The sequence below is a fragment of the Bufo bufo genome, chromosome 2 (assembly GCF_905171765.1).
Source record: "Bufo bufo chromosome 2, aBufBuf1.1, whole genome shotgun sequence".
NCBI classification, from domain to species: domain Eukaryota; kingdom Metazoa; phylum Chordata; class Amphibia; order Anura; family Bufonidae; genus Bufo; species Bufo bufo.
In genome coordinates, this window is record NC_053390.1 from 785,600,854 (window position 1) to 785,889,211 (window position 288,358).

Consider the following 288,358-nt stretch of genomic DNA (forward strand, 5'->3'; position numbering starts at 1 on the left):
GGAAAATAATAATGATCGGGTCTCCATCCCGATCGTCTCCTAGCAACCATGCGTGAAAATCGCACCGCATCCGCACTTGCTTGCGGATGCTTGCGATTTTCACGCAACCCCATTCATTTCTATGGGGCTTGCGTTACGTGAAAAACGCACAAAGAGGAGCATGCTGCGATTTTCACGCAATGCACAAGTGATGCGTGAAAATCACCGCTCATGTGAACAGCCCCATAGAAATGAATGGGTCAGGATTCTGTGCGGATGCTGTGCGTTCACCTCCCGCAACGCATCCGCGCGGAAAACTCGCTCGTGTGAAAGGGGCCTTATAGGGAGGGGGGTCTGTGGATGACACTGTTATAGGGAGGGGGATCTGTGGATGACACTGTTATAGGAAGGGGGATCTGTGGATGACACTGCTATGGGGTGGATCTGTGGATGACACATAAAGCATAAGATGCTACATACGGTATGTGTCATCTGCAGATCCCCCCCATAGTAGTGTCATCCTCAGATCCCCCTCCCTATAAAAGTGTCATCCACAGATCCCCCCCATAGCAGTGTCATCCACAGATCCCCCTCCCTATAAAAGTGTCATCCACAGGCAACTAGGACATGTTGAAATCTGAGTGATTGTTTTATTTTTTTTAAACCACAGACAGCAGGACTTTTCTTCCCTGTTGCGGTTTTAGGTATTGGGTAAAGTATCGCAGCATTTCTAAGCATACTTGTGTAAATGTATCGTTGTTATAGCTGCCCCCCCTACTTTTGTCCTGGCCCCCAGGGTGCCCCCCCCCCCCCCCAAAATTTGAAAGCTAGAGACGCCACTGGTCCTGTCCCTGACTCATCTCACATACAATCATTTTCTTTTACACAATAAAAGCACACAGAGCTATGGGGACTGGGTATTGCGGATGTGCTAGCGGCGATCTAGCAACCCATGTCCTCAGCTCTATACCCAAAATCCAGGTGACAGGTTCCCTTTAAAGGGGTTGTATATTTTTTTTTTTAAGATAAGGAATGCTATAAAATAAAAAATATATATATTCACCAGTTTGATCCTCCAAAGCTACAGCGCTGTGGCTCCAGGGGTTCCCACCGGTCCCTGTTTACTTCTGTGCAGCTGATCATATGTCCTCTACCCAATCATTAGCCTCGGCGGGTTGTTCTGCTTGTAAAGGCAGTAATTAGCGGCAGCTGTCATGTGATGGCTAATGTGTAATTCTAATCCCTGACTTTATAAAAAAAATTAGATTTTGGACAACCCCTTTAGGGTTCATTCACACGGACACCTGCAATGTGCAATCCGCAATTTGCGGCCCACATATCACAGACACTATAATAGAAAATGCCTTTTCTGGTCCGCAATTGCGGACAAGAATAGGACATGTTCTATTTTTTTCAGGAACAGAATTGTGGATCCCGAAAAAACGGATCCCGAAAAAACAGATTTGGATCCCGGAAATGCGGATTCGCATTCGTTCCAGCCCCATTGAAAGTGAATGGGTCCGCAAATTGCGGAACGAATGCGGACCCAAATTACGGACGTGTGAATGGACCCTTAAAGGGGTTATCCAATTTCTGAAACAGCCCCCCCATGCGCTGGGCCTCTCACAGTTAATATACTTACCCCCCTCCCCGTGCCGCTCCTGGTCCCCGCACCGCTGCTGCTGCTTCTCCCTGTACACGGATGAAAACATCCGGTGTCGGGGGGGGGGAGAAGCCAATGGCAGGTGAGGACGGGGACGAGCCTCCCCCCCGACACCGGATGTTTTCAACCAGGGCCGGCCTTAGGTGTTCAGGCGCCCTGTGCGAGCTAACCTTGTGGCGCCCCCCCCCCCCAAAAAAAAAAAAAAACACTGCTTGTTGCTGGCATCATGGCATAGGCTGGCTGACTATCCAACCAAGTAGTTACCAGCCCACACACCCCAAAGGCCGGTGTAATGTTATACTTCCCTACTTCGTGAGATTTCCCTACCCTCGTCACTTCCAGTCGCACCGGACATGACGTGAGGAGGTGTGCAGCGCCGCGCAGGCGCACAACGACAGGTTAGGGAAGTTTCACAGCAGAGTGCGCATGCGCCAGGAGCCTCACCAGCGGTTAGGGAAGGGAAAAATTACGTACGGGCCAGTGCTTTTTCCCTACCCTAACCGCTGGTGAGGCTCCCAGCGCATGCGCAGTGTCGGCCGGTGTCCAGCTGAGAACATCCATCCGATCACCGCACCTGTGCACTGGCCCATAATTTTTCCCTACCCTAACCGCCGGCGAGGCTCCCAGCGCATGCGCACTCTGCTGTGAAATTTCCCTAACCCATCGTTGTGCGCCCCCCCAATATAATAAACATTGGCGCAGTACGCCCCCCCAATATAATAAACATTGGTGGTGCAGTGCGCCCCCCCCCCCAACACCCCAGTATAATAAACATTGGTGGCGCAGTGCGCCCCCCCAATATAATAAACATTGGTGGCGCAGTGCGCCCCCCCAACACCCCAGTATAATAAACATTGGTGGCGCAGTGCGCCCCCCCCCAACACCCCAGTATAATAAACATTGGTGGTGCAGTGCGCCCCCCCCCCAACACCCCAGTATAATAAACATTGGTGGCGCAGTGCGCCCCCCCAACACCCCAGTATAATAAACATTGGTGGCGCAGTGCGCCCCCCCCCAACACCCCAGTATAATAAACATTGGTGGTGCAGTGCGCCCCCCCCAACACCCCAGTATAATAAACATTGGTGGCGCAGTGCGCCCCCCCCCAACACCCCAGTATAATAAACATTGGTGGCGCAGTGCGCCCCCCCAACACCCCAGTATAATAAACATTGGTGGTGCAGTGCGCCCCCCCCCAACACCCCAGTATAATAAACATTGGTGGCGCAGTGCGCCCCCCCCTCAATATAATAAACATTGGTGGCGCAGTGGGCAGTGCCAATGAGGGTTAAAAAATAATTAACTCACCTCCTCCAATTGATCGTCTTCTGTTCTTTCTTCATGACCTGTCAAAGGACCTGTGGTGACATCACTGTGCTCATCACATGATCCATCACCATGGTAATGGGTCATGTGATGAGCTCAGTGACGTCACCACAGGTCCTGAAGAAAACAGGAGACCGGCAGCTATGCGATCAACTGGAGGAGGTGAGTTAATTTTTTTAAATTATTTTTTAACCCTCACTGGCACTTCCCACTGTGCCACCAATGTTTCTTATACTGGGGGGGGGGGGGGGGGGGGGGGGGGCCGCACTGTGCCACCGTTTCTTATATTGGGGGGGCCGCACTGTGCCACCGTTTCTTATACTGGGGTGTTGGGGGGGGGGGGCGCGCACTGTGCCACCAACGTTTCTTATACTGGGGTGTTGGGGGGGGGGGCGCACTGTGCCACCAACGTTTCTTATACAAATACAGGAGGCGGGTGCTGGAATCAAATAGCCGGCACCCGACCTCTGTGACAGGGAGCTGCGATCAGCGGCAGTTAACCCCTCAGGTACCGCACCTGAAGGGTTAACTCAACTGCAGCTGATCGCAGCTCCCTGTCACAGAGGTCGGGTGTCGGCTATTTGATTCCGGCACCCGCCTCCTGTATTTGTATTTCAGGTCAGTTATCTTCATTGGTGGCGCAGTGGCCACAGCCCCTCCTCCTCCTCCTGTCTCTTCTTATTGGCAGCGGCGGGGGCAGCAGGCAGGTCAGGCACAGGGGAGGAGGAACGAATCAGGTCAGACAGGGGAGGGCTAGATGGAGGGGGCGCCCCGAGGGAGAACACAAGTTCAGCCTCGCCTGCCGCATATTACATTGCGAGCTGTCGGCCGCCCAGCGCCCCTGTTACTATGGCGCCCTGTGCGGCCGCACAGCCCGCACACCCCAAAGGCCGGCCCTGTTTTCAACGGTGTACAGGGAGAAGCAGCAGCAGCGGCGGTGCGGGGACCAGGAGCGGGGTAAGTATATTACCTGTGAGGGGCCCGACACATGGTGGGGGGGGCTGTTACAGAAATTGGATAAACCCTTTAATGCCACAGTATATATTGTTTTCATTTTGGCAGCCATAACTAATGTTTTTTATTGTTCTCACAGCTGCACGAGGCCTTGTTGTAGTTGTATTAGGCTACTTTCACACTTGCGTTCGGAGCGGATTCGTCTGGTGTCTGCACAAATGGATCCGCTCCTATAATGCAAATGCTTGCATCCGTTCAGAACGGATCCGTCTGCATTACTGTTTTTTCAGATCTGAGTTTTTACTTCGTGAAAACTCAGATCCAACAGTATATTCTAACACAGAGGTGTTCCCATGGTGATGGGGACGCTTCAAGTTAGAATATACTAAAAGAACTGTGTACATAACTGCCCCCTGCTGCCTGGCAGCACCCGATCTCTTACAGGGGGCTGTGATCCGCACAATAACCCCTCAGGGGGTTAATTGTGCGTATCATAGCCCCCTGTAAAAGATCAGGTGCTGCCAGGCAGCAGGGGCCAGACCCCCCTCCCTCCCCACTTTTAAATTAATTTGTGGCCAGTGCGGCCCCCCTCCCTCCCCAGTATTATATTCATTGGCTGCCATGGTAACTGATCGGAGCCCCAGCGATTAATCTGGGACTCCGATCGGAACTCTCCACTGCCACCAATGATGGGGGGGGGGGATTTTAATTAGGGGGGGGGGGGGAGAGGGGAGGCCGCACTGGCCACCAATGAATATAATACTTGGGAGGGAGGGGGGCCGCACTGGCCAACAATGAATATAATACTGGGGAGGGAGGGGGGGCCGCACTGGCCACCAATAAATATAATACTGGGGAGGGAGGAGGGGCCGCACACTGGCCACCAATGAATTTAAAACTGGGGAGGGAGGAGGGTGTGCCCCCTCCTGCCTGGCAGCACCTGATCTCTTACAGGGGGCTATGATACGCACAATTAACCCCTTAGGTGCGACACCTGAGGGGTTAATTGTGCAGATCACAGCCCCCTGTAAGAGATCGGGTGCTGCCAGGCAGCAGTTATTACACAGTTCTCAGTATATTCTAACTTGAAGCGTCCCCATCACCATGGGAACGCCTCTGTGTTAGAATATACTGTCGGATCTGAGTTTCATGATCTAACTCAAATCCGATGGTATATTCTAACATAGAGGCATTCCCATAGTGATGGGGACGCTTCAAGTTAAAATATACCATCGGATTGGAGAAAACTTTGATCCGATGGTACAGTATATTAATAGGGACTCCTGACTTTACATTGAAAGTCAATGGGGGACGGATCCGTTTGCAATTGCACCATATTGTGTCAACGTCAAACGGATCCGTCCCCATTGACTTGCATTGTAAGTCAGGACGGATCCGTTTGGCTCCGCACGGCCAGGCGGACACCCAAACGCTGCAAGCTGCGTTCGGGTGTCCGCCTGCTGAGCGGAACGGAGGCCAAACGGTGCCATACTGATGCATTCTGAGCGGATCCGCATCCACTCAGAATGCATTGGGGCTGTACAGATCCGTTCGGGGCCGCTTGTGAGAGCCTTCAAACGGAACTCACAAGCGGAACCCCGAATGCAAGTGTGAAAGTAGCCTTAGACACCATTTGGCGGTATATTTACATTAAGCTGCAAACTAATCTTATTGATTTTTTCGATTGGGTGACTAAAATAATAGATGGAGGAGGTGCAGTAGACATCGCTTATCTAGACTTTAGTAAGGCTTTCGATACTGTCCCACATAGAAAGCTTATCAATAAAGTGCAGTCTTTGGGCTTGGACTCCCATATTGTTGAATGGATTAGGCAGTGGCTGAGGGACAGGCAACAGAGGGTTGTAGTCAATGGAGTATATTCAGACCAAGGTCTTGTTACCAGTGGGGTACCTCAGGGATCTGTTCTGGGACCCATATTGTTTAATATCTTTATCAGCGAAATTGCAGAAGGCCTCGATGGTAAGGTGTGTCTTTTTGCTGATGACACAAAGATTTGTAACAGGGTTGATGTTCCTGGAGGGATACACCAAATGGAAAAGGACTTAGGAAAACTAGAGGAATGGTCAAAAATATGGCAACTGAAATTTAATGTTGATAAGTGCAAGATAATGCACCTGGGACGTAAAAACCCAAGAGCAGAATATAAAATCAGTGATACAGTCCTAACCTCAGTATCTGAGGAAAGGGATTTAGGGGTCATTATTTCAGAAGACTTAAAGGTAGGCAGACAATGTCATAGAGCAGCAGGAAATGCTAGCAGAATGCTTGGGTGTATAGGGAAAGGCATTACCAGTAGAAAGAGGGAGGTGCTCATGCCGCTCTACAGAGCACTAGTGAGACCTCACTTGGAGTATTGTGCGCGGTACTGGAGACCATATCTCCAGAAGGATATAGATACTCTAGAGAGAGTTCAGAGAAGAGCTACTAAACTAGTACATGGATTAATGGATAAAACTTACCAGGAAAGATTAAAGGACCTTAACATGTATAGCTTGGAAGAAAGACGAGACAGAGGGGATATGATAGAAACTTTTAAATACATAAAGGGAATCAACTCGGTAAAAGAGGAGAGAATATTTAAAAGAAGAAAAACTGCTACAAGAGGACATAGTTTTAAATTAGAGGGGCAAAGGTTTAAAAGTAATATCAGGAAGTATTACTTTACTGAGAGAGTAGTGTATGCATGGAATAGCCTTCCTGCAGAAGTGGTAGCTGCAAATACAGTGGAGGAGTTTAAGCATGCATGGGATAGGTATAAGGCCATCCTTCATATAAGATAGGGCCAGGGGCTATCCATAGTATTTAGTATATTGGGCAGACTGGATGGGCCAAATGGTTCTTATCTGCCGACACATTCTATGTTTCTATGTTTCTATGTTTCCACTAAAACACCCATGAAAGAGCATCTGTCAGCAGTTTTGTACCTATGAACCTGGCTGACCTGTTACATGTGCTCCTGGCAGCTGAAGGCATCTGTGTTGGTCCCATGTTCATATGTGTCCTCATTGTTGAGAAAAATAATGTTTTAATATATGCAAATGAGCTTCTAGGAGCAACGGGGGCGTTACCATTACACCTAGAGACTCTGCTCTCTCTGCAACTGCTGCACCCTCTGCACTTTGATTGACAGGACCAGGCGTGATTGCATTTACACTACTGGATCTGTCAATCAAAGTGCAGAGGGCGTGACAGGTGCAGAGAGGGCAGAGTCTATAGGTGTAATGACAACGCCCCCGTTGCTCCTAGAGGCTCATTTGCATACATTAAAACTTAATTTCTCTCAGCAATGCGGGCACATATGAACATGGGACCAACACAGATGTCTTCAGCCGCCAAGTGCACATGTAACAGGTCAGCCAGTAGCCAGTGTCATAGGTGCAAAACTGCTGACAGATGCCCTTTAATGAACTGATCTGATTATTTCTTATTAGATTTTTGTACATTTTCTAACATATGTGTAAGGACTTATAGGTATTGGTGCTATTATCCGGATGGACTCCATTGAGTGGCAGCGCTATAAGTGGTGAGTGTATATTATTTTACCATTTTCTCACATTTAGGAGCATATGTCACACAACTCCTTTAAGGGATTACACTGCGTGCAGAATTATTAGGCAAATGAGTATTTTGACCACATCATCCTCTTTATGCATGTTGTCTTACTCCAAGCTGTATAGGCTTGAAAGCCTACTACCAATTAAGCATATTAGGTGATGTGCATCTCTGTAATGAGAAGGGGTGTGGTCTAATGACATCAACACCCTATATTAGGTGTGCATAATTATTAGGCAACTTCCTTTCCTTTGGCAAAATGGGTCAAAAGAAGGACTTGACAGGCTCAGAAAAGTCAAAAATAGTGAGATATCTTGCAGAGGGATGCAGCACTCTTAAAATTGCAAAGCTTCTGAAGTGTGATCATCGAACAATCAAGCGTTTCATTCAAAATAGTCAACAGGGTCGCAAGAAGCGTGTGGAAAAACCAAGGCGCAAAATAACTGCCCATGAACTGAGAAAAGTCAAGCGTGCAGCTGCCAAGATGCCACTTGCCACCAGTTTGGCCATATTTCAGAGCTGCAACATCACTGGAGTGCCCAAAAGCACAAGGTGTGCAATACTCAGACACATGGCCAAGGTAAGAAAGGCTGAAAGACGACCACCACTGAACAAGACACACAAGCTGAAACGTCAAGACTGGGCCAAGAAATATCTCAAGACTGATTTTTCTAAGGTTTTATGGACTGATGAAATGAGAGTGAGTCTTGATGGGCCAGATGGATGGGCCCGTGGCTGGATTGGTAAAGGGCAGAGAGCTCCAGTCCGACTCAGATGCCAGCAAGGTGGAGGTGGAGTACTGGTTTGGGCTGGTATCATCAAAGATGAGCTTGTGGGGCCTTTTCGGGTTGAGGATGGAGTCAAGCTCAACTCCCAATCCTACTGCCAGTTTCTGGAAGACACCTTCTTCAAGCAGTGGTACAGGAAGAAGTCTGCATCCTTCAAGAAAAACATGATTTTCATGCAGGACAATGCTCCATCACACGCATCCAAGTACTCCACAGCATGGCTGGCAAGAAAGGGTATAAAAGAAGAAAATCTAATGACATGGCCTCCTTGTTCACCTGATCTGAACCCCATTGAGAACCTGTGGTCCATCATCAAATGTGAGATTTACAAGGAGGGAAAACAGTACACCTCTCTGAACAGTGTCTGGGAGGCTGTGGTTGCTGCTGCACGCAATGTTGATGGTGAACAGATCAAAACACTGACAGAATCCATGGATGGCAGGCTTTTGAGTGTCCTTGCAAAGAAAGGTGGCTATATTGGTCACTGATTTGTTTTTGTTTTGTTTTTGAATGTCAGAAATGTATATTTGTGAATGTTGAGATGTTATATTGGTTTCACTGGTAAAAATAAATAATTGAAATGGGTATATATTTGTTTTTTGTTAAGTTGCCTAATAATTAGGCACAGTAATAGTCACCTGCACACACAGATATCCCCCTAAAATAGCTAAAACTAAAAACAAACTAAAAACTACTTCCAAAAATATTCAGCTTTGATATTAATGAGTTTTTTGGGTTAATTGAGAACATGGTTGTTGTTCAATAATAAAATTAATCCTCAAAAATACAACTTGCCTAATAATTCTGCACTCCCTGTATACTCCTTTGTTTTACACTTATACTTATATGCTAGCATAATATGATCTGTATCATTAGGACACAGGCTGATACTAGGGCAATGCTTAGTGTATCCTAACAATAGGTTGTGCATAAAGACTTTCTTTCTAGGTCCCGGGGCTGAAGGATTAAAGAGTAACTAAACCTTTGTGTAAAATTGTAATATGATGTCCCTAATGCCCTAATAAAAGTTTTTCTAATATACTTTATTAATTCATTTTGTATTTTTATTAGACGTTTTCCTACCTAAAGCGCATCATTCCCTGTGAGCTTAAAATTCAGTTCTCTGTACAGCGCAGAAAGCTCAGCGGTGTATGGAGTACGGACTGTGAAATTTATGAATGGGGCCGCAGCAGCACAGGGAGTACGGGCTGGAGCGCATATTGCTGCTCCTGACAGTGCCCCCCCCCCCGAGGATTACTAACTCCTGGCCTAGAACATGGGTACCCTGTACCTGTGTACTATGCCAGGATAAGCTGAGCAGAGCGGGCTCCTGCCTGTACCTGCTCCGCTAGACTAAGAGCCAACATGCAGTTCTCTTAGCTTTAGCGAAGCAGACACAGGCAGGAACCGCTCCGCTCAGCTAATCCTGGCACAGCCGCTGCTTCCTGGTCCTCTGCCGTCAGCTGTGCTGTGGCTGCGAATAGTGCGAGGGCGCGCTGTGACCTCATGCTGTCCGCGTCGGGTCACAGTACAGCCGCCGCAGGAAGAAGAACTGGATTGTGGGAGCCGTGGTGGCGTCCAGAGCAGGAGAGGTAAGTGGTTATTTTTTTTTTATCTGATCTGAGGCTGGGGTCTGATCTGATGCTGTAAGATGATCTGAGGCATGGGGGTCTGATCTGAGGTGTGGGGGTCTTGTCTTATCTGAGGCATGGGGGTCTCATCTGAGGCTGGGGCAGATCTGAGGCTGGGGGCTGATCTGAGGCATAGGAATCTTATCTGAGGCTGGGGGCTGATCTGAGGCGTGGGGGTCTTATCTGAGGCATGGGGGTCTCATCTGCTCAGTCAGCAGCAGTGACTGAACTTGGGAAGGCAACAGAACGCTCTGTGGAACTCAAGATGTGTTCACACTCCCAAATTCAACACGGAATCCACATGTATTTTTTTTTTCAGGGCAGATTTTCTACGTTTTTTAACCAATAGGTGTTTACTTTAGTACAAAACTGCCTTTTCAGTTGATGGTTTTTGGAGTGGATCCGTGTGAAAAAACATTGCAGAAAACGGAGCAGGTTTTTTGATCCTTCCTATTCATTTCAATGTGAGATTCGGCTGTGATTCTTCCCCAAGACAGGGAATACTGTTTATTTTTAACTATTGAAATTAATTGGAGTCTGTAAGGCAGAAACGCACCAAAATAAGCACCAAAAACTCTGTTTGAACTGGCCCTTACCTTACAGTAATATAGAAGAAATCTAGTTCTGGAGATGTATGGGGCAGGGCCCTCCAATATAGTACCCAGACTATCAGCGCAGGTGGGAAAGTCCACGTTGATGCGCTTAGGCTGTGTTCACACAATGCATCCTAGTTGCAGCAGATTTTTCCGTAGTCTTCTGAAAAAATGGCAAACATGCTGCAGTTTTGCTGCTATTTTGGAAAACCGCACCACGGTCGCAACATGTGAGGGTTCCTAATGAGAACCCTCTTAGCAATGTAGCAGCAGTGGTTAAAGTCTCAATTAGGGCACGTTCACATGTAGTGGCGGAGGTGCAGTCAAAACTGTAATGCTCTTGTGTTTTTTACGGACGAACACGCATTTATTTAACAGGTGTCACCAAAAAAGCACATCAAAGCAGGATTGTGGTTTTAGCCACAAATCATCTGCTATGTGTGAGCCTACCCGTATCATTAGAAGGGGCTTTCACACATGTCATACTTAAAGGGGATGTCCCACATAAATCATTCCACAGTTTTTAAACCAGCACCTGGATCTGAGTATTTTTGTAATTGCATGTAGTTAAAGATTTTGTATAGCCAGAGTTATACAATGTTTATTCACCAGACATACAGCAACGTTTCAATTAGTGGGATCTTTCTCAAGCAAACAGTGATGACCATTTGCTTGAGAAAGATCCCACTGAGAGGATTGAAATGTTGTTGTACAGTATGTCTGGTGAATAAACATTTTTGTTACTTTTTCTACTTCTGGATGTGCCGTGGACTTTATCAATTTTTGTAAGTAAGGTGGGTGGATCACCCCCACAGCCGCTGGCACCCTACTACATACCAAAAATCTTTTGCTGCTTTTCTGCTGTGCTGCCCTTGTTTTGTATTTTACAGAGTTATACAATAAAATGTATCTGTGTAGCGCCACCTACTGTTTGTTTTTTTCTCATTTCTTTGTCCTGCTCTCTGAGAAGGCCGCACATGCTCAGTTTCACCCTTCAACTGCCTCCTGAGCTGTGATAGGGAGAGCTGAGACACGCCTCCTGAGCTGTGATAGGGAGAGCTGAGACACGCCTCCTGAGCTGTGATAGGGAGAGCATGGACACGCCTCCTGAGCTGTGATAGGGAGAGCTGAGATACGCCTCCTGAGCTGTGATAGGGAGAGCATGGACACGCCTCCTGAGCTGTGATAGGGAGAGCATGGACACGCCTCCTGAGCTGTGATAGGGAGAGCTGAGATACGCCTCCTGAGCTGTGATAGGGAGAGCATGGGCACGCCTCCTGAGCTGTGATAGGGAGAGCATGGACACGCCTCCTGAGCTGTGATAGGGAGAGCATGGACACGCCTCCTGAGCTGTGATAGGGAGAGCATGGACACGCCTCCTGAGCTGTGATAGGGAGCGCATGGACACGCCTCCTGAGCTGTGATAGGGAGAGCATAGACACGCCCCCTGAGCTCCAGCAGCAAAGACACACTCCCTTGAGCTTTCAGCTTGATCTAAATCTAGAAGAGCAAATAATGGGGAGATCTCTGGAACCATGTGAGGTACAGGGCTGGTTCTAGCTTTGTTGTTTGTTAGAAAGAGATTATCATGCACTAGTTGATGTCTGATTTAAATTTTTTACATTACTCATGGGATAACCCCTTTAATAGGGGTTGAACTGCTTCTGGGGATCTGCCAGGCCACCTGTACAGCAAAACTGCTACTATGGAGCCAGTGACGTGCCACCTTCTTCTGTTACCACAAGGAACTCCCGAAATCCCTTGAGAAATGATGTGGCCACCTGAGAACGTATTGAATGATGATTCTTCCTACCAATCCAAGAGGCACAGTAGATACAATCGTAATCCATGGCAGCAGCAGAAGGTTTGTTGGCAAGAATAGTCTACAACCATAACCAAGCAATGTGAGTCATACAAAAGTAACATGATAATGACTGTAGACACAAGTGGCTGTATGCCTTTAGTCATAGCAGACATTGTGGACATAAGAACCAGTGATCCATACAGTAGAGACCACAGTGCAGCTTAGTAACATCATCATTACTCAGATACCCCTTTTTTTGAAAAGTATTACTATGCAATGAATCAGGCATTCCAAATGAAGTATCATTACAATATACATGCAATACAAATATTGTTGTTGTTTTTTTTCTGTACATCACATTTTCCTCTCTGGTGGTACCCTCTGCTGTTTCTCCTTCTGGTCCACCTTCTCCTGTATTCCGAGGTGGACAAACATGCTCAGTAGCTTCCTCCGCACCAAGATCAGACACCTACTATTTATTCATTCTTCCTCCTCTTAGTGCTGGGCTAGCGATCTTGTTGTGAAGCAGCCCAAGACACCTTTCATTCATTCAGCCCTACGTTTAAATTCATAGAAATATAATATATCTATATCTCTCCCTAGACAGTGGAGAAGGAAATTGTGGGGGCATTACATATATGTATGCACGGGAAGAAGAGGTTAAAGAGGTTCTCCAGGAATTAAAAAAAATTAAAATACTTAAATATTACTTTATTATAAATATATTCACAAATACCTTTCATTATTTATAATGGCTCGTTTTGTCGGGGGAGCAATCAGGGGAAACAAAATGGCCGCTGTCTCATTAGTTCACACAAAACCTGTCCTGATCACACAGCAGGACAAGTTACTTTACAACACTGAGGTAAAGAGCTGCCTCATCCTCCTCTCTGCTTGTCAGGGATTATGATCCTGAATACAGATGATAAGAACTTTAGCTGAATCTCTGGGGAATTTAGTTCATGAGGAGACATGAAGTACAGAGAGGATGGACAGGACAAGCTGTGGTGATGTGTTGCTGTGGTAATTGAGACTGTAAACAAGTGCTGCTGCTCATTAGTCACACCTCACCCTCCTCTCATGTCTCCTCATCATCTCCATTGCCACAGAGATTCACCTTTATTCAGGATCATGATTCCTGACAAGCAGAGCAGAGAGGAGGATGAGGCAGCACTATGGCTCCTTGTGGTGAAGTAACTTGTCCTCCTGTGTGATTAGGACAGGTTCTGTGTGTACTGATAGGACATTTTATTTCTCCCTTATGATTGCTCCATAGACAAAACAAGCCATTCTAAGTAATGAAAGGCATTTGTGAATATATTTATTATAAAATAATATTTAAGTATTTTCATTTTTTTAAATTCCTGGAGAACGCCTTTAACAAGAGATAACTGCAATGGTTTCTGGGAGATTCAGGTGCTTGATTGTCTAATGTGAACTACTACCCACCCACAGAAAGGGAAGGAAGTCCTCCAGATAAGCAGATGAGGGAAAAATAGGGTTTTAAATTTGTGGGATTAACCCCTTCAACCATTGGCGTAAGTACCAGGGTAGCAGGCATGGAAGTTGCTGTGGGTCCCATCAACCAAGGGGGCCGGTTTCCACTCAGACATAAGGCGTAGTTTATGATAAAATGTATATAAAGTGCAGTGGAAAGTGTAATCGGACCGCATTCTAAGTTCTACTATGGCTACTCCTTCTGCTTGTAAAAAATGTCACCTTCTGGGTGACATTATTTTTTGCGATATTCTTGTGCTGTGACATCACTACGTTATTACTGTACTGTGACATTAGATATGCATTAGGGCGAGTTGGGACTGTATTGAGGCCCGCATGCAGCAATTGAATGGGTCCGTAACCTGGAAGGTGCGGTGTGGAACGGAGGCACGGAACTACTACAGACTACTTTCGCAGGGTTTCTGTCTGTGCCCCTGCACCTAAAAAAAAAAAATGTTTATTTTTTTGTGGTGCGGACGAATCACGGACCCATTCAAGTTGAATGGGTCTGGATCCGTCTGCGGCAGCCGCACAGATGTTGCCCGTGAATTGAGGACTGCAAATTGTGATCCTCAATGTATGGAACGGCTGTTTATTTACTTATATAGTGCTGACATATTCCATAGCGCTTTACAGACATTATCATCACATCCAGCGTTACAACATCACTGTATTGTGACAACATTGTCTATATTATCTCTGTACTGTGACATCATTGTTTATATTATCTCTGTACTGTGACATCACTGTCTGCACTATCCCTGTACTGTGACATCACTGAACATTTTTCCACTACTATTACATCACTGTGTACATTATCCCTGTACTGTGACATCACTGTGTACATTATCCCTGTACTGTGACATCACTGTGTACATTATCCCTGTACTGTGACATCACTGTGTATATTATCCCTGTACTGTCATCACTGTTTATTATCCCTGTACTGTGACATCACTGTGTACATTATCCCTCTACTGTGTCATCACTGTGTACATTATCCCTGTACTGTGACATCACTGTGTACATTATCCCTCTACTGTGTCATCACTGTGTACATTATCCCTGTACTGTGACATCACTGTGTACATTATCCCTCTACTGTGTCATCACTGTGTACATTATCCCTGTACTGTGACATCACTGTGTACATTATCCCTGTACTGTGACATCACTGTGTGCATTATCCCTCTACTGTGTCATCACTGTGTACATTATCCCTGTACTGTGACATCACTGTGTACATTATCCCTCTACTGTGTCATCACTGTGTACATTATCCCTGTACTGTGACATCACTGTGTACATTATCCTTGTACTGTGACATCACTGTGTACATTATCCCTGTACTGTGACATCACTGTGTTTATTATCCCTGTACTGTGACTTCACTGTGTACATTATCCCTCTACTGTGTCATCACTGTGTACATTATCCCTGTACTGTGACATCACTGTGTTCATTATCCTGTACTGTGTCATCACTGTGACATCACCCCTGTACTGTGACATCACTGTGTGCATTATCCTGCACTGTGTCATCACTGTGTTTATTATCTCTGTACTGTGACATCACTGTGTACATTATCCCTGTACTGTTACATCACTGTGTACATTATCCCTGTACTGTGACATCATTGTCTATATTATCTCTGTACTGTGACATCACTGAACATTTTTCCACTACTATTACATCACTGTGTACATTATCCCTGTACTGTGTCATCACTGTGTACATTATCCCTCTACTGTGTCATCACTGTGTTTATTATCTCTGTACTGTGACATCACTGTGTGCATTATCCCTGTTCTGTGACATCACTGTGTATATTATCCCTGTACTGTGACTTCACTGTATACATTATCCCTGTACTGTGACATCACTGTGTACATTATCTCTGTACTGTGACATCACTGTGTACATTATCCTGTACTGTGTACATTATCTCTGTACTGTGACATCACTGTGTACATTATCTCTGTACTGTGACATCACTGTGTACATTATCCTGTACTGTGTACATTATCTCTGTACTGTGACATCACTGTGTACATTATCTCTGTACTGTGACATCACTGTGTACATTATCCCTGTGCTGTGTCCTCACTGTGTACATTATCCCTCTACTGTGACATTCCTGTGTGCATTATCCTTGTACTGTTACATCACTAAATGCATTATCCCTCCACTCTAACATCACTGTGTACATTATCCCTGTACTGTGACATCACAGTGTACATTATACCTGTACTGTGTCATCACTGTGTACATTATCCCTGTGCTGTGTCATCACTGTGTACATTATTCCTCTACTGTGACATTCCTGTGTACATTATTCCTCTACCGTTACATTCCTGTGTGCATTATCCTTGTACTGTTACATCACTAAATGCATTATCCCTGTACTGTGACATCACTGTGTGCATTATCCCTGTACTATGACATCACTGTGCGCATTATCCCTCTACTGTGACATCACTGTGTACATTATCCCTGTACTATGACATCACTGTGTACATTATCCCTGTACTATGACATCACTGTGTGCCTTGTGCATTAGGGAGACCAATCATAGGCCTTTCTGAACATGTTTCTGAAAGTAGTCATGGTAGACTGGGGCCCCATTCCAAGTTTTGCTCTAGGTGTCCCATGGTTACTCATTACGCCCCTGCCTTTAATTTTAAAAAATGGACGACAAACAGAAAGAAAATAAAAATAAATGGCATTAAATGACTGGCAGCAAAAAAGTTAATGAAATGCATCGTTCTGCAACACGAACAACAATAAAAACATAAATAAAACAAAAATGGAAAGTTCTCCTTTAATCCACAAATATAGCTCAGAACCATACAAACAGTATAGACAAGTCCTTGCAGTGCTGCTGTCCACCCCCTCGCCCTGAGAGGCGGAGCTTAGTATGTGGCCCTTATTCACTGTGTCTGCCTATGTATGGGGTGGGGGCCCTGTCGCACTGTATGCAGTTAATGCCGCTAACACAGACTGCGGAATTAAATACTTTCAGTCATTCAAGATAACATGGTGTGCATATATTGGCATATTATATATGTATCATTAATATACATATGCACACGCAAACACACTATATGCATCGGAGTGGTACGAATATGGCCTTTTTTTTTGTACAATACACGTTGTGAAAATATACATCTTAACAGAATTCAAGTAGAAATGTACAAAATCTGTAAACTCATACAGAATTCTTTGTTTAATTTATAATACACCTTTACAGTTCATAGATACAATAAAATATTTGCAGTTTTAACGCTCTAGGATTTGATTTTTTTTGGCTATTGGACAGTGGTTCATGGTCTGGAGGCCTCTTCATCGTCATCACTGTAGGAGGATTTAAAGCAGACCTAGGAGGGGAAAACGGAAGCAGCGTTAGAGTCATCGTTTCATACAAAAAGTCAAATTCCCGCTAGGCGGCCACAATGTTTGATAATGGAGGATAACTTGAATCTGATTGAGGTTGAAGATTTGAATTGGGTATTGCTATTTTCTATGCAGGGGAGGAAGGGGTTAACAAGAGCTACGGTAATTGCAATCGATGCTGGGCCGCGCGGACTGGGAACTTAAAGTGGCCCTGGAAAAAACACTAAAAGTGGCCCCATTTTGTATTCGGGTCCAAATTGATGGAAGGCAGGGCCAAACAAGTAGGCGGGGACAGTAATACCATATTGCGGCACATTATACCACCCCCAACAGAGCCAAATACCACAGTCCATCACAAAATATGTCCCCAAAAACTTCCACTGGCCGGTTCCTTGGGCATCGGCCCACCGAGAAGTTTCCCTGTAAGGTCTATGGCCAATCCGCCCCTGATCCTGGGAGATGCAGGTGCTTGATGATAGTGATGAGCGAAGCGAGCTTCGGATGCTACATCCAAAGTCGCTTCGCTCAAAACTTCGGATTAATACTGTACAGAGATCCGTCTCCATACAGCATTAAAATGTATGGGCGCCAATGAGCCGAAGTTAGTTATTCGCGAAGCCGCTCATGATTTAGTTGTTTTTTAAAGTGGGAAAACCACTCTAAAACTCGGCTTTGGTTCCAACTGGTACCTCAGAGCCGAGGCTGAGTTCGGTTCCAAGTTGGCTTTCCACTTTAAAAAGCAAGTAGCAAAGTTATTCAAAAAAGTCTTGCGCGACTTGCGTGAGTAACTGACTTTGCCTCATTGGAGGCTGTACATTCTAAGGGCTCATTCACGCGACCGTGTGCTGCCCGTGTGGTCCGCAATGCACGTGCACTGACCGCGGGGCAGCCGCATGCGGATCGCGGACCCATTCACTTGAATGGGGTCCGCGATCCGTCCGTTCCGCAAAAAGATAGAACAAGTTCTATTTTTTTGCACAACGGAAGCACGGAACGGAACCCCACGGAAGCACTCTGTAGTACTTTCGTGGGGTTCCGTATCTCCGGATTTGCGGACACATTCAAGTAAATGGGTCCGCATCCGTGATGCAGAATGCACACAGATGGTGCCCCGTGTATTGTGGACCGCAATACGGCCACGGGAGCACTACGGCCGTGTGAATAAGCCCTAATACTGTACGGAGATGGATCACCGTACAGCATTAGGCTACATGCACACGACCGTATGTGTTTTGCAGTCCGCAAATTGTGGAGCCACAAAAAAAAATGGACGATATCCGTATGCTATCTGTTTTTTTTTTGCAAAAACATTGTAACAATGCCTAAAACGGACAAGAATAGGACATGTTCTATTTTTTTTTTTGCGGGGCTACGGAATGGACATACTGATGCGGACAGCACATTGAAATGAATGGGTCCGCATCCTAGCCGCAAAAAAAAACCACGGAATGGACACGGAAACAAACAACGTTCGTGTGCATGTAGCCTTAATCTGAAGCTTTGAGCGAAGCGACTTTGCATGTAGCATCTGAAGCGCGCTTCGCTCATCACTATTGGATGATGAGCTGCTGCCCACCCACAAAAAGGAAGAAAATCCTCCAGATATGTGAGTAAAAAAAATCTGTTTTCAATTTGTGGGATAACCCCTAATAGACCTGAGTGAAAATGTTTTATTAGAGGAAAATAAACTAAATTCACAAAACAATATTTCCACTTTTATATCAATGAACCCATTCTGTATAATTGTTGTAAATTGCACATTAATTCCCTAGTTTTCAAGATACAAAACCTTGTGGCCTCCATTCCCTAATGGTTGAGGTCGGGCGCAGCATCCATTGCGAAGAGTTGCATGAGGTCAAGCACACAGCAATGTAATCTCCACAGACAAGCCCAGCTAGTAGTATGGGTAGTACCGAAGAGCTGCTTTTTACGCCAGTCTTCGATTTTCCTTCTGCACCTCGTCATAAATGAGGAGAATCTATGGCAGTCCGTGCGCCTAGAGAGAAAAACGACTCCAGCCCCTGGTTGGAGTGGTTTTTCGCCAACATTTCCACCTGGAATATACGTTCGTAAATTTGCCTTCGACACACCTCTGTCCCGCCCAACTGTCGAACATAGTGTAAAACCAGCCGCGTGACTAAAAGGCAGTTGCGACTATTTTTGCGACTACGGCTACTTTCACACTTGCGTTGTTAATTCCGGTATTGAGATCCAGCAGAGGATCTCAATACCAGAATTAAGGCTACTTTCACACTAGAGTTCGGGTGTCCGCTCGTGCGCACCGTTTGAAGGGGCTCACGAGCGGCCCCGAACGCATCCGTCTGGCCCCAATGAATTCTCAGTGGAGGCGGATCCACTGAGAATGCATCCGCCTGTCAGCGCTCAGCCTCCGCTCCGCTCAGTGAGCGGACACCTGAACGCTGCTTGCAGCGTTCGGGTGTCCGCCTGGCCGTGCGGAGGCGAGCGGATCCGTCCAGACTTACAATGTAAGTCAATGGGGACAGATCCGCTTGAAGATGACACAATATGGCTCAATCTTCAAGCGGATCCGTTCCCCATTGACTTACAATGTAAAGTCTGAACGGATCCGCTCAGACAACTTTCACACTTAGAAAATTTTCTAAGTTTTAATGCAGACGCATCCGTTCTGAACGGATGCGAACGCCTGCATTATCGGAGCGGATCCGTCTGATGAAACATCAGACGGATCCGCTCCGAACGCTAGTGTGAAAGTAGCCTTAACCGATCTATTTGGATTTTGCAAATGAGGAAGCATCCGTTCTATTACAATGCGGTTCTGTGAAATCAAAACGAAAAAAAAAAAGGATACATTGAGAGTGAGTGGGTGACGGATCCGGTTTTTTAGGCTCCATAAAAAATGGATCCGTCACCATTGATTTACATTGTTTTCAGTGCCGGATCCGTATTTTTTTGTTTTTATGACCGGACACGAAACCCTAGCTCGCAGCAGTTTTGCGTCCGGTCACAAAACGGAATGCCGATGGAGCGGAAGACATCCTGATGTATCCTGAACGGATCTCTTTCCATTCAGAATACATGAGGACAAAACGAAAACGTTTTTTTCCGGTATTGAAATTCTCTGCCGGATCTCAATACCGGATAAAACAACGCAAGTGTGAAAGTAGCGTAAAATAGTTGGATGTCCCTTAATAAATGACTTCGAGGGTATCCATGTCCATACGTGACTGAAATGCTGTCGATTTACGGCAGCATTTCCCCTGGAAATGCCGATGATCAGCAAGGTGCTGGACCCACTCCGATCAGATACTGACGGCCTATCCTGAGGACTGGAAAACTCCTTTAAGACACAGTGGGCCACTGCCTCGTTAGACTGTAAGGCCTCTTTCACACGGCCGTTGCGGGAAAAGGTGCGGGTGCGTTGCGGGAACATGCACAAATTTTCCGCGCGAGTGCAAAACATTGTAATGCGTTTTGCACTCGCGTGAGAAAAAACGCGCATGTTTGGTACCCAAACCCGAACTTCTTCACAGAAGTTCGGGTTTGGGATCGGTGTTCTGTAGATTGTATTATTTTCCCTTATAACATGGTTATAAGGGAAAATAATAGCATTCTGAATACAGACTGCATAGTACAATAGGGCTGGAGGGGTTAAAAACAAATAAAAAATAATTAAACTCACCTTAATCCACTTGCTCGCGTAGCCGGCATCTCTTCTGTCTTCTTTTTTGCGGTGTGCAGGAACAGGACCTGTGGTGACGTCACTCCGGTCATCACATGAGCCATCACCATGGTAAAAGATCATGTGACGGACCATGTGATGACCGGAGTGACGTCACCACAGGTCCTTTTCCTGCATACAGCAAAAAAGAAGACAGAAGGAGATGCCGGCTGCGCGAGCAAGTGGATTAAGGTGAGTTTAATTTTTAATTTTTTTTTAACCCCTCCAGCGCTATTGTACTATGCATTCTGTATTCAGAATGCTATTATTTTCCCTTATAACCATGTTATAAGGGAAAATAATAATGATCGGGTCCCCATCCCGATAGTCTACTAGCAACCTTGCGTGAAAATCGCACCGCATCCGCACTTGCTTGCGGATGCTTGCGATTTTCATGCAACCCCATTCATTTCTATGGGGCCTGCGTTACGTGAAAAACGCACAAAGGGGAGCATGCTGCGATTTTCACGCAACGCACAAGTGATGCGTGAAAATCACCGCTCATGTGCACAGCCCCATAGAAATGAATGGGTCAGGATTCAGTGCGGGTGCAATGCGTTCAACTCACGCATCGCATCCGCGCGGAATACTCGCCCGTGTGAAAGAGGCCTAAGGTCTAATGTGCCCTCATCGTGTGTCTACTTGCCGGCTATGATACTCTACAACAAGCTGTGCATCTGTTGGACGTTATTAGTACAGGAGTTTAACCTCTGCATGTAAACAAGAATCCATTTACTTGCAGCAAGCAGAGATCCTAAGAGTGGTGAGAAAAAGTATACTGGGGATTAGAGGTGGGTTTGCAGTCAGAGGAAGGTAAGCAGGGCAGTGGAGGAGTCTCACTGCGCAGAAGGTGTCTCACCCCTCTTCTGAACAATCGATGGAAGAAGCTTCTCTTTGGTCTAATGTTCTGTTTGCTCACATCCAGGTCTGGCGACAAGCAGCCGTCTGTCTCATACACATTGATGTCTTTAAAGCACTCTGTTTCAATCATCTGCAAGAAGGAGGAAATTCAATTGCTAATTCAAGGTGCTGAATAACATCACGAGTCCCCTGCGGGTGAAGGCGCTGCCCTAGACACAGAGCCAAGCGAGGGCTTACCTCTTGCTGCCATGGAATGGAGACGCTGCCCGTCACAAATTTAGAGTAAAAGTCATCATCTGTGGTGTCCAGGTTCACTCCCTTCACGGTGGAGAACTGCTCGATGTCCAGCACGTCCTTACAATACACAGCACGCGGCTGCAGGAGAGAGAGCAGGGTGTGTGGGTGTATATACTGTGTATGTGTATATATACACAAATTTAAAGGGCATCTGTCAGCAGTTTTGTACCTATGACACTGGCTGACCTGTTACATGTGCACTTGGCAGCTGAAGACATCTGTGTTGGTCCCATGTTCATATGTGCCCGCATTCTTAAGAAAAATTGTGTTTTAATATATGCAAATGAGCCTCTAGGAGCAACGGGGGCGTTGCCATTACTCCTAGAGTCTCAGCTCTCTCTGCAACTGCTGCGCCCTCTGCCATTTGATTGACTTTAGGAGAAGTCAGGGCCAGGTGTGATCATGTTTTCATTACCTGGCCCTGTCAATCAAAATGGAGAGGGCGCAGCAGTTGCAGAGAGAGCAGAGCCTCTAGGAGTAATGGCAACGCCCCCGTTGCTCCTAGAGGCTCATTTGCATATGTTAAAACTTAATTTTACTCAACAATCAGGACACATATGAACATGGGACCAACACAGTTGTCTTCAGCTGCCAAGTGCACATGTAACAGGTCAGCCATTTTCATAAGTACAAATCTGCTGACAGATGCACTTTAACCACCTCCGGACCGCTGTACGCACAGACGCGTCCTGGAGGTGGTTGATTCATTCCGCCTGGACGCATATACGCGTCATCTCGCGAGACGCGAGATTTCCTGCGAGCGCGCGCTCACAGGAACGGAAGGTAAGAGAGTTGATCTCCAGCCTGCCAGCGGCGATCGTTCGCTGGCAGGCTGGAGATGTGTTTTTTTTAACCCCTAACAGGTATATTAGACGCTGTTTTGATAACAGCGTCTAATATACCTGCTACCTGGTCCTCTGGTGGTCCCCTTTGTTTGGATCGACCACCAGAGGACACAGGTAGCTCAGTAAAGTAGCACCAAGCACCACTACACTACACTACACCCCCCCCCCCCCCCCGTCACTTATTAACCCCTTATTAGCCCCTGATCACCCCATATAGACTCCCTGATCACCCCCCTGTCATTGATTTCCCCCCTGTCATTGATCACCCCCCTGTCATTGATCACCCCCCTGTAAAGCTCCATTCAGACGTCCGCATGATTTTTACGGATCCACTGATAGATGGATCGGATCCGCAAAACGCATCCGGACGTCTGAATGAAGCCTTACAGGGGCGTGATCAATGACTGTGGTTATCACCCCATATAGACTCCCTGATCACCCCCCTGTCATTGATTACACCCCTGTCATTGATCACACCCCTGTAAAGCTCCATTCAGATGTCCGCATGATTTTTACGGATCCACTGATAGATGGATCGGATCCGCAAAACGCATCCGGACGTCTGAATGAAGCCTTACAGGGGCGTGATCAATGACTGTGGTGATCACCCTATATAGACTCCCTGATCACCCCCCTGTCATTGATTACCCCCCTGTCATTGATTACCCCCCTGTAAAGCTCCATTCAGACGTCCGCATGATTTTTACGGATCCACTGATAGATGGATCGGATCCGCAAAACGCATCCGGACGTCTGAATGAAGCCTTACAGGGGCATGATCAATGACTGTGGTGATCACCCCATATAGACTCCCTGATCACCCCCCTGTCATTGATCACCCCCCCTGTCATTGATCACCCCCCCTGTCATTGATCACCCCCCTGTCATTGATCACCCCTCTGTAAGGCTCCATTCAGACATTTTTTTGGCCCAAGTTAGCGGAATTATTATTATTTTTTTTACAAAGTCTCATATTCCACTAACTTGTGTCAAAAAATAAAATCTCACATGAACTCCCCATACCCCTCACGGAATCCAAATGCGTAAAATTTTTTAGACATTTATATTCCAGACTTCTTCTCACGCTTTAGGGCCCCTAGAATGCCAGGGCAGTATAAATACCCCACATGTGACCCCATTTCGGAAAGAAGACACCCCCAGGTATTCCGTGAGGGGCATATTGAGTCCATGAAAGATTGAAATTTTTGTCCCAAGTTAGCGGAACGGGAGACTTTGTGAGAAAAAAATTAAAAATATCAATTTCCGCTAACTTGTGCCAAAAAAAAAAAATTTTGATGAACTCGCCATGCCCCTCATTGAATACCTTGGGGTGTCTTCTTTCCAAAATGGGGTCACATGTGGGGTATTTATACTGCCCTGGCATTCTAGGGGCCCCAAAGCGTGAGAAGAAGTCTGGTATCCAAATGTCTAAAAATGCCCTCCTAAAAGGAATTTGGGCCCCTTTGCGCATCTAGGCTGCAAAAAAGTGTCACACATCTGGTATCGCCGTACTCAGGAGAAGTTGGGGAATGTGTTTTGGGGTGTCATTTTACATATACCCATGCTGGGTGAGAGAAATATCTTGGTCAAATGCCAACTTTGTATAAAAAAATGGGAAAAGTTGTCTTTTGTCAAGATATTTCTCTCACCCAGCAAGGGTATATGTAAAATGACACCCCAAAACACATTCCCCAACTTCTCCTGAATACGGCGATACCAGATGTGTGACACTTTTTTGCAGCCTAGGTGGGCAAAGGGGCCCATATTCCAAAGAGCACCTTTAGGATTTCACAGGTCATTTACCTACTTACCACACATTAGGGCCCCTGGAAAATGCCAGGGCAGTATAACTACCCCACAAGTGACCCCATTTTGGAAAGAAGACACCCCAAGGTATTTCGTGAGGGGCATGGCGAGTTCCTAGAATTTTTTATTTTTTGTCACAAGTTAGTGGAAAATGCTGATTTTTTTTTTTTTTTTCATACAAAGTCTCATATTCCACTAACTTGTGACAAAAAATAAAAACTTCCATGAACTCACTATGCCCATCAGCGAATACCTTGGGGTCTCTTCTTTCCAAAATGGGGTCACTTGTGGGGTAGTTATACTGCCCTGGCATTCTAGGGGCCCAAATGTGTGGTAAGGAGTTTGAAATCAAATTCTGTAAAAAATGATCTGTGAAATCCGAAAGGTGCTCTTTGGAATATGGGCCCCTTTGCCCACCTAGGCTGCAAAAAAGTGTCACACATCTGGTATCTCCGTACTCAGGAGAAGTTGGGGAATGTGTTTTGGGGTGTCATTTTACATATACCCATGCTGGGTGAGAGAAATATCTTGGCAAAAGACAACTTTTCCCATTTTTTTATACAAAGTTGGCATTTGACCAAGATATTTAGGGTGTCTACTTTCCGAAATGGGGTCATTTGTGGGGTGTTTGTACTGTCTGGCCATTGTAGAACCTCAGGAAACATGACAGGTGCTCAGAAAGTCAGAGCTGCTTCAAAAAGCGGAAATTCACATTTTTGTACCATAGTTTGTAAACGCTATAACTTTTACCCAAACCATTTTTTTTTTACCCAAACATTTTTTTTTTATCAAAGACATGTAGAACAATAAATTTAGAGCAAAATTTATATATGGATGTCGTTTTTTTTGCAAAATTTTACAACTGAAAGTGAAAAATGTCATTTTTTTGCAAAAAAATCGTTAAATTTCGATTAATAACAAAAAAAGTAAAAATGTCAGCAGCAATGAAATACCACCAAATGAAAGCTCTATTAGTGAGAAGAAAAGGAGGTAAAATTCATTTGGGTGGTAAGTTGCATGACCGAGCAATAAACGGTGAAAGTAGTGTAGGTCAGAAGTGTAAAAAGTGGCCTGGTCTTTCAGGGTGTTTAAGCACTGGGGGCTGGGGTGGTTAAAGGGGGGTTCCATTGGTTAAATACTCATGACCTCTCCTCAAGATAGATTATCAATAGCTGATCAGTGGGGGTCTGAATCCCACTGATCAATCAGCATCTCCATGGTATGCAAAGCACAGTGCCGTACATTGTACAGTGGCTGTGCTTGGTATTGCAGGGCCAACCCATTCACTTCAATGGGACTTAGCCGCAGAAAGGCCATGTGACCTATAAATGTGATGTCCCAGGCCTAGGAAGAGGATGATCGGTGGGGATACCAGGAGTTGGACCCCCTTCAGTCTCAGATTGATGACATCATAAGGATAGGTTATTTTTATTAAAGTCCCAGAAAACCCCTTTAACATAGTTTCAGCATTGCTTACTGGGGAGATTCATAGTACAACTAAAGGGGAGAATCCCTGTGTTTTTTTTTTTTTTTTAATAAGCAAATTTATTAATGATTTTATAACTGACAAAGAAAACAGGATACCAGTAAGAAATTAAGAAAGTCAGCATGTACAGTTCATAGGAAAGGACAATGAATATGAATGCTGAAAACTGATAATGTTTCGTTCACATCTGCGCTGCAGGATCCGTCAGATTACGTCAAAAAATTTCAGCCTTTGCGCAGTATGCTGGGCTATTTTGTCTGGTAGAATGATAGACACCATCAAAAGAACCTGACGGATCCTGTTATTGTGTGAGGAGTCCAACTGGATACCATGGGTGTCCGTCATGTTGGACATATCTTTGGCTTCTATTCGTTTTATTTTTTTTCTCGGTTCCCATGACGGATCCGAAGAACGAAATGAGTTCTCCAGGATTTAAGAAAATGAAAGTACTTAAATGTTACTTTATTACAAATATATTCCCAAATACCTTTCATTAGTTATAATGGCTTGTTTTGCCTGGGGAGCAATTATCAGGGGAAATAAAATGGCCGCCGTCCTATTAGTAGCCACATAACTGGTCCTAATCACACAGGAGGACAAGTTAATTCACTACACTGAGATAAAGAGCTGCCTCATCCTCCTCTCTGCGCTGCTTGTTAGGGATTCTGATCCTGAATACAGATGATAAGATCTTCAGCTAAATCTCTGTAGGAATGGAGTCCATGAGGAGACATGAAGTACAGAGAGGACGGACAGGACAGACTGTGGTAATGGAGACTGCATACAAGAGCTGCTGCTTATCAGCCACATCCCATTTATATTAAAGTAATATAAGTATATTCATTTTCTCAATTCCCAGAGAACCCCTTTAAGGAAAGGATAGTGGGACGTCTATGTGATTGCAGGCGATGGTAGTGGTGGAATTGATCCATTCGTCTCATACTTTGTGAAATTTACTTTCTTTATTCCTTATAAACCCATTTCATAAAGTTTAATGAGAAATTCACTGCCTACATCCAGCCCAATAAGCATGGTGCCTCATTCGAGTTATGGACTTGCACTCCTGGATAAGGTCTTCACTAGTGTTGAGCGAACTTCTGTTTTCAAGTTCGGTGTACAAGGTTCGGGATATCTAAGACTTCCGTTATGGATTCCGCTAAGTCACGGTCCGTGGTAGCGGAATCCATAACGGAATTCTTAGATAACCCGAACCTTGTACGCCGAACTTGAAAACACAAGTTTGCTCATCCCTAGTCTTCATATATGAAAGGTCTTTCTGCATGAGAGGGATACTCATCAGATAACATTAGATACAGGCAAAGCTTGGGATCATTGGGAACGGATACTTCTATATGGTCATTAAGAACCTTGAGAACATGCATCTAGTACCCATGGATTGTGGGACAGGTCCACAGGAGATTGGAAAAGGAAGCTGACACTTTTGGGTATAGAATAGGAAAGTCAGGGCAGAATCTATGAGGAGGTGCAGTATGCTCGAGTCTATGGGGAATGTAGAATTGGGTCATATTAGAAGAATTAGGCGAGACCAGTTTAGGGGTGTCTAGTGCCAGGGATAATTCTTCAACCCTTCATGACCAAAATCGAATCCCTACATTGATATTATAATGAGTCCCCGAGCGCTGAACTTGTTTCTCTGCTTGGGGTGGAGAAGATTGGAAAATAGAAATCACTGGGAATTGATCTTGTATGATGTGTTTCAGTTAAAAATAAAATAGGTAGAAATTTTGAGTCTCTTTATAAAAAAAAAAAGCTTACATCAGGAACGAATGGAGGCTCCAGCATATTGGCTTCCAGACGTTTGAAGTTGACGTTCCTGAATATCGTGTGCTGTTTGACACCTGCAGCTCCATCGCCTTTGCAGCCAAGCCGCTGTTTGGGGTCCTTTGCGAGTAACTGTATTGAGAAAGAAGCCATTTTATGATTACATAAAGACATGACAGATCTTCTCTGGAGTATGGACATTTGTCCCTATTGCTACTATACAAAGCCATCGACTCCCTACTTTATTGCAGTTTGAAGGGTTAACTTGCACTGTGACTTATGACAATTGTTTACACATACATGATTTCATCTTGTTGAACTGGGTTTTGGAGGGAAAAGACCAGACAGTGACCTTTTGACTGTCTGGTTCAGTGCTGTCTCGATTGCTGCGTACATCTCAAAACTGCTCATTTCCATTGGCTTGTACTGAGGCTTAAAATAAGTTCTTCTCCAGCTTCACCCCGCCAACTAGAAGGTTTTAGTTCTGTTAGAAATTGTATAAAAGTGGAGCGGTCCGAGCCCATAGTCATCTGCAGATGGTGACCAGTGTTTAGTAGGAGAGACTCTGCCAGACTGCATGAGTGACCAGAAGAAGACACTGTACTTTCACATTAGCGTTTTTCTTTTCCGGCATAGAGTTCCGTCACAGGGGTTCTATACCGGAAAAGAACTGATCAGGCATATCCCCATGCATTCAGAATGGAGAGCAATCCGTTCAGGATGTCTTCAGTTCAGTCTTTTTGACTGATCAGGCATAAGAGAAAACCGTTGATACGGTATTATCTCCGGCTAAATAAACGGAAGACTTGCCTGAATGCCGGATCCGGCATTTTTTTCCATAGGAATGTATTAGTGCCGGATCCGGCATTCAAAATACCGGAATGCGCAGACCCCAAAAAAAAGGTGAAAAAAATAAATGCCGTATCCGGCTTGATCCGTTTTGCTGGATGACACCGGAAAGACGGATCCGGCATTTCAATGCATTGTTTTTGACTGATCAGACATTTTTAAGACTGATCATGATCCTGATCAGTCTTACTAATGCCATCAGTTGGCATACGTTTTGCCGGATCCGGCAGGCAGTTCCGTTGATGGAACTGCTAGCCGGATCTCTATGACGCAAGTGTGAAAGTAGCCTAAGACTGGGATACTCTGCCACAGACCCTGACTCGCCAGCCCTTTGACCAGGAAGCCATCTGGATGACTGAGCCAAGGACCCTGGGCCACCAGCCCTTTGGCCAGAGTACCAACCTTCTAAGAAAGAGAAGGACATCTAGCTCAGGCCTTTTCTCAGTACGAGTCTTCTGCCAGGGAGGAGACTGGAGAAGCCAGCTAAATGCATTGCCTGTATTGTTTTGCACTTGAGTTCCTCCAGTAAAGAAGCACTCTGGTTGACTGCAAACCTTGACTCTCTGGACTTTTTTCCCATTGGGGTGCACCACACCTAACCATTCCCCCAGAGTGCAGCAACACATGGTGACACCTCGACAATGTCTGGAGGACTAGGAAGAAACCCACTTGCTGTCAGGTCCTCCTACAGACTGTCACTTCTATTCCAACAGGTCATCCCAGTAGTGGGACACCGCTGTGGATAAAATGTACTACGCAGACAAGCCCCCCCATATTTAATACTGTAGAACGGACCCTTAGAATCACTCACTCCAAGGGGCTTAATGCCCCACAGTTGACATTGACAATTGCGTCATATTCTTCTGGAGATCTAAGGTATACAGCTTAGAGAAAAAAAAAAAGAGAAAACTATAATCCAAAACTCCTAAAGACACTCGTTTTGCTGGAACTGACACACCTAGATGTTGTAACATCCATTATAGTGAGGTTTCAAGAGTGGCTTATCTTGTATCCTGCCAGTGTGCTTAAATATGGATGAAGAGCCATTACAAGACCCGGCAGCTCACTGAATAAACCATTAGTTATAAAAGATGCAAGGAATCTTGGCATTTACATGGCACGGCACAAAGTGAATTATTAAAAATTATCAAAGCTTCAGCGTTAGGTGGATGTCAGAGATCAAGTAGGTTTAACCCCTTGATGCTCACTCGTGAAGAGAAGGTATCTGATTCTGAAGTTTCATTGTTGTGCAGCAAACGGGAAATTTAATGCAAGATGTTCTTACTTCCATGTGTACCCACCATCCTGCAGATAGCTTTGGCATCCTCTGAAAACTTCTCGGAATACTCCTCTTCATCTTCCTTCACCCGTCTGTCCACCTCATCCCGCTTCACCTTCTCCTTTCTTTTCCTGAAGGGCGATTGACCTTGGATCATTTCATAAATAAGGCAGCCGAGCCCCCACCAGTCAGGGCTGAATGTGTAGCTTTCGTTGTTGATGACTTCAGGTGCTGGAGAAGAAGCCCATTGTCAAGAAACAGAATTGGATTCATCGCTTTTTTTTTTTCCAGCCCAAACATTACATTTTTAAAGGGAATCTGTCATAACGATTTAGACTATGATCTGCAGTAAGGCACATAAGTAGTGTTGAGCGAACTTCTGTTTTAAGTTCGGCGTCTAAAGTTCGGCTTCCGGTTAGCGGAGAATCCCGATATGGATTCCGAATTCCGTTGTGGTCCGTGGTAGCGGAATCAATAATTGGCCAGTATTGATTCCGCTAGCACAGACCACAACGGAATTCGGATTCCATATCGGGATTCTCCGCTAACCGGAAGCCGAACTTTAGACGCCGAACTTAAAACAGAAGTTCGCTCAACACTACACATAAGGCGTCCAGATCGACATTTTTTTAAATTTTCTTATTGCCGCCCATTCCCTCGCTGTCAGCAGTCAAAGCTGCTCTGAAAAACACAGTCAGGACTGCTGTGCTGCAGTAAAATAATGGAGAGGACTCGTGTGCGCAACAGTCCTGACAATGTATTTTAGTGCAGCTTTAAACCCTGACAGGGGGCAATAGGAAACTTAAAAATAGTGGACTCCATACTGTAGTACTACTTATGTATAAATGCAGATAATAGCCCACGATCATGGGGACAGATTCCATTTACGGTAATTCAATTATTTTTCAAGGCTGTTGACATAATTTCATAATGATCATGGCTACAACTCATCTTGCACTGATCCTGTGTAGCAGCCTGTATTGTACTCCAGAGCTGCATTGACACTCTGCCAGCTGTTACTGGAAACCATCAACAAGTTTGTTGCTAGACGCGCCCCTAAGGACTTAGCGGATCTCCTGTAATGCAACGCACCTGTTGAAATTCCAGAGTAGAAAACCTCTGAATTTACACTTCAGAGAATGCACATTGCCAAAATAAGATTTCTACAACCACAAAACAGGATAAGAGGCCGTAATTCTGTCCACATGTCATGGTGCTACCCGGATGCCCTTATATGATGTCAGGTCCTTATAATATAGGATATCATCACAGTAATATTCATGGCTTTGTCCTAACAGGATATGATGTCATAATTATACTGGGATGTCCTAAACTCACGTCATATTATTCCGATATGTTATATATGTCCCGATACAATGTCATGCCCTGATTTGATGCCGTAGTTACTGTACAATATGTCCTGATATGAGTTCATGTTCTTAAAATATATGATTTCTTAGATATATGATCTCATCATTATGTACTGATAGCATAACTATGACATCATTAGGACATGACATGAGGTCACGTCACGTTTGATCTTTTATAATTATGTTGTGATGTCACAATTATATCTGGCATTATGTCATGTCCAGGGGCGGAGCTAAAGGCTTAAGAGTTCAGCTTGGGCCCCCTTCCCTCAGTGCTTTTTGGCCAGGGCCTGAGGCAAAAATTGAAATGGCACCACCACCCCCCCCCCCCTTCCCCCATGCCAAATTCTTGACCTAACCCCTTCCCTCCAGCCAGAGGTGTACCGTGACAGCATGCACTTTCTATAATACCGGTGTCTTCTTATGCGGCACAAGGGTCTTTGGGCCCCCTCAGGATCCTGAGCCCGGTAGCTGCACCCCCTATAGATACGCCCCTGGTCATGTTCTTAAAGGGGTCAACAAGCTTGGTGACTTTTATTTTAACAGACCCTGCACCATGCTGTAGCCATTGCAAATTTGCATGTCATTGATGGGTCTCGGGCCCCTTGGGGACACACCACTGCTAAGGCCAGTCATTGATCCTGTCTTTAAGGAGGTTTACAGGACAGGGACTGAAAGACCATTGAAGAGAGCTAGAATGGAGCGGTGGGGAGCAGGAGTATGAGTTTTTCAACAAGTACTCCTTTTTCAAAAATGTATTCCAGGGACACTGAATCCTCTTATAAACTTCTTTTTAATTCCACCATTCACGGTACAAATCACACCAAATGTTAGAATAAATCTAAAGATAAATAAAACCTGAGTCCATTTGCTTTAGGCTACATGCACACGAACATTGTTTGTTTCTGTGTCCGTTTTTTTTTTAGGATAGGATACGGACCAATTCATTTCAAAGGGTCTGCAAAAAAAGCGGACAAGCACACCGTGTCCTATCCGCCTCAGTATGTCCGTTCCGTAGCCCCGCAAAAAAAATAGAACATGTCCTATTCTTGTCCGTTTTAGGCATTGTTACAATGGATCGGCAAAAAAAAAAAAACGGATGGCATACGGATGTCATCCGTTTTTTTTTTTTGCGGATCCGCAATTTGCGGACCGCAAAATACATACGGTTGTGTGCATGTAGCCTTATCAAAACTTCTTTCCAGGATTGCCGCGTCATCATGCATTCACATCCATGTGCATTCAGCCGTCGTTCCTTCTCTGAGCATAGGCGAGTGTAGGAGCAGGATACCGCACCTCACCAAGCAATGTTTTGGGGGAACGCCCCCTTTTTCAAGTGTATGCCCATACGCTTTTACGGTTTTATTTATCTTTATATTTATTCTCACATTTGGTGGAATTAAAATGACGTTTATAAGAGTATTCAGTACACATTTGAAAGAGCGGAACTCATGGAATGGCGGATTTCCAGTGTATAGGGGAATAAGCCACTACTGTTTATCCTGATTTTTTCAAGAAGTACAACACGATGTAGTGGTCTAAGAAAAAAAAAAAAAAGGTCCGTGAAGCTACACAAGGACTCCATTAAAATTGACACTGAGAAAGGAGCTAAGAAGGCTCCAAATGCGTCTGTTCTAAATGTATTATTCACATTGGACTGTGAAGGTTCTCATTTATACAGGTCATGGTATATCTGTAAAGAATCAATATAATGACCTCTGACCCCATGCTGGGTATAATTACCAGATGTTGATTCAGTTACATATTTATTCCCAGAGAATTCTTGTACAGTCACTCAGAATTGAGAAAGCTCGCTGGAAGAACGAGTGAAACGTTTTCAAGAAATCTACAGTACGTCCAGTTGCCTTGATTTATTCTTTACAGATATTCACATTGGAGCTTTTTTTGTTTGTTTTTTGTTTTAGGAACAACTGCACATTCAAGAATCTGCGGACAATTGAGAGAGAGCAGATCTGCTAACTGATCTAACTGCATTCCTATGTACTGAAGAATAGCCACCACACCGGATAGCCGATCTACCAGCGCAATAGACTATACATGGCAATTGCTTATGAGTCGACCAACATACAGTTGCAATAAAAGTATGTGAACCCTTTGGAATGATATGGATTTCTGCACAAATTGGTCATAAAATGTGATCTGATCTTCATCTAAGTCACAACAATAGACAATCACAGTCTGCTTAAACTAATAACACACAAAGAATTAAATGTTACCATGTTTTTATTGAACACACCATGTAAACGTTCACAGTGCAGGTGGAAAAAGTATGTGAACCAGAGGGTTCACATACTTTTTATTGCAACTGTATACCGTACATCTCATATCTGGAATCTACCACCTGTTTGGCCTCCACAATCAGCAAGCCGGGAGCACCATTATCATTTATACAGCGTCATTATAGGACGGCGCCATCTCTACATATTCTCACATCTTTATGGTGGTCCAGATCCGGATGGGGACTATCTATCTTCAGTAATAGTAAACTCATATTGCAAATACTTTGGAGACTCATCACCTGTTCTGTTATAATACGCAGAAAGCCGAAATACGAATATACAACATGCTGCGCTTTTCACGCAACGCATAACTGATGCGTGAAAAAAAAAACGCTTGTGTACACAGACCCATTGAAATGAATTGGTCAGGATTCAGTGCGGGTGCTATACGTTCACGTCACGCACTGCACCCGCGCAGTGAAAGGGGCCTTACTCTGTGCCCGCTGTGTTTTTTGTTTTTTCCTTTTTTAGCTATACTGAGCAGTTTTACAGCTTTGGTGTCAGTGGATTAAAGGGCTTCTGTCACCCCACTAAACTCATTTTTTTTTTTTTGTGTACTTATTATCCCTTATCCTGCCATACATTATGTTATTAATAATTTTCGTTCAGTAGATTTAGCAAAAAACGTACTTTTATGATATGCTAATTACCTTTCTACCAGCAAGTAGGGCGTCTACTTGCTGGTAGCAGCCGCAGAAAACCGCCCCCTCCTCTTGTTGATTGACAGGGCCAGCCGCGATCTTCTCCGGCCAGCCCTGTAAGCATTTCAAAAATTGCGCGCCTGTGTTGATTCGGCGCAGGCGCTCTGAGATAAGGAGGCTCGCCTCCTCAGCACTCCCTCAGTGCGCCTGCGCCGATGAGGTCTTCTCTTTCGGTGATGTCATCGGCGCAGGCGCACTGAGGGAGTGCTGAGGAGGCGAGCCTCCTTATCTCAGAGCGCCTGCGCCGAATAAACACAGGCGCGCGATTTTTGAAATGCTGACAGGGCTGGCTGGAGGAGGAGATCGCGGCTGGCCCTGTCAATCAACAAGAGGAGGGGGCGGTTTTCTGCGGCTGCTACCAGCAAGTAGACACCCTACTTGCTGGTAGAAAGGTAATTAGCATATCATAAAAGTATGTTTTTTGCTAAATCTACTGAACGAAAATTATTAATAACATAATGTATGGCAATATGGCAGGATAGGGATTATAAGTACACAAAAAAAAATATGAGTTTAGTGGGGTGACAGAAGCCCTTTAAGGAATGGTCAGCTGTGTGACAGGCAGAGAAATCCTCTCTGCTACTTGGCAATGTACATACAGTGCCTTGAAAAAGTTTTCATACCCCTTGAACGTTTCCACATTTCTTCACGTTACACCCACAAACTCAAAAGTATTTTATTGGGATTTTATGTGATAGACAAACGTAAAGTAGCGAGTATGTGCGGAGTGAAAAGAAAATGAAAAATACGTGGTTTTCTAAATGTTTAATAAATAAAAATCTGAAAAGTGTGTGTGCATTTGTTTGTTTGCTATGGGGCCCAGCCTTTTCTAGTTATGTCTCTGGTTGTGATGTCTTACCTTGTCATGATATCATAGTTACGTTCTGTTACAGTCAGTCATGCTTTGATACGATGTTAAGGCCTGACATGATGTCATGTCATGATATGATGTAATAGTTCTGTTCTGGTGTAATATTGTGATATGAAGTTATGTCCTATTGTGTCCTAATGTCATGAGACAATCTCCAGAAGGAGAAATGGTAACCCTCCCCGACGAAGGCCTCTCTCATCCTGTTAAAAGGGTTGTCTCACCTCACACACTGGTGGTATATCCCAGCGATATGCCACCAATGTCAGATAGGTGCAGGTCCTACCTCTGGGACCTGCTCCTATCTCTAGAATAGGTGAGAGCAGCCGAGCATGCACGGCCCCCCTCCATTCATTTCTCGGGGAGTTCCGAGAAGAGCCAAGTGCTGGACGTATTGTCGGCAACAGTTGTGCTGTGCGCTCTCTATTCATTTCTATGGGCGTTCTGAAAATATCCTGTTATGATGTCATATACAGTAGTTGTAAGCTAATATAATATCCTAGTTGTGTTGTGATACGATAACCTAGTTCTTTCCTTACATGTGGATATCCTAATAGGATATGATGCCATAGGTTTGTCCTGATATTATATGATGTCCTAGTATAATACTAAAATAATGTAATATCCCATTCACTTGAATGGGGCAACAATGCAATACCCAGCACTGCCACTAGTAAATGTATGGAGCACCGTACACGATCAAGAGCAGAGGGGGTGCTGAAAGTGGGACCCCCATGGTCTAATATTGATGGCCTATCCTCAGAATAGGTCATCAATATCAAAACTCCTTAAAGGGTAGTTGTATTTAATTTCTTAGACTTCAAAGCGTTTCTCCACTTTGGGACCCTGTTAGAAGGGTCTTTATACAATAAGCTGATCACAAAATGTCTTCCTGCTGGTATCCGCAGTGATCACCTGTAATCTATAAGGAAACTTGTTTGGAAGTGTTCACTTTTCCTGCAGCGCCACTACAGGAGAAATGAAGTATTACACAGTGTCCATTCACATCAATGGGTTGTCTGTGTTATGCAGGACAGGTCAGGTCCTCTATATCTTTGTAGCCACTGAGCAAGAGATAAAGGTACTGAAAAGGGAACCCCCCTCTATTAACTTACATAGGATGGGTGACAAAACATTTTCTAAAGCAGACCAACTGAAAATATTTTCTAGAAAAAAAAAAGTCAGCATATACCCATATAACCCACTGTGCCAACTCTGCCACGAATGGACTCTCCTTCAGGTATGTGCACCGCTAACCCGAGATCTGAGATCCTGATGTGCCCTGTGAAATGAACAGCAGCGTTATAACTCCATTTTTATGGCAAATCATGTAGCAAGAATGTTTCAGTCACTGACAACAAGCAGATGTCTTTAAAATGGTGAGAAACGAAGACAGAAAAATACTTGTGCCATGTGGTCCCCACGACAAAACCGGAGGCACACCTTTAACATGGTATTATCACCAAGGCACTTACCACGGTCATCCAGCAGGATATTTTCTGGCTTTAAATCCCTTCAATAAAAAAAAAATAAAAAAAAATAGAGATTTAAAGGGATATTACATAACTTTGATTTAAAGGCGGTGGCTAGGTTTAAAAAGACATGGCTGCTTTCTTCTAGAAACAGTGCCACACCTGTCCATGGGTTGTCTGGTAGTGCAGCTCAGCTCCACTGAAGTGAATGGGACTGAGCTGTAATACCACACACAACCTGTGGACAGGTATGGCACTGTTCTTGGAAGAAAGCAGCCATGTTTTTTTCTAATCGGATATGTTTTTGTTTTTCTAATCCTGGACAAACCCTTTAAGCTATTGAGCGACTAACATGCTTTACTAGCAACGTGAATGCAGGATTTGTGCAACACCTCAAAAAAATCTCATTAAAGTAGAAAGTACAAGCTCCTCAATGCATTATACACTGCTCTTTTCCATGGTTACGACCACCCTGCAGTCCATCAGTGGTGGTCGTGTTTGCACACTAGGAAAAAGCACCAGCCTATGTGCGCTCCCATGGTCCCAGCCACGAGAGAGGCCGGTGATTTTTACTATAATGTGCAAGCACGACCACCACTGAAGGATTGCAGGGTGGTCATAACCATGGAAAGAACCGTATATAATGTAATGGGAAAACGAATCCAGACAGCAAAGGAAGCAATATGGACAATAACAATACATTAGTAAGAGCCTTGTATTAATTTTCTCTACATAATAAATGCCACTTGCTGAAGTGAGACATCCCCTTTAATTATATACACATAAACAGATGTAGCAGGGGTGAATTTGTCCTTTTATCTTTTGGGACTGCTTTCTTTGTCCACTTTGATACTGTAGGATCATAATGAAAACCAAGAGACAAACTGAGATCTGCTACACTGGCCACTGCATTCTTGTCGCCTCACCTGTAAACGATCCTCTCTCGCTGCAGATCCTCCAGGCCGCAGCACAGCTCGGCAGCATAAAACACCGCTCTCTGCTCATCAAAGCCCGGGTTCCCCATGTTGTAGATGTGAAACTTCAGGTCCCCGCCATTCATAATGGTTAATACTAAGCAAAGGGCGTCCTTGGTTTCATACGTGTAGGCTAAACTAACCTGAAAAGATGGACAGTAATGGTGAGTGGACCATGCGACGTTACACACAAGGCGCCATGATTCATCTCTATTATACACAGTGCAATGGTTTCTGGAACTGCCCCTCCTGGGGATAAAAAGGCTGCAGGAAACTGGGTATATGTAGGGACGCAATGAGTAGCCATAGGGGGGGCGATTTATCACACTGGTGTAAAGGAAAACGGGTTTAGTTGCCCATAGCAACCAATCAGATTCCACCTTTCATTTTCCAAAGGAGCTCTTAAAAATAAAAGGAGGAATCTGATTGGTTGCTATGGGCAACTAAGCCAGTTCTACTTTACACCAGTTTGATAAATGACCCCCATTGTACCTAAGGGGCAGAATGGCTATTTGGCAGTGCCTTAAAGGGATTGTTCATCTTTTGAGGAGGTTTGGACAGCCCCCCCTTTCTGGCCACACCTGCAAAGAGAAGCATACCTACCTGCTCCCCGTCGCTGGGGCCTGGCTCCTTCACAGCCTGGCGGCCGCCACCGCTTCGCCCAGGTCCCCCGTGGTCAACATGCGCTTTGACGTCAATTGATATGACTCACCTCCGAGACCAGTAATTGGCTGCAGCGGCGTCAAAGTGGATGTTGACAGTGGCCGGGCAGCAAAGGAGCCAGGACCCATGGCGGGAGCAGGTAAGTATGCTTCCCTTTGCAGGCATGGCCAGAAAGGGAGTCTGTCCAAAGGTAAACAACCCCTTTAAAAAACAGTTCTCCGAACTGTGGAGGAGGTTTATTAAAACTGGTGCTCATAACAACCAATCAGATTCCACCTTTCATTTTCCAAAGGAGCTCTGAAAAATGAAAGGTGGATTCTGATTGGTTGCTATGGGCAACTAAGCCAGTTTTCCTTTACACCAGTTTTGATAAATCTCCCCCTGTATATTTTTTTAAAGGGTTATTCATTAGGGGAGTTAAGCAGACTGAGGTGGGGAAACATTCAGTATAATGGAGGAGATTTATCAAAACTGGTGTAAAGGAAAATGGGCTTCGCTGCCCATAGCAACCAATCAGATTCCACCTTTCATTTTCCAAAGGAGCTCTGAGAAATGAAAGGTGGATTCTGATTGGTTGCTATGGGCTACTAAGCCAGTTTTGATAAGTCTCCTCCAAAATATAATACATTCTTGTAAATTCCTGCTCATTCTGGGCTGTAAAGTCAAGGAGGCCGCCCCGTCAGTGACTGAGAGCTATCTATGCACAGCCATGGAGGGAAGGCTGTCAGTCACTGGTAACACCCAGAATGAGCAGGCCTCGGCTGAGGTGTGCATTAAAACCTGGCTCCGATATATATGTCATTCGTAGCTAAAGGGGTTCACGTGAGTGGGAGCGGTGTTGCAGTAACTAGGCACGGCCACTGGATGGGGCTGTGTAGGTCTGCTGCTACCCCCGCTGGTGATACTGGTGACCTATCCTGAGGTTCGCTCATTAGCATTTACATCTCAGAGAACCCCTTGATTGTTTAGGAGCCCATAAGCCACCAAGTACTACTACCCTAATGTCCAAATGACCAGGGCTCCCCTATGTGGAAAAAACCCAGGGGACACAGGTGAAATCGTACGTCCAAAGCTCCGACGCATTTCCAACACAAGGGCTTTGTTGTGGGAAGGACACTACGCTTGTCAGGAGCTAATTGAATTAAAATGCCAGTGCGCGTTTCTCATTTTGCCTTTGAAAGCCCCCATTCTTGGAGTTCTGAAGGACTTGACCCACCATCTGGTTCCGGTCATTCCAGCTCTCGAACCCTGATTGCGCCAACGTATTTGTGTGTAAAATTCCAGCAGGGTCGCCTCAAGAAGAGGAGATCGCAGGACAAAGCCCCTTCTGTCCCACTTGTCTTCTTCGTGGAGACACCCGCCACGTTATGGTCACTTGAGGAGGGGGTCACAAGTGCCAGCCTCGGTCACTGTAAGTTCTTTCTTCTGGCCCCAAAAAAGAAAAGTTGCTGAGCAATGATAATGACTTAAAGAGGACACGTCCCCTCTCCTGACATGTCTGTTTTAGTAACTACTTGCATCCACCTTGTAATAATTCTGGAGCCTCTTTTCTTATGACTCTAAGTTGTGCTATAACTATATTATTCCTTCTAGAAGTTTATACATGAATTGCCAGCAGTCTGCAATGAAGGCCCATCTGGGTGTTTCCAGTTGGGGGTGTCCCTGCACAGTCTGACACTGACAGAACTGATTAGATAGTGTCAGACTGTGCAGGGACACACCCTCAACTGGACCTTCACTGCAGACCGCTAGTAATTCATTCATAACTTCTCGAAGGAATAATAGAGGAATGGTAAAACATAGAGTCCTAAGAACATATGCTCCAGAATTGTTATTACGTGGGGAACACAAGACACATCAGGAGAGGGGACAGGTCCTCTTTAAATTGAATATTAAAGGGGTTTTTCAAAATTTTTTTTAACTGATCAGTGGGGGTCTGACACCTGGGACCCCCGCCAATCAGCTGTTTGAGAAGGCACCAGCAGCGCGCTTGCAGCTTTTCCTAGGCCATGTGACGTCACGTTCATCAATGATGTTGCCTAGGAGCAGCTCAACCCTATAGAAGTGACTGGGGCTGAGTGCGATACAAAGAACAGCCGCTATACAATGTACGGCGCTGTGCTTGGTGAGCAGGGAGAAGGTTGCGGTGCTACTGAGAGCACCGATGCCTTATCAAAAAGCTGAGCGGCGGGGGTCCCGGGTGTAGGAAACCCACCGATCATATACTGATGGCCTATGTTGTTTGTGGACGAGTATATATTTTTTCAAATCCCTTGTAAGTGCTTTCCACAAATTCACCACTAGAGGTCACTGTCCTACCATGCTCTGCATAGGCGTTCTTAGAAAAGGGAAAAGCTGGAAAATGTTGAATTATTTTTTCAGATAATTATTAATTCAAATTCTTATTCTTTGCTAGATAACCCAATGTTTAAAAATGCATAAGCTAAAGTGTTCTGGGCCTGCAGAACGGTGCTTTTGTCATGAATCTTTAAGCACAATCAATAATGACCAGCATTTCATGGTTACACTTATGTCCGATGTGACTGGATTTGACCTCTTGCATAATTGATATGTCTCGGCCATGTGCGGTCTGATGGAGAATGGAGCTTCGGAAAGTGTCCGGCACTATAACACTCTAAGACAGGAGTGTGCGGAACGTGATACAAACAGCAGGCAGGTCCCAGTATGGCGCATGTGTGGATACAAGCTACTGTAGTGCCAAAGGGATGACAACCATGTACCAGGCACGTAGAGCCAGCTAGCAATATGGCCAGTGTAGCAGTGGTGGGAGGAATGTCGGCCTCAGCTTAGCTGCAATGTCCAGGGGAATTAGAGGTAATCTGGCATCCACTGGCTGCTGCTTTGCCCTTTCCCCATGCTTTACATTGCAGCACAGATTGGCTACTGTATGTAATCAACAGCTAATCAGCATCTTAGAGGCATTTAGATGATGCCATTGTGCTCATTCATCATGGCATCTCACAGATGTCACAGATAAAGGGGAAGGGAAAACACCAAATACACACCACAATGAATAGACAACAATCTAGGCCTCAAAAGCTAAGGAAGAGGGATGGTGACCTCCTAGTAATCCCTAGGCTATTCCCTAACTCCCGCGAGTATGAGCAGATCCTGATGGTGGAAATACTCATACACTGGATACCTAAAGCCCTGCTAAAACTGACGAGCCCTAGGATAGGTAGCAGGGGATGACACAGCTGGTTCCTTCCAGAATGAAGGAACCTGGGTCTCCGTGAGGCCTAGAAACAACACGCTCCAGATAATAAGAAACAGCGAAGGCAACAAGTACTTGGCTTAGAGATGTATGGAGAAGCAGGAGATCCAAGACAAACCAGCACTAGCAACTCCAAGCAGATATGATCAACCGCATGGTCAGCAGTGTGAGGCGGATCTAAATAAAGCCTCATCACTGATAACGAGCGGCACCTGAGGAGAGGTGAGATCCTGCCAAACAACAACGTACATAGAGGAAAACAGAGAGACCTGTCAGATAGCCTCACGTTCAGCAAGTCTACCCGATCTTCTCACCTCTGTCACAGGATGGACCGTAACAACAGATGACCCAATCTGAAAGGGCATGCCATTGGTGGGTATGCAAATTAAAGGAGACTTCTAAAATCTTCTGGAGATTCCTGTCCCTGTAGAACCCCAAAAGAGGGCTAACATTTGTTGTGCACTAGTAGTGATCCCGATCAGGGGTGCACCACCAATGAGGCCAGTTGAGGCGATCACCTCAGGCAGCACCAGGTAGGGGCAAGGGAGGGGCAGCCGAAGGGCCATGGGCTGAAGGGAAGGGGTTAGATTAAGAAATTGGCATTGGGGAGGGGGGGGGGGTCGCTGTTTGAGTTTTCGCCTCAGGCAGCAGGAAGGCTAGGTGCACCCCTAAACCCGATGCTGCGGAATCTGGTGACATCATCATCTAGATGACATCACACATCTGTCTACATCAGCTACTGTAGCTCACTGTGTTTCAATGACTGGTCTGAGTTAGAATAAAGGTCTACATAACAGCACATCATGGCAAACATTATCTATCAGCATCCATTATTGAAGGAAAAGGTTTTTTTTCCAGTAGGATTACATCATAGCCAAAGGATGCATGATCAATATTTAACTTCGCTTGGACAAATCTACAGCACTCAGCGTATTGATTGTTTCCTGGGGGGGGGGGTCCGGAGTGCTTACACTGGGGGGTAATGGGAGCCAGTGTGAAGGACGTTGCACTTCCTGCAGAGCGGGTCATCGATCTGCTGACCCTTCTCTCTCACCAGTAGACACTGGTTATAACAGGGATCACATTCTTCTACAAGGTGGTAGTCACTGGTAGAAACACAGTAGATTTAGTAGTAGTCACCGCAGTAATCTGGACCCTTTCACTCTTTTCATATTTTGCTATGTTGCCGCCTTGTGAGAAATTTAAAAAAGATTCACGTTTTCCCGCATTATTCTGTACTCCGTCCACCATTATGAGAAAGTGAGAACAGAATGGTCAAAAGCTAATTTATTCAAAAGGAAAAACTAAAATCTTACATTGACTCAAGTATTCACACCCTTTACGCAGAAGCCCCTTTGGCAGTGATCACAGCCTCCAGTCTTCTTGGGTGATGCCACAAGGTCTGCACACCTGGATTTGGGGATTTTCTGCCGTTCCTCTCTGCAGGTCCTCTCAAGCTCTGTCAAGTTGGATGGGGATTGTCAGTGGACAACCATTTTCAGGTCTCTCTAGAGATGTTCAATTGGGTTCAAGTCAGGGTTCTGGGTGGGCCCCTCAAGGACATTCACAGAGTTGTCCCTAAACCACTCCTGTGCTGTCTTGGCTGTGTGCTTAGGGTAATTGTCTTGTTTGAAGGTGAACCTTCGGCCCAGTCTGAGGTCCAGAGCATTTGGATCAGGTTTTCATTAGGAATATCTCTGTACTTTGCTCCATTTAGCTTTCCCTCAATCCTGACCAGTCTCCCTGTCTGAGCTGCTGAAATACACCCCACAGCATGATGCTGCTACCACCATGCTTCACTATAGGGATTAGGTATGGTACTGGAAAGTTGATGGGAAGTACCTGTCTTCCTCCAAAGAAATTCAATCTTGGCTTCATCAGACCAGAGAATCTCGTTTCTCACAGTCAGAGTCCTTTAGGTTCTTTTTTGCAAACTCCAGGAGGTCTTTCATGTGTCTTTTACTTAGAAGAGGCTTCTTTGTGGCCACTTTGCCAAAACGACCACATTGCTGGAGTACTGCAGTGATGGCTGACCTTCTGGAAGTTTCCCCCATCTGACACAGGATCTTTGAAGCTCATTGGTTTCTTGGTGACCTCTATTCCTCAAACCCCCCTCCGATTACTCATTTTCGTGGGGCAGCCAGTTCTAGAAAAAGTCCTGGTTGTTCCAAACTTCTTCCATTTAAGAATTATGGATGCCACTGTGCTCTTGAGAACTTTCAGTGCAGCAGAAATGTTTTTGTATTCTTCTCCAGATCTGTGCCTCCACACAATCCTGTCTCTGACCCCCAGAGACCAAAAATGTTGACGTGTCAAGTTTTTAGAAATGATAATTAAACCTTAAAGGGCTTTTGTTGAGAACTTCCTTACTTGTATTAGCACTCAGCACAGGTAATCTTTCAGCCCCATCAGTAGAGCGGTGCACGTTACTATCATCAACTTTAGCAGGGCATCTTAGGTGACCCTTTGCTTTAAAGACCTATCCCAGAAGTCCCGTTAGAGGCTGCAGTTACAACTAAAGCTTTGTCAACTAATGATAATCACATTATATTTAAAACCAAGGATCCTCCACTTTGCTTTCTAAAGAAGTTCTGCAGCAGTGACGCGTGTTGGCCACTGTACAACCTCTGCCAAAAAATATACTCACCTACCCTTTATATTGTTGTTTTTGTACCATTCTACAATCCCATACACTGAATTAGTCCCCCTTCTTGGACAGTCCTATAGCACTGATCACCCTGATCCCCCTGGTCCATGAATGGATGGTGCAGAGGGCACCTCTGCAGAACATTGCACCATTCAGAGTCAGGGCGACAGGGGGCATCATAATGGGCACCAGTACACGCAGCATCCTTTATGTGTGTGGAATACGAATACTGATGGTAAGGACAGAGTCAGTAACAAGTAGAACGTGAAGATGGCTGCCGAGAGCTCGATACTTACTACAAAGTAACTATTTACTTTTTCTAAAATCAGCTTTTCGTTTAATGCCATGGATTCTCCTTTCCTCTTTTTTATCCTTTTCTTTTCCAGCTTTTTACAGGCGTACATCTTCCCAGTGGCTCGGACTTGGCAGGCACACACCTAGCAAAAAATACGTACCAGTCAGGATGGGTCAATGAAACGTATGTGGTACCCATGGTGCAAGGGCTACATGTACTCACCTCACCAAATCCACCTTTCCCCAGCACCCGGTAATGCCGAAATGTGTTCTTCGTGACTGGCTGCCTGAAATACAACAAGGCGACAAATAACGGATAAGCCTATTTTTTGAGACATCTAATTTACAGCAGAGTAGCAGTCGCATCAAAGATGCCCAAGGGTGGTCTGCATGTGGGGGGTCTCTGCTGCGGAGGTAGTAGTGGGGTCTCAAGGCTCACTATGACATATAAGCAAGGGGGTGGGTGTGGACAGTTCATCAACAATGTAAAAGATCCACCATGGTTTTTAGGTCCATCTGACCCTCTGTCATGTTGTCTCAGCTATGTAGTTTTCTGTACATTGTTTTGCACTTTGTTTTATTAAAAATTGTCATATAACGCTTTTATATTTGCAAAGAAGGTCTTTGCAAATGTAAAAGCGTTATATGACAATTTTTAATAAAACAAAGTGCAAAAAAACTAATTATAGAGCCCACTGTGGATACGCTTAGACAACAATGGCTGATGTGCTATCTAGGATCATCCTATATAGGTAGTCCTGGAACAAACCAGTAGGTAGACAAAACATTAATGAGGACCCTCAACTTGTTCCCATAACGCCACCATATAATGGTCAGTTAGTTTAGTACAGTACAGTGTCCACATAATACCACTTATATAACAGTTTTGCACAATGTCCACATAAAGGAACTGTCCAGACATGACCTAGAAAATGATATGGATGTCGGTACCTACAGGAGATCATTATCTGCTATCTTTTTTCCTGAGATCTTGCTTCTTGGCTGCACTTTAGCTGAGATCTATGAGAGCAGAGCTGGGATCTGTGACTACAGTTTAACTACAGTGCCTACAGGGAGCTTGAAGTAGTCTGAGACACCCCCCCTGCCTCCTGATTGGTTAAGGCTGTTTTCAGCCAATCACTGCCTGACACACTGCATTGCACCCACTGTCCAAAGACATTCTGCAGCAACTGCTGTATATGAGGTATACAACACCTAACGAGCATTGCAGCTGCTGCAGAACCTCTTTGCAAAGCAATGTGGGGCGGGTTACATGCCAGTAGTCAAGCTGGTGGCTTTTGATAATTCTTTTTTTGCATAGCTGTATATACCCAAGCATATCCTGATATCAGAACGTGCTGATAACAGGGCTTATTTACAGACGTTTAAATGGAAAAAGTCAACTCGAGTAAATTACCTTCTATTCCACTGTGGAAATATTTGATTAGGGCAAGGGTTAAAGACACCCGCTCTGCTGGGACCAGCATGCTCCACATTTTCATGTGTCAATGGAAGATTTGCAGTTAAACAATGTTTTACAAAAGTTTACAGCTTGTTTTAACCAGTCAAGTAATAGTAACAGGTGCAAAAGTGAAAAGCACCAGCAGAGGGCGCTCAGGTCTACGACAGAATGCACACATATACCTTAAAGCACGGATGCTCAACCTGCGGCCCTCCAGCTGTTGTAAAACTACAACTCCCATCATGCTCGGCTGTAGGCCGATAGCTGTAGGCTTTCCGGGCATGCTGGGAGTTGTAGTTTTGCAACAGCTGGAGGGCCGCAGGTTGAGAATCCCTGCTTAAAGCGACCCACACACGAGATAAAGGCTGTCTCTCCCGACGCTCCCATACACATGCATGCTCGGCTGCACATGCAGTTCTTGTGAATGCGTGAAAGCCTCTGCCAGCAGCTTATCATCCAAGGTCTAAGGGATTGGGCATGTTGAAATCCAGCAGGCCTGACTCTTCACTTCAGGTCCCTTCTAAAACAGACTTTAATAGCCATACATGCTTTACGTTTATAAGCTGATTTACATTACAAGAGCAAAAAAAAGGGGGTTTGTGGGACGTCCCTTTTAATCCAGAATCTGTTCTAGAAGCAAGTGACAGCCAGGTAACTAGAAAACGAATTAATGGTCTCGCACTTGTTAGAATGCGTTGGATGTGCAGTTAAGACATGTCCAGTATATACTGATCTCAAAAACGAAACTATAAAAATTTGAAAAAAACAAAACAAATAAATAATAAAAAATGAAAAAATTATAAAAAAAATTAAAAAAATATATGAAAAGAGTAAGCAGTTTGAATAAACTATAATATGCGAATAGTATAGCCGAACATTGCACTCTCTCAGTACGGTGGGCCCCCTGTTGATTTTAATCCGGGCCCCTTTCAGTCTGAAAACCATCTCCGTACCAGGCACATAAAACCACTGATGCTGTAGCTGAAAATAGTATCCGAGCACAGCCGTATGTTTCATCGCAGCTTCCAGCAAAACACTATAAAACAATATCTAATCAATATCGTAAGTACTTTCTTCCAGGGTCCAGTGCTCTTTATATGAACACATAACCCGCTGTTTGTAGCCACTCAGCAAACACGTCACCTTCTCGCCCCGTAAAAACCCACAGAACGGTGCATCCGATTGGAACAATTACGAGTTATGGCCAAGCTCTTATCTAAACTCGCTGCTTGCATTTATTTTATGGCGGCTGCAAGGCATTTTAGGGCCATCAGACGACGTCGTAGAAGGCACTGATGCGAGGTCTGTGAATAACAGGCCGGACACACGGCCACACAATTAATCGCGGAGCAGGGTAACATTCCATTTATAATATACCCGAGCTATGGAAATATTACTGGACCTGTCAACTTCTCAAGCCTGGTCAAATGAATGGCATCCAAAAGGGTCATCCCAAGTCCTAGTTATAATGAACAGGATGACAGGCCGAACTGGATGGACAAATGTCTTTTTTCGGCCTTATGTACTATGTTACTATGTTACTAGAATACGCTTGTAGAGTTACGTAACACGTATGGGATAAGACGTAATGTGAATAGAACCTCATTTTAATATTAAAGGGTGTTTTCTTTTATATGAACCCACCTTAATTAGCCATAAATCGCCTGTAGGAGAAAGTCTATGAGATATTTATCATTCAGAAGTTGGATCTGTCTCTCAGGAACCCTTTCATGCAAAGCTGCTCTTCTGAAAAACCACCTTCTGCCAAAGTCACGTCCCTTACCAGGTTTCCAGCATGGACTATGGACTGGACATTACTTTCGATGTGGATGGGACCAGAACTATTCCTCTCCATGGCACATGCATGAACTCCTGAACATGCGCCAGGGAGAGGAATAGTTCTGAACCCAGCCGAATCGGAAGTGACATCCCATTCGCAGCCCAGGCCGGAAACCTGGCAAAGGATGTAATGTTGTCAGAAGTGGACCTCAGAAACGCGTGACATCATTGCGGCGGACCACCGCAGTGACCAGATACCCCAAGGGACCACTGAGGCCAGTGACTGGCTGCAGCATTCAAGTGGGGCAGTCAGGGATGTCATCAATGCCAGAAGAAAATAAAAATAAGACCGCCATGAGCAGCAGCACTGGAACGGCAGGGGATCAGACAGGTGAGTAACGCCCGTGGGATCCTACAGTTATGAAGAAGCTAAGCTTGGGCTTTGAAGAAGAGAGATTAACAAGTAGACGATATGAGATACTTGCAACCCCAAAACAAGAATACACAGCAATATAATGTAAAAAATACATATTTTATTATTCAAATATACAGAAATATTTAAAATCCAGTACTAGCAGCATACATACACAGGAATGAAGAAAACCGGGCCACATGTAAAGTGTCATATGTCGATCTATAAAACCCCTAGATGAAAGGTATTCAAGTTCGATTTCCTTTTACACCACCTAGACCTATTGGAGAGAGGGGCATCAAGTTTTTCCCAAATTGCAAAGTGCACCCTCCTAACAATGTATTTTATATATTGCTTTGTATTCTTGTTATGGGGTGGTGATTTGAGTTTACTATACACAGCAATCATTTTGTTGGGAGCGAACGTCATTTCGGTGTCGCTATGAGATACTTACCTCTCAAGCCATTTCCACTGTAAGAAGCGGGAGAAATACATGCTTTCCTGAAAATCCTCGAACGGTCCACCACGGAGAAAATCACGAACCACTCTGCAATAAACAGAGATGAGGCAGGAACAGCATTAGCCAAATAGGACATTGCATACACACGGAAAAGTGATGCCTTCTACATAACCAACATTTAAAGAAAAAACATATCTAATACATGTTCAAAAAAGTAAGCAAGGGTAAAAAGGTAGTACCAGAGGCAACCACCAGGTGGCCCTCCTCATTTATCAAAGGGGTTCAGCTATGAACCCGGACAGAACACAGTCTTCACTCATTCAGCATGAATGAGTAGAACATCAGAGCATGTCACGCTACTCCTTGCCCTGTGCTGAATCGCGCACGGCAAGGGCTGTTTTGTTTACATTCTCACTGCTAGGCGGAGGCTTCCGCCTAGCAGTGATCCCAGCACTAATGGGCAGCCTCCATCTTTACAGGCTAGGGCAGCTCTGAAGACCGCCCATTAGTGACATAACCGGGATCACTGCTAGGTGTAAGTCTCTGCCTAGCATACCCATAGTGAGACCCGGTAAGTCACCAGTTCTAAAGAAAAAGCACTTGCCCTACGTGATTCAGCACAGGCAAGGTGGGGCATCGGCAAGGACGGCGTCAGCACCCGGCATACCCGGGCAAGTGCTGGGGCCCACAGCTCCTGCGGGGGGCCCACAGCACAGCTGCCCCAGAAGCAATGAGCGCTTCCATCAATAAAGATGGTAGTGCTCATTGCTGGAGCGCAGGGAGCTGCGGTCCTGTCACTCACCGCGCTGCTCCCCTCCTTCAGGTCAGCCACACTCTGAATGGTGAAGCAGGAAGACTTCTCCCGACTCCACCATTCAGCCTGCAGGCACGGATCACGCAGCTGGCCTGTGTGGGCGGAGCCTGCAGTCCGATAATCTGCATAAGCTCCACCCACACAGTGCTGCAGAGCGGTCTGTGCCTGCAGGGAAGAGAGGACTGTGAGCTTCAGGAACGGGACAAGGTGAGTAGGTACTGTGTTTTTTTGTTTTTAATACAGAGGGGTCACAGAGGACTTTATTACTATGGAGGGGGCACAGAGGACTTTATTACTACGGAGGGGGCACAGAGGACTTTATTACTATGGAGGGGGCACAGAGGACTTTATTACTATGGAGGGGGCACAGAGGACTTTATTACTATGGAAGGGGCACAGAGGACTTTATTACTATGGAGGGAGCACAGAGGACTTTATTACTACAGATGGGGCACAGAGGACTTTATTACTACGGAAGGGGCAAAGAGGACTTTATTACGATGGAGGGGGTACAGAGGACTTTATTACTATGGAGGGGGCACAGAGGACTTTATTACTATGGAGGGAGCACATAGGGCATTACTAATGTGAAGGGGCACAGAGGCCATTACTAATGTGAAGGGGGCACAATGGGCATTTCTACTATGGAGGGGGTACAGAGCCATTGGGCATTACTACAATGAAGGGGGCACAGTGGGCATTATTACTGTGAAGGGGGCACAGTGGGCATTATTATTGTGAAGGGGGGCACAATGGGGATTTCTACTATGAAGGGGGCACAATGGGGATTATTACTATGAAGGGGGCACAATGGGGATTATTACTATGAAGGGGGCACAGATAGGGCATTACAACTGTGAAAGGGGCACAGACAGGGCATAACTACTGTGAGAGGGCACACATCTGTACAAAACTACTGTGAAGGTTGTACAATGAGGGCAGTACTACTGTGAGGGGTAAAATTTTTGGGGGGAAGGGGTACCAGAGAAAGGACTCGCCCCGGGTGCCAAACACTGTAGGCACGCCACTGAAGCAGGGAACTATTTGCTCCACCATAGAGCCGCCAGCGCTCCACAGCAGCAGCACAATGTCCTCACACATGGTCCTGCTGATCTGTGTAGGAGGAGGAGCGGGGCAGGCTGGGAATCAGCCTCTGCTCCTCCTACACAGCAGTGCCATGTGTCACAGTATCCTGCTGATGGGGAGTGCAGATCATGGGAGGAGCCGGGTGACTGAGGCCAGGAGGATTTATTTGTTTATTTTACTTCCTGTGAAGGGGGCACATCTGGGCATAACCACTGTGAAGGGAGCACTGGGCACATATCTTGGCATATCCAACCGTAAGAGGGCACATATCTTGGGATATCTACTGTGAGGGGGCACATTTCTTGGCATATGTACTGTGGGGGCATATATCTTGGCATATGTACTGTGGGGGGCACATATCTTGGCATATGTACTGTGGGGGGCACACATCTTGGCATATGTACTGTGAGGGGGCACATCTTGGCATATCTACTGTGAGGGGGCACATATCTTGGCATATCTACTGTGAGGGGGCACATATCTTGGCATATCTACTGTGAGGGGGCACATATTTTGGGATATCTACTGTGAAGGGGGAACATATCTTGGCATATGTACTGTGAGGGGGCACATATCTTGGCATATCTACTATGAAGGGGGCATATCTACTGTGAGGGGGCATATATCTTGGCATATCTACTGTGAGGGGGCACATATCTTGGCATATCTACTGTGAGGGGGCACATATCTGTGAGTAGACCTGAGGGACTGAAACACTGGGTAGAAAATAAAAGTAGGCACATAAGGACTGATTCACATATATCCGCTCTGTAGCATGCTCTGTGTAAGGTATTTAATCTATAATACATGCAGTTCCATTGCTGTAAGCGCCGTGCAAAATTCCACAAGGGGGCCCAATGAGACTTTATCGCCCAAGGGCCCACGGAGACTTTATCGCCCAAGGGCCCACATGAACCTGGAGCCGGCCCTGGGCGTCGAAGCATTTCATGCTCTGATGCTCCACTCATTTATGCTGAATGATGGAAGAAGGGATTATGTCTGGGTTCATCTGTGAATCCGGACAACCCCTTTAATGTGATGTCTAATTTGTGCCCTATACTGGTCAGGAATTGCATATATTTTATTATGTATGGTAAATATTAAAGGCGTTGTCCACTTTCTGGTTATTGTTGACCACTGTGTCTGTAAGATGACTATATTGTACTTACTAATAAAATCTTTGTTGAAATTCTGTGCCTTTTTTTTTTACCAAGTCTCTTGTGCCGTCTACACCGAGGTCATGTCCATAAAATGGCTGCTGATGGAGGGTCATGTGACCAGGCAAATCACCTCCATGTGATGTCTCCTCTGTACACTGCACCTTCCATCTGCACTTGCACTGTTGGGTGTTAGAATGGAGGACGCTGAGTCATGTGTCTGGTCACATGACCCTCCATCAGCAGCCATCTTATGGGCAGGACCTCTGGGTCATACCATATGAAATATAGCAAACGGTACGGAACAACAACAAAGGCTGTATTAGAAAGTGCCATATAGACAGCTTACAAGTCACAAGTGGTCACAAGTAGCCAGAAATAGTTAGTAATTAGAGCATGGCACACATGACAGGCGTATTAGTCGCTCACCCCTTAACCTCCCCCTTCCCAACCCACTAATGACAGACTCAGCAAGTAGATTTATTGGCCTTTTATTAATAACATAAATACAATAAATACCATAAAAATAACTAACCCAAGGCCTTTCCACCTGAAGGCCCCCGTCCCAAGAACCTTACCAAGAACCTAGAGAAATGACAGCACAGGGAAGGTCTTTGGAGCCCCGTAAAATGACATATAACTTTCTCGCCCTCAGTTACTTACCTCTAGCCGATAAACGCCAGCTGAGGCAGAAACCGGTAACCAAGGGCAACAAACGTCATATCACACCCCAAAACCAATACCTTGGGAGTCCATAGCCCCCTTTGGCTCCCTCCCCACCACGCCAGAGCCACCCTAACCACGAACTCCAAGGACCCACCACCGCCCCCCAGGCCGCTATGACAAATCCCGCCAACCAACCTCTGCCTGACCAAACTTCAATCCACTCGCAACCACCCCAGCCCTACCACACAAGCTTTTAACGCCCCAAGACACCCGCATTAACCCAAGCAAAACCGCAGCCCAAAAGGGAGGGTGGGTGGGGGCTGCTGCCACACTGCTTTCTCTACAAATTGGCCCCTTTTCCCGCCCTTGCTACCCCTTTTAAGCCCTAAACCTCACCCCTAGCCCCCTTCCCTATTCACTATTCCTCCTCCTTAACCCCAGGCTCCACTCCCTCCAAGCCCCCGTCATGCCAGGCCTCCACCCAGGCTTGCAGCCCTAATTCCAGCCTGTCCTTGATAGTATATGATAAGCAGTAATACAAGGGGGGCAGCACTCTGAAGACTAAAATGACAACAATAAAGTAATAAAAAAGTGGTGAGAATTAAAAAAAATTAACTGTCTCTACTCTGTAGACATACCAAGAATGTAAAGGGGATGTCCAGCTTGTAAAATCCTTTGTGAATTACCCTGTTAGGGAATTACTGTATTAGTTAGTGGAAGGGGATATCTGTTCAGCATTTCCTGGTCAAAGTGGAGACTAGTTACAAAGTGTGTCTCTCGCTTTGGAGGACCTGACCAGTCCTGCATTTTAATGGGTACTGTGCAATGCTTTATTTCTCCTGTGGTGGCGCTGCAGGAAAATGGAACACTCGCTACCAGTTTCCTCACAGATTATAGCTGATCCTTGTGATCGGCTTATTGTCAAGGGACCAGTCTTACGGCCTTTGAGGTGTTTTCAGCGCCCTAAAAATTAATTACAAACATGGTGTAAGCACTGTGGATTCGATGCTGGAGCATTTGCGTGCCGGAAATCTGCAGCGTTGTACGGTAGCATTAAAGTGGATGAGATTTCTTAAAATCTTAGCCACATGCTGCAAAAAAATAAATAAATATAGAAATCTGCTGCGGAATTTAATTTCTGCAGCATGTCAATTTATGCTGTGGATATTCACAGCGCATATCACCCTTTGCCTTAGGCCTCAGGCACATGACTGTGTGTCCCGGCCGTTCAGGTCCACAATATATGGTCACCGGCCGTGTGCGCACCGTATCATTCACCGAAATGGGCACGCAATGCGGGAGGCACGATGCATTGTGGAATGAAGGCACGGATTGGAAGCACTACGGAGTGGGTTTTTCGGTCCGTGCCTCTGCACTGCAAAAATAGTGGTGCATGCACTACTTTTTGCGGTGCGGATCACGGACCCCATTCAAGTGACTGGGTCCGCGTCTGCAGACGGCGGGCACACAGTCGGTGTCCGTGCATCACGGGCATGGCCAGCATGCATAAGTCTTTACATAGAGTGACATCCACGGCAAATCTACAGCAAAAACTGCAACCGAATTTCCAGTAAATTTCACGTATATATGTACTTTAAACACAAAAAAATGCACACGTATCTTAAGTACCCAGCGCGCAATGCATCCATGGGCATGTGACAAATACAAATATGCCAGTGACCTAAGCAACTGAAGCAATGTATGTAAGCGGCAGGGTGCATATCTGAACCTATAGGCCACAATGTGGATCAATATCGTCAGTCATAGTAAAGGTCTTAAAAGGAAAACAACCAGTGGAACTGCACGCAGCGAAAGGACACACATTCCATTCACACAGAACACGTGTAATCAGGGCTGCTCCAGATTCCTGATAAAAAGGTCACAGGCGGAGGCTAATCATTTATAAACTGGTCCTGCGGAAAACCAGACTGCCATGGAAAATGCACGCTATACAAATACATGCAGACACACGTACACGCACTCTGGTGTCCAGTACATGACTGTATGACTTGGCCGAGCATGCATACGTGGTGAACGGGGAGAAGGCTGCTTCCAGACACCTCCGGCAGAGGCTTATCTCTCCTAAGGCCTCATGCAATTGACCGTGTACATTTTGCGGTCAGCAAACCGCGCATGTGTAAAAATACGGATGCGGTCCGTGCGCAGCCAACATTTTTATGGCTGACCCATGGACTTCAAATTTTGCAGACATATTCTTTCTTTTTGCGGAACCGATGATCCGTGTGCTTTCTGCATGTCCGTTCTGCAAATAGATAGAACATGTCCTATAAGTCAAAAGTCTGCACAAAAAAATGTTGATTCGTCACGGACGGTATCCGTGCTTTGCAGACCGCAAAATACGCACTGTCGTGTGCCTGAGGCCTAAAAAAAAAGAACCCAACAGTTAAAATCCAACTTGCGTGACCCTCATCTCCTCCCATACACATTAGATGGTTCCGCCAATATACACCTAATGTGTAAGGCTAGCTCCGCTCCTGGTTTTGTCGCACAATCTCTAAAGAAAATCACTGATCAAACACTGAGAAAATACTGACTGTGTGAAAGCGGCCTAACTCCACTTGCTGGCCTCCACCAGCTTCATACTCCCTGAAAAAGGTCAGACTATGTGATGCCATGCAGGGCCACAGGATTTTTTTTTTTGCTTTTGCACTCCTCCTAACTGTTTTTTTTTTATATTTATTATTTATTTTTCCAAAAATGTTAAGGGAGGATGAAAAAACACCAAAAAACATCCACAATTTTATTTCTTTTTAAATTTACACTTGATCATGTGGTTACCTTTATTCTATGGGTTGATAGGATATAAGGCAATGCAACATGCAGGTTTTATTATATAGAATTACATGTGCACAAAAGAACGCAAGCGAGTGTCCGCAGCGCAGCTCCTGCTTCCAGCACTGCCGGGGTCACATAGCATTACATTGATAGAGTTCTGGAATGTATTAGAGGACACTGACATAATGCTGTCAGTGTTATCCAATACATTCCAGAACTGTAAGGGTTACATAGCATCATAAATGAATATAATGCTATGTGACCCCCGGCAGCGCTGGGAGTTCAGGCCGGGAGCTGCGCTGCGGACTCGCTGCGTGACACACGTATCGTCTGCAAGGGGCCTAATACAGAGGGTATGAGATGAGACCAATCTCATGTAGACTTTGCTTCTTCATTCCGTGCGGAAATTGAAATTTCACCCTTTTCAATGCAAGGGCGAGATCTGCGGCAAAACGGCATCAGATCTGCACCAAAAACCGCAAGCAACACATGCATTTTCTTTTGTGGATTTGGTGAAGAAATGCACAGAAATCTACATGGACACCAAGCCTGTAGGGCTCAGTTGTATTTAAAGATGTTTTTCACTTCGCAATCCATTGCTTTATTCCGGAAAAAAAGCACTTGTAATCCATATGCAAATGAGCTGTTAAGTGCACTGAGGGAGGGCCCAAATCTCTATTAATCTTCCCACTCTTCCCTCTCCTTCTTGATTGACAGGGGCAAGTAAAATGACAATGCAGGAACCTGGCCCTGTCAATCAGAAAAAAAGAGGGTGGGGCTGGCAGAGGAAGCAGGAGGCGCAATGGTGCACAGAGTGGCTTGGGCCCGCCCTCGGTGCACTGAACTGCTCATGTGAAAGGTATCATTAGATTTCTAGTCCTACAAGCCATTATGCCTGGTGAATTTAATGGCGACATATCCCTTTAAAATCTAATGTATGTCTATGCAAGGGATTTGGATCTCTGTATGAAAAAAAAAAAAAGAAACTCCAGTCACTATAAAAAGAGAAGACCCATGACAGAATTTTGGATATAAGACGAAGATGCCAGATAATCTGATGAGTGAACTTCTTTCTTTGCAAACCCAGTGCAAGATTCGCAGGCATTCCAGAGCATGCTATCCTCGACCAAAAGTCCCATCTCTCCACAATGCACACAGGTTTAAGTTGCAAACAATGAACGTCACTTGTTTAAAGGTGATCCTGATATCCATGTGTGCTTAAACCTGAACGATAACCCCTCACGTACACTCAGTTACACATTACATCAGCTCGCTGCTGCCCCCTACTTGTTATGCAATGTGTACGAGAGATGGGAGAAGGGTAACGAGAACGGTTTCAGGGCTCACTATCAAAACGGGTAAAATATTTAATTCCACCCCTTTATGGTTTCTGTTCCCCCTGAATATGGCAGGGAACAGCTGCTAAAAAGTGACGTGGGAACCCTTCCTTAATAACGTTATCTCCAGTATTAAAAACACTAGTAGAAAATTCCATCGCATCATGGAAAGAGAGGAGTGGTCTGAACATAATGATGGAAATAAACAAAAACATATGCATTGGAAAAACTAAACTGAAGCAATGCACACGGCTTCCCCGAGAGGAGTAAAAAATGTACGAAAGGAGGGAAGTGAAAAACAAAAAGGTGAACAAAACAGAAAAGCTCCAAAGATTATCAAAACACTTCTCTGTGATACGTCAAGAGCCTGAAAATGTCACTCTATAAAACTGCAGGAACTGGAGGACAGCCCGCATACAGTGCAGGGACAGAGCGCCACCTGATAGCATGGGGGGCTGCTTTAGGGACAATATACTGTAGGAATAGTAGAAACGAGGAGTCAGCACGCACTCTGCAGAAATTGGAGCAGACAGCCTATACTCAGCAGGAACAAGAGCAAGGGGCACTTATTTTGCAGAAACAAGAGGAGGCAGCACGCACTCTGCAGGAACAAGGGGAGGCAGCACGCACTCTGAAGGAACAAGAGGAGGCAGCACGCACTCTGCAGGAACAAGAGGAGGCAGCACGCACTCTGCAGGAACAAGAGGAGGCAGCACGCACTCTGCAGGAACAAGAGGAGGCAGCACGCACTCTGCAGGAACAAGAGGAGGCAGCACGCACTCTGCAGGAACAAGAGGAGGCAGCACGCACTCTGCAGGAACAAGAGGAGGCAGCACGCACTCTGCAGGAACAAGAGGAGGCAGCACGCACTCTGCAGGAACAAGAGGAGGCAGCACGCACTCTGCAGGAACAAGAGGAGGCAGCACGCACTCTGCAGGAACAAGAGGAGGCAGCACGCACTCTGCAGGAACAAGAGGAGGCAGCACGCACTCTGCAGGAACAAGAGGAGGCAGCACGCACTCTGCAGGAACAAGAGGAGGCAGCACGCACTCTGCAGGAACAAGAGGAGGCAGCACGCACTCTGCAGGAACAAGAGGAGGCAGCACGCACTCTGCAGGAACAAGAGGAGGCAGCACGCACTCTGCAGGAACAAGAGGAGGCAGCACGCACTCTGCAGGAACAAGAGGAGGCAGCACGCACTCTGCAGGAACAAGAGGAGGCAGCACGCACTCTGCAGGAACAAGAGGAGGCAGCACGCACTCTGCAGGAACAAGAGGAGGCAGCACGCACTCTGCAGGAACAAGAGGAGGCAGCACGCACTCTGCAGGAACAAGAGGAGGCAGCACGCACTCTGCAGGAACAAGAGGAGGCAGCACGCACTCTGCAGGAACAAGAGGAGGCAGCACGCACTCTGCAGGAACAAGAGGAGGCAGCACGCACTCTGCAGGAACAAGAGGAGGCAGCACGCACTCTGCAGGAACAAGAGGAGGCAGCACGCACTCTGCAGGAACAAGAGGAGGCAGCACGCACTCTGCAGGAACAAGAGGAGGCAGCACGCACTCTGCAGGAACAAGAGGAGGCAGCACGCACTCTGCAGGAACAAGAGGAGGCAGCACGCACTCTGCAGGAACAAGAGGAGGCAGCACGCACTCTGCAGGAACAAGAGGAGGCAGCACGCACTCTGCAGGAACAAGAGGAGGCAGCACGCACTCTGCAGGAACAAGAGGAGGCAGCACGCACTCTGCAGGAACAAGAGGAGGCAGCACGCACTCTGCAGGAACAAGAGGAGGCAGCACGCACTCTGCAGGAACAAGAGGAGGCAGCACGCACTCTGCAGGAACAAGAGGAGGCAGCACGCACTCTGCAGGAACAAGAGGAGGCAGCACGCACTCTGCAGGAACAAGAGGAGGCAGCACGCACTCTGCAGGAACAAGAGGAGGCAGCACGCACTCTGCAGGAACAAGAGGAGGCAGCACGCACTCTGCAGGAACAAGAGGAGGCAGCACGCACTCTGCAGGAACAAGAGGAGGCAGCACGCACTCTGCAGGAACAAGAGGAGGCAGCACGCACTCTGCAGGAACAAGAGGAGGCAGCACGCACTCTGCAGGAACAAGAGGAGGCAGCACGCACTCTGCAGGAACAAGAGGAGGCAGCACGCACTCTGCAGAAACAAGAGGAGGCAGCACGCACTCTGCAGGAACAAGAGGAGGCAGCACGCACTCTGCAGGAACAAGAGGAGGCAGCACGCACTCTGCAGGAACAAGAGGAGGCAGCACGCACTCTGCAGGAACAAGAGGAGGTAGCACGCACTCTGCAGATACAAGAGGAGGTAGCACGCACTCTGTAAGAACAAGAGGAGACAGCACGCACTCTGCAGGAACAAGAGGAGGCAGCACGCACTCTGCAGGAACAAGAGGAGGCAGCACACACTCTGCAGGAACAAGAGGAGGTAGCACACACTCTGCAGATACAAGAGGAGGTAGCACACACTCTGTAAGAACAAGAGGAGACAGCACACACTCTGCAAGAACAAGAGGAGGCTGCACGCACTCTGCAGGAACAAGAGAAGGCTGCATGCACTCTGCACGAACAAGAGAAGGCAGCATGCACTCTACACGAACAAGAGGAGGCCGCAAGCACTCTGCACGAACAAGAGGAGTCTGCACGCACTCTGCAGGAACAAGAGGAGGCAGCACGCACTCTGCAGGAACAAGAGGAGGCGGCATGCACTCTGCAGGAACAAGAGGAGGCGGCATGCACTCTGCAGGAACAAGAGGAGGCGGCATGCACTCTGCAGGAACAAGAGGAGGCTGCACGCTCTGCAGGAGTAAAAATGTATGAAAGGAGGGAAGTGAAAAACAAAAAGGTGAACAAAACAGAAAAGCTCCAAAGATTATCAAAACACTTCTCTGTGATACGTCAAGAGCCTGAAAATGTCACTCTGTAAAACTGCAGGAACTGGAGGACAGCCCGCATACAGTGCAGGGACAGAGCGCCACCTGATAGCATGGGGGGCTGCTTTAGGAACAATATACTGTAGGAATAGTAGAAACGAGGAGTCAGCACGCACTCTGCAGAAATTGGAGCAGTCAGCCTATATTAAGAAGGAGCAAGAGCAAGGGGCACTTATTTTGCAGGAACAAGAGGAGACCGCATGCACTCTGCAAGAAAAACAGTAGACAGGAACAAGAGGAGGTAGCACACACTCTGTAAGAACAAGAGGAGACAGCACGCACTCTGCAAGAACAAGAGGAGGCTGCACGCACTCTGCAGGAACAAGAGGGGGCGGCATGCACTCTGCACGAACAAGAGGAGGCTGCATCCACTCTGCAGGAACAAGAGGAGGCTGCACGCACTCTGCAGGAACAAGAGGAGGCAGCCCAAACCCTGCTGAAATAACTAGGCCCCATCACAGTATATCATATCTGAAAACCCTACGTCTATATTAATTTAGGAGACACTGCCCAGTGTTGATCACTGAACACGCATCCACTTTACAGTCAGAGAAGTAAAAACCATAATCATCATGTACATGGACGGATCAGCAGTGGAAAGGTCTTAGGTCATTTCCAGATGTGTCAACATAGTCAAATATTTTCACATCTGCTGTTTCGGAAAAACAGATCTCAGGAGCACATGTTGGGTGGGAGAGTGACATTTCTACTCTACAAGTCTCGCTCCTTGACATGTATCGACGTCATACTAGATGATTTATTTCTTCTGTAATAGTAAATCTTTAGAATGTACACATCCGAATGTATAAAACGATGCAATTACATGTAAATGCCACGGAGCTGTGGTTAAATCAGATCTGTCAAAGACTCCACATCTAGTATACTAGACATAAGTCAAGCTGACTTGTCTGAGCACAAAAACCTATGCCCCCCCCCCCCCCCCACATCCCAAATGAAAAGGCAGAAAAAAGAAAACTAAGAAATAATCAATTTATGCAAATCTGAGCCCAATACATTTAATATTTCCCTCTATCCCCCACTTACCTTGTGCAGTCTTTAAAAAGCTCTCTACAGGGACTCTGCTCCAGCCTCTCCTTACATTCATGTACGGTGTCCTGAGGTATTTCCGGCAAACGGGCTGCAGACTGGAAAGAAACAAACAAAAAAAAGGGAAATTATTGACAAGCCAAGCCATGGACTTGAATTTCATCTATCATATTTTTATAGGTCACAAATAAGATTCTGTTCGCAATCATTTTTCTTCCGTTGGAAATACACATTAGAAGTATTCCCTGATGTATACCTCTGTTGGAAGGCTGCAACATATGGCACGGAATGTAAAAAAAAAAGAAGAAAAAAGTATACTGAAACTGCACAAAGTAAAAATAAACAAAAAAAAGCATACTAAAGACTAACAAAGTTAAAAAAAATAAAAATGATGATGAATACTTTCCCAGCATATGGCATTCGTGGGCTGCATGGGGCATCATGGATACATTCGCCATATGCACTGAAACTTTCACACTTGCGTTATGGTTTTGAGATCCGGGAGAGGTTCTCAAAACCGGGCCAAAATGGGTCAGTTTTGTCCCCATGCATTCTGAATGGAAAGAAATCCGTTCAGGATGCATCAGGATGCCTTCTGCTCTGTCAGCTTTCCGTTTTGTGACCGGACACAAAACCGCTGCAAGCTGCGGTTTTGTGTCCGGTCATCGAAACAGAACAAACCGGATCCGTCACTAAAAATAATTTAAGTCAATGGTGACGGATCCTGTTTTTCAGGATCCTAAAAAAACGGATCCTCCACCTATTGACTTTCAATGTATTTAGTGACGGATCCAGTTTGTTCCGTTTCGATTTCACACAACTGCATCCTAACGAAACAGATGCATCCTGCATCCATGTGTAATCAAAACAGAACCGTTTTGGTCAGGTTTTGAGATCCTCCGCAGGATCTCAAAACTTTGAACTAAAACGCATATGTGAAATCAGCCTGAGGCTATATCCACACTATGGCCCCACGTCCATGACAAAAACATGGAGTGAACAGAACATTATACATACAATAGGATTCCTTGGGGTATGCTCATATGATTTCCAGGGGAAGAGGGGGGGGGGGACAGCCCAGCCCTAGCACTAAAAAAGTCTAAGCGCTGGAGCTTGTGGACCTTTTCAGTTTGGACTCTGACCAGTCACAATCACTGACTAATCGACGACGCATGACAAACCAGTACGCTCTGTAGTAATTTGTGACAAATGGGATTTAGAAGGACACGACTCAATGCTGCAATACCAGACACAGCCTACCGACAAGAGTGGCACTGTGGCAGGAATCTAGCAGACCCTTCTACTAACCTCAGACAAGCCCATTAAGTCACATCAGATTTTACAATGATGGTTTTAGAGGAAAAATATGGAACTGATTGGCATACTTTGCTGGAAATATCTCTATTGTCCGCAATGGAGGGATCTGCAACCTATCCCTCGCACTGACCACAAGTGATCTGCAGACATTGCTGATCTCCAGGGACAAAGGCGACCACGGTTGGGGAAGTGCAGTATACAGCTTCCTGCCCGCAAAATTCATAACCTTCCAGGTCTTTCCAAATGGAGGACCCCCTTCTCCTTCTATACACACCAGTCGTTATTTGCTCTGGAAAGTAATCAAACCAGAGGCTTTCAAATTCTTGACCATGGGCCTTGACTATAGCCATAGCACTTGGTGTGGGGCCCAGAAGTTGAGCGGGCCCAATCAGGTGCAAGCAAGAACATTGTACCTTTTGGTGGGGAATACCAATATGGTGGCTTTTTGCAATAATATGCATTTTCTGATATTATACAGACCTATAATTTTTGCTACTTATGCTGCTGGTTTGATTTTCTTACACTAGGTCAGGGATCAACAAGCTGTTCTGAAACTACAACTCCCAGAATCCTACTTTCACTTCTGCAGGAGTTACAAGAACAGCCAAGTTAAATGTGCATGCTGGGAGTTGTCTTTACAGCAGCTGGGGTGCCGCAGGTTGCCGATCTCTGCACTAGGTGGTGGGGGCCCCATTGTAGTTTGCTATAGGCCCCTATGAATTATAGTTACACCCCTGCTCTTGACCATATGAAGATCAGGTATCAGACTCAAGTCCAAGAGTTGACAATAGAAGAGTTTTAACCATTTAGTCGCTGTTCACATCATGTATCCACAGGGCTTCCTTCACCCTACAGAGGCCAAAAGATTGTCCATTTGGCCTCCGATGGTGTAACTTATGACATTTTTTTTTTTACTTTTTAGAAAAGTATAGTAGACAACACTTTTGTCAGTAGAAGCGTTCCACAAAAATTTGTATACTGGGCAGAATACTTTTTATTTTTTTCCTGGGAGTCAATGGGTGATATATGCCAGACTTTGGCAGTATTCCCGACATTTGAAGGTTCTAAAGAAGGTTCTAACATGGTGTGAGAAACCATCCAAATGGCAGAAAGGTTGCTGGCAACTCGCCTTGCGGTCTATGATGTCAAAGTTGTGTGTGAGCTGCGACCATAAATTCCAAAGGGTTTGATTTTTTTGTGACATTCGCAATGCGGTCACAGGAGACGGCATGTCGTTACATCCCCCCCCCCCCCATTGACGATGCAATCCTCATGTCATGGAGCCCTAGCCTTAGTCTTACAACTTTTTGGAAGGAGGCCTCTACCTGCCTAAGTGTCTTTCCCACTGTAGGAGCCATTTTTCGATGACTATTAAGGCCTCTCATCTGGGCTGGAACACAAATAAGTATAAAGCTGGCAAGTCGTTGGGCTATTATGTGTCCAGATAATAAGATTCAAGAAGGAGGAAGCTTTTTGAGCACAAACACTTTAACGCTACTTCCTAAAAGTGTGCAACCTTAACGGCAGAGCCGGAGTTTTCATTGTCTACCCCACAACAAATGACACAGGTGGAAGTGAGGCCTCGAGCCTCACAATATGACCTCGAGCCTCCGCAGAAGGTATGCGGTTTCTCAGCAGCTATTTCCATCTAAGGAGAATCATAATGGGCTGGCTCCGGTTTCTATTCAACCTGGAAATATCCCAAAAGTTTTACGTCTCCGAAAAAAAAAAAAAATTGCATGGGAAGAAGAGAAAAATGCCAGTTCAATAGGAAGGAAGGGAGTGGCATAAATAATAGCCAAAAAAACAAAGGTTGGTAAGGACACAGGCTAAGAAAAGAATGAAGTGACGGCGCAGGAGTGGACATAGGCTGACGACATTGCCAGAAGCTGCTGCGTGAAGCCCTCAGGGTGTGTGTAACGGGAATTCCCTCTAGTTGTTGCCTCCAATATGATCCACACCCGCGTCACATCATATATATGTAGATGAATTACAGACGTTGCTTAGGGATTGCTCATTTTCTGTAAGAATTCCCTGTTTATAAGTGGAAGGGCAATGAGCACAGAGTTAAAAATAAAATCTAAATTTTTCTACTAATTGTCTACTAAAGCCGGCCATACTCATGGGATCTCTGTCTGCCGAACTTTACACTGCCGAACTAATACACATTAGGCCTCATGCACACGACCCATTCACTTCAACGGGGCCGCAAAAGATGCGAACAGCACTCCGTGTGCTGTCCGCATCTGTTGCTCCGTTCCGTGGCCCCGCAAAAAAAATTATAACATGTCCTATTCTTGTCCTTTTTGCGGACAAGAATAGGCATTTCTACAATGGGCCGCCTGTTCCGTTCCACAAATTGGGGAAGGCACACATGAGGCTTCCGTGTTTTGCGGATCGCAAAAAACGGAACGGTCGTGTGCATGAAGCCTTAGACCGTCAGCTGGTCCCACCAAGCTGACATTAAAGGGGTCTTCCCTATGCTTTTTTTCCCCTAATTTGGACTCTCCTGACCCATTTTCACCATGTAAAACAACCCCCCTGGTTTCTTTCCATCCTTTATGTAGCACTTCCTGTTCCTGCATCCAACCAAACCCATGATGCACTTCTCCTTTCTCTGCCACAGCTCCAGCTCCACCCCTAATAATGACCAGCTTATTTATAGCTCCTCCCACCCAGCTAGTTACATAGACACTCCCCCATCACTGCCCCGCCTATGGACATAACATCACGGGAAGTAAGAGCTGCATAGACATAGCCATGTGACCACAGCCCAGAATGGGAGATAGGAGCAATACAAGGTAAAATAAATACATTACAAAATTATAGCTAGCTTAATAAATGGTTATTTTAAAGGATGTTGATGCAAACTGGAAAACCCCTTTAATGTGTACAGTCTGCCTCACAAAAGTACCCTTCTTGTCGCTTTCTCCCATTACAGGACTATGCAATATGTGCATGATCGGACGACTGGGGCCCCCACTGATAAGCAGTATGGAGACAGCCACGCATTTGTCGTCACTCCCCATTACAATATATGTGAGATACATAAACATGACTGCTCTCTTTTAGGCCTGATTCACACCATGCAGCTTTTGGTGCAGTTTTTTTTAAACCAAAGCCAGAAGTGGAGACACAATGCCTTGCAGGGCTAGCTCAGCTGAATGTAATGATATCTTTCACTTAGCAATCTGTCGCTTCATTCTGGAGAAAAAGTACTTTTAACCCATATACAAATGAACAGTTAGGTGCACTGAGGGCGGGCCCAAACTATGTGTGCACCCTTATTCCTCCTGCTTCCTCTGCCGGTTCTCAGTTTTCCTTCTTGATTGATGGGTTCAGGCAAGATCACTATGCAGGAACCCGGCCCTGTCAATCAAGGAGAGGGAGGGACTGGCAGAGGAAGCAGGAGGAGCAATTGGCCACGCCTCCGGTGCACTTAACTGCTCATTTGCATATTGGTTAAAAGTTTTTTTTCTCCAGAATGAAGCAACGGATCGCTTAGTGAAAGATATTATTACATTAATCTTAGATAGTCCTACAAGACATTGTGCCTAGTTTCACAGCAAAATCTCCTGGTGACGGACTCCCTTTAAAATGGAGAAAAAATACAAAACATATAAATGTAGGCGCCACCCTGCAGCATCCGTTCGCTGAGAGCCATGAAAGCGTATGTGGTGAATACAAATCTGGGGCCAGAAACCACAAACTTGTGCCGAGTTTTATTCCATTCCTCCTGTCGAGCACGTCTCTTAAGCCGGACTTCCCCTAGTTTAGCTTTTCTACCACTAAGGCTGGGTTCACACGGGCGTTGCGGGAAAATGTGCGGGTGCGTTGCGGGAACACCCGCGATTTTTCCGCGCGAGTGCAAAACATTGTAATGCGTTTTGCAATCGCGTGAGAAAAATCGCGCATGTTTGGTACCCAAACCCGAACTTCAGAATGCATAGTAAAACAGCGCTGGAGGGGTTAAAAATAAATAAATAATAATTTAACTCACCTTAGTCCACTTGATCGCGTAGCCCGGCATCTCCTTCTGTCTCCTTTGTTGAACAGGACCTGTGGTGAGCATTAATTACAGGAACAGGACCTTTGATGACGTCACTCCGGTCATCACATGATCCATCACCATGGTAAAAGATCATGTGACATACCATGTGATGACCGGAGTGACGTCATCAAAGGTCCTGTTCCTGTAATTAATGCTCACCACAGGTCCTGTTCAACAAAGGAGACAGAAGGAGATGCCGGCTGCGCGATCAAGTGGACTAAGGTGAGTTAAATTATTATTTTATTTTTTATTAACCCCTCCAGCGCTGTTTTACTATGCATTCTGTATTCAGAATGCTATTATTTTTTAATAATAATGATCGGGTCTCCATCCCGATTGTCTCCTAGCAACCGTGCGTGAAAATCACACCGCATCCGCACTTGCTTGCGGATGCTTGCGATTTTCACGCAGCCCCATTCACTTCTATGGGGCCTGCGTTGCGTGAAAAACGCAGAATATAGAGCATGCTGCGATTTTCATGCAACGCACAAGTGATACGTGAAAATCACCACTCATGTGAACAGCCCCATAGAAATGAATGGGTCGGTATTCAGTGCGGTTGCAATGCGTTCACCTCACGCATCGCATCCGCGCGGAATACTCGCCCGTGTGAAAGGGGCCTAAGGGTACTTTCACACTAGCGTTAGAAGAATCCGGCAGGCAGTTCCGTTGCCGGAACTGCCTGCTGGATCCGGAAATCTGTATGCAAACGGAAATTATTTGTTTGCGGATCCGTCTGACATTGCAATACCGAATCCGTCTCTCCAGTGTCATCCGGAAAAACTGATCCGGTATTTATCTTTTTCACAGATTTAAAGGTCTGCGTATGCGCAGACCGAGAAACAGGATCCGTTTTTCTGGAACACTTGCTACCAGATCCGGCACTAATACTTTCAATGGAAATTAATGCCGGATCTGGCAATCCGGCAAGTGTTCCGGAATTTTGGCCGGAGAAAATACTGCAGCATGCTGCGGTATTTTCTCCGGCCAAACACCGTAAAAGGGACTGAACTGAAGACATCCTGATGCATCCTGAACAGATGGCTCTCCATTCAGAATGCACTGGGATAAAACTGAAAGCTTTTTTTTCCGGTAGGACGGAACTCAATACCGGAAAACTTTAACGCTAGTGTGAAAGTGCCCGTAGCATCTCGACTGCTTCTACTAGAGAAAGTGGAACTCTGCAAACAGGTGTGGAAATCTCATCCATCAGAAATTCTAAAGAATAATATATCAATATTGTGTGCCCCCGGCTTGATAACCCTTTAAATATATTCTGACTTAATAAGTCTCACAAGATTTTCAAAAACAATAAAAAAATAAAACATTTCAAGATGTGTGCCAATAAGCAAAAATACTGAATAGAAATAATTCATCCATCTTTTCCGTCTGTTCATCTGGTCTGAGGTATGTATTTATTCTAGCATCTGCTTTTATTTTACAGATCTGACCTGGGGGTCTGTACAGGGGTCTATTTACTTCGGGGTCTGCAGACAATATGCCAAATATAGTTAATGTAAGGGGACACTATTATTATGGGTTGCTTTCTGTGCGGCACTATTATAAATCTCTGTACAGTACCTGGGGGCACTTTACAGGTGCAGCATTGGGACAGCAGCAAGTACAGCATTGAGAGTAAGCAGTAGGATGTAGAATTTGTAGGGGGTGCTGAAAAAGCAAGGAGCCGGCAAAGTCTGGCAGCAAATTCTACAAAGATGAGTTATGGCCTCAAGAAGCTGTCATGGCGGTCTGGGCCGGATAGAGAAGAAATGGCAAAAAAAAAAGTTTTCCCATTAATGTGTTCAGAAATGGTCTCTAACTATACAGGATTGCTTTTATAATGTGTAAGCGACTGAAGATATCAGAATATACTGAACAATGTTCATGGGGTGGAGGGGGAAGCGCTCTCATAAAACCTTTGCACTGGGCCCACCTGTCATGCCCCACTCTGACGACGTGCGGAGGTCGGCCAGGATAGCAGCACGAGTTTAGTATTTGTTTTGGTGCAGTGCTGGATCCGCCTCCCATCAGGTGCACTGGGTGGAGTCATTAGTTTAAATGGCCTCCAGCTAAGTGCTCTGAGCGGATTATACTGATCATTTGGGTCTGGGAAGTTTGGAGGAAAGGTTGGCTGTCAGTTCCTGCTCTCAGAAGAGAAGTGTCATTTCTAGTTTGGTTGTTTGTGTCATCTATCCCATCCAGGTTCTGTGCGAGCAGGCTGCTCCTATCTCCCCACTTCACCATCTCAGGGAGATCAGGGTTTTGTCAGTCCAGGCTGGAGGACACAGCACACCTACCTTCAAGGTCTGCCTGTGGGCTGAGCAGTGCAGGGAAAGAGGTCAGGGATTTACTAGGAGGTGACCCTTCCCCTGTCTCTCGTCTAGAGCCTGGTTGGTGTGCACGACCGCCATGACACCACCAGTGTGTAAAAAAGGCCCTTCACAGCTGTATTCAAAGTTCAGCTGCTAATTCTTCTTCTTATTATTATTATTTAAAAAAAGGTAAAAATCCTGTTGTCAGATATACCCCTAAGGCCTCATGCACACGACCATATTTGGCAGATCGCACACAAACCCATTTATTTGTATAGGTTTGCAAATGAAAGAACCTGTCTTATTCTTGTCAGTTTTGCATAAAAGAATAGGCTTTTTTACAGTGGGTTCCGTGAAAATTACGGGATGCACACAGACAGCATCCATATTTTGCAGATACGCAATTTGCAGACAGCAAAACAGATACGGTTGTGTGGAGGAAGCATAACAGCTAAGCCGAGCAGCTAAAACATAGCGAGTGATTTCTGTACAATGTCTGGTTTAAAGGTAACATTTTGCAGAGCCGCATCTGAACAGACACTGAAAAGATGAAAAATTAAGAAATCAGCAGAATTAGGAATGCAGCTCTGGAGTACGATACATAATATAAGTCAGGTTCAGTACAACATAAGTGATACAAACTTTACTATGACAGTATATCGTGACTGAGTCGTATATATAAAAGACTATAGTAAATGCCCACTACTAGAAATATGGAGCTGTGCAGTATAAACAATACAAGGAGACGTGGCACTCAGGGGTGCACCATCAATGGAGCCAGGTGAGGCCTCAGGCAGCACCAGGTAGGGGTAAGAGGGGGGCAGCAGAAGGGCCATGGGCAATGAGCGCTTTCATTGTGGCAAAGGGGTTAAGAAATTGGCATGGGGGGGCGCCATTTTAGTTTTAGCCTCAGGCAGCAGAAAGGCTAGGTGCACCCCTGGTGGCACTCACCAGATCACTGCAGCCCCCTCAAACATCTGATCCCCAAGGGTGCAGAGTAGATATTGGTTACTTGTTCTAAGGATAGGTTATACATTTTAAAGAACCCTTTAAGCAATATATTCTTAAAGGGGTTATCCACTGATTAATGAAAAAATGCTCTGCCTATCACAGTTCAGGAGGCATGTCCATGCTCTCCCTATCACAGCTCAGTGGGCGTGTCCATGCTCTCCCTATCACAGCTCAGGAGGCGTGTCCATGCTCTCCCTATCACAGCTCAGGAGGCGTGTCTCAGTTCTCCCTATCACAGCTCAGGAGGCGTGTCCATGCTCTCCCTATCACAGCTCAGGAGGCGTGTCTCAGCTCTCCCTATCACAGCTCAGGAGGCGTGTCTCAGCTCTCCCTATCACAGCTCAGGAGGCAGTGGAAGGATGAAACTGAGCATGTGCGGCCTTCTCAGTGAGCAGGACAAAGAAATAAGAAAATAACAAACAGCAGGTGGCGCTATACAGAGACATTTTATTGAATAACTCAGTGGCTATGCAAAATTTCTAATTACAAGCAATAACAAAAGTATTCAGATCCAGGTGCTGGTTTGAAAACTGTACAATATTTTTTGAGGGACAACCCCTTTAAGGTGGAAATTTACCGCCATTGGCTGTGTGTTCTAAAGGGCTGCAGTACTGTAATCCAAAACCCAACAGGGATCTAAACGGTCCTTAATTTCTAATCTCATAACCAAAAAAAAAACTGATTAGCAAGAACGCAGTAGCTTCAGCTCAGCGACGGGGATTAGAATGAACATTTTTGCAAGGGCTTGGGGCGTTTAATATAAATCCAGGCTATTAACCTTCTAATAGTCTGGAAAATCTCATTATCCGGCACCTTGTCAGACCGTAGAGCGTGGAACTTTACTGTGCTTTTCTCACTAGACAGACACGGGCTTTCCATGAATGAATGACCTCCTTCTCTCGCTTTACACCTGTGTTTTGCACAGGAAAGGTCCACTCAGCCTCAGATAAGGCTTGTTTGTGGAGTCCGGGCTCCCCATGAATGGTCTGTTCAGCAGAACTGTGACACTCTTCAGCATCTGACTCAGTGACACCGCATCCAAATTCCTGATATTCTACAAACCGTATTTAAAATGCCTCTGAGGACGGACGGCCGCCATAAAGTGAAATAACGCAGCATTCCTCGTCAGGCGCTGTGACCTCAACGTGCCAAATGGAAAGAGCTCGCTCTGATTAAGTTACCTGAGCAGCGTTTACTGCCGGCCGTGGAGCTGGGTGTCGGTATCTGGATATTATATCAGACGTGCATGCTCCGAACCGTGAATTGTGAGTGACCCCTGTGGGGTGGATTATATATCCTTGTGATAAATCTCATTGGGGGATTCTGGGTATGTAGGACATATGAAGTGCGAAAACATATGGCTTTGCCATTAAACGCACAGGGATGATACATTTCAGAAGAGGGTATATTTCAAATTTTTTTCTTCTCCACCCACATCCAAAGTAAAATTAAAACATCTATTTGGAAGGTGCCTTCAGTTCCTCTAGACTCCGCAGTCGTATTCTTTGGGAAAACAGTGAAGTTCTACCATGTACCATGTTAATATAAAACCAGCACCGTTCTAAATTCAGCTTTGGATGTGCATGGAGAAAAAAAGTGTAACCTAAAATAAATACATAGCGAGAAAAAGCATACATACAATGGGAAAAGCAATTGAAATGGTACATGTCAGGTCACCTTCTTCCATTGCTCCATGGTGTAGTTCTGCTGCTCACGAGCCCATTGTAGGCACTTTCAGCAGTAGACAGGGGTCAACTTGAGCACTCTGACAGATCTGAGGCTACGCGGCCCTATGCCCAGCAAGCTGTGATGTCCCATGTGTTCTATCGTATGGTAGCCAGCAATCTATGCTACAGTAGCCCTTCTGTGGGATTGGGTCAGGTGGGCTAGCCTGCACTCCCCAAATGCCAATGAACCTTGGGCGCCCATGACCTTGTCACTGGTTCACCGGCTTCCCTTCCTTGGACCACTTTTGGAAGATGCAAACTACCACACAGCAGGAACACACCCTACAAAACTTGCCATTTTGGAGATGATCTGACCCGGTCGTCTAGCCATCACAATTTGTCCCTTGCCAAAGTCCCTAAAATATTTAAAGGGGTTATCCCATGATTAATGTAAAAAATGGAAATCATATAGTACATGACAATCTCTTCCTAATAAAGCTAGAACCGGCCCTGTACCTCACATGGATCCAGAGATCTCCTTATTCATTGCTCTCCTAGATTTATATCAAGCTGACAGCTCAGGGGGAGTGTCTTTTCTGCTGCAGCTCAGGGGGCGTGTCCATGATCTCCCTATCACAGCTCAGGAGGCGTGTCTCTTCTGCTGCAGCTCTCCCTATCAAAGCTCAGGAGGAAGTTGAAGGATGAAACTGAGCATGTGCGGCCTTCTCAGTGAGCAGGACAAAGAAAAAAAACCAAAAAACAGCAGATGGCGCTATACAGATACATTCTATTGGATAACTCACTGGCTATACAAATTTTTTTATTACATGCAATTACAAAAGTATTCAGATGCAGGTGCTGGTTTGAAAACTGTAGAATATTTTTCAAGAGAAAACCCCTTTAAGTTTGTCTACTGTATTTTTCATGTTTCTGACAGCTGCGTGTTTTATCCTTGCAATCTCCAATGTCACTGGCAAAGGCTCTGCAAGAGAGACACAAAGATCTCCCTGAAGTGCAAAGGGTCCATATACTTTTCTCGGCCACGGTTCCTTCTACCACCGGCATCTGACCATAGCAGACTAGTCAGGTTACGTCTTCATTCGACATCACTCAGTTGAGTTTTTGTTGCCCTGATTGAACTGTAGTAACCAGCTGACAACCGACAACCATTCCAGCTCTCATTTTTAGAACACTTCAGAAAACAAATGGTTGCTATTGACGACTACTCCATTTTCTATTTGCGCTAGTTTTTTTATAAATCTCACTTCTGTGCAAAATGTGCAAAAATGATAACACAATCTACAACTTCACCTTCAGACCCATTCATCTAAAGACATGCATGGAGGAGTTCTTGCACCTTTTAAGCACTGCAATGAGTTTAGCTAATGCCACCAACACCACATCCAGGGGTGCACCACCTATGAGGCTAGGTGAGGCGATCGCCTCAGGCAGCAAAAAGGCTGGGCGCACCCCTGACTACATCATATGACAGAGTGAGGCTATCAATGATATCTCTACCCGGGAATCCTACTCGGGAAATGGCAGATGCCATCCACTAATTGCTGCTTCGAGCAAATGTAAAATTACATATCTACATTTGAGGTGCCGCAAATCGCGAAGTACCGGCTGAGTGATTACCGGTTTGTGATAGTGGAGCTGATGGCACTGGGGGATAGTGGAGCTGATGGCACTGGGGAATAGTGCAGCTGATGGCACTGGGGGATAGTGGAGCTGATGGCACTGGGGAATAGTGGAGCTGATGGCACTGAGGGATAGTGGAGCTGATGGCACTGGGGAATAGTGGAGCTGATGGCACTGGGGAATAGTGGAGCTGATGGCACTGGGGAATAGTGGAGCTGATGGCACTGGGAATAGTGGAGCTGATGGCACTGAGGGATAGTGGAGCTGATGGCACTGGGGGATAGTGGAGCTGATGGCACTGGGGAATAGTGGAGCTGATGGCACTGAGGAATAGTGGAGCTGATGGCACTGGGGAATAGTGGAGCTGATGGCACTGGGGAATAGTGGAGCTGATGGCACTGGGGAATAGTGGAGCTGATGGCACTGGGAATAGTGGAGCTGATGGCACTGGGGAATAGTGGAGCTGATGGCACTGGGGAATAGTGGAGCTGATGGCACTGGGGAATAGTGGGGCTGATGGCACTGGGAATAGTGGAGCTGATGGCACTGGGGAATAGTGGAGCTGATGGCACTGGGGGATAGTGGAGCTGATGGCACTGGGTGATAGTGGAGCTGATGGCACTGGGGGATAGTGGAGCTGATGGCACTGGGGGATAGTGGAGCTGATGGCACTGGGGGATAGTGGAGCTGATGGCACTGGGGGATAGTGGAGCTGATGACACTGGGGGATAGTGGAGCTAATGGCACTGGGGAATAGTGGAGCTGATGGCACTGGGGAATAGAGGAGCGGATGGCACTGGGGAATAGTGGAGCTGATGGCACTGGGGGATAGTGGAGCTGATGGCACTGGGGAATAGTGGAGCTGATGACACTGGGGGAAAGTGGAGCTAATGGCACTGGGGGGAACTGATGCACTTGGGCAGGGGGAACGAAGGGTGTTGCGGACTGATGGCAGGGGGTCTATTGAGTTTTTATAAAGAAAAACAGTCTATTAATTCATTTTTTATTATTAGATTACTCGATTAATCGTAAAAATAATCGGTAGAATACTCGATTTCAAAAATAATAGTTTACTGCCGCCCTAGTTTGGAGTAAGCGAAGTGCGTAGATTTTTTTTACACTCCTTGAAGAACATTTCCTCTATTTTTTCATAGTCACATAGTAAGATCTCTCTTCTATTCACCACTGTGAGTGGTGGCGGACATGGACAGGTGAGGGCTCCTGGACAAGAACAGTATGTGGGCACCTTGTTGCTCAACGTCTAATTGACCTGCATGCTGAAGAGCGGCCAGACCCTGCCGCCCGCAGTGAAGGGTCCCTGCTGGGGCTCCTTAAGTGCCTCCGAATTCTAGGGGTCACATCGGGACTCAAACTCTCAGGAGGAATGGACTTCCTGGCGCGCACCTTACCAACCTCTACTTGCGGCACCTCTGGCTCGCATCCCGCTATATGCGAGGACCTCTCCAGCCACTCGGTCCCATGCTGCTCGGCTGCCGCCCTAACTGCTGCCAACAACTGCTCCAGGGATGCCATGCTACAACTATCCAGGTACCCACTGCACTGAATAGACACACCCCTCCCCACTAGTTTATATATAGCCCGCCAAACCCTGCAACTTACCCCCCCTCATACAACCAGACCCTGAACCTTAGCCTTTCATGTCTTCTAACTTCCCTCTAAGTCAAGCCGCACTTCGCTACGGCTGCGCCCCGGTCCATTGCTCTACGTACCACCACTCTGGTCCATCGGTTATGTCTGGTATTGCACCTAGCTGGAAGAAAGCAGCCGTTTGTCTAATCTCATACAACTTTAAAGGGTTTTCTGAGACCTTGCAACTGATGACCTATACTCTGGATATAGTAGGTCATCAGTATCTGATCGGTGGGGGTCCGACACCCGGAACCCCTGCCAATCAGCTGTTTGAGAAGGCAGCGGCATTCGCAGTACCCCTTTAACTACTATAGTTTTTTTTTATTGTAGACAAAATGCTGTTCAATGGATTGCACCCAAAGAAAAGATCCGCCTGAATGTCAATATTCAGATGAAAAAGGCAAAAACTTTCACTGTTTTATTGTTCTTCTTGGAGAATATTTATTTGATGAATACAAGTGCCGGAGTAAGGACATCATATTAGCTGGAGTGGAATGTGCTTCAGTTTACAATATGGTATTTCCATACTTATATTTTTGACCCTGGGCGCACGCAATTACATCTCCAATTACCACCATAGATAATATATTATCCAAATGCCACACTTAAAAAAAATCGTTTGCATTTTAGAAGGAAAAACATATAATCTACACACCTACCACAATCGGCATTTTCTTAGTAATTTGTCTTTTGGGTAATAGTTTGTGAGCTTTGATTCCGAGCCAAACAAAAACACACTCAAAATTAATTTCCTGTTGCTGTTGTACTTGGCTAAAGACATCTGGTAAGCATTTCGAAGGACTTGGAGGGTGGATTATAGAAGAGAGCCACAACTTTCCACAAAGCAGAGGGCAAAGAGTGGTCTAAGAACGCTCCGACATAAACACATCAGCGCGTGGTCAAATTATATATGTTACAGTATATACACACACTAAATATACACAAGGGAAGGGGGCTCTGGGGCCCTAAACTGGGACTGGCGAAGTCACCGCAGCCACCTCGATGATGTCATTTCATATTACACATACAGCAAACTTACTACTCGAGCGACAAAAGTCATTGGTGGAGTGTTAGGCCTACTGTTGGCCCCCATCATATGGACCCCAAAAGAATGACTTAGGTGCCCCCTCAGAAGCATGACCTGCAAGAGCTTTTCAAAGGAACTAAGCTTACCAAGAATTTTATTTACAAATACATGGCCAAGTTTTGTGGGGGAATTGTATTTCATCTTTGGACATTATTGATCATAACAGCGACTCATCTTGGGTAGCACTGTCACCCTGGTGGGGTGTTAGGTCTACTGTTGGTCCCTGTCATATGGATGACACAAAAAAAATACCTGTGTGCCCCCTCAGAAGCATGACCTGCAAGAGCTTTTCAAAGGACTTCCCAAGAAGTTTTTTGGGGAAATGGTAATTCATCTTTGGAAATTATTGAACAGAACAGTGACTCATCTTGGGTAACACTGTCACCTTGGAGCCTGGGTTTGAATCCAACTAAGGAGAGCATCTGCATTGAATAAGGACTGTAAGCCCTGTTGGGGACAGGAGCAAATGCTGGTGACAACAACCTCTGTTTAGCATTGTGGAATATGTTGGCACTATATTCAAATAATCTACTGGAATGGTTTCTCCATAAAATGTTTTGCTGGAGTCTCATTGATGCAGCTTCAGGTTCATTAGCAAATTTTTGGGTGACAACAGTGGTTATTCAGACCTCTGGAGTAGTTGTTCCTCCTCTACTTGGACCTGTTCCTAAACACAGGTATAATTTCTTTTAAAAAAAATTGGGTACTAAAATCTGAAGTAAAAAAAACTATATACTGTATATTTTAACCTTTTAGCATACGTCTGGATATCCTTGCCTCATTTTGTGTTTTAGGAGCAGCGCCAACAGAAGTTGACATTTTTTTCTCTTGGATCGAGCACATTTGATGGGCTTTTTCAGTTCAGGTTGTGAAGTCTGAGGCACAATCTAAGAACCAATTAATGACCCTACCATATGTTAGTGCACTAGTGCCCTCAACAGCAAATAAATACTACTTGAGACTTGTGAGTCACCTCCTCAAGATTGTTCACGGGATTCCTCAAACCACACAGTAGCAGACATGACAGCTGGGCATCAATAAACACCTTCTGGTACTTCCAGCTTGTGGTAGAGTAAAACCACTGACCTCCCAGTCAATGTCAAAGGCAAAAGCCTTGGTATTTTGATGTTGCAAAAGATGAAATCAGCACTGCTAGGCCAAATATGTCACAACCAGTTTACTTGTTGTGTTCTTCAGACCTAGATTGCAAAGGAGATATCAGTGCAAAAGTGTCCACCATCAAATCGATGGAAGTTAAAGGAACCTACAGATGTAGTCAGCATGATTTTGACACCAGCAGCATCAGAATGGTCAATTTAACGCAATTTGGTGTATTATTGTAATGTACTTTTCATGCGCTAAGCCCGTTAAAATATTGGTAGCTAAATATGCTTAAGTCCCCTCAGTCCTTGGAAGTCAGTGGTCATGTTCACAGGACTGCTTAAAAGTTACGGCCATATGTAATCAACAGTGAAAAAAAAACCACTAAAATTAAAGAAACCCTAAACTTTTAGCTCCTCTACATTTGGACAACTGTTTTGGACAACTTTTTGAAATATCACAAAAAAGGCCGCTGGACTTCATGGACAAACACAAATGCACACAAAGACCTAGCCCTTCTCCATCCTGTCTTTTTCTGCACATCGGCATGGCAGCCCTCATTGAACTCGGGAGATAGTAATGCGAAATCATCATCTTAGAGTTTCCATTGGAAAACAAATTCTTGGATGGAAAATGGGTGGCTCAACACTGTGCATTAGCTTAATTTATTTGCAGGGTGCACAGTTCATTCCTTTCAGTAAGGACAGAGCAGATTTGAATTTCTGTAGTCCTTTACTTTCTCCCTTCTGTGAGAGAGAGAGTTAAAATTGCAAGCTGTCTGTAGAGTAGCTAACAGAGTTATGGTATTACTGAAGGCTGGACATGGATTCAAGCAGACAGTCAGTCTCACTCTCTGCCATGTGAATGGGGTGTGATCTCGGCTGTCTACTAACAGTGGAAAGAGTAATGTGAGCAAGTAGGCTTGTACAGTGACCGTGACTGGGCTGCAGCTCCACTGTATCTGGTGCAAAGCAGACAATGAGCTGTAGAGAAGTCTACAACTCAAATGGCTCAGCTTTAAAGAAAATTGATCTACTGTAAGAGCATTGAAGTTTTTATTTATATTTTTTGCTAACAGTAAGGCTTTTAAAAAAAAATACCCTCTGGTATTATAAAATAGTATATTATGGTTGATATCAGTACTTCAAAATATGATCAAAATGAGATAGAGACTACATAAAAGTATATGTGTTGGCTAATTCAAAAGTTACTTACCCCGTTATTGAAGTAGGTATACAAAATCTTGAGACCATGATCTTTGCGCTTCTCATCTGAGGCCACCTCATATTCTGTCTAATAAAGAGAAATATTAAGGTTTATGAGTTGAAACCAATAACGATCAAAGAAAAAAAGAAACACAATAAAGAGATTACAGACAATACATTCTTCTGTAAAAAGAAAAGAAAACAAAATCGTTTAATAAACACCCATTATTCTTCTTGGTAGAAGTTAAAAGAGAACAAGATTGCTCACCACCTACAAGACTCTGTTCTCATATGCTGAACACCTGCAAAACTGAGGTGTCTGTAACATATTCCAGGCCAACACATGGCTGTGCTGGACTTGATTTAGATTAGAAGGCTAAATATTGCTTGCCATATATGTATACAATCCATCTATTGTAGAACAGGCGTACTGGAGAGACACAAAAATCCAAGTGTAGGATTAAAGGAAATCTGTCACCAATTTTATGTTGTCCTAACTAAGGGCAACATAAACTAGTGATGGGTCCCCTTGGGTCATTTTCTTTAACCACCTCCCATCTCGCTAACGCTGAAAGGCGTGATTGCTGCGGCGCTGCCAGGTCACACTAACGCCGAGATTTCCTGTGAACGCGCGCACACAGGAGCGCGGGTTCACAGGAACCGGAGGTAAACGAGCTGATCTACAGCCTGCCAGCGGCGATCGTTCGCTGGCAGGCTGTAGATGCGATTTTTTTAACCCCTAAAAGGTATATTAGACGCTGTTTTGATAACCGCGTCTAATATACCTGCTACCTGGTCCTCTGGTGGTCCCTTTTGCTTGGATCGACCATCAGAGGACACAGGCAGCTCTGTAAAGTAGCACCAAACACCACTACACTACACTACACCCCCCCTGTCACTTATTAACCCCTGATCATCACCCCATATAGACTCCCTGATCACTCCCCTGTAAGGCTCCATTCAGACGTCCGTATGTGTTTTGCGGATCCGCAGATCCGCGGATCCACAAAACACATACGGACGTCTGAATGGAGCCTTACAGGGGGGTGATCACCCCATATAGACTCCCTGATCACCCCCCTGTCATTGATCACCCCCCTGTAAGGCTCCATTCAGACGTTCGTATGTGTTTTGCAGATCCACAAAACACATACGGGCGTCTGAATAGAGCCTTACAGGGGGGTGATCAATGACAGGGGGGTGATCAGGGAGTTTATATGGGGTGATCATCCCCTGTCATTGATCACCCCCCATGTAAAGCTCCATTCAGACGTCCGTATGTGTTTTGCGGATCCATGGATCCGCGGATCTGCAAAACACATACGGACGTGTGAATGGAGCCTTACAGGGGGGTGATCACCCCATATAGACTCCCTGATCACCCCCCTGTCATTGATCACCCCCCTGTAAGGCTCCATTTAGACGTCCGTATGTGTTTTGCGGATCCACGGATCCGCAAAACACGAACACCGCGGATCCGCAAAACACGGACACCGGCAATGTGCTTTCCGCATTTTGCGAATCCACACATTGCCAGAACTATATAGAAAATGCCTTTTCTTGTCCGCAATTGCGGACAAGAATAGGACATGTTCTATAGGCTCTACAAAAAAACGCGGTGTTCGCCCGATCAGGCCTGATCTTGTGCGCACATTTGCGTTCAGGCCGCCCCACCGCAGTGACAGAATTATTTTTTTCTGATCACTGCAAAAACACCGTAAAATCGCTGCGGCGCTATAAAGATCACTTTTGAGGGGCATGGTGAGTTCATAGAAGATTTTTTATTTTTTTGGCACAATTTAGTGGAAATTGATTTTTATTTTTTATTTTTTCTTACAAAGTCTCATATTGCACTAATTTGTGACAAAAAATAAAATCTCACATGAACTCACCATACCCCTCACGGAATCCAAATGCGTAAAATTTTTTAGACATTTATATTCCAGACTTCTCACGCTTTAGGGCCCCTAAAATGCCAGGGCAGTATAAATACCCCACAAGTGACCCCATTTTGGAAAGTAGACACCCCAAGGTATTGCGTGAGGGGCATGGCGAGTTCATGTAAAATTACATTTTTTGTCACAAGTTAGTGGAATATGAGACTTTGTAAGAAAATAATAAAAATATAAAAAAATAATCATTTTCCGCTAACTTGTGCCAAAAAACAAAATATTCTAGGAACTCGCCATGCCCCTCACGGAATACCTTGGGGTGTCTTCTTTCCAAAATGGGGTCACATGTGGGGTATTTATACTGCCCTGGCATTTTAGGGGACCTAAAGCGTGAGAAGAAGTCTGGAATCCAAATGTCTAAAAATGCCCTCCTAAAAGGTACTCCTTGGAATTTGGGCCCCTTTACGCACCTTGGCTGCAAAAAAGTGTCACTCATGTGGTATCGCCGTGCTCACGAGAAGTGGGCAATGTGTTTTGGGGTGTCTTTTTACATATACCCATGCTGGGTGAGAGAAATATCTCTCTAAAATGACAACTTTGTATAAAAAAAATAATGGGAAAAGTTGACATTTAGAGAGATATTTCTCTCACCCAGCATGGGTATATGTAAAAATACACCCCAAAACACATTGCCCTACTTCTCCTGAGTACAGCGATACCACATGTGTGACACCTTTTTGCAGCCAAGGTGCGTAAAGGGGCCCAAATTCCAAGGAGTACCTTTTAGGAGGGTATTTTTAGACATTTGGATTCCAGACTTCTTCTGACGCTTTAGGTCCCCTAAAATGCCAGGGCAGTATAAATACCCCACATGTGACCCCATTTTGGAAAGAAGACACCCCAAGGTATTCCGTGAGGGGCATGGTGAGTTCATAGAACTTTTTATTTGTTGTCACAAGTTAGCGGAAAATGAGACTTTGTAAGGAAAAATAAATAAATAAAAAATCATCATTTTCCGCTAACTTGTGACAAAAAATAAAAAGTTCTATGAACTCACTATGCCCATCAGCTAATACCTTAGGGTGTCTACTTCCTGAAATTGGGTCATTTGTGGGGGTTTTCTTCTGTCTGGGCATTGTAGAACCTCAGGAAACATGACAGGTGCTCAGAAAGTCAGAGCTGCTTCAAAAAGCGGAAAATCACATTTTTGTATCATAGTTTGTAAACGCTATAACTTTTACCCAAACCATTTTTTTTACCCAAACATTTTTTTTTATCAAAGACATGTAGAACAATAAATTTTGAGAAAAATTTATATAGAAATGTAGTTTTTTTTTTTAATTTTTACAACTGAAAGTGAAAAATGTAATTTTTTTGCAAAGATTTCGGAAAATTTCAATTAATAACAAAAAAAGTAAAAATGGCAGCAGCAATGAAATACCACCAAATGAAAGCTCTATTAGTGAGAAGAAAAGGAGGTAAAATTCATTTGGGTGGTAAGTTGCATGACCGAGCAATAAACCGTTAAAGTTGTGGAGTGCCGATTTGTAAAAAAGGGCCTGGTCACTAGGGGGGTATAAACCTGTGGTCCTTAAGTGGTTAATTGCCATTTTGCTGAAATCTTGTATTGTACAGATCCGGCACACGCTGATGAGTCTCGAATACTCATAAGCTCCTGATTTTCTCCACCCCCTTCTGCTGATTCAGCAGAGAAAGCCAGAAGCTCATGAATATCAGGACTTGTTGGCATGTGTTGGAGCTGTTAGAACCTAGCAGTATAAAACTGGTGACAGAACACTCCTCAGCACTTGTGTCTGTCAGTACAACTCAGAGGAAAACCCCCATGGGCCATCAAAGAATATATCAGTACAGGAATGAAGCTATGCTGACAAATGAGAACAAGTGAAGAGAGCAGCATCCTGGACACACAGATCTCACATTTAGATTTCAAGTCCACCCGAGAATAGACAAACTAGGAGCATGTTTTAAACTGAATATCATGGCGTCTGAACATAAGTGAAAAAGTACAGACAGCAGCCTAAAACACTTTGTGCAACTTTTTAACTTAAAATTACAACTAACATATGTCAAATCATTTTTTTCATGTCCAATGTATCCCGGCCCTAACCTTTACGTTTTGGACAATCCCTTTTTCTTAGAAGAGTCCACTGGCAAGAAGATCAAAACAGAAATCCTAGCCACTGGGACTATCAGAAATTAGCTGTAAACGACTGTTCTATCAGTAAGTGTGCAATTTCAGTTTTTGTCCACCAAAGGCAAATTGAGGGAACTAAACTGCAGACTGCTAGTTACACTGACGAGCAAAAGGTAACAATGTTTGGAACTTTTGACTTTCAGGCTCCATATTTCACCATCCACTACAGCTTCAAACGAGAGACTAACATCATTTTTATAGACAATCATCTTGGCTATCTCATACATAAATTGGACTTGTAACAATTTAGCATATGATTAGTTATGCAGATACTTGTCATGTAACTGCATTGTTACTGTTTTGCTCCTGGCGGTGGAACAATCTTTTTCTTCTTGTATATTACAAATTACAACCTGTTCTCACATTCCCTAATAGCTCAGTGTGTTATTAGGTTGAGTCCCAAGTAAAAGATCGCTGGTCCGAATCGAGGAGCAGCCATGAAGAAGATTTCCCAAGAAAAGAGAAACAGCAGTAGAAGATTGGAAACGGGTGATTTGGAGGAATGAGAGTAAAGTCAATACACTGGGCTCTGATGGGTGCAAATGGGTCTGGAAGAAACAAAGAAAAAGGAGGCTAATGGATTGAGAAATTGATGGAACTGTCAAGTTTGGTGGAGAAAGCCTGATGATATGCGGTTGTTTCAGAGCCAAATGCATTGGATACCTGACCAGGATCGATGGTGGTCTCAATGCTGAGCTGTATGTCAGTATCCTACAAGATGAGCTACACTTGTGCACTCAAGTACTATGGGTATGAAAAGGACGACATAGTGTCCCAGCAGGACAACAATCAGAGGCATACGTCGAAATTGCTGAAGAAATGGTTCAATGACAATGAAGTAGAGGTCCTGGATTGGCCCCCACAGTCCCCAGACCTCAACCCAATCAAACACTTGTGGGTAGAGTTGAAGAAAAAGCTGTATTCGTACCCAAGTGAGTCGACCAGTATGCACCAACGTGTAGAAGAGACCTGGGAACAGATTTCGGTCAAGACATGCCTGAATCTGATCGAGAGCATGCCCAGAAGGATCAGGCAGTGTTGAAAGCAAAAGGTGGATTAACAATATAATAATAAAATATTTTTACAAAACAGTAACAATGCAGTTACATGACAAGACTCTGCATAAATAATTATATGCTAAATAGTTGCAAGTCCAATTTATGTTAGATTGTCTATAAAATGATGGTAGTCTCATGGGCGAAGCTGTAGTGGATGGTGAGATATGGAGCCTGAAAGTCAAAAGTTCAAAACATTGCTACCCTTTTGCTCGTCAGTGTATAAGCTCAGAGGATCCTAACACAATACTGAAAAATGGGTTTTCTAAGCAAGATAAACCCTACTACCCACTTCAGCCATCTCCATGGAATTACTAGCACTAGTCCAGTGATGATATTTTCTGATTAACAAAATTATCTGTGCCTTCTTTTGGGAATTTTTTCATAGATAAATGTTTTTTTGAGGAAACGTTGAAGCAGTGTTTAAGAAATGCCCCCAAAAAATGTGCACAGAGGCCAAACTCCTGGAGGACATCCAGTCCTGAGTTGATGGGAACACATAAGACTAAGCATAATTAAAATTTCTTGACTAAATCTACAAAAGCTAATAAACATATGTTGAATCATTAAATAACAGTTCGAGAAATGTTTACGCAGCTCAATGACTTAATGGAGGTGAAACTAAAGAACTGACTGGCCCTAGTGCAAAGATCTCAATGGTCAACTTCAGCACACAGGAATCCATGTGGAAAGGAGAAGAAAAGTCCTATATCACTTAGATCAGGGATGGCCAACCTGCGGCTCTCCAGCTGTTGCAAAACTACAACTCCCAGCATGCAAAGACTGCCTACAGCTATCAGCCTACAGCAGGGCATGGTGGGAATTGTAGTTTTACAACAGCTGGAGAGCCGCAGGTTGGCCATCCCTGACTTAGATCAAATAATAGATTGAAATAATGATTGGACATTGAAAGCATATCATCCACGGCCAAGATGTTTGTTTTAAATTTTATAGCATTTTCTGCAGCAGGTTTAATTTTTCAACTTTCAGAAACCCCTACAAGGCCGATGCCTAGCAAACCACACAGCAGAAAGAAGATGACAACATCAGAGTGCCTCACTCTTGTCATCTGTCAATCTAAGGACGTGTTGATGACGCATTGCTAGCAGTGCCACACTTGAGTGGAGTCAAAGGCCCATTGTGAGGCTCTCGAATCATTCAGGCTCTTCACTAATAATCCATGAAACATCAAGTATTTTCTCCAGAAAGTTGAATTAAGTTACAAATATAGAAAGTTATAGCCAAATACCATATTTGAAGTGTTAGTGTTTTTAGACAGACATCTGCTGAAGACAGCGTCGACACATTATTTGAAATGCTAAAGTTAGAGCTTCCAGTGTAAACATCTGACAGTAAAAGTATAAGTTGATTAATGTAGTCCATTTTTTTTAATCCTATCACAATCACTTGTATGATAGGTTGGGTCACTAAGCACACATACTTTCCAGGTGAATTTTTTTAATGGGATACAAAGCCAACTTCAACAGACAATTGTCACGGTCCCTAAGGTGACTGATGTCAGGAAATCAAGGAGATTGGCTGAGCGTGGAGGAATCTAACAGTCTCCTTGATTTCTCTTGATTCAGTGTTGATAGGGTTAATGACTACTTCCCTTTTCTCAGCTGAAGCTCAGTGGTCATCACTTCTACCCTTTATACTCAACCCACCCTTCTGACTATGCGGTTTATTGCTTTATTTGAGTTTGGCTGAGCTGGTGTGAGGTCGTCTCTGGTGTTCCTGTTCTTCCATCTCTACATAAGTTGAGTGTCGCGTTTGTTTGTATTTGTTATATTACCTGTTGTTGTATCTGGGCCTGAGACAGAGACTTCCATTCGTCCATCTGGGGAGGAATGGGTTGTCTCTGGTCCTATACTTATTCCAGGGCCTTATAGGGAGTTCAGGGCCTAGGTATCCTGCTTATGAATTTTCCTACCTTCAAGGTCTATTCATATATGCTTTAAAAGAAAATTTTCCATAAAATGGATCTAGCGGTAAAATTGGGAGTTTTTCTTCCAGAAAATTCATAATAGGGTGACACTTCCTATTTAGAGATCACTTCTTAGCTGTCATGGAAGAGAAGCAAAGTGGGAGGAAGGAAGAGATAGATGGGGTGAGGGAGGGAGGAAGAGAGTGAAGAAGAGAGGGAGGAGTAGAAGAAGGAAAAAGGAGGAGGAAGGATGAAACCCAAGAAAAGTGTAAGGATGAGCAGGAAGAAGGGTGTGATGGATAAAGATAGCAAAGATTATAGGGAAGGAAGGAAGAAAGGGAAGAATTGAAAGAACAAAGGTAGGAAAAATGAGAGGGAAGAACAGAGGAAGGTAAAGAGTGAGGAAGAGAGGATGGTTGAGAGAGAGAAAGAGATGAAGGATGAAAAGAAGGAGGGAAGGAGGGTAGAAGAAAGTTAAGGAAGGATGAGAGGGAGGAAGAGAGGTAGGATGAGAGAGAGGAGTGAAGAAGGGTGGAAGGATTTTAGAAAAGAAGGAGGGAAAAATGAGAGGGAGGAATGATGAAAGGGGGAATGAGAAGGAAGAAGGAGGGAAGAATGAGAGAAAGGGAGAAGGAGGGAGGAACTGAGGGAAGGAGGGAGGAAGAAACACAGGGAAGAAAGAGAGAAGAATAGCAGAAGGAAGCAGGAGAGAGGAGGAGAAATAGGGAGGGAGGAAGGACAAGGGGAAGGAAGAGAGGATTCAATGGAGTAAAGATGATAGAAAAGGGAGGAAGGAAGAAAGAGAGGGAAGAAAGGGGAGGAGAAAGGAAGGAAAAAAGTAAGGAAGAGAGGGAAGACTGGTGGAAGAAAGACAGAGCAGGATGGAAGGCAAGGACAGAATTGATCGATATAAAAGTAAACAAAAACGTACCACAGCGTCTAGGAATTCAATACACCTCTTCAGTTCCGGTCGGGTGTCGCAGAACTGCCTGAAGAGAAGTCTTCCAATTGGTTGCTTCTCACATACGGTGCTGTAGTCTCTTTCTGGTGGACAGAAAACGAGAAGCAACTTAGCTGCAAAACATTGTAGACCGCCAAGAAACAGATACATAGCGCCTCATTAAGCCGGAGCTTAATCACAATTGCTCAGTGGGTTCCCCACAACACATCGGGAGGTGACATTTAGCTTACTTTATATATAATTCACTTTTCATTTTCAATAATATGCCTAACGACCTGCTTACTGACTCACCCTGGACTTATTTATAGAACCATCATTTGCATTGGAACGAGCTTGATGTGCATCTATACAAATCATAGCTTTTCCACTGATGAGAAGAACTGGCCATCAGCTCCACTAACGAGAGAGAAAACTGGGAAAAGAAAGAAAGATTTTGTAAGGCTACTTTCACACTTGTGTTGTTTCAATACCGGAAAAAAAAAACTTTCCGTTTAGGTCTCATGCATTATGAATGGCAAGAAATCCATTCAGGATGCTTTCCGTTCCGAAAGCATTCCGCTTTCTGACCGGAATCAAAACCGCTGCAAGCTGCGGTTTTGTGTCCAGTCATAAAAACGGGAAAAAAACGAAACAGACACTAAAAACAATGTATGTCAATGATGGCGGATCCGTTTTTTTTAGAAGCCTAAAAAAACGGATCAGTCACCCATCGACTTTCAATGTATTTAGTGGAAACGGATCTGTTTTTTTCCTGTTTAAATTTTACACAACTGCATCCTAACGGAACGGGTGCCTTCTGATGTGCAAAATCAAAACAAATCCGTTTATTTCCGGTATTCAGATCCTCTGCTGGATCTCATACCGGAATTAACAACTCAAGTGTAAAAGTAGCCTAAGAGTTTCAACGGTGATCGTGGATTCAGCCTGATTTTTCCAGATTGTTTTCTCTCTCTTCCATACATGTCCAAAGCAAACATCTGGATACCTTTCACGGAGCGATCAGTTGCCTCAATACAGAGAAAAATTACACCGCGCAACAATGATTTTGCTACTGAGAGAAAAACATGTGATTTATCCTAAAATGAGCGCGCCGATTCCAAAGATGAACTCGGAATTTGCCGGACACGTCTAGATTTTACGTACATGCAAAGCCTATTCAGTTATAATATTAATGCATTATATAGGAGATATTCCAATGAACATGTCCAGACCTGTTCGGACGGACTCAGGCTGATGTCAGCAGTAAGTATATAAGGCAAGCTGGACAGATTTTGATAAAGTGATCTGTTATAGTGCTATCAGTTTTGAAACTTAAGATGGATAAACGCAAATGTGTTAACGATCCAGACAATTTCTGCTACATACAGTGGGGGAAATAATTATTTGACCCCTCACTGATTTTGTAAGTTTGTCCAATGACAAAGAAATGAAAAGTCTCAGAACAGTATCATTTCAATGGTAGGTTTATTGTAACAGTGGCAGATAGCACATCAAAAGGAAAATCGAAAAAATAACTTTAAATAAAAGATAGCAACTGATTTGCATTTCATTGAGTGAAATAAGTATTTGAACCCCTACCAACCATTAAGAGTTCTGGCTCCCACAGAGTGGTTAGACACTTCTACTCAATTAGTCACCCTCATTAAGGACACCTGTCTTAACTAGTCACCTGTATAAAAGACACCTGTCCACAGAATCAATCAATCAAGCAGACTCCAAACTCTCCAACATGGGAAAGACCAAAGAGCTGTCCAAGGATGTCAGAGACAAAATTGTAGACCTGCACAAGGCTGGAATGGGCTACAAAACCATTAGCAAGAAGCTGGGAGAGAAGGTGACAACTGTTGGTGCGATTGTTCGAAAATGGAAGGAGCACAAAATGACCATCAATCGACCTCGCTCTGGGGCTCCACGCAAGATCTCACCTCGTGGGGTGTCAATGGTTCTGAGAAAGGTGAAAAAGCATCCTAGAACTACACGGGAGGAGTTAGTTAATGACCTCAAATTAGCAGGGACCACAGTCACCAAGAAAACCATTGGAAACACATTACACCGCAATGGATTAAAATCCTGCAGGGCTCGCAAGGTCCCCCTGCTCAGGAAGGCACATGTGCAGGCCCGTCTGAAGTTTGCCAATGAACACCTGAATGATTCAGAGAGTGACTGGGAGAAGGTGCTGTGGTCTGATGAGACCAAAATAGAGCTCTTTGGCATTAACTCAACTCGCTGTGTTTGGAGGAAGAAAAATGCTGCCTATGACCCCCAAAACACCGTCCCCACCGTCAAGCATGGGGGTGGAAACATTTTGCTTTGGGGGTGTTTTTCTGCTAAGGGCACAGGACAACTTATTCGCATAAACGGGAAAATGGACGGAGCCATGTATCGTGAAATCCTGAGCGACAACCTCCTTCCCTCTGCCAGGAAACTGAAAATGGGTCGTGGATGGGTGTTCCAGCACGACAATGACCCAAAACATACAGCAAAGGCAACAAAGGAGTGGCTCAAGAAGAAGCACATTAAGGTCATGGAGTGGCCTAGTCAGTCTCCGGACCTTAATCCAATCGAAAACCTATGGAGGGAGCTCAAGCTCAGAGTTGCACAGAGACAGCCTCGAAACCTTAGGGATTTAGAGATGATCTGAAAAGAGGAGTGGACCAACATTCCTCCTAAAATGTGCGCAAACTTGGTCATCAATTACAAGAAACGTTTGACCTCTGTGCTTGCAAACAAGGGTTTTTCCACCAAGTATTAAGTCTTTTTTTGTTAGAGGGTTCAAATACTTATTTCACTCAATGAAATGCAAATCAGTTGCTATCTTTTATTTAAAGTTATTTTTTCGATTTTCCTTTTGATGTGCTATCTGCCACTGTTACAATAAACCTACCATTGAAATGATACTGTTCTGAGACTTTTCATTTCTTTGTCATTGGACAAACTTACAAAATCAGTGAGGGGTCAAATAATTATTTCCCCCACTGTATGTGGCAAATACACTACTTATGATCAACGCAACGCAAGAATCTGACAAAGCGAGTGCGTCTTGCAGCTTGGGATGCATTTGTGCTAGTAGTGCGGAACCTCATTGGGAGCAGACGAGCTGCAAACTATGCTGAATTAGTAGACAACATGCTTACAGCATATGAACAACAATGTCATTGAAAGTGCGTTTCTCACATTCCCATCTTGACTTTTTCCCACCCAATTTGGGACACGTAAGTGACGAACATGGAGAGTGGTTCCATAAAGATATTTCTACAATGGAGAACAGGTATCAAGGCCGCTGGAATCCCAACATGATGGGGGACTACTGCTGGTTTTTGCAACGGGAAAATATGACCGTTCACTAATGTAAAAGCAGATGCCTGAAGCACTTATAACAGTACTGGGCCTTGCTCAAGTAAGACTTTTAAACTGAAAAACTAGACTTTTAGAAATTTTGTTATTCCATGACATTTTCATACACGCAAACTTTGATGTAGATCCGGTAATTGTTGGAGTAAAACTCGTTCTGTTCAAAATTATTCAATGCTTTCCAAGTGCTTCATTAATTTAGGCATAACTTACGCACAGCAAAATGTCGTGAAGTGTTACAACAATTCTGACTTCGGATTTGTAATCCGCACACTCGGTTTAGTATAGGACAAATGGTTTTTGCCCGGTAGCAGATGAAAAGTTTTTTTTGTTGTTGCGTAGGTCTCGTGCACACAAACGTATTTTGTTCCAGTGTCCGTTCCGTTTTTCTTTTTAGTTTTTTTTTTGCGGACTGGATGGGGACCCATTCATTTCAATGGGTCCACAAAAAATGCGGACAGCACACAGTGTTCTGTCCGCATCCGTATGTCCATTCTGCAGCCCTGCAAAAAATATATAGCATGTTCTATTCTTAGGATAGGCATTGTTGCAATGGATCCAGAAAAAAAAACAAAAAACGGATGCAATACGCATGCCACAAGGAAGTCAACCGTATTTTTTGCGGATCAGTGTTTTGCGGACTGCAAAACACATACGGTCGTATGAATGTAGCCTAATCCATATGCAAATGAGCTCCTGCTTGCTCCTCCCACTTCCTTTGCTAGCTGCCCCCTCTTCTTCTCCTTCTTGATTGATTGACAGTGCCAGGTGAGACGACCATTCCTGCCAATCAAGAAGGAGCGGCAGGGGCTGGCAGAGGAAGCAGGCGCAGCAAGGGCGCACCACCTTTGGTGCACTTAACTGCTCATTTGCATATGGATTAAAAGTGGTGGTGCACTTAACTGCTCATTTGCATATGGATTAAAAGTACCCTTTCTCCAGACTGATTCAGCCGAGCCAGTCCTACAAGTCATTGCATCTGGTTGAACAGTGAACTTACTGGTGACCGATTCCCTTTAAATTGACGGCCTTCAAGCCATTCCCTGCAGGAACGCAAGCACCATTATGGTTAATGTGGAAAGAACTTTGGAATTAAAATAAAGACAATGTATATTCTCGAAGACAGATGCAAAGAACAGTAAATGCAATTTTGTTTTGCACCTTACTCCATTTACAAGAATGGGCTCTCTGTAGGACGACTCGAAGAAGTCTCTGGAAGTAGCGGCAGACAGGTCGGTGCGCCAATCTCCCTCCTGACTATGACGATTTAAGGGAGTTGTGTGCTCCGGGAACTGCATGCAGTCTGGGGTGTCTAAGACTGGAGAAGTCAGTGCTATCCAGACGTCAATGGAAAAAAGAGGGGGCAGCATTTACATCAAATACAGAGAGAGGCCTTATTAATATTCACACGTCTGGTGTGAGATTCTCCGGTATGAGGAAGCCATTCATTACTCCAGACGGAGAGGAATGTATGCACGCCATACGTCGCTAGCTACAAATAACCAAGGTTTGCGGTAAAACGGAAACCCTTGTGCCGGTGATGATACTCTTTAGATGATTTTAACACTTCAGATTATACATTATATGGAAGAAGATTATCTCTGATAATCCTATGAAAAGTTCTTCTTGTGCCAAACCAACCGGGGCATCTGATGCCGACGTAAATAAGGCCGATACGAAATGATGGATTCGCCTGCAATCACTTACGTATGAATGTTATATATGAATGCATTATAAATAATTGAATCCTTAAAGGGGATGTCCAAAGGATATGCTATAAATGTCCGATAGGAGCAGGTCCCAATGGGAGGCCCGCACCTATCTCACATCAGGCTAGGAAATGGACAGATGTCTGTGCATGCATGGCTCTCTCTATTCACTTCCACAGCACTTCCGAAAATAGTCAAGTCACAGCGCTCGGCTATTTTCGGAAAATGGCCGAGCGATCTGACTTGACTATTTTTGTAAGTGCTATTGAATTGAAGGGAGAGACCCAAATATGCACGGTCATGTTCTATAGACAGGAGGCTCCCAGAGGTGGGACCCGCACCTATCGGACATTTAGGGCCTATCCTGTGGATGGGAATAAATCTTTGAGGTTGGTGGTAGGTGTCCAAGAAAATGAAGTTCCAGAGGTATAAGGGTCTATAGCATTTCTCACCCATCTACTGGATAGGTAATAAATGCTAGACAGGTGGGGCCACATCAATGACTAGAACGGGGACACGGACCCATGCCCCCCCCCCCCCTCAATCATGCAGCCTTCCACTTCATTTACAGTGTCACTGTACTTTGATGGGTCATAGCAATATATCAAAGGTTCTGATTGGTGGAGGTCTGAGTGCTGAGACTAGCACTGATCAGGGGGTTTGGGGATTCCGGCACTTTTGACAGAAGCGTCGATAGAGCTCTGACAAACCTAGCCCATACATATCATCCATGGCCTACCATTATTCTGATGAAACATAATGCAATACTACATACTTCCCTTGCAACATGTAACCAATACTGGTTAAGAAAGATCTTGCTGCAGCTGCATCCCCCTCTTACCCCTAAAAGATACCCTTTACAACTGATAGACATGTACAACTTCCTGGGAGAAAAATAGATACAGTTAAATTTATCATATACATAGGATATAAGTCAAATAGGACCTCAAAACCAAGGTCCCGTAAGGTGAGCCGTTTCCAATACTCCCATAGAATTGTATGGAGAGAGCCATGGACATGAAAGGTCACCTCTCTAATCAGTCTATGCCTGGCTTTGCAATCTATCTGCACCCATGAGACATTTATGGCATATCCTGTCGGAGATGGGAGAAGGAGGTGGCATATCTACCACAGAGACAGACCACACAACTGCTATGGGGCACCCAAGGGGTGTTGGGGGTCCACCATGAACTGTTTCACCTGTCCCAGGCATAGATTTATTGCATGTTCCATCAGATCCTTTCGGGTAGCTCATTGCACAGCCTTTTTAAAGCTTCCATAGAAGTTGATGGTAGCTGTATAAATTCTTATGCACTGAGCTCCCCCTAGTGGTAGCTGCAGGCAGCCAGGTTTATGATATACTGTGTGAGCGGAAAGCAGGAGATTTACCAATGTACTTACATCGTTTGTTTGGTGTAAATACAGTGAGAAATATATTGTTCAGAATGAGCGCCATATCTATGAAGCATCTGTTCTATTTTGACGCACACACGTAATGGGAATCTAGGTGTGATGGGGGGCATACTAAGGTTTGCTATGGGGCCCTATGAGATCCGTGTATGATTCTGGGAGAAGGCCGTTAATCTTCTGTATAATGCTACAAGAATAGGCTGCTTTAACCCCATGGATCTAGCTGTTTTTGAGAACTTTTACCTGGAAGAAATCCTAATGATGATAAAGTACACAAGCAGAAAAACAAGACGAGAGCCAAGGAGGATTCACGTAGACGGCTTACAACAGAGTCCGGCAGCATCTGTATATCACGTGTCCGGATTTATTCGTCTGATCTGGCAACCAGAACTACCCCACCTTATTGTAGTTGTACAATGGAGTCATTAACAGAAGATAATACCATTCAGTGCACATTTATAGCTTCTAGCACAAGCATCTGCTTCAGATTTATCACAGACGTTCTTGGAGGTAGAAGAAAGAAAGCATCAGGGATGGTGCCTCTGCTGTGAGATAATAGTATTTGGCAATTTATCTCCAAGAGGGATATTAAAGGGACTCAGCTTCATAACAGAGTGAAGCTTTCTAAACTGTAGAGATCACATCTCAGCAGTCATCTCATCATCAAAGACAGGATTACATGGACAAGTAACACCTGCAGATAAGATAGGATCCAGTGCTCAGTATAGGTTAAGACATCATCTCTCCCGCCCTGTGCATATGACCTCAGAGCATGCCCACAACACTATAGAAGTCAATTGACATCTCCAGACAAGAGGTTCCTATGACCATATGGCTACTAAATGTTGTTAATAGCAGCTTGGGAAAGATGGCCGCCCCCATAATCACGTAAAGAAAATAGAACAAAAAATAATCTACAATCATAAAATAAAAATAGATTAGAAAAAATGAGTGTGTCACTATCTGGTTTTAAAGGGGTTGCCCAAAGCTTTGGCTATAGATGGCCTATCCACAGTAAAGGTCATCAATATATGATCGGTGGAGGTCAGACTCCTGGTACCACTGCCAATCAGCTGATTGAAGAGGCCACGGCGCTCCAGTGAGTGCTACGGCCTCCTCACAGCATATAAACTACAGCGCCGTATATTGTATAGTGGCCATGCTTGGTATTGCAGAACAAGCCCATTAACTTGAATGGGACTGAGCTGTATATAGGCCATGTGACTGATAAACGTGAGATCACTGAAGTAGGAAGAGGACGCAGCACTCGCTGGAGTGCAGGGGCCTCTTCAAACAGCTGATTGGTGGGGGGTTCTAGGAGTCTGAACCCTCCCAGCTGGAGAGGTGACATCACGTCGACAATATGTGACTACTGCAGCCAATCAATGGCCTCTTCAGTGCACCGCTGAGGCCAATGGTGGTAGGAGTCTGAGGGCATTTTACAGGAGTTTGGGAAAGGTCTTGATGCCCACAATAAAACCTGGTGAAAGACATGACGTTGGCGGAAGTTGGATTTACAGAAGACACAAAAACACATTTCCAGAAGGACGAAGAGATGAACGGTACAATTCAAACAGAAAGTGTTCCAGCCACCATTTCAAGGGGCTGTCTCATCAAGATAACCCCTGTCCATGTCCTATTAGTGTAAACGGGCATCATAAACTAGAGATTACAGAGAGATGCCACAAAGAATGGCTCCAGCTCTCGTGGACTTGGCCTGCTCATGTATGACACGACGGCCTGTCCATTTGAATGTGTGCTGGGTAATACTACCTTTTCCAGACGTCGTCAAGGGTGCGATTCTTTTAGCTATAGATGTACACTTCTTGCTCGCAACATAATCTGGACCCATACAAACCAGTGATTGGAGAACTCTCCACTTCTCGAGTGCTCTTTGGAGGTCATCAGAAATAAAACGAGTTCATGTTTGAAGTTCAGAGGGAGGGTGCGGGTGGAATTATTTCCTGGACTGTTATGGAAGTCATCAACAGAAGTTGGTTGAGAGCTATTGACTCAGTTCAATGCCCCTCAGTCCATTGTATAACAGGAGGTTACAGAAAGCACACATGGTGCGTATATTTGGCAGGCTTCGATATAATTAGGGCATAAGCCTGAATCAACAGAATAGACCTTTGGGTCTGGCTGGATAGCTGTGAAAACATGTCCATTCCAAATTAGTGTAAAGTGTTTCATTAGTCATCTGACAAGATCCAGAGACAACATGTCAAGACGGCCAGACGTGAGAACAGCAGTCTACAGCAAGGGGACTAAACTGACTGACCATAGTCCGAATCCAGACTAGGACACGTCAGCTTACCAGTCCTTGCAAACCTGCCACCATACATTCTCTGGAGGAGGGCAGTGTCTGCTCCCATGTATCTAGAGGAACTACTGGCAGTTCTGGAAAGCCCTGACGTTGTGTGTGGTGGAATACACGAGGTCCCGATGCTGGTCAGCATCACAATGTTATATGCAACTGCTCCAGGTAGTGCAGAGGACTTGGGAGCGTATGTCTCAATGAAATTTAGAGGTACAGTCTAGGGTGTGAATTATTGTAAGGGTCTGGTCTGGGGTCTAATTAATTTTAGGGGTTGTTCTAGGGTTGGATTCATTTTAGAGGTCTGGTGTCTTATTCATTTTAGAGGTTTGGTCTGGGGTCTGATTCATTTTAGAGGTCTGGTGTCCGATTCATTTTAGCAGTTGTTCTACGGCAAGGGTCTCAAAATCAGCTGGATATATGGACCGCACATAGAATTTTTTTTCCAGTTGACAGGCCGCAATATCCACATATATCACATATTCAGCACATATGTGTGTCACACACTCATCCTCCCCCTCTCCCCGAACCTCACCTCAGCCGGCCACACCTGGAGATTATGCCAAGAGCCATGGACAGATTGGTCATAGACCCTACAGGGAATTTCCCGGTGGGCCTATGCCTACGAGGGCCACCCAAGGCCTCCTTAAAGCCTCCAGCCGGGTACATAATGATCTGATTCTCTCTTACGCACCAGGCCAGCAGCTGCAGTTGCCCGCCTGAATTAAATTGTATCAACGTCCTCAAGACAGAGATACAGTTGAATACTGTGACGCAAGTGGCAGTATTTTGTGCTGCACTTTGGTATTTGCTTCTTCTGGGGCGGTGTATTGCTCTGCATTATGGTATTGCTGGCCCTGCCTACTTATGTTGTCCCTGCCTACATATGTTGCCCCACCTTCTGTCAATATGGACCCACCTGCAACATGGGGCCACTTTTACCACTTCTAGTTCCTAGTCCTCCAAGACCTCTCCTAGTGGTGGCCTTTCTTTCGGGTTCCGAAAGATTATACAACCGAGATTTGGGCAATTTAGCTTCGGGAATAAGATTGACGGGACAGTCATACTCCCGGTGCGGAGGCAACTCCTGATTAACACACTCAGAGAACACATCAGAAAATTCAGAAATGAACAAGGGAACAGTTTTAGTGGTGACCATAGAGAACGATGCATTAAGACAGTTGTCAATGCAAAAATCACTCCAATCGAGAATCTGTCTCACTTGCTAATCGATGTTAGGGTTATGTTTGCTTAACCATGGTAGACCCAACACCAACGGAGAAGGCAGACCCTCCAACGCATAACAGGAGATAGATTCCTGATGAAAATCACCCACTCTTAAATGAATGTCATTTACTACCTGCGACAGGCATTTTTGGGTGAGAGGTGCTGAGTCAATTGCAAAGACAGAAATACTTTTCTCTATTGCATTAGTAGTCAACCCGTGAATGCTAACAAACTGTCCATCAATCAAATTAACTCCTGCCCCACTGTCGATAAATGCTTCGATTTTCACAGTTTTGGACTCTAGCGCCACCTCGGCAGACAGGAGAACACGGATACTACCAGTAAAAGACAAATGTAGGTTTTCTTGCTCCCCACCCACACCACCAATAGTAATTTGGGGATTAAACGTCTTTTTCTTTTTGTTTACACCTTGATGCTGCAAGTACGGACAAATATTTACAAAATGTCCCTTCTTGCCACAACAAAAGCAGACTCCTTTCACATGTCCAAAGCTTTTGCCAGTAGTTCCAGGAGTAGCTCCTCCCAACTGCATAGGCTCATCACAAGGCGCAACCACCAGTGTCTCTCCACCATAAGTGTCAAAGGAAGCAGTACCCCTGTTGGACAGCACGTCCTGAAGGTGAGGACCCCTAGATCTCTCCCTCAGGTGTCTATCCAGATGTACAGCAAGGCCCATAGCTGCTTCCAATGACTCAGGATTTTCATGAAAAGCCAATGCGTCCTGCAGTCTCTCAGAGAGACCCCGACAGAATTGGCTACGGAGAGCAGGATCGTTCCACTTTGTATTGGTAGCCCATCTCCTAAATTCAGAGCAATAAGTCTCCGCGGATTGTTCTCCCTGCCGCAAACCCCGTAACTTGGTCTCGGCCTGAGAGATCCGATCCGGGTCATCGTAGATAAGACCCAAGGCTCTAAAGAATTTGTCTACCGACTGGAGGGACGGTGATCCGATCGGCAGAGAAAAAGCCCAAGATTGGGTGTCCTCTTTAAGCAACAAAATAATCATACCCACACGTTGACACTCATCCCCAGAAGAGTATGGACGCAGCCTAAAGTATAATTTACATGAATCCCTGAACCGGGAGAGCCACCTTCGGTTCAGGGAAGGCCTGGGACCCACCACCGAACCAGTGCAGACATAGTATCCATAGCTGCACAGATCAGAACAAAAATGGCGGCATTGGCTCTGGATAATGTTATGGATGTAGTAGGGGAGGACACCAAAAGACAACAAGAAGGAAGAGTTAAGACACTAGGCCTCACCGCTAGGGAAGGAAAAGGGTCACCACCTAAATCCCTGCTCCTGGCCCTAACTCCTATCCGTATGGGCACCTCTCGATGTTAGAGATGCCCATACATGGGAATCTGGAAAACCCTGGTAACCCTCTGATGCCCTAAAGGTAATGACAGGGCAGAGACAACCCGTTCCTTCCCTGGTGAAGGAACCAGCGTCTCGCTGAGGCCTAGTAAACAACCAGGGGGTGGGGGGGAGATACAAAACACAACAAGATGAACACTTAACATCTGAAGATGATGGATGAACAGGACTTCAACAAGAACCACACTCCAGCTCTTCCAAAACCAAATGAAGCTATCCAGAGCAAGGAGTGATGGGTAAAGTCAGACTAAATAGGGAGAGGTAAAGGTCACATGATCCACACCTGAACAGGAGGTGTGGACATACCAGCAACACACAAAGTGAAACCAAAAGAGGCTGTCAGATCACTAATGTGCAGTCTTTCAGACCTTCTAACACCTGTCACAGGTGTGACACCTTCCTACTAAGCTGTGCACAAGACACAGCTCAGCAAGGAGCGCACCAAAATCCTATTCACGCTAATAGATCTCTATTAGGCCTCTTCCACACAAACGTGTGCGGCCCGTGGCCGTGCCGCAATGCATGAACACCCACCGTGGGGCAGCCGCATTCACTTTAATGGGTCCGCGATCCGGCCGTTCCGCAAAAAGATAGGACATGTTCTATCTTTTTGGGGAACGGAAGTACGGGACGAAACCCCAGGGAAGCACTCCATAGTGCTTTCGTTCCGCACCATTCCGCATCTCCAGATTTGCGGACCCATTTAAGTGAATGGGTCCGCATCCGTGATGCGGAATGCACACGGAATGGTGGCCGTGTATTGCGGATCTGCAAATGCGGTCCGCAATATGGCCACAGAGCGCACACGTTCGTGTGAAAGAAGCCTTAGAGTGAATGGGACAAGGGATCAAAAGATCCCAGGTTCTAGCCACCTAAGGGGGCTAATAGATATAAAAAAAAGTGAAAAAAGTTTTTAAAAAAAACACCAAAATATTTTTAATCCCCCTCATTTTCCCAATTTTGCATATAAAATATATAAACAATAAAAAATAAAACATATTAGTTATCTTTGTCCGAAAAAGTATTAAAAATATTTTAAAAATTTGCCAGCGCGGTGATTAAAAAGTCATACATACCACAAAAATGATACCAATAAAAACTACAGTTCTTTCCACAAAAAAAACAAGCTCTCATACAGCTCTGTAGACCGTAATATAAAAAAGTTATGGTTGTCAGAAGATGGGGATGCAAAGATAATTTATATTTTTTTTCAAAGGTTTTTATTTTTTTTAAAGTAGCAAAACAAAATAAAAAGTATACAAGTTTGGTATCGATGTGATCGTACTGAGCTGCAGAACAAGGACGTCATGTCATTTTTAGCGCTCAGTGAACATCGTGATGCCAATTGTGGGGTTTTTGTTCAATTTCTTCCCATTTTCCAATACAAGACATGGTAAATTAAATGGTGCCATTAAAAATGCATCTTGTCCAGCAAAAATTTTTTATATATATATATCTACGATGCTAAAGCCATGGATTTGCTCGACTAGCCCACCTACGGACGATACCTTCACATATGGCATACATGGAGTATGGATGGATAAATCCTAGCAAATGACACAGTTCTACACTATACGTTGGTGCCATATAAAGCAATAAAATCTGCAATGACAAGAAATATGCAGCATATGGTTTAGCCCAACGGAGAGAGCAGAGTGATGTCATCGACCTCTTGCTGCTTTCTACTAAAGAGAAACCCAAAGACTAAGCAAAACAAAGAAGCCTAAAATAATCCCCATGAAAAATAAAAGGCAAAATCCAACCCTTTTATTATCCTCAATACTGGGAGTAGAAAAGTATGTAACATACCAGAGTATTATATCATGTAAGGAAACTGTGCTAACAATAAAAAGGGGAAAAATGTACGTACGATATTTACCGCTGCGCAGGGGTTTCCAGCACATAAAAGAATATTATAATAGAAATAGGTTGAGCATGAAAAGTACAAATGACTCATATGTATATATAATCTGCTACGTTCTCATACTGGAAAGACTACACACGGCTTCTGGTGATATTAAAGGAGTAGTCCAGCAAAGCAAAAAAATTTTGGAGAGGACTCAGAGTGGAATTAAGAAATAGAAGCCATAACTCTCACTGATGGTCTGATACTTTGGATCTGCCGCTGGAAGCCCCTGCTGCTCTCTAATTCCTGGCCCCATCTTGACAGCCGAGAAACAACTGGAAATGCCCACTGGTTGCAGGCATTGACTGAGCGGGCATCTCCCGTGAGTTGAGATGGGACATGGAATTAGAGACCAGCAGGGACATGACAGGGGCATACACTGATCTCATAGGGCACCATAGAAAAATATGGGCCCCCCTGCCAAACCCGGGCGTGTATCACACATTCCCAGGCATCGCAGAACGCAAAGCACGATGCCCCAGATTACTGACAAATGTACACTTTTCAAATTAAAAATTGCCAAAAAAAAAGTTGCCCTCCCCTCTCTTATGACTTCACTGGATATTGGAAAAGATGTGGAACACGTGCTTTGTAAATATTGCGCTCTTTCCCAACAGCATACTTCTCAATGTATTTCCACCACACCACTAGCATAAGTAGACTCAACTAATCTCCCCATACAGCTCTATGTCTTCACAGTCTATTTTAAAACTGTCTGCCTCCTGTCACCACTAGGGGGAGCTCAGTGAACAGGAATTTATACAATTATTACTGACTGCAATGAAAGCTGTACAAATCTCATTGCACTGAGCTCCCCTTAATGGCGGCTGCAGTGTTTTTATACTGGGAAGAGAAGACGGAGTTCAGGGCCAGGCCCCCCACCCACTCTTGGCCCCATAGCAGTTGCATGGTCTACCTAGGAAGGTATTGCACTTGGACCCGATAAGCATAGAAACAGGATAGGAGGGGATCAGTGAGGGTACTGATTCTTATATTTTTTTTTTTCTGAACCCATTTTAAAATAGGTGCTTTAAAATGTCTTGCTAGACAACCCCTTTAAAGGGCCTCTCAACCCTTACTTTTGCTTTTTCTTTTAGATGTAATACCTTAAACCTTTCTCCGCCTGCACCGTACTATTACATTGCTCCAACTACCTAGTTAACATGAAGCAGTGTAACAGCACGTCACGGCGCCTTGTTCAGGAGCTGGGCCCACGCTATCACTTGCAGGATTATATAGCTGGTAGCCTGCTCTCACTGCCGGGATCAGAAATACCTCTGATCCGACCACAGTGCTTGAGCATGCAAGACAGAGGGAACAGCTTGAAAAAGGCTTCTTTTAGCCGAAACGTTAAATCTTGCATAGAGGACTGCTGTCTCCATTCCTCACGAGTGCCGTGGCCTTTTTATACAGCTGATTGTTCGTCCTTTGTTTTGGAGGAACAGGTAGTCTCGTCCATGCCATTAGTACCAGGGTCCTATAGGGCTTGATAGGACTCTAGGTATTACTGCATATGAACTCACCTACCTTTGGGGTCTGTTCATACTGGTAGTAAGTCAGGATTTTGGTTAGGGTTTTCACTAGAAGGTGTCCATTTTCCTTTCCTACTGTAGTTCTCAGGCCTGATTCTCTGTTCCCCCCTTCCCTCCTATGCTTGGTGTGGTGTTTACCACCCACACCGAAGCGCGACACCACCACAGATCTAATAGCTATCACCTATCTGCAGAATAGGTAAAAAATTGATATAGCTGGAATACCCCTGTAATAAAACGCCTCCATAATGTTAAATGATGTCATATAAAGACAATATTATTGATTTAGATGTATTTTAGGCTAAAAAAAAATCATTTAGTTTTTTAAATTAAAAATCTTGTTTCATTTCCCTTTCAGCTCCTGTCACAGAACTGAATTTTTCTACAGTATGTACTATAAAAGATAGAAGAAGCAAAGCAAAAATGTACTATTAACTATTACAAAAAAAATTGTTAGCTCAAAATGCATATAAATCAATAACAAAAAGGACTCTAAAAGGTGTCCATAGTTTTTAATAATACATTATAAATAAAATGTTTAAATGGGGAATGGACGGGCACAGTATAGAATTTGCATGCTAAAGGACACGTCAGCAGCTGGTAGGGTTGATCCTTGGTGCATGCGCAATAGTCATGTGGGCTCCAGGGGAAGCAGAGGCAGATGCACTGCACAGGCGCCAATAGTGGGAATTATGGCATAAGCAGGAGTCAACAAAGCCTGGCAAGATGCCTGGATCTGTCACTCAAGGGGCGGGGGAGTAGCTGCAAGTGACGGTGGAGGAGCTCGGGGGCTCAGGCCAGCCCCTTGGTGCTCCAAAGACCTAATTAACATATTAAAAAAATGCTAATTTTCTCAGGAGCAGTACAATGGAGGATCATAAGACAAGTATCGTTCTCTTCGGCAGAATCAACCCTACCTGGGACTATGAGAATTCTGACGTACTTTTGTAAAACTTAAATAAATAAATGCAGCCAATGTAAATATGAAAAAGAAAATTGTACATATACCCCTATATGACCAAAGACCTCACATTTACACAAAGCAGGTGTGATTGCATTACCAGAAAGGCCACCATTGTTTGACCGTCATCCATATTCTGACAGATCTGGTTGACCTGATCACACTTTCAATAGAGTTTTTGAGGCCTGAACCAATATTTATAAGGAAATATTTGCTAAGGACTGACAAATCTCAGAAAACCTACATTGCACAAGAATAGCAGGGCAGCACGGTGGCTCAGTGGTTAGCACTAGTGCCTTGCAGAGCTGGTTCCCTGGATTTTGATCTGACCAAGGACCCGTTTGTGTGGGTTTCCTTCCACACTCCAAAGACATATGATAGGGAACTTAGATTGTGAGCCTCAATGGAGGCAGCAAGTGAGGCTAATCTCTGAAAAGTACTGGCGGATATATCTAGATAAGTGCTCTGTGGTCGGACCATGCTGTGGTCCTTCAGTTTCCAGCACTCCTTGCGCCATTGTATGTGACTTGACAAGCTTCAGTAAATGACTCCTCTATTTTAGGGGAAACATAACTAATTCAGCCAGCAGGTGTCAGCATTACTCAGTGATGCAGCCTCCTACTCATGTAAAGGAGGAGCATGCCAGGAAGGGGAGGAGAATAGACAGGAAGTATTCTACATGGGTGAAAGGGACATGTGCCTGGCCTAGCAGTGTATATGGGAGGTATGTGGCTGAGTCAACATTACATATACGGGACATTAGGCTGCACTTTATATAGGGATATTAGGCTGCACGGAATACACAGTATTTGGGATATTTTGCTGCACTGTATATAAGGGCCATTAACTTGTACAGTACATGGAGGGAATGTAGCTGAACCGTAGGTGGATTAAACTTAAAGGGGTTGTCTAAGTTCACCAAAACTGTCCAATGTACAGGGTGGGCCATTTATATGGATACACCTTAATAAAATGGGAATGGTTGGTGATATTAACTTCCTGTTTGTGGCACATTAGTATATGTGAGGGAGGAAACTTTTCAAGATGGGTGGTGACCATGGCGGCCATTTTGAAGTTGGCCATTTTGAATCCAACTTTTGTTTTTCAATAGGAAGAGGGTCATTTGACACATCAAACTTATTGGGAATTTCACAAGAAAAACAATGGTGTGCTTGGTTTTAACGTAACTTTATTCTTTCATGAGTTATTTACAAGTTTCTGACCACTTATAAAATGTGTTCAATGTGCTGCCCATTGTGTTGGATTGTCAATGCAACCCTCTTCTCCCACTCTTCACACACTGATAGCAACACGGCAGGAGAAATGCTAGCACAGGCTTCCAGTATCCGTAGTTTCAGGTGCTGCACATCTCGTATCATCTGAAGGCAATCGTCTATGCTGTGAAGATACGAGATGTGCAGCACCTGAAACTACGGATACTGGAAGCCTGTGCTAGCATTTCTCCTGCGGTGTTGCTATCAGTGTGTGAAGAGTGGGAGAAGAGGGTTGCATTGACAATCCAACACAATGGGCAGCACATTGAACACATTTTATAAGTGGTCAGAAACTTGTAAATAACTCATGAAAGAATAAAGTTACGTTAAAACCAAGCACACCATTGTTTTTCTTGTGAAATTCCCAATAAGTTTAATGTGTCACATGACCCTCTTACTATTGAAAAAACAAAAGTTGGATTCAAAATGGCAGACTTCAAAATGGCCGCCATGGTCACCACCCATCTTGAAAAGTTTCCCTCCTCACATATACTAATGTGCCACAAACAGGAAGTTAATATCACCAACCATTCCCATTTTATTAAGGTGTATCCATATAAATGGCCCAACCTGTATACTCACCCAATGTCAATGTATACTCACCGCTTCAATCCCCCTTCACTCCAGAACCACCACCCCGGTCCTCCCTGTTGGACTTCATTTACATGGCTGAAATGGTGACAAGCCCATTTCGGCCAATCATTGGCCTCACCAGTCTTGTGCTCCATACTGCTGAGGTCAGTGATTGGCTGCAGTGGTCATGGGGATAGACAAGCAATTCACAATTGCAGCCGTGTAAACAAAACTTGGCAGGGAGGACCGAAGTGGCAGTGCTGGAGCGGAAAGGGTACCGGACTAGCGAGTACACATTATTTTGATATTTTTAACACCATCCCTGACTTTGGTCAGATTAAAGGGGTTTTCGAGTGTTTAAGGGTACTTTCACACTATAGCGATATTCTTTTCCGGTATTGAAATCCGGTAAAGGGTCTCAATACAGGAAAAAAACGCATCAGTTTTGTCCTTATGCATTCTGAATAGAAAGCAATCCGTTCAGTATGCATCAGGATGTCTTCCGTTCAGTCCCTTTTACGGTATTTGACCGGACAAAATACCGCAGCATGCTGCGGTATTTTTACTGGCCAAAATCCCGGAACTTGCTGGATCCGGCACTAATTTCCATAGAGATGTATTAATGCCAGATCTGGTACCAAGTGTTCTTGAAATTGCCGCATCACCGGATCCGGTTATCCAGTCTGCGCCGGAATATAGGAGGAGCGATTTTCGCTTTTGATCTTTGAAAAAATTTAAATACCGGATCCGTTATTCCGGATGATATCGGATGAGACGGATCCGGTATTTCATCGGATTTGTCTAACGGACCTGGAAAACAAGGGTATTCGTTTGTATACGGTTGTCGGCACTGCCTGCCGGATTCTAATAACGCTAGTGTGAAAGTACCCTAATACTGATGACCTATCTCTGTATCATCTGTATCTGATCGGTGGCCAACACCCCACTGATCAGCTTTTTGAAAGAGGCCATGGCCTCCTCACAGCTCGGTACATTGGATAGCGGCTCAGCCCCATTCACTTGATGGGGACTTATTTGCGCCTAGGCCATGTGACTGATGAACGTGAAGTCACATGGCCTAGGAAAAGGCCATCGCGCCCACTGGAGTGCCTCGATCTCTTCAAAACAACTGATCGGCAAGGGAGGTGGACCGCCAGCGATCAGATACTGATGACCTATCATGAGGATAGGCAATGAATATTAAACATTCGGACTACCCCTAGGAATACGTGGCTGGCACATATACAGTACATGTGCAACACGTGGATGGCACTGGAAGCTCAATGGTCATGACTGTAAATTTTTTAAGGCAAGACACAAAAAATTGTCCCAGTATGCTGCCAGCTTGTTGGGTATATATCATAATGGAGAGGAGCAAAGAGAGGGGGAGGCATAAAGTAAATGTAATGCGTGGCCCTTGGATGGAGTCAACTGCTCCCCCCCCCCCCCAAAATATTTATCATTTCAGTTGCCATTAGTCTGTTACATAGTGACACAAAGTTTACAAATAGTTTTGTTTTTTGGGTGTTTTTTTTTCTATTGTAGCAAAAAACATACCAAAAAAAGAACTTTTTGAGCAATCTGAATTTTTCAAGATCAAGTCCCAAAGACCTCACCACCAGGAGACAAAAAAAAAAGAAGAGAAAATTAAAAAATAATCCTCATATTACTTACAGTTAAATCTAAGCGGCTTAGGTTTGTTTAGAACTGGATCGTGTCTCACGGGAATGGATTTTCTCCTTCCATTGTTGTTGTAAGCTGCCAGTTCTCATGTCACTCATGGCGCTGGAGACAGAGTAGACAGCACACAGTCTGAACATACGCACGAGGCCCGAGAGCCAAGTGCCATGTTTATTTAGTGGTTTTTATAGCATATCCACATTCTTTGTTACAGCCTGTTGTGTAGTCCTAAATATGAGAAGATGCACAAAGACCCAAAAAAAAAAACTGTACTTGTAATAAACACATGTCCACGAAAAACCTGCACAGGTACCATGCCAAGCATCAAGAGTACGTCCACATGGGGCGTAGAAGATGCAAGTTTTCCACCAGGAAGTTGCGGACGGAATATCATTTATTTATTTTTTTGCTATGCATGTTTTAGTGCTTATTTTTAAAAGATTGTCCCAAAGGCTTATGCACACAGCGGTATTACATATACATGGAATCTACAGATCTATGTGGTACCGCCATGTGCCTTGGAGATCATATAGAGGGTTTTTTTCCCCCAGAGATTAATTGAAAAATATTTCATACTGCAATTTGTGGAGAGCCTATTGCTATGAAATACAGATCCATAACCACTCCATGTCCCATTTTCATAAAGAGCTGTGTGTAATATTCTTTTGTCTACTTCTGCTCTAAGCTCAAATCTCCCAGGGCTTCCCTGCTGCTTCAGGGTCAGCGTCATTGAGTCATAGTCATGAAGTTGAAGTCTTTGTATCACATTCTGATTAAGGCCTCATTCAGACAGTCATAACAAGGATGCGGTTTTCCATATTTTAGCTGCAAATCTTGGCTAGACAGCTGATCTAATGACCTGAAATTAGAGCATCAGACAGTAGAACCTTATGATGCCACTAGTTTGAGACATTAGACCAGATATCTGGCCGGGATTTGCAGCTGTAAAACATATACCCATATTAAAGGGAATGAGACCTTAAAGGGGTTTTCCGAGCTTTTTATTCTGATGACCTATCCTCAGTGAGAGTCCGACACTGTCACGGGAAGTACGGGGAAGGAAAGACAACCAAAGGGAACCACAACAAAACAACAACAGACTAGGCCCCAAACCTAGGGAGTAAAGAAGTCACCTCCTAGCAATCCCCGACACTCTCCCTAAGCTGCTAACAACATGTGCAAATCTCAATGGTAGAAATGCACATGCACAGGAACCTGAGGCTGCATAAACACTGCACCAAACCCTCAGCTTAGGGAACAGGGAAAGAGGAAACCGGCTCCTTCCAAACTAAAGGAGCCAGTGTCTCCCTGAGGCCTAGTCAGGACAGACACACCAAGAAAAGGGAAAGGACTTAGCTTGAGATGTAACTGGAACAGGAGAACCACCACACAAGCAGAGCACTCCACAGAAGAGCTATCAGCCACAGGGAAGCAAGTAAGAGGCAGAACATATAAAGAGCCACCTGACTGATAATGAGCAGCATCAGCAACAATGAAAACAAGAGAGGTCTGTCAGATAGACTCCTGAGTCTTCCATCTATTTGAACTTCTAAGATCTCTCCCAGGGTCGGCGTCATTGAGTCATAGTCATGAAGTTGTAGTCTTTGTATCACATTCTGATTAAGGCCTCATTCAGACAGTCATAACAAGGATGCGGTTTCCATATTTTAGCCGCAAATCTTGGCTAGACAGCTGATCTAATGACCTGAAATTAGAGCATCAGACAGTAGATCCTTATGATGCCACTAGTTTGAGACATTAGACCAGGTATCTGGCTGGGATTTGCAGCTGTAAAACATAAGCTGACATATACCCATATTAAAGGGAATGAGACCTTAAAGGTTTTTTTTTATTCTGATGACCTATCCTCAGTGAGAGTCCGACACTGTCACGGGAAGTACGAGGAAGGAAAGACAACCAAAGGGAACCACAACAAAACAACATCAAACTAGGCCCCAAACCTAGGGAACAAAGAGGTCACCTCCTAGCAATCCCTGATTCTCTCCCTAAGCTGCTAACAACATGTGCAAATCTCAATGGTAGAAATGCACATGCACAGGAACCTGAGGCTGCATAAACACTGCACCAAACCCTCAGCTTAGGGAACAGGCAAAGAGGAAACCGGCTCCTTCCAAACTAAAGGAGCCAGTGTCTCCCTGGGGCCTAGTCAGGACAGACACACCAAGAAAAGGGAAAGGACTTAGCTTGAGATGTAACTGGAACAGGAGAACCACCACACAATCAGAGCACTCCACAGAAGAGCTATCAGCCGCAGGGAAACAAGTGAGAGGCGGAACATATAAAGAGCCACCTGACTGATAATGAGCAGCATCAGCAACAATGAAAACAAGAGAGATCTGTCAGACTCCTGAGTCTTCCGTCTATTTGAACTTCTAAGATCTCTCCCAGGGCCGGCGCTGACAGACATCCGGGATCAGCTGTTTGAGAATGTAGTGGCGCTCCTTCTTCTCTCTGCTTTTCCGAGGCCGAGTGACTACACGTTCATGTGTCACTTGGCCTAGACTGAGCGCAATAGTGAATGGGGCTGAGCGACATACCAAGCAAGGCCACTATACAATGTACGACGCTCTGCTTGGTGAGCTGTGAGAAGGCAGCGACGCTCACAGGAGCTCCAAAGCCTTCTCAAAACAGCTGATCGGCGGGAGTCCCGGGTGTCGAACCCCCACCGATCAGATACTGATGACCTATCCAAAGGAATCCTGGAAAACCCTTTTAAAGGGGTTTTCCGAGATTTTTTAACTGATGACCTATCCTCTGGATCTGATCAGTGGGGGTCCGACACCTGGGAAACCCATCGATCAGCTGTTTGAGAAGGCACCGGCGCTTGCAGTAGTGCCGCGGCTGTACAGCGGCATCACAGCCCAGCCCTATTCACTTCAAGGGGGTTGAGCTGCACCTAGGCCATGTTACCGATGAACATGACATCGCATGGACAAGGAAAAGCTGAGAGAAGGCCACGACACTACTGTGAGCATTTTTTCTTTAGCTTTTTAGATCAGCTTCATTAGGGAAGAGCTGTGATGTGTGACTACTGTTTTGCTACATTGCCTACAGGCAGTCTGATGTAGTCTGAGACACACCCACCATGTCATCATTGGTTCATTCTGTTGTTCCCTCCCTCCCCACTGCAGATATGCCTCCTCTGATTGGCTGCTGTGTATACCAGAGGGGAATAAGCCTTAGTATTGGGGGGAGCCTGAAGGTTCACTTTACTGATGAGTAAGGATGCTGCTTAATATTACCAGTCCCATCAAATACGCAGATTTTTGTCCTCCAACTATTAAATTACGGTATATCTTGTTCAGTTCTGACAGTGTTTGAAAACAAGCGATATAGTTCCACGCCAGCAAGCCTGAAGTGACGACTTTACACAATGTTTATTGAGGAGGAGGAGGGTTGACACTTTGCCAAAGGAGAAATGGTGCTCCAGGCAAGAACAAGCTCATTTATCTGATCCTAGGGAGAATACGCATTGTGAAGTCACCATGTCATTTTCCCTGTTTCCAACTCTACACAAAGACCTGAAGTCTCCTTAAATTTTCCATCATTTCACCCCTCATCTCCTAATACATCCCACAAATCAGATTCCACATAACAGGGCCACATTCCTACCATCCAAGGCACCAGGAGCGAAATGGCCATAGACCTTACAGGAAAATTTCCCGGTGGGCCGATGTACAGGGGGCCTTTCTGAGGCCAGTGGAAGTTTTTGGGAATGTATTTTGTGATGGACTGTGGTATTTGGCTCTGTTGGGGTGGTATAATGTACTGCAATACGGTATTGCTGGCCCTGCCTCCCATCAATTTGGACCTGACTACAAAACGGGGCCACTTTTAGTATTTTTTCCAGGGCCACTTTAAGTTCTATAATGTGGAATACCAGCTCACTATGTCTGCGGTTTGAATGTATCCGCGTGCTCGGTGTCCTGGTTTTTCAACCTCCTTTTCAATGGGTAAATTCAGACTCCAGCACTCACTTTTTTTCGAAGTATCAAGTTCTCCATTTTTATTCAATAGTTGCACACAGACAATACAGGGCTCAAGATCTCTCTGGTACAGTACCAGAGAGATCTTGAGCCCTGTATTGTCTGTGTGCAACTATTGAATAAAAATGGAGAACTTGATACTTCGAAAAAAAGTGAGTGCTGGAGTCTGAATTTACCCATTTCCACTTTAAGTTCCCAATCCGCCCCTGAAAGGAACCATATGCAGGGTGGATTATGGGGCACCAAGTCATGGAAGGTATTCTCTTTCCTAAAAGGGGTTGTGCAAGAATGGGGATTTTTTTTGGCACCACCACTACTTGGTCAGACCTGTAAAGGGAAGATGACTTACCTGCTTGCCGGCGCTGGCTCCCCGCTCCTTCTTCTCCAGGCCTGCGATGCTCCTCTGGGCTCCCTTGATGTCAACATCTGGGTTTGACATTGCTGCAGCCAATCACTGGCCGCGCTAGAGAACGGATCCACTTGTGTCATGTGACCATTTGTCATGATGTAAGGGGAGCTGTTCACTGATTGGCTGCGGCAATGTCAAACCGGATTGTTACAGCAAGGGATCACAGGCCTGGAGGAGAAGGAGCGGGTAGCCAGCACCGGAAAGCAGGTAAGTCATCTTTCCTTTTCAGGTCCGGCCAAGTGGCTTAAAGGGTCTGTCACCTCCAAAATAACTTTCAAAGTAAGCATACAGTACCACCATGTAGGGTAGGTGCGCCAAATCATAACCATACCTTTCTTATGATCGCCCTATAATCCTGATAAATGCTTATTTTTTATGCAAATAAGGTTTTTGGTGCACGGGGTCCCTCCACTCAGTATGTCTGGCTTCCCCGGTGTCATCACTACTGGCTCTGAAATCTCAGGGGATGTCAATCAAACATGAAGGGGGAGGTGCTGGGCAGCGGTGCACTGAATGGAACAGCTCCGCCCATCATGCACTAAAAACCTTATTTGCATAATAATAAGACGCCTTTCTCAGGATCAGAGGACAGGATTTTAAGAAAAAAGCTGTGGTTATATTTTGGGCTCTCCTCCCTACATGGTGATATGCTTAATTTGTAACAGTTTCTGAAGTTGACAGTCTCCCTTTACTAACACTGCCCTTAAAGTGAATATCCACCACTGGACATAAATTAAAGGGGTTATCCAACCCCCCTAATGCAATGCCTCCCAAAATGCCCGCTCCTGATCCCCGCACTGCTGCCGCTGCATTTCCCCGTCGCGAGAATCAAAACATCCAGCGACAGGGGGGGCAGCCAATAGCAAGCCGCGACTGGAATGAGCCTCCCTAGCGCCACCTGCGATTGGATAACCCCTTTAAGATTTTTTTTTTTACATCTAAATAGGCCCAAATTCTGCGACAATTCACTTCCTAGCTAGCTCCATAAGGATCGGAATTCTAGGTTTCTGATAAACAGCTCCAAATGCCCTGGATACTGTTGAATGAGACAAACAACCCATTTTAAAATACTTGTGCCTCAGTGATCAATTGATCGCCGTGGGACCTTCTCCTGGTGCTGCCGACAAGGAAGCAGTGGCCACTACAGGGAAAATGTGGTATTACATGGGGACCATTCAGATGAATGGCCATCATTATAACACGAGGACAGTTGGAACGGGAGCTGCTCATACAAAGGAGGCCTCTGTTCAGGCTTATTGAGGGGGGACCCAAATGGTCCTGTAGCACCCACTAGGTGGAGCTTACTGCACATAGTTCCACTAATACCAGTAGAATGCTTCTAAGGTCCCTCTAATGGTAGCTGAAGGTTGCCTGAGTTTTATCATTTAACTTGCACAAGATTCAGAGCTCCAACCTGTATTATGTTAAATAGCACCGGTAAGCAGGATCAATCCTATTAAACCAGGAATTTCCTACTGTAGGGTTGGTCCTGCTCAGTAAAATGAGTCCTATCTTGTGAAATTCGGTTACGGCATGCCAAAGAAAAAAATTATTTTATTATTTATGCAAATGAGGGCTTCAGTGCACCGAGGAAAGGATGAGGAGCTGAGGTGCATCAAAGCATTTTTTTTTTTCACAAGACAGGTATGATTTTAATCAGCAGTATCAACCCTATCAGACACTAGGTCTGGTTTAATAGGGTCAATACTTCTGTCAGGTGCTATTTGAGAAACAAATCAGCAGAATCGAATTAGTTTAAAAAAAAATAAGCACTATTTAGCAGCGAGGGGCTGATTTTTGAACAAATTCGATTTGTACGAATCGATTCACTCATCTGTAATAGTAGATGTCAGAACTCTTCTCCTGGTCCACCACTAGGGGCAGTATTGTTGCATCCACAGAAACAATACGTAACATGCGCCATGCACTGAAATCTCTAAGGACAAACTATTAGGCCTCATTCGAGTTGAATGGGTCCGGTCTGCTGCACGGATGTTGCCCGTGCATTGGGGACCGCAGTTCTCCACTGGGGGCCCATTGACTATAAGGGGAACCGGTAAAAACCTGGCCGATCCCCAGCACCTATGTCGGGATTTGGCCATACAAAAACTCTTGCATGGAGTGGTATTTGTCGGCATAAATGCCAAGGTGCAGCCGGATTCCCGCCAGATCCCATTATAAGCTATGGGTTCCGGTGGGCATGCAGCACGGATCTGGAAAACTGCCGAAACAGCCCGCCAGATTGCTTTACTGCAAATTTTCCATCCGGATGTGATGCATATAGCGAACACATAGCATCCAGACTGAATCCTGACCCATTCATTGAAATGAGGATCTCTACAGTAAGTAAACCATCCAACTTTTTCTCAAATTTTTTTTTTATAAAAATGGCAAAACCCCTTTAAAAAAGTTTTAAAAATTAAGTGTTAACCTTATGAAAGATGCTTTTCACAGTTCTGGCAGAGCAAAAAACTAAAACCAATATAAAAGATGCTAAATGCATGCATAAAATAGTACAACTACTATACTGAAATAATAGCAGCAGGGAATGTACAAGAGCTAAAGTGTCAATCAACAAAACACAATAGAAGGGCTTATGCACACAAATGTGTTTTTTTTTTTGCGGAACCATTCATTTCAATGGGGCAGCAAAAAACGGAAATGAACTCTGTGTGCGTTCCATGTCCGTTCTGCCCAAAAAAATAAAACATGTCCTATTATTGTTGGCATTACAGACGAGGATAGGACTGTTCTATTAGGGGCCGGCCATACCGTTACACAAAATGCAGAATGAGCATGGCCGGTATCTGTGTTTTGCGGATCCGCGATTGGCGGTCATGTGCATGAGACCTAAAACTCAAATGAAGAGATAAAATAGTCTGTAGCTGAAATGTACAATAAGTAACAATGCCTGCATTCCACTAGACTGGGAGCGGACGTGTAATGCGCACATGGCCGGAAGGGATTTTCACAGGTTTCTGACTGCAGACAGCAGGGATGTAGTTACGCTGATGGCGAGGGTTATCTACATGCCTCACAATTGCTCTTTTGACTCGTGTTGTTAGTCTAGAGTTTTACTTGTTTAAATTTCATTTTCTGCTGGTCTATTGGGCCCTTTTCTTACTTATAACTTGGACAACCCCTTTAATATTTATTGATGACCTATCCTCAGGATAGGTCATCAATATCAGATCGGCTGGGGTCCGACACCCGGCACCCGCCCCGCCGCGCGCCGCCTCCTCTTCGCGGTTTACCTTCTAACCGTTGCATCTGCAGCGGTGAGCAGGTGTAATTACACCTAACCATCCCATTCATTTCAATGCTAAGGATCACTCCTATACACTTGTATGGGAACGATCCGTACCATTGAAATGAATGGGACAGCTTTGGCAGGGCAGTGCATGACTGTCTGGATTCAGAGGGTGCAGGTCTGGACACCAGCAGCCTTGCACTGCATGCTGGACCTTCATTATAGACGGTCAGCAATTCCTTCATAACTTCCAGTAGGAATAATAGAGGAATAGCACTAGAGGTATTACAAGGGGAATGCAAGACATGCCAGAAGATGTGAGAGTTCCTCCTTAAATGAACATTGTGCCCCTTCAACGACTCCAAAGCCACGGACTGCAATCTGGAAGTCAGGACTCTGTTTTAGTGTTTGGCGGCGTCTGCAACTTCATACACACATAACATAACGTGCAAAAGAAACTCTTGCACGGAAGAGGAATGTGATGTGAACAAATAAACTATACACCAGAACTCCATTAATTACAATTATACTGCAAAAAAAAAGACAATAACCAGCCTTGTGCAAAAAAAAAAGAAAAGTAACTACGGTAGATTGCCCCCAGGTAAAAATATGAAATAAACCCGCCATTGTGGATTTAATATGTGAAACAGCAACACACCGCTATCACACACAGGAGACGTATGTATGTACCTGCCAACGGCTGGAGGCTCCACCGGTTGTAGAGCATGGAGTTAGGTGCACTATATGACGGCACACAAAGGTTTCCATAGTACAGACCTAAATGTAGTCCATGAGGCACAGCGCCCTTCCATAGGTGCAATGAAGAATATTGCGTGGGACGAGCTGTCGTTTTTACTGCAATTTTGGGTCACACATGATTTTTTAATTGCTCTATATTATTATTTATTTTTTTTTAAGACAGGATGAACAAAACCAGCAATCCTGCCGTTGTTCTTTTAGTTTTGGATATTTTTTTTTTCTCTAAGGGTCCATTTACACGTCCGTATGTGTTTTGCGGATCCGCAAAAAACAGACACTGACAATGTGCGTTCCGCATTTTGCGGATCGCACATCGCTGGCACTCTTATAGAAAATGCCTTTTCTTGTCCGCAATTGTTTTGCGGAATGGAAGTGCGGATCCGGAAGTGCGAATGCGCAAATGCGGATGTGGACAGCACATTCCGGCCCCATTAAAAATGAATGGGTTCCCACCTGTTCCGCAAAATTGCATAACGGATGCGGACCCAATTTGCGGACGTTTGAATGGACCCTAAGGCCGAGTTCACACTTCAGTTATTCGATCCGTTATTGTGAGCCAAAACTAGGCATAGGTCAAAAACATAAAAGAGGTGAAGATCTTTCCATTACACCTGATCTCTGTGGAGGCTTCACTACGGGTTTTGGCTCACAATAACTGATGGAAATAAATGATCAAATAATCGAAGTGTGAACTCGGCCTACTTTGTACCCGCACAGTGAAACACAGAAGTGGTAATAATTGCAGTATTATGTGTGTCATCTGTAGTCCCACAGGAAGACTTTATGATAACTCATATAATACACTGCACTACTTATTTAGTACAGTGGATTATACCTTCATTTTACACTGACATATAGCCTATTAGATCAGGGCTGGTGCAAGGATTTTTGTCAACACAAGCAAATCTACATTTTGGCGCCATTTCTTAGCCCCCCACCATCATTTCACATTTCTGCCCCTCATGATTCATGTCCATTTCTTGCCCCCCCCCCCCCCCCCCCCATCATTTCACATTTCTGCCCCTCATGATTCATGTCCATTTCTTGCCCCCCCCATTTGCCAATATCATAGTGCCATCCTCTCCCCCGCCCCCTAATGTGCCAGTATCAAGTGCCTCTCTCCTCCCCCCTCCATGTGCCAGTATCATGGCGCCAAAAGCGTCAGCCAGCAAGGAGGAGATTCGGAGGACGCGGGGCGGTGCTGGGTTCCTTTCCGCTTGACTCCTCTCCGGATACAGGACTCATATCAGGTCATTTGCATATGGATCAAAACTGTTTTTTAACACAATAAAAGCACAGAGAGTTATGGGAACTGGGTATTGCGGATGTGCTAGCGGCCATCTAGCAGCCCATGTCCCCAGCTCTATGCACAAAATCCTGGTGACAGGTTCCCTTTAAGTAACTAACTTGTACATCCATACACATGACAGCTGCCCCAAAACACCCAGCTCTGCTACATCCATACACAGTGTGCTGGGGCAGCTGTCATGTGTATGGATGTACACTAGGTATCAAAGTTATCTATAGTAGAAGTCTTATAAATTTTTATTAAGTAACTGGCTATACAGCTCTCATAGCTGTGTGGGTAAGTGCCTTGCCTCTGATGTGAAAGGTCGTGAGTTTGAATCCCAGGAGAAACTTTTCTGAAAGACATGATAAATGAGATTTAAATACACCAGGGTCTCGTAGCTCATAACTGTTTTGTGTTGCTGCGGCTGCTGCCTCAGCCTGTCAGCTGCGTGCCGCTCGCTCTGTGACTGAGACAGTGAGGGCCGGGGGGCGGCCGGGCTGCGTGGCACACAGGCTCAGCGGGGCAAGTGTAAGTTAGCAAGTTAATTGTTTTCCGCCCCCCCCCCTTCTCTGCGCCCTCAAGCAGCCGCTTGGGCTGCCTTATGATAGAGCCGGCCCTGCCTGGCAGGGCCTAATAGTCTTCTGTGCCACTCAGACCTGAGTGGGGGTGGAGAGTAGAGATAGTCCACTCCTTTTGAAACAGGGAAGGATGGGCCACTAACTAGGAGGTTTCTCGGTGTGCCGATGTCTAGTGGGTAAAAAAAAAACAACACATGGATGCCGGTCGGGTACATAGCGATCTGGCGCTCCCACCTACAACATGGGGCCACTTTTAGTGTTTTTTTTTTCAGGGCCACTTTAAATTTCTAGTTCACCCCTGCTCTGAAAACACTTAAACATATGAACAAAATTGTTGGTAACCTTCTGTTAAAGAAAGAAAAACCCACAATGGTCAATGAAATAAATTGAAACTGACAAAAGTAATAATAAATAAAAATGTACTGAAAATCAGACATTGCTTTTGAATTGTGGTTCACCAGAAAAATTTATAATACAAACTAAGGAAACTGGCCTGGACAAAAATAATGGAAAATAATAAAAATATACTGTCCATAGGAACATGTTAAACTAAGGTGTGTTCTGTAATTAGCATCACAGGTGTCTTCAAACTTGTAATCAGTAAGTCTGCCTATTTTAAGGGTGAAAAGTAGTCATTGTGCTGTTCTGTACCATGGTAGGTACTATGCCACTAAGGAGAGCGTTGTCTCAGGAGATTAGAAAGAAAATTATAGACAAACATGTTAAAGGTAAAGGCTAGAAGACCATCTCCAAACAGCTTGATGTTCTTGTTACTACAGTTGCACATATTATTTAGAAGTTTAAGGTCTACGGGACTGTAGACAACCTCCCTGGATGTGGCCACAAGAGGAAAACTGATGACAAATTGAAGAGACAGATAATATAAATGGTAACTAAAGAGTACAGAACATTCTGGGAGAATCCAAAATATAAGAGTGCATCTGGATCACACATCCTCATACTATGTTTTGATCTAATAACTTCTTCTCAGCATAATTAACATTGCTTCTCAGCGCAATTAATGGTATACCGCCCCCTATGTTGCATGCTATACATGAGGCATTAGTGTATGTTTTGATCAAAAAGCATAGGCCCACTCACCACTACAAAGTTGCCTCCTCGAGTGGGAACCTACTCTATATTTGGCTCAGCGCTGCGCGGCAACCACCAGCGCCGCTGCACCGCACTAGCAAGCGGCGGGACCCAGCAGCCAAACAGTGCCCCCGCTGCCTGGCAAAGCCACCCTGGCACTGGGCCCCACCAACCCACCAGCACAGCACTAAAGCAACAATGGCCGCCGCGCAGCACCGCACCATGTGAACAGTTGTCAAAGCTCACCTTATCACATGCTCTCAGGTATCCTCTCTGGTATCAGCACTCCTCCCCATTTGGTCCAGGTGATTTTAATCATCAGGAGTCTGCATAAGAGTTTACAAATCCCTACTACCTCTCAGTTGCAGTTCCTGAGAGCATGTGATGAGGTGAGCTTTGACAACTGTTCAAATGGTGCGGTGCTGGTGGGGCCCAGTGCCAGGGTGGCTTTGCCAGGCAGCGGGGGCGCTGTTTGGCTGCTGGGTCCCGCCGCTTGCTGGTGCGGTGCTGCGGCGTTGGTGTTTGCCACGCAGCGCTGCGCCAAATATAGAGTAGGTGCCCACTCGAGGAGGCAACCTTGTAGTGGTGAGTGGGCCTATGCTTTTTGATCAAAACATACACTAATGCCTCATGTACAGCATGCAACATAGGGGGCGGTATACCATTAATTGCACTGAGAAGCAATGTTAATTATGCTGAGAAGCATTTATTAGATCAAAACATAGTATGAGGATGTGCAATCCAGATTCACTCTTCTATTTTGGATACATTCTGGTAGAATGTTCTTTGGACAGATGAGACAAAACTGGAGCTTTTTGGCAAGTCACATCAGCTCTATGTTCACAGTTGCAAAAATGAAACGTACAAAGAAAAAAAAGATTGTTCCTACTGTGGAACACGGAGGAGGTTGGGTTATGTTTTGGGACTGCTTTGCTGCATCTGGCACAGGGCGTCTTGAATCTGTGCAGGGTACAATTAACTCTCAAGACTATCGAGCCATTCTGGAGTAAAATACGCTGCCCAGTGTCAGAAAGCTTGATCTCAGTCGCAGGTCATGGGTCCTCCAACAGGATATTGACCCCGAAACAGCTGTCTGCAGATGAGATGCTGGCTTATTTAATATCCGAGTCATGTCTCGAGGCCTATTTAAAGGGTCGAACACTGACTTATAGGATAGCTGCCTTACATCTGGTGGCATTAGAGGCGGAGCTTGTAAAGAGCTCGTTTGCATCCCTTTCTTCCCAGAATTCCAGAGGAGCATGTAAAGCCTATAAGTCTCCTCACACCAATTAAGGTGCGCTCTCCCCAAGAAGAGATAGTACCCCCCAAATCCTAACAAACTTAAACCACATACAGTCAGGTCCATAAATATTGGGACATCAACCCAATTCTAACATTTTTGGCTCTATACACCACCACAATGGATTTGAAATGAAATTAACAAGATGTGCTTTACCTGCAGACTGTCCGCTTTAATTTGAGGGTATTTACATCCAAATCAGGTGAATGGTGTAGGAATTACAACAGTTTGCATATGTGCCTCCCACTTGTTAAGGGACCAAAAGTAATGGGACAATTGGCTTCTCAGCTGTTCCATGGCCAGGTGTGTGTTATTCCCTCATTATCCCAATTACAATGAGCAGATAAAAGGTCCAGAGTTCATTTCCAGTCTGCTATTTGCATTTGGAATCTGTTGCTGTCAACTCTCAAGATGAGATCCAAAGAGCTGTCACTATCAGTGAAGCAAGCCATCATTAGGCTGAAAAAACAAAACAAACCCATCAGAGAGATAGCAAAAACATTAGGCGTGGCCAAAACAACTGTTTGGAATATTCTTAAAAAGAAGGAACGCACCGGTGAGCTTAGCAACACCAAAAGACAACAACTGTGGTGGATGACCGAAGAATTCTTTCCCTGGTGAAGAAAACACCCTTCAAAACAGTTGGCCAGATCAAGAACACTCTCCATGAGATAGGTGTATGTGTGTCAAAGTCAAGAATCAAGAGAAGACTTCACCAGAGTGAATACAGAGGGTTAACCACAAGATGTAAACCATTGGTGAGCCTCAAAAACAGGAAGGCCAGATTAGAGTTTGCCAAACGACATCTAAAAAAGCCTTCACAGTTCTGGAACAACATCCTATGGACAGATGAGACCAAGATCAACTTGTACCAGAGTGATGGGAAGAGAAGAGTATGGAGAAGGAAAGGAACTGCTCATGATCCTAAGCATACCACCTCATCAGTGAAGCATGGTGGTGGTAGTGTCATGGCGTGGGCATGTATGGCTGCCAATGGAACTGGTTCTCTTGTATTTATTGATGATGTGACTGCTGACAAAAGCAGCAGGATGAATTCTGAAGTGTTTCGGGCAATATTATCTGCTCATATTCAGCCAAATGCTTCAGAACTCATTGGACGGCGCTTCACAGTGCAGATGGACAATGACCCAAAGCATACTGCAAAAGCAACCAAAGAGTTTAAGGGAAAGAAGTGGAATGTTCTGCAATGGCCAAGTCAATCCCCTGACCTGAATCCGATTGAGCATGCATTTCACTTACTGAAGACAAAACTGAAGGGAAAATGCCCCAAGAACAAGCAGGAACTGAAGACAGTTGCAGTAGAGGCCTGGCAGAGCATCACCAGGGATGAAACCCAGTGTCTGGTGATGTCTATGCGTTCCAGACTTCAGGCTGTAATTGACTGCAAAGGATTTGCAACCAAGTATTAAAAAGTGAAAGTTTGATTTATGATTATTATTCTGTCCCATTACTTTTGGTCCCTTGACAAGTGGGAGGCACATATGCAAACTGTTGTAATTCCTGCACCGTTCACCTGATTTGGATGTAAATTCCCTCACATTAAAGCTGACAGTCTGCAGTTAAAGCAGATCTTGTTTGTTTCATTTCAAATCCATTGTGGTGGTGTATAGAGCCAAAAATGTTAGAATTGTGTCAATGTCCCAATATTTATGGACCTTATTGTATATGCAAACATAGGGACAGCGCTAGTGCTGCGAGGTAGTCGTTTATGTAGCGCTATTGCTGCTCCATGATGATAATACCTTGAAAATGCTGGACTATAGGAAACATTGGTAAATGGTCCAGGATCTTAGGTTCAAAGCCTGGAGCGCAACAATTCTAAGGGGCCATTCACACAAATTAAAGCTGACAGTCTGCAGTTAAAGCACAACTAGTTTGTTTCATTTCAAATCCATTGTGGTGGTGTATAGAGCCAAAAATGTTAGAATTGTGTCAATGTCCCAATATTTATGGACCCGACTTGTATATGCTGCACCGTTGTCTCACTATGGCCGACGGCCTTAACTAGGTCTTCTCAGGACTCCCTGGTAATCTGCGGTGTGCACTGCACGGTTCACTGTCCCTGTCGGTAACCCAGCCTTGGAATCTCCTACTCCGGCTTTCAGCCAAGTCTGTGGCCTGCTTTGTGGCTACCAGAGTCAGAGCTCCTTGAACCTAGCCTCCACCGCCTCACACAGCACACATGTACCTCTCTCTCTTCTGGGTCCTGGCTTTCTCCAGGTTGCTGTATACATCTCACACAGCTCCCTCTGCTGGCTTGGGGGGTAATCCTGCAGCATTACACCGCCACGTCCCAAAATGCCCAAACTATTAAAATAGAAATGTATTTATTCCATATGGTGAACACCGTCCCTAACAATGTCCAGCTGGTTTATAGCTCCTTCTATCCAACTAGTTACATGGATACCTCCTCATAAAAAAAAAAAAAATCGTGGGAAAGATGTACATGAGCAGATCCGTTAACAACCATAATAATCCCGGAAAACCCCTTTAACCGAGAAATAAAAGTAAAATAAATGTCCTAAAAGCGACAGAAGAACAACAAGACAACACATTGGGGCTATGCTCTCATCGGACGTCAGCTTCCATATCTCATAGGAATGTCTGACGAGAACGCGGGCTATTGGTGGAGACCCAAGGAGGCCAAGAAGAAGGTCAAATAATTCCACAAACTTACACGGTCAAGAAGCGAGGAAGAAAAAACAACGAGGTGCCCGGAGTAAATTAAAACCAGAATTGTGTGCAAGTTCACACACCGCCGAGCACTCATGTAACCGATGCACATACTTTTCACATCTGCAGCCAAACACATGCCGTTACAGATATGTCAGCGTATAAACACGAATGACGCAAGCCCTTACTAAGCAGCGGAGTAATTGGAGGATAAGAGAGAGACTGCCTCGGGAACAGATGTGTCTGCTTATTCATTTACAAGCTTAAAGGGGGGGGGGGCAAAAAAAAAAATCTAAACTTTTAACCCCTTTTAATGTACGGTTCAGCATGTATATCTAGGGCCCTACAGAAAGATACCCGAGAATCAGGTCTTAAAGGGATTTTCTTAAATAAAACAATTGATGGTCTCATCCTTAGGAGAGGCCATCAGTGTCAGTGTCAATGGCTCCTTCAGGATCGGACCACCACCGATCTGATATTGATGGCCTTATCATGGCTACTCAGCAGTAACAGACTGTAGATGCACAATTTTCAAGGAATGAAGTGTAAACAAGATGGAGTCATTGCTGTGCACTTTACTTAGACTGCTGAGAAACCCAACCCAAAACACAGGCCAGCGATACATCCCCCACACCCCCCGCCCTTAACGCCAACCTCACTCCGGGAAAAACAGCACAGGACTTCAATTTTGTTGGGTGGTAATCGGCCACAGCGGGCAAGTCCGCCATTTTCTTCCCCCTATACTCTTATTAGTGTTCATACCGCCAGCTGTGATTTAAAAGGAAGTATAAACGATCCACACTAGAAGAGGAAACAGAAATCAGGAACACAAAAAACACTGGTAAATACCCGGAAACATTACGGAACCATGACCCTAAACCACTGTCAACTATGCCAGGGGCGGGCGGGTGGGAAACAACCTCTGGCCGGCAAGGGGGGAACAGAGGAAGGGGGGGGGGGAGCATATATAGACTGTAGGGCTGGCCCTCCTAAGGACATGTAGGAAGAGAAGGGGCAGCCATCAGCCCGGAGATAATTTAACCCCCGCATTGCCGGAACCATGGATTCTGACCCCTAAGCAGTACAGAAAAAGGGAGGTGGGGGAAGAAACACCGAACCAACAAAAGGGAAGAAAAAGGGGGGGTCCCAGCAGTCCCAGATCCACAAAATGGTTATCCAACCCCTATAATGACCCCCCAAAGCCCGGGCCCCTCATATAGATTATACTTACCCCGCTCACCGGGACCTGCATCGCTCTTGATGCCCGCAAACCCGCCGCTTCATCTTCCTGTTGCGCGGATCAAAACATCTGGCGACGGGAGGGGGGTAACAGCCAATAGCAGAGCATGCTAGGAAGGCTCGTCCCTGAATCAGCCTGCTATTGGCTGCTAACCCCCTTCCCCCCCGGATGTTTTGAGCCCAGTGACTGGGAGATGCACCACTGGCTGTGCGGGCATCAGGAGCGATGCGGGTGCCAGGGAGCGGGGTAAGCATAATCTGTATGAGGGGCCCGGGCATTGGGGGGGGGGGGGGGAGTCATTATAGGGGTTGGATAACCCATTTAATATTACATTCCAGACATATCACAATGATGGGCCTTGCTACCAGGGTAGCAGGTATAGCATGTTGCTTTGGGGTCCGTCGCTGGAGGACGACAACAGTGAAATATTGGGTTAGCAGGTAAAGGGGAGAAGGTGCAAAGATACAGCACTGAAGGACTATGGGTATGTAGCAAAATATACAAGATAGACAGTAGAAAGTTTCAAGGGGGAAAAAAAGCCAATTTTTGTGAAAAATTTCGCTTATGCAAAAATATGTCACTTTGGTGCAGCAGAAAACTGGTGTAGAGACTGATAAATTCCTCCCACTATACATATGATAAAATCATCTAGGCTCTGGGCATAGCCAAGTAGGATAGTAGTAACATCAGGGAACAATCAGCAGAAGAATCTTTCTGTAACCCATAGTTTAGGTTTTTGGACTTACACAAATGGTCACATTAGGCGAAGTTGACATTTCCATTATTGAACTTTGGTAGGGTTTACCGGCAGAGGCGTTACCGGAGTTACTGTATCCGGAAAAGCTGAACCCAGCTGTGCACCGCCAGATCCCGATTGACTATAATGGGATCCAGTGGGTTTCGGGCATAAAGTATGCATGCAGAACTTTTTGTCTAGTTGAAAGTCTGATTTATGTCCATTGGGATCTGGCGGTGCACGGCCAGTAACGCTGATCCTCTGCCGGTGCAGAATACCGGAGTTCAATGTGAACGTAGCTTTACAGCTCCATATTATAACCATGCATAATACGGCTGCCATGCACAAGTCCTCTAATATACCGCCCTCTACATGCCTCCGATTTCATACGGAGTCATACAGAGACTAATTTTTTTTCCGCCAGATTTTATGTATAGAAAAATCATGAATACTTCATGGGACTCCATATATACAGAAGGCCTGCTCCATACTCGGGAGCCGGGCAGCGAGCTATGTTGTGTGAATGGACTCTTACCAGGAGGTGATATCATTTAGAAAAATACAGACCGATTTCACCAACAATGAAGAATAAAGCTGCCAAACTTTTTTTTTTTTTTTTTTTTTTACAAGAATCATTCCTGTTCATTTAACAGAAATAAAGGCATTAATTCAGGCTCCTTTATTCGGAAAGACAAATATAAAGGAAAACATTTCACTTTCTGGCGTCGAGCGAGCTCCCAGAGATAAGGCGGCTCACACAAACACACTGCGTCACAAAGCGGGTCCTAAAAATATGAGATTGTTCTCTGCCAGAAGCAAGTGCAGGGCCAGCAGAATCTCTGTGCTGCGTAACACCAGAATACAGAAATCTGATCGGAAATATATTTAGATACTAATTACCGTAACAATGGGTTTTTTTTGCTTGTTTTTTACCATGTATCAATTTTTTCATGCAAACTAGATACAATGTATGAAAGACTCCAGGGGGCGAACACATGGGGACCCATTCACACGGTGGAGTTTGCTGTCAGAAGTTGATGTGGACACCGGGCCAAAATTCCAGCGGCAAAAACACGGAGTCTGCCTCCCAGCGCTGCAGTTCCTGGGCCAGAGGTTCAAAGCTGGGGCGCCAAGAGGAGACATGTCCCTTCTTGGTGCGGTGTCCAGATGGACACTGCTTGAAGCCACGGCGCATCAGCTCGTGGTTTAGCTCAATTCTGCGAGTGGGTCCACAGCTCTCTCCATACTCTGCTCATGGGGCATGCACTTTCTACAGTAGCTCTCTCCCTATCACAGCTAAGGGTAGTGTCCATTCTGCTGCAGCTCTCTCCCTATCACAACTTAGGAGGTGTGGCCTTTCTGCTGCAGCTCTCTCCCTATCACAGCTAAGGGTAGTGTCCATTCTGCTGCAGCTCTCTCCCTATCACAACTTAGGAGGTGTGGCCTTTCTGCTGCAGCTCTCTCCCTATCACAGCTCAGGGGAGTGTCCATTCTGCGGCAGCTCTCTCCCTATCACAGCTCAGGGGAGTGTCCATTCTGCTGCAGCTCTCTCCCTATCACAGCTCAGGGGAGTGTCCATTCTGCGGCAGCTCTCTCCCTATCACAGCTCAGGGGAGTGTCCATTCTGCTGCAGCTCTCTCCCTATCACAGCTCAGGGGGCATGTCCATTCTGCGGCAGCTCTCTCCCTATCACAGCTCAGAGGTCTGTCCATTCTGCTGCAGCTCTCTCCCTATCACAGCTCAGAGGTCTGTCCATTCTGCTGCAGCTCTCTCCCTATCACAGCTCAGAGGTCTGTCCATTCTGCTGCAGCTCTCTCCCTATCACAGCTCAGAGGTCTGTCCATTCTGCTGCAGCTCTCTCCCTATCACAGCTCAGGGGAGTGTCCATTCTGCGGCAGCTCTCTCCCTATAACAGCTCAGGGGAGTGTCCATTCTGCTGCAGCTCTCTCCCTATCACAGCTCAGGGGAGTGTTCTTTCTGCGGCAGCTTTTTCTCTTATCACAGCTCAAGGGGCATGTCCTTTCTGCTGCAGCTCTCTCCCTATCACAGCTCAAGGGGCATCACCTTTCTGATGCAGCTCTCTCTCTCTCTCTATCTATCACAGCTTGGGGGGAGGGGGGGGGGGGGGGGGGAGTCCTTTCTGCTGCAGCTCTATCTCTATTACAGCTCAGGAAAATGCCCTTTCCGCTACAGATCCCTCCCTATCACAGCTCAAAAGTTGTCTCCTTTCTGCCGCAGCTGTCTCCCTATCACAGCTCAGGAGGCTTGTCCATTCTGCTGCAGCGCTCTTCCTGTAACGGTCACAGCTACGAACAGTAGATAGGATTGGTAGCAGTTAAAGAATGGAACTGAGCATGTCCGTCTACCTCAGAGCAAACAGTAGGTGGCGCTATACAGATAAAATGTATTGTATAACTGTGCTAGACTAAAATTTGTATTACATGCAATTACAAAAGCATTTAGATCTAGTTGCTAGTTTGAAAAAAAAAATATATATATATATATATATATATATATTTTTTTTTATGAGCACTTCCTTTTAACACAGAATTTTGACATACTGCAACTCAAAATTTTCCACAGCCTCAGGACTCTTCTAGGGGATATTAGATAAAAAGAGTGTTTTTTTTTTTTTTTTTTTACAAAATTTTTTTTTAGAATAATCAAAAAAGAAAACTATGAATTAAACAATAAAAATAATAAGGCTGTGACTGCTAGTAATTGGTGAGGCAAACCTGAGGGGCTAAAAGTTAAAAATAAACAAAACAAAACAAAAAAAAAACAAAGTTGAATCTGTAAATAATTGTTCCCACAATCTCATTAGGGCCCGGCGACCCTAGTGTGCGGTGATCAGCTGTAGTAATACGTACGAGGCAGTGAAAGAGGTCGTGATGACATCACCGTGACCTCCTGCGAGGGGTCTCGCGTGAACACATCATCACGTGAGACCCAATGTAGGAGCAGTGATGTCATCGGAACCACCCGTGCCAGGACACAGCAACATAAACCACAGCCCAGGTTGTGGCCTGCATCGCAAACAGTGGTGGGGAAAAGGGAATGAAGTGTTTTTTTGTTTAAAAGTCACCGATCCTGGGGCGAGGCCTTATATATAACTGACACTACAAAGGTGTGCGTCATCTACTGGAGGCACCAAGGTGGGGGCATTAAGGAGAGGCCTCATCCATTTGGGGCACCAATGGGGGATCATTATCTATTGGCATTACAGGGGGAGCATCATATATATACCGGGCACTACTGGGGCATAAATATACTGGGGGGGGGGGGGGGGGGCATTTTATACTGGAACTTGGTATTGGTGCTGCTGATGGGTTAGAGCATTGTCTGGAAAGAATCCAACTGGATCTCTTCTAGATATCCTCTAACCCAGGGATGCTCAACCTGCAGCCCTCCAGCTTTTGCAAAACTACAACTCCCAGCATGCCCTAATAGCTGTAGGCTCACCAGGCATGCTGGGAGTTGTAGCTTTTGCAACAGCTGGAGGGCCGCAGGTTGGGCATCCTTGCTGCAACCCATCAAGTTGTAGCAAACTCTCAGATGTGATTTCAAATATCTCAGAGCACTGCAGAACCATACAATTTTACTACATCTAAAAGTAGAAAACAAACCTTTAAGGCTACTTTCACACTAGAGCTAATATTTTCGGGTATTGAGATCCGTCCCCGTTTTCATTGTCAATGGGGACAAAACGGAACGGAACGGAATCCTCCAGAATGCATTACGTTCCGTTCTCATACCAGAGAGCAGCATGGTGCGGTTTGCTTTCCGTCCTGGGATGCAGAGCAAGACGGATCCGTCATGACCCACAATGCAAGTCAATGGGAATGGATCCGTTTCCTCTGACACAATAGAAATCGGATCCGTCCCCCATTGACTTTCAATGGAGTTCATGACGGATCCATCTTGGCTATAGAAGACATAATACAACTGGATCCGTTCATAACGGATGCAGGCGGTTGTATTTTCAGTAACGGAAGCGTTTTTGCTGAACCGTGCCGGATCCAGCAAAAAGTGTGAAAGTAGCCTAAGTCTGAACACCGGCACATGCAATGACCAAGTCCCAGTGTAGAAGAAGACGGCCGCACTGACTCATAGGTCAGTAAGAGGTTAAGACCAGAGTTGGACGGTAAATGAAAAGTAACACGTTCCATCAAGGTTTTATTTCAGTTCATACCTAAAAGGCAAGAAAAAGGAGCCAAGACTCCTGCTTCCCAGAGATCAAAGCCCTGCCATAACCCCTCGCACAATTCTAGTAATTAACCCTCATCCACCGGTTATTCCAAGAATCTCCGGGAAGCTTCTTTTTTAGATTTTAAGATGGCAGAACTACTTAAAGGGGTTACCCGATTTTTGTATATCTTTTCTGGGATAAAAGGGGTTTTCCGACTCTTTCTAACTTTGAGTCGTTTGAGAAGACACCGGCGCTCCTGTGAGCGCTGCAGCCTTCTCCCTGCTCACCAAGCACAGCGCCGTACATTGTATAGTGGCTGTGCTTGGTATTGCAGCTCAGTCCCATTCACTTGAACGTGTCGTCACTGGCCTAGGGTAAGCTGCGAGAACTTTGCAGCACTCGCCTCCAACGATCCAATACTGAGGGTAGGTCATCAGTTAAAAAGTGTAAGAAAACCCCTTTAATAAAGGCACCTTTCTATGGAGGAGCCAACAAGAGCTGTATTACTGATTTCAATGTAATCCTCCATTTCCCCAGTTGTGGCGCTGTAGGGGAATTGAACACAGCTGATTTCTGAGGGTTCCAGAAGGAGATCCTACTAACATATTGTGCACTAGTCCTTTTAAAAAAAAAAGCAAAGTGTCCACTAACCTCATGGTCAAAATAATGGTTTTCAGATATTTAATCCCATCTAACAAAGCTAGAACCAGCCCTGTACTTCACATGGATCCAGAGATCTCTACATTCATTGCTCTGCTAGATTTATATCAAGCTGGCAGCTGTTGGCAGTTGAGGGACAGGACTGAGCATGTGCGACCATCTCAGTGAGCAGGACGGAGAAATTAGAAAAAAACAGCAAACAGCAGGTGGCGCTATCCAGATAGATTTCAGTGAATAAGTCAGTAGCTATAATATATTTTTCATTACATGCAAAAATATTTAGATCCAGGTGCTGGTTTAAAAATTTTTAAATTTAAGATAGTTCGATAATATGAAAATAGATTATATAGATGAGTATATCGGATCATCAAGAAGACATTCAGTGTACGTACTTATCAGAATGAATAAAACATTTGCAGATTGGGAAATTGCATAAATGGCAATTACAGTATTTAATATATTGCTAGTCGCGTAGCAACAAAAGCCTTTAGTTAATATCCCCGGAGAATTAATTCCACATTCTGCTGCTGATATTTACATCCACTAGTAGACTTTAAAGGTGAAATTAAAGGGGTATTACGCCTACAAAATGTATTTACTGAATTGTCGTATAATTTGAATTTGCTAAATGTTCTAATATAAGGGTCGTTACAAGGAAGGTTCCCATTCACAGACAGCAAGCATAATCTATACAAAGTCCAAAAGAAAAATTGATAATGTTTCATTATACAACAAAAACATTGCATTTGCTGATATCGGAAAACCCCTTTAAAGTGGATCTGTCACCAGGACTGTGTCCACCTACTGCTCTCACACTTCAGGTACTCACCCACTGTATGTCGGAGTTCTTCACAAACGCTTATGTGTGGCAACCTCAACATCTCCTTCCATTTCTTGCTGCGTCCATTCCTTTTGCCTCCTCCACCTGTCACAGAAAGAATTCATTAGATTTCTGTATCGGGGAAGTTTTGCTTCACCAACCAAAGCATGTAAAAAAATTAATAAACTGGAAGATCTTCCGCTGCAGAATTGCATGCGGAAAACCTGCAGCGCGTTTCATAAAGTTTGGAGCTGCACCATTGATCTTAGCGACCTCGATGCATTCCCCAGGGCACCCTTTGTAAATAGCTGGCATGGTACCGCCACCTGGGCATCAATCTGCCTCCCCGTGATTATGTCTTTATGGGCCAGTTTAATGTTTTTGCTGTTTTACAGTATTATAGCTTCTTACTGTATTATTATCTTTGTACGTTTGTAAAGCCGAGGGGCCCAATGACTGGCGCCTGCGCATTCCTGCGGACAGGGTCGGACTGGGATCCTGGGGCCCACCACAGAAAATTACACTCAAGGTCCAACCGATATGATCAAAAATTTTTAATAGGTTTTGAATCAAAGAGATAGACCATAACGGCAAGTGGTTGGCTCCAAACGCAGCCAAATTGTTTATTTTTCTCTTGAATCTTTGGGGGCAATTTTGGTATCAGAGCCTGGGCCCATTGGAGGATCCTATGGTAAGCCAGTCCAAGGCTGCCTGCGGAAATGCTGCAGAAGAGCTGCAGCACATCCATCCTGTGTGAACATAACCTTAAAAGATCTTTGTTCTCTAATTCACCATCAACAGAACTTTAGAGAAACCAGAACGTCAAACCTACCAGATAGTAGTATACATTGAAGAGAAGGGGGCACATAGCAATGGTTAGACAAGCCCTCTTCCCCTCACATTATGGTGTTGGGTTTTTCCATGCAGGACTTTACTCCTTCCATGACTTTCTAAAAGACCCTTGGGCCAATTCCCCACAAATTTATTAAAAAAACTGTGTAGTTCTTCTACAGGTTCTCACCATCAAGTGGCGGAGAAGATGGAGCATCAAGGACTAAGGCCCCTCTCCATCCAAGGGCTTCATGGCAGCCCATGATGCCCATTAGTTTAGCCTCCCTCACCCCACTCCCATTATGGTGTTGGGTTTTTCCATGCAGGACAGAAGAACTTGGTCTACGTTACCGCTTACATGATTTTTTCAATGACCCTTGCGCCAATTCCCCACAAATTTATTATAAAAACTGTGCAGTTACTCTATAGATGGGTGTCATCTACAGGTTCTCATCATCAAGTGGCGGAGAAGATGGAGCATCCAGAACTGAGCCCCTCTCCATCCAATGGGTTCATGGCAGCCCATGATGTCTATTAGACAAGCCTCTCTCACCCCACTCCCAATATGGTGTTGAGTTTTTCCATGCAGGACAAAAGAACCTGGTCTACATTACTGCTTCCATGATTTTCTCAATCACCCTCGGGCAAATTCCCCAACAATTTATTCAAAAATGGTATAGTTCCTCTATAAAGCGTTGTCATCTACAGATTCTCATCATCAAGCAGCAGAGAAGATGGAACAACCAGGACTAAACCAGTCTCCATCCAAGGGCTTCATGGTAGCCCATAATACCCAAAGATCATGATATTTTTTTGGGCTCTTTGTTGAAGGTATACATTGTATAGACCTCCAGCAGAAGACTTCGAAGTACACTACTGTATCACCATACAGTGGTCTATGTAGTCCATAACTTAGCAGATTTTCCTTTCAGGACTCTAGGAAAGCTGGGTGATAATCCCAGTGGAAGCTATTGTGGTAGTCAATGTCCGTCGCCGATTTTTAGGGGCAAATTCTAACCTTAGTGATCGGCAGCTTCTTTTTAACTCTTGGTGCAGCCTAAAAAACATCAGGGAACGTCAACACGATAACACGCAATGGTCGGTAAATGGTTAACTTGATGCACGTGACCCATTAGTATTAGATCTGGTACTTGGCTGATTTCTCCAGGAAGGAATGTAATGGGGGGGGGCTGTGTTACGAGACAGACAGTCCTTTAAACCTTCCAAACCTCTGGCCAAACCCCGAGGGATTCTTGCCGTCTTGAGAAGGATCCCACCTCACAGAGAGCGTTCCTGCGCTTACGTCCTCGCTGTTCTTACAGGAACAGTATCATTTACATTCTGAAAACCGCTTTTTCAACTACAGCCAGTAAAAACATTACAGCGTGTCTCGTGCCAAAATCTGTCAAATCAGGGGGGTGTGATTGTCTCCTGAAATGACCCCTCATTGTCTGATGCAGGGAAATTTTTATATTTTTTATTTTTTTACACTAAATCCTCACTTTTTATTTTATTTGTTCTTTTTTACTTAGTTCACTTACTGGTTTTCTCTCCAATCCAGCGCCTAAAAGCTCTACTAATAATACCAAAATGGGGGAAGAGGAATTTACCCCATAGTCCTTCACATATTTATCTCAACAGTGGGTCCATTGGGGTACATTTTCTGGTAACCTGACGGTACCACGCGTACGCCGATGCATCAGCCTCCAGAGCGGGCGAACTTGGACAGAGAGTGAAAGCAGCGACTCTCAGTTTTGGCTGAACAGGTCTATGAGATCCATATTCCTTGATAGGACGTACGGACAGGCGAAAAATATTCAACATTTTTCAAACCAGCCCCTGGATCTGAATACTTTTGTAATTGCGTGTAATTACAAAATTAGCATAGCCACTGAGCTATTCAATAAAATGTATCTGTATAGCGCCACCTGCTGTTTCTTCCTTTCCCTATTTCTCTGTCCCCCTCGCTGAGGTGGATGCATGCGCTCAGTTCCATCCTTCAAACTGCCACCAACTTTTTCTACTGTTAAAACCTGTGAGAGTTGCAGGAGAAAGGACATGCCCACTGAGCTGTGATAGGGAGAAAGCTGCAGCAAAAAGGACACGCTCCCTGAGCTGTAATAGGAAGAAAACGCCACCCATCCCTGTGAAAAGATACTCCTCCTGAGATGTGATAGGGAGAAAGCTGCGTCAAAAAAAGGATACACTCCCTGAGCTGATAGAGAGAGAGCTGCAGCACTATGTACACGCCCCTTGAGAAAGGACACGCCCCTGAGCTGTCAGCTTCAATTAACTCTAGCAGGGCAATTGGAGATTTTTTTTAAATCTAATTTCTAACTGCTTTAATGCCAGGGTCAAATACAGCCCTACCCTGATATTACATCTGGCATAAACTACCACTGAGAGAACACACATATACAGTAGTATGGCACCCGTTTATTGGTAAGTGTCATCGAGCCCTTGGCTATTGGTCATGTTATGGGGCCTAAGTCACCCTTAGGGCGCATTCACACGACCGCGCCGTTTTTCGGTCCGCAAATTGCGGAACGGATGGCCCAGTATAGAAATGTCTATTCTTGTCCGCGATTATGGATAATAGGACATGATCTATATTTTTTGGGGGGCCGCGGAACGGGACAACAAAATTACGGAACGGATGTGGACCCATTCATATACGGTCGTGTGAATGAGCCCTTAGTCTGGCTCTATTCACATCACGCTAGAGGAATACGTCAGGCATACACCCTAATGTAAATGCTCTCACGCACACCCAGATTTTTTTTTACAACGGGATTCAATGGCTCCAGTGGCGTATGTCGGTGAATACTACCGACGTAGCCAAAAATGAGATGTGAACGCACGTTTCCTCCACATGGGAATGTTTCCCATCTTCATTCCTACAGGATAATGAGCTTCTCATGGGATGAAATGTCAGCAGGTGTGAGTGACCTCAGCGGTCTCCACAAAGTATTTAACACTTTGGGGCTTTCGCTTTAATGTAGTCAAAGAGATCTGGAATGAATTAGCGGCTTCCAGGATGGGAAATAGCCAAGTATACAAAAGGTACAAGACCTGGAATGACAGAGGCAAACACAGCTCATCCGGGGAGCCAAGCCAAAGCACACAGGCTGCATGCAGACCTTCAACTTGTTCCTACACCGCCGGGCCGCACATCGGCCTGACCTCATGGTCTACATGCAGGCACCGAGAGGATCTGCACAGCTCAAAATGTTCCATGAAAGCCTAACCATGGACAACACTGAAGATTCATCAGCAGGGTTTCCTTCAAAAATGTGTCCTCAGAAAACAAACTATTGTTTAAATCACAGTTTTTAGGTCACACATATATATATATTTTTTTTTACCATTTTTGGCGGTTTTATTTTCAACGTCACAATCAACGTTAATCCAGAAAGCTAACAGTTTTCCCACTGTCCCCTAATCCTAATAACAGAGTGACAAATCCTGTTCTGTACATATCACTTCTCAGTAGTCATAGCATTATCATCACAGACAGGATTACAAAGGATTCTGTAGCAAATATTAACACTGATTTTCTCAGGTGTTCAAATACTTATGTTCAGCAGTGAAAGACAAATACATTCTTTAAAAATCATACAATGTGATTTCCAGATTTTTATTTTATTCTGTCTCTCAGAGTGGGAATGCACCTACAGTGTGAATTTCAGACCCCTCCATGATTTCTAAGTGTGAGAACTTGCAAAATCGCTGATATGTGTAAACAACGAGACAAGGAAACAATATGGGGATGAATGATCGTAGTGACGATCATTCATCCCCATACAGAACCCATGATTGCTGTGTGTAAATACAGCAAAACGAAAGTGGGGTGATGATCGGGAATTAATGTTTCGTTCCTGATCTCTGTTCTGTCTATTGGTCCCTATTCAACGGGTGCTCCCGAGGCTCTGACATAAGACTGTCCATAAAGAAATATGCATTTCCCCAATACAAAAATGAAGGACCTCCTTTGGCTCTGCCAAGGTGAACACATGAATTCAATTAGTTCCTTGGCAAGAAAGTGGGTGTCTCCTTACAAATATTGTGCTTTAGTCATAAACACTACCATCCAATACAGCCAATGAACTTTCGGCCAAGACGCCTGACCTGACTACCTACAGTCTCCATACACAAGTTAAGAGCCAGCAGAGTTAATGCCACACCAGCGCTACGGGACACGGCAAACAAGGAAATGTTCTCTTTCTGAGGTTTAATGTGCTTTGGATATTAAACAATTTTTTGGTCTCCTCTCACCAGAAGACCACACAACATCTTCAAGAAAAAAAGCAAAAGTTCCAAGGAGAAAGTGGCTGCAAGATGTGAGGGGTCAAAGTCAAATGAATTCTAATTTGCAAAGCGCTGAGCCAAGAATACTATATAGAAAGTTCTTCCAGGAGCCCACATGCATTAGACTTGGGCTATACGGCCACTTTTAGTCATGGGCTACATCGCAAATAATAATAGTGAAAATGCTTGTGTTCCTGCCTTCCAGGTCGTTTGACCACGGTAGATCCAAACCTGCTGAATTTTTCAGGAACCACATTCACTAGTATTAGTTGTGATGGGCAGCACAACAACATTTACAAATTAGTTTTTTCCGGTGTCAGCATTTTGATGGCCTATCCTCAGTAGAGGCCACCAATATCAGATCAGTAGGGGTCCAAAAACCTTTAGTCATGGGCCACGTCGTGCTACTACATCTCAAATAATGATACAGCAACTTTTAGTCACGGGCCACGTCGTGCTACTACATGGTAAATAATAATAGTGAAAATGCTTGTGTTGCTGCCTGACAGGTCGTGTGACCACAGTAGATCCAAACCTGCAGAATTTTTGAGCGACCACGTTCACTAGTATTAGTTGTGATGGGCAGCACAACATTTACTAATTCTAAGTTTTTTCCGGTTTCAGCATTTTGATGGCCTATACTCAGTAGGGGTCCAACTCTCGGCCAAGCAATCGCTGCGACTTCATCATTGCTTACACTAGGCGGTCTACTTGCACGCAGACCACTTAACGGGCATTGCCTAGAACTTGAAAATGGAATGGCTTTTCTTCCGAGCAGCGTCTGGACTCCCTGTCTATGGTGACTAAGGTGATGGTGTGGTGAGCTGACCAGCTATTCATCTTCCTCCTGACACATTGCCTGGGACTGCCTTGTCCTGTTCACTTGAATAGGATGAAGCTGCCATCCACTGGGTTGTCGCGAATCGGGCATCCACTGATTTGATATTAACAGACAATCCAATGAAAGGGGAAAACCCTTTAATGTTGCGCGGCCACGTTTTTTTCCACCTAAATATATTTCACAAAAGAAAATATGTGCACATAGCATTGACCCTTAGCAACCAGCAAGTCACAGACAGAGCAGTTCCATGTAGGTTTACACTGGACGGAGGGCAGGGTAGGATCAATAATGTTCAGCAAGTCATGAACCAGGGCAAGACCCAGTCCACGTTAGGCACATAGGCATTCTGTTTTAAGGGGAGAATATATGGCCTCACAGAGGCACCATATGACAAAATGTGCAATTAGAGGCAAGCATTCTTTTCATGGATGCTGTAGGACCCTACTGCTACCCTTTACCCAAAATGCGTCCTCAATTCAAAAGAAAGACTACAGAGATCTGCACCAGATTGACAACAATGTTAGACCACGCCAGTAGCTGAAGTGCATACACACATGAATTGGGGCAGTTAGGTGGGCCTTAGGTGGAGAATCCAAGGCGGGTCCTGACACTTTGGCAAAAAGCTTTCTCAATGTAGGGACCCCTTCCCTAGAGGAAACTTGTTCTGGGGCACCTCGAGTAGACAGGACCAGATGACCATGAAAGAAGGATGTGGCATGTTGAATTTCAAAGCCCAATCATTTTGTTGTGGCTGGAGATAAGCTGCCACCATAACTGTTTGACAAGTGGCTTATTCCTCTCTCCCCATTCGGAGCATGTGCATGCTCGGGCAAACAGAGCACACGTGTGTGGGGAGTACTTTCAGAGCAAGCATTCGGAGGACAGCTATTGAAAGTGTGAGGCCATATGCCTTAGATACGTTAGAGTCAACAGCTATCCCTGCGACATTCCTCCGTACACATGTCCGTCAGCTCAGCCAGAAGTGCGTGTGTTCTGAAAGGGGAGAGAGGAGAAAGCTGCTGCTAGACTCCTCTGGCTGGTGACTTATCCACAGAGAAAAAAAGGATTGGGCATGTTGAAACCCAACAGCTCCCAATAGATGGCAAATCCTGACATTATGGTCAGTCTTTGAAGCCAACTGGCAGCAGGGTTACAAAGGACGGCCAGCTAGATCATTTTAGGGCTGACGGACCTCCTGTAAGTTTGTGTGATTAGACAGGGTTTTGTAGGCATCTTTCCTAATATTTTATGCTCAAAACTTCCAATCCATTATTATTGGAAAAGAAGCAGAAAGTATAGAAAGTATTTAGAAAGTATAATCCAAAACACAGCCAGGTTGAACCCGACCAAGTGCAGTTTGTACGTTCTCCCCATGTTTGTGAAGGTTTCCTCCTGGTACTCTAGTTTCGTCCCATATGCCATACTAAGACTTTTTAAAACAATTTCGATTGTGGGATCCAATGGCGATAGGGACTGATGTGAGGGATGACAATCTCTGTACAGCGCTGCGGAATATGTGAGCGCTACATAAAATAAAAAATAATAATAATAGCCCAAATTGCTTTGCCAATGTAGGATCAAGTCCTGGGCTGAGCTTTACTTCCAGATGACCACTCAATCCAGGTCATCCACCAGTTGTCGGCTAATGGGGGAACCGGCAGGCTGCCACAATGTATAATCATGATCTGGCCATGAGATACTTAACATGGCAGGTTCTGAGACTAGACATAAGAGGCGTGAATGGAGACGTGGATCCTACTGAAGCTCAGTTTTACGGGAAAAAGTCACCATTTATATACCATGAAGGGCAGATTTTCCATCTGGATTCTGCGCTCCTCGTCTGTCTGCGCTGTGTTCCCAGCAGTCACCTTGCTCACGTAACTCCTGGCCTTTTCTCTCTGTTTATCCTTCAGGCAGAAGTGACATCCGAAAGCCACTCAGGGACGTCATTGCCAGACGCGCAGGGGGATGCACAAGCTGCCTGCTCTGAAGACGCGCTGTCTCCTGGGCTTTCATGGGACATCTGTGCTGACGTTGCGTCACCGCCATCTGCACTACACTGGCATGTACTGTAATGTGCAACAGAGGAACTTGTCAGGTCTTCCTTTTTTTCTTCTTGTAACGTAAACAACTTTTTCTAAAACCGAACACGATATTTACATTGGCAGGGACCGCCGCTGTCAGAGATGACTGCCACTAGCCATGTCTTCTGGAGAAGGACACACTAACGATAGCCAACTGAATACACGGCCCCCCATTTCTTGTGGTAAAATTTGACTTTTGCAGCTGAACAGGTTCAACCTCCTATCTAGAGAACGGGGTTCCCCAAAGTGAAGGAGAGCGCACCGTACATACACAGTGTGCTCTCTCCCTTTATCGCTATGGGAGTTCTTTTTCGGAGGTCCCATAGGCGCGATGTGCCGTGCATTGTCCTAAGCGTCGCCACCATTCAGTTCACTTTTGGAGTACGTGATCTTTGCCATTTGAGTGCAGCTTTTACTCGCCATTATTTTAGGTTGCTTAAAAATAATATATATATATTACATTTACTTGGGCTCTATATGCGGGATTATTTATGCACAAGTATGGCTCACAGTGATAATAGTATGTGTGCACTCTATGCCACCATAACTACAGTATAGTGAGATTTGGGCAACTATACCAGTATTATTTTTGTGCTGTTTGTGTTTTAGGTCACGTCACCCCCACATTTACTAATGAAACCGACCCCCACTGTTTGCCGCATCACCTCTCACACTGGTAATAGTATTTGTGCACTGTATGGCACCATGACTACAGTATAGGGAGATCTGGGCAAGTATAACGGTATTATTTTTGTGCTGTTTGTGTTGTTTGTGTTGTTTTAGGTCACGTCACCCCCACATTTACTAATGAAACCGACCCCCACTGTCTGCCGCATCACTTATCACGCCGGTAATACTATTTGTGCATTGTATTTTATTTATTATTTCTTTATTTTATGCACTTATATAGCGCTACTATATTCCTTTACAGATATTAGCATCAATGGGGCTCACAAACTAAGTTCCCTATCAGTATGTCTTTGGAGTGTGGGGGGAAACCGGAGAATCCAGAGGAAACCCACGGGGAGAACATACAAACTCCATGCAGAGGTTATCCTTGGTCGGATTCGAACCTAGAACCCCAGTGCTAACCACTGAGCCACCGTGCTGCTGTATGGCACCATAACTACAATATAGTGAGCTTTGGCAAGAATAGTGGCATTACATTTGGACTGTTTTTGTTGTTTTAGGTCACGTCACCCCCACATTTACTAATGAGACCAACCCCACCTTTGTTTTCCGCATCACCTCTCACACTGGTAATATTATTTGTGCACTGTATGGCACCATAACTACTGTATAGTGAGATTTGGGCAAGTATAGTGGTATTATTTTTGGACAGTTTTTGTTCCGTCACCCCCACATTTACTAATGAAACCAACCTCCACTGTCTGCCTCATCACCTCTCCCACTGGTAACCGTATTTGTGCACTGTATGGCACCATAACTACCGTATAGTGAGACTATTTTTGCACTGTTTTTGTTGTTTTAGGTCACGTCACCCCCATATTTATAATAAAACCAACCCCACCTTTGTTTGCCACATAACCTCTCACACTGGTAATAGTATTTGTGTACTGTATGTCACCATAGATTCAATATAGTGAGATTTGGACAAGTATAGCGGTATTATTTTTGGACTGTTTATGTATGTTTTTTTCTTTTTTGTCTTGACTTTCTTTCATAGACGAGGCCTAGCGTCTTGTTTGGAATGGTTACTGGGGCGACCGCTCCATACACGTAGTAAAACATGGCTGCTGTTGTAGTACACGTATTATAGTCCCGGGAGGCTCCGCTCGTAGATCCAAGCAGCGCACCTGTCAGCGAAAAGTCTTATCAGTAACAATATAAACCATTACTTGTTTGTCGAGGGATCATAAAAGCAAGGAGACGCATGTCACGGCTGCCAGTGTCAACATACCTGTCGGGTTTCCAAGCTATCCCCATCTTGAAGTCGGCAGGGATGCATCTGACTGCGCCGCCAGTAGACTCCATTGAGGGGGAAGTCCGCCCCATTACAAAAGGCAGCGAGGAATCTGCTGCAAATGACCGCATGTGTCAACACGCTAAGTGCTGCGGCGTTATCGAGTCACACACACGGAGACAATGAGCTGGAAAGCAAAGTGCATTTTCCACAGCTTATCTTTACACTTAGTCGTTGCAAAAATTGTTTATCAAAACGCTAAATTCTTTAGTATTTGTTTTAGCTGGCGTCACCCAAAGCTTAACAGCATTTCTACCGAAAATCAAAAAAATAAATAAAAAAATGTTCCGCGGTCATTTCTGAGTTACTACTGTTAATGGTTAAACTGGGCAAAGGCGGATATACTGCCACCAGGACAAACCCACTAAGATGTGATAACAGGAGGAATGTCTCCACAGTATGACAACTGATCTGACAACCATGAAGAAAACTGTAACTTATTGCCATACCTGCATCCAAGCATCAGATATCACTTAAAGGGGTTTTTCAGTTTGCATCAAAATCCTTTGAATTAATTGTTTATGAAGCTAGCTGTAAGGGCTCATATACACGGCCGGCCGCAAATTGCGGATCTGCAAAACACGGATACCGGCCGTGTGCGTTCCGAATTTTGAAGAAACGGAATGGCCGGCCCAGAATAGAACAGTCCTATCCTTATCCTTAATGCGGACAATAATAAGACACGTTCTATTTTTTTTTTCTGGAACAGACACGGAATGCACACAGAGTCATTTCCGTTTTTTGCAGCCCCCATTGAAGTGAATGGTTCCGCATGCAGGCCCCAAAAAAATAAATAAAAAAAATACGTTCATGTGCATGAGCCCTAATTTTTTTTATATATTTATATATTTACCTTTATTGCTCCTATCGCCCGTTCTGGGCTGTGGTCACATGACCATGTCCATGTAGCTCTTTCTTATTTCCTGTGATGTTATGTCCATGGGCGGGGCAGTGATAGGGGAGTGTCTATGTAACCAACTGGGTGGGAGGAGCTATAAACTAGCTGGGAGTTGTTAGGGGCAGCAATAGAGGAGTGTCTATGTAACTAGCTGGGAAGGAGGAGCTATAAACTATCTGGGTGTTGTTAGGGGCAGCGATAGGGGAGTGTCTATGTAACTAGCTGGGTGGGAGGAGCTATAAACTATCTGGGTGTTGTTAGGGGCAGCGATAGGGGAGTGTCTATGTAACTAGCTTGGTGGGAGGAGCTATAAACTAGCTGGGCGGTGCTGGAGGTGTGGCAGAGGAAGAAGCAGTGCATCATGGGTTTGGTTGGATACAGCAACAGGAAGTGCTACATACAGGATGGGAACAAACCAGAGAGATTGGTTTACATGGTGAAAATAGATGGTCCGTATTAAAAAAAAAAAAAAAAAGCATGGGGAAGATGTACATGGGGTAAGCAACTACAGGAGCAGATCTGTTAAAAGCCATATTGATCCTGTAAAAACACCTTTAAGGCCCTCATACACATCAGATTGTTGTTGGTCAAATCTGCCATTTTCAGCAGGACCATTCGACAATATAATGTGTATGAGGACCTCCAGATAATAGTGCCATATATAACCCACATAATCAATAGAGCTCAAATAATATGCAGGAGCTAAATACTTCTCCCTTAAAGGGTTATCCACTTTATATTGAGGACCTATCCTGAGGATAGGTCATCAATATCAGATCGGCCTGGGTCCGACTCCTGGCTAGTACGAGCAATGCCTTCTCTTCATTGTTGACCTGCTCAACATCGCAACTGCAGCGGTGTGCAGGCATATGTAATTACAACTACGCCGTCCCATTCACTTCTATGGGATGGCTCTTTCCTATTCAAGTGAATACTACAGAGCTGATCGGCGGAGGCGTCGGGAGTCAGACCCCGGACGAGCTGATATTGACGGCCTATCCTGAGGACAGGTCATCAATGTAAAGAAAGTGGACAACCCGTTTAAGGCTACTTTCACACTAGCGTTCGGGGCTCCACTTGCGAGCTCCGTTTGAAGGCTCTCACAAGCGGCCCCGAACGCATCCGTCCAGCCCTAATGCATTCTGAGTGGACGCGGATCCGCTCAGAATGCATCAGTCTGGCACCGTTTGTCCTCCGCTTCGCTCAGCAGGCGGACACCTGAACGCTGCCTGGCCGTGCGGAGGCAAACGGATCCGTCCAGACTTACAATGTAAGTCAATGGGGACGGATCCGTTTGAAGTTGACACAATATGGCTCAATTTTCAAACGGATCCGTCCCCCATTGACTTTCAATGTAAAGTCAAAACGGATCCGTTTGCATTATCATCTGTGCAGATACCAGACGAACCCGCTCTGAACGCAAGTGTGAAATTAGCCTAAGGAGCCCACATAATAGGGCCGTTTCTTGGACCGGGTGGCCGCCCAGGGCGCTGTCAGAAGGGGAGCGCCGGCAGGGCACAGCAGGAGAGGAGCGCTGCGCTTCCATTGTGGAAGCGCTCACTCATCTCGCCGTCCTCAAAATGTGTGTCCCCTCCCTGTTCCTCTGATAGGCTGCCGCCTAGTGCTGGCAGCCTATCAGAGGCTGGTGCAGGCGGCGCGATGACATCATCACGCCGCCTGAGCCAGCGAGGGACACAGGCCGGAAGAGGCCTGCATCGCATCGCTGGAGGAGGTAAGTATAAGTTGTTGTTTTTATATATATATATATATATATATATATATATATATGTGTACAAATTACAATACTGGCACATAAGGGGGGCTGCTGGCACATAAGGGGGCTGCTGGCACATAAGGGGGACTACTGGCACATAAGGGGGACTACTGGCACATAAGGGGGACTACTGGCACATAAGGGGGACTACTGGCACATAAGGGGCGATGCTGGCACATGATAGGGGGGACTACTGGTACATAAGGGGGACTACTGGCACATAAGGGGGTCTACTGGCACATGACAGGGGGGGCTACTGGCACATAAGGGGGGACTACTGGCACATAAGGGGGACTACTGGCACATAAGGGGTGATGCTGGCACATGATAGGGGGGACTACTGGTACATAAGGGGGACTACTGGCACATAAGGGGGTCTACTGGCACATGACAGGGGGGGCTACTGGCACATAAGGGGGGGCTGCTGGCACATAAGGGGGCTACTGGCACATAAGGGGTGCTACTGGCACATGATAGGAGGCTACTGGCACATAAGGCGGGCTACTGGCACATGATAGGAGGCTACGGGAACATAAGGGGGGCTACTGGCACATGATTGGGGGCATCTATGGGGGCACATCTTACTGGCACATGATTGGGGGGCATCTGTTGGGGCACTTATTACTGGTACATTATTGGGTGGCACTATAGGGGCATCTACTGAGGCTAAAAAGAAGGGGTATTTTATATGGGGGCTCTGTATAGGGGCATTTTATACTGCGACACATTATGGTGGGTACTATGGGAAAGGGGGGAGAGGAGCACTATGGGGTCATCTACGGGGGCACTGAGAAGGGGTATTTTATATTGGCACATTATGGGAACATTAGCTCAACTGGGGGCATTACAAGGGGGTATGTTTTGCACATTATAAGGAGAATTATTTCTACTGGGGGGCATTATGGTGGGCTTTATTACTCCCCCATGGTATGACCCCCTAGTAGCAGCACCAGCCTCTCTCTACTCTGCTATCCCTCTGCCCCTTCTCCAAATCCTTATTATGAAATCTTTCTTATTAGGATGAAACAACATCAGCTCCACCGAGACCCCAGCCAAAGTGTGGAAGTGGTGTCCGAGATCCCCAAGAGCCAAGCCAAGTAACTGTAAGTTTTCATGTGGAATATGTTTATGTTATACACATATAGCCTACACTGTGCCACACAATATACAGTATACCGCTACACTGTGCCCCACAATATACAGTATACCTCTACACTGTGCCCCACAATATACAGTATACCTCTACACTGTGCCCCACAATATACAGTATACCTCTACACTGTGCCCCACAATATACAGTATACCGCTACACTGTGCCACACAATGTACAGTATACCTCTACACTGTGCCCCACAATATACAGTATACCTCTACACTGTGCCACACAATATACAGTATATCTCTACACTGTGCCCCACAATATACAGTATATCTCTACACTGTCAACTTGAGGAGAGGAATAGAAATAAAGTTGCGGCACTCACCGAAATGTATCAAAGGTGTCTTTTATTGTGGCTTCCTCAACAGGTAGCAGAAAGGATCCGGGGCGGACACATAGTTGCAAGCAGCGACGGCCGTTTCGCGCGCTAAGACGCGCTTCCTCAGGCCAGTGGCCGTGTGGCCTGAGGAAGCGCGTCTTAGCGCGCGAAACGGCCGTCGCTGCTTGCAACTATGTGTCCGCCCCGGATCCTTTCTGCTACCTGTTGAGGAAGCCACAATAAAAGACACCTTTGATACATTTCGGTGAGTGCCGCAACTTTATTTCTATTCCTCTCCTCAAGTTGCCATTTTTCTACTACAAACTATTTTCTGCTGAGCACCACGTTGAGAAGTGTTTCTCACTGCATCTGGTTCGGTCTAAATACGGCGTGATCAGTGTATGCAGTGCCGCCTGATTATCATCTACGTCTCCCTTCATTCTATATCTCTACACTGTGCCCCACAATATACAGTATACCTCTACACTGTGCCACACAATATACAGTATACCTCTACACTGTGCCCCACAATATACAGTATATCTCTACACTGTGCCCCACAATATACAGTATACCTCTACACTGTGCCACACAATATACAGTATACCGCTACACTGTGCCACACAATATACAGTATACCTCTACACTGTGCCACACAATGTACAGTATACCTCTACACTGTGCCCCACAATATACAGTATACCTCTACACTGTGCCCCACAATATACAGTATACCTCTACACTGTGCCCCACAATATACAGTATACCGCTACACTGTGTAGGGGTTATACTGTTTATTGTACAGCATGGCACAGAGGTTATATTGTCCGGCATGGTGTAACCTCCATACATTTTATGTACAGTATACAGTAATCCGCCTTGCCATCTATGCTTTGAATCTGGTTTTATATGTTACTTGGTTTTTGTACATTTACTTGCGTGTGCTAGTTGAGACCTGCTGTGATTGGGTTTTAGTTAGTTATTAAATGCTAACATGACAGTTTTTTGGTTTTGCACATTATTGATGATTGTATTTCACGACTACTCGTCTAAGGGTATTGCCTTCCTTTATACTGCAGTTCTCCTGTACCACTCTGCCTGCGACTTTTAGCAGTTTAAGCAGTAATTTATGATTTTATTTTGCTCTCAATAAATCTTGTGTTAAGCATAAAAATAAGAAAATAAAAAATATATGTTGAGACGGTTGCAAATACTCTTCTGATATGATTTCATCGAGCAGTTTTGATGGGGGGAGTCTTTTTGACACTCGCCCTGTGAGAAATTTTACCTAGAAACTGCTCTGCTGCCATATATTTCTTACATAACAACACAAAACATTTCGATTCCCAAATACCACCACCATACACTGCTAAAAATACTAGGGTACAATGCTAAAAAATGCTAAAAAATACCAAGGTTACGCTTTTGGCAACTGCCAAGTTTACTACAACCCGACAGATTACTACATTAGAAATGGTTTTCAATGTCAATTTATTAAATCATATACTGTATAATAAGACTGGCTCCAGTCTTGGTGAAAAATCTGTTGGCGTAAAATAAGTCAAATTTATTAAAAGGCATGGACCTCGTAATAAATTCGGTACATCCTCTAGCAGTCTGTGTGCCAGAAATTAAAATCTACACCCGCTATTTTTCTGGCCTAAATTCTAGTAAATCTGCCTGGCCGAGGAAGGCCGTGTCCCTCCCACTAACACCCAACTACTTTTCATGGCCACTTTGGAAAAGTGGTGAGAAAAGTTGCAAATGATGGCACAAAGTTAAACATGACTGGTTTGATAGGGATTGGGCCCCTAGGCAACAAGCAAAGTGGGCTCCAGTGCTTGCTTTTTTTAGACAGTTTTTTATAACTTAAACCCACATAATACCGCAATATAGTACCATATATATATAACACATAATCTATAATGCTTAAATAATATGCAGTATCTAAATAATAATCCCTTAAAGGGGTTTTCCAGGAATGACTTAAAATGGCACTTGCATACACTACACAATGGTGAGCGTTCCTGTCAGGCTGCTCAGCCATGATGGCATATCATAGTATGACATCATTACCATCAGTGTAGAGTAGTGTTAATGTGTAGTGTGGCCCCATCCACTCACCTACCTAGGCAGCTCTGCAAGTGGTGACAACCAGTCCTTTTCACATTCTAGGCCAAGTTGCTGGCAGCCATTTTAATTAATTCCCGGAGAACCCCTTAATACTGGTGTATATGGTGAATATGGTTCCTACCTAAAACAGCATTTCAGTTACCAATAATGCCACTATACACTGCTAAAAATACTGGAGTTCCCTCTCCTGAGGGCTTTTTGTAACTGCCCAGTCTGCCACCACTCGACAGATTACAACATAATATCAATGTAAACTTATTAAAGGATATATAATTAGACGGAAGCCATTCTTAGTGAAAATTCCAGTGGCGTAAAATAAGCCAAATTTATTTATAAACTAGCAGAAGGACCCGTCTTCGCACAGGTATATTTCATCTATTTCATTAAATTTTTGTGTGTGTCGTTAAAAGATATCGACAGTATCCACTATAACAGTAACACCTACAGTACCCCGCCCCTTTAACAGAGACCTCCACAGCATCCAACCCCCTTAACAGTGACCTCCACAGCATCACGCCCCCTTAACAGTGACCTCCACAGCATCACGCCCCCTTAACAGTGACCTCCACAGCAGCCTGCCCCTTTAACAGTGACCTCCACAGGGGACGCCCCTTCATTAGTGACCTCCACAGAACTCCATCTCCTTAACAATGGTTTCCACAACACCCTGTCCCCTTAACAGTGGCCTCTACCGCAATCTTCCCCTTAACACTGACCTCCATAGCAGACCGTCCCCTTAACTGTGACCTCCACAGCAGCCTGCCCCTAGGGTGGCCAGAGGTCCGGTTTTAGGCCGGACAGTCCGGCTTTCAGACTCCCTGTCCTCCATCTGGAGCAGGGCCTGGACGGACACAGGGATGTCCTTTTGAACAGCTCACTCTCAGACAGCAGCACTGTACTGTCTGAGTGTGAGCTGCAGGGAGAAAGTCACCCTCCCTCCCACCTCTGCAGCTGACAGAAGTTGATTTTTCCCTTAATTTTTTCAATCCCCATCGGCTGTGGAGTGGGAGGGGGCGCATCCTAACCGGGTCTGGGGCGTGGTTTAGTGGGAACTGGGGGCAGGGTTTTTAAGTTTGTCTTTACCTGCCCATTTAACCATGACCTCCACAGCACTCCAATCCCTTAACAGTGTCATCCACAGCGCCCTGCCCCTTTAAAGCTGACCTACAGCAGTGAAAAAAAATGGCTGGGTTGTTATGGAAACCTGGTGTAAAACTGTGTGTATGTGGAGACTAAGGGCCTGAGAGCTTCTATTGGCTGATAAGGGTCATGTGACCAAGCTTCTATTGGCTAATGCATTTTTTGGGAATATCTCGGGAACTGTACATCCTAGAGAGCTGAGGCCAGGTCTAAAACCTTCCCGGACTTCTGATGTACCCGTGTGCTAAATTTTGTGATTGTAAATGCGACGGCTCAGATTCCTTTAGCGGACATACATACACACACACACACACACATACACTCAGCTTTATATATTAGATTTGACATATCTTCTAGTAGTCTGTGCACCAGAAATTTAAACCTACGCCATCTTCTTTTCTTGTGTAATTTATAGTAAATATGTCTGGCCAAGGGAGGCCACCTCCTTACCGCTAAGACAAGCCCACGTTTTCAGATCACTTTTGAAACGTGGGGGGAAAAATAGGGCAGATTAGGGCAGAAATATGGTGTACACCATACTATGTGCCTTTTTTAAGCCCTAAAATGGTGTAAATAGTTTGACGTATCTACTAGGGGTGCACCGAAATTTCGGCAGCCGAAAATATCGGCCGAAAATGCACCTAATCCACTTCGGCCGATATGGTTACATATCGGCCGAAAATATGGGGTGTGGGATTTGTCACCCACCATCTGCGGGCGGGCGCCGGGCGGGCGCCGGGCGGGCGGTTTACTTTGTCACTGCATCTTTATTTTACCTTACAATCGTGAGGCTCCAGTAACTAACAACTCTGCAGGCAGAGCGGAGGCCGGCGTAACGTCACTTACTCACGTGACGCGCCTGCTCCGCCTCCTTCATTCATAAAGTGGGCGGAGCAGGTGCGTCACGTGAGTAAGTGACGTTACGCCGCCCTCCGCTCTGCCTGCAGAGTTGTTACTGGAGCGTCACGATTGTAAGGTAAAATAAAGATGCAGTGAGTGATTAGTCTGCTGTGAGCAGCAGGGCCGGGGCTGTTATGGGTAGGGGGATCGGTCTATGGCACTGCTATGGGGAGGGGGGATCTGTGCACTGTTATGGGGAAAGGGATCTGTGCACTGTTATGGGGAAAGGGATCTGTGCACTGTTATGGGGAAAGGGATCTGTGCACTGTTATGGGGAAAGGGATCTGTGCACTGTTATGGGGAAAGGGATCTGTGCACGGTTATGGGGAAAGGGATCTGTGCACGGTTATGGGGAAAGGGATCTGTGCACTGTTATGGGGAAAGGGATCTGTGCACTGTTATGGGGAAAGGGATCTGTGCACGGTTATGGGGAAAGGGATCTGTGCACTGTTATGCCCATAACAGTGCACATATCCCCTTTCCATAACAGTGCACAGATCCCCCTCTCCATAACAGCGCCACCCACAGATCCCCCTCTCCATAACAGCGCCACCCACAGATCCCCCTCTCCATAACAGCGCCACCCACAGATCCCCCTCTCCATAACAGCGCCACCCACAGATCCCCCTCTCCATAACAGCGCCACCCACAGATCCCCCTCTCCATAACAGCGCCACCCACAGATCCCCCTCTCCATAACAGCGCCACCCACAGATCCCCCCTCTCCATAACAGCGCCACCCACAGATTACCCTCTCCATAACAGCGCCACCCACAGATCCCAGTCTCCATAACAGAGCCACCCACAGATCCCCCTCTCCATAACAGCGCCACCCACAGATCCCCCTCTCCATAACAGCGCCACCCACAGATCCCCCTCTCCATAACAGCGCCACCCACAGATCCCCCTCTCCATAACAGCGCCACCCACAGATCCCCCTCTCCATAACAGCGCCACCCACAGATCCCCCTCTCCATAACAGCGCCACCCACAGATCCCCCTCTCCATAACAGCGCCACCCACAGATCCCCCTCTCCATAACAGCGCCACCCACAGATCCCCCTCTCCATAACAGCGCCACCCACAGATCCCCCTCTCCATAACAGCGCCACCCACAGATCCCCCTCTCCATAACAGCGCCTCCCACAGATCCCCCTCTCCATAACAGCGCCACCCACAGATCCCCCTCTCCATAACAGCGCCACCCACAGATGAATTTCATTCATGAAAAAGAATTATTAATAAAATCATTAAAAAAAAAGTATTTTAAAAGTATTTGGGCAAAAAGGCAGTTTCGGTTTCGGTTTTCGGTCAAGGGCATCCTGAATTTTCGGTTTTGGTTTCGGACCAGAATTTTCATTTCGGTGCACCCCTAGTATCTACCCCCATTATGTTTGTGAAGTATGTTAGTAAGTAGGGGGTGGTAATGGGCATGGCAGAGGGCTCCTGCAAAAGGTAAAGAACATATATAATCTTTGCTCCACCATAAGTCATGATGGGAGTGACCTAAAAAATTTGGTTGATAGGTTTCTCCATCACGTTGTTCTGCAGAGCAAGCGGCAAGAAGGGTTAAAGCGCAGTGTACACAGGGCTAGGATTCCCTCAGCCAGCCATTGTTCACTGGTGTCAGCCCCTGACGTCAGATAGTGTCAAGCTCACTGAATCTGCTGTTGATTCTTGTGGGAAAAACACCTCCACAGCTGCCACCAGCGGGCCAAGAAGGAACAATGACCTCCTCTCATGACCAGTTTTGTAGCATAAAATGAATAGCTGAGAAGGCAGCCCGTTCAAGGCTCTCCGTGCTCACAAGGTAATTACCTTCTGCAAAGTCACATGCAGGAAGGTAACAGACCAAGCAGGTTGTCAGCTACAGGAGGAGATTAGGAATATCATGAAAAAACGCCATATGGTATAATCTTCGCACCATGTTTTTTGACCTATGTATGAAGAATCTCTTAGCTAAAGCTACACTGCAATTTCTGACACCTGACCCCCAGACATACCAAATTGTGCTCCGACAGTCACACATGCGATTTTGTCATGTGTCTTTTTTCCCCCCATGTCAAAGTCTGTTACTAGTATTGATAAGTCACGCAATAAACACTGCCCATTTTTCCAGTCGCAGTCAGGATATATTTCACATGTTACCACACCACAGCTACTGTGCCTCTCCATACTGTCCGTACAGATAAAGTCCACAAACAAAAATCCAGGGGTGGTGTAAGGCGGGGTCCACATGCTGTAATTTGTTACCGAAAATAAAGACGAAGCAACGAAACGATTTACAAGTGCTGGAACTTTCTTTACGTTGTTTATGTCTGTACAGATGTATGTCATTAAAATCATCCAAGGAGCAAAGGAGGCTATACAATGGCCAGAAATAAAAGTGAGAAGATATGGGGTGGTGTTGGCCCCCATTGCCATCCCCTTTATCCATATCACTGCCTTTATGGCTTTTCTTAAACACTATAGGGGTCATTTATTTATCTGAAATACGCTCATTCCAGGTCTAAAATTGTGGGTCTGGTGTGGGCGAGGAAGGGGACGGGTCGGCAGGCCTGTCTCATTCATCATTTTCTACGCCTGTTTTAGAAGTAGAAAAAGGTCTAAATGTAAGACAGCACGGAAGCTACCTTACATTTGGAACTGGTTATGGAGAGGCAGGCGTGTCTTTATAACTTCGGCGGATCCACCACCAGCTATGGGCCTTCTAAAATGGCGATCTTAATAAATGTATCCCTATATGTAAATGAAGCTAATAAATGAGCTCGTGCATCCAAATCATTCATCATGTGACCCCCTAAGAATGTCATGATCCTACTCTGGAATATTTAAACAAAGACTTATTTTGAAGCAATAGGAACAAGACTTGCCTTTAATTCTAAATAATTTTTGGGGAATAGGTCAGGATAGGTTATCAATAGCTGATCAGTAGGGGGCTGACTCCTGGAACCCCTGTCAATTAAAAAGGTTGTCCACAGCTGATCGGCAGGGGTCGGGTGTCGGACCCCAACGATAGATCATCAGTTAAAAAGTGTTGGAAAATCCCTTTAAGTGATGGGCTATCTTCAGGATAGACCATTATTAGCTGATCGGCAGACTTCGACTCCCTGCCAAACAGGGAAAGGCGCAGCATTGGTGGGTGTTCAGGGTATCAGATCCCTGCTGATCAGCTAGTGGCGATCTATTCTGAGGATAGGCCAGTGGCAGTGCTTGGTATTGCAGCTGAATCCCACTCACTTGAATGGGACGGAGCTGCACAAAAGTAATGTGACTGATGGACGTGACGTCACTGGTCGAGAAAGAAGAGTCAGTGCATACCCAAGAGCCGCAGGCCCTTTCAACAGCTGAACGGCGAATACAGCAGAAGTTGGAACCTCAAAAATTAGATACTGATATCCCCTATCCTAAGGTTAAGTCATCAATTTAACTCTGTTTAACGTATTCCATCCCCCATCAGTAAGAGACAATGGGGCAGGACAGGAGGTCCACAGCATATTGATGGTCCCCTAGACCAGGTCCAGAATGAGCAAGGAAGCAGCAGATGCAGAACTGAGCAAGCAGGCTATGGGCAAACATAGGAGACCTCGCATCACTACATACCTGACATCACTCAGGTAGAATCTAATGGACAGGGACTCATCGGAAGAGGAATGAACATATAACTCTTCAAACTGCAAGTACTCCAGAGTCCAATTTAATGCTTTGTAAGACATGGGGACAACCTCATTTATCTTTATAGCATACATTACATTGTATTCTATATTATACTGGTTGCTGGTTGTAGAGCACCTGAAGCGGAAAAAAAAATAATCATACAATAGACGTAGAGGGAACACAAAGAGTAAAGCGCGCTGGGGACAATTTTTGTCATACTCCATGATCAAACAAACAATCTTCTTGGCTAGCACTTCTTTAACCTTTCTCCTATCAATAAGACGACGTTGTTGACTCGCGCACTCCACCCCTTGCAGAGAGGGATTACAATCACAAGTGCTCTTATTTGACTCTCATAAATTACACCTATGACAGCTGAAATCATCAGTTAAAACCTCCTGCCAGCGCGGTGACAGGCACAAGAATGGTTGCGCTGCCACCGTAAAAAAAAAAGCAACAACAACCGTCATTGTGATACACTGGTGGTATTATGGTAGAACCGGAATACGCTGCTTAGCCCTATGTAAATAGCCTGCTCTACGATGAAATGTTCTGCATATTTTTAACACTCACTGAATTTCAAATAATAATTTTCAAGATGTCTGCTTGCTGTCAGTGTATGGAAATGCTCAGGTGAAATTTAGACGCTGCTTATTAACTTTGCGTAAAGAAAGTATTTTTTTTGTTTATTTTTTTTTATTTTTTTTGCTGCTGTTGCATCTAGATACAATGTAACTATGACAGAACTGTTAAAACGGTTGTCCACACCTCAAAGGGCATCTGTCAGCAATTCTGTATCTATGAAACTGTCTGACCTGTTACATGTGCGCTTGGCAGCTGATGGCATCTGTGTTGGTCGCACGTTTATATGTGCCCGCATTGCTGAGAAAAATGAAGTTTTACTATATGTAAATGAGCCTCTAGGAGCAACGGGGGCGTTTCCGTTACACCTAGAGGCTCAGCTCTCTTTGCAACTGCTGCACCCCCTGCACTATGATTGACAGGACCAGGCACGGTTGTATTTTCAATGCTTCTCATTTCTCTGTCCATCTCGCTGAGATGGCCGCACATGCTCAGTTTCATCCTTCAACTGCCTCCTGAGCTGTGATAGGGAGAGCATGGACACGCCTTCTGAGCAGTGATAGGGAGAGCATGGACACGCCTCCTGAGCAGTGATAGGGAGAGCATGGACACGCCTCCTGAGCTGTGATAGGGAGAGCATGGACACGCCTCCTGAGCTGTGATAGGGAGAGCATGGACACGCCTCCTGAGCTGTGATAGGGAGAGCATGGACACGCCTCCTGAGCTGTGATAGGGAGAGCATGGACATGCCTCCTGAGCTGTGATAGGGAGAGAGCTGAAGCAGAAAGGGCACACCACCTTAGAAAGGACACACTCCCTGAGCTGCCAGCTTAATATAAATCTAGCAGAGCAATGAATGTGGAGATCTCTGGACCCATGTGAGGTACAGGGCTGGTTCTAGCTTTATTAGAAAGGTATTGCCATGTACTATATGATGTCTGATTTTTATTTTTTACATTAATCATGACATAACCCCTTTAATAAAGAGGCGATGGCCACCTTTTTTAACATCATCAGGCATTTGATTAATGGGTAGAGGTATGGGTGGTTAATGGGCATGCTCCATAGTCTACAATAGTAGACAATAGTCAACATCCAGTTGTCAATGTGTTCGTAAATTTCTAGGAGGAATAACAGAGGTATGACACAACACAGAATTAGAAGCAAAGGATTGTTATTTCATGGGGAATACAAGTAGTCGCTAAAATGGACATGTCTGAAGAAGTGACAGGTCCTCTTTAAGTACTGTATGACTGTATAGTATGTGGGCCCAGTATAGCAGTCTTATATGGTGGATTATATTAGGTTCACAGTATATGGCATTATTTAGTGACAATTATACATTAATAGGGGCCTGTTATAATAATGATATAAAATATTATTTGTGCAGCACCATGTGCATCTACAGCCGCCAGGCGGGGACTGCAGATATCACTCTGGCAGTTGGTACAAGACCTAGCAGCAACTACGGAGTTAAATGCATAAATAGCATATAGGAATACTTATCAGTGACTTGCAGAATACGTGTCCCATCATGTGCCTGCGTGAGCCAGCAAGAATACATGATAAGACACTTAGTACTACTCCCATGTCAGTGGGGCCTGCGGTGGGGGAGCAGCTGTAACAGTACTTACTGTATTACATACCGCCCCATACAGGCTTCTCCTGTGGGATTAACTGGCCAAGAAAAGGTCAAAATACACGTTTTCCGCTCTTTCGTAAACAGATTAGAACACGAGCAGAAGTGGTCACCCACGCGTAGCAGGGTTTTATTCTTGCATTTGCAGGACACCTCCTTTCTGTGCATCGGACACGAGATTAATTGGACTGTTGGATGTGCACATGCCCTATATTCTGGGAACCCTCTCCCCATTCAGGACACATGCATGCTCGGCCAAACCGAGTGTTCATGTGCATGGCAAGATCTGGAAGCACTGCTGTCAACTGCTGAGCGCTAAGCTACGGAACATCTAAGGGCTCATGCACACGACCGTATGCCCTCAGAGACATACGGTCCGTGAGCGGAGCGGCATACATCGTGTGCAGGGAGCGCACAGCATCATAGGTTACTATGATGCTGTGCATGTCGGGCCGCCCGCGGGGCTATTGTTCCGCATTTATAATATCATATGAGTGCGGGACAACAGTCCCGCGAGCTGCCCGATGCGCACAGCATCATAGTAACCTATGATGCTGTGCGCACGATGTATGTCGCACAGCATCATAGTAACCTATGATGCTGTGCGCACGATGTATGTCGCACCGGGACATATGGTCCGCTCACTGACCGCATGTCTCGGAGGGCATACGGTCGTGTGCATGAGCCCTAAGGCTATAAAGCACTAGATAGATTAGATATAGTGATGAGCAAAGTATTGGAAAATTCAATTCGGCTGCTTCGCCGTGGGTCATTGTACCCCTCAGATGCTGATCACGGCATTTTAAATTGATATTACAGTGTAAAATAAAATAAAAATGTATAAAATCATACTTACCTCATCCATTTCATCGCGAATAGCCAGCCACCGCCATCTTGACTGTATATCCAGTGCAAAATCTCATGCAGCCCGTGATGACATCATTATGTTGGCCAGTGTGGTGACTTCATACGTCACCTCGCGTGGGATCTTCAATCAAGATGGCGGCAGCCAGCTCTTTGTGCTCAAACAGATGAGGCATGGGGTTTTTTTTTAACCGCCATTGAGGGAAAAATCGATTTGTTATCACAACAAAAGCTTGAGGAAATTTGGCTTTGTCGCAAATCACATTTTTTCTGAAATTCAGATCCAATTCCACTTTGTCAGGTTTGATTCACTCAGCACTAATTAGATATATAGAGACAGATACCTATGAGAGAAGTGATAGATAGATAGATAGATAGATAGATAGATAGATAGATAATAGATAGATAATAGATAGATAGATAGATAGATAGATAGATAGATAGATAGATAGATAATAGATAGATAGATAGATAGATAGATAGATAGATAGATAGATAGATAATAGATAGATAATAGATAGATAGATAGATAGATAGATAGATAATAGATAGATAATAGATAGATAGATAGATAGATAGATAGATGATAGATAGATAATAGATAGATAGATAATAGATAGATAGATAGATAGATAGATAGATAGATAGATAGATAGATAGATGGATAGATAGATATGAGATAAATGGATGTCCCTGGAACATATCGCTCCATTGATGCAATCTCTGAACAGTACACGGCACATAGAAGCAGTGACATATGTTGCACAACATGTTCTAGAACTGCATATGCCGCCCTGGCCTGGCACACTCATCAGAACTGCTTGGCAGCAATGGCACAGCTACCACTTTGCTGGATATTCTCTGGATATAGAGCCAAAAAGCGAAATGCAAACAAGATCTGCACAGCTGAAATAATGTGTTACTGGAAAAGATGTAAGAGATGAGAGAACATTTACATTTTCACCATGGCGGGCGGGGGCACAACGGGTCCATTCTATCTACATGGCCGGTGTCCACACCACTGCATTCGCTGAAGGTATTCTCATGAATTTTCACTTGCTCAGATTATTTTTAATTAGGTTTTAAGTTTCAATTGCCCGACAGCTGACAACTGGAATTGGGCCCAGATGTGGCGGTAGAAGGGAGGGCAACATGTCAATTCAGCCCACATAATACCACCATACAGTCACAGACCACATAATACCACCATACTGCTACATACAGGCCATATAATACTACTACTGCCACATACAGACTACATAATACCACCACACTGCCACATATAGACTATATACCACCATGCAGCCACATACTGCCCACATAATACCACCATGTTTAGACCTGCTCCTGGTTTTGGCTCAAAATCAATGTTGGAAATCACTGACCAAAACACTGACGTTTGAATGAGGCTTAATACCACCACACTGCCACATACAGACCACATAATACCACCATACTACCACATAGTACCACCATACTGCCACATAGTACCACCATACTGCCACATACAGACCACATAATACCACCATACTGCCACATACAGACCACATAATACCACATACGGACCACATAATACCACCATACAGCATCCAAATAATATTCAGTATCCACACAATACTTACATCACACAATGAAATACCGCTATACAGTTCCATCCTAATGTTACAAATACATTTCTAAATAATATCACCATAGACCTCGCTTTCGCAACTCTGACAATAAAGCAAGGAGGTGGTTAACCTTGCGGTCCCTGCCGCTCCACAGGCAGAATATAAGCTGCCATTTTTGGAGGCCTACATTCTGCAGATGAACCAGGTGATGTTTACATTGCTGCGTGGGCACTGCCTAGGGCTGAAACTAAATGAGTTTATCAGGAATGCAATATAGATAACCTATGTTCCAGATAGGTCACCAGTATCAGACTGGTGGGGGACCGATACCCGGCCTTCCCACGTTGCTGGAAACTATACAGTGTACTGAGCCTTCTGCTCCCGCTCTGTATACTGCCGAATCCTGCGGCTGCTCAAAACAGCCGATCGTTGGCGTGTCAGGAGTCAGACCCCCGACAGATATTATATTGAGGACTCACCCGGAGGACAAGTCATCGATATCTGTAGCCCAAAGGACCCATTTAACAGCATGGTGTTAGTGTGCCGCCGGTGTTTAGGTGAAGCACAAGTACAAGCCTATGGGAACCTGCCATAAACCACTCTGGTTTTGCCACATTACTCTAGCGGCACACAAGTGCCCTGTGGACGCAACGTAAAAACTCAGCCTTCAAGGCCAGGATGCACGTCCCAGCTGCCCGCATGCAACTGATGCCCCTCGCTGGGGTTTCCGCTTCACGCAGCAGCCGAAACGTGTGAACCTGGCCCAAGGTTGAAGCATTGCTCTGTGCATACCTGCTACACTAACTAAATCCATCTATATACGAGATATAGAGTCTCCTGACCACTTTCATTATCTCTGCTTGCTGTCAGTAAGAGGGAAAATTCTTGTTTATATTCACAGGCGGAAATCCTATTAGGCCTAATGGTTTTTGCAGCGGAGTGTTTGCTCTAATTGTAGCCGGTCTAGGCAATCATCTGAGCACATCGGCAGCTACTATGTATCATGGAGCTTCTACAGTCGTGGCCAAAAGTTTTGAGAATTACATAAATATTGGAAATTGGAAAAGTTGCTGCTTAAGTTTTTATAATAGCAATTTGCATATACTCCAGAATGTTATGAAGAGTGATCAGATGAATTGCATAGTCCTTCTTTGCCATGAAAAATAACTTAATCCCAAAAAAACCTTTCCACTGCATTTCATTGCTGTCATTAAAGGACCTGCTGAGATCATTTCAGAAATTGTCTTGTTAACTCAGGTGAGAATGTTGACGAGCACAAGGCTGGAGATCATTATGTCAGGCTGATTGGGTTAAAATGGCAGACTTGACATGTTAAAAGGAAGGTGATGCTTGAAATCATTGTTCTTCCATTGTTAACCATGGTGACCTGCAAAGAAACGTGTGCAGCCATCATTGCGTTGCATAAAAATAGCTTCACAGGCAAGGATATTGTGGCTACTAAGATTGCACCTCAATCAACAATTTATAGGATCATCAAGAACTTCAAGGAAAGAGGTTCAATTCTTGTTAAGAAGGCTTCAGGGCGTCCAAGAAAGTCCAGCAAGCGCCAGGATCGTCTCCTAAAGAGGATTCAGCTGCGGGATCGGAGTGCCACCAGTGCAGAGCTTGCTCAGGAATGGCAGCAGGCAGGTGTGAGCGCATCTGCACGCACAGTGAGGCGAAGACTTTTGGAAGATAGCCTGGTGTCAAGATGGGCAGCAAAGAAGCCACTTCTCTCCAAAAAAAACATCAGGGACAGATTGATCTTCTGCAGAAAGTATGGTGAATGGACTGCGGAGGACTGGGACAAAGTCATATTCTCCGATGAAGCCTCTTTCCGATTGTTTGGGGCATCTGGAAAAAGGCTTGTCCGGAGAAGAATAGGTGAGCGCTACCATCAGTCCTGTGTCATGCCAACAGTAAAGCATCCTGAGACCATTCATGTGTGGGGTTGCTTCTCATCCAAGGGAGTGGGCTCACTCACAATTTTGCACAAAAACACAGCCATGAATAAAGAATGGCACCAAAACACCCTCCAACAGCAACTTCTTCCAACAATCCAACAACAGTTTGGTGAAGAACAATGCATTTTCCAGCACGATGGAGCGCCGTGCCATAAGGCAAAAGTGATAACTAAGTGGCTCGGGGACCAAAACGTTGACATTTTGGGTCCATGGCCTGGAAACTCCCCAGATCTGAATGCCATTGAGAACTTGTGGTCAATCCTCAAGAGGCGGGTGGACAAACAAAAACCCACTAATTCTGACAAACTCCAAGAAGTGATTATGAAAGAATGGGTTGCTATCAGTCAGGAATTGGCCCAGAAGTTGATTGAGAGCATGCCCAGTCGGATTGCAGAGGTCCTGAAAAAGAAGGGCCAACACTGCAAATACGGACTCTTTGCATAATTGTCATGTAATTGTCGATAAAAGCCTTTGAAACGTATGAAGTGCGTGTAATTATATTTCACTGCATCACAGAAACAACTGAAACAAAGATCTAAAAGCAGTTTAGCAGCAAACTTTGTGAAAACTAATATTTGTGTCATTCTCAAAACTTTTGGCCACGACTGTACTACACTAGATACACACTAGCTGGACAACTGTTACTTAGGGCTCATGCACACAAACGTATTTTCTTTTCGTGTCCGTTACATTTTTATTTATTTTTTCAGACCGTGTACGGAACCATTCATTTCAATGGGTCCGCAAAAAACAAAACAAAAAAAACCAGAAGTTACTCTGTGTGCATTCCGTTTCCGTATGTCCATTCTGCAAAAAAACAGAACACGTCCTATTAGTGTCCGCATTACGGATAAGGATAGTACTGTTCTATTAGAGGCCGGCTGTTCCGTTCCGCAATGTACATAGACGACATCAGAATTTTTTGCAGATCCGCATTTTGCGGACCACAAAATACATACGCTCGTGTGCCTTAGGCCTTAGAGCTCATGCACATTAACGTATTTTTATTCCGTTTCCGTTCCAGTTTTTTTACAGTTCCGTATGTGGAACCATTCATTTGAATGGGGCTTGAAAAAAAAACGGAAACGACTCCATGTGCATTCCGTGTCCGTATGTCCGCATGTCCATTGCTCCTGCTCCTAGAGGCTCTGTTCTCCTGCCTCATATCCCACCTTGCCTTCCTTGATTGACAGGGCCAGGCAGCATTCACCTCCTCCTGTCGGCCCTGTGCGCTGGGGAAATTTCGCGCCTGCGCCGTCCCGTTCAGTATTCGGCGCAAGCGCAGTGAGGGAAGGATGCTCGCCAGCTGCCTCACTGCGCCGAATACTGAACGGGACGGCGCAACGTTAAATTGCACACAAAAAGTGGCATACCCAAAAAAAAAGAATAGCACAGTTAGATTCAACTGACATTTGCTCATGTATAATAATGTCAGCCTGTTTAATAGGGATAATTGTGGTGACAGAAACCCTTTAAGGGGGGGCGAGTACTGTCCTCTTCAATACAGCCAATACCTAGGGAAGGTGCCACGAGTACTCTGCTCTTCAATGCATCCAATCCTTAGAGGAGGAGGGCGAGTACTCTGCTCATCAATACGGGCGATCCCTAGGGAAGGTGGGGCGAGTACTCTGCTCATTAATACAGCCAATCCCTAGGGAAGATGGGACGAGTACTCTGCTCATCAATACAGTCAATCCCTAGGGAAGGTGGGGCAAGTACTCTGCTCATTAATACATCCAGTCCTTGGGGGGGGATGATTTCTCTGCTCATCAATACAGCCAATCCCTAGGGAGGATGGGACGAGTACTCTGCTCATCAATACAGTCAATCCCTAGGGGAGGTGGGGTGAGTACTTTGCTCATCAATACAGCCAATACTTAGGGGAGGGGGGGCGAGTACTTTTCTCATCAATACAGCCAATCCTTAGGGAAGGTGGGGTAAGTACTCTGCTCATTAATACAGCCAATCCCTAGGGAAGATGGGACGAGTACTCTGCTCATCAATACAGTCAATCCCTAGGGGAGGTGGGGTGAGTACTCTGCTCATCAATACAGCCAATACTTAGGGGAGGGGGGGGCGAGTACTCTGCTCATCAATACAGCCAATACTTAGGGGAGGGGGGGGGGGCGAGTACTCTGCTCATCAATACAGCCAATCCTTAGGGAAGGGGGGGGGGGGGCAATTACTCTGCTCATCAATACAGCCAATCCTTAGGGGAGGGGGGTGAGTACTATGCTCATTAATACAGCCAATCCTTAGGGGAGGGGGGTGAGTACGATGCTCATTAATACAGCCAATCCCTAGGGGAGGGGGGGGGCAAGTACTCTGCTCATTAATACATCTAATCCTTAGGGAAGGGGGGGGCATTACTCTGCTCATCAATACAGCCAATCCCTAGTGGAGGGGAGGAGGGGGGGGCGAGTACTCTGCTCATTAATACATCCAAACCTTAAGGAAGGGGGGGCGATTACTCTGTTCATGAATACAGCCAATCCCTAGGGGAGGGGAGGAGGGGGGGGTGAGTACTCTGCTCATTAATACATCCAATCCTTAGGGAAGGGGGGGGCGATTACTCTGCTCATCAATACAGCCAATACTTAGAGGAGTTAGGGCGAGTACTCTGCTCATTAATACAACCAATCCCTAGAGGAGGTTGGGCGAGTACTCTGCTCATTAATACAACCAATCCCTAGCAAAAATGCGCAAACTTTTGGTGCAAACTACCGTAAACCAACAAATAGGAGGTGTAAAGTTAGACAAAAACTTCTAACGAGGTCAAATTTATCTTCTGCCCTGAGGGACCCTGATTGTTTGGCGCATCTTTAGACTGCCCGGTCTACTTTATCGCTGTCTAACTATTAGACTGACTTAGTAACTCTGCCCGGATATCTGGCATTTATGTATACTGCCCAATCAAAGGTTTATTTTCCCAGGAACACTTCACAGATGATGACAATTTCTATTCCATTCTGTACTATAAGGGATTCTCTGGAAATGGAGGGGAGTGCAGGAAGTATTAACCCCCCCCCCCCCCCCATACATCTCCCTGATTTATTTCGTAACTCCAAGTCACAATAGATTTCGCTGGGCACCAGAGAAAGAGACTCCTGCAAAGAAACTGAATTCCGACAAATTTACCAGGTTATATTAAAGGGACCCTCTCAAGTCGAAATCATGGATGCTGTTCTTCCAGAAAATTCTTCTTCACAGGTTGTGCCAGGTATTAAAAAAATATACCTCTACATACACATTGTAATAACATAACACTGCGGAGCCCCACCACTCTGGAGACCTCAAGCAAGGGCCCAACATGACTTTCCATAGTGAAGTGTGCACGCCCTGATGAAGGCCCCATTTTTATTTCAAAGTACATCGGAGTTCTAGATTTCTGCCCAGAAAAACATCTGTATGTTCTCCAGTTATTACATAGGTATATGTCCAAAATTCCTAGCTTGATCCAATTATACAAAGCATACGGCAAGCAGAGTGGTAGCAGGACGCGTTGTGAACGCGTGAACGCACCCTAAGGCCCCCGTCACACGGATGTCCCGGGTGAGGGCCGGATGCATTCAGGGTGCATTGCACGCAATTGCATTCAGGCACGCAATTGCAGTCAATTTTGTCTGCGATTACATTCTGATGTTCAGTTTTTTCCGCGTGAGTGCAATGCGTTTTGCACGCGCGTGAGAAAAAACTGAATGTGGTACCCAGACCCGAACCCGGACTTCTTCACTTCGCATAGTACCTGCACTGAATCCTGACCCATTCATTTCAATGGGTCTGTGAACATGAACGTTTTTTTCATGCATCAGTTCTGCGTTGCGTGAAAAGCGCAGCATGTTCTATAATCTACGTTTTTCACGCAGCCCTGGCCCCATAGAAGTGAATGGGCTATCAAAGAAAAACACATTGTATCCGGAAGCAAGTGCGGATGCAATGCGTTTTTCACGGATGGTTGCTAGGAGATGTTGTTTGTAAACCTTCAGTTGTTTATCATGCGCATTGCACTCGCGCTGAAAAAAACTGAACACAATCGCAGACAAAACTGGCTGAACTTGCTTCCGGACGCATCCGGACCTAATCCGTCACGCTTGTGTGAAAGGGGCCTAATGCTCCTAGTGGCTCTAATGTCCCCCTGTAGTGCCTCCCACTAGTTCCATATAATGCTCCCCCCCTTAGTGCCAGTATATATAATGTTCCCCCGTAGTGTCAGTATAGAATGCTCCTCCATTCCTCCCCAGTAGTGCCAGGTATATATAATGATCTCCTTCCCCCTTTCCTGGTGCCCACAGTGTTATCTGCGCCTCCCTTTATGGGTAGCGAAGTGGTGCCCTAGGGGGATGACTACCCTCCCCTATCCATTGTCCCGGCCTTAATGCAGAGCACATTACCGCAGAAGGTATAACAGGAGAGGACTATAACTCCCAGCATGTCTAAGCCATTATTATTTATTATCAGAGCACATTACAGGGGGAGGTATAAGAGAAGACTATAACTCCCAGCATGTCTAAGCCATTATTATTTATTATCAGAGCACATTACAGGGGGAGGTATAAGAGGATGGAATTACAACTCCCAGCATGTCCAAGCCGTTATTATGTAATATCAGAGTACATTATAAGAGGAGAGGACTACAACTCCCAGCATATCCAGGGTGTTGCAATGTACCCTGATATTACATAATAATGGCCTGGACATGCTGTGAGTTGTAGTCCTCTCCTCATACCTCATCTCGTAATGTACCCTGACATTACATAACAAGCTGGACATGCTTGGAGTTTTAGTCCTCTCCTCATACCTTATCTTGTAATGTACTCTGATATTATATAACAGGAGGTATAAGAGGAGAGGACTACAACTCCCAGCACTTCCCTGGCACTTACATTAAATCCTTCACTTCTTCCCATGCATCACTGGTCTTCTTCTTCATTACTTTACTGCACTGCTCAGCTCCTCCTCCTGTTCTGGTCACATGATGGTGAGGTCATCGCAGGTCCTTCATCCCCCGCTTCTCTGTTGAGCTCCGCCTCCAGCACATGACATCATGGCAGGTCCTACAGCTCCAGTAGAAGTGCTGCTGGTGTCTGGAGCTGTCAGTTTGCAGAGCAGCACTGATGATTTGTGTTATGTGTACAGGGAGGGGGCCTTACACTGTATTGGAAAGTGCAGCTTTTCAGCTGTCCGCCCGTTTGCTTCCACGGACGGTCAGCTGAACAGCAGCACTGAAGCAGGGGCCCCCTTAGACGATGGGGGCCCGGGGCAATTGCCCAGTTTGCCCCCCCCCCCCCCCAACGCCGGGGGCCCGGGGCAATTGCCCAGTTTGCCCCCCCCCCCCCCAACGCCGGCCCTGCATTAAATCCTTCACTTCTTCCCATGCGTCACTGGTCTTCTTCATTACTTTATTGCACTGCTTAGCTCCTCCTCCTGTTCTGGTCACAAGATGGTGAGGTCATCGCAGGTCCTTCACCCTTCTATTCTCTGCCCGTTTGCTTCCACGGACATTCAGCTGAACAGCAGCACTGAAGCAGGGGGCCCCTTAGACGATGGGGGCCCGGGGCAATTGCCCAATTTGGTCGCCCCTAACACCAGCCCTGCCAATAGTCCATGGACAAAACACAGAAGAACACCTGAGGAAATATAACAAGTCCTGGTTTGGATCAGTCATCGTATGTTCTAATCAGGGGCGTAGTTATAGGGGAAGCGGCTGCTTTAGGGCCCTGACACAGAAGGGGCCCATCCAAGAGGAGGAGGACTAAAAGATTTTTTTCAGGGTCCCCTCAACAGTATTACACAATGAAATGATATACAGTGACAGTGTAGAAAACGGATGGAACAGCTGCCGGCCCTGGTCTGAGAGAGCCATCTTTACTAGCCACAGGAATAGGGGCGGCATGAAAGGAAGGGGTTGTAAAAAAAATTACTGGGGGAGGGAGGCCCCATAAAAAAAATTGCTGTGGGGCCCAGTCATTTCTAGCTACGTCACTGGTTCTAATATACTACAATAAAACCTAGAAGGAGTTAGATAAAAGCCAATGTTACAATGTGTCGATGCTGACAACCACCTTGGCTGAACTATGGATCCAAGTTGAAAGCATCTGTATGACCGTTACCAGACCAGAGTGGCCGCCTGTATTGCAGCAAGGAGAGATGCCACCCAGTATTAATGTGACCCTGCAACATCATATACCGTATCGTATACGAAGGAGGCACCACCTTGGTTGTGTGATCATTGACCAAGCACCACTAGCAGTGTTTTTCCAGGTGTTGCATAGATTTACTGAGACATGAATTTGACAGATCTTCCAATGACGATTCAGACCCCATAGGTGACAGACCGGATAAAATAAAGCCTTGCATGCAAGGAGGTGTTTACAGCCTTGAAAGGGAGAAGGATCTGCTAGTAAGACAGGACCTGATTGAGGGCCTGCAGTAAGGGGTCAGCAAGAAATATTTTATAAAATGTAAATGGCGGGACGTGCAGGTGCTGGATGTCGTGAGCAGTCAGTACAGTCTACGGCACCAGGAGGTCTGAGAGGTCATACAGAACCATAGTACAGTATAGCATGGAACTAAAACATAGACGTAAAATTATACTATACTAGAAAAAAGGGAATTGACACATCAACACCAGCAGGACAACTGCCTCGTATCACAATGATGTTCTACATAGGACATAGTTCCTTCCATCATCTATCCCCCATATGGTCCTGTTCAATACAGCAAACTGCAGATCCATTCATCTCTATGGGAGTTCTGGAAATAGTCAAGCGCTATACTCTGCTGTCCCCGCAGCTCCCATAGAGATGAATGAATTGGCAGGTGCCACAGTGAGCATGTTCGACCTGCCTCAATTCTTTTCAGGGGGCTCCAAGGGGTACAGTGGTAGGACCCTCTCCGATCTACTAATTATCCCCTATCCTGTGGAATACCCTTTTAATACCCAGATGAGCAGTGATTTAAAGGAATAAATTACAATCAAACCCCCCCCTAAAGCTACGTTCACACTTGCGTTGTTAATTCCGGTATTGATATCCGGCAGATGATCCCAATACCGGAATTAAATGGATCCAATTTGATTTTGCACATCCGGATGCACCCGTTCCGTTAGGATGCGGTTGTGTGAAATCAAAATGGAGAAAAACAGAACCATCACAAAATACATTGAAAGTCTTTGGGTGACAGATCTGTTTTTTTAGGCTCCTAAAAAAAAAAAACGGATCTGCCAGCATTGACTTACATTTCTTTTCAGCAACAGACCATTTTTTTATGATCGGAGACAAAACCGCAGCTTACAGCGGTTTTGTGTCCGGTCACAAAACGGAATGCTCCCGGAACGGAAGACGTCCTGATGCATCCTCCTGAACGGATCTCTTTCCATTCAGAATGCATAAAGACTAGGGATGAAAGAACCCAAACTTTACGTGTGTTTGGGTGGGGTAGGAATTCCGTTATGGATTCCGTTATAATGGAATTCATAGACGGATTGCAAAACCTTAAAGAGGCATTCCGTTTTGATCCGTCATAATAGAAGACTATGGCCAAATATAACGGATCCGTCTGGTGTCCCTTATACAGGACAAAAAAACAAAGAGCATGCCAGACTTCAAAAAATCGCTGTAGAAGTTGTTGATTTTTTAAAATCCAAAAACACTATTAAAAAAAAATAATAATAAAAAAATAAATATATATATATATATAAAAGAAGAGAGAAAGCAGTCACCGCTCAGCGATGGTGCCTGCATACCTGACCCGGATGAACATTTTATTGCAATAAAGGATTGCGTTTTTGCACAAGTGGCGAGCGCTGCAACTTATTTTCTTAATTACGGAACAAAAATTAATTGATAAATCCAGAATAAAATCGAGTATTTTGCCGGGCAGAAGTACGCAGAAGATAATTCACATTGAAAGTGACACACCAGTAAAATGCGAAAACGAGCCTGGTCAGGAGGACTTAATGGCCCGGCTTTACAAAAACCAACAGAACTTTCAACTATAATTGGGCTTTATTGCTCTCCCATAAAACAAGATGAGTAAACTTTGTATCTTAAGCTGAAACACACCCAATAAAACCAGACCACAGAAGGCATTGGTATTTTATAATAACCACCAATATTCCTGTGTATGGAAACACAAATTCCATCCTTTATCTCATTATACATAAAAATGGACTCTGTTTACGAGAAATTATTGTGTGCAATTCTGCAAATTCCTTGAAATGAATCGGCTACAGGCATACAACCACTTCCAGGATAACTGGAAAATATTGCAGATTTTGTACAAAGGGAACGTGTCATCAGAAAATGACCTATTGTTTAAATCACATTTTTATGTTAAACATACAAATTTTTGGTGATGTCAACATAAAAAATAAAATAGAACATCTATATTAAAAAAGAAACAATATCGTGCAGTTTTCACACTGGCCATTCAGCCTAATAAAAGGTGCCGCTTCGCAGTCTGTATAGATCACTTTACTGCAGTTATCTGCTTATCATTACAGGCAGGATTTAACAGATATCACCTCTGTATATAGTTAACACAGGACCAGCTATTGACAATAGGTGATATCACACCTTGTCTACTCCCTCCTGACCTCTGCCTAAGAGACTGGGTTGGAATAGAAGACCCTGGCTGTAACTAAAGATACTATAAAAATAGTCACAACAGGAAAAGAAGAATATGAGGGCCTTGTGGGAGGCAGTGACCTTATGTTAGCCTTTGTTCACATCTCATTTTAAATATTCTGAGCATGTAGGTCGAGAAATGCTCCTGATGTAAACACCAAACATCTGGCCATGAAATATATAATAGTAAACCATACAGATGCATAAATATCACTCATAGACTTGTACTGTAAAAAATGTGGCGTAGTCGACAAGTTCAACACTTACATCAATAGCGTTTCCCGACATAGACTCTGAAAACCAGATCAGAACAGGTATGAACTGATCAGAGGTGGAACGCCTACTGGTTTTATTGCAAACAAAAGGTTTCTCTATTCACTGCTATGGAACTTCCAAAAATTGCTATTGGAAGTCCAATAGCTGTGAATAGAGAGGACCTTGCGCACGTGCAGTGCGGGCTCCGTTCTTGAGAAAGGAGAAGGTCCCAGAGGCGAGAATATAAAAAAAAAAAAAGGGATGGGAAAATAAACAAAGAAAAAGACAAAAACACCCAAACTTGGACGCCCAACGTAACAGTAGTTGAAACAAGATAATGACAAAAAGGGAGTTCAAGGAAGCTAGGTTTATATTAGTCATTTCCTTTTCTAGCTCCAAGTTCGCCCAGCAGACCCCGATGTGGACTTTCACTAGAGGCGCTCATTACACGAGTTTATGTCATTTGGATGGCCAAACTGTCAGCGGTTAACTGTTTCAATAGGATAGCATGTCAGCCTGGAGGGCCAGACAACAAGTCACTAATTAAGCAAATTAGAACATTCCCTATACTGTCTGCCCTTATTTCTAGAAGTTCTAGCCGGGTATGTGCACGGAAATGAAAGAGACTGGCCACGTGCTGCTCTCTTGCAACATGATGTGTGATGCTGAACAGCTGGACCCTATTATCAAAAACATCTACACAATGACCATCAAGGGCTGACAATTTCAAATATCTCTATTTTCTCTGGAAACTCACATATTTGGTTTCAAACTTGACATTTTGAGATTTTATGTTGAAAACAGCAGAATGTTGCCAATTAATTTGCAGAACTTTGGTTGGTTCTACTTATTGGTGGAAAGGTAAAGGTTCTCCGCCTTTAACCGGTAGCCTGCTCAGTACTGATGAAGGACAAGAACCCTGAAACAATGCAGTCTACAGATGGGCATCTATGGTGTGGCTCATAGGAATTAAACTGCATACCAAAAGTGTGGTGTGAACACTGCCGAGCCTCCTCGATCCTTCACTGCCCTCAGCCTAGAGACAGTTTGACTAGGAGCTGAAGAGAGCTAAGTAATCCAAGACGATCAAAAGACTGTAGACTTGAGGAACCAGTTGTTTATCATAATCAGAGACATCATTTGACTCGACCCAAAAAGAATCAACCTTATATGTGACCTTATTGTCTAGCTCCATCGTGGTTACTGGGGATAACTTCTGTAAATACATAGCCACCAGCTTAGTCCACCTCAAAGCCTTGACTGGCACTATGCATTTAAGGCACATGTCCATACTACAGCTCCATTTTGTACAAAGCCTGTTTACATAGGCCAATGTGCTGCACACAAATGATGATTTTTTTTGTGCTTCATAAATAATCTGATCACCCGCAACGAGCATTGGTTCGTCTGTCAGATGATCGCCGGCGCATTTACATTGAGCCAATTATTAATTGGCCCAATAAATTTCTCATCAAAATGGGTCCTAAAGGCTGATTCACACGACTGTGATTGACCCCCATCTCTCAGCTGACCATGGCACCCCTGACCTCAACTGATTGCATCATAGTGTTTTATGATAGTCAGTTCATGAGCGCAGATCTACTGTACGGTGCTTACAGCATGATGTGAGCACAGTACAAAAGATCTGTGATCACATATGAAGTCAGTTCAGGTCAGGGGAGTCGTGGTCAGCCTTGGAGATGTGGCCAACACATGAACCAGGTTTTTCAGGCCAATCAGCCCTTAGGGTGGCCATACACGTTCAATAGATGTCAGACGATCGTTCAGCCAACAGTTATATCTTCTGACTTTCTCTCGCTTATTTAAAGGGGTTCTCCAAGAGTATAAAATGTCCCCTCATGTGCCGGGCACCCCACATGGAATATACTTACCTCGGTCCCCACACCGCCGCTGCTGCTTTTCCCTGCACACGGATGAAAACATCCGGTGTTGGGGAGGAGCAGCCAATGGAGACGAGCCTCCCTAGCATCGCCGGTGACGCCACATAGGCTCGTCCCCGTCCCTGCCTGCCATTGGCTGCTTCCCCCGACAACGGATGTTTTCATCCGTATGCAGGGAGAAACAGCAGCAGCGGTGCAGGGACCGGGAGCGGTGACAGGGGTAAGTATATTCCATGTGGGGTGCCTGACACATGAGGGGACATTTTATACTTTTGGAGTACCCCTTTAATGCTGAGTGGGGAGAAAGCACTTCTGGCGGTGGCTTATCTCCTGGGAGAACAAAAGGATTGGACAAAAAGGTTCACCTTGACCAATCCTTTACATGATGTCGGAGGAGAGCTGGCATCTCCTCATACACATTAGACTCTCCAAAACTGGCATTCTCGGCAGGTTCAACCGACAATACACTAATGTGTATGGGGGTGTTAAGTCATGCAAGTTCTCTGTCACTTTAAGATTTTTTTGTAAAGGTTTAGAAAACTCAATGTTTTTTCAGCTCACCTTAAGACTTCATGTGACACCAAAGATAAGAAAACTGCTAAACTATTGTGTAATTGGCCTTTTTGGTTTTATTTTTGAAAGTGAAAGCTACCAGGGTGTGTGGGATAAAGATCAAAATGAAAAAAAAGGAACTAAGACAAAAACAGACGTTAGGAGTGGTGTCACACAAATGAAAAAAAAAAAAAAAAAAACACACACAGTGACAGAAACAGCAAGCAGAATACAGTATATATAAAAACCTGTGGTTTAAAGGAGATGCAGAATGCACCCGGTTCCTCCCACAGATACACACACATGTACAACACCAGCAGCACTGCTCAGTTAGACATGGTGGGGCTTGTATTAATTATTTCAACCAAGGTACATTCTGAGGATGGCAAGTCCCCTGGTCAAAAAAAGAATGGCCACAACATATATCTTGACTGTTTTTGCCATACTGACCCTCGTAGGTACCCATAGCGGTACCCCCAAAATATGCATTTTACTTGATGATCTATCTCACAATCCAGCTCGGAGAACTTTTAGATTTTATTACAACATGAGTTTACCTAATTATGTTTGATTGAGCGGTTTTGTTCACTTTATGTCATAACAGTTCAAAAGAGATTAAGATCAGATCACATAAAAGATAATTATTATTACTCACAACTGCTTTTTCTCACCATGTCATATCTGTATGAATACAATAAACTGAAACTGAACAAAAAAAACATCAGTTAAACCTTCTGAATTCCTACCAACTCTATTCCGTCAGCATATATTTGGGGAAATAAGCAATGGATTTTAACATGCCCAATCCTATTTTCAGAGGAGTCAGGGGTATCTTACAACTCTCCCCCCATTTAAAAAAACATGCAGCCTGGAGGTATAGTTGTTGGTCAAACTATCTTCAGTGCATGGGCGGCTTTAGGGTATGTTATCACAAAACACCATGCAGAGACATGGCACACTGCCGACTCATATTCTCAAAAATATACATTTTATGAGCGGCATTGTGGTCCTACTGAGCACCTTGCAAAAAGCTCCATTTTCGGCACAAATATCCGTTTCCTGCACTCAGAAATTGAGTAAGCAACCTCAGTAAGTAAGTGCATAAAGTAAGAGGGCTCCACCCTATCCAAATGAGCTTTTTAATGGTTTTGAGGTTAAACCTGTGAGTCTGGGAACTGTCAGTCGTTAAGTAGCACAAATTTCATCAGTGGAAAAAGTAACCTTTGGGTTTCCATGTAGTTACATTGCATTAAACATCATTGGAGGTATTAACATATGATATAATCCACAGCACAAGATGTAGAGGGAGATGAGGATTGGGCCATTGGATTTTAACATGTTCGATCCTTTTTTTTCCTCGGGAGATAAGCTGCCCCCAGAGGACTCTGGTAGAAGATTTCTCCCCTGAGTGGGCAGATGTACGGGAGGGGGGCGAGGTTGTGAGAGATAGCATTCAGCGATGAGTGTTCGGCAGACAGCTTAAAAGGGTTTTCTGAGATATATTTACTAATGACTTATCCTCTGGATAGGTCATCAGTATCTGTTTGGTAGGGGTCCGACACCTGGAACCCCCAATCAACTTTTTGAGAAGGCAGAAGCGCCCAATTCTCTCAGCTCACCATTCACTTCTATGGGGCTATGCTTGGTATAGCAGCTCAGCACCATTCACTTGTATGGAGCTGAGCTGCACCTAGGCCATTTGACCAATGAACGTGCCATACCAGTGCCTTCTCAAACAACTGATCGGGACCCCCCACCCATCAGTTAAAATATCTTGGAAAACCTCTTTAATCATGGTATTTGAAGAAAATCACAACCAGAATATTATACCAGATGGGATCTTCACAAATGAAGTAGACTCCGAGCCCTCACGGTCAACCATGTTCACCAGGAGGTCTCTCTCTTGGCATCTCCACCTTAACAGCCTCATTGAAAAATGTAAGTACTATGAATGGTAACATATAATTTCATCCATGAGATTTTTTCTTCAGGACCAGCTGCCAAACTAATGTGCATCGGGGGCCACTTGACAGTAGATGTTAGAGCAAAGAAGGATCGGGCATGTGGACTTTCCCGCAGGAGATGCTTATTATGCCTATGTCAATTGAATACTATGCACACATGGCTAGGTTGGTAGTTTCTGCTGTCGCCCAAGAGTTATCTCAAAGGGGGTTTTCTCACAAACACTGTGATGAGTGCTGTGTGCCTGATTGCACTGCTGGGAAACTCAGCAATCAAAGAACGGGAGTCGTGTGTCCCTAGTTTGACTGGAACAGTGGTCGGGCACGCATGCTCCCACTCCAGTCAAACTCTTGGGACTGATGGGATAGGGAATAACCTAGTACAGCACTATTTCCATCATTCCCACAGAGGTGATATCATGAATGGGGGTCATCAATATCTAGAGCCCCGAACAACCCTATTAAATTCTATATATCAGAAAATCAGGCATAAAGTTGATTAAAAACAGATTGGGAACACACATAGTTGAACATGTCTGCTTCTGCCATATAGTAGGGGACTTAGGTGGCTCAGATCGCGGGCAGTACTAGTTGGCCTGGTGCCAAGAAAAGGGTCAATGATACCATCCATGGTACTAAAAGTTCAGCAGTTGACTTATGGACAACTATACACTTAAAGAGGACCTGTCACCTCTCTTGACAGACCTGTTTCAGTAACCCCCTTGTAATAACAATTCTAGAGCATCTGTTATCATGACTATATTGTGCCATTCCTTTATTATTCCTGCTAGAAGTCATGCATGAATTACTATCAGTTTGCAATGAAGGTCCAGATAGGTGTTACTAGTTGAGGTTGTGTCCCTGCACAGTCTGACACTATCCATTCGGTGCTGCCAGTGTCAGTTTGTGCAGGGACACAACCCCAACTGGTATCACCCATCTGGACCTTCATTGCAAGTTGCTAGTAATTCATTCATAACATCTAGGAGAAGTAATACAGTCACAATATGTCAGGAGAGGGGACAGGTCTTCTTTAACTGCACTAAAGAGACCCTCTAAAAAAATTACAGAATTGTTTGTAAAAAGAAAAGAAAAGTTAGATTTTTTTTTTATATCCATAAATGGTGCCCCCTTAAAAGGTGCCTTTGGCAGCAGCCTACTTCACCTACATCTTGTCCCACCCACAGGACCTTCTTTTTGGAGGATGAGCAGAATTCAGAAACTGCCAAACAAATTCGGAACTTGTTGAAGTTCATGGACTCTGTAAAGCTGTCAATGTACATTAGATGTACAGTACAGACCAAAAGTTTGGACACACCTTCTCATTCAAAGAGTTTTCTTTATTTTCTTGACTATGAAGGCTATGAATTAACACATGTGGAATTATATACATAAACAAGTGTGAAACAACTGAAAATATGTCATATTCTAGGTTCTTCAAAGTAGCCACCTTTTGCTTTGATTACTGCTTTGCACACTCTTGGCATTCTCTTGATGAGCTTCAAGAGGTAGTCCCCTGAAATGGTTTTCACTTCACAGGTGTGCCCTGTCAGGTTTAATAAGTGGGACTTCTTGCCTTATAAATGGGGTTGGGACCATCAGTGGCGTTGAGGAGAAGTCAGGTGGATACACAGCTGATAGTCCTACTGAATAGACTGTTAGAATTTGTATTATGCCAAAAAAAAAGCAGCTAAGTAAAGAAAAACGAGTGGCCATCATTACTTTAAGAAATGAAGGTCAGTCAGTCAGCCGAAAAATTGGGAAAACTTTGAAAGTAAGGGCTATTTGACCATGAAGGAGAGTGATGGGGTGCTGCGCCAGATGACCTGGCCTCCACAGTCACCGGACCTGAACCCAATCGAGATGGTTTGGGGTGAGCTGGACCGCAGAGTGAAGGCAAAAGGGCCAACAAGTGCTAAGCATCTCTGGGAACTCCTTCAAGACTGTTGGAAGACCATTTCAGGGAACTACCTCTCGAAGCTCATCAAGAGAATGCCAAGAGTGTGCAAAGCAGTAATCAAAGCAAAAGGTGGCTACTTTGAAGAACCTAGAATATGACATATTTTCAGTTGTTTCACACTTGTTTGTTATGTATATAATTCCACATGTGTTAATTCATAGTTTTGATGCCTTCATAGTCATGAAAATAAAGAAAACTCTTTGAATGAGAAGGTGTGTCCAAACTTTTGGTCTGTACTGTATGTCGGCCAATTTGGCACTACCAGCTGACCATCATTGTCAGGAAAGACAAGGATGGGGCATGCTGGATTTCATCTGCCCAATCTTTTAGTCCTCAGGGAGATAAGCCACTGCCAGAGTCTGAAAGCGGCTTATCTCCCTGAGAACGAAATGATCGGGCAGATGAAACCTACCTGCCCCTCTTCCTGTTGAGAACACATACGGCTGAGCTGAGCAGGCAGGTGCACGAGGGCATTGGGAGTTATAGCCGTCGGCCCACCGATATCTCGTCTATGGCCGGCCTAATGAATAATTAAAATTAAAAACACCAGGTTCCATCAAAGCGTCCCTTTAAAAGCTCCTCAAAGAAGGCACACTTCCTCGGTGTAAGGGATCAGGAGATTCCTAATAGGACAATTAGCTGGAAAACGGTTCACAAAGTCATAAATTAAGGGCCAAAGCTTTAAATCTGTTAACGAGAGTAAGATCCACGGTAATAAAAGAAAATCTTTTAATCCCACTGAAAGCAAACAAAGCGGCATGAACCGCTCAGCTTCACAGGAAGGTAATCACAGAATACTACACAAAATCTTTATGCATCGCACTTACAGTAAACCGAGCAATAGGTAAGCCATAGTTGTGAAACGAGAAATCCCTGCAGTAGAAAATAGTAAAATTAGTAAACACGCGTTGCTCAGATTTTACGGCCTTGATTTATGGGGCATGAAGCAATTTCATAGAGGGAATATTCCAGTTCTGAGAGCAACAGCTCCGCACCCCTGTGGAGAAAAACACAGATCTTACACATATGAATGATGCATCGAAACCGGAACGGTTCCTTCTTCAAAGAGGTCAAGGAGGCCAAGATATAGGATGCTGCGTCTGGGCCTGCAGGGTCAAGGAGGGAATGGGGTGGTCACCGATGCATGCTGTGAAAATGGTTTAAAGGGGTTGTCCAAGTTATTGAAAAAAAAAAAAAGAAAAAACGGTAGGGTCATTATATACTCCCGCTTCTGAACCCCCTCCGTTCAAGCGCCACCGCCTCTATCCTCCGCACCTCTGTAGCCAATAATGTAGTGTTTTGGCTGCAGCAATGACTTCCCTGTAGACCGCCAAACACTAGCCTCAGTGGTATACCACACGAGACAGTTAGGAGCAGCTCTGGAATGGAGGAGGTCCAAGAGGATGAGTATAAATTTTTGTTTCCCCTGCATATTATTATTTTTTTAGATCTGACAACTCCTTTCACAACACTTTTAACTATGTAGATACATTTAATTACACAGTAAAGTATGGTAAACTTCACCATGTCAAAGCGTGGCTTGAGTTACTAAGCAATTAACTGTATGCAGCTGGTACCTCCACCGATATCAAAAACAAGTGCTCTGGGCCATGTATTTGAAGGAACACTCTAAACTTGGTTATGCCTAGTGCAGGGTTTGAGGGGGTGGAGCATGACACAAGAACATTAAGGCTCCACCCCTAAGCCCTGGTACTACAGAAGGTATAACACAGTGTATCAGTTTTTTACTTGGGTTTTCCAATGACAACAACGTATCCCCTATGCACAAGATAAGGGTCTGATTGGCGAGGGGGCCCCTACGATCATGACATCAGGGGTGCATGTTTGAATGAAGTGGCAGACTCGGCTATCCCTGGCAGTCATATACAGTTGAATGGGGCATCGGACACACATACATGCCTGCCGCTTCATTCAAGACGGACCCCCTTTCTAGTGATTGATAGGAGGATCAGCGGCTGGACCCCCACCAATAAGATACCTATCCCCCATACTGTGGATAGTAGATAAACCTTTACTGTCTTTACTAGAAAATCTGTGGGCCTAGAAGATCTTGAGAGAAAGGTCCTAATCCATATATGCGGCCACATTTCCACTTTCCACCTGGACATCCGAGGGGTCTCCAGCTGCTGGATACTCAACAGTGGGAAAACCCAGTAAGGTTACGATCACATATCTTTGGTGATCTGTGGCCACCCTGTATGGGAACACCTGATGCCAGAAGCTAGATGCATTGAACCCAGCATCCCTCCAGCCACGGGCATAGCTATAGGGGGTGCAGAGGTAGCAGTCGCTACCGGGCTCAGGATCCTGAGGTGGCCCAAAGACCCTTGTGCCGCATAAGAAGACACCGGTATTATAGAAAGTGCATGCTGGTCACTTTACACCTCTGGCTGGAGGGAAGAGGTTAGGTCAAGAATTTGGCATGAGCAGGGGGTGCTGTTTCAACGAAGGCAATGTGCTTCCCTGCCCCTGGCCACAAAGCACTTCAGGGAAGGGGGGCCCAAGCGGAGCTCTTGTACCAGGGCCCATGAGCCTTTAGCTACGCCCCTGCTTCCAGCGCTCTATAGGCTCAAATCGGGCATAGTGCTGGACCAATGGGCACATTGCAAGACCTGTCAACTAGCTGGATCCAAAAAATGTTTCTCTTTTTGAGGGTTGGGCCAGGTACAGTAAAGAAGAATATGCCCATCCACACTGCTTACAAAGCTAGTACCTCATTTTTCTCTTACAGATAGGTACAATCTATTTTTATCACAGACATGTATTGTAAACCCGTCAAATTAATTGTGCATAAAATATGAAAAGTTATGAATGAGCAGCTGCCTGAAAATACTAAGCAGATAAGCCGAAAATAAACCTCTGATCCAACGCCAAGGCGCTCTTGCAACAAATTCCTTTCGTGAATTACCGTACTCTATAAAAAAAAAAATTCAAAGACAGAAATCAGAGTCTCTCAAAAGGCAAAGAAGTGAATAGGAAAATCCAAAAAATTATCAACATGAAAGGACGTCATAAAAAATACTTTCAATAAACATAAAGATACAAAAAAAGACCCAGACACCAAATGAATTTACACGTCGACATTTTACATTAAACACATATCCTCCAAAAACGGAAAACTAACAGTGGACGGTAATTCGATGCTATATTTTCATTCCCCAGGGGCAAAAGTTCAGTTTGCTGCCCTAGCCCTATATCCAAATACCCAGGCTAAGACATTATGGCTCTTTATGGGTCCCCTGGGCACATGCCCCCATCAGCTGCATCCTAGCCTTTGGTTTTCCTCCTCTGTCAAGCAGTTGGTAATGCTTTGTAGACATTGCTCATCTATTCCTCAAAAAATTGAGTGACAAAAATACAAAATGGACACATTATTATGGCTGCTACGCGAGTTGCCATACAGCTCAATCAGATTACCAATGGTCTAGTTTTGTAGAAATACACTTCTCCTTCCTTAGTTCTAAATTCTACTATAAGTTTTCACCTTTTTGTGGGTATTTAGTACCAGCTAAAAGGGTGCAATTTTTCCAAAAAAACAGTGCCATGTTTTGTATGCCTGGTTTTGCAAAACATCCCCAATTCCAGTGAATGGAGCTGAGCCACAACACCAGGCATTGTTTCTGGACAAATGAGAAGATTCTTGACTATCGTACTGGTCTCTGCAAGGACAGAAACCTCTAACAAGGTCACCTCTGGTGGGGAGATAGAGACCTGACTAGTAAGCTCATTAGGGAATCTGAAAATCAAAATTTAATACACTCTGATGCGGTCATCAATGGAAAACAGTAGTGTTCAGTGATGGAAGCAGGTTCCTTCTTGGTACTAATGATGGCTGCATCACAGTTTGCAGTAAGGCTGGAGAGCATCTACTGCCATCTTGTATAGCTCAGAGACACACAGGAACGATACCAGGTGTCATAGTGTGGGGCGCCGTTAGCTTCCATGGCGGTTTCCACCTGGTATTCATAGAAGGAACATTGACCAACCTTCGGTATGTCCAGTACATCATGAAACCAGTCCTACTGCCTTTTTTTGACTCCGTTAGGAGACGTGGTGTTTAAACAAGATTATGCTGCCCACACACTGCCCGCACTACACAACATGCTCTTTAGGGTATCCAGCAGCTCCCTTGGCCAGCTAGATCACCAGATCCCCCCCCCCCCCCAATCGAGAAAATCTGTGACTGGATCTCCTACACACAGCATCCTACAGTTGTGTGATCATGGACCAAGCACCACTGTCAGTTTATACTTTTGTCAATCTCAATCATAATAAGTTTTTCAGGTGTTTTTCTTTTAATTTTCTCATAGTGTATGATATATATATATATTTTTAGAACACATGGACTATATCAACCATCCTTCGTGTAGTTTCAGCCATGACATTTATTTTATAAGAAGGGTCATTTTACAGCCAGATCTAATAGTAAAACACACACTCAACAAAAAACTATTAAGATGTCAGCGTACAACATTTATTTTCCAGGTCCAGGATTTGGGGGAGGTGGGATGGAGCTGGCCTAGTACATCTTCAGTGGGAGCACATTCCAGACGTAGGGCGCGGTCAGTGTCAGGGGAGATGGATGAGCACAGTGCAAGGTGCAGGGAACAAACTCTGGTTTATATTTGGGCATTAGTGAAGAAATCAAAACTGCAGAAGTTTGGACAAAAAAGGAAATACATAGCTTCACACAAAATAAAGGAGGAAAAAAAAAAACAGGCCTAGCCTGAAAAAAGTAGCAGCTCAGGCTGAACATACAATAGTTTGGGAAAATGTCTTTGAGCTGGAATCAACAGGACTAAACTCTTGCACAGTAAGGGCACCCCAACATGGTCAAGTTTCCCGATGCAGTTTTGGAAGTCAAAATTAGGAGCAGATCATAAAAGGAGAGCAGGTATAAAGGACAGAGACAACATCTGCTCTTTTTTTAAATTCACTCTTGGTTTTGGCTTCCAAAACTGCGTCAGAAAACCTGACTGTGTGCCCGTACCCTAAGAAGTACATTTTTAAAGCATAATTAGTAGAAAGGGCCCCTAAGACAGGATGAACCCCCGGCACGGATATCGGCCTTGTGCCCCTAATAGAACTGTCCTTTCCTTGTCCATAATATGGATAAGAACAGGACATGTTCTAACTTTCTGCAGACATACGGATGTGGACAGCACACCGCGTGCTGTTCGCCTCTTTTACGGCCCCGTTGAAGTGAATGGGTCTGCTTCCCAATCCGCAAATAAATGTGGATCGGATGCGGAAAAAAGAAAAAAAAATGTGCAAGAGCCCTAGGCTGCATTCACACAGGTGGTGCTGCAATCTGTGCGCTGTTCAAGTCTGCACGGACTAGATTCAGACAGCACAACGAACCCATTATAATCAACGGGGGGCATTCACACAACAGCTTGTTTATGCAGATCGTGGGTCCTTGTAAAATAAAAAAATAAAAACGTAATGTATCCTATTCCGATTCCATACTCGGATCAGAATAAGCTAAGCGATGGTGCAGTCTAAGATTTCCATTGACTGCAACCATGGGGCTAAAAGCTTCCAGTGTGAAATTTATTGGCCATGGTTTGCGGACAAACCGCAAACAATAAAACATACGGCCATCTGAATACAGCCTAAAAAGAATCTAAAAACATAACCAAATATATAATAACCCAATATACAACCTCTGAACCGTCCAGTGACTAAAAGGCGGAGTACAATGAAGAATGCTTACAGCACATTCCTGTTTAATGACTTTCCTCGCTGTGTATTAAACAGGAAGCTTTGCGTGTAATTATCTGAGCTCATGGGTAATAAATATATCCTCACGTCTTGTAGGTTTTCACGTTGGACGCAGGTGTTTGGTACAAGTAGGTCAACAGTTCATAAAAAACATATTATGTGCGCAGAGGGCAGGCGGAGCTGCACTACCAGCCTTTGATCAGGGACGTGAGGTCCTCCTGTTGATGAAATAAGTATATGAGAAAGAAAAAAAGGCGCCACCCTGCAGTAACGAAAAACGAGTAAAAAAGAAATAACAGAGAAAAGTGTCACTTGAATCTTGCTAGACAAGGAATTGTGGCCTAGCGGGAAAGAGACAGGACTTGTTGGAACAGGGGCAGGGCTTAAGATTCAACAATGTGTGCCAAAATGACAAAAAGATTTGGTGCAAAGTAAGCCAACTAATAGGCAACGTAAAGCTAGGCAAAAGTGTCTAAAGACGCTCACGAGCCAATGTGATAAATTTTGTGCATTTTCTAGTCCAAGTTTATGGTATGTTGTCTAAATATCAAAATAAGTAAATTTCCACAGTATTTCCATGAAGGAATGTTCTAAAAAGATCACTTGTCAGTGTCAATGGCCAACATGGACAATACATATGCCTATAATTGACGGGTATAAATGTGTCTTTAATGGGGATGTATTCAGCTACAGTGCCTAGGGAAGCATAAGCTTGAACTATGGCCCTTGTGTCATGCCCCACTCTGACGATGTGCGGAGGTCGGCCAGGATAGCAGCACGAGTTTAGTATTTGTTTTGGTGCCGTGCTGGATCCGCCTCTCATCAGGTGCACTGGGTGGAGTCATTAGTTTAAATGATCTCCAGCTAAGTGCTCTGAGCGGATTATACTGATCATTTGGTCTGGGAAGTTTGGAGGGAAGGTTGGCTGTCAGTTCCTGCTCTCAGAAGATAAGTGTCATTTCTAGTTTGGTTGTTTGTGTCATCTATCCCATCCAGGTTCTGTGCGAGCAGGCTGCTCCTATGTCCCCACTTTACAATCTTAGGGAGTTCAGGGTTGTGTCAGTCCAGGCTGGAGGACACAGCACATCTACCTTCAAGGTCTGCCTGTGGGCTGAGCAGTGCAGGGAAAGAGGTCAGGGATAAACTAGGAGGTGACCCTTCCCCTGTCTCTCGTCCAGAGCCTGGTTGGTGTGTTATCTTTTATACTGAGTGCACGTCCGTTGTGACACCTTGCTGTTGCTTTAAAAAATCTTTAACCCCCCCACTAAATAAAACAAAAAGACCCACAAATCCCCTAAAAGGGTTGTCCCACGAAAAACATTAAAAAAAAATTTAATCTGGATCTGAACACTGTTGTAATTGCATGCAATTAAAAATTTTGTATAGCGACTGAGTTACAGCGCCACCTGCTGTTTGATCTTTCTTCATCCATGTCCCACCTTGATGAAGTGGACGAGCATGCTCAGTTCTAGCCTTCAACTGCCACAAGCCAAATCTACTGTTAGAAACTGTGACAGTTACAGGGAGAGAGCAGCAGCAGAAAGAACATGCCCCCTGAGCTGTGATAGAGAGAGCTGCAGCAGAAAGAACACACCTCAAGAGCTGTGATAGCAACACCACCTGAGAAATGACACGACCCCCGAGCTGTGGTAGGGAGAGAGCTGCAGAAGAAAGGACACATCCCCTGAGCTGTGATAGGGAGAGAGCTGCAGAAGAAAGGACACATCCCCTGAGCTGTGATAGGGAGAGAGCTGCAGAAGAAAGGACACATCCCCTGAGCTGTGATAGGGAGAGAGCTGCAGAAGAAAGGACACATCCCCTGAGCTGTGATAGAGAAAGCTGCAGAAGAAAGGACACTCCCCTGAGCTGCCGGCTGGAAAAAAAAATCTAGCAGAGCAATGAATGAGGAGATCTCTGGATCCATGTGAGGTACAGGGCTGGTTCTAACTTTGTTAGAGAGTGTCATGTACTATATGATGTCTGATTTTCATTTTTTTACATCAAGCATGGAATAACTTCAAGCTGACCTCTCACATTTTCTTAAAGGGTTTGTCTGGGAACTTACAAAGTTTGTTGATTGTGGTCCTAAGGTTCATCAGACAATCATTCGATTCATCAACCTACTTCTATCTAATATGTATGACCACCCTAATCCTGTTGTAAATTAACCACAAAAACAAAAGCACAGCACAATGAGGGATATTTGCAGAACTGCCAAAGATCAAGTCCTGAGCCACAGCTCCTTCCTAGAACTGCACATGACGCCGATAAGCTCTTCTTTTATTTGTCTGTTAAGTTGAGATGAAAGAAAAAGCTCTAATGACAAAAGCATCAAAAATCAACAAGTGTTTGAAATGCACTTAAAAACAGCAAAACATGCCTGACTATACACGATGCCGCAAAGGAAATCCCTTCCAAAGCTGTAACATGTCCACACAGACCTATAGATGCCTGAAATTCCTCAGTCTGATGGATTTCCTCCGGGTAGGTAAAAGAACATAGTTGTCACATGGATCTCTATCACGTAGCAGTTCTGGCATTAAGAGAAGAAAATAATTCATGCCATTACATATATACATGCACCCATGTAGCCAGGCCCACAGCTATTCACTAGTGTACAGCATTGGTTGACCTATACACACTGTATACTGCTCCAGTCGAAAACTGATGGCGCTGTCCAGCTCAGTTGCAGTTTCTCTCCACGTGACCTCATATCTACAGTAACATGAGGTCTTGACCAGATGACCTTTTGAGTCTAATCTACCTCGCATCTACAGCAACATGAGGTCTTGACCAGACAACATTTTGTCCCATCTACTGAACCTATATACACATGCACCAATGTAGCCAAGCTCAGAGCTAATCACTAATGTACAGCATTGGTTGACCGGCTGCTATACACTATATAGCAATAGGACATCACATTGTATATTGTTCCAGTCAAAAATTGATGGAGGTGTCCGGCTCTGTCTCTGTCACGATCAGTGTGGGAGGGAAACTCCACACTGAACACAGGAGGGAAGGGGAACAGTAACTGGGCCTGGAAACTAGGGAAGAAACAAGTCACCTCCTAGACAACCCTAATCCGGGCCCTGACTACCTATCAATATGAATAGACCTTGAAGGTAGGAATATTCATACCTAGGCCCTGATTTCCCTATAAGGCCCTGGAATAAGGTAAGGACCAGAGACAACCCATTCCTCCCCAGATGGACAAATGTAAGTCTTTGTCTCAGGCCCAGATACAACAACAGGGAATATAACAAACACAAACAAACGCGACACTTAACTTCTGTACAGATGGACGAACAGGAACACCAGAGACGACCTCACACCAGCTCAGCCAAACCCTAATGAAGCTATCTACCTCATAGTCAGAAGGGTGGGGTCAGACTATAAAGGGTAGAAGTGATGACCACTGAGCAACAGCTGAGAAAAGGGAAGTTGTCATTAACCCTATCAACACGGAATCAAGAGAAATCAAGGAGGCTGTTAGATTCCTCCACGCTCAGCCAATCTCTCCTGACACCAGTCACCTGAGGGACTGTGACAGTCTCAGTTTCACTCCACTTGACCGCATATCTACAGAAACATGAGGTCTTGACCAGATGAAATTTTGAATCCAATCTACCTCATATCTACAGAAACATGAGGTCTTGACCAGATGAAATTTTGAATCCAATCTACCTCATATCTACAGTAACATGAGGTCTTGACCAAATGAGATTTTGAGTCTCATCTACCTCGTATCGACAGTAACATGTGGCCTTGACCAGACAAAAATTTGTTTAAACGAGGAGGAGTAAGTCTACTTTCACACTCGCGTTTTGGCTTTCCTTTTGGGGGATCCGTTCAGGGCTCTCAGAAGCGGTCCAAAACGGATCAGTTTGCATTCTAATGCATTCTAAATGGAAAAGGATCTGCTCAGAATGCATCAGTTCAGTCTCCATTCCGCTTTGGAGGCGGACACCAAAACGCTGCTTGCATGACGCATTCGCACAAAACGCGAGTGTGAAAGTAGCCTAAGTTGTGAGTTAATGCCACATTACTGGAAGGTCCTATATCACCATGTAATAGCTGTCCAGTTTCTAACAGGGTAGTATGACCAGGGTAGCTGGTCATACTCTAGATAATCCTGCCACTTACCCCACCCTTCCTAAATCAACCCACATGATTATATTGATGAACCAGAGCAAGGAACAGTTGGAGAGTCCTAAAGATCTGAATCGACTACAGAGATTTTCCAAAAATGTTCAACATTTTCCTTGTATAATTTCTTCCGCTCATCAGAAAGGCTTACTCTGAGTTGGCATTTTTGGACATTGGGACCAATTACCAGTTTTAGTCTAGTTAAAATGGAACTCGGAGTACTGCACATCCAATACTTCCAACGTGACCGTACCATTGGCGTCCATACGTGACGCTGAGAGGGCTGTCATTTTTAGAGGGTCCTAGATTCCTAAACCTTCTAGAAATCAATACATTTTTCAAGTCAGGTAGAAACTGCTTACGCACTGATGACATCAATGCGATTTATAGTAATTTACCGTATTTTTCTGCAGACTATTTTTGCTCATGTCAAGTGATGAGTCATGAGTGTCAGTGGACTCATAAAAGTTGTCATCATTACTACTACTCAAGCCGTGTGTACGCAGGTCACATAGCAATGCTGCAATCAAGCTGAGAGCCTATGATGCTAAACAGTAAAGAAATATACGGGGTGGTTTGTGTACGCGCCACAAATGATGTAATGGTGATCACGTAGATGGTGCCAAAAATAATTTGTTCCAACTGATGGAAATCTGCTTCATCCGTCGTTTCTTGATAATTAGTGCCAAATGCTGTAACGGTCCAAAAAAAATATTACATTTTGGCTAATCCAAATGCACATTTCCCAAAACATGAATGATCTTCCATGGGAAATATTTTTCATGCGTCCTGTTGTGGAAATCAGGAAGGATATACCTTAAAATGGCTAAATCTTTCCATCTACGTCTAAATTAAAGGGTTACTCCCATCTTAGAATCTTATAGCAAATCTATATTAGGTTGTTGCATGTTGATCGATGGGCGTCTAAGGGTACTTTCACACTTGCGGCAGAGGACTCCGGCAGGCAGATCCGGCAAAACGTATGCAAACTGATGGCATTTGTCAGACGGATTCGGATGCGGATCCATCTGACAAATGCATTGAAATGCCAGATCCGTCTCTCAGGTGTCATTCGGAAAAACTGATCCGGTATAAATTATTTTTGAATTTTTTTTCACAGACCGGAATGCCGGATTTGTTTTGCTAGAACCCTTAATGAGGGATCCGGCATTAATACACTTCAATGTAAATTAATGCCGGATCCGGCATTCCGGCAAGTGTTCAGTCTTTTTGGCCGGAGAGAAAACTGCAGCGTGCTGCAATATTTTCTCCGTCCTGAAATGACAAAAAGACTGAACTGAAGACATCCTGATGTACCCTGAACGGATTGCTCTCCATTCAAAATGCATTAGGATAAAACTGATCAGTTATTTTCCGGTATAGAGCCCCTAGGACGGAACTCAGTGCCGGAAAAGAATAACGCTAGTGTGAAAGTAGCCTTACCTATGAGTGGCTGGGACCACCGCTGTAAAGGGGGCTGCACGATAAGCTCTTTCTAAGGATTGTGGGACCCAGCAACACGTCCTTTATGGTCAGAATGGGTAAGTTCCCATCCAACGCCTATTTTTGAAGCAGAAATTCAAAGCTGACCCTCAGATTTCAACCATGGATGTGCAATTTGAACTGCCACAAAGATTACCCCAAATTATGATGGATCCTAAGGATAAGCCATCACTAATGATGGTAGGAAAACCTTCTTAAAGGTGTGTTTCAGCCATAAACCTATAACTTACCACCATGCCGTGCTTAGGAGTATGGAATATGCTGACCAGTATAATGCCCTTGCTCTCCAAACCCACCCAAAGTTATACTTAGCTGGTGCCCACAGTGGTCAAGAACACATCCCCTACAAAATGAGAACCAATCTAGTAGGAACGTCAAGAAGAACATATCTGTAGTCCTGAAAATTGCTCAGACAACACTTAAAAATGTTTCACAATGTCCATAAAAAAATCTTGAGGGTTACTGGATACAGTTTTATGTCCGGGAAATTATTATCCCTATAAACAGAGGGAATCTCCTCTTCGGAGATGGTAATCTGAGAAGGTAACAGTCTGGAAACTGGTCATCTCCTGGTGAAACGGGTCTGGAGCAAATAACCAATGCCTGTCATGACGGCTTGTTAGCACTGAAGTAACGGCGTATAAATGTGTTTACCTCTTTGATGTCCATGAATACCTCTATAAATCTATTTTATAGCTTAGAGACAGACCGTGTGGAATGACGATCTGGCCGTAATGTTATTTTATATATGTTACAGAGGTAACCAACCCAAAATGTGAAATATTTCCCATCCGTGCAGCTAGTTTACATTCTGAATAAGTTCCTGTGACCTCATACACCTTAACCTTCAGTCATTTCTGGCCATTTCCTTTGTAAATGGTGACACACTTTCCTTCCGTCTTTATAACTAACATTGAAGACTTATATAATGAGTCTTAAAGGGTTTATCTCATGATTGATGTAAAAAAGTAACATCGGACATTATCTAGTACATGACAATCTCTTTCAAACAAAGCTAGAACCAGCCCTGTGCCTCACATGGATCCAGAGATCTCCCCATTCATTGCTCCGCTAGATTGATATCAAGCTGACAGCTCAGGGGTTGTGTCCTTTCTACTGCAGCTCTCTCCCTATCAAAGCTCAGAGGGTGTGTTCTTTGCTGCAGCTCTCTCCCCATCAAAGCTCAGAGGGTGTGTTCTTTGCTGCAGCTCTCTCCCAATCACAGCTTAGAGGGTGTGTCCTTTGCTGCAGCTCTCTGCCAATCACAGCTGAGGGTGTGTCCTTTGCTGCAGCTCTCTCCCTATCACAGCTCAGGTGGTGTATCCTGTTGCAGCTCTCTCCCTGTAGCTGTCTCAGCTTCTAACAGTAGATCCAACTGGTGGCAGCTGGAGGATGGAATTGAGCATGTGCGACCACTTCAGGATTGTTACAGAAGTGGACAGAGAAATAAGAACAAAGAGCAGGCGATGCTATACATATAGATCTTATTGAATAACTCAGTGACTATACTACACTTTTAACTACATACAATTACTAAAGTTCCAGCAGCTGGTTTGAAAAACGTAGGATATTTTTCATGGGACTTCCCCTTTAAAGGGGTTATCCAATTCTATAAATGTCCCCCACAATGCCCCGGCCCCTCGTATAGATCATACTTACCCCGGCACTCGCGTCACTCCGGATCCCTGCATGGCCGCAGCTGCATCTCCCTGTTGCGTGGATCAAAACATCCACGGGGGATGCAGCCAATAGCAGGCCCTGACAGTGACCAGCCCCCTTGCATCACGGGTGTCGCGTGCTGGGGAGATGCGGCGGTGGCTGTGCACTGATCCAGTGTGACGCGGGTGCCGGAAAGCAGGGTAAGTATGATCTATAGGAGGGGCATTTTTAGAATTGGACAACCCCTTTAAGGTCCTCTAAAAATAATGGGATGTAGTATATAACTGAAAGCCGGTTCCATATCTCCCATTAACAATAATGATGATTAGCAGTCTCGTTGGTCAGTACTCCTCGGTCAGATAGTAAAGACTAACCAAATGTTCCATCAAAAATGTCTAAACCTCTTTGCTGACCTTACTAACAAACACACGTGAACAGGTCAGTGCAAACCACAAAATCAGCACACCGACCTCCCGCTGCTGTATCCATCTCGCCAATGATATGGATTAACTACAGGGTGATGCACCCCCTACCCAACTGATGACGTTTTCACATGCTGCCGTATGTCTTCGCATGAATGAACAGGTCAATACCTTCCACGAGATCAACATATTCCTCTCCTGCTGCCGTCATCATCCCAGTAATCTACGAAAATATCCTAAGCCTCCAGGACATGCGCTCATGGCTACAAAGCAGATAAAACCAAGTGTCGCCAGAGCTCGTCTCGTTACTGCCACAACCAACAATGCAGAATGCTCACGTAACGGAACATAAATCACTATTTAGGTGCAAATTTATTGTAGCCCCGGTGACTTTCAAACCTTTCAGACCTGTCCCGCCATGTGCAGGAGAAGCAGGAGCATCATCACTGGTGACTATGCTCCCGCTCCTCCTGGACACTGCTTGAAGAAAGGCCCTACAGGTCAGAAACGTTGCCTTTTTAAGATCATTCCAACTACAATGGATCGTTTTGGCATTCATCGGCATGTGCGTTGTACTACTTTCCTGGACTATATCCAAGGGATCCTAACAGACGAGCATGTGACCGAGCAAACGAACACAACATCAATAACATAAATTACTATTATGTCTGACATCATTTTCCTGCCTCTAAACACCAAGATGTAGTAATTGGCAAAAAACTGAACAGAATTTTCACGGACACTTAGTAACCAAAATAGATAAATCCCTCCAAGTGCAATGTGACTCAGTTTACGAGCAAAGCCCTGCGCAAATAAGCATGACATAATCACCGAAGGCGATCAACATATATACCGCAATCCTACTGCGTTTTAAATCGTCTCCTTCGATACAATCACAGTAACCCTGGTTTTTATTTTTCTGCACAAAAAAAACTAAGGTGGGTGGATTGTTAGGCAATATAATCAATGGCAGACCATCATGATATCTAGTGTTGAGCGAATTGAACGCCAAGAAGTAGCAAATCGATTTTCCTGGAATGGCAGCAAACCAATAAAATAAAAAATCATACTGACCTCATTCCTTTGAGTGGGAAGAGCCAGCTGCCACCATCTTGATCTCCCACGAAATCCCATGCGCGGGGACGTACGACGTGATAACGTCATCACGGACCATGTGAGATTTCAATCAAGATGGCGGCGGCCGGCTCTTTGGGATCAAATGGATGAGGCAAGTATGATTTTTTAAAATGTTACACTGTAATATCAATTTCAGATGGAGCGATCAGCTATAAACGTGGCATCTGAGGGCTACAATTATGGGTGGGCGGCGCTATCGCAGCTCTCTGTTATTGCACCCGCTACTTACAAAGAAATGCGCTTCATGACGAAGTATTTGATCAGCTGTTAGTCCTTTTTCTTATTTCTCTGTCTACCTCAGTATGCACTTCAACCATCACCAGCCGGATCTACTGTGAAAAGTAGTGTTGAGCGAGCGAGCGAGCTTCGGATGTTTCACGCGATGTAACTTTGGAATAATACTGTACGGAGATCCGTCTAGTATAAGAATGTACGTGCTACGATGAGCCGAAGTAAGTCATTCGCGAAGTCGAATAACTTCAGTAGTTGAATTTTTAAGTGGAAAGTCAGGCGCGACTTCGCGAATAACTAACTTCGGCTCATCGGAGCCCATACATTCTAATACTGTACGGAGACGGATCTCCGTACAGTATTATTCCGAAGTTTTGAACGAAGCGACACTAGCGAGAAGCTGTGACAGGTACAGGGAGAGAGATGCAACCGAAAGGACATGCTCCCTGAAAAGGGACATACCCAATGAGCTGTGGTAGGGAGAGAGTTCCAGCAGAAAGGACATGTCACCTGAGCTGTAATAAGGAGAGAGCTCCAGCAGAAAGGACATGTCCCCTGAGCTGTGACAGGGAGAGAGCTGCAGCAGAAAGGACATGCCACCTGAGCTGTGACAGGTACAGGGAGAGAGATGCAACCGAAAGGACATGCTCCCTGAAAAGGGACATACCCAATGAGCTGTGGTAGGGAGAGAGTTCCAGCAGAAAGGACATGCCACCTGAGCTGTAATAAGGAGAGAGCTCAAGCAGAAAGGACATGTCCCCTGAGCTGTAATAAGGAGAGAGCTCCAGCAGAAAGGACATGCCACCTGAGCTGTGACAGGGAGAGAGCTGCAGCAGAAAGGATATGCCACCTGAGCTGTGACAGGGAGAGAGCTGCAGCAGAAAGGATATGCCACCTGAGCTGTAATAAGGAGAGAGCTCCAGCAGAAAGGGCATGTCCCCTGAGCTGTGACAGGGAGAGAGCTGCAGCAGAAAGGACATGCCACCTGAGCTGTGACAGGGAGAGAGCTGCAGCAGAAAGGATATGCCACCTGAGCTATCAGTCTGAAGTCTAGAAATCTAGAAGCCCAACTAGGGAAATGAATGGGGCAAGCTCTGAACCCATGTAAGGTACAGGGCTTTGTTAGAAAGAGCTTGTCATGTACTACAAGATGTTTGATTTTAGTTTTTTACATTAATCATGGCATAACTCCTTTAAAGGCTTTGAAAAACCACCGTCATATACCCTATTAAGTTATTCTGAGTTACTCGAGAGGAGTCTAATGTTCAGGATCCTCAATTTTTTTTGGCCAGAATGGAGAATGGGTATAAAGGGCACGTCTCACTCTGGAGCACCTGTACTGTCCTGTATGACACATACTAAGTGGCCCCCCCTGGTCTTCAACCTTTAATCTCTTGTACAAGAATCTGGAATCCGCTGCAGGGGAACTACCAGGACATTGCCTCTTTAAATACTGTAGTCTCTGTTCAAGTGACAGCTGGAGATACTGATGCGAAACACCAAGGAGTCAGGCAAAACCAGTCAGGGAAAGGTTGAGTTTGGGTTACGCAAAGTTCATGCGATCTGATAAACAGTCCGAGGTCAGGACGGGCAGATCAAGGTCAGAACAGAGTTCAGGTCAGGCAGCAAAGGGTCAAATCTGGGAAACAGGCAAAAGTCAGTACATGGGTAGACATATGTAGAAACAGCACACCTTTGCAGGATACTAGCGGACTAGAACCTATTGCTCAGGCATCCTCCCACACGGGAAGGTGCCTGAGTACCCCGAGGTGGCTGGGGAAGATTAGGGTGTGCACATTCTGGCTGTAGGGAGCACAGGCACAGCAGAAGCAGGCATCACTGTGCTTGAAGATGAGGAACAATGGCAGCATTATTCTGGTGGTCGGGTCCTCCGAGTAGGAAGAGGGGTCCAAACCCGCAGGACACAAGAAAGCTGAAGCGAGTAGGACATGCGACAGTTGTGCCTACAGGGAGGAGAGAAGTGGCAGTGAGCTGCTGCAGCAGCTCTCTCTCTACCACGAACCCCCGACATAGCAATACCTCATCATTTCTCATGTCATGCAAAACATGGCTTCAAAACAGACTAATAAACTACAAACTAAACAGTAGTCAACGTCAAGTAGGACAATTTTCCACATTGCTAACTCTTATCAGGCCCAAACTTGTTCATGATATCATCAGATGCGCTTTCCGCAATCTTAGAATTAAGCCCAGAACGTCAGTCCCACTGACTGTCAACCACATGGAGCAGATTAATTGCCATACATGACATCACAAATTCCACCGTCGTGGGCAGAAGGTAGATCACCTTTCACATCAGAGAAGTCCTGATACCAAGAAGCTTCCACCTCTTCAAACAGAACAACACAATCTCTAAGAGGCTTGTTTTTCTACATGACGTCAATGAAATCCAAAGTTTTTATGTAATACTCATTTTTATTCTTTAAGGGGACAAAAGACGAGGTATCCCTCAGTTTCGACCTGGGACATGTTATTCCAGCACACAAGTCTGAACAGCGGCTGTAGAAGAAGTGATGACACTCCATCGAGTTCTTCTTTTAAAGGGTTTGCCTGGACTCTCCTCCCTGTCTGAAACACTCCAGAGAGCCTGTCGATATTTCATGCTGTCTACGGTTTGGGCAGCATGAATCTCCCGACAGGTTCCCTTTAAGATGATGGCTGTTATGTACCATTAAAGTGGTAGAACTGGTAAAAGGGCATCTGTCAGCAGTTTTGTACCTATGACACTGGCTGACCGGTTCCATGTGCGCTTGGCAGCTGAAGGCATCTGTGTTGGTCCCATGTCCATATGTGCCTGTATTACTGAGAACCATGAAGTTTTAATATATGCAAATGAGCCTCTAGGAGCAACGGGGGCGTTACCATTACACCTAGAGGCTCTGCTCTCTTTGCCACTGCTGCGCCCTCTTGATTGACAAGACCAGAAAGTATAGACGTGATCATGTCTGGCCCTGTCAATCAAAGTTCAGAGGGTGCGACAGTTGCAGAGAGAGCTGAGCCTCTAGGTGTAATGGTAACGCCCCCGTTGCTCCTAGAGGCTCATTTGCATATATTAAAACTTCCTTTTTCTCAGCAATGCGGACATATATGAACATGGGACCAACACAGATGCCTTCAGCTGCCAAGAGCACATGTAACAGGTCAGCCAGTGTCATAGGGACAAAACTGCTGACAGATGCCCTTTAAACAAAAATAAATGAACTGATTCCACACCACTGTCGTTCTGATGCATAATGAATCCCCGCTTTCTGATCCCGTCTCGACACACAAGCACTGGCAAGAAATATCGGCTCAGCCAATCACGGCGTAGGTCAGTGATTGGCTGGGTGGGAATTTACTGTACTGAAACGGGACCAGGGAGCAGAGACCAGCAGTAAGCGTCAGGACGACAGCGGATCGGTGAGGTCAGTATTGCTTGTTTTATTTCTTTTTAACCTACTTGGCTCCGTTTCTAAAAAAAAATCTCTCTTCAAAGGGGTTATCCCATAAATTCATAAAAACACTATCTGGAGTAATACACACCATTACTTTAAAAACCGCCGCTCTCCAGTGTCATTTACACTTTTTCATTTACATTATCTGAAGGAATTCTCTCTTCCCTTTTTATGGGTAGGCAGCATCTCATCAAGCAACGTAACCACAAGAGTGCATTGCAATTAGCTCGTTAAAGGGACTCTGTCACCACTTTCTAACCCCCCCTTTTCAAAGTATTGTTATCTGCATGGCGCCCCTGTGATTATAAATGTGTTGTTAGAAGTTAAATTCGCCGTCTCCTTTTGATAAAAAGAGCTTTTATCTAACCTGTCAATCTTCTTGATAAGGTGCCCAGGGCGTTTCTTTTCGTCTCAATCTGCCGCCCGCCGCCGCCACCGTTGGTGCCCAGCTCCTCCCCTCATGCTTTCAGCGCCGCCTGAATGTAATCAAATACGCCTCCGGCTCTCTCTGTGCCCCCTCCTCCTTTTCAAAGATCCCGCGCGTGCGCACAGGGCTGTGCCTGATGCGCCCGTGCGGACATTTACAATCAGCCTCATTGAGCGAAGTGCGCATGCGCGCACTTCGCTCAACCTCCTCATCAGACGAGCACTGCAGCAGGCTGCAGTGCTCGTCTGATGAGGAGGTTGAGCGAAGTGCGCGCATGCGCACTTCGCTCAATGAGGCTGATTGTAAATGTCCGCACGGGCGCATCAGGCACAGCCCTGTGCGCACGCGCGGGATCTTTGAAAAGGAGGAGGGGGCACAGAGAGAGCCGGAGGCGTATTTGATTACATTCAGGCGGCGCTGAAAGCATGAGGGGAGGAGCTGGGCACCAACGGTGGCGGCGGCGGGCGGCAGATTGAGACGAAAAGAAACGCCCTGGGCACCTTATCAAGAAGATTGACAGGTTAGATAAAAGCTCTTTTTATCAAAAGGAGACGGCGAATTTAACTTCTAACAACACATTTATAATCACAGGGGCGCCATGCAGATAACAATACTTTGAAAAGGGGGGGTTAGAAAGTGGTGACAGAGTCCCTTTAACCCCTTCCTCCACTGCCTATAAAATAGCCCCTCACACATAGCACTAGTGATTCCACTAATAAATAGAATTTCCTTTTCCACCGTCTAGAGAGATATTATATTATATATTTTATTATATTATATTATTATCTATATTGTATTTCTATGGATTCAGAAGTAGGGATGAATGAATAAATGAATGAAAGGTGTGTGGACCACTTCACTATGGGATCGCTACGCCAGCACTGAGGGGACAGGAAGGGAGCAGTGTTCGGCCTGTTTCACACTGGCGTTGTTAATTCCGATATTGAAATCCGGCAGAGGATCTCAAAACCGGAATTAAATGGATCCCTTTTGATTTTGCACATCAGGATGCATCCGTTCCGTTAGGATGCAGTTGTGTGAAAATAAAAAATTTAACAAAACGGATCTGTCAATAAAAATACATTAAAAGTCAGTGGGTGACAGATCCATTTTTTCAAGATCCTAAAAAAACTGATCCGTCAACATTGACTTATATGGTTTTTAGTGACGGATCCGGTTTGTTCCGTTTCTATGACCGGACACAAAACTGCAGCTTGCAGCGGTTTTGCGTCCGGTGACAAAGCGAAATGCTGCTGGAAGGGAATACATCCTGAACGGATCTCTTTCCATACAGAATGCATGAGGACTAAGCGCAAATGTTTTTTTTTTTTTCGGTTTTGAGATCCTGAACAACGCAAGTGTGACAGGCCTTAGCCCACTTCTGAATGCAGGAGAAGGTGGAGCAGAATATCAGCCACAGGAGAAACAGCAGAGGGCACTACTAGAGAGGAAAAAAAGCCAAATACATAAAAATAAAAAAAATAAAAAAACTATGGGGGTCATTTATTAAGACCGGTGTTTTAGACCCATATATCTGACGGTGGATCTGCTGAAGTTATGAAGAGGCGCAGGCCTCTACCTCACGTCGGCCCATCCAGCGCCAGTCTAAATGTGGCCTGTCCCCTTCCCCGCCATGCCCACTTTGTTAGACCTGGCGTGAGTGGGGGAAAAAAAGTAACAGATTGTGGCGCAACTAACCTTTGCACCGCAATCTGCGCCAGAAATACGCCTAATATAGGCGTATTTCTGGGTAATAACTGACCCCCTATATTTTTATAATATCCAGTCAACCAGCTGACATCAATCTGACCACAAAGTAGAGAGATTATTTCCATTATCATAACCTTTTGAAAATACATACCAAAAATAATTTACGACACTTAAAAAAATCCTAGAACAATAAAATGTACATATAAATAAAATATAATAAAACTGCTATCCCTACATTCAGCTAGGAGCCTAAATGAATTGTTAGGAGGATATTGATAATACGCTCATCTTATATTTATAATTTATTGATTTACCAAAAAAAAAAAAAAAGACTGGAAGTAAACTCTAGAAAAACATTTGTCAATTGCACTCTGGGAAGGAAAGAATAATTCCTCCAGGACTAGTAATAGCAATCAGATTCCTCCTGGATCAATGTTCTTCTCCAGTTAAGGGACAATCAAGACGAGGAGAACAGTCGACTTCCCAGTAATGAGGGATCAGTAACTCTCGGCACATTCTATAATATCATTATTATTACGTTTTGTCAGAAGTATCTATGTCCTTTAGACTGAATCAGTTGGCGTAGTGGAGCCAGCACATTCGTTGGGTTCTTTTTCTCACTTTTTAAATCTGTACCTGGATCTGAATACTTTTGTAATTGAATGTAATAAAAAATTTAGCATAGCCAGTGAGTTATTCAATAAAATGTATCTGTAAAGAGCTACTTGCTGTTTGTTGTTTGCCTAATTTCTCTGTCCACCTTGCTGAGGTGGTCGCACATGCTCTGTTTAATTTTTCAAGTGCTACCATCAAGCTCTACTGTTCAATGGGTTTTTCTGAAGTTCAGTATTGATGCTTCATCTAAAATCAGGTCAATGGGGGTCCGGTCGTTCAAAAAGGCCGAGGCGCTCTGGTGAGCACTGCAGCTTCTTCCTAGGGCATTGACATCACGTTTACTGGTCACGTGGCCTATGTACAGCTCTGTTCCATTCAAGTGAAGGGCATGGGCTGCAATACCAAGCACAGCCACTATATAATATATGGCGCTGTGCTGGGCATGCTGCGAGGAGGCAGCAGCACTCATTGGAGAGTTGCGATCTCCTCAAACAGTTGGGGTACAGGGGCTTGAATCCCTACTAATCTGATATTAAGGACCAATCCTAAGCATAAGCCATCAATATTGAACGCCCTAAAAACACCTTTAAAAGCTGTGACAATTACAGGAAGAGACTTGCAGCAGTAAGGAAATGCAGCTTCCCCCCACAAGCAACCCCGCCACCCCACCCCACCCCACCGCCAGAAATGCCAGCTTGAAATACATCTAGCAGAGTAATTGGAGCAGCAATGAATGTGGAGATCTCTGGACCCATGTGAGGTCTGGTACAGGGCTGGTTCTAGCTTTGTTAGAAAGAGATTGTCATGTACTATATGATGTCTGATTTTCACTATGGATAACCCCTTTAATAAGCAAGTTTTATTGCTATAGACACTCAGGAAGCCATTAAAAATAGTTGCCCGGTGGGTAAAATTTTGGCAAAAAAAAAAGAGTCAGAATGGCTTAAAATATTAAAAGAAGTCACACCTCACCGATCCTCTAGTGGAGTGGTGACCCACCATTCAAGAGAGCCCAGAGACTGGTGGGGCACCTGGGATGCACCAAGACGGGAGTGGGGGAGTATTGGTGAGGTAGTCTGTGCTGGGCACCCCTTTTAAGCAGTTTTAAAAGTAATCATGAAATCATATTAACACGTTTGCATTGTAATAATAACCGTTGCACCCCTCCCCCCCCCCCCCCCCCCACCCGTATCGCCCCCAAGTACACATGACCAGTACCTTACATCCTTGGATAGGCACATAGAAAAAAAACTCCTGGCTTTTAGGTGAGCTGCAGTTCTGCTTGTGAAGTTTTCCTGAAATATTAATGCCATTAAAAAAGTGAAGTGAAGTCACTCTTGCTTGTGCTTTTACCATTTCGCATCATCATTTATTTACAGCGCTCTATAATGGGTTGCTCGGTGAAGTTCTCCTGGAGCAGAACATGGCTTTGAGGCAGAAAGCTAATAATTACACAACATCAGGCATACATTATGAATAGGGCATCATGTACCAAACAGAGCAAACGCAAGTTGGCGCTTCCAATACCAAAATATACTGCTTCTATAATAAAAAGTGTTGCCCGATATGGAAACTATTTATTTTTTTAACTCACTTATATAGCGCTGATATTTTTCCTTAGCACATTGGGGCTCACAATCTAAGTTCCCTATCAGTATGCCTTTGGGAAGAGAAAACCCACACAAGCATGAGGAGAAGATGCAAACTCCATGGAGATGCTGTCCTTAGTTGGATTCGAACCCAGGACCCCCAGAACCCAAGGCACCAGTGCTAACCACTGAGCCACCATGCTGCCCACTTGTGAGTTTTCAACCAATAAGAGAAGCTCTCAGTGCAAACATGCTGATCGATGATTTGCTTAATCTGTACAGGTGCACACAGGCTCTCTATGGCATTGTATTACAGATATGGGAGCACACAGGCTCTCTATGGCTTCGTATTACAGATATGGGAGCACACAGGCTCTCTATGACATTGTATTACAGATATGGGAGCACACAGGCTCTCTATGGCTCCGTATTACAGATATGGGAGCACACAGGCTCTCTATGGTTCCGTATTACAGATATGGGAGCACACAGGCTCTCTATGGCTCCGTATTACAGATATGGGAGCACACAGGCTCTCTATGACATTGTATTACAGATATGGAAGCACACAGGCTCTCTATGGCTCCATATTACAGATATGGGAGCACACAGGCTCTCTATGGTTCCGTATTACAGATATGGGAGCACACAGGCTCTCTATGGCTCCATATTACAGATATGGGAGCACACAGGCTCTCTATGACATTGTATTACAGATATGGGAGCACACAGGCTCTCTATGGTTCCGTATTACAGATATGGGAGCACACAGGCTCTCTATGGTTCCGTATTACAGATATGGGAGCACACAGGCTCTCTATGGCTCCATATTACAGATATGGGAGCACACAGGCTCTCTATGACATTGTATTACAGATATGGGAGCACACAGGCTCTCTATGGTTCCGTATTACAGATATGGGAGCACACAGGCTCTCTATGACATTGTATTACAGATATGGGAGCACACAGGCTCTCTATGACATTGTATTACAGATATGGGAGCACACAGGCTCTCTATGGTTCCGTATTACAGATATGGGAGCACACAGGCTCTCTATGGTTCTGTATTACAGATATGGGAGCACACAGGCTCTCTATGGTTCCGTATTACAGATATGGGAGCACACAGGCTCTCTATGGCTCCGTATTACAGATATGGGAGCACACAGGCTCTCTATGGCTCCATATTACAGATATGGGAGCACACAGGCTCTCTATGGCTCCGTATTACAAATATGGGAGCACACAGGCTCTCTATGGCATCATATTACAGATATGGGAGCACACAGGCTCTCTATGGTTCCGTATTACAGATATGGGAGCACACAGGCTCTCTATGACATTGTATTACAGATATGGGAGCACACAGGCTCTCTATGGTTCCGTATTACAGATATGGGAGCACACAGGCTCTCTATGACATTGTATTACAGATATGGGAGCACACAGGCTCTCTATGACATTGTATTACAGATATGGGAGCACACAGGCTCTCTATGGTTCCGTATTACAGATATGGGAGCACACAGGCTCTCTATGGTTCTGTATTACAGATATGGGAGCACACAGGCTCTCTATGGTTCCGTATTACAGATATGGGAGCACACAGGCTCTCTATGGCATCGTATTACAGATATGGGAGCACACAGGCTCTCTATGGCTCCGTATTACAGATATGGGAGCACACAGGCTCTCTATGGCTCCATATTACAGATATGGGAGCACACAGGCTCTCTATGGCTCCGTATTACAAATATGGGAGCACACAGGCTTTCTATGGCATCATATTACAGATATGGGAGCACACAGGCTCTCTATGGCTCCGTATTACAGATATGGGAGCACACAGGCTCTCTATGGTTCCGTATTACAGATATGGGAGCACACAGGCTCTCTATGGTTCTGTATTACAGATATGGGAGCACACAGGCTCTCTATGACATTGTATTACAGATATGGGAGCACACAGGCTCTCTATGGCATCGTATTACAGATATGGGAGCACACAGGCTCTCTATGGTTCTGTATTACAGATATGGGAGCACACAGGCTCTCTATGACATTGTATTACAGATATGGGAGCACACAGGCTCTCTATGGCTCCGTATTACAGATATGGGAGCACACAGGCTCTCTATGGTTCCGTATTACAGATATGGGAGCACACAGGCTCTCTATGGCTCCGTATTACAGATATGGGAGCACACAGGCCCTCTATGACATTGTATTACAGATATGGGAGCACACAGGCTCTCTATGGCTCCGTATTACAGATATGGGAGCACACAGGCTCTCTATGGCTCCATATTACAGATATGGGAGCACACAGGCTCTCTATGGCTCTGTATTACAGATATGGGAGCACACAGGCTCTCTATGGCTCTGTATTACAGATATGGGAGCACACAGGCTCTCTATGGCATCGTATTACAGATATGGGAGCACACAGGCCCTCTATGGCTCCGTATTACAGATATGGGAGCACACACGATCTCTATGGTTCCGTATTACAGATATGGGAGCACACAGGCTCTCTATGGTTCCGTATTACAGATATGGGAGCACACAGGCTCTCTATGGCTCCGTATTACAGATATGGGAGCACACAGGCTCTCTATGGCTCTGTATTACAGATATGGGAGCACACAGGCTCTCTATGGTTCCGTATTACAGATATGGGAGCACACAGGCTCTCTATGGCTCTGTATTACAGATATGGGAGCACACAGGCTCTCTATGGCTCCGTATTACAGATATGGGAGCACACAGGCTCTCTAAGGCTCCACATTAGAGTTGAGGATACTATGGTGCCTCTATATTACATCATGTCACATAAGTATTCTAAACTATAAGTAGCCTTCCTAGGGAAGGATACCTTCACAGTACCGCATCCACCGATATATGTTGTGTAAAACTCAAAGCACAGGTAAACTACGGGTCTACTGTAATTTTGGGTGCCATATTACAGCTCAATAAATAAAAGGAACTTGTAAGAAGCTGTAATAAGGTTGTGTGCAAGAGGCCTTAGGCAACAGCCTCATTAGTCTAACCCTTGACCTCCTTCTCCCATCATGGGCCTGGGCTAGAAGAGTTTCAAGCCTGAGGAGTACAGTACATATTGGGCTGTATGCGAATGACCAAACTCATATATTAGTCTGATAAAACAGCGAAGTCGCTATGCCTGACAGCATCCCTAGTAGCTCTGGCATATGTATCAGGTGGACGACAGGTGTAAAGGCGGTTAAAAATTACACTCCCTGATTACCAACAACTCAGTTTAATCTAATGACCCCTCCCTGATAAAAGCAGTTTCTGTAGACGTGTAGGCAATGAGAGAAAGGAACTATGGAGGTGAATCTTAAAAGGAAAAGTTCCCACAGGAAGGGAAACCTGCACAAACCCATCAGAGACCTGATTGGACAATGCACCATGAAGAGGGTGGGGCTTCATGTCTTACTGGCCTATTACAGGCAGAGCAATGTGGGGAGGGCTCCTGCTGCAACCAGATGCCTTACAGACAGGTCCGATCTGAGTTTTTTTTGAGAAAGAAGAATGGATAATCTGTGGGGACACATATATAGTAATTATTTATACATAAATGAAACAGGATAGGAACTGAGGAATAGAAGAGATTAAGTAAAAAGTATTAAGTAGTAAAGCATTAGCTGCTAACAACTGCATCGATATAAAGATAATTGAAAGCGGAAGTTGTACAAACAAGATTAGAAAAACATGACTGCTTTGTTTCAGAAACAGTGCCACCCCTGCGTAGTGGTGGTGTCTGGTACTACAGGTAAGCTCTACTAAACTGAATGGGGATGAGCTGCAATACCACACACAGCCTGTGAACAGGTGTGGCGCCGTTAATGCAATAAAACAATTTTTTTTAACCCCATTTACAATGGAAGTTTGCTGGTTGTCATCCCTGACTCTCCAAGCAAGGTCAAACTCCACTGACCCTCTAAATCAGGGATGCCCAACCTGCGGCCCTCCAGCATGCCCAGACAGCCTACAGCAGGGCATGGTGGGAGTTGTGGTTTTACAACAGCTGGAGGGCCGCAGGTTGGGCATCCCTGGTCTAAATGAAAGGACTCACAGCAATTTGGGGTAAATACCATTGATTTTCGTTGAGCGAGGTTTCATTATCAAAAAAAGGGCATGAGAAAACGGCAAAGCGACCCGTCTCAACTCATTGGGTGATCCCTTATCCCAGTCTGTTAAACATTTGCCCTCCTCAATGTACAGTCAACTAGATGATTTATTGCATTCCTCAGCTGAACCATGGTTTATGGCGATGAGAAAGCACGGCCTAGAGGACACCAGCTTTCTACCCTGTATACAAACACTGTGCTTACCGACTAAGCAGGACTAGGACTATTTTTCCTAGATCTGGGTCTGTTTCGGTTTGGAACTGAGCAACCAAAAAGGGAAGAAGATGAGCGATGGCTGCCCTCAGCTACCTCTGTCCGTCCATAGACTCTGAATGGAGCAGTGGCACGCCCAATATCCAAACTCGGTCACACCAAGGAAAAGACGGGGGACATGGGACTACATTCTCGCTGAGATTTTGTCGATCTGATAATGATGACCTATCCTGAGGACAGGTCATCATTATCCATTACTGGATAACCCTCCTAATGGTAAAATCCCCTTAAAGGCGACTCGCCACAATGAACATGGTGTCTCTTCTCTGCGCAGCACGTTATAGATCACGAGAAGTCGAGCGGACCAATACATCATTTTGTTGGAAAAGATTAAAGGGGTTGTGCAGGATTTTACCATTGACAGGTCATCAATATCAGATGGGCTCGTGTCCGACACCGCTGGCGATCAGATGTCTGTCCACTACACAATGGACAGAGTTGTGTAGGTCCAGCGCTAATCTGAAACAGCTGATCAGCCAGCGGGGGCGTGGGGTGCCAGACCCCGATGTGATATTGATGCTATCCAATATTAAAATCCTGAAATACCCCTTTAAAGAGGCCTCATCACCTCTCCTGACATGTCAGTTTTAGTAACTACTTGCATTCCTCACGTGATAACAATTGTGGAGCTTCTATTCTTATGGCTCTATGTTATGCCATTCCTTTATTATTCCTGCTAGAAGTTTACAAATAAATTGTCAGCAGTACGTAGTAAAGGTACTGCTGGGTGCTACCAGTAGTGGGTGTGTCTGACTCTGTCCAATCAGTGCTGCTCTTGTCAGACTGTGCAGGTTACACATCCCCAGCTGGTAACACTCTTCTGTACCTTTACTGCAAGTGCTGACAATTAATTCATAACTTCTAGCAGGAATAATAAAGGAATGGCACAATATAGAGCCGTAAGAACAGATGCTCCAGAATTGTTATTACATGGGGGAATGCAAGTAGTTACTAAAACTGACCTGTCAGGCGAGGGGGCAACTCCTCTCTAAGTAAAACCTGTAATTAATTTAAATTCCTACTCATTCTGAACTTTAAGAGTCCAGTGGGCAGTCCTGTCCCTTGTCAATCACTGACGGCACCGCCCACTGGACTCTTAAAGCTCAGAATGAACAGGAATTACAATGAAAGAAACAACAAGTCATACTGAATCTTTCCCCACAAAACCACATATCAGTCTGCTCAGCTCCACCTGCTCTAGAACCTGATGCCCACAGACAAGACAGTAATGGAAAAAGTTCGGGTCCTTTAAGGTCGACAGCCGATCACAGTGCTCGGCTTTCACAAGCAAATTCTACAGCATTCAAAGCCCATTAGACGTCATATTCACATACTCTATATTTTCATACTCCAAATCATCAGATGCATGATGACTCGGCTTTATAAGGGTTAAAATCCGGCGTATTAAAGGAAATGATCTCACTGAGGATTTGAAGGCAGGTTTCAGGTTTCTCCTGCAAACCCTGACTGTCAACAGTCAATCAATGGCTGCAGAGATGCATAAATCCATTCTACTGAGACAGCCCCGGGACCAGCATCCTCATCTGCCAAAAGGAGTCGGCTCTATTGAGGGAATCCTCGTTAATGGCTATAAAATGCATCGTCCGGGTCACCTGGGGACCGGGGCATTAAGTGCATGGCTTTACATCTCTCCGTGAAGAGAACAGTGCGGAGGGAGAGAGGGAGGATCTGGCCAGCGGAGATCAATAAAACTATTACAATAAGACGAGTAGACAGCTATCCGACTGGACAGGATGAGGTATATATTTATTTCATCTCCTTATTTACCCATAATCAGAAAATGCTACTTGAAAGTTAATAGTGGTGCGATCGATACAACTGCAGCGTCTTCATTCATTATTAAACCGGATTTCTTCCGATTCCGCAGACGCCCTAATATTCGGAACAGACATTCACCATTGGCTTGTACCTATTAAAGGGAAGCACTCGTTGCATCTCCTGTAAAGGATTAAGTAGGGGATTATATAAAACACCAGTACAGTAAAATTGTTGTAGATGTTGAAATCCCTGCCGTTAAATCACCCACAGGTCCGTCAACAGAATGAAGGCTGTCATTTAGTGTAGGTCCGTCAACAGAATGAAGGCTGTCATTTAGTATAGGTCCGTCAACAGAATGAAGGCTGTCATTTAGTGTAGGTCCGTCAACGGAATGAAGGCTGTCATTTAGTGTAGGTCCGTCAACAGAATGAAGGCTGTCATTTAGTGTAGGTCCGTCAACAAAATGAAGGCTGGCATTTAGTGTAGGTCCGTCAACAGAATGAAGGCTGGCATTTAGTGTAGGTCCGTCAACAGAATGAAGGCTGGCATTTAGTGTAGGTCCGTCAACAGAATGAAGGCTGGCATTTAGTGTAGGTCCGTCAACAGAAATGAAGGCTATCATTTAGTGTAGGTCCGTCAACAGAATAAAGGCTGTCATTTAGTGTAGGTCCGTCAACAGAATAAAGGCTGTCATTTAGTATAGGTCCGTCGACAGAATGAAGGTTGTCATTTAGTGTAGGTCCGTCAACAGAATGAAGGCTGTCATTTAGTGTAGGTCCGTCAACAAAATGAAGGCTAGCATTTAGTATAGGTCCGTCAACAGAATGAAGGCTGTCTTTTAGTGTAGGTCCGTCAACAGAATGAAGGCGGTCATTTAGTATAGGTCCGTCAACAGAATGAAGGCTGTCATTTAGTATAGGTCCGTCAACAGAATGAAGGCTGTCATTTAGTATAGGTCCGTCAACAAAATGAAGGCTGTCATTTAGTATAGGTCTGTCAACAGAATGAAGGCTGTCATTTAGTGTAGGTCCGTCAACAGAATGAAGGCTGGCATTTAGTGTAGGTCCGTCAACAGAATGAAGGCTGGCATTTAGTGTAGGTCCGTCAACAGAATGAAGGCTGGCATTTAGTATAGGTCTGTCAACAGAATGAAGCCTGACATTTAGTATAGGTCCGTCAACAGAATGAAGGCTGTCATTTAGTGTAGGTCCGTCAACAGAATGAAGGCTGTCACTTGTGTGTAAGTGTGCAGTGCAAAACCTGTACCAGGGCCCCCTCCTGCCATGTGTCATTTATGATACTGGTGTTTCTGCCAAAAAGGAAAAAATAAAAAAGCAACAATCTATGTAGCTGTCAATACAAGGCCGGACTCACACGAACATATACCAAACATATCCATCCTTGAAGCTCATGTGCATGGTGACCTGCCCACAGGAAGACCAGAACTCACAGCGTCCTAGAAATACGCTCATGTCCGTCAGAGGCCATTCGAAGGAAATGTTTCCCTTCTCCCTTTGGCCGAGAACCAGATGTCATATGCAAAGGGTCCTGGATGGTCATGACAGTGACCGAATATATTTAAAGGGGTTTGTCAGGAGCAGAATACCGATGACATGTCCTCAGGATAAGTCATTTATATCAGTTCAGTGGGGGACCAATTCAAACATCAGCTGTTTTGAGGAGGCCACAGCTTCCCGGTGATGTCACGGTCATCAGTCACATGGCATACGTGCAGCGTAGTCCCATTTTGGCCTAGGCCAAAAATCGTTGTGGCTAATGTAAACCAACATTTTACCATCTAAAACATTGGGAAGTATGAATATTGTACTTTTGGAAAACCCTTTTAAAAAGTGACAACCATCTTCCATACTTCATATACATTTAAGGCTCATTCAGATGAGCAATGTTCACGTCCGGGTGCTGTCTGAGTGTAGACTGGTCAGCACCTGGACCGAACACTGGGCCAATTCACATTTTCTGCATGGTCCGATTTTCCTGCAAAATTCCCCAATTTAAAGCCAATGGGTATGCAATAAAAATTGCCAGCACATGGACGTGATCGACATGCGGTCCATTTAAAAAAAAATAAAAAATGTCCATTTGGCAAGTTATAGGCCAAATGGACATATTGGATGAGTAGAGCATGAAATCAGTGCTACAGCTCCATACATGATGGCAGTAACAGTCATGAAAAAAAAATTAATTAAATTAAAAAAAATTTGGTAAAAATATTAAGAAAAATAAGTTTTCACCACTGAACCTATCACCCCACTCCTAGTAATGCGTTTTTTAAGACATACATGTCCTACAACGGCAGAGGTCTTCTCATTGGTGACCATTCACCTCCCCTCGCGAGCTGCCTGGACGTTACTCTATTGGAATGCACAATACAAGGCAGGATAATAGACAAGAAATTCAGATAGCCAGTTTAAATATAGCAAGTTGTATCTAAAGTTAGAAATGTTCTCAGGAATATGTTTAAGTACTTGTGTGCCTCTGGGATTGTGAAATGAGTTGTGAGGCCCCACAGCAAATGAGCTAATGTTCTCCAGCTCCTGCACACTACGCCACTGCCGTGATGTAGCACAGAACACATTACCAATGGTAATAAACAGGGCCGACTCTGCCGATACTTTTGTGACGCGGGTTGTGGAGGGGAGCACTGGTGCAGAAGGAAAGGGTTAATCCCCCAACTTCTGCAATGGGCCATACTGATAAGTGTTAGAGAAGTCAGCAACCTGCGGATATAAAACATAGTATTGCCAATAAGTCTTCATACACTGGAGTTCTTCCAGTAAGTTTACACACAGGACTGGTCTCTTTAAGGAGATTCAGCTCCCTGCCTTCTTCTCTATGCTTTTTACTTTCAATTTGGCCTCCCCTGAGCCATTTTTACCATGTAAACCAATCCCTCTGGTTTCTTTCCATCCTGTATGTAGCACTTCCTGTTGCTGTATCCAACCAAACCCATGATGCACTTCTCCTTCCTCTGCCATAGCTCCAGCACCGCCCCTAACAACGGCCAGCTAGGTTTATAGCTCCTCCCACACAGCTAGTTTAACAGACACAAACAACATCTAGACAGTTTATAGCTCCTCCCACCCAACTAGTTACATAGACAGTACCCCATCACTGCCCCACCCATGGACATAACATCACAGGAAATGAGAAAGAGCTACATGGACATGGTCATGTGACCACAGCCCAGAACGGGCGATAGGAGCAATAAAAGGCAAAATAAATATATCACAAAACTACATCTACCTTCATAAAATTATTATTTTAAAGGATGCTGATGCAAACTGGAAAACCCCCTTTAAGGTTGCAGGTCTCTTGGAAGAGTATTAAGGGCCCGTTCATTCAAGGGATCTGGGAGGGTGCTAGCTTACGCTTTTTCTGATGTAACCTTAGAACATGGCATAAGTTCCATAAAACTGGAGAAACGCTTTGCTGAAACGTTACAATACACCACTAAAGAAGTCCATCAAAAATTTTTTTTGCCCTTTTGTACATTGAGTTAAATAATCTAAATAAAACATTACAAAACAATAGTTGAAAAGAAATGAATGGGGGTTTGAATGGAAATTCTGGACACAACACTTCAAAATGTGGATTCACCGAACACGTAAGGAAACTTCAAAAAATCCTCCTTATACCATCATGAGAAACAATTTATGTACCGCACGGTAAGAAATGTCAGAGTCCCAATATTCTGTCCTGCAAATCCATCAGCACAAAGCAGGAGTCATGTATAGAAGACCGCATATTGTCTACGGAGCGGCAAAAACTGGTTGTTGTAAAACGGTCTATTGCTGTCTTCATATGGCTGTAATACAGAACATTTGAGTATACATCGTACACTGTTTAACTGCACTTGGATCACTACAGATGCCTATGGTGGTCTAAGCCCAATACTAATGGACTACACAGGATGTTTCAGCCATAGGACTGAAGCTAAAATGTGCTTGTATTATGGCCAAGAGGAGGCATCCTATAGGCTCCCATATACATTAGAACATTATCAACCGAACCCACAGTTTTGGCAGGACTTGCCAAAAATCTAATGCGCATGAGAGCTCCCAACTCTTCCCTAAACAGATTTTGTAGGATGGGTTGAATTTTAATACCAGATCCTCCTACCAGAGGAGCCTGTATTACGACCAAGTGGAAGCATCCTATAGGCTCCCATATACATTAGAGCATTATCAACCGAACACACTATTTTTTGGAGGAACTTACCGACAATCTAATGGGCATGGGAGCTCCCAACTGTTCCCAAACAGATATTGGGGGCAGACTCATGGGGTGGGTTGAATTTCAATACCAGATCCTCCTACCAGAGAAGCCTATATTACAACCAAGTGGAAGCATCCTATAGGTCCCCATATACATTAGAACATTATCAACCGAACCCAGCGTTTTTGGCGGAACTAGCCAACGATCTAATGCGCATGGGGAACTCCCACCTATACTCCAACAGATATTGGGGGCAGACTCATGGGATGGGTTGAATTTCAATACCCGATCTTCCCAGCAGATAAGCTACAACCAGAGGTGTCTGGCAGTGGCATTTTCCTTTCTCGCCCAGTTGAATAAAGTATGCATGTGTATGGTGGGTTTGGTGGAGCTGTTGGCTGAATGAGATACTGAAGGAGTGTGGGCACCTTTAGCTAAGGTCAATCAAACTAAATGGTGGACAGATGCTAAAACACAGGGAGTAATTCATACATTGAACAGTACAGGGAGGCTACAAAAATTTGCCTCCGCTGCCTTCCTAGGGAAGAGATTTTGATAACCAAAACCTTTAAGAGAATTTGTGTATATGCAGTTCTGTACTAGTCAGATATAGCGGTACCTCCGACTCTCTGGCTCACCAAAGCTGAACCTACACCTTGAATTCCATGACTTCAACCTTGGTTCTCCTCCACTACCTTGACACATACTCCAATAAGTCAATTCACTTTAAGTAACTCAGGCAAAACTGTGTATTGTTTAATTGAGTCATCAAAAAAGGGAAGACTCAATGAATTCCTATGGGTGGGCAAGTCTTGTGATGTCACATATCTAATGTCCTCTAAAACAGATCTTATCGAGATGGGTGAAAACAGAACACTTTGTGAAGTACAAAGATATCAAGCCACTTGCTCAAAACAACAAGTACAATGCAAAAATAATAAAAAAAATTGCACTGATCTAATGGAAGTCAGAACCGCCATGTGGTATGACTTATCAATGGGTTACCGTGAAAGCTTTCACTGACATATACATACTGTAAACTGCCCTACGTTAAGTGCATTGCGCAATTTAACCTATTTGATGCTGGAGGAAAAGCATCGAAAGGCACCAGTATACAGCACCTTCCAAAGTGAAGATACTGAAGAAAAAGTATTAATACAATAATTTATTGCCGCTAATTTATAACATAATTCCTGGAATCACAGAAAACCAAGCACGATATAGTAAAATTATACAATGGCTACAGTATTAGTAAATTTGCTCAATTATGTGTTAATGGTGCCAAATACCAATGCAACTGAAGCCAAATTTATTCAAAAATGGTACGCAATCTGCCACTGGCAAAACATGCAGCTCATTTGCCGTTGCCTAAAAAGTTGCACAAGGTGTAAGGAAGATGGCAGAACAACAGTACAAACCCATAACTCAAACTATCTCCCGGCACTAGTTGTAGGCACCCAGAACTCAACCGATCTCAAGGCACTAGCCATAATTGCCCATAACTCAACGGTTCTCTTGGCACTACCCATAGGCATCGATAACTGAACCGATCTCCCGGCACTACCTATAGGCACCCATAAGTCAACCGATCTCCTGGCACTACCCTTAGGCGCCCATAACTCAATGGTTCTTCCAGCACTACCCAAAGGCGCCCATAACTCAACCAATCTCCTGGTACTAGCCATAGGCACCCATAAAATTCAACCTTTCTCTTGGATAACTGTAGGCACCCATAACTCAACAGTTCTCCCAGCATTTCCTGTAGGCACCCATAATTCAACCATACTCCCGTCACTACCCATAGGTACCCATAACTCAACCATATTCCCGGCACTACCCATAGGCAATCATAGTTCAACCATACTCCCGGCACTACCCATAGGTACCCATAACTCGACCAATCTCCAAACACTACCCGTTCATGTAAGCACCCCAGTAATGCATATGCAGTGGAATATCTTTTGCCAACTAACGCTCTAAACCTACTAAAAAATATGATTCCGAAAAGCGTTTGTATAGGCAAGCTAAAATAGGGACAATTACGGAGGGCTTCCGCCACAAGCAACATGATTTACAGGGGTTAAGTACACAATGGTGACACCGTTTTTTCAACATTTTAAAAGGGCAGGAAGCAGTCGGAAAAGTATGATGACTGTAATAGCAGTCCCCTATATGTTGTATGGGCTGGGAGAAAAGAAAATTATGGGGTTTATGAAAACACGTCGAGGCTCTGGTTGACAACTTCGGTCCTTCACTGTACGCACCCGGGACATTACGTCTCAGATACACGCAATGAGATCCTGCATTGTGAAGGGTAATCAGACACAGGTGCAACATTTCCGTCGACTTTTGTCGAAAAAGTTGAGTGACTTGAATTGTTGCGGAAAAAAAATAAAGCGTGGCCGTGCCATAACACAAGGCACCGGTGAATACGGAGATACCCAAAAGCGGCTCTTTATTTCTTATCTCGTTCCACGGAAAGCGGCGGCAATCATACTCATGCCTGTTATTTTCGCCGTACATCATGTCATTTGTATCGGGCCGAATAAAAAAGCCCAAAGGAAATAACACCGTGCCGTTAACCTGCGACGAATGCAACCTGTAGTATCAAAAGGCATAAGGCGAGGAGGTTCTGCAGCAGCAGCAGGGCGATGCATCATTTCCACAGGTTGATGCACTAGAACATACGGGCTCAGCTGCTGCATAGGAGATTATTGATGAGCTGGCCTGTGCAGGAGTCATTGTAGGAAGCCACCAGCCGTATTCCTCTGCATTCCTCCCTGGTATTCATGCACAGAAGAGCAGTCACCCCCTATGCACATACCATACATGCCTGTCTGCATGCAGATGGAGCAGCAGCCTGGGCTCACTGCTGCTCCCCACCCACCCTCACTGCCTCCTCTTACCTTCCCTGGCTTTCAGCAGCACAGTGTTGGCCACAATGTTTTCAATCTCCATGATCAGGAATGAATGCAGTGCAGATCACACATCTCTGTTCCTAGCAAGCAGCTGCCCTTCTTGGTGCATAGATCCTGAGCATGGGCAGCCTCATCTCCAGCAGCAGCAGCACATTGTGTGCAACCTCCTAGCATTGGGCATGCATAGAGTGGTTGTGTGCTCCAGCTCTGCTGCTCTGCTCTGCTGGGCTCCTTCCTTCCTGTTTTGCTCTCAGTGCTGCCTCTAGTGAGGAGGGGACATGGCTGGAACCCCTCCCAGAAGCAGAATGAACCTTCAGTCTGCTCCAGCCAGCTTGTGCATTCACCTAAGCAGAGATTGTTCAATGATGCACACGGGCGGCGAAGAAACACACGTCTTGTCCGTTGTTAAAACACGCACAAACCGCAGGATCTGTCACTCAAGGGTTAAATCCGCCAGTGATGGACGGCTGGGACCCCCCTCTCCTCCACCGCCGTTCACTGCACTGTAATAATTATGCGTGGTTGTAGAGTCTACGTACGAGGGGTCCGCTGCTGGGTGGATCTGAATGGAATCTCAGAAAACGTAAACCGGGTTTTACGTAAAACAATAGATTTTGCTACGATCGGGTCCGACAAATCGTGAAGCAAAATTTAAAAAAAAAACGATAATGATAGGTTTGTTGCAGGAATGTTAAGAAATTCTTGCCCATTGGGGCAAATGTATCGATCACACTGCGTCTCGATCCGCGCCAGAATTTGTGCACTTTCTTTCTTTCATTCACAACATGCGAATCGCAAGAGTTTTTTTTGCGCCAGATTTTTTCTCTAGTCCGATGTCGAACCTTTTTCTGGCGCACGTTTTGGACAAAAACCTATACCAGCGCCAAGGTGGTATAAAAAGTACCGTGACATTCTGAGAGTGTAAAGCCATTGGCGCATTTTGTCACACGAAGGGATTTTTGTGGTGCGTTGTGTCGCATTTTCACCACTTTCCAAAACAACGTGGTTGATTTAGACACATTTAAAAGGGGTATTCTGAGAATTTTTTCAAAAAAATTATGATTTCATGTTCCCCTTCTTGACATGAATGACAACTTTTCCGTCGAGAATTATTATATTTTGCCTACCGGGCCAGCGCTGCGCTCCTCAGTCAAATGATGCTCTAGGCCAGGGATCAGCAACCTCCGTCTCTCCAGGTGTTGTGAAACTACATCTCCCATCATGCACACTCAGGGATGCACCTAGCCTTTCTGCTGACTGAAACGGCGCCCCCCCCCCCCATGCCAATTTCTTAACCTAACCCCTTTGCCACAATGAAAGCGCTCATGGCCCATGGCCATTCTGCTGCCCCCCTCTTGTCCCTTCCTGGTGCTGCCTGAGGCAGTTGCCTCACCTGGCCTCATTGGTGGTGCACCCCTGTGCACACTTGCTTGACTGCTCTCTGAACTCCCACAGAAGTGAAAGGAGCATGCTAGGAGTTGTAGTTTCACAACAGCTGGAGTGCCGAAAGTTGCTGATCCCTGCTTTAGGCACTTCCTGGATCATGTTCCGTACATTGCGCATGTGATCCTAGCCCGGTGACTACCTACAACGAACGTGTCAGCAATCACTGATGACCCGTCCATGGCCTGCCCTCTGCCCTCTAACTCCACTGCGCATGCGTGAAAATGAATCTTTCACTAGCGTGGTGAGAGCATACATCGTATTACGCCTCACAACCAGGCCAATTGCGCCTGCGCAGTAAGGCAGCCTCACGTGCTGTCAACATCATACAGGTCTGCGCCCAAGGCTGCCTTACGGCGCAGGTGCAGCAGGCCTGGTTAGGGGGCAGGATGGTATTCTGTGCTCTCCCAGTGCTAGAGAGATACATTCTCACGCATGCGCTGTGGACATGGATCGCAGGGGGCAGGTCATGAACGTGCCATCAGTAATGACTGAAAAGGTTATTGTGCTAGGACAGTGATGGCTAACCTCCGGCACTCCAGCTGTGGTGAAACTACAACTCCCAGCATGCTCCATTCATTTCTGTGGAGTTCTGAGAACAGCTAAGCAAGTGTGCATCTTGGGAGTCGTAGTATTACCACAGTTGGCGTGCCGAAGGTTAGCCGTCACAGTGTTAGGATCACGGGCGCAATGTACGGCAGGTGATCCAGGAAGTGCTTGGAGCACCATTGGCCCAGCAGGCAAAGGCCTCATGCACACGACCGTGCCGTTTTTTGCAGTCCGCAAACCACGGATCCGCAAAAAACGGAAGCCGCCCGTGTTGCCTTCCGCAATTTGCGGAACGGAACGGGCGCCGGCAATATAAATGCCTATTCTTGTCCGCAAAGTGCGGACAAGAATAGGACATGTTATATTTTTTTAGCGGGCCCGCGGAACGGAGCCACGGATGTGGACAGCACGCGGAGTGCTGTCCGCATATTTTGCCGCTAAATTGAAGTGAATAAGTCCACATCCGAGCTGCCAAAATGGCGGCTCGGATGCGGACCCAAACAACGGTCGTGTGCATAAGGCCTAAACTCAAGATACCTACAAGACTTCGAACCCCCCTGGCCAGGATCACATGTAGTATGATGAAGATTGATGGCAGCACACTCGCAGGCTTCTGATCAATCCTTTTATTGAAGATAATTTGGGGGTTGGGTATTCCCCCCCTTCCTCAGGAGCAATGTGTACAATAAACATTCTATTCAACTGATGCGTATTAACCAGAAGGTTTGAAATATGGATCCATAGAGGAGAAAATGGCGTTATACGCGGATGACATACTGCTCTTTCTGGGTAATGTGGAGAGGTCTCTGCCACATGTGATGCAGTTAATAGAAAACGTTGGCGCTTACTCTGTCCTATCCATTAATTGGGATAAGTCAGTAATGTCGTCCTTGGAACCTTTGTCATTTTCCTTTTTAGATAATATTGCCCCTCTCCAGGTGTCGCCTAAGTTTAAATACTTGGGTGTGCAGGTGTCTTCTCGATCTGAATCTGCTCCCATTAATAGATAAGAGAGCTCCAAAAATAACCACTTGGCGCAAGCTCCCACTCTCTGTCATTGGCAGAGCTAACATAACGAATGGCGCTGATGCCGCAGTTTCTCTATATATTACATATTAGCCCCAACTGGATACCAATGCGTCAGTTTTATAAGATACAATCTGGAACAGACAGTCTCCGAGAACCGGGTTGGAAATTTTGCAAAGAGACAAGGGCTGTGTGGGTGATTGGCGATACCCAATCCATGGTTGTACTTCTTAGCTGCTCAGGCCCAACAATTTCAAACCTGGGGTTCAACTGGTAACGTGGGCCCTGTAGGCACATTGGTATCACATTGGATAGGTGGGAAGCCTCCTGCATACAGTATATATTAGACCTGGGCACACATTTCATGAATGGGAGCCGAAGGGCTTGTATTGGTTATCCCAACTATATTCAAATGGGGTACTCAAAAATTTTGACCAACTGAAGACGGAGTTTGGTCTACCGCCATGCCCTAGGGGTGCAGTGTAAAACAATAGATGTTACTATTTATTTCTGTTTTCTATCGATTATTGCTTTCATTTTATCGTGAACATTTTCTATTGAAAGTACGGTATAGGTGGTCCCGGGATGTTGGGCTCTTAACGGATGCATAGTGGGCGGAGGTGCTATCTATGGGGCCGTCATTATCACTTTGTGAGGAGCATAAACTAACAGAGCTTTATTTGATCCACAGGGTACATTAGACTTATTTATTTATTTTACGCACGTATATAGCGCTACTATATTCCGCAGCGCTTTACAGACATTACATCACACTGTCCTCACTGTCCTCAATGGGGCTCTTTGGACTGTGGGGGGAATAAACCAGAGAACCCGGAGGAAACCCACGCAGATATGGGGAGAACATACAAACTCCATGTAGATGTTGTCCTTGGTCAGATTCGAACCCAGGACCCCAGCGCTAACCACTGAGCCACCGTGCTCCCTTCTTTCTCCATCAAATAGGTGTTTGTGATACCGCTCCGTTTTTTTTGCGGACCATATGCGGAACAATTCATTTCAATGGGTCCGCAAAAAAACGGAAGTTACTCCGTGTGCATTCCGTTTCCGTATGTCTGCATTTCCGTTCTGCAAAAAAATAGAACATGTCCTATTATTGTCCGCATCACGGACAAGGATAGGACTGTTCTATTAGGGGCCAGCTGTTCCGTTCCACAAAATACGGAATGCACACGGACGTCATCCGTATTTTTTGCAGATCCTTTTTTTTGCGGACCGCAAAATACATACAGTCGTGCGCATGAGTCATTATTTGTATGTTTGTAAAAAAATATAAATAAAAATGATCTGATTAAAAAAAAAAAAGAAAGGAAAAAACCCGCTCACCTATTGAATGCTGCTCCCTTCCAACAATAAGACGCCTGTACCCAGCAGACTGGAAGTGATGACATCCCGTCCATATTCACTTGCGGTCATGAAACGCTGAGGCCAGTGAATGGGTGTAGCGGTCTCATCCCTCGTACAGAGTGGTCAGTGATTTTTTTTTTCTTCCTATTAAACAGCAGGGGCATCGCAGTGTAGCACTGATCCCATAGAATAAAATTGCAAGCTACTAGCATGGTGGCTGCGACCTCAACACGCGAGTATTGGATCTTTTGCGATTCGAGTCACATGCGAGTCACACTGCAATCCCAATAATTTCTATGGGATCATGACCACTACAATCCTGCCTGCGACAGCGGTCTCGCACCCAGTGTCGCTGTGTACCTATAGCATAAGGGTTAATTTTACAATATGGAGCTTTTTTTTTTTTATTTCCACGATCCTATGCTAGTTAAATTAAACTGTGTGTCAATGCAAAGCTCTGGCCAATGTCTAGATTAAATATGGGCGTATTTATACGTATTTTCTAACATAATTGGCTCAGAATTAAAGGCATTTTTCAGGAGGAAAATACTGATGACCTACCCTCACGCTATGGCTTATCAATATCTGATTGGCGGAGTACCCCTGCCGGTCAGCTGTTTGCAAAAGGAGCCCGCTCATACCATGCACAGCGCCGTACATTGTATAGTGGCTGTGCTTGGTAATGCAGCCTAGGCCCATTCACTTGCATGGGACTGAGCTGCACATAGGTCATGTGACTGATGAATGTGATGTCACTGGCCTCACTGGAGCGCTGCAGCCTGATCGGCAGAGGTGGCACCATAAAGTATCTTATTTTTGCAATGTATGGCTGTGCCATAACTGTATAGCACTGGTATTTAGGAAACTGCTTGGAAATATTATTTGGGCACCATACTGTATAATGAGGCACGGTCTAGTGGGGTTATTTGTACTCTGTAAGACAATAAACAATATGTAGGGGTGTCAACACAGGGCACCATCCAATGTAAGACTGACCTCGGCTGGAAAGAATGATAGGTTCCCCCGTGGTTGTCCTTTTATCAGACCTCCCAAGTTTCCCTCATTTAGAGGGACAGTCCCTCTTTTTGACCCAAGTCCCTCTGTCCCTCTTTGCTCCATACATGTGTGACACCCCAGAGTTGTGTTACTACACTCCTCTTCCCCGCTACTATCTCCTAGGAGCCTTTATACTGTCATCAGATATAATTAACATTATGTCTTCCACAAATGGGCATACAAATCTATGTTAAATGCAATTGTTCATGTAATTTGCCTGGTTACCAGTAGGTGGCAGAAACCCATTGGCAGGTACAAGCTACAGTTTAGTGTATCTGAGCTGGAAGGGATTATTCCAGCTTAGCTCCCCCTCTGTGGAGAGGTGGGCTAGTTCCACATGCTGCAGCATGGGTGGAAAAAGGAAGTTAGTGGGAGTGTAGCCCACCCCCTGCTAGGGGTAGGGTGTGTGTGTGGAGTTCCCCTGCATAGGGAAGACAGCAAGGACCTAGTTTCGGCTGAGACTATGGCATATCAAAGGGTACAGTCACACGGTCAGGTTTCTGCATGCAGTTTTGGATGCCAAAATCAGGAGTGAATTAAAAAAAAAAAAGAGGAGACCTCATTTATGGCTTTTATATTTTGCTCTCCTTTTAAGATCCACTCCTGATTTTGGCTTTCAAAACTGCATGCATAAGCCGGACCGTGTGGTCGTCCCCTAAATGTCAGTTAGGTGCTAGTTCTGCCTCCAGGACTTCCAGCTATAGGGAGAATGGGGTCCCTTTATCACTAGCTCCCACTTCTCTCTCCATTGTAGTTTACGTAATTTATTGAAACAGCAGTGCTTTACTAGTCCCATAATCTAACCTGTAGATAGCCACGTGGATGCATGGCCACCTCGCCAGCTCTGGACCTTCTGAATTGCATCACAGGGATTAGAAGTTTCCTATTCTGATTTGGCATTGGCAACCCCCAAGTTGGCCAGACCTGTAAAGGGAAGTTTACTTACCTGCTTCTTCTTGGCGCTGGCTTCCCGCTCCTTTTCCTCCAGGCCTGCAATGCTCCGCTGGACTACCTCGCAGTAAACATCCCATTTGACCTCGCCGCAGTGAATCAATGGCGACGGCAGTGACCAGCATCTCTAACATAATGACAAATGGTCACATGACACAAGGGGATCCAGTCTCAGCCCTGTGATTGGCTGCAGTGATGTCAAACCAGATGTTTACAGAGAGGGAGCCCAGCGGAGCATTGCAGGCCCGGAGGAAAAGGAGCGGGGAGCCAACGCCGGGAAGAAGCAGGTAAGTAAACTTCCCTTTACAGGTCTGGCCAACTTGGGGGGTTGCCGAACCCCCCACCCAGGTCATTCTTGCACAACCCATTTAAGCAACCAGAAGGTCACAGCTTAAAAGGGTTTTCCAAGATTTTTATACTGATGACCTATCCTCTATATCAGGCATGGACAACCTGTGGCTCTCCAGCTGTTGTAAAACTACAACTCCCACCATGCCCTGCTGTAGGCTGCTAGCTGTAGGCAGTCTGGGCATGCTGGGAGTTGTAGTTTTGCAACAGCTGGAGAGCCTCAGGTTGGCCATCCCTGCTCTATATAGTCATCTTCCCTTTCCAGGTCCGGCTTCCCGCATTGTTGCACAACCCCCTTTTAAGTAAGCTTGAAGAACTCCTGAAAAAAGAGTGTGTCCGATGGAAGCAGTCCATGGGGTTATACAGGTTTGTCTGGTCCCAACTGTGTTAGTTGGGACTAGGGATAAGTGAATCGACTTTGGTTGAAACATCCGAAGTCGAATCGCATAAAACTTCGTTTGAATACTGTACGGAGCGAGCGCTCCGTACAGTAATAGAATGTATTGGCTCCGATGAGCCGAAGTTATCACTTGGAACAGAACCCGAGTTCGGGAAATGTTTTTTTACTGTAGAAATTTATTTATTAAGTTATTACCCAAAGTCTCGCGAGACTTCGCAAAGTAATAACTTCAGCTCATAGGAGAGAAAACATTCTAATACTGTACACTCGCTCCGTACAGTATTCAAACGAAGTATTATGCGAATCGACTTCGGATGTTTCATCCGAAGTCGATTCGCTCATCCCTAGTTGTGACATTAGATTACTGCGATGGGCTATTGATTGCCTTATTGGTCGAAAAAGATTTATTTTCCCTTTTCATGAGGGCAATGACTTGATATTATGAAATGATATGTCTAATAAGAAGTCGGCCTATTAAAGGGGTCATCTTATGTAAAATATTATTATGCAATGTATAGGGCATTTTAAATTAAGCATTATTGTAATATACAGTACATGCAATAAAAATATTGTATGTACATTTTCCTCTCTGGTAGCGCCCCCTGCTGTTTTTCCTTCTGGTCCACCTTCTGATGCATTCAGTGGAGGACCGACATTGCTTCCCTGCTCTGTCCCGCTTCTCAATCTCGATGTCGTAATCTTATAGTGTAGATACCCAGACACCATTCATCACACCACATGGAGAAATATATCGGGGCATCTACTCATTACACCGACAAAAGCCTTTATGACATCTCATTCTAAATGCGTAGGCAATAATATGGAATTGGTCACCCCTGTGCAGCTAAAACTGTTTCCACTCTTCTAGGAGGGCTTTCTACAAGATTTTGGAGCACATCTGTGGGAATTCTGTCCCATTGAGCCAGAAAAGCATTTGTGAGGTCAGATACCGATGTTGGACAAGAAGACCTGGGTCTCAATCTCCATTCTAGTTCATCCCAAAGGTGTTGGATGGGGTTGAGGTCAGGGCTTTGCACTGACCAGACAAGTTCTTCTACACCAAACTCACCCCACCATGTCTTTATGGTCCTTTTGTTGTACACATGCTGGGAGAAAAAAAAAAAAAGAAGACCTTTCACAAACTGTTCCCACAAAGCTGAAAGCATACAATTGTCCAAAATGTCTCGTTATGCTAGAGGATTAAGATTTCCTTCACTGGCACTAAGTGACTTAGGACAACACCTGCAAAACAACCCCATAGCATTATCCTTCCTGTACAGCTGGCACAATGCAGTCTGGCAGGTAACGTTCTCCTGGTATTCACCAAACCCAGACTCGTCCATCAGACTACCAGATAGAGAAGTCTAATTTATTACACCACAGAACATGTTTCCAGTGCTCCAGAGTCCAATGCTGCCATGCTTTACACCACTCCATCCAACGCTTGCCATTGTGCTTGATGAAGTAAAGCAGCTACTCAGCCATGGAAACCCATGCCAAGAAACTCCAGGTGCCAAGTTTTTATGTTAATGGCTCAGAAGGTTTGGACTCTGCAGTTATGGAATCAGCAGCGCATTGGTGACTTTTATGCACCTCAGCGACCCCACTTTGTAACATTACGTGGTCTCCACTTCATGGCTGAGTTGCTGTTGTTCATAGACGCTCCCACTTGACTATAATACCACCCACGTGGGATGGTGGAACTAACTTGTTGCAACAGCGGCATCCTATTAAAAAGAAAAAACAGCAGGGTCTTGAAGGGGTTAAACCAATTACAGCAAGATGTGCAAACATACCTTTGTGACTGTCGGGAGATGTCTAATTGCCAATAAAACATTTTTTTATAAAATGAGGTCGTAATTGCGCAGTTCTGAGCCTGGCAAGTGCGGAGCCTCTCCTCGGTAAACCCTGAGCTCCATCATTGTCCTACATCGGTCTCTTTATAATTAACTAGAATGATTTCCTCTTGGGCTACTTTCACATCTGTGGTTCTGGTACCTCTGCCAGATCTCAAAACCGGACCAAAACGGTTCTGTTTTGATTTACACGTCAGGAGGCATTTATTCTGTTAGGATGCGGTTGTGTTAAATCGAAACAGAAAAAAATCGGATCCGTCACTAAATACATTGTAAGTCAATTGGAGACGGATTTGTTTTTTTTAGGATTCTAAAAAAACGGATCTGTCACCATTGACTTACATTGTTTTTAGTGACGGATCCGGTTTGTACCATATCAATGACCGGACACAAAAACCGCAGCTTGCAGCAGTTTTATGTCAGGTCACAAAACTGAATGCTACCGGAACGGATCGCGTCCTGAACGGATCTCTTTCCATTCAGAATGCATGAGGACTAAACAGAATTTTTTTTTCTGGTATTGAGATCCCCTGCTGGATCTCAAAACGGAAATGCCAAAATGCAGATGTGAAAGTAGCCGTACTATTTATGTTACGAAACTCTTTTACCCCGCTACAACCTGTTAAGTGTATCTGCATTGTCATCCTGTGTAATTTAACATCACATCCTCACAAATGTGCATATTCTAAGGGCTCTTTCACACCTGCGTTCTTGTCTTCCGGCATAGAGTTCCGTCGTCGGGGCTCTATGCCGGAAGAATCCTGATCAGTTTTATCCTAATGCTTTCTGAATGGAGAGAAATCCGTTCAGGATACATCAGGATGTCTTCAGTTCCGGACCGGAACGTTTTTTGGCCGGAGAAAATACTGCAGCATGCTGCGCTTTTTGCTCCGGCCAAAAATCCTGAACACTTGCCGCAAGACCGGATCCGGAATTAATGCCCATTGAAAGGCATTGATCCGGATCCGGCCTTAAGCTAAACGTCGTTTCGGCGCATTGCCGGAGCCGACATTTAGCTTTTTCAGAGTGGTTACCATGGCTGCCGGGACGCTAAAGTCCTGACAGCCATGGTAAAGTGTAGTGGGGAGCGGGGGAGCAGCATACTTACCGTCCGTGCGGCTCCCGGGGCGCTCCAGAGTGACGTCAGGGCGCCCCAAGCACATGGATCACGTGATCGCATGGATCACGTCATCCATGCGCATGGGGCGCTCTGACGTCATTCTGGAGCGCCCCGGGAGCCGCACGGACTGTAAGTATACCGCTCCCCCGCTCCCCGCTACTACTATGGCAACCAGGACTTTAATAGCGTCCTGGGTGCCATAGTAACACTGAAAGCATTTGGAAGATGGTTCCGTCTTCAAATGCTTTCAGTACACTTGCGTTTTTCCGGATCCGGCAGGCACCCCCGGCAACGGAAGTGCATGCCGGATCCCAACAACGCAAGTGTGAAAGAGGCCTAAGCCTGTTACATGTAATTTGCTGTCATTTCCATGTACACCAGCAGGTGGCAGCAATGTGTTACCAGGAACTTAGACAGTTTAGCACCCCCCTCTTTGAGCAGAGTGGGCTGGCCCATATCCTGCCTCATGGGGAGGGAAGGAAGTTCAGTTAGTGTGCCAGCCACCCCGGCTAGGGGAAGGCTGTGCTGGTAGGAGCTCCCAGTTCTAGGGATCCCAACCCAGGATCGTGTCTCGGCTGAGACCAAAGATCACCCTTCACATTCTGTGCCTTACAGCCTCAGCTGGTGACAAGCAAGCAGCCACCTCCAGGACGAACCATGAGTACCATCCAGAGACCAGGAGAAGCCAAATTCCTCCTCAGCTAGTCAGTCCCATACACAGCAGAAGATAGACAGAGCAGAAGATGGATACCTGCCATATTCTCCAGGCATATGATAGAAGCAGAGATAGTGATCCCTGCCATATATTGCCAATACCTGCTGAGACCCAAGACTATTGCTGTATCTCATGTGGATTGATGCTGCCTCCAGTAAAGACAAGTTGAATTATATTTCAAGTCTGGATCTCTTTCATTGCTACCAAGTTCCTCAATTACTCCTACTAACAACACTCATTTATTGCAAGTGAGCCAGGATCCAGGAGTCCAGCCGTACCAAGGTAGGAGACACCGTTGACACTATTACTACTGCTACACAGAGACATTACACCACTCTGGCATTCCTAACCTGGTACATGTGTTGCAACACCTTAAAGGGCCCTGAGACTGTACCCTGCGCACGCTGCAATTGGCGTCACGAATAAAAACTCTTAACTATCATTTACACCTGACCCAGTCATTGCATATTATAGCGTCAGTGTGCATACCCCAATCCGGCTTACTGCATATTTAGCACTCGAGTGGGAACCAAATAGCTAAGGGAGGGGGCACCAAAGGACATAAGCTCTTCCACCTAGTTAATGCCATACATGTCACTGACCCATTCTAATCATAAAGGGGTTATCCTAGGATTAATGTAAAAAATGAAAATCAAACATCATATAATACATGACAACAGGCTCGGACTGGCCCACCGCGGAGGCGGGGGATTCCTCGGTGGGCCCCCAGTCTCCTACGCCCGAGATAAGATGGAGGAGTAATTATCTCTCCTTTCTCAGGAGAGATAATTATTATAGCCACTAGGTGGCAGTATCGCACAGTGATGCAGCCTCCTACTGGTGTACATTGTACTGGAGGCCCCGCAGTATCTTCTAGACTTCTGGGGCTGCTGGCAGTGAAGGAGGAGAGAACATGTCTGGCCATCCTCCTGCCCTCCCTGCCGTCAGAAAACTGTGGCTGCTGTTGAGAAGGACTGGGCTGATTTCTCAGGTGTGTGACAGTAGTGAGCTGTAGGAGACTGTAAGGGGGAAATAGGGGATTTGTTTATAGCAGACACAGATCTATGAATACTTGTTGCTCTCTGCAGAGTTCAGAGTGGCACGGGGGGGACTTTGCCCTAGGTCCCCTCCAATGCCTCTTCTTTAGGTGCACCAGCTCCAGATGCCCCAACTCTAAATGCACCCCTAATATTGAATCTTCTCCAGTTGCCCCCCTAATACCTCTGCTCCAGGATCCCCACCTGCCTCAGGCGACCCTAATGCTTTAGGTGCACCCCCGTAAGTGCCCCAGATGCCCCCACCGCTAATATTGCCTCTTCTCCAGTTACCCCTGCTCCAGGATCCCCACCATTATCCTGCCTCAGGTGACCCTAATGTCTCTGCTTCAGTTATGACCCTTCGTTTGTGCCCTTTGCTCACTTTGCTCCTCTAGAACCTTTGCTTGGGCTTTGTTAAAGGTTGCGACCTGCAAAGGGGGTTGGACTTATGCCCGAAAAATTCTGCACAGTGCCTCACATTCTCCAGTATTGACACGTATGGTTTACATGGCGGTAGTGATGATATTCCGTATTTGGAGGCATCACTGCTGTCATGTAAAGAGATACTGGTGGTGCAGTGGTGGAGGATTTAAAGGGGTTGTCCAGGTTTTCGAGTTATCCTCTCCACATCATAGGGAATCACTATATGAATAGTGGGGTCCGATTCTTTGGCCCTCACTGATCCCAGGAACGGGTCCTGTTCCCCCTTTTTGATGGTGTGGCAGTCTACACATACGCCCTGCTGCTCCATTCATTCTCTTAGGGACCACTGAAAATAGCCAGCGCTGTACTCCGCCATCTCCGGCGACCCCATAGAGAATGGATGGAGAGGCAGGGCATATGCTCGACCTGCCACTCAGTCAAGAAGGGGGATCAGTGGGGACTCCAGCGTTCAGACCCCCACGGATCACTTAATTATCCCCGATCCTGTGGATAGAGGATAACTAGAAAAGCGGACACAGGTCCTTTAACAGGCGAGCATTTCTATTTTAGTTTGACACACATTTTGGGCCAGCTATGACACGACAGGTGATAAGTGTCTAATTGGTGGTGGTCTGACTGCTCAGACCCCCATGATCAAGGCAACGTGGTCTTAAAGGGGTTGTCTCACTTCAGTAAGGCCTCATGCACACGACCGTTGTTGGGTCCCGTGTCCGTTGTTCCGTTTTCCGTGATTTTCTGCGGACCCATTGACTTTTAATGGGTCCGTTGAAAACTCGGAGAATGCACCGTTTGTCATCCGCGTCCGTGATCCGTATTTCCAGTCCGTGAAAAAAATATGACCTGTCCTATTTTTTTCACGGACAACGGTTCGCGGACCCATTCAAGTCAATGGGTCCGTGAAAAAACACGGAGGCACACAAGATTGTCATCCACGTCCGTGATCCTATCATTTTCAAGGCAAACTTGACTTAGATTTTATTTTCACTTTTCATGTCTGGTGATCCTCCAAAAATCAAGGAAGACACACGGAAAAAAAAAACGGAAACGGATCACGGAACAACAGAACCCCATTTTGCGGCCCGTGAAAAAATACTGTCGTGTGCATGAGGCCTAAGTCGGATTTATCATGTAGAGAAAGTTAATACAAACCACTTACTAATGTACTGTTATTATCCATGTTGCTTCCTTTGCTGGCTGGATTAATTTTGCCATTACATTATACACTGCTCGTTTCCATGGTTACAGACCACCCTGCAATCCATCAGTGGTGGTCGTGCTTGCACACTATAGGATAAAGCACTAGCCTATGTGCGGTCCCATGGTCCCGGCCACCAGAGAGGCTTAGGCTTTTGCCTATAGTGTGCAAGCACGACCACCACTGCTGATGGATTGCAGGGTGGTCGTAACCATGGAGACGAGCAGTGTATAATGTGATGGAAAAATGAATCCAGGCAGCAAAGGAAGCAATATGGATAATAACAGTACATTAGTAAGTGCCTTGTATTAACTCACATGATAAATGCCACTTACTGAAGTGAGACATAGATTGGCGGTAATGTAATTGAATGTCTCAGGACCCCTTTTTTCATGATCAGTGGGTGTTCCAGCAGTCAGACCCCAGCAATCTGATATTTATCACCTACCCTGTAGATAGGACAACCTTTTTAAATATACTGTAGATTGTGTGCAATCTGAGGAGGTTAAGATTTGTTAAATTTCATGCCAGACGTTTATGCTTAAAGGGGTTAAAGTGGCATTTGTCATGTAGAGACAGTTAATACAAGGCGCTTACTAATGTATTGTGATTGTCCATATTGCCTCCTTTCCATCACATTATTCACAGCTCGTATCCGTGGTGTGACACAGTGAAGGGTATGGTCTGGGAAGACAGGTACTTTCCTCCCAGCGTGTGCTGCTGGGCTGATGCGCAGCCAGGTGGGGTCAAACACTGGACTGGATTTTAAGTGCCGGTCCAGGTTTTGGCTGTCCTTATAAGACAGCTGGGCTCAGCAGCAAAGTGTGTGTGTGCTGGGATCTGAGGCTTGTGCTGAGACCCGTGTTTAGGGGAAACAGGCCCCCTAAAAGCCTGCTATGGACTGAACTAACACCAAGACTGAAAAGTGACATTTTGTTTTTGCCTTATGTGTGAATAGACACGGAAGTTAGATTTAAGAACTGGTCATTTGCCTCTGTACTGCGTCCGCATACCCCGTCTACCAGAGCGAATCCCCACAGTGGTTACGACCACCCTGCAATCCAGCAGCGGTGGCCGTGCTTACACACTATAGGGAAAGGCTGGAAGTGCGCACAGGCCAACACCTTTACCTACAGTGCGCAAGCACGGCCACCGCTGCTGGATTGCAGGGTGGTCAAAACCATGGGTACGAGCTGTGAATACTGTGATGGAAAAGAGCCAATATGGACAATCAGAATACATTAGTAAGTGCCTTGTATTAACTGTCTCTACATGATAAATGCCACTTGCTGAAGTGAGGCTATTGCTACACTTAATAGGGTTAGGCAAAAATTGCCTTGGCGCGTGCATTGCGTGTTTCCTGTGTGTGATAGGAGCTGCATGTGTCTTGTTTCTGACTGATATCCATATAGGTGTAAGGCTACTGTCACACTTGCGGTAGCAGGGTCCGGCAGGCTATTCCGTGCTTACACTAGCCCACCGTGCCGCCTGAGGTCCGCTCCGGCCCCATTCACTATAATGGGGGCTGGCCGGAGGTCCGGCCGCAGCACGGCAAACATGCCGAGAGGCGGCCGTACAAAAACTACAGCTGACTTCCGGCGGCACGGTGGGCTAGCGTTAGCAAGGATGCGGCAGGCTGTTCCCCCGCCGGAACATCCTGCCGGACCCTTTTACTGCAAGTGTGAAAGTGGCCTAAATTCTCCCACGTGTATGTTTGTGCATTTTGCTGTGAGTGTCCGCCATCATACTTCATCTTTAATATTTCTGTTATCACTGTAAGGGCTCATGAACACGACCATCGGATGTTTTGCAGTCCGCAAATTGCGGATCCGCAAAACATGGATACTGGGTGTGTGCAATCCACATTATGCAGAACAGAACGGCCGGCCTCGAATAGAACCGTCCTATCCTTGTCTGTAATGTGGACAATAATAGGACATGTTCTATCATTTTGCGTAACGGCCATGCGGACATACTGACACGGAATGCACATGGAGTCATTTCCGTTTTTTGCGGCCCCATTGAAGTGAATGGTTTCACATACAGGCCACAAAAAAAATAAAAGTGGTGATCCCTTCAGCCCATGGCCCTTCTGCTGCCCCCTCTTGCACCGACCTGGTGCTGCCTGCTGACCTGGTTCGCCTCACCTGGTGGTGCACCCCTGCCCATTCGTTGTTCCTATTGATCTGCTAGACTTATATCAAGCTGGCAGCACAGGGGGTGTGTCCTTATTGCTGCAGCTCTCTTCCTATCACAGCTCAGAGTGGTGTGTCCTTATCGCTGCAGCTCTCTTCCTATCACAGCTCAGGAGGCAGTTGAAATAAGGAACTGAGCATGTGCGTCCACCTCAGCGAGGTGAACAGAGAAATAAACAAAACAGCAGGTGGCGCTATACAGATACATTTTATTAAATAACAGTGGCTGTACAAAGTTTTTAATTACATGTAGTTACTAAAATATTCAGGTTTGAAAACTGCAGAATATTTTTTTGGGACATCCCCTTTAATGCACTGGTGGGTCTTGAAACTTCCTGAAGTTTCCAAATTAAAATGACCTGATTTCAGCTACCCTCCAGTGCCATGGCTGTGATCATCAATATCGACTGCCTCGGGTGACATGGCATCCATGGGTGTAACCCTGTAAGGCCTCCTGCACACGGCCGTTTTTTTTCACCGTTTACTGGCCGTTTTTTGCGTTCCGTATACGGTCCGTATACGGAACCATTCATTTCAATGATTCCGCGAAAAAAACGGAATGTACTCCATATGCATTCTGTTTCCGTATTTCCGTTTTTCCGTTCCGTTTAAAGATAGAACATGTCCTATTGTTGCCCGCAAATCACGTTCCGTGGCTCCATTCAAGTCAATGGGTCCGCAAAAAAACGGAACACATACGGAAAGGCATCCGTATGTCTTCCATTTCCATTCCGTTTTTTGCGGAACCATCTATTGAAAATGTTATGCCCAGCCCAATTCTATCTATGTAATTACTGTATACTGTATATGCCATACGGAAAAATGGAGCAGAAACGGAAACACAACAGAAACAAAAAACGGAACAACGGATCCGTGAAAAACGGAGAGCAAAACACTGAAAAAGCCATACGGTCGTGTGCAATAGGCCTTATTGACATTTGAATTTCACGTTCTGTGAGTGCAGAGAAAACATCTAATGCCCTGAAAAAAGGATCGTAATTAAATTAAGGCTTGGACAGCAGAGAACATTTTTGTGCTCACGGAGAACAGAAACCAATTGTGACTTGTTAGACTGAAGAACCTGACACAAGACGCACTTGACTCTCCTGCTCTTTTTACTGCATGTTATGTGCTGTTCTTTTTCTACTCTGACGTTGAGATGAAAAAGAATCAGTCACCGGCTTTTTGCTTTCCTAATCAGGGGTAGCCTAAACTAGCAAGGTCCCTTTAGCAAAATGAAGGGCCACCCTCGTTAATTGACCCTAATGCACAACAAATCAGTTGTAAAATCCGTACAATTTGCATGTGGACTTTGAAGGGGATTTTGATGAAGTTTTACCATGGAATTTACACTTTCCGTTACAAAGTTTACCTTAAAGAGGGTTCTGCGGGAATTAAGAAAATGAAAATACTTAAATATTGCTTTATTATGAATATATTCTCAAATACCTTTCATTATTTATAATGGTTCAATTATCAGGGGGAGAAAAACAGAACTGGGTCGCACATCCACAATGCTATGCTTTGATCTAATTAAACTCACTTCCCAGCGCCATATTAAAGAGTACAGCCCCCCACACTGAATGTTGTATAAGAGGCATTAGCAGGGGCGTAGCTATAGGGGGTGCAGAGGTAGCAGTCGCTACCGGGCCCAGGAGCCTGAGAAGGCCCAAAGACCCTTGTGGTGCATAAGAAGACACTGGTATTATAGAAAGTGCATGCTGGTGCAGTTACTCCTCTGGCTGGAGGGAAGGGGTTAGGTCAAGAATTTGGCATGGGGGCGGGGGGGTGGGTTCAATTTCTGCCTCGGGCAGCACGAAGGCTATGTGCTTCCTGCCCCTGGCCACAAAGCCCTGAGGGACAGGGGGCCCCAAGCTGAACTCCTGCACCAGGGTCCATGAGCCTTTAGCTACGGCCCTGGGCATTAGTGTAAATTTTGATCAAAAGGCATAAGCCCACTCACCACGCCAAGGTCGCCTCTTTGAGTGGGACCTACTCTGACAAAAAGGCGCAGCGACAATGCGGTGACAAAGCGGCACTGCCCTAGTATATAAGTGGTCATTGACCTGTAGCTCCTGATAGCAATGGACATGTTGTGTTAGACAACTGTTCACATGGTGCAGTACTACGTGGTGGCCTTTGTTTTGTGGCGCTGTGCTGGTGGGCTGGTGGCACCCAGTGCCATGGGTGGCATTGTCAGACAGCAGAGGTGCTGTTTGACTCCTGGGTCCTGCCGCCCACTAGGGCAGTGCCACTTTGTCACCGCATTGTGCTGCGCCTTTTTGTCAGAGTAGGTCCCACTCAAAGAGCCGACGTTGGCGTGGTGAGTGGGCTTATGCATTTTGATCAAAATGTACACTAATGCCTCTTGTACAGCATGAAGTATGGGGGCTGTACACTAAGTATGGGGGGGCTGTACACTTTAATATTGCGCTGAGAAGCAAGTTTAATTAGATCAAAGCAAAGCATTGTTGATGTGCGATCCAGTTCTGTTTTTCTCCCCCTGAGATTTATAATAGTTCGTTTTGTCTGGGGAGCGATCATCAGGGGAAACTGGCCGCTGTCTCATTAGTTCACACAAAACCTGTCCTGATCACACATGAGGACAAGTTACTTTACAACACTGAGGTAAAGAGCTGCCTCATCCTCCTCTCTACTTGTCAGGGATTATGATCCTAAATAGAGATGATAAGAACTTTAGCTGAATCTCTGGGGAATTTAGTTCATGAGGAGACATGAAGTACAGAGAGGACGGACAGGACAGGCTGTGGTGATGTGTTGCTGTGGTAATGGAGACTGTAAACTAGTGCTGCTGCTCATTAGCCCCACCTCACCCTCCTCTCATGTCTCATCATCATCTCCATTCCCACAGAGATTCACCTGTATTCAGGCTCATGATTACTGACAAGCAGAGCAGAGAGGAGGATGAGGCAGCACTATGGCTCAATGTGGTGAAGTAACTTGTGCTGCTGTGTGATTAGGACAAGTTTTGTGTGTACTGATAGGATGGCAGCCATTTTATTTCCCCTGATGATTGTTCTCTAGACAAAACAAGCCATTCTAAGTAATGAAAGGTATTAGGTGAATATATTTTAATATATATAAAATACTGGAGAACCCCTTTAAAGGGGAAAGCACACAACGCAAACGCGGCAACCGCTCCATTCTCTTCTATGGGGCTTACAAAAATCGGCTATCTTTTGCACTCCCATAGGAATGAACGAAGGGCGGCCACGCATGCACTTTGTTGGCTTCGTAGGTGAGACCCGCACCTACCAGACATTGGGGGCTTATTATAGTGATATGCCCCCAATGTCCGAGAAGGAAATACCCCTGTAAATGGTTACTCCAGTACAAAAGTCTTCTTGTGACCACAAGAAGGTTAAAAAAATAAAATAAACCACTTCCTGTCTCGACAAGGGAATGCCGCTCAGCCAATCAGTCCTCACGACTCCATACATGGAGCCTCACTCCGCACCAATACACTTCATTACACAAATTCAGAATAAAATCTTTCCAATATCACTCGTAGATCCAACGTTACAGGTGTCAGTGCTGTGTTCCTCTTAGGAAATGGTTGGGAATGCCGCCCCCAGCCAATCACTCACTGAGGCAGGTCATAGATGTAGCCAGTGATCGGCTGAACGACATTCCCAACCATTTCCTAACTTGTCAAGATGGGAGCAGGAAGTAGAGCATAGCGTTGGGGGGAGGGGATAATGGCTATTCAGTTTTGTATGCACTTTTGCTATGCCATGACCAGGGGCGTTGCTAGGTTAAAATATTCGGGGCCTGGGCCCCTGATGTTTGGTCCCATGCCCCGAATGTCCTGCCTGCCAGCTAGATACAATTGTAAGTCCTCAGGACGGCAATACAATTGAATCTAATGCCCTGCAACAGCTGAAGGACCTGGGATGACCTCACAGGTCATGTGATCAGTGCTAAATGCAGTAGCTGAAAAGGACCTGCGATGATGTCACCATCATGTGACCAGTGCAGGAGAGGATGGCAGTGAAGAGAAGTCCTGGGGGAAGAAGCTGTGGTGAGGTCTGTACATGAGGAGAGGTAAGTGAAGGGGTAGATTACCCAGTGTGAGAGGCAGAGCAATGTTGGGAGTTGTAGTTATTTAACTGGGACTGTATGTTGAGGGGGTGATGTTATTTACATGGGAATGCATGTTTTAGGTGGCTGGGGCAGGGTGATGTTATTTACATGGGACTGTATGTTCAAGGCTGCTGTGGGAGGGAGTGATATTATTTACATGGGACTTAATGTTGAGGGGTAATGTTATTTACATGGGACTGCATGTTGGAGGTGGCTGGGGAGGGGGTTATTTTATTTACATGGGACTGTATGTTGAAGGTGTCTGGGGGAGTGATGTTATTTTCATGGGACTGAATATTGAGGGGATGATGTTCTTTACATGGGACTGTATGTTGAAGGCGGCTGGGGAGGGGGTTATGTTATTTACGTGGGAATGTATATTGGAGGGGGCAGGAGAGATGGTGTAATCCCATTTACATGGGACTGTATTTTGGAGGGGGCTGGAGAGATGGTGTGATGGTATTTACATGTTGAAGGCGGCTGGGGAGGGGGTTATGTTCTTTACATGGGACTGTATGTTGAAGGCGGCTGGGGAGGGGGTAATGTTATTTACGTGGGAATGTATATTGGAGGGGGCAGGAGAGATGATGTTATGTTATTTACATGGGACTGTATTTTGGAGGGGGCTGTAGATAGAGAGGGATGTTATTTACATGGGACCGTATATTGGAGGGGGCTGGAGAGATGGTGTGATGGTATTTACATGGGACTGTATGGCGGAGAGAGGGAAATAATGTTATTTACATGTGACTGTATGGTGGAGGGGATGAGGAATTATAATTTCTGAGGACAGTAAATAGAGGAATATAACTACAGGGGGCAATATAAATACTGGGGGCACTTCAGGGTGAGCATTCTAACAGTAGGGGGGCAGTATAAATACTGGGGGCACTGTAGGGTTATAATAAATCCAGGGGACATTAGGCGTTCTTATTACTACTGGGGGCTCGATAGGAGGGACTTATAGATCTGCATTATTTCTACTAAGAGCACTATGGGGGCCTTATTACTACTGAAGTTCTGTAGAGAGCTTTATTACCACTGGGGGAACAATAGGGGGGCTTTATTTCTACTGGGGGCTCTGTGAGGGCATTATTATTACTGGAGGGCTCTTCTACTAATGGGGGCACTCTTGTGGAGCATTATCACTGTTGGGTCCAGTAGGGGCAGTATTACTGAGGGCATTCTAGAAGGGAATTACTACTGGTGGGACTATGAGGAGCACTATTACTATGGGGGGGGGGGGCACTCCTTTTTCTTTAGGATAGTATTTGAGTGTACAGAAAAGTAAGGAAGCTAAGATGTCTGTCACACTCTGCAGAGACAAGGCGGCTGAGAGAAGTTGTCCGGACCGAATGGAGAAGATGATGACAGAGAAGATCTACATCAGAGGAGACATCACCTGGGATGCGCTGGATGTGAGAGGTATGTGCTGCTGTATAGCAAGTACAGTAAAATGTTTTGAGTGCTAGTGTTTGCTCTGGTCGACTTAGAGAATTGGGCCATATGCATTGGGGCTTTGGCCCTGGATCTTTTGACCCCTGGACATGACTAAGGACTAGTTGTAAGTGTCTGAAACCGGTAGGCTGTGCCTTGTTTTTGTATGCTCCTGTTTTTATAGGAAGAAATAAAGAATCTACATTTTAGGACATGCTGCTGGGAAGTCTACTTTTTCTCTTGGTTGTATAGCACAGAGTTGACACCTGTTCCATCGGATCAGCAGCGGCATTTTATGGCCATGGGAAGTCTACCCTCAAAAGGGCGACCCCTCTGAGCCGATCCTCACTCCCTAGGTGTCCCTGCTTGTCCCTACGCTATGCCGGAAGCCCCGCCGCATGCACACTAGCGCATGGAGATAGAGGGCTGAGTATTAGGGACTGTAGCGACTGACCAACGCTGAGTCCTTGCCTTAGTTGTTTAGACATCAGCTGATAACTAATGCTGAGTCTGTATTCATGCTGTTGTATTTATGTTAGTCCCCTGATGATTTGGCTTTGGGCCAATGAAACGCGTTGGTACGTTTCTCTAACCAGCACTAGGGTCTCCCTGCTGTTTCTCCCTGACGAAGCTGGGCAGTCATTTAGCTGCGTAGGGACAAGCAGGGACACCTAGGCAGTGAGGATCGGCTCAGAGGGGTCGTCCTTTTGAAGGTGAGCAAATTGCTCCCTGGGCAATAGGATTTAGCTCAGGTCAAGCAGGGCAATCTAGGGAAAGAGACCCAGCATTTGGTTCCATGAGACCCCCATTAGACTTCAGGCCGTACCCCTGGTAAGACCGTTCCTTTTTTCTTGTGCACTGCTATTTAACGCACTAATGTGCGCCACTTTTTATATATTTGATTGAACTAATGGGCCATTATTTTATCCGCATTATTTATTAAAAGTTTTATATATATATATATATATATATATATATATTAATAAGGTTACCCTTTATAATTGTTTGTATAGATTCTTGATTCGTTTGGGTCATCCATTTCCTGACACTGTATTGACCATTGTCATTATGGTTATGTGAATATTAGTGTTAATACATCCCTCAAAATATTATTCTTTCAACCATCTGGTTGTTCTACAGCTTGGCCTTATAGTAAATTCTGGGGATATCTGAGTTCCAGGAGACACTGGTAGTACCAAGGAAAGGTGACACTGCTACAGGTGAAGTCCAGTTCCTCAGTCTTGTAAACAATGGCCACTGTTACAGGGAGCTCAATATAGCCATTCAGCTAACATCTATCTTCCCAACTTCCATCTAAGCTTGACCTAAGCAGTCATGTTATGGAAGAATGGAGATACCTTCAAACCTCTGTTGGCTTGATCCTAATCTCTCCCCTGATGATGATCTCTGGCTTCTTTCCTCAATTCATCTCTGCTTCTACTCCATTCCTAGAAACATACCCACCAACAATCTGTGACTACATTAGACGCCTTGGAATCCAACCAGGAAATTACATACCTCATTGCAGACTATAAAGGGGTTGTCTAGCTTTCAACACTTTTTGGCCAGCCCCTCTCCGCGCCAGACCTGTGGAGGAAAGCATACTTACCCACCACTCAGTTCCAGCTCCTTCGGTCCCCTGCTTGTCCACTTCCAGAGTGGACAGCGGTGGGGAAAGGTGTTCCCGCGTGCCGCTACATACGACTGGCTGCAAACGGCAGAAGATTCCTTAGACTTTGTAACTGAGTCAAACCAATTGCACGCTCAAGAATCCACTGAACCAGAGAGAAGAATACCAGTGGCACTTTTCTGGGAGAAACATCGGATGGAAATACAGACAGTTGGGCAGTGACCATAGACATTACATTGGTGGATCCTATGTATCTGGTCGGCTTCACCCTAATCATAACTAACCATTGCACCCTGGGTTGTTCTACGATATCCTTCAAGATAGACATTCAAACCGGGTCTCACATAGGCGACTTGCGCCCTACATCAACTTTTTCAGTGATGATACAATGTAAAGTGTATCCACATTTGCAAATCAACCTCCCCCTCAATTTTTGCATCAATATTTCTTTGTTCTAAGGCTCTGAAGACTCTTTTTGACACTGGGACCTTAAGTTCTTCAGAGTGCAGAGCGCTTCCTACCAAATAAACGCTGCTATTTATTTATGCGTACCAATATAAACACAAAGTATGGGTTATTCGGAGTGACTTCAGAGGCGCCGTGTGCCAAATCCTCCTCTTATTTGTTTATTTTCAATGCAGCAACTACGTCAATTTAACATCTGTTCTAAATAGTTGACGGTCCAGAGCTGCGAGCGAGTAGTCACAGATAACGGGGGGAGATTCATTTCTGCTGCTGCGAGTATAGTAGATTCCAGCTGGTCTTCATTAAGCCTGAGACATGAGATGTGGAATGCGTTCCAGTAAGACCATTGCATGGTATGCCACTGCCACTGCTCTAACATACACACTACGCTATGTACGGTCCAGGAAATCAAGCTAAGTATAGTTTCCAATGAATAATGTGTAATGTATACAATATGACGGCTGAAAAAAATTAGACCATCTGTAGGTAATGTAAATAATTCCCATTAGTGGCCCCCCCCATTTTCTGGAACAGCAATAGGAAGTGGTCAAATATCACAGGATTGAAATGAGTTTTTTGGAAGTTAAAAACTGATGAACTATTCTCTGGATAGTTCATTAATATTAGATTGGTGGTGGGGGTAGGGGGGGTCAGACTCCTAGCTCCTGTTGAAAGAGGTCCTGAGCTGCTTAAAGGTCATGTGAACAATGAACATGACATCACGGGACCATTCAAGTGAATGGGAATTAGTTGCAATACCAAACACAGCCACTATACAATGGACGTCTCTGTGCTTGGTATACAATGAAGACGCTGTGCTGGCCAAAAACTGATTGGTTTGCTTTTTAATGCACATGTCCAACTTTTCAGTGTTTCAGTGCTTTTTGCACAACTTGCTGTTCTCTAACAAGGAGCTTAATGGCAAAATTCACAACAGGTGTTTGATCCATGAATCGCCCAATAAATTTCCTGGTTCATTTAGAATTGGTATTTAAACAGTCCTCCTCATCATGCTGTTCACATTTTGACATCGTGAGACCAAGACGACACCTATCAATTGATCAACAGTACCTCGTCATTGTGAGGCTTTAAGCAGTGTGTTCTGAGACGGAAGTGGCCACTGAGCTTAGAGCGTCACTGAGTGTCATCAGCAGGTTGCAAAAGAGATACAGAGAGACTGGAAGAATCACAGAAAGGCATAGAAGTGGACGTTCTTTGGCCACATCCCACACTGATGACTGCTTTATTGTGAACAATGCCCCGCAGAACCGGATGATGAATGCCACACAACTCCAGGCACATTTAAGGGAGGTGAGAGGCACTCAAGTGTCACGTCAGACCATTCAAAATCATTTACATCAGCGTGGTCTTCGTGCTGCATGATAGATGACCTGCAAGGGTACCTGACCTCACCACCAGGCACAGCCGTTATCATCTTACATGTGACACAGAACATCCACGCTGGATGAGGGATCAGTGGGCCTCAGTGCTGTTCACTGATGAAAGTCGATTCACGCTGAACAGAAATAATGGCCGCCAACGTTGTTGGAGACGTCAAGGAGAGCGCTATGCATCAGTCACTGTTTGCCTTTGGTGGTGGTGGTGTTACAGTGTGGGCAGGTGTGTCTAGTCAATACAGAACTGCCCTACACTTTGTGAATGGTGCAGGGACAAGCCCATACTACTTGAATAGCATCATTAATCCAGTCATTGTGCCTCTGCAGGAACAACACAGGCCTAATTTCATCTTCATGGACGACAATGCTCTAGCTCATCGAGGTCGCAACATTAGTGAACGGCTGCTGGAGACCGAGGTACCTCAAATGGAGTGGTCTGCACGTTCCCCAGACCTGAATCCCATTGAAAACCTATAGGATCAGCTGAGTCACCTTATAGAGGCTTGTAACTCTGTACCCCAGAACCTCAATGACCTGAGGGCCGCCCTTCAAGAAGAGTGGGATGCCATGCCTCAGCAGACTATAAATCGACTTGTGCTTCTACTTAAATGCCCTACTTTCATGATATAATATCATTGTAGCGTGAACTTTTTACATTTTCCATAAATTTCAACTGAAAGCCAAATATCCTTAACTTTTTGTGAGTGGTGTATAAGAATAAAATAGCCTGAAATATTGCAGACTTTCCCCTGAAAGCTGCCTCTAGAGATGTATGGCAGAAGCTTACTTCTCTCTTCACATTGAGAACATATCTCCCACATCAGACATTTTATTACAAAAGACCAAAATTCATCCTCCCAACTTTATACAGCGACACGACTTTGACTGTAAAACTGCTTACAAGAAACTGCCATCCACACGTCAGGATACATGGCTAGAATCACGCTTATTGAAACAGTCGCCTCACTCCAAAGATCTTTCTTTTCTATATAATTGGGTATGACTTTTTCTGATCCAGAATTACATTTTATGCTTTCCAGATCACATAGTTTTTCACGCTGTGTAAAGCTTCAAGAGAACTCTTTTAAATTATTAACACGTTGGTACAAAACCCTGTTTTTTCTCCACACAAGTAATCCCGAGATCCCAGATACCTGCTGGAGATGTCACTCTGACAGAGGCACCTTATCTCACCTCTCAAAGATTATTGGGAAGCTATTGAAAATAGCATTAACGAGCTGTGTTCTAGTAAGCTCACATTGACCTCCTCTTTTATGCCACAGAAACACAACCTACTCACATTATTAGTATCTGCAGCTAAATTGTCAATCCCAAAATTCTGGCGGAATCCAAGGCCTCTGTTGAGGAAGGGTTGAAATATAAGCATATATACAGTTACCTAAAGAATTATTAGGAACACCATAATAATACGGTGTGGGACCCCCTTTTGCCTTCAGAACTGCCTTAATTCTACGTGGCATTGATTCCACAAGGTGCTGATAGTATTCTTTAGAAATGTTGGCCCATATTGATAGGATAGCATCTTGCAGTTGATGGAGATTTGAGGGATGCACATCCAGGGCACGAAGCTCCCGTTCCACCACATCCCAAAGATGCTCTACTGGGTTGAGATCTGGTGACTGTGGGGGCCATTTTAGTACAGTGAACTCATTGTCATGTTCAAGAAACCAATTTGAAATGATTCGAGCTTTGTGACATGGTGCATTATCCTGCTGGAAGTAGCCATCAGAGGATGGATACATGTTCTCATTCTGTTTACGCCAAATTCGGACTCTACCATTTGAACAGAAATCGAGACTCATCAGACCAGGCAACATTTTTCCAGTTTTCAACAGTCCAATTTTGGTGAGCTCGTGCAAATTGTAGCCTCTTTTTCCTATTTGTAGTGGAGATGAGTGGTACCCAGTGGGGTCTTCTGCTGTTGTAGCCCATCCGCCTCAAGGTTGTGCGTGTTGTGGCTTCACAAATGCTTTGCTGCATACCTCGGTTGTAACGAGTGGTTATTTCAGTCAACGCTGCTCTTCTATCAGCTTGAATCAGTCGGCCCATTCTCCTCTGACCTCTAGCATCCACAAGGCATTTTTGCCCACAGGACTGCCGCATACTGGATGTTTTTCCCTTTTCACACCATTCTTTGTAAACCCTAGAAATTGTTGTGTGTGAAAATCCCAGTAACTGAGCAGATTGTGAAATACTCAGACCGGCCCGTCTGGCACCAACAACCATGTCACGCGCAAAATTGCCTAAATCACCTTTCTTTCCCATTCTGACATTCAGTTTGGAGTTCAGGAGATTGTCTTGACCAGGACCACCCCCCTAAATGCATTGAAGCAACTGCCATGTGATTGGTTGACTAGATAATTGCATTAATGCGAAATAGAACAGGTGTTCCTAATAATTATTTAGGTGAGTGTATATGCATGCGAACACGTGCGTGCATGTATAATATATATGCATACATAAATAGGCACATTAAAGGATGATGTGCGCAGATGTGCCCAACATCTGCGCACATCTATCCTTAGTATTCCACAGGGGATCATTGTGGCCCCTGTGGGGAATATATGCCCCTTATGTCCCTTTTATATATATATGTGTCCCCTTATAGTATGTGTCCCCTTATAATCATATATCCTATCCCCTTATCCATAGGCCCCATGGGGAAAAATGTCACCTAAAACCAGAGGTATCAGTGTGAATGTGCCCCAAGCATCAGAACGACCGGACAAGAGTCCGGTCATCCTGTATGCTTCAAAGAACTCTGATTCAATAGAATCAGAGTCTTTTGTATTAATTATTTCCAGCGCCGCTGGAGATAATTATGCATAATAGGAAGATGGGAGAAACCTCCCCTCCTTCTATTATGTGCATTTTGGCAGCGCGATCACTATCGCGCTGTCCGGAATGCAAAGTGTTACAGGCGGGAGATCAAAGGCTTCTCCCGCCTGTCAGGAAGTGGCGCGGCCCCGACGTCATCTCACTGCGCCAGCCCACGTGTCCCTGACGGTGGCGCGCGCCCAGGCGCCACAGTGTGGGCGGTGCGGCAGTGCGGGCAGCCGGACATAAATATCCGGCGGCCCCTGCACTGGACAGAAGAGCTGAGCCGCCCCCCTCAAGAGGATCCTCCCCCTGGACAACGAGCAATCCCTGGAGGGCGGAGTATTACCCCCTATCCCACCAACGATATTAACCCCTACTTGTCCATATTCCCTATCCCATCAACCCACCTGCCCATATATAACCCCTACTTGAACCCCTGAACCACCAATTCCCTGCAGGAGCATCCCTTCTCCCTATTAACCCTTGCTGTACCCCTGCCTGTATTTACCCTTACAACCCTGTGTCTGTGGCCTGCATTCACCTCTGCAGTGCCACCGTTTCCTTAGGGATAGTGTTAGAACCAGGTGGGGTGGGCTGCTAATGAATGTATGTAAGTGTATAGTCTAGTTAGTTTGTGGGTGGAACTTGGGATTGAATAGTGTATTTAGTGCTGTATTTATGGTGCTGTATTGTGTGTATTGTGTACTGTAGGTGATAATAAATATCTGGTATTATTTGTATTATATCTACTGTGTAACGTGTGGTTATTAGCGGTAGCTAGCTCAGTTAGGCGCTTGCAGCTAGCTTAGTGATTAGCGTAAGGCAAGGTGAAAGTATTATTCTTTACTTAAGGTATAAATAGGCAGAGTCATCACTAGACGACTCATGACTATTTATGAATATTAATTATTGAGATTTGTATAAATATCAATAATTAATAGGCCCTTTACATTGGCGAGCCAGGCCCACTGCTTAGATTTTGAAATCTGTATTTGGTCTTGAGGCTAGAGGTCGCTTATACTGTGAATTATCAGGCAAGAGAGACGCGGTCAGCGGTCTGAGCGTCTAGGACCTGATAATTCGGACAGGTAACACGATTCTTCCTTATAGTACCAAACACAGATCAAAATCTCTAGCAGAGAATCTATAATCTATCTGTGTATTAATATTTTTATATTTGCTTTACACGGTCACCGCGTCGCTCTAGTGTTGCAAGGGAGAAGAGGACACGTCACTGGAGGAGATCCATCTTCATTGGAGCAGCGTACAAGTCCGGCTGGTCGGGAAGAAGCGATCCGGTAGAAAAAGGACTTCTTCCAAGCAGCTACGTAGGACAAAGAAGTACGGCACGAACGAGAAGATGGACGCTCAACAAAAAGTGAGTATGAACTTCTCCACACTGCAACACATGAGTAAACACAGCACTTTTAATCCTATTGTCCCCACTACATACAAATCCGCTGAGCTGCTATGGTCCGCTTTGCTGGACCAGGCTTACGCTCATGACCGGATTTGTATCAGTAGGAGTCTTCAACAAGACAAACAAACGCCTCCAAATGTTAGCCAAATTGGTTCTCACCTTTGAGGATACCATTTGGAAGGCAGAACACACAGAGACACTCGCCAACACAGGAAAGGCAGGGGAGGTTGCTGATAAGGCAAACTTCCACTGCAATTGTTGTGTTGACAACATTAGGAGAATATACACACTAGGGGCTCAGTTACAAGAAGAAACACTGTGTAGAGTCGAAAGGGGCAGAGAGATCTGCGTGTTAGAGTCGAGACTCTCGGACAAGGAGGGTTTCTGCTCTGACATGGACAGAGAGCTACTCCGGCTGTACACTGAGAATAATCAGTACAGGAACAATGCGGCATCTACGGATGCCCTGATTGTTCAAATGAGGGAGGACCTGGCTGCAAAGACGCAAAGCATTGCGGATTTGCAGCAGGCAATCTCCAATTTGTCCAGACCTAGTACCAACGGTATGGTGCCCACGAAACAGGTTTGCGTTTCGGGAACGGCACAGGGGGAGACAGCGGCGACAGCGCCAAGGTCTTCAGCGGATAACACATCCACAGTGGTAGATACTAGAGGAGAGGTGGACTGGTCGCTACGATTCACCCCGACACCGGGGGAGAATAGGAGTAGCAGCCGTTTCCAGGAACAGGACAACGGATGGGAAGAGGAAAGTGGATGGCCATATTCCGCTTCCAATCCACCAACATGTCCGGAGAAACAGGAAGGGGTTTATCCTAACCCATTCCAGTATGGAAAGGATAAACTTCTTGTTACGGATCTGCAAGAAGATCCCAAAATACGATCCCAATGTAGATCCGTTCACTTCATGCGATATTTTCGAGGGTCACTGTAATAAATATTCAGTGGCTCCGGAATATCGTATGGAGCTGTTAAAATTGTGGTTACCGACACCTTAACCAACGGTATGAGGTAACGGTGAGGATGCAACCCACGAATAGTAGGAGGAGGCCTTTTCAACTTTGAAAAGGGATCGCTCCTCGGTGCCTGTGTTGGCCACTCCACATCCAGATGGGGAAATGGCCATACAGGCGCATGCAGGGATGGAGTCTATCTCAGTGGTCCTTCTACAGAAAGTAGGGTATGGGACCAGACCGTTGGGATATTTGTGGACAGTCAAAACAAACCTCTGGCTCATGTGTCGGTCCTGAAGGAGCTGTGGGAGTGGGGCATGGCACACATGACGGAAGCAGCAATTATCAAAAAGGGGACGAACCTTTGATAATGGGTAACAACAAGGCAGACGAGCTGGCTAAACTAGCGGCAGTGTCTGTTACCCTGTGGGAACCAGGCATTGGGCCACTACCAACGCACCGGATTGCAGCGCGTACCCTTCTGAGTGACGGCCCGGTGTCATTTGAAGAGGAACAAGCATAAGATCCTCTTCTAATGACACATATCAAATCACCACAATATCCCTGGTCTGTACAGCAAGGGATCCTGTGTTACGATACCGGTACTCAGCAACTTCCTCTTCCGGTGGTCCCGCAGTATCTGCAAGCAGAGCTGACGCGATTGAACCACCAACTGTTTGGACACCTCGGCCGGAATAAACTCTTGCCTCTCCTGAGAGACAAATTATACTGGCCGGGAATGTCCAATTCAGTAGAGGAGGTTACTCAACAGTGCCTGGTGTGTGCTCAAGTCAACCCAAGGGCGTCAGCCCTGAAGCCGGTGTTGCAGCGAGTTCCTCCTGTTGATGGTCTGTGGTCCGTGATACAAATTGATTTTATCGGACCATTGCCGACTGGAAGTCGTAACTGCCGTTACGCACTGGTAATAGTGGATGTCTTCTCAAAATGGGTAGAAACCATCCCCACGGTCAATAATACGGCTATCACCACTGTTCTCTGGGAACAGGTTCTGTCACGATGAGGTATCCCCAGAGTGATAGAATCAGACAGAGGGACCCATTTCACTTGTAAGGTAATGAAAGCGCTTTGTGGTCTCTTAGACATAAAGCAAAGGTTTCATGTGCCTTATCACCCTCAGTCAGCGGGCATCGTGGGGCGGATGAACCGGACCATCAAAACCCGGCTTTCCAAGGCACTGCTGGAGAAGGGTTCCTCTTGGGTAACCTCTCTTCCAGCCGTGCTAATGGGTATTCGAGCCACCGAGGCCTCCAGTACCGGTATCTCCCCGTTTGAACTTATGACCGGACGTAAGATGCCCCTATGGCTGCCTAACGAACCCCAAGTGTTGGAGCCCACGAAGAACGCCATCGCCAGAGACATGTTTCTCCAACAGGTTCAACAGAACCTGAAGGAGTTACTGCCTCATGCAGCGATACGGTTGCACAAACCGTATCTACAGGGGGAAACTCCAAACCCCGCTGTAGGAGAAATGGTGATGGTGAAAGTCTTCCGTCGGGCTGGCCCATGGGACGCAAACTGGGAAGGACCCTACAAGGTCCTTGAAGTAATGGGAGACACCATGCGGAAGGTACGAAGGCCAATCACAAACAAAAAGAAATCCCGTAGACGGCAGGAAGTCTTGTGGATTCACATCGACCAGGCCAAGGCCACCCGGGCCTCCCCAACTCAATAACGCATACCGTTCCGAGTTGGGTGAAGGGGGAGGAGAGGGCTTGGTGGGTCGATGGCGAATCCATCACACTTATCACACTCCATCTAATTACAGAACACAAGAGGGAGATACGCCATGGGACCACATGGCCAGGGAAGAGCTAGGCTTCCTCTGAACGGGATGCGTCTCCAGCTTGTGACACTGGTGGTAAGCATGTTGATGGCAGGATCGGCCTCTTCAGGGGAGGGCCTGGGGACTAACATAGGTATGGCCAACATATCACTTAATGGACCCGGCCTTTTAATGGTGGATCGTTTGGGTGGCAAAATCCGGAAACCATACGAGAACTTCACATTTAAATCGGGTCAGTGGTATCTGTATGGTTTCCAGAGAGAGGGTTTTGCCAACGGTGTAATTCAGCATTATACCCCGGTGGAGAATGTGTCTGCCATACAAGATGACTTACACACCCTCGGTCTCAAGGAATTCAGACATTTTCAGGACTCAGACCCTACACCTATCAAATCCTTAAGATGGGTGTCTAGGGACCCACACTTGCACCCTTACCAGCAAGTAAGAGCCATCACTACTACGGTGTTGTGTACCAAGGAGGGAATGCTGAGTCCTGAAGATGTCACTGGGGCAGAGTACAGCGGTTGGTACATCCTAAAGGCTACCTTCATGGGGAAGGATAGCCAGGACAGGTTAAGGGTTAGGACGTATTTTGATAGGCCCATTCCAGTAAAAGGTACCCTGAAGGCTTATTGCATGTTGAGGGATTCCCAGATTATTATCACCAGGGAATCCAGTTATGTTCAGGGACATGTGTCCACTGATTACTTACGAACCAGTATAATGATGTTAAAGTTAAACTGCAGTGACTCTGGTCAGGCCATTTGGAACGATCAGAGTGGTCCGGTAAAACTGGAAGGTTTATATCGAGGCACAGTCTTAAAGGTACGGACCAATGCCAAGGACCCTAGGTATGTTCAGTTAAAGGGATCTCCATCCATACGGTCTTTCAGGAAACCCAGACGGTGATGTTGGACACTAATCCCTGGAGGTGGGATTTGGTGTGCAACGGGGTAGATATCCGTACTGTGGATGTATGGATGGATGGTACCCCTATGACTGAAGAATACCGGGGTAGGTATGTGTCTTCCGATTGGAAAGACCCCAGGGGCAGGGATATTAACTTTGACATCAATATAGATGGTTCGTTTAAGTGGCCTTTTTGCGAGGCAGTAGACGAAGGATGCTGGACCTTTACTCAGTGGGTCTATCTGTCCAAAACCAAACCTGTAGGGAAGCTAGTGTTACAGGCTGGAGAAAACGATCAGTGGTATCCATTCGAAGGAAGGGGGCAGATCTGTGCAACAGTGGTGAGGGTCCCCTACGATACAGAAGATCTCTAACCGGTAAAACCGCATTCAGACTCTTGCACCGCCCCTATCCATCAATTGGCAGATCATATAGCTCCTCAACTGTCATCCCCCTGGAAGATCATCACGGATGCCAAATTCATCCTGTTTACCTGGAGAATTTCTGTAGATGACTTCCGAGTTGACCATTGGGATCACAGGTGTGAAGAGTTTGTTAGGAACCAAATTGACATGGTAAGAGGTTGGATAGAGGCGGGGCAAAAGGTAAGAAAAGACGACTCCCGACATAGGAAGAACAGGGGGAGGAGAGATCTAGTGGCTATGGGACTTGGCGGAGGTGCTTTGGGAGTGGGCGCCCTGAACACTATGGATATGGAAGTCCTGAGAAGTAAGCTTGGGGAGGTTGCGCGACACGCCGGGGAAGGATTCAAGACCCAGCTTGATGTAAACCACGTCTTAGAGGATTTACAGCATTCGCACATAGAAGCCACTACCTCTCTATCTTCTGCTATACGTGAGAAGTTTAGGAGGTTAGTTGTGGGTCTCTTGGAGGAGCAGGAACGGGCTCAGCTTGCTCTGGCGTGTATGCAGGTCCAAAGCGAACTCTCGGACAACCTTAAACATATTGTCTCAGCGTTACACAGCAGCCACTAACCATTTAACCTCAGTCAGCGAATAAGTCCACTGATCTCTCCTTTCGCCATCAATCATACCAACTGGTGGGTGGTTCAGTGGCATGGATGTCAAAATTTAACCTGCACTGCTTCGTCCTTGGCACCCTTCTCCGGTCGCCTCAGACAGGGATACAGTGCCATCAATCTAGGAACGGTGATGAACAACCGGACGGTACTTCATCCCCAGCTCCCCTTGAGCGTTCTAACCTATGAAGAAGGCCTTCCTTCTTTGTTCGACACTGAGGGATGTTGGTTGAGAGAGGATGCCATCCTCTGTCAGGGTAGTCGGGATCGGGTGCTTAGACACCAGTGTTGGAACACCGAGGGGACATAGAAACATAGAATGTGTCGGCAGATAAGAACCATTTGGCCCATCTAGTCTGCCTAATATATCTGAATACTATGGATAGCCCCTGGCCCTATCTTATATGAAGGATAGCCATATGCCTATCCCATGCACGCTTAAACCCCTTCACTGTATTTGCAGCTACCACTTCTGCAGGAAGGCTATTCCATGCATCCACTACTCTCTCAGTAAAGTAATACTTCCTTATATTACTTTTAAACCTTTGCCCCTCTAATTTAAAACTGTGTCCTCTTGTGGTAGTTTTTCTTCTTTTAAATATGCTCTCCTCCTTTACCGAGTTGATTCCCTTTATGTATTTAAAAATTTCTATCATATCCCCTCTGTCTCTTCTTTCTTCCAAGCTATACATGTTAAGGTCCTTTAACCTTTCCTGGTAAGTTTTATCCTGCAATCCATGTACTAGTTTAGTAGCTCTTCTCTGAACTCTCTCTAGAGTATCTATATCCTTCTGGAGATATGGCCTCCAGTACTGCGCACAATACTCCAAGTGAGGTCTCACCAGTGTTCTGTACAGCGGCATAAGCACTTCACTCTTTCTACTGCTTATACCTCTCCCTATACATCCAAGCATTCTGCTGGCATTTCGTGCTGCCCTATTACATTGTCTTCCCACCTTTAAGTCTTCTGAAATAATTACTCCTAAATCCCTTTCCTCAGATACTGAGGTCAGGACTGTGTCAAATATTCTATATTCTGCCCTTGGGTTTTTACGCCCTAGGTGCATTATCTTGCACTTATCCACATTAAATTTCAGTTGCCAGAGTTCTGACCATTCTTCTAGTTTTCCTAAATCCTTTTCCATTTGGCGTTTCCCTCCAGGAACATCAACCCTGTTACATATCTTTGTGTCATCAGCAAAAAGACACACCTTCCCATCGAGGCCTTTTGCAATATCACTTATGAAGATATTAAACAAAATTGGTCCCAGTACAGATCCCTGTGGAACCCCACTGGTAACATGACCTTGTTTTGAATGTTCTCCATTGACTACAACCCTTTGTTGTCTGTCACTCAGCCACTGCCTAATCCACTCAACAATATGGGAGTCCATGCTCAATGACTGCAGTTTATTGATAAGTCTTCTATGTGGGACAGTGTCAAAAGCCTTACTAAAATCTAGATATGCGATGTCTACTGCACCTCCACCGTCTATTATTTTAGTCACCCAGTCAAAAAAATCTATAAGATTTGTTTGACATGATTTCCCTGAAGTAAACCCATGTTGTTTTTCATCTTGCAATCCATGGGATTTTAGATGTTCCACAATCCTATCCTTTAATAGGGTTTCCATTAATTTGCCTACTATTGATGTCAGACTCACTGGTCTATAGTTGCTCGATTCCTCCCTACTACCTTTCTTGTGAATGGGCACGACATTTGCCAATTTCCATGAAGGCCAACCCAATACCCTCGGCCTCGTTAAAATATTTGGGACAGGGGTATTGGTACCAAGGGAGTAACGGATTGTATACAATTTATGGACTTAATTGTACCGAGCGAGGAATACTCCTCCCGGAGCGTACTGTACCCTTAGTCCCGTTCTAGGTCTGGACATCGCAGAGCAGCAAGGAAGAACCCCCGATTACCCCGGAAAGAAGACTCGACATTCGCCCCGATGTTCCTGTGAGACTCCAGAAGATTCCTCTTGGCTTCGGCAAAGAACTTAAACAGCTCCTGCTAGACTTCAGCCAAGAGGAAGAAATTATACAACATCTTCGGGAGACGGAGAAACAGGCCACCATCCGACCGAAAATTACCGCGGTTGCCACAGCATTGGACAAGGACTCAAAGATTTCATGGTGGCAGAGTCTTTTTGGACACAGTCCTAAAGCAACCTCGTTTTTCAATTTACTGATACACCTGGTGATAGTGCTTATGGTTCTGGTTGGACTCATGTACTTAGGACTGTGGTGGATGTACTGGAGGGTCAAGTGACTAGCGGACCAACTAAGCCAGAACCAGACAGCACTTCACGAACTCAACCGCCGGAGGCTCAGGACTTGATTTCACCAAAGTCCTGAAGCCTAAAAAGATCCAAAGGACAGGACAATTCGTGTGGGGGGGGGGGGGGGGGGGGGGGGGAGATTCAGGATGGAAAATCAAATTATCCTGAGACCCCATGTAATGGATATTGATCTGGTTCATATGAGGTTTTGAGAGGTACACCCTATGCCTTCCTGAGATTATATATTTGCCTTTTCATAAATGTCCTTGGGTTTAGGTGGGTTGGGGGAGGGGGAGGGGAACTGTGTAAATAAACATGTATTGTGTGAATGGGGATAAGATTCGGGCACGATAGGGACAGGCCCCCTCTGTTTGCCATTTGCCGCCTTGAACCCTGGAACGGTAAAGTTCATAAGGGAAGGGCTGGATGTGTAGTGTGGCGGAGGTGTTCCCGCAGTTAGAATTTAGGTACCATGACATCACCTCGCTCAATGAAAAATCTGACCTGCCTTGTAAAGACCTATTAATCTGTCCATTGGAGAATCGCACCCATCCTTCAATCAAGATGGAACAAGAGATGTTGGACGAAAGTCGTGCTTGAAGAAAGTTGGCGCAGTCAGAGACTGAGGATGTGAGGGTGAACCCGCTCCAGATTCCTTGGGGGTGGGCTATACCTGAAGATCGGCAGCAATACCGAGAGATAGTGAGGGTGTGGTCACCCCAAACTCACCAGGGGTGGCTAACACCGGAAGACGGTTACCTGTAAGGAAGGCCAGTCGAAGACTGCGAGGGTCAAGCCGCTCCGGAAGTCAAGAAAAAAATAAATAAATAAAATGACAGTAGGAGGGGCTGATACCGAAACGATCAAAGCAAAAGATGTCAAGAAAGTTCTAAAGAAGAAGACGGTGTATCCTGTGGATGAAGGAGTAGGTTATGGAGTAACCGGTGAAGTAGGTCTGGATTGGTGATGTCTAGGTGCCTAAGGATCAGTGTGCACTACCGTTCTTCCTGAACTATCACCAAAAATGGGGTTAAGGGGGGGGGGCAAATATGTCTCAACCCTTTCCCCCAAAATATTGTCGTATTACCGACAACAGGGGGATTGTTGAGGAAGGGTTGAAATATATGCATATATATACAGTTGCAAGAAAAAGTATGTGAACCCTTTGGAATGATATGGATTTCTGCACAAATTGGTCATAAAATGTGATCTGATCTTCATCTAAGTCACAACAATAGACAATCACAGTCTGCTTAAACTAATAACACACACAGAATTAAATGTAAGGCAAGGTGAAAGTATTATTCTTTACTTAAGGTATAAATAGGTGGAGTCATCACTAGACGACTCACGACTATTTATGAATATTAATTGAGATTTGCATAAATATCAATAATTATTAGGCCCTTTACAGCCTCCAACCCTACAAGACTGGGCCAATAAGGTCAATGAAATACTTCGACTAGAGGAGCTAGCTCATTGGGAAGCTATGACCAGAACATTCTTCCTCAAAATATGGGATCCCTGGATACAATCCAAATACATGGACACATCCCACCTGGCTCCTACACAGCCTTGAATTTTATTTTATCTATAGTTTTCTACTTGCACCCTAGGAAGAACTAGTGCAATCCATTCCCTTTAACCCCCCCTCCTTACCTCCCAAACCTTTTACCCTTTTTACTCTCTCTTTTTACCCCTCTAATTATTGTTCTGTCTTTTCAAATTTGTCGATCCACATCTCACTAGCACTGTAGAGGTAGATATTCAAATGCAGTCAGTTGAAGACTAGCTTGTTTCCATTAGAACTGTTTGTCATGGATCATATTTGAACCTCTAAATGATTGAGCTGTTTATTGTGAGAAAATGACTTTCTTTGTATTTTGTATTCTATGACCTACAGAATATCATTGAAGAATAAAAAAGAGATTTTACACACATTAAGAACATATGCACACTCAGCCGAACTGAAAGTGCATGTGTATGGGAAAGTTGAGAGGAATAGCTCAGTTGACTGTTATTACAGGTGTATGACCACCTTCAATGGGCACTAACCTTTCAACAAATTGCATAAATCAAGTACAGATGAGTATGAAACCTTGTCATATGCATTATCAGAGAAAAAATGTCTCTTTCTCCACTTAGCAGGCTCTTCACTCTGAATTCTCTACTAAACCTGTCTTGATAGGCCAAGATGGACTGTCAGATCATGGAAGGATTACATTATATGCTACTCATAGAAGTGTGAGGAGAAGTGAGCTGCTATGGTCCCATTATTATGACCACCAGCTTATAACCAGAGTAGCCGTGTGCAGCATGTACAGCAGTTAGACACGCTGGGAGGGACTCAGTAAGGTCCTGGTAGGTTGTCACAGGTATTAGGAGCCATGCTGACTGTAGTGCATCCCACATCTGCTAGAGGGTACATGGGGGAGGATCCATAGAGCGAACACGATGATCAAGGTGGTCCCACAGATGCTCCACTGGGTTCAAGTCTGGGGAATTAGGGGGCCAGAGTAGTACTGGAAATCTTGGTAAGATTCTTTCCACCAATGTCGGACATTTCTAGCCGTGTGACATGACGCATGGTCTTGCTGGAAGATCACATCTGCCCCAGGGAAGACAATCGGCATGTATGGGTGTACATGATTTGCAAGGATGGATCCATACTGAAATCGGTTGAAAGTGCATTCCACATGGATGAGTGGCCCAGAGAATGCCAGGAAAACCTTCCCCAGACCATAACGCTGCCACCACCAGCTTGTGTTCTTCCAGCAACGGTTGCAGGTTGTTTGTTCTCTGATGTTTCTCACCTGATACACCATTGTCTATCCGTTCAATGAAGCAGTAAATGTGACTCATCGGAGAAGGCAACCCTTTACCAATCAGCAGAGGTCTAATTCTGATAATACTGCGAAAATTGAAGCCTTTTGTACTGATGCAACTTCGTTAGCAGTGACCATCCGTCTGCTTCAGAGCCCCATACGCAGTAGGGTTCCCTGATCTGTTGTTTTAGACACATGTCTGGTAGCTCCCTGGTTTATTTTAGCGGCCAGTTCACAAACTGCGCAGTTATTGAAATATCGCCACCCTCAGCCCAAAAGTCAATAATCATCCCTTTTTGCAACTCTGATAAATCGCCCCTTTTACCCATGACAGGAACGAGTGATATGTGAGCAGACAGCCTATCACACACTTTATATACCCACCAAGCCAGCTCACCACACGTGATGTCCTTCATGAGCTACTCGCTGCCGACATCAAAAGTAGGAAGTGGTCATAATAATGCGACTCAGCTGTGTCTGTGTCTGCTAAGAACTTGCTCTGTTGATTTGCCTTCTTGAAGGTGACCTCTTGGCATAAGACATTGTACATTCATACTGATGTGGGGAAAGTTAACTGTCCTACCATACAGGAACTCAAGCTCAGGGCCGATCCTAGGGTCACAGGCGCCTGGGTGCAGAAATATTTCTGGCGCCCCCACATGGGCGTGGTTATCTTACTAACTCCTCCCCTTTACAATGTTTCTATGGCAACAACTTCAGCCCCCAACTTCAGCCCCACCAATTTGCTTTGACAATAACTTAGTCAACGGCTTTGACAAGTCAAAATAAATGTCATGTGCCAGTAGCCAGAGCCCCCCCATATCATGTGCCAGTAGCCAGAGCCCCCCATATCATGTGCCAGTAGCCCCCCTTATGTGCCAGTAGCCCCCCTATGTGCCAGTAGCCCCCCTTATCATGTGCCAGTAGACCCCCTTATCATGTGCCAGTAGCCCCCTTTTCATGTGCCAGTAGCCCCCCTTATCATGTGCCAGTAGCCCCCCATATCATGTGCCAGTAGCCAGAGCCCCCCCCTTATCATGTGCCAGTAGCCAGAGCCCCCCCCCCCATATCATGTGCCAGTAGCCAGATCCCCCCCATTATCATGTGCCAGTAGCCAGAGTGCCCCCCCTTATCATGTGCCAGTAGCCAGAGCCCCCCCCTTATCATGTGCCAGTAGCCAGAGCCCCCCCCCCATATCATGTGCCAGTAGCCAGATCCCCCCCATTATCATGTGCCAGTAGCCAGAGTGCCCCCATATCATGTGCCAGTAGCCAGAGTGCCCCCATATCATGTGCCAGTAGCCCCCCATATCATGTGCCAGTAGCCCCCCTTATCATGTGCCAGCCCAGTAGTCCCCCCTTATCATGTGCCAGCCCAGTAGTCCCCCCTTATCATGTGCCAGCCCAGTAGTCCCCCCTTATCATGTGCCAGCCCAGTAGCCCCCCTTATCATGTGCCAGCCCAGTAGTCCCCCCTTATGTGCCAGCCCAGTAGCCCCCCTTATGTGCCAGTCCAGTAGCCCCCCTTATCATGTGCCAGCCCAGTATTGTACCTATATAAAAAAATAAAAAAAAATAATACACTTATACTTACCTCCAGCAATGCGATGCGATGCAGGCCGCCTCTTCCGTCTGTGTCCCTCGCTATACGGCTCAGGCGACGCGATGACGTCATCGCGCCGCCTGCACCGGCCTCTGATAGGCTGCCAGCACTAAGCCGGCAGCCTATCGGAGGAACAGGAGGGGACACACCTCTCCCTCCTCTGCCGCAGCACAGGCATCTGTATTGCCGTCCTGAGGACGGCAATACAGATGACTATGGAGATGAGCGCTTCCGCAATGGAGGCGCTCATCTCCTGCTCTGCCCTGCCGCCGGCCGCGGCCGCCCCCACTTGTCACCAGGGCCGCGGCCTTGCGGCACTCAGGCTTGCCGGCCCACCGGGAAATTTCCCGCTATCCCGGCAGGCCAGTCCGGCCCTGCGCTCGGCGCCTTTCGGGTGACAGCGCTGGGGTCGGCCCTGCTCAAGCTGTTAAAGATATGGCAGAAAACAAGCATATTGACTGTTTCCATGGAATTGTAAATGTAGCTGTGAATTATAATACAGGATAGAACTTATAAAATAAGGTCAAGCAATTTGTTTACAAAGTTTCTGAACTTGTTATGGAGATTATATCTATTAAGTTGGTGGTCACACTATCATCAAGGTGGAACTATTAAAGTGTAACTGTCAAGTTTTCGTAAAAAAAATAAAAATAAATCAATTTTACCATATGTTACTGCTGCAGCAGCATTATTCATAAACCAATATTTAGTTTCTTAACATAACATTGTTTTCCTTTGAGTTTTTCCCTTAGTTACAGCTGTTTTGAACCCTACAATATGAGGATCTTCTAAAGATGGCTCCTCTGCCAGTTCTCTGAGGCCAAAACTGCCTTCCCTTACTTCCCATACACACTTGCTTTATCCAGCAGCTTCCTGCTAGCCAATCAGATTGGATTACTGAGAGACACACCTCCTCACTCTGAAGCCTAATGCAGGCATGCAGTGTGAAGGGCCGCCCCTTTGTATTCTGTTTACACTAAAGGGAAGACAGATAAGTCCTAGCAATGCTGTTTTAAGGGACCAATTGAAAAACATAGGGGACATTAATGAAAGGGGTAATTACAGATATTTTGACAATCATTGATAAGACTAATGAGCTCTAATAAACTAGGAAATTTTAAAACAATATATGACGGTTACACTTGAAAAAAAAAAAACATGACAGGACAACTCAGACTTCCAATCCCTCATGATACATTGGGCAATGTTGGTTCTTTTCCTATGTATGTTCAAAACCAATAGATCCAAACATCTGGGTCATCACTAAGACAAACCTTATATCCATATGAAGGATTATATCCATATGAAGGATTGTCCTACCTAACCATTGTTCCCCAAGTGACTGCACTGCAATTGGTGAAACTGTCTCACTACAAAGGTAGCAAAAGATCTTATGAACTATTTTCATATGTTAACACATACTTTTTAAAGGATTTGCAGAAACCGGGCCCGTCTGGTCCACTGTGTGTGGCATTGCCGTTCAACCACATTCAATTAAATGGGGTTATAGATGTAATAACAGTCACTGACTATGGACAACAGTAGCACTGTTTCTGGAAGATAGCAGAAATGTACTGAGTTTTACTACCGCAGTAAGTCAGCACTAACAAAATTGTGTAAGGTTGGGGGAGTTATCGGACTTTATTTCTACAATTATAATCTATATAAAACGTTTAACAACTATCTATTTATATTAAAGGCTATGGACACCTGCATGGCAATTTTTTATGATTACATTTTACTCGTTTTGGGATAAAAATCATTCTTTTAATTGATGTTTATTGAAACTTTTCAGCAGCTTTTGAGATAAATGTGGATAAAAATCTGTCTATTTGCAGACTGTCCCTACTGAGTTCCATCAGCTGACAGCTCACTTGAAGCCTTATCGCTGATCTCCTGACCTCCTAAACACTCATTATAGCTAAGAAAAGCGAGGAATATACCAGCGCTGCCGTTATAGAGGGAGCCACACTATCTGTATGTGATGTGGATTCTGTCGCTGCTGGGCTGCGAAGGGGTTAATTGCCTACCCCCTTTAATGTGGCTTCAGATAAACACTATATAATTGTGAGCCCGCACTGACTGCAGACAGGGCCGGCCTTTGGGGTGTGCGGGCTGTGCGGCCTCACAGGGCGCCATAGCAATTGCCGCAAACTAACTAAGTCTACTTACTATTTTGTTGCGGTCGGCGGGTGGCCGCCGGCCGACTAACAGTGCTGAGAGCGCACGGACTATTGGAAAAAGTGAGGAGGGGGCGGGGCCCGCGGCAGCTCTGAGCTCTGCTCTGCTGCCTGGCCTGCCTGTCTCTTTAAGAGAGCAATCACAGGAAAAACAGCCGGCACTCACTCTGTGTTGCACGTTCCACGGGATAGGAAGGGGTTTCCACGAATATTCAAAGAAAATCCCAGCAGTCGTGTCTTCAAGTATATGATGTTTTATTGCATCAAATCAAAAAATTTCCTCAATCCAGGACGCGTTTCGGCTAGCATGCCTTTATCAACAGGTACAGGTATACAAAATGACCAAGTATATACAATGGGATAACTCCTCCCCTTATGACATCATCACCAACTCCCATCATCTACACAGGTGATGGGAGGGGTAAGTAACAAACACAAGTGTATCAATCAGTAAATCAAAGGCTTATACCACAGGGTTCATGTCTCAAACTATGTTTCGAAAAATATATATGTATTTCAAAAAAATTATATATATCAACCACCAATCATATTTCATAATTCCTGGTGTATGAGATCCCTCAACGGATATTTGATGTGCATAATCTCATAATCTCTGTTAAGGCCTTTGGGGTGTAGAGTATCCAACATATGGATCCAATACGCCTCTCTACGTAATAGCAGCTTCTTCAAATCTCCTCCTCTCCTAGGGCTGTTTTTCCTGTGATTGATTCGTTTGAGTCGTTCACCACCCCAGATGACTCTGAGCTTCGATAATGCTGATGCTGAAAGGATCCTTTCCCAAGTGACATCGACTTCCGAATTTTTGAATATTCCTACCAGTGAATTTAAAAAGGGACACTGGGAACGTGAACTCAGACTACTCACATCATATGAGTTGCATGCCATCCCATTGGCGGAATACCACAAGGTGAAGAGAATCCCGAGGGGCCTTAGGGTGCATTTGCGTCCAACTTTTTTTTCCAGAGGATATCGATTATTGTAAAGATTTCGAACGGTTCATTATTAAATACTCGTACGATCTTATGCTGCTGACCATTAATCGTATCCAGATTGCTATTGGTGAGATACAAGCACAAATTGCTATCGCCGAACAACAATTGAAAGATTCGATAACATCCGAAGAATTTCAGCAACTGAAAGATTCTGTCGATTTACAGATTGCTACATATAAAAAGGAGACGGAAGACAGAAAAAGATCCAAGTTCTTACGTGATAGTGAGGACTATCATCTAAATAAAGTGTATAGATGGCAAGACACGTCATCCCGCCAGAGGTCGGGCTACAGGAGACCTGCGAAACCGGGATCATATACCTCCAGTTCGGGAAACGAATCCACGGGACCACAGGAGACTCGCTCTTTTTTTCGGAGGGTCGGTCGGCGTCCGCGTGGAGGAGGAGGCGCGCAGGCCGGAAGCATCGTAGACACTGGTGAAGGGATGGGATCGAGTCAAGTGATCCAGACGCGCTCTCAGGTAAGAGCACGTCACTCGTGATTAATTTGTCTTCCAGGAGTCTTAATGTCGATCAAATGAAAGCTTTACAGAAAGGACTTTCTTTTAGTCCTTCGACTCCATTCGATTCTTTTCAGTTCGATGTTGATTTGAATAATTCTTTTCGAAAATTAAGACTTAAAGCACATTTTTTGGAATCTCATGAAAAATCGCATGAGGTTGAGGAGGGACATTCTGGTCTACGCCTAGCGGACTTAGGTCTGAAGACTAAGAGTCATTATATGCCTCCCAAGGTATACCACCCTATTGAGACTTATGTTCATTTAGTCAATAAAGATATACAGAGTCAGATGGATTCGATAAAGAGGGGTGAATTACGGTTTTCGCATAATGTGACACTGCAGGATAAAATGGCTATCCGATCATTAATGGAGTATAAAGAGCTTGTCCTAAAACCTGCGGATAAGGGTAAATCATCTTCAGCGCATGCGCCCGGCACCCTCACTGGCCGGGATCACATCGCGCCTGCGTTCAGTCTGCATCTTAGAGGCCGCTACAGCCTCTGCGTTATGCGCATGCGCCGGGCACTGTTCAGAGCAGCGCTTCAGAGCGCTGCTCTCTTACACCTCAGAAGGGGTTAATACTGGTGCTGAAGATGAGACGGAGGCCGATGCCCATAGGATTGTATTGGGCAAGCGCCGGATCTTGTTAAGTCGGGGACAGTAGTAGCCGCCCAGCGAAGTGAATATTGATGAGCTGGGCGGCGCTTCAAAACGGCAGTTGGGGCGAGGCTGGCTGGGCGCAAGTGGAGGTGAAACGCCGCCCCTTGGGCAGAAAGAAGACGATTCAAGCAGGTTATAAAACTTCAGTTTACTGTATTTATAAGGTGGACAGGGGGGATACTTATATGCTTTTAATACACTTGATAAGACCTGTACTGTCATATATATACCTAAATATGCTTATTGGGCCTGTCAGTGTCCCTTTAACTCCTTGCTGCTGATGTTGAGTGTGCACATAGCCACCAATCATATTCCCCTCCCCCCAGCACATCAGTTACCTTTAGGAGGGGGGGGAATATGATTGGTGGCTATGTGCACACTCCGCATCATCCAACCCCAAAATGCCCGGTGGGGGGGTGGTATGACAGGCAGGAGGGGCGATGTGTATGCGGGCCCTTGCCCTGCACTCGCTCAGCTGTGCTCGCATACATATCGTGCCCTGTGTCCGCTGTCCTGTGCCCGCTCTGCTAAGACCTGACATAGCCCAGCTATGCCCGGCTTTACCAAAGCAGACAGGCAGGAGCCGTGTGGTGATCATATTTATTGTATGTATGTGTGTCCGTTCCTGTGTGTGTGACTGTCCCTGTGTGTGTGTGTGTGTGTCTGTCCCTGTGTGTGTGTCTGTGTCCGTCCCTGTATGTGTGTGTGTCCGTCCCTGTGTGTGTGTCTGTGTCCGTCCCTGTATGTGTGTGTGTCCGTCCCTGTGTGTGTGACTGTCCCTGTGTGTGTCTGTGTGTCTGTCTGTCCCTGTGTGTGTCTGTGTCCGTCCCTGTATGTGTGTGTGTCCGTCCCTGTGTGTGTGACTGTCCCTGTGTGTGTCTGTGTGTCTGTCTGTCCCTGTGTGTGTCTGTCTGTCCCTGTGTGTGTGACTGTCCCTGTGTGTGTGTCTGTCCCTGTGTGTGTGTCTGTCCCTGTGTGTGTGTGTGTGTGTGTGTCTGTCCCTGTGTGTGTGTCTGTCCCTGTGTGTGTGACTGTCCCTATGTGTGTGACTGTCCCTGTGTGTCTGTCCCTGTGTGTGTGTGTGTGTGTGTGTGTCTGTCCCTGTGTGTGTGTGTCCCTGTGTGTGTGTGTGTGTGTCTGTCCCTGTGTGTGTGTCTGTCCCTGTGTGTGTGTCTGTCCCTGTGTGTGTCTGTCCCTGTGTGTGTGTCTGTCCCTGTGTGTGTCTGTCCCTGTGTGTGTGACTGTCCCTGTGTGTGTGTCTGTCCCTGTGTGTGTGTCTGTCCCTGTGTGTGTGTCTGTCCCTGTGTGTGCGTGTCCGTCCCCGTGTGTGCGTGTCCGTCCCCGTGTGTGCGTGTCCGTCCCTGTGTGTGTGTGTGTCTCTCCCTGTGTGTCACCATCACCATTCCCACAGTGTTCCTATGTCTTGACGCAGCTGCATCAGGACGTTCTGTGCGGGGCAAGAAGAAGAAGAAGAAGATGGAAGAGGAGGCAGCGCCGCCAGCATGGAGTGCGTTGGAGAGGCACAGGGAGGCACACTAAAGACGTAGGTAACACTACCACATGATCTACACTAGTGTTATCTGTGGTTTTACATAGGACTGCAGGTAACACTACCACATTATTAGTGTTATCTGTGGTTTTACATAGGACTGCAGGTAACACTACCACATTATTCAGCACTAGTGTTATCTGTGGTTTTACATAGGACTGCAGGTAACACTACCACATTATTCAGCACTAGTGTTATCTGTGGTTTTACATAGGACTGCAGGTAACACTACCACATGATCAGCACTGGTGTTATCTGTGTTTTTACATAGGACCGGAGGTAACAACACTACTACATTTTCGGAAATCAGAGAGCCATCACTGTGTTATCTGTATTCAGAGAGCTATGTGTTATTTGTGGTGTTACATAGGACTGCAGGTGACATCTTCTACATTATCTGTAGACTGTACTCAGAGAGTTATCACTGTGTTATCTGTAGTGTTACATAGGGCTGCAGGTGACATCTACTACATTATCTGGTAATGGGGTAAGGGGAGCCTCAAGGTTAGCTCGCACAGGGCGCCTGAACACCTAAGGCCGGCCCTGACTGCAGATGGCCTTTAGTAAAGTAATGTGTAATATGATGCTTCATAAAATATAGGATAATCTTGTATCAGAGCCCTAGATAAGTCACTGTCAAACATAGGCAATGTGGGATATAGTATATATATAGTACAGAAGGTACTTGCGATTTGGTCACCGGAGGAAGGGCGGAAGGAAGCTCCTCTTATACAGGACTCACAGCACAGCAAGATTGGCAAGTACCTTCTGTACTACATATATACTATATCCCACATTGCCTATGTTTGACAGTGACTTATCTAGGGCTCTGATACAAGATTATCCTATATTATATGAGGCATCATATTACACATTACTTTACTAAAGGCCATCTGCAGTCAGCGCGGGCTCACTCATTATAGCTAAACTCTTTTACGGATCAGTAAGTGTGGGTCCACTGTGCCAACTAACTGGTTGGGCTTTGGGCTAAACCCTAGGGGGATTATTCCGACGCTCCTATGGTATTCACCGTTTAACCTCTGTACAGGGATCTGAACTTCGCTGCAGGGGAGCAACCAGACCACTAGCTCTCGAGATTTTCCCAGTATAATTGACAGCTGACCCACTGGGGTCAGGGACTCTGGTCAAGGAACTCAGAATAACAAAAATTCACCAAAACCACAGGTACAGTATGAACAGTCACTTATGCTGATTATGTGGTTTTTGGCAGATTGTAGGAAACTAGGCCGAATGGCTGAGACGCAGGGAAACCGCACCAGGATCACAGATGTAGTCACAACAGTCTCTAATACTGGAACTGCACATAATGACAACACAGAACTGAAGACACTAGAAGAAGGGCTGTGGGCACAAATGGCAGACCTAATATAGCCTAAATGAGTGTTTGAGATAAGGATTCACATGAGCCATGGCTGGCAGAACTCAAGAGGGTCAGTCTGCAAACATACTGATTTTTAAACCCATGTATCACAAAAACTGCCGATTTTTTTTTTATTATATAAAGACCAGTAGAAAAAAAAAGATTTTTAGCCCAAAATTTGTAAAAATACAATCATTAGAAAAAAAATTGTTGTGAAGGTGTCCGCAGCTTTTAATGTACTTACCACTTATTATAGTCCGCATGAACAGGTGCAGATTGTGGAGGCACTTTGGCGCTACACTATGGAGCTGTAGGCTGTGCCTCATATTGCGTCTTCGTACCAGAAGCAATGCTTGTGATAGGGCACACCAAGGTGATTCATATGGAATTTATCGGAAAAAAACATCCACCTATGGCCTCATGCACACGACCGTTGTTGGCCGGTGCCTGTATTGCCTCTCGCAAAACTTGAATGGCTACGCAATCTGGAAGGTGCGGTTCGGAAAGGAAGCACGGAACCTCACGGAAGCACTAAGGAGTGCTTCCGTGGTTTTCTGTCTGTGCCTCCACACCGCAAAAAAATAGAACATGTTCTATTTTTTGGCGGTGCAGGCGGGTCACGGAGCGATTCAAGTTGAATGGTTCTGCATCCGTCTGTGCCAGCCACACGGATGGTGCCCATGCATTGGAGATTGAAATTTGCTGTCCCCTGTGCATGGAACGAGCGGCACGCGTTCGTGCGCATAAGGCCTATCTCAGTATGAAATCTGAGGCATTCGGAGGTAGAGTAGGGCCCCAGAGATTTACACAACTCAGAGAAGGTACACAGCCTGATTAATATCTTATAGTGGGGGCCAAAAAATTAAAAGCAGAGCAATTCTGGGTACATATAGCATAGAACTGGCGGACAACTGGTGGAATCGTAATCGCTTAGTTCCTGTTAAAATTTTATGCATTGAGACCCTAAAAAATGATGAAGGCAACAGTGTGAAGTGGGTCATATATTCTTTTGTTCTGTTGTTTTAATTGCCTTTGCATATAACTCTGTATTCATATATAAAGGATGTTCATTGCACAAATGTTTTCCTTAACCTGCTGTGGAAAATAGAGAAACTCCCTCCTCCCAACGTGCTTGGGAAAGGGACAGACAGGAATCAAGCTCATATGCTGACTGCATACTGTGCACAGATCTCCACCAGCACCCTGCTCCACGCCAATGCTTTTCACTGGTCTGGAACGCTGATGTAAGCAGTGGGCACCATTATCTATGACAGGCCTGCTAGACAGACAAAACAGTAGGACAGTGTGATTAGTGTGCTGGCGAGAGAGCCAGTGATGAGGAGGATGAAGGTGAGACTTGATGCATCATTTCAATGGGTTAAAAAGTCATTTTGAAGGGAAGAAAAATCACAGTGGTTGAAAAATGTAATCCTTAAAAGGGGTCCTCCAGCTTTTTAATAATTTTTGGCCCGTCAGACCCGTTTAGGGAAGAATACCAGCTCCTTCTGTTCACCACACTCTAGTCCCCACTTGTATGACTGCAGCAGTGACATGTCACTAGGGCTGCAGCTATCAATTATTTTAGTAATCAAGTATTCTACCTATTAATCCAACGATTAATCGAGTACTCTAATAAGAAAAAGACTATTTAGAAGAACGTTTTCTATAAAAACTCATCAGCCCCCCCCCCGGCATTAGTCGTCCCCCCCCCCCCCCCCCCCGTGCCATCAGTTCCCTCTACAGTGCCATTAGTTCCTCCCCCAGTGCCATCATCTCCCACATGCCATCAGTTGTTGCCCCCCTGTGCCATCAGTTCTGCCCTAATGCCATCAGTTCCTCCAGCAGTGCCACCAGCTCCCCCCAGTGCCATCAGTTCCCTCTCTTATGCCATTAGTTCCTCCCCCAGTGCCATCAGCTCCCACATGCCATCAGTTGTTGCCCCCCTGTGCCATCAGTTCTGCCCTAATGCCATCAGTTCCTCCAGCAGTGCCACCAGCTCCCCCCAGTGCCATCAGTTCCCTCTCTTATGCCATTAGTTCCTCCCCCAGTGCCATCAGCTCCCACATGCCATCAGTTGCTTCCCCCATGACATCAGTTCCCCCCCAATGCCATTAGTTTCTCCAGCAGTGCCACCAGCTCCTCCCCCAGTGCCACCAGCTCCTCCCCCAGTGCCATCAGTTCCCCCACTCCCCCTCCTAGCCATCAGTGCTCAGCCACAGTGCCAGTGAACTAAGATACTTACCTTTCCTGTAGGGTCGCTGCCGACACTCCAGAGATCTTCCATCCTCCACTTCACGCGCTGCACTGGGACCTGACGTCACACAGCGTCAGGTCATAGCGCACGCTTACGAACATAGTGGACCAAATGAGCTGAAACCAAGCAGTGGGGAGCAGGTAAGTATGCTTCCCTCAACAGGTTCAAGGAGAAGAGGGGAGCCATAAAGTGTTAAAAGCTGGAGAACATCTTTAAACCCATAAGAATTTTTTTTTCAGCCTTTGTCCCTCTATATTCTTGACATTATAACTCTTAAGTTTGACATTAAAGGGGTTGTCCGGCCTTGGAGCTGACAAACCCTATGTTATGGACCTGTTCCCCTGAGCATAAAAAAAGAAGACCTGTCCACAGTCCCGCCATTGCTCTGGTCTCACCCGCTTCCAGTCCCTGTGGGACCAGGAACTGGCTGATTCCCATGACTGCTGCAGCCAATCACAGGCCTTAGTGGTCACACAGACTTGAATGGTACATCACTGCTGTGACATAGCATTCAAGCCGCTGAAACCGCTGAGGCCTGTGTCTGGCTGCACCAGTCATGGCACCCAGCTGCTTCCTGGTCCCACAGGGACTTGTAGGGATTGCAGTAGTGGCGGGACTGTGAACAGGTCTTATTTTTTATGTTTATTGGCACAGGTGTGTAGCATAGGGGTTGTTAACTCCAAGGCTTGGACTACCCCTTTAACACAGCTTGGGGCAAGTTATACTTTTCAAAAGGCACCATTTAGGCCTCTTTCAGACGAGCAAGTTTTCCGTCAGGGTGCGATGCATGAAGCAAACGTATAGCACCCGGACTGAATCCTGACCCATTCATTTCATTGGGTCTGTGTACATGAGCGTCGTTTATCACAATCATTTCTGCATTCCTGAACAGATCCTGAGATAATCTGTAACTCTCGTGTGAAAGAGGCCTTAGGAGTACACATATGTTCCAGTTATTTCTTTTATTAAAGTGGTTTTACCAAAAGTAAAATATTGATGACCTATCATCAGGATAGGACATCATTATCTGATTGGTGGAGTTGCTTCCTATGGCTCCTGAGAGTCTGGAACTGGGCTCAACAGGTACACAATGATCTTACCATAAACTGCAATACTAAAGGGGTATTCTCATCTCAGACAATGGAGGCATATCGCTAGGATATGCCCCCATTGTCTTATAGGTGCAGGTCCCACTGCTCGGACCCGCAGCTATATCAGGAATGGAGCCCTGCAAAGTGGTGGCTGGAGGACACCGGTCCGGCCTGCTCTCCCTAAAAGAGTGAATGGAAGCATGCCGTGCATGACTGGTCACCGCTCCCATTTACTTCTATGGGCCCGACGGAAATAGCCGAGTCAGTGGGAGGCTATTTTTGGCAGCCCCATTGAAAATGAATGGTGGGCGACTGCCCTCCACCACCTTCGGGGCTCAATATAGGTGCTGGTCCCAGCGGTGGAACCCGCACCTATCAGACAATGGGGGCATATCCTAGCGATATGCCCCAATTGTCTGAGATGAGAATAACCCTTTAAACATTGGCACTCTATGGTATAAGTGATCAAATGATTGAATGTTCTGTTTACATAACCGTGGAGACTTGCTAACACTGACTGTGTTACATAAAGAGAAGACAGAGGAGCGTTGCTAAGGTTCAAAATGGGCAACTTTAGAGCTTTTTTTCTAATAGAAATGTACGATTTCAGTAATTAAAGTATATTACAAAAATGGTCAGTATCTCTGCCCCTACACACTACAAAAAATAAAAATAGAATGGCAGTTACACTTTAAAGGTGTTTTCTCATCTCAGACATTGGGGGCATAACGCTAGGATACGCCACTAATGTCAGATAGGTGAGGGCCTCACCTCTGGGACCCCCTCCTAACTCCAGAATAGGCCCACCCAAAGTGAACAAGCGCGCACCGCGCCAGGGCGGCCACCCTCCATTCACTGTTATGGGAGTTCCAAAAATATTCAAGCACTGGCTCCGCTATTTGTGGAGGTTTCATAGCAGTAAATGGAGACACAGCCAGACATGCGCGGCATGCTCTCTCCATTCGCCACTATGGTACTTAAGCGCACTAGCTCGGCTATTTTCAGAACTCCTATAGAAGTTAATAGAGACCGCACCGCGCATGCGCAGTGCGTTCTCTTTCACTTTGGAGGCCCCGTTCTGGAGATAGGATCAGGTCCCAGAGGTGAGACCCGCTCCAATCTGAAATTAGTCGTGTTTACTACTGATATACCACCAATGTCTGAGATTATACAACCCTTTTAAAGCTGCAACAGGTTTTGTGCCAGGTAGATTGGGACCTGGAGTCTAAGAGATGTCTAGGTGACAGTCCCGAGTTGGCAGCTAGACACAGCAGTGATGACAGGAATAGGACATTAGACAGATGTGGATCCAGAGGTAGGACAGGAAGGACAGACTGACCCATGGATAAAAACTAGGAGAACCAGACTGGAGCGTGGTCAGACGGAGTTGTGGATCAGAGCAAGGTGGACCAGACTGGAGCAAGGTCAAATAAAGCTGAGGATCAGAGTCTGAAGGACAGGACTGGAGCGTGGTCAGATGGAGTTTTGGATCAGAGCAAGGTGGACCAGACTGGAGCAAGATGAAACAAAGCTGAGGATCAGAGCCTGAAGGACAGGACTGGAGTGTGGTCAGACGGAGTCGTGGATCAGAGCAAGGTGGACCAGACTAGAGCAAGATCAAACAAAGCTGAGGATCAGAGCCTGAAGGACAGGACTGGAGCGTGGTCAGATGGAGTTTTGGATCAGAGCAACGTGGACCAGACTGGAGCAAGATGAAACAAAGCTGAGGATCAGATCCTGAAGGACAGGACTGGAGTGTGGTCAGACGGAGTCGTGGATCAGAGCAAGGTGGACCAGACTAGAGCAAGATCAAACAAAGCTGAGGATCAGAGCCTGAAGGACAGGACTGGAGCGTGGTCAGATGGAGTTATGGTTTAGAGAAAGGTGGACCAGACTGGAACAAGATCAAACAAAGCTGAGGATCAGAGCCTAAAGGATTGGACTGGAGTGTGGTCAGAGATGGACCTAGGGATCAGAGCCAGGAGGCCTGGCGTTCAGTCAGATGAAGCCATCTAAACAAAGCGAGAACCACTGGGACTAGAGCGAGGTCAGACAATGGATCAGCAATGGATCAGAGCCAAGAAAACTGGACTGGAGCACAGTACCAGAAGGAGGGAGATGAAGGCATAGTCAATGTCTAGGTCAGAATTTAGAACCAGGAGAACAGCAAAGAACCAGAGTCCAGGAACAAGAAGGCTTAAGGCAAAACACAGGACAGGAACACAGGCACTCAGGAAACAAAAGTAAATCAATATATAAAAAGCGAGCGGATGCGGGAGGACTGCGCCGATGCAGAAAGCAGAGTAGGCTAAGAAGGCAGTTGCTGTTAGGTCACATGACTGTCTGCAAGGTACCAAGAAGCAACTAGATTTTTTACTTTCATTTTGGATGTGAACGGCGAAGAAAACAACACCTAGCTCAAAAACGGTAGAAGATAAGAAATGGCAAGTAATGACTAAGTTACTGTATGTAGTTTTTACCTGTAAATTGTTGCTCAAAAGTGAAGTGTTCTTTTAAAGGGTTTCTGTCACCCCACAAAACTAATTTTTTTTTTTTGGATAGTTATATTACTTATAGCGCTATATAGGAGAATATAATAGTCTTACTTACTTTCATGCGGCCGATTCTTTAGAAAACGAACTTTTATAATATGTAAATGAGGGCTCTACCAGCAAGTAGGGCGTCTACTTGCTGGTAGCCGCAGCAGAAAACCGCCCCCTTGCCGTGTTGATTGACAGGGCCAGCCGTGATCTCCTCCTCCGGCCGGCCCTGTCAGTATTTCAAAAATCGCGAGCCTCTGGTCATTCGGCGCAGGCGCTCTGAGATGAGGAGGCTCGTCTCCTCAGAACTCCCTCAGTGCGCCTGCGCCGATGACGTCTTCTCTTTCGGTGATGTCATCGGCGCAGGCGCACTGAGGGAGTGCTGAGGAGACGAGCCTCCTCATCTCAGAGCGCCTGCGCCGAATGACCAGAGGCGCATGATTTTTGAATTACTGACAGGGCCGGCCGGAGGAGGAGATCACGGCTGGCCCTGTCAATCAACACGGCGAGGGGGCGGTTTTCTGCTGCGGCTACCAGCAAGTAGACGCCCTACTTGCTGGTAGAGACCGGATTTACATATTATAAAACTTCGTTTTCTAAAGAATCGGCCGCATGAAAGTAAGTAAGACTATTATATTCTCCTATATCGCGCTATAAGGAATATAACTATCCAAAAAAAAAAAAAGAGTTTTGTGGGGTGACAGAAACCCTTTAAGTGGAACACCCCTTTAAAACTTGTGACCAGTGTTGACATGAACAATATAGGGAACAACCATTTCAACATCGATGTATTCATTTATATCACATTCAGTATAAAATATCTTATAAACATGGGCCAAAAAGCTTCCAAAACTTGTAGACAAAATGTGCAGTAAAATATGTAAGATTGGCTGGTGGACAGGACCTCTGCTAGTGCTACTATTCATAAGAGACCAGCGTGTACCAATCTGTTTACAGATGTGCAATAAAATCTATTGACATGTATTTAATAGCATCCTCGGAGCCTGGAAGATTCAACAGGCACACTACCCAGGGTTACTCTGGCGCTGGCCCCAAAGGCAAATCAAAGCCTTGGCTAACAAGGGCACATTTACTATGACACAGACATCACAATATAGCGTGAAGTCTGGTGGACGCTATGTCCTGATCTCACCACACCAAAACAGGCCGGATTAGAGAACTTCTGAAATATTCCATTCCACACCAACATTATGACTGTTATATATTTCCTCTGAGGTTTCTCTCCATGTTTTACGGCTTTCATAATTATATAGTAATAAGTAAATAGTTCCTGTATAGAGGTCTGACCAGATCATTGTCTTCAGAAGGGTTTCTAAATCTAATTATTGTACGTAACGTATGAGGCAGATAGAAATTAGAGGAACAGATAGATATGAAATAGATAGATAGATCCCGAGCAGCCCAGAAGTAAGCAGCACTGAACATGAGCTCCTGAGTTTTCAAAACTTTATACCTTGTAATGAGCAAATTTTAAGACAAAATCTGGGAAATATAGACTCCATGGGATACAGAAGCAAGCAGGACTAAAGCTCTTCATGAAAAAGGAAAAACGTATGGATTTTAAAGGACAAAACAAGATTTTTGCTTAGAGGATAGACAGCAATTAACAGGACAGACTACAAACAACAAGCACTGAGAACTGAGCAACCACAGAGCTCCTGCTCCAACACCAAACCCCCCCCCCCCCCCCCCCACAACCTCACTAGAAACTGCTAGAGATCAAGCTCCATAGAAATAAGGATATTATTTAAGAAATGGAAAACCACAATTTGAACCAAGGAATGTCCTGCAATGTAGATGAGGAAAAGACACAAGGCTCAGCCAGCAGGGGGTCAGACATCCCTCAGATAACACAGTCAGAAGGGCTGAGGAGCACTCAAGCAAGGAAAGCTGTAAAAGATGCCACCATTAGACAGAGTCCAGAGACCCTCTATGCTGATTTCACTTATAAGGAGCCACAGAGGAGGAAAACAGATGTAGTGTTCTTCACTGAGAAGCCGTATGCCTGGCACACAGCCTTCTGCAGACATTATATTAACGTATCAAAGTGCGGCATCAACAGTGGCCGACAGATCAGGATAAAGAAAATATGGGCTGAGGAGGACACTGTACTCATCATAAATCTATACAACACCGGCACCATCATGATACAAGGCAATGAGGACAACTTAGCAATGTTTGAAGGAACCTTTCCTCATATCAAAAACCTGGCCCAAAAATACAAGTCAGAAGAAAAAGCAGAGACAACCCCCAAAGACCCCCCTGAGGCTTTAGGTAAGGATGCTTCCCACCCAACACCTAGCATTCTCAGAGACTGTTTATCTCAATTAGAAAGAGACTTCGTTCAATTCAAGGAAGAACTTCAAAGAAACCGAAGTGACAAAAATGCAAATGACAAAGTACTTAATAAAATAAACAAACTCAAATGTGAATTTAGAGCAGCTCTGGAAGAAATGCAATGTAAACTGTGTGCCCTACAACAAGAAAATAGAAAGCTACAAGAGATAACAGATCTAAAGACACAGATACAGAATCAGGAAGGGGGGTCAGGGAAGAGCACAGACACATTAACAACCAGCATCCAGAACTTTCTACCAAACACATTAACAACACCAGAAATGAATGTAATCACACCAACCAATAGCGGATTGCTACACGCGGAGACAGAGCCAACAATTATTAGAACCCCAAGCACAAACCAACATGAAGACCCAGTAACAGGACCTCATCGAAGGAAAAATGAATTCCCAAGTTTATCAAGACATTTTGCAGGAGAACTTAAGGCCATCTGTCCACCAGCTGAAGCTCAACAGAAGATGGGTGTTGCAACAGGACAACGACCCAAAGCATAGAAGTAAATCAACAACAGAATGGCTTAAACAGAAGAAAATACGCCTTCTGGAGTGGCCCAGTCAGAGTCCTGACCTCAACCCGATTGAGATGCTGTGGCATGACCTCAAGAAAGCGATTCACACCAGACATCCCAAGAATATTGCTGAACTGAAACAGTTCTGTAAAGAGGAATGGTCAAGAATTACTCCTGACCGTTGTGCACGTCTGATCTGCAACTACAGGAAACGTTTGGTTGAAGTTATTGCTGCCAAAGGAGGTTCAACCAGTTATTAAATCCAAGGGTTCACATACTTTTTCCACCTGCACTGTGAATGTTTACATGGTGTGTTCAATAAAAACATGGTAACATTTAATTCTTTGTGTGTTATTAGTTTAAGCAGACTGTGATTGTCTATTGTTGGGACTTAGATGAAGATCAGATCACATTTTATGACCAATTTGTGCAGAAATCCATATAATTCCAAAGGGTTCACATACTTTTTCTTGCAAATGTAGATAGATACATATGAGATAGGTAGATAGATAGATAATAAATAGATTATAGATAGATAGATAAAGAGTGTACTACGTTGTTGTGTGATCACTGACTAAGCACTACCAGCAGTTTACACTTTGTCAGTCTCAGCTCTGTCGCAGTAAGTTTCATTCTCCGCTATTGTAGTTGCAGTTCTAAGCAATGTGAACCACCATCAAAAAGTGCCTTTGGCTGCAGCAATATGTAAACTGCTCTAGTCTCCAAATCAGTGCAGTTTACTGCTGCATCACCCTGCCACCATAACCTGCGGTTTGTGGTCCATAACACAGGCACAGACGCCCACAGTTGTGTAAATGGAGCCTAAAAGGCACAGAATTGTTTTTACAAATATACAAAAGACAATAACATATTGTCCAAAATGTACCACTAACATAAAGTCCAATACCCCGGATTGACTGATGCAAGTGTATGAAGTGGGCTCACTAGCCGACTCCATATGCGGCAACCAGAATGGCCAGGATTGAAGATAACACCTATCCTGCGCATTTAGCCCCTGAGAAGTCGTAGGCAATATTGACTGCAGCATCTGAGGGGTTAAACACAGGGAGGGAGCTCCCTCTATCCTCCAATCGAAGCCCCCATGGCAATATTGAGGGACTCGGCTCAGTTGCCATGACAGCCTGAGGCCTTGGCTTTCATACTGATCCTCCTGAAAAGCTGTGCCTGAGACAGCCTGTAAAAATCCCATAGACTGCAACAGTATTCATTAGTGCAGTCTATTGGGCAATCAGAAGATTGCATGTTCAAGTCCCCTAAAGGGGCTAAAAAGTGCACAGAAAATAAACATAATAGGTATCGCTGAGTCTGAAAATATTGGTATCGCTATGTCCAAAGATGTCCAAACTATTAAAATATCAAAATATTTTCCTGCAAGGTGAACCCCATAATGTAAAAAACCAATGGCTGACTTGTCAATTCACCCCCTCAAATTTTTTTTTTAAAAGATGTGGTCAAAAAGCCCTATGGGTCCCAAACAGATACCAGTAAAAACTACAGACCGCCCTGCAAAAAATAAGCCCTCAAACAGCTCTGTAGTCAGAAATGTAAAAAAGCTATTGCTGTCAAAATATGTCAATGCAAAGGAAACATTTTTTTTTTCCAAACACAATAAAAGCTACATAAATTTGGTATCGCCATAATCGTGCTTACCAGGGGAATATGATCATTTCATTTTTAGCATATAACAAAATCAAAACTCAAAAAAACATGGAAGACTTGCCATTTTTTTCAATTTCACTCCAGAATTTTTTTTCTTGTTTTCCAGTACAAGCCAGTAAAAAATAAAAATAGGCCATGTACTGAAAGGGTTAAAAGGTTTTTCTGAGATTTTTATACTGATGACCTATCCCCTGGATAGGTCATCAGTATCTGATCAGTTGGGGTCTGACACCCGCCGATCGGCTGTCTGAGAAGGCACTGGTGCTCATGTGAGCACCGCGGACTTCTCTCAGCTTACCAAGCACAGCGCCGTACATTGTATAGTGGCTTGGCTTGGTATTGCAGCTCAGCCCCATTCACTTCAATGGGGCTGAGCTGCGTCTAGGCCACGTATGAATGTGACATCACATGGCCTAGCAAGCTGAAAGAAGGCAATGGCATTTACAGGAACGCCGGTGCCACAGCTGATCAGCGGGAGTCCTGGGTGTCGGACCCCTACCGATTATATACTGATGAACTATCCAGAGGACAGGTCATCAGTATCAAAATCTCAGAAAACCCCTTTAAAGTAAGCCATCCAAGAGTTGGTGCAGAGTCAGAGAAAATTCACATTATACACTGCTTGTTTCCAGGGTTCGCGACCACCCTGTAATCCAGCAGTGGTGGTCATGCTTGCACACTTTAGGAAAAAGTGTCGGCGCTCCCGGTCACCAAAGAAGCGGGCGCTTTTTCCTATAGTGTACGAGCACAGCCACCGCTGATGGATTGCAGAGTGGTTGTAACCTCTGGAAACGAGCAATGTATAATGTGATGGAAAAATCAAGCCAGCAAAGGAGGCAATATGGACAATCACAGTACATTAGTAATTGCCTTGTATTAACTTTCTGTACATGATAAATGCTATTTGCTGAAGTGAGACATCCCCTTTAAGGCCAAAACCGGCTGTGTCCTTAAGGGGTTACCAAGGATACACCTGGCACACTTGTTAGACACCTTTGTTAAGGATATGTGTACAGAGCCAGCAAGAATTAAGTGCAAAACTCACAGGAATGCAGCAAAAGCTGGCGCTTCCTATAAAATATGTGCTAGCTCCGTCTAGTTGTGAAGAGCTGAGCAAACATGACATTTGTGCTGATGAAGTGAGCATTTTCTGAGCCGTTCCTGGCTGTGTCCAGAACGTCTGCTTTATTAGCGCTCCACCAACACACGGGGTAGATATTCCGGACGACCCCCTATCTTACCTGGAGAAAGAAAAACAATTACAGCAATCCGGTCGGCAGTTCCAGTAGAGGAACCACCTGCCGGATTTCTCTGGATTCGGCATAGCCGGATAATGCCGCCTGCCCATAGTCTATAATGGGACCTGGCAGAATAAAATGCCGGGATTCAACCTGACAAAAATCGCTGCACGGAACAGTTTTTGTGCAGCTGAATCCCGTCAATTTATGCCAGGCTGTGGCCAGACACCCACCGGTTCCCATTATAGTCAATGGTCTCCGGGTGGTGAACTGCCATGTCTAGTTTGCCCAGGTCCGGACAACTATGGCCGGTTGTTCCTCTGCCAGAACAGCCTGCCAGATTGCTTTAGCACAAGTGTGAAAGTAGTATATAGAGTTGAAACCATAAGTTTACATACACTATATAAACTATATAACCAGAATAATGAGAGAGAGAGAGAGAGAGAGAGAGAGGGAATGTTTTAAGGCATTTTTATTACTTTCTGCAATGTCAAAAGTTTCCATACACTAAAATTACTATGCCTTTAAACAATTCTGGACTGCCCATATGATGATGTAATGTGTTTGGAAGCTTCTGTTAGGTTGGTGATTAGAGACACACCTGTGGATGTATTTCAATGCACACCTGAAACACACTGCTTCTTTGTGTAGCTTCATGGGAAAGTCTAAAGAAATCAGGAGGAGAATTGTGGACTTGCACAAGTCTGGCTCCACCTTGGGTGCAATTTCAAGATACCTGAAGGTGCCTCGTTCATCTGTACAAACAATTATACGCAAGTACAAGCAAGATGGGAATGTCCAGCCATTATACCGCTCAGGAAGGAGACGGGTTCTGTGTCCCAGAGATGAACGTGCTTTGGTCCGACATGTGGATATCAACCCAAGAACAAAAGCAAAAGACCTTGTGAAGATGATGGCGGAAGCTGGTAAGATTGTGTCAATATCCACAGTTAAACGAGGACTGTATCAACATGGGCTAAAAGGCCACTCTGCCAGGAAGAAGCCATTACTCCAAAAGAAACATAAAAAAGCCAGATTAATGTTTGCAAATGCACACAGGAACAAAGACCTACATTTTTGGAGACATGTCCTGTGGTCTGACGGAACTAAAATTGAACTTTTTGGCCATAATGACCATCGTTACGTTTGGAGGAAAAAGGGAGAAGCTTGGAAGCCTAAGAACACCATCCCAACTGTGAAACACGGGGGTGGCAGCATCGTGTTGTGGGGTGGTTTTGCTGCAGGAGGGACTGGTGCACTTCACAAAATAGATGGCATCATGAGGAAAGAAGATTATGTGGAAATACTGAAGCAACATCTCAAGACATCAGCCAGGAAGTTAAAGCTTGGGCTGAAATGGGTCTTCCAAATGGACAATGACCTGAAGCATACTGCCAAACTGGTTACAAAGTGGCTTAAGGATAACAAAGTCAATGTTCTGGAGTGGTCATCACAAAGCCCTGATCTCAATCCTATTGAAAATTTGTGGGCAAAGTGCAGCGTACTCAAGTTGTGTTTAATAGTGTTCCTGGGTGTTGTAGTGCAATAGACACTAACCTGAGACGGCTGACTCTCTGCAAGGGCAGGTGATGATAGGAAATGTTCGTGACGCCAGTGCCAATTAAACGGTGGCACGCCGTTTGCTGATAGCAGGAATAACTGAGGAACCACGTGATGTTAAAGCAGAACTCAAACTTTAGTAGTCATCAAACATGGCCATAGCTGGAAACGCAGTTCCTTTGCAGACAGTTTGTTGCAGTACATTTGATGCAGGCAATATAGACATAGCAAGGTGACTTCAGAGTGTTAAACACAGGACTTGCAGTATGTCACGGAACCATGAACCAGACGTACAACAAGAGATAAGTGAAAATAAGAAGGCTTTATTGAAAATAAAGCTGTAAAGCAAAAGTCCAAACGGATGGTGAAACCGAGCAGAGTCTTTGCGAAGCCAGAGGTCAGGAACCAGAAGGGTAGTCAGACGAAGCCAGGATCAGGAACCAGCAGGGTAGTCAGACGAAGCCAGGATCAGGAACCAGAAGCAGCAGCAGTCTTAGAAGCATGTGAACACAAGAGGACCAATCAAGGAACTGAAGCCACAGACCTCCTATATATATGAGCTAGGCATCCAGCTCCTCCCAGGGGAAGGAGGAGCCGCAGGGTGGAAGGCTACAAGAAACCCAGAAACCAAGATGGCCGCCAGCACATGTCAAACGAAGGAGAGCAGCAAGCAGGTAAGACCATGACAGTACCTCCCCCTCAAGGGCCCCTCCTCCGCGGAGCACAAAACGGTTTCTGAGGGAAGCGTGCGTGGAAGGCTCGGAGCAAGGCAGGAGCATGGACATCTGCGGAGGGAACCCAGGAACGCTCCTCTGGACCATAACCACGCCAATGGACCAAAAACTGCAACCGACCGCGGACCAGGCGTGAGTCCAGGATATTGCTCACCTCATATTCCTCACGATTACCCACTTGGACCGGACGAGGCCGAGGAACCGAGGAAGTGAAACGATTACACACCAGTGGCTTCAACAGGGAGACATGAAACACGTTGGAGATCCGCATGCCAGGAGGAAGCGCAAGGGCATAGGCTACCGGGTTTACCCTGCGAAGCACTCGGAAGGGACCAACAAAGCGAGGCGCCAGCTTGGGAGTGGGCACTCGAAGGTTGAGGTTGCGGGTGGACAACCATACACGGTCTCTGACCTGGTAGGAAGGAGCAGGCGCTCGTCTGCGATCAGCCTGGAGTCTCTGGCGCTGCGCAGAGACCTCAAGGGACTTCTGGATCTGTACCCAAGAAGCACGTAGGACGGAAAGGTGATCCTCCACAGCCGGAATATCCTGGGGAGAGAATACCTCCGGTAACACGGCAGGTTGGAACCCATAATTGGCCATGAAGGGAGACGTCCCAGAGGAAGAGTTCACCGCCGTGTTCCTGGCAAACTCAGCCCAAGGCAGGAGGTCAACCCAATTGTCTTGGTGATCGGAGACATAGCAACGAAGGAATTGCTCCAAGGCCTGATTGGATCGTTCTGCGGCCCCATTGGACTGAGGGTGGTAGGCCGAGGAGAAGGAGAGATGAATCCCCAACTGGGAGCAAAAGGCGCGCAAGAACCTGGACACAAACTGACTCCCCCGATCCGACACAATCTCCTTAGGCAAACCGTGCAACCGGAAGACCTCCCTGGCAAAAATCGTGGCCAACTCTTGTGCAGAGGGCAACTTCTTGAGAGGAACACAGTGGCACATTTTGGAAAACCGATCCACAATCATGAGAATGACCGTATGGCCTCGGGATGCAGGGAGGTCCACAATGAAATCCATCCCCAGGTGTGACCATGGGCGCTCCCCGGTGGCTATGGGTTGCAGAAGGCCCAACGGAAGGTGCCGAGGGGACTTACTCTGGGCACAAACGGAGCATGCCGCTACATATACGGCGATGTCGGAACGTAGGGAAGGCCACCAGAACAGACGTGAAACAGCCCAGGACAGCTGATTCTTTCCAGGATGCCCCGCGGTCTTGGAGTTATGGTAGGTTCGCAACAACCGAGTGCGCAACTCCTCAGGCACAAAACATCTGCCGTTGGGTCTCCCAGAAGGAGCACCAGATTGAGCCGCCAAAATCTGCTCACCCAGGGGAGAGGTCAGGCTGGTGCGAATGGCGGCCAGGATCTGATTCGGAGGTATGACCGAAGTCGGAATCGACTCCTCCCTGGACAGCTCGGAGTACTGCCGTGATAAGGCATCCGCCCTGATGTTCTTGGAACCGGGTAGGTAGGAGACCACGTAATTAAAACGTGACAAGAACAGAGCCCATCTGGCCTGACGTGGTGTCAATCTCTTGGCCTCAGAAAGGTAGGTCAGATTCTTGTGGTCCGTCAGGATGAGAACCGGAACCACCGAACCCTCGAGCAAGTGCCTCCATTCTTTAAGGGCCTGCACGATGGCCAATAACTCCCTGTCACCAATCTGATAGTTGCACTCCGCGGAAGACAGTTTCCGGGAGTAAAACCCACAAGGAAGCAGAGGACCCTCTGGTGTTCTACGCTGAGACAGAAGGGCGCCTACTCCCGTCTCAGACGCGTCCACCTCGAGGACAAAGGGCAACCCAGGGTTGGGATGCGACAGAATCGGAGCCGACACAAAGGCGGACTTTAGGGCCTCAAAAGCTCGGATGGCCTCGAGCGGCCAGACCTGGGAATTACTGCCCTTCCTGGTCAGATCCGTGAGAGGCTTGGCCAGCATGGAAAAGTCCCTGATGAACTTCCGATAATAATTGGCGAAGCCCAAAAAGCGCTGCAGGGAACGAAGACCACTGGGCTGGGGCCACTGTAAGACAGCCGAAACCTTCTCAGGATCCATGGAGAACCCCTCAGCGGAAATGATGTAACCTAAGAAGGTTACCTGGGATCGGTGAAATTCGCATTTCTCAAGCTTACCGAACAGCTTGTTCTCTCGTAACCGTTGCAACACTCGTCTGACATCCAGAATGTGGGCCTCCATGGATTCAGAATATACCAAGATGTCATCCAAATAGACTACCACACACTGCTGCAACAGGTCACGGAAAACATCGTTGATGAATTCCTGAAAGACTGTGGGCGCATTGCACAACCCAAAGGGCATAACCAAGGATTCGTAATGACCGGTCCTGGTGTTAAACGCGGTCTTCCACTCATCGCCCGCCTTGATCCTTACCAGGTTATATGCCGCCCTCAGGTCGAGTTTGGTAAAGACCGTGGCCCCTTTAAGGCGATCGAACAGCTCGGAAATCAAGGGTATCGGGTAAGCGTTCTTGATCGTGATGCGATTGAGACCCCTGTAATCGATGCAAGGCCTCAACTCACCGCCCTTCTTTTTCACAAAGAAAAATCCAGCCCCTGCCGGGGACGAAGATTTGCGAATGTGTCCGCGTGAAAGCGCCTCCCTCACGTACTCCTCCATGGCCTCATTCTCCGCTACCGACAGTGGATAGACTTTGCCACGAGGAGGAACGGCACCAGATTGTAACTCTATGGCACAATCGTATGGGCGGTGCGGAGGTAGGGCAACCGCGCGCACCTTATCGAATACATGCCGGTACTCCTCGTATTCAGGAGGCAACAGAGAGTCCGAGGAAGTACACAGCAACTTGACAGACCCATGGATGCAACTAGCCCCACACTGCGGTGACCACGAGAGGATCTCGACCGATCTCCAATCGAAAGTCGGATTATGCTTCTGGAGCCAGGGGTACCCCAAGACCACCGAGTAGTGTGGAGACGAAATAACCTGGAGGCAGACCGACTCTCTGTGAACGGCACCAATGGCTATCCCCACTGGAAGGGTCTCATGAGTCACGTGTGGCGGCAGAAGGGGTCTGCCGTCTATCGCCTCAAGAGCCAGTGGGGAACCTCGAGCCTGCAGAGGAATGGAATTGGTGGCAGCGAACACACTATCAATGAACAAACCACCAGCACCAGAGTCCACCAACGCCTGGGTCGTCACCGAGCCCCCGACCCAGGAGAGGACAACAGTGATCAGTGGTTTGTCAACACGGGAAACCGGGGACGAGGAGACTCCACCCAAGATCTGCCCCCGACAGGATCTCAGGGTACGAGCGTTTCCCGGACGGTTCGGACATGCCAACCGAAAATGCCCACCGAGACCACAGTACATGCATCGGCCCTCGCGTCTCCGGAGTGCCCTCTCCCCCTCGGACAGGCGAGCAAACCCCAGCTGCATGGGTTCACCCCCAGACAAGTCATCCCCAGGAGGCGTGGGAGGAGAGGGAGGCACGGGTGGGACAGCAAACGTAGGCACCAATCTGTTAGAAGACCTCCGCAGGTTCTCCTTAAAGGAAGGTCTCTCCCTGAGTCTGGTGTCAATCAAAATCAGGAAAGAAATAAGAGACTCGAGCTCAACTGGTAGGTCCTTAGCTGCAACCTCATCCTTCAAGGCATCCGAGAGACCATGAGAGAAAGCAGCGACCAGAGCCTCATTATTCCAGCCCACCTCTGCTGCCAGGGTACGAAACTCAATGGCGTATTCAGCTACGGATCGTGAACCCTGTCTGATGGACATAAGGAGCTTCGCAGCAGAGGCAGCACGAGCCGGCACATCGAATACCTTCCGAAGAGAAGCAACAAAACCGGAAAACTCGGCAACCACCGGATTGTTGTTCTCCCATAAAGGGCTGGCCCAGGCCAAGGCCTTGTCCGAGAGCAGCGAGATCAAGAAGCCCACCTTTGATCTCTCAGTAGGAAAGGCATGTGGCAGCAACTCGAAATAAATGCCCACCTGGTTAAGGAAACCTCGGCACTGAGTTGGCTCTCCCCCAAAGCGCTGTGGAAGAGGGGCAGAACCGGTCATACCCCGAAACACCGCAGGCGCAACAACAGGTGTCGGGGTAGACTCTGGCGCAACAACCGGAGCGGCAGTAGGAGCGAGCCCAGGAGCGACAACCGACCCATCGGCAACGGGAGCGAAATGAGCCGTGCGTTCAAGCAGGGTTTGCAACGCCACAGCGAACCGACCCAACAGGTGATCCTGCTGATCAAGTCTGGCAACCAGCGTGGGTAGCGAGGATGGCCCTGTACCGTCAGAATTCATGGCTTGGTCCTAATGTCACGGAACCATGAACCAGACGTACAACAAGAGATAAGTGAAAATAAGAAGGCTTTATTGAAAATAAAGCTGTAAAGCAAAAGTCCAAACGGATGGTGAAACCGAGCAGAGTCTTTGCGAAGCCAGAGGTCAGGAACCAGAAGGGTAGTCAGACGAAGCCAGGATCAGGAACCAGCAGGGTAGTCAGACGAAGCCAGGATCAGGAACCAGAAGCAGCAGCAGTCTTAGAAGCATGTGAACACAAGAGGACCAAGCAAGGAACTGAAGCCACAGACCTCCTATATATATGAGCTAGGCATCCAGCTCCTCCCAGGGGAAGGAGGAGCCGCAGGGTGGAAGGCTACAAGAAACCCAGAAACCAAGATGGCCGCCAGCACATGTCAAACGAAGGAGAGCAGCAAGCAGGTAAGACCATGACACAGTACAGGCGGTTTGCACTCTATTCCTGACTGATCCTGGAACATAGAAAATCTTCTCCAAGGCCCAATACCCTAGCTCTGGCGTATATCCTTGGTTTTATCTTTATAAAGTACCTCCTCTGTTGTCTTGAGTACCTCTTGCTTTCCTGGCTTTGCCTCTGTCTCTCTCTCAGCTTCCTCAGGCTCTAGAAACTTCTGAACTCCCAGGCTGTTTAACAGTGGTCTTCCTGCTTCTGCATATATAAATTCAGGAGGGGAACCTTCTCCTTGGATCTGGAACCCGGTTACAGGGACTGCAATACCCTCTCCTGGTCCGCAGGCTTCAGGCCTGGACTTGACTCTGACATAGTCTAAACTCCAACTGCTGTAGACTGACTTTAGACTAGACTGCAGACTGCTTAGACTCCAACTTTAGACTGCCTTTCCTTTCCCTGACTGGGCCTTAAATAAACTAGGGCTCCCTAGCTCCCTCTAGTGACTAAGAGCTGGAATGACACCCCTAGCAGGCCTGTACATGCAAGTTTCACAGTAACAGGGAAATACATAGCATTACATTACATGACATTTTATAAAGATGACATATACCAACTTCCCCATAAATAAGGGGGGACGACAGCACACCAAGTGACCCTTTTGTAGTGACGGGCATTACAGTCCCCGTACACTACAAAAGCTGAAAAGGCAGGTGCGAGCAAGGCGACCAACAAACACGGCCCAGTTACACCAGTTTTGTCAGGAGGAATGGGCCCAAATCCTAACCAACTATTGTGAGAAGCTTGTGGAAGGATATCTAAAACGTTTGACCCAAGTCATACAGTTAAAGGGCAATGGAACCAAATATTAATAAAATGAATGTAAACTTTAGACTTTTCAGAAAGTAATAAAAATGCCTTAAAACATTCTCTCTCTCTCTCTCATTATTCTGGCATTTGGCAAATAATAATAATTATGGTAATCCTAATTGACCAAAAACAGGAAAGGTTTATTCAGATTTCATGTCAGATATTAGAAAAACATGCATATGTGTCTTTTTATACAGTGTATGTAAACTTCTGGTTTCAACTGTACAGACATAGGGAAGGGACAGGAGGTGACATATCTCTGCCCTTGGTTTTAGTGTACGTAGTGATGAAAAAAGTAAACTTAGAAACTTGCAGACTCTGCTCCGGCAAGTGCACCGGGTTGGGCCCGGGGCTTCAGGTCAAGTGTCTGAACTTTGCTGTAAGTGATGGTTGTAGCGATCTCCTGGTCGGCCGCTACAGCTGTCACACTCAGCAGAGAAGAGGGGCCCTGGAGCTGCTCGTGGCCCCTATAATGGCACACTGCAGTGATCATTGATAGATCAGACCTGGTGTTTCAGTCACTAAGTGACATCAAACATTTTGAAATATTGCAACAAATCAGAGCACCAAGAGAACATATTCCTAACTGTCCACATCTACTAGTTTTAGAGTCCCAAGAAATAGCCAAAAAGTTCATATTTCCAAAATAGTATTATATGGCATGTCAACTGGGCAATTTTAGACAAGCTTCATGTTCAGAAGTGGTCACGTATGCACTGCCATTCCCACTGAAATGAATGGGAACCATGATAACTTATGTGAGTGTCAGGGTCAAAATCCCTAAGATGTGAAGAATATGTTACCTGATTAATGAGAACCAAACTGTGAGTGTTACTGGTCGGTAACAGACGAGTATTAGTTACTACCTTCTACATCGTCATGAGTGTACCCAATTGAAAGGAAGCCTGATAGCGCCCTCTGGTGTCTGTCATAGCGACAAGTATGGGATAATTCCAAATGAATAAGGAGGAAAGAATAAGGACATATTCCCATATGACTGGGAGCAGAGCGGCAGTACCCCAGTACGATCACTACACTGTGGATGGAGACTTTCGGCTCTGTCCACTGTGTTTTTTATGATGCCGGCGGCTGCTGAAAGCAGCGGATCTGATATTGATGATCTACCATGAGGACCGGTCATCAATATGAAGAAATTGGAGAATGTTTTTGAGGACCAGGCTTTTTTTTCTATATTTTTCCAAGATCTATAACTTTATTTATCTATTGAGGTAGCTGTATGAGGTCTTGTTTTTCTGTTTACTACTACTACTACAGATTTTTCTAACCCTTTATAGGGTGCGAAGAAAAAAACATTCTGCAGGTCAATACGATCACAGTAATAGCAAATTTGTATAGTTTTTAATAAAAACATTGTTGTGCTTCTGTCTTCATGAGAGTTGTTTTTTGTTTGTTTTTGATGATGCTGTAACTTTTTTTTGCAGGAAGAGTTTTTAATGGTACTATTTTTGGGTTTCTATAAATTTTTGGTCACCTTTTAGTCCAAATTCTGACACTGCTTAATGGAATAATTACATTTTTAACTGTTAAAGATGTGACAATGCCAATTATGTGCACCCTATTTATTTATATAATAATGCATTTTTAATGGTGAAAAGTTTTCAGTTTTTTATATTTTTAAACATTTTATAATTTTCTTTCTACATATGTTCCTAAAGGGACTCAATCACTAGTATAATGCACTAAAAACACACATGTATTGCATACCTGTTAAAGGGGTTATCCAACCCCTATAATGCCCGCCAAAATGCCAGAGTCCCTCACACAGGTTATACTTACCTCGCTCCCCGGCTCCTGTGCCGCTGCATCTCCCCTTCGGGGGGCATTATAGAGGGTGGATTACCCCTTTAAACGCAGAAAGGTATCCTATTAAACCCCGTGTCTGGCAGGGCCTAATAGGAGTACTGAGATGGAAGCCATAGGACCACCGTTAGCCATAGCAATTATCAGTGTGCAATCGTGGTGCGCTAATGGGGTTGTAGTTACCTTGTCAAACCCGTTATTTATTGTGCCAGTGGGATCTAAGGGGGTTAAACATCCGGGATAAGAGTAATGGCTTCTGCTGCGGATTGCGCAGACACAGCTCCGATGCCACCCCAACTGATTGTTGGGGGCACAGGGTATAAGACACCTTGCTGATCAGAAATTGATGGCCTATCCTGAGAATTGGCCATCAATTTCAAAATCCTGGACAACCCCATTAAGAGGCACAGGCCTCTAAATAAATTTGGCGCATTTCTGGCAGTCCGTCAGAAAAATCAAATCTAAGCAAGGTATGAGCCGGCGTACATCTGAATTATAATTTACGCCAGTTTATGACAGGGCCTCCTGCTAAACCTTGCCATGTATATCGCCACTTTTGAAGTGGTGAAAAGTGGAAAAAAATCACAAGTTATGGCAAAATAATTGCAATAATTTATCCAACAAAGGTGAGGTCAATAATTGAATATATTTTCCCCATTATCTTTATCTGTGATTTTCTCAATGAGCACACATAATGATCATTATTGGCACGGATTCCACAGCCTCAGTGGGACTAATCCAAGTGTGATCCGCTGGCCCGTTCTTTGAAGAATACAGGTCAGATTTGCTGTGTGAACATGGCCTGATTTATCTCTAATACACCTCGTCACCGGGCATACAGGCAGAAAGGAGCTGCCATGTGAGGTCTGGATGAATCAGCTGCTCTTCTTCCTCCGCTCTACTGAATCACTGCACACTGACACTATACGTCTTATTATCTCCAGTTCACAACCCACTCACCACGTTTCCTCTATGAAATAAACATGGGGGGGTCTGCTAAACAAGCCAAAAAAGCCGTACAGTCAGTGACAGGCTGTTACCACAGAAGAATTCGGAAATCCTGCAACACAGATGTAGTGAGAGATGTCCTGGTACAGTGCCAGAGATTACCAGATACAGTGAGAGATACCCCAATACAGTGCCAGAGATTACAGTGCCAGAGATTCCCGATACAGTAGAGAGATGCCCCAATACAGTAAGAGAGATGTCCCAATACAGTGCCAGAGATTCACCGATACAGTGAGAGATACCCCACTCCAGTGAGAGAGATGCCCCCATACAGTGCCAGAGATTCCCAATACAGTAAGAGAGATGTCCCAATACAGTGCCAGAGATTCCCCGATACAGTGCCAGAGATGCCTTCATACAGTGAGAGATGCCTCCAGAAAATGCCAGAGATGTCCCCATACAGTGCCAGAGATGTCCCCATACAGTGCCAGAGATGTCCCCATACAGTGAGAGATGCCTGCATACAGTGAGAGATGCCTGCATACAGGGCCAGATATTCCCGGATACTGTGAAAGAGATGCCCCAAGTGAGAGTGATGCCTCCATACAGGGAGAAAGATGCCCCAATACAGTACCATAGATGGCTTCAAACTGTGAGAGAGATACCCCACTACAGTGCCAGAGATGCCTCCATACAATGAGATTACCCCATACAGTGCCACAGTAGCCCCCATACAGTGACAGAAATGCCCCTATCCAATGCCAGAAATACCTCCATATGGTGAAATTCCCCCATACAGTAAGAGTGATGCCCAATACAGTGCCAGAGACACCACCATACAGTGAGATTCTCCCATAAATTGCCAGAAATGGCCCCATACAGTACCAGACACCTTCATAAAGCCCAAAGGCATACCACACACAGGCCCAAAGATCACCTACTGCCGTTTGAGATGCCTCCCAAAAGTGTCCATGATGCTTTGATACTGATAAAGGTGCAAATTCAGTGCCTGCCGCATATATATGCAGTGTCCCACACTGTGTGAAAAGGGGACACTTTAAACTTTTGCATATGTATGGAATCTATATATATATAAAGAAGGACGTATGTATGTATGTTCCGCAATCACATAAAAACACAACCATCGATTTCAACGAAACTTGATATAGACATCCCTTGCTACCAGGAAAGAAATCTTGGGGGGGGGGGGGGGGGGGGTCACAGCTCTCTAGCTTGTACCGTTCCTGAGATATTCCCAAAAAATGCCAATATGGCACATCACATGACCTACATTAGCCAATAGAAGCCTGCAGGTCTTTCTTTTCATATCCCAACTGCCATACACACGGTCACATGTCCCTTATCAGCCAATAAAAGCTCGCAGGCCCTTAGTCTCCACATACACACAGTTTTACACCAGGTTTCCTATAACAACTCAACCATTTTTCTTCACTGCTGTAGGTCAGCTTTAATGGGGCAGGGCACTGTGGATGACACTGTTAAGGGAGCGGAGTGCTGTGGAGGTGATAGTTCAGGGGGCAGGTAGGGTGGCCATTCAGGCCACTCTCAAAAGACAGACTTAAAAACACCGCCCCAAGGATCCACTAAGCCATTCCCCCAATCCAGTTAGGCCACTCCCACTCCGCAGCCAACAGGAATTAAAAAAATGAAGATAAAAATTAACTTCAGGAGTGGGAGGGAGGGTGACTTTCTCCCTGCAGCTCACGCTCAGATAGCACAGTGCTGCTGTCTGAGAGTGAGCTGTTCAAAAGGACATCCCTACGGGGGCGTGGCTTGGCTGCCGAGGATGATGGCCGCATGAGAGCTGAGCTTCGGCACCACAGCAACTTCTAAACAGCAGAACCTTTATGTATTCAGCCTAAACGATACCTCCACTCAGCGTGCATACAGCAGATACCGTCCCCGGGCAGCATGGGCAAAAACAAACAGCCTAACCCGTGGGCTAGCAGCACAAGTCTGGAGTCCTTCTTTGAGAGAGGGAAGTGTAAAGATGGCGCCGACTCCCGCGGTAAGGTAGAGTCCCCCGCCTCTATTAGAAGCATGTCTCCTGCGCTGCTCCTGCACTCAGCCTCTCCACTGGCAGGACCGGACCCCCCCATCTTGCAAGAGCCCTCCATTCCTTCCTTCCCTCCGACGCCAGATGGCAGACTGCTGCCATTACTAGAGGCGGACCTCCAGAATAAGGCTCCACACGTGCATTCAGCATTATCTCCTTCTGGAAACCCGCAGAGGTCGAGACCCAGAATGGACAGCTTAGACGCCATGCAGGTCAGTGTCACTTCAGGGCACGGGGAGAACCTACAAGTCCTCACAGACTCGCTTTTCAGCGATGCGCTCTGTACGTGGTTCCAGGAGGCGGGGACAGCCGAGGCACGCTCGCGTCGTCAGCGTGCCCGGCGTCGCCTGTTCCCGGCGCTCGGCTGTATTGGAACTCAGGAGTCATGTGACGCTGGCCACGTCACATGACTCCACTAGCGCCCTATTTAAATAGACAATCTGCTGGCCACAGATTGGCTGTTATTGAGGTCCTTCCTGCGATATACTTACCTGGTTTGTTGTTCCTGCTTGGCTTCTGATTACCCGTCCGTCTCATCCCTTGGTCTTGGCCTTCCCTCCTGGTTCTGACTTTGGCTTCTCCTGACGATCCTCTGCTTGCTCCTCCGGTACCTTACGGCTCTCTTGGTTTTTGACTTGGCTTGTTTTGACCACTCTGTTGCATGTGCTGTCTGTCTTCCCTGCACTTTCCTAGCTAAGGGCTTGTCGACAAGTTGTCCCTTGTCGCTAGGACTTGCGAGGCAAGTAGGCAGGGATAGGGGTGCGGGTGGAGCTCAGTGGTCACTTCCCCACCCCCTCTGTGTGTGACACCCACATCAGATAAACCGCTCACAGAAGCGTCTCTTGGGGTACATTCACACGACCGTATTTTTGGCTCCGCATCCGTTCCGCAATTTTGCGGAACGGGTGCAGACCCATTCATTTCAATGGGGCCGCAAAAGATGCGGACAGCACACAATGTGCTGTCCGCATCTGTAGATCTGTTCCGTGGCCCCGCAAAAAAGATAGAGCATGTCCTATTCTGGTCCGCAATCGCGGACAAGAATAGGCATTTCTATCATGGGGCCGGCTACATTCACACGGTCGGTATCCGTGTTTTGCGGATCCGCAGTTTGCGGACCGCAAAACACATACGGTCGTTTGAATGTACCCTTAAGCAGATGCTCTTAGCATTGAAAGCCTCCAACCAACAAGATATTGTTTCAGTGTTACACCCAGTTACCACTAGATTGCAAGAAGTGAAAGTCAGGGTCATGCATGTAGAAACCATGAGTAGGGTATTGTCCATTCCTCGTGTGCCTCTTATAAAACCCCTTTTCAAACCCATTTTACCATTTCAAGCTAACAATAACTCACTGAGACCAGTTTGGATTTAAATGGCCACAGCAGCCGTTTATTAATAAATACATAACATAAATAAACATAACACCAGTTGTTTATTCCCAGACGAGGGAGGTCCTTGAAGCCCCAGAACTCGTTATCACAACTCTCCAAAAAACAGGCCCATCCACCTTGCCTCCAGCCGTAAAACACCAGCTCGGAGACCAACTGACGGACGCCTTTTTACACCAGCCAACCGTCCAACCATGGGAGTCCAGCCCCACCATTGAGGCCCTCCCATTTTTCCGAAGTATCCGTACCACCAACTTCGAGGACCTCCCACCGCCAACGACTGCCACGACAATAAAACAGACACACACACACAAAACACTGCACACAAAACAAAACACCCCTTCCTTCTTATGCCTCCATCAAACCATACCCTGCCTTACCCCTGTTCCACAAGGGCGGGAGGGTGGGAGTTCTTCACCTCAACTGACTGAACTAAAATGGCGCCGGTTACCTCCCCCTCTTATAACCTAACCTAACAGCCCACCCACTCTACTCTCCACCCACCATCCTTTTCAAACTCCTTAACCCCTACACTGCCGGCCCACTCAGTCCAAACCCTATCATGTCGGCCTCCCCTCAACTGCGTCCCCAGTACGGCCTCACTTGAGTAGGGTATTGTCCATTCCTCGTGTGCCTCTTATAAAACCCCTTTTCAAACCCATTTTACCATTTAAAGCTAACAATAACTCACTGAGACCAGTTTGGATTTAAATGGCCACAGCAGCCGTTTATTAATAAATACATAACATAAATAAACATAACACCAGTTGTTTATTCCCAGACGAGGGAGGTCCTTGAAGCCCCAGAACTCGTTATCACAACTCTCCAAAAAACAGGCCCATCCACCTTGCCTCCAGCCGTAAAACACCAGCTCGGAGACCAACTGACGGACGCCTTTTTACACCAGCCAACCGTCCAACCATGGGAGTCCAGCCCCACCATTGAGGCCCTCCCATTTTTCCGAAGTATCCGTACCACCAACTTCGAGGACCTCCCACCGCCAACGACGCGCAAACTGACACCTCCCTCAGGCTTGCGCGTTCCTCCACGACCTTAAAGCCCTCTCAATCCCTTCTTGCAAACCAAGCGACCACAGATCAATCCCCACAGCATTTAAATGTACTCCATCCGCCCTCCAAAACGCCCCCACACCCGGTTCCAGCTCCATATGACGCACTGCCACTGCCCCATTCCTTGCCATGAACTTTCCCAAAATCCTATTGACCTTCACCCTCGCTTTGTTAAGACGCTCCACCGACCTTGCCCCACGCCACACTCGGCGAGGCACTATGTCCGACCAAACTGTTACCATGGCAGGGAACAAAGACCATAAACGCAACAAATCAAATTTTGCATCCCTAATCAACTCCCTAACCGGCTTACCCCCCAAGTCATTCCCCCTCGCATGTAACACCAATACATCCGGAGGACTACCCAGCCGTGCATACCTGTGAACCTCCTTAATAACCCCTTCCCACACCATCCCCCTTACCCCAATCCAACGAACAACTGCAACATCCCGATCAAACCCTAACTGCCTTCCATCCGGACGAACATCCGCCCTTAGCGCCCCCCAGAACACAAAGGAATGTCCGAGTATCCAAACCAACGCGGGCCTATCACCTGCAAAAAATAACAAAGAAAAACACTAGACTCCATCATTTTGACAAGCATCATTAAACCAACAAACCCACCCTAACGTAAGACCTAAACCTCACTGACTCCCATCTCCCAATCTTCTTAATCACTTCATCACTCATCCCTGCTCTCGCCGCTTCAGTGGCGGCACCTATCCTGAACGAATGCCCAGTAAAATCTTCCGCTGCAATCCCCAACTCACGCAGGCAGCGCTTAAACACCGCCACAAACTGATATCGTGACAGATATGATCCGTCCTCATGCCTAAGCAATGGACCCGTTGATGTAACACCCCCCAAATCATACTCCCGCAAGCACTGCACAGGGCACATAGCACAGCCCGGGACCTCAAACAACCGGACAAAACTGCCCTTTCCTTCCTTGTCCGTCTTAGACCTACGAATCCTAATGACAACCCTGTCCCCCGCTAACCCAACATCCTCCTTCAACAAACCACCACCAACAGACCGAACACTGCCACACACCAATTGCCCCAAACGAAATGCCCCAAAAAAGGCTAAAGAAAAAGCAACCCTGAACAGTTTTACCTCCCACACAGATCGACAACACACCTCCACTTGCACACCCAATTTTACCAACAAATCAAAAGAGACTGGCCTCCTCCTGTCCTCAGCCCGCTTCCCACGCCTCCAACCCTTTAACACCTGCCTTACCAAAAACGTCTTTGTCACATCCGGTAACCCCCTCAACTTGAAACCAAAAGCAAGTCCCGCCATCCATCTATTCATCTTAGCAACAGACCATCGTTGCTCTTTCACATGCCCCAAGAACAACAACAGAGGAGTCTCCCCTTCATCCACTACCACCCCCAAATCCTCACACCACCTCTGCCATTCACTCCACGCTTTACCGTAAGCTACCCATGTCCCAGCACTCATCGAGTCCTGTAGCAACCTTCCTATGGTACCTCCAACAGCTCCCACATCGAATCCGGGCACACCAACCCCTCGCCGTCCGCTCCCGGCGCCAACTGCCGAAACCGCTCCCACTGCGAACGAGAAAGGGCATCAGCAATATCATTAGACACACCCGGCACATGAACAGCCACAATCCAAGCATTCAGTGATAGACAAAGTAAAACCAAATGCTGCAACAAACGGATTACAGGCGGCGATGACGCTGTCAAGTTATTAATGGCCTGTACAACACCCAAATTATCACAATGAAATCTAATCTTCTTATTCCTAAAACAATCCCCCCATAAAACCACTGCAAGCACAATTGGGAAAAGCTCCAATAACGCCAGGTTCTTAACCCAACCCCGCTCCACCCAAGAAATAGGCCAAATCCCCGCACTCCACTGCCCATGACAATATACCCCAAACCCTGAACCCCCAGCCGCATCTGAAAATAAATCAAAATCGAAACTATCCACCGTCTCCCCTAAAACCAACGCCCTACCATTGAAATGCAGCAGAAATTCCGCCCAAACCGCCAGATCCCTTTTAAGATCCCTACCCAACCTGACAAAATGATGCGGGGCCGTAACACCAGCCGTAGCCCCCGCCAACCGTCGACAAAAGATCCTCCCCATCGGCATAATCCTGCATGCAAAATTGAGTTTGCCCAACAAAGATTGCAAATCCTTCAGCCTAATCTTCACTGCCCTCCGCGCCTGCTCCACCACCAACCTTAAATCATGTACCTTCTCCTCAGGCAAACGACACTCCATCCTGTCCGTGTTAATCATAATGCCCAAAAAACTCAACTCCGAAGTAGGACCCACAGTCTTCTCTTCTGCCAATGGTACCCCAAACCTCCCAAAAACCGACTCCACCGTGCTCAACAACACCGAACAAACCTTAGACCCCGCCGGGCCCAAACAAAGGAAGTCATCCAAATAATGAATAATGGATGAACAACCTGAAACGTCCTTAACAACCCACTCCAGAAATGAACTAAACGCTTCGAAATATGCACAAGACACTGAACACCCCATTGGTAAGCATCTGTCTACATAGTACTGTCCATCCCAGTAGCACCCTAACAAATGCAAACTGTCTGGATTCACAGGTAGGAGCCGGAACGCCGCCTCGATATCTGTCTTAGCTAACAGCGTCCCCACCCCTAACTTCCGCACCCAACCTACCGCCGCGTCAAATGAAGTGTATGCCACCGAACAAAGCTCTGGATCAATACCTTCATTGACCGACGCGCCCTTCGGGTATGACAAATGATGAATGAGCCGAAACTTATTCGGCTCCTTCTTAGGTACAATCCCCAAAGGTGATACACGCAAACCAACCAGCGGAAGCTCCGAATAAGGAGCGCCCATTCTCCCTAAAGCAACTTCCCTAGCCAACTTATCAGCCACCACCTCCGGGTGTTCCAATGCCGAGCGCAAATTCCTCCTCCTCAGAACTACCGGCAACGGTGCCGACGGTATAGAAAAACCCTTATTAAACCCGTCCCTCAAGAATTCCGCCACCCCTCCTTTTGGATACCTACTTAAGTATGGCTCCATCCTTCCCACCAGCACTGGCGTCATGCCCTTTTCCAGCCGCATCCCCACCTCTCTGTCTGTTACCTCTAAAACACCTGTTGGCCCCATGGGAACCTCCACACCCTGAACACTCGTGCTTAAATCTGCACTTTGACCCAAACTTACAACTCCCTTCATTGAGAAAGGAAACAGAGTCCCTTTGCGGAAGCGACCGAGAATGCCGACTGCCCAGATCCCCCCGACTCACTCCGAAAGGACTGCCCCGCCCGTACAGGAGCCATCACCCTCATCCATAACCCAATATCCTTATGATCCCACCTTATGCTGCTACGAACCGACATCCTCTGCCGAAATTGCTCATCATACCGCAGCCAGCCAGTCCCCCCATATACCCGCCAGGCCTCCCCAATCGCATCCATATAACAAAAGAGAGACGAACAACACTCCCGCTTCCGCTCCCCAACCACGCTAGCCAAAATAGCAAAGGCCTGAAGCCAATTAGAAAAGGTCAGCGGGATCAGACGAAACCTCCGTTTTTCTTCCTCCTCCTTTTTTCCCTCATCTCTTTTTACCTTGTCCAAATTAAACCTCTCTAGAGGGAGCAAGGAAAATATTTCTACATATCCCCCCCCCCCCAGATCCTCTCCCGCACTTCCTGCTTTAAATGCGCCCCTAGTGGCCCCTCAAAGCATACATATACCTCGCCACGCGCCCCGTCCTCCACTACCTGCTTATCCGCCTCCCCCCCCACCTGTGTCTGCACTGACACCGAATCACACGCTCTGCCAGCCGCATCACCAACCACCCTACTACCCCCGGCCCCCATCCCCCACGCCTGCACCGGGGAAACACCAGCCCCCCCAAAACCTGACATCCACCCCGCCAAACTCTGAAAAAACTGTCCCAAACCTTTTCCCAGGTCCCCTTGTGACCCCCCCATCCCCCCTGGGCAACCCGCCCATGGATTAAGTGCCCCCCCAACCCCCTCACCTGGCTGCCGGGGGGCTGTGAACCCCGCAGCCGAAGATCCTGCCTCCTGATGATCCTCTGGCACGCTCCCATCCTCTTCTCATCTTGCCAGGGACTGCTCACTCGCTGCCGCAGACATCCCAGCCAGCCGGCTGGATGCGTCCTGACACGACCTCCCTCCGTGGGCGGAGCCTCCACCATGATGTCCGTCCACCGCCTCCGGCCTGTGCACCTCCACCGGCTCCAGACGCACAGCCGCGATTAACCCGACCTCACTCCCTCGCCGAGCGGCCTCCCCTGGACTAGGGGCACCCGCCGAACCAGGTCCCGATCCCACGTCTCGCGATGCTGAAGGCGGGGGGGGAATCCCACCGCCTGAAACTGGGCCCCGCCGTGCATTTTGATTCCTCCCGCTCCGGGCGGCACTGGCAACCGACACCCTGCCAGCCCCCGGTCGCGGAGGGTCCCCGGAGGGGCTCCGCACCCGGCGCCGAGCCCTGGGGGTCGCCTCTGGACTAAGGCGCGCCGGCGGCCGTACCCGCCGCGGCCGTCTCGCCCGTGGCGGTGAGCTGACATTACTCACCGCCGCCCCCTGGAGCAGGCCGGACACCTGCTCCTGCAGCCATTCGGGTCCCCGGACTTCAGCCGCTGCCCGCAACTGCTGGATGATTTGATCCACCGACATGCTGTGAGTGATAGTTCTAGTTCTTCACCTCAACTGACTGAACTAAAATGGCGCCGGTTACCTCCCCCTCTTATAACCTAACCTAACAGCCCACCCACTCTACTCTCCACCCACCATCCTTTTCAAACTCCTTAACCCCTACACTGCCGGCCCACTCAGTCCAAACCCTATCATGTCGGCCTCCCCTCAACTGCGTCCCCAGTACGGCCTCACTAGATGGGTGAATTTGCCGCGTCTCAGAATACAGTGATAGATGCTCAAAACAACTTAACGGAGGAAGTGGAAGCTATTAAAAGAAAAATGGCGGACATTGAAGACCGCTCACACAGAAGTAACATAAAGTTCCAGGAGGCGTACCCCCTCAGGAACTGCCTGCCTATATAAAAAGGCTTTTTAGCAAGATATTGCTGTACTTGTCAGAACATGATCTTATCATAGACAGGGCTCATAGAGTTCCAAAGCTAAAACACCTGGGACCGGACATCCCTAGAGACACCCTGGCAAGGGTCCACTTTTTCACGTCAAGGAAGCAATAATGGTTGGGGCTAGGAAAATAGGCACCCTACCCCCGCCTTTTCAACCAGTAAAAATATTTGCTGACTTGTCTGCAGTGACCTTGAGACAAAGACGTTCTCTCTTACCTATTACTATGTCTCTACGCAACTGTAACATACCCTATCGCCTGGGTTTCCCTCAAAAGCTTCGGATTTCCAGGAATGGACACATGTATGTCGTTCATACTTTGGAAGAAGAAAAAGGCTTACTTCAGGAATAGAAACTCCAACTATCATACCCGGAGCCTAGGAATTCTCCTACGATCTCCCCAGTCACTCCTGATTGGCGACAAGTGACCAACAGAAAATCTAGATAATCCTAGGGGGACTCAATAGACTTTCATGCAAGCTCTTTGCCTGACCCCCAGCCTCATATACTGCTGGCCTTGCGACCTGCAGGGGTTCAGTATGACTGAAACGTAGTTGTCACGGATGTAATAGGGGAGAACACCAAAAGACAAGTAGAAGGAAGGTTAAAGACACTAGGCCTCTCCGCTAGAGAAGGAAAAGGGTCACCA

At 45.6% G+C, this 288,358-nt stretch overlaps 1 protein-coding gene and 1 long non-coding RNA gene across 3 annotated transcripts; one reads left to right on the forward strand and one right to left on the reverse strand.

The window, feature by feature from the left end:
* Positions 1 to 16,603: 16,603 nt before the first annotated feature.
* On the reverse strand, positions 16,604 to 208,242 carry GRK4 (G protein-coupled receptor kinase 4). Of its 2 annotated transcripts, none has more exons than XM_040419179.1 (16): positions 207,990 to 208,242; positions 128,066 to 128,161; positions 85,663 to 85,775; positions 77,653 to 77,730; positions 60,598 to 60,698; positions 48,738 to 48,830; positions 44,854 to 44,917; positions 44,651 to 44,773; positions 37,744 to 37,934; positions 36,821 to 36,858; positions 36,538 to 36,627; positions 30,129 to 30,337; positions 27,973 to 28,110; positions 22,000 to 22,137; positions 21,761 to 21,892; positions 16,604 to 17,185 (listed from the first exon to the last, which is right to left on the reverse strand). In XM_040419179.1, the coding sequence occupies exons 1-16, from the start codon at positions 208,039 to 208,041 to the stop codon at positions 17,132 to 17,134; spliced, it is 1,710 nt and encodes a 569-aa protein (XP_040275113.1). In that variant the 5' UTR covers positions 208,042 to 208,242; the 3' UTR covers positions 16,604 to 17,131. The 2 variants fall into 2 exon arrangements, with proteins under 2 accessions (XP_040275113.1, XP_040275112.1); XM_040419178.1 differs by having other exon boundaries at positions 44,633 to 44,773.
* Positions 208,243 to 209,977: 1,735 nt separating this feature from the next.
* LOC120991828 lies at positions 209,978 to 223,301 on the forward strand. The gene is made up of 3 exons (XR_005776829.1): positions 209,978 to 210,116; positions 221,991 to 221,995; positions 223,287 to 223,301. It is a non-coding gene; the product is annotated as an uncharacterized LOC120991828 (long non-coding RNA).
* Positions 223,302 to 288,358: the final 65,057 nt, after the last annotated feature.

What these genes read in the sequence shown, in the direction of transcription:
- GRK4 (XM_040419178.1), bottom strand. Translation starts at nt 208,041, where the DNA reads ATGGAGATTGAAAACATTGTGGCCAACACTGTGCTGCTGAAAGCCAGG. An exon ending in TGGCACAGTGGGTTATATGG is followed by an intron (nt 30,338 to 36,537) that starts GTATATGCTGAC and finishes CTTCTTCTCCAG; the next exon opens with CACCTGAAGTCATCAACAAC. An exon ending in AGCCTCCATTCGTTCCTGAT is followed by an intron (nt 22,138 to 27,972) that starts GTAAGCTTTTTT and finishes TCTCTCCTGCAG; the next exon opens with CCGCGTGCTGTGTATTGTAA.